Raw genomic sequence first — 243,793 nt, 5'->3', positions numbered from 1 at the left:
AACTTTTGTTAAATTTTAAGACCTTTCTTGTCACAATTGTTAAGTGAATCACTGAAGTTGTTGTTAGTAACACAGTTGTTAAATGAATCTGGCTTCCCCATTGAGTTTGCTTGTCGGAAGGTTGCAAAAGATGCTTAGATGATCCAAGGACACTATAACTGTCATAAATATGAGTTTAAATTTTGATCACATCACCAGAAGGACGCTTATAGCTGTGAAAAATTGTCATAAGTCATTTTTTTCAATACTGTTGCAATTTTGAACGGTCACTAAATAAACTTTTAAATCGACTATCTATATGTATGAATGGACATTTCAAAAAATATTGGATTCTGCATACTCCTATTCCATTTATCAGCTAGGTTAGAAATATGGGATGTCAGCTTCGTTTACTTCAGTTTTAAGAACAGTAGTATGTCACCTGCTTTAAGTTTGAAATATGTAGGTTAGTTTATGGTGAAAATTGTAGTATAAATGTTAGGACTCAGTGTACATTTTAAAAGTTTGTCTTTTTTTCTTTTCAGGGTGAATCTGAGTAGCAGAAATCCAGTATAAATGTAATCTAAATACTGGAGAATATTTATGTTTGAAATTTTAAATTTTATTGAATGTATTAAAATATTTATATTTATATGAGAAATAAATATATTTTAATCTGCCATAATTTGAGTCAATATTTTAAATTAATAATAAACTGATTATAGAACCTGCCTGATGCTTAGAACTATGATATACATCCATATAACCTTACCCAGGATGTTATTTCATTCATTAAAGTGTGGAAATGTAATATTTATCAATTTAGTAAAATCACATGAATTTAGCCACAAGGACATACTATTCAAGCCCTTACCTCTTCATTTTGCAATACTGGGGCATAAAATACTTCAATATGACCACTTGGTCATATTGAAATACAAATTGTGTGATATTATTACCTTTCTATGCCACAAGAAGCACATTGTATATAAAGAAAAAACATTTAAAACATTTGTACTAGGCCTAAGAACTAAAAAGCAATGAAATGACAACTCAGACATAAAATAACTCAAAAAGAAAAGCAGATTGCCTAGTCTGGCTAGAATGGCCTCCAGAATATTTGTTCTCAGCATGCTTATAAGTGATTTTGAAGAGAGGGCAATCCATTCTAGCCATACTGGCTGGTCCCATCTTTATTTTTGACTTATTTTGTCTTATCTATTTTAACTATGCTATTGATAATTATCAATGAAATAACTGATTGTAATCAGTTACTTTCCAGGTACAATTTAAAGTGATGGTTTGACTTAAAAAGCTCTTTATGGCATTATATATGGGTACTGTTCTGTCTGGGTTCCCCCAGACGTCAACACCAACTAAAAAGAGTAGCCAGACACGCTGGTAAAAAGCAAAGTTCTTTTATATCTTTGAAAACAAACACAGATAACAAAAACTGTTCTTACACACTGGAATGCTGTGAAGCTTCACAGAAGAGTCACGATGGCCAGACAATACAACAGGCTTCTTGCTGGCACACACACCACTGTAGATAATAAAACCCACGCCTCCCCCAAGTTTTCAGCCTTCGAGGCCACAAGCCAGAATCAGAGACGCCAAGGATCGAAGCAAGGTCACAGGACTCCCAAAAGATAACTCCACAATACAGGAAGGGCGGGCCTGCCTTTTCAACCTTTCTGAGGAGAACCACACCCAAACCCAGCTGTTGCCTATTAGGGATGGAAATACCTGGCTAATTGTCCCCTTCTTTGTGCTGCCCTTCTCTGCCTCATATCTATGATGGCTTGTGCGTTCTCATCTAATGACTCCAGGCTACTCGTTGGGGAGAGCTCTCCCCCCGGGGGTCTCAGGCTGTTCCCCCTCCTCCTCGTTCTGACATTCCTCTTCCCCGTCTGCCTGGTCCTCCTCTTCCTCCTGTTCCTCGTCCTCCCTCTCTGAGCATGGAGCCGGCAGAGTTCCAGCTGTTCCCTGAGGAGCCTCAGACTGAATCACAACAGGTACCAACAGGATTGATTGTTCCAACCAAACTGGCCTGATCTATTAGGTTACCTAGAGAAACTACTACTAATACCCTATTTCTGGGAAGAAAAAGGAGCTGAAGACATGAGTCAAATCTTGGCAGCAGCAGCACTAATTATTTTGGGCATCTTCCCTTTGGAGGGGAGATTGATAACATGTGCAAGCTTCAAAGGCATTGCATTCTTAACTAACTGTAGTTTTTAAATGGGCACGAGTCATTGTACCATAGTAAGAATTTTTTTTTGTCCCAGGTAAAGCTGAAAATGTCAAAGTTGCAATCTATTCCTAGAAGAATATGACACAAATATGATTTTTACTTTATGAAACATTGTATTTTTAAGTTTTTTTTTTTAAAAAAACTTTTAATCTGTCCAGTTACTAACTAAAGAGGGCCTTGATCTTTAAGTGGATCTATGTAATCTTTGGCTTGATCCAATATTAAAATTTATATTATGGCTTGCTAACATTAAAAAATGCAATGTTATTTAGAACAAAATGATTAAGTGAACTCAAAACAAGAGGTAGATCTTTTCCAGGTTTCCAAGCTTCAGAATTTAAGCTGCTACTTCTGTGTATAACAAAAAAATGAAGATCTACCAGTTTCTTGATGTTATATATAATATATCTGATGGTGTCATATCTGATGGTGACTAATTCATTAGATAAAAAGTGTTGTCATCATCTAGCTGTATAAATTTTTTTGCTCATATCTGGTATCCTTACATTCTTTCAGATTAAATCTAAACTGCTTTTTAAATACACATTTGGACTGATTTTTAGACTTTTAATTTTATTCTATTGTCATAGCACATAGCCTGATTAAATTCTGGAAAGTTAACAAGCTTGTTGCCTTCTTATTATATTTTGGCTGGTCTTGATAGTATTTACTCAACTATGGATTATAAACCAAAGTGCAAGGAGTGGCAGAGGGAGATGTATTATAATCCTCCCGTGTCTTTGGTTCTTTATGTATTTTTCTTTTATCACTGGAAACATGGAAATACAGATGTAGTATTTTTTCAAGTTGCATAAAAAGTACTTTAAGTAACCTCTTAAGCAAAAATACTAAAAATATTATTACGCAAGAAAATAAATAAAACAACTTCAAATTAATCAGCTTTCAAATGAATGGAGGCACCGTTGTATCCCATTCATTGCAACATCGCCGTTTTGGCATCGTGACCGAGTCCGTCAATTCGTATTTGTTGATGGCAGAGGCAGCATTTGGCCACGCCCCTCGTTCGGAAGCACAGCTCTTCCCCGCCGGTCACGTGCAATTAAAAAAAAGAAAGAAAGCGGCGAGTTCGGAAAGCAAATCAGGAGAAGGCTCGGCTGCAGTCGAGTGAACGGGCATCGTGGTCTGGAGCGACAGGCCTTAACAATAGAGTGTGGACAGGAGTAATCGCGAAGGGCTTTGGTCTTGCGCCGCGAAGTTCTTGTCGACCCTGGGAAATTGTAAGTAAAAAGAAAGAAGCGTTAAGTTGCAGATGCTATTCTAGGTGAAAGGTGTCTTTTCCTGTACTGGGGTAAATGATAACTTTTTCGTATTTTCTTCCTGTAAAGCCTATGTATATACTTTCTCTCCTGTGAAACCTAATGATGTTTTGTAGTGTACCAAGTCTAGCTAATGTCTCCCACTCGTTTGGCCTCCACCGGCTTGATGCTCCTATCCTCCTCCTTAGTAGTGGACATCCCTCTGGCTCTCAGCGACCGACACAAGGCGAGATTCAGCCTCTTCCGCTTCTGCCGGCCCTCTGAACCTGAACCGTCGCTGTCTCGCTTTCTCCTTCTTCATGAAGATCTTCCTGTTCTGTACTGTATGATTAGATGGAGGTGGGGGGCTGTTGCCTCTCTTAAATTGCATGGATGATCCAAATTAGTACTAAGGGGGATAGTGTAAAGTAACCCCTTTCTTTGTCTCTTGTGCAGTTCTAACAGTTTTACAATGTGAAAGTAAACCAAAACCACCAAAAGTTTCTGTTTTGTTTTATTGTGTCAGTCTCAGCAGTTTTTTTTTAAACTTCCCAAATTCTTCTTTCAGCACAGAAAAATGCTGCTTCAAAGCATAGTAGTTTAGATTTAAACAGAAAAAGGTTGTTTTGCTTTGGCTTCTTGCTGTCTTACAATTACAGCTCTATGTTTATTATATAAACACAATTGTAGCTACAGCTGCTTTATTTTTATTTCTGCTACTGTTTCACATGCTGTTGGCATAGTTTCTCATCTATAGAGCAGTGAATAGTGTTATTCTGTTAAATCTGGAAAAAAATCATCAGAGGCAAAAGAAGTGTATAGTGGCATTTTTCATTGTCATAAAATGCATAAATATATTTGCCTACAGTCACCAAATCCCTGCCTAAAATCAAATTTATGTTACAATATTGTATTTTTAAAAATATTTGCTTTAACTTTGGTTAAAATAAGTTATTCTTTTGGTTTTTTTATAGCAACAAAGTTGCAAAATATGGCAGGGTAGAAATCTTATAAGTACAAATCAATCTTATTTATACAGGTATACTTTTAAGCAGGGGTCCCCAACCTTTTGGATCTCAGGGACCACTACATTCATAATTTTAAATCCCGTGGACAACTAATACGAGTCCAGGGCATCACTTGCCGAAGCTCCTGGATTCCCAGTGATGGGATGGGGTCCTTCAGGCATTCTCTCCCTCTACTTTCTCTCTCATACGTCTCTCTCCCCCCTTTCTCTTTCTTTCTGTGTCTCTTGTCTGTCTGTCTGTCTCTCTCTCTCTCATTCTGATTCTCTGGCACTCTCTGGGTTTTATGGGTGCTCCTTCAGACTATGTGGGTGCCAGGTGCTTCACGCCACTCTGGAATTTTGAGCAAATCTCCATCCCATGCCCTTCCCTTCTCAGGCCAGGTGAGGAGTGACTGGGAGGGGAGGGCTAGAGGAAGGAAGGGTCAGCCACTTCAGTCAACAGGAAGCTATAGCAGGGGGAAGAAGAGTTACCGATACCCATTGCTTTGGTACACCTGCCCCCCCTCCCGTACCATTACCTTGTTCCAGCTAGTAAAGGCTGTGCTGCAAAGTTGCAAGTTTCAGGTAGCTTCCTCTATGATGGAGATTTCCATCTCACCATGAGCTGTCTGGCCATTCCCATATTCCAGAGCTCTAGTCACAGGACTGGCCAGAGCAGCTCCTCCACCAGGGTGCACCATGGACCACCAAAATTTTCTAACATACCACCAGTGGTCCGGTTGTATAGTCCTTGCTTAAAACTATTTTTAGTGACTTTGAAGTTGTAGCAGCACTGAAAAAAGTTAACTTATGACAGATCCTTATGATTATTGCAGCATTCACATGAACAAAATTTGGACACTTGGCAACCAACATGTACTTGAGATAATACTAATGCTTTCTGATAAGCAAAGCAAAGTCATTAAGCTGGATTTGTCTAATGACCAAGTGATTCACTTAACAACTACAGTGATTCACTTAATAACTGCGAGGGAGCTTGTAAAATTGAGTTGTTAACAACTGCCATGCTTAGCAACAAAAATATTGGTCCCAAGTGAGGTAACAAGTCAAAGACTACCTAGTAAATGGGTGAGATCATCCAAGGGCATGGGGTGAGATATCATCAATATGCGGATGATACCCAGTTGTACATCTCCACCCCATGTCCAGTCAACGAAGCAGTGGAAGTGATGTGCCGGTGCCTGGAGGCTGTTGGGGTCTGGATGGGTGTCAACAAGCTCAAACTCAATCCAGACAAGACGGAGTGTCTGTGGGTCTTGCTTCCCAAGGACAGTTCCATCTGCCCATCCATTACCCTGGGGGGGGGGAATTATTGACCCCCTCAGAGAGGGTTCGCAACTTGGGCATCCTCCTCGATCCACAGCTAACATTGGAACACCATCTTTCGGCTGTGGTGAAGAGGGTGTTTGCCCAGGTTCGCCTGGTGCACCACTTGCGGCCCTATTTGGACAGGGAGTAATTGCTCACAGTCGCTCATGCCCTTATCACCTCGAGGTTCGATTACTGCAACGCTCTCTACATGGGGCTACCTTTGAAAAGTGTTCGGAAACTTCAGATCGTGCAGAATGCGGCCGCGAGAGCTATCGTGGGGCTTCCTAGATTCGTCCATGTTTCTACAACACTCCGTGGCCTGCACTGGCTGCCGATCGGTTTCCGGTCACAATTCAAAGTGTTGGTAATGACCTTTAAAGCCCTTCATGGCATTGGACCAGAATACCTCCGGAACCGTCTTCTACCGCACGAATCCCAGCGGCCGATAAGGTCCCACAGAGTTGGCCTTCTCCGGGTCCCGTCGACCAAACAATGTTGTTTGACGGGCCCCAGGGGAAGAGCCTTCTCTGTGGTGGCCCCGGCCCTCTGGAATCAACTCCCCCCCTGGAGATTAGAACGGCCCCCACCCTCCTTGTCTTTCGAAAGTTACTCAAGACCCACCTATACCGCCAGGCATGGGGGAATTAAGACATCTCCCCCAGGCTTTCTTATATTTTATGTTTGGTATGTATGTGTTGTATGGTTTTTAAATTGTTGGGGTTTTTTAATATAATTTTATTATTAGATTTGTTCCATTATTATACTGTTTTTATTATTGTTGTGAGCCGCCCCGAGTCTTCGGAGAGGGGCGGCATACAAATCTAATAAATTGAATTGAATTTTTCCTCACACTATTTGTATATCTCACATTTTGATTTTGTTTCTCCAGATTCTTGTTGAATATCTCCCATCCTTAAGATGTTTGCAAAAGCAACCAAGACTTTTGTGAAGGAAGTTGACAGTGGAGGAGACTTAATCTCTGTATCATCCCTAAATAACTTAGATAAAATACAGTTCTTGAACTTAGTCACAAAGAAAAAGAAAACATGGTGCTGGCAAAATCCAAAGTATCATCTCTCATCAGTTTCATTGAATGATCTGCTATCTGAAGATATGCGTGAACCTATAAAGCCAGGTAGAGTCACAGTTATAAGTGTTATAGGAGATAAGAGGAAGTGCAAAGTCCTATACATTATTGTACAAATGACCTGCTTTATTATCATTGAACTTTGAAATAGTTATCATTTTCCCCCAAAAGTTAGATTCAGCAATATTAGAAACATAGAAACATAGAAGTCTGACGGCAGAAAAAGACCTCATGGTCCATCTAGTCTGCCCTTATACTATTTTCTGTATTTTATCTTAGGATGGATATATGTTTATTCCAGGCATGTTTAAATTCAATTACTGTGGGTTTGTCTACCACGTCCGCTGGAAGTTTGTTCCAAGAATCTACTACTCTTTCAGTAAAATAATATTTTCTCATGTTGCTTTTGATCTTTCCCCCAACTAACTTCAGATTGTGTCCCCTTGTTCTTGTGTTCACTTTCCTATTAAAAACACTTCCCTCCTGGACCTTATTTAACCCTTTAATATATTTAAATGTTTCGATCATGTCCCCCCTTTTCCTTCTGTCCTCCAGACTATACAGATTGAGTTCATGAAGTCTTTCCTGATACGTTTTATGCTTAAGACCTTCCACCATTCTTGTAGCCCGTCTTTGGACCCGTTCAATTTTGTCAATATCTTTTTGTAGGTGAGGTCTCCAGAACTGAACACAGTATTCCAAATGTGGTCTCACCAGCATTCTATATAGCGGGATCATAATCTCCCTCTTCCTGCACATATTATTTTATGTGACTTTTTCGGGGCAGTTAGTTTTCTGGAAGTTTTTGGACATTTTTAAAATTCATTTTCAATCAAATTGGTTCAGATCGATCTATTAGATAATAATTTTATTTGCGAAACTCTACAGTTTTATTGGTGAAAGTAATCAGTTTAAAGTTACCCCATTTTATGGAATATGTGCTATTAGATTACTTGCCTGCAGTATTAATATGGTCACTTACAGAAGAACAAGTGCTAAAGTGTGTTCATCCAGGGGATCTTTAAGTTTGTACTCTGTACACTTTGACCATTCAGAATGGCAGCAATTAGTATAACGCTTTGTCTAACATTGCTAAATTAATACCTGTTGACAATTTAGGAAATCATTGCTTTTAACCAGGTGAAAATAGATGATCTCAGATTTAATTTGAGTTCAGACATAATATCCTGAAAAACCGTTTAGTAGTTTAGTTAAAAAAACTTCTGCAATTAATATAACCAAAGACAAATAATTTTTCTTTAAGAAAATTGCTTTTACTTGCTATTTCAGGATAGCACAATTGTGGGTTACAATTCAGGATTATTGAAGAATTTCATTATTTTCTGTTTATAAGATGTCAAAGATTTGGGCTTTAAATTGATATCTTTCTCTTTTACTGAAGAGGAATTGATGTATTTTGCTCTGACTACTGCTAACAGCATCTTTTTGATTGGGTTCCGAAGCCATGCTAAATCACTTTCTTTAAAAAAGTTTTTTTTTCTGGCTCTGTGAAAACTCAGCCTTATAGTTTGCAAACAATGTTTTTAAAATTAAGTGGGAATGTGTAAAATACTGGATTTTTTTTTCTCCTATAACACATTGGCTAATTTAGGAATACAGGTCATCCTTAACTTACAGCTATTTTTTTTGGGTGACCATTTGAAGTTACAATGGCACTGAAAAAGGGATTAATGTGGACATTAATCCCTTTTTCAGTGCCATTTTTCAGACCCGGCTGCAGTACGGAAACGCATTGGTCATGCTGATGGATGATATCTGGTGAGCCCAGAATAGAGGCCATTCCTCTATTCTGGTGCTTCTTGACCTCTCAGCAGTGTTTGAGAAGAATAATAATTTAATAATAATTTATTAGATTTGTATGCCGCCCCTCTCCGCTTGATACCATTAACCCTGCTGTTCTGTTCGGGTCTGTGAGACCCGAAATCAAGGTTTGAGACCCTGTAAAAAAATTTCCCTGCATATCTGAAACTTGAAATTTCATGACTTTTCATCATTTCAGGGGTTCTCTCTATGAGAATTTTTTTGGGGGGGTGGGAGGTTTCTTTCTTGCTGAAAAAAAACCCCTCCCTAATGTTATGTTCCCGGGTCACCCTGACCCGGACCGAAAACTCTTCATTTGCAGTGCTTATGTTTGGTCTTTTTGAAAGCTTTTTTCACTTGGAAAGTAGTCTGAACATTTCTTCACACAATGGAATGAAAATTGAACTGAAAAAATTAATCCTTATTGGTTTATTTTGCCCATAAATGTGCCTCCCCCCCCGTTTTTGTGAAAGTTTTTTCAATTTATGGATAGTTTTGCTTGCAAAATGCAGTCTATTTTACTGGAGTTGGTGTGGGAATGGTACCTTGAACATTTCTGAATATAAGAAAAATATAAAGGAACTGAAAAAAATGATTCTTACTGTTTTTTTAACATCAGAAATAAGCCCCCCCCCCCTGGCTGCTTGCAACAATTTTCACTTTTTATTTTTTTATGCTCCAAATCCGAAATATTCTTTAAAATCTTACGCATTCATTTACTCAATTTAACAATGCTGATCATCAAAAAAATATTTGTGGGGGTGGGGGAAAAATTTTTTTCTTGGCAAAAAAAAAGTCACATTTACTCTGTTCGGGTCATATAGACCCGGATCAAAATGATTTTTTTAGGTACTTGAATTTGGTCTTTTTGAAAACTTTTTCCACTGGAAAACTAGTTAGAACATTTATGAACATAATGATATGAAAATTGAACTGGAAAAATTGAGACTTATATTTTTATTTTGATCAAAAAGCCCCTCCCCCCATCCTTTTTGAATTTCGTGTCAATTTATATTTTTTAAGGCTACAAATCCCTAAGGAATTTTCCCCCAAAAGGTTTGATATACTAAATTGAACAATCCTGAACATAAGAAAAATATAAATGAACTGAAAAAAATGACTCTTATTGGTTTATTGTTTTATACTCGAGTATAAGCCTACTCGAGTATAAGCCTATTTGAGTATAAGCATGGGGGCCCATTTATGAGCAAAATAAACCAATAAGGATCATTTTTTCAGTTTAATTTTCATATCATTATGTTCAGAAAGGTTCAAGCTACCAATCCCACACCAAAATAGAATAGTAAAATAGAATGCATTTTGCAGGCAAAATTATCAATAAACTCAAAAGTTTTGATATACTAAATTGAACAATCCTAAACATAAGAAAAATAGAAATGAACTGAAAAAAAATGATTCTTATTGGTTTATTTTTGAATATAAGACCATATCATTTTATACTCGAGTATAAGCCTACTCGAGTATAAGCCTATTTGAGTATAAGCATGGGGGCCCATTTATGAGCAAAATAAACCAATAAGGATTAATTTTCTCAGTTCAATTTTCATATCATTGTGTGCAGAAATGTTCAAGCTACCAATCCCACACCAACTTTAGTAAAATAGAATGGATTTTGCAAGCAAAACTATCCATAAATTGAAAAAACTTTCACAAAAACGGGGGGGGAGGCACATTTATGTGCAAAATAAACCAATAAGGATTAATTTTTTCAGTTCAATTTTCATTCCATTGTGTGCAGAAATGTTCAAACATGTTTCCAGGTGAAAAAAGCTTTCAAAAAGACCAAACATAAGCACTGCAAATGAAGAGTTTTCGGTCCGGGTCAGGGTGACCCGGGAACATAACATTAGGAACTTTTTTCGAACAGAACAGCAGGGTTAATCATGGTATCCTTCTGTGACAGCTGGAGGGATTGGGAATGGGAGCACCCTTTTTTGGTGATTCGCCTCTTTCTTCTCTGGCCGATCGCTGTTAGTGTTAGTGGGAGGACAGAGATCAACCCCTAGGCCTCTCCTTTGTGGGTGCCTCAGGGGTCGGTCCTCTCACCTCTCCTATTCAATATCTACATGAAATTGCTGGGTGAGGTCATCTAACGACATGGGGTGAGTTACCAACAGTACACTGATGATACTCAGCTGTGCATTTCCACCCTATCTCAGTTCATTGAAGCGGTGAAAGTAATGTGTCAGTGTCTAAAACCCGTGAGAGTCTGGATGGGAGTTAACAGGCTAAAGGTAAAACCCAACAAGACTGAGTGGCTATGGGCCCTTCCTCCTAAGGACTATTCCATCTGTCCGTCTTTGGTAGTGGGGGGGGGGGGGGGAGAGAAGAAAATTTCCCCTCAGGTAGGGTTTGCAACTTGGGTGTCCTCCTAGATCCACAGCCGAGGTTAGAGCAGTGCTTCTTAATTATTTTCTGTTATGGTCCTCTAGGAAGAAGTAAACATTTCGCGCGCCCCCAACGCTCTGCTGGGACGATTGTTTGCAATATTCAGCATTTTTTTGCTGAAGAAAACTAAGCAGCTTATCAGTAATTGACAAACTGGTGGATGAAACTAAAGATAATTGAATCCTTTGCTCCAGTTCTGTCAGCTGTAGAGAAACTCACCAGAAGTTAATTATAGAGATGCTCAGTGGGCTGCATATAAATACAATTAATTAATTAATTTTCACACTTGGGACTGTTGCAGAATCCCCATGATCATGTAATCAAAATTTGGATGCTTGGCAACTGGCTCATATTTAAGGCATCATGTCATTATTTTTTGTGACCTTCTGTCAAGCAAAGTCAATGAGGAAGCCAGATTCACTTAGTAAACATGTTACTAACAACTGCAGTGATTCACTTAACTACATACGTTGTGGCTGGAAATGGGGAGATTATTGTGGGGGTGGGTTTTTTAGTATTTTTATTTTACTTGTGTTGTGTTTTTATTGTTTGTAAGCCCCGTAGAGTCACTGTGAGCAAGGAGGCAGCTATATACATTTTCTAAATAAATAACTAAACTGTGGTAAGAAAGGTTATAAAATGGACCAAAATTCATTCAGCAACTATCCCGTCTAGCAACATAAATTTTGAGTACAATTGTGATAATAAATCAAGGACTATCTATAGCCTACAAATCATTTCCCATTCACATTCTAGAAAATTGTATGATCATTCCTGCAGCGATTAGTTAGATATATTCCAGGAGGAAAACCCAGAACACCAGAATCTTTTATTTTCTATGGTGAACAAACAATGCAGCTAAGATTTAAAAATAAAAATAGCACTCGGAAAGTTAAAGCCATGACCATGGGTTAGTAGAGTTACCATTGGTAAACTAACAAGGCCCACAGGTTCAAAGAAGCTGCATTTATTTTAATATCATGTGAAATACCATGGATTCTCCATCTTTCCTTTATTCATTGGATTATAAAAAATTTAAATACAGGGAGCAGTGTAAAACAATAACTAAGTAAGTCAGTGACTAAATAAATCAATCACTATGTTTTGTTGTCAATAGCGTTTGATCTAAAAAAGAATAATTTATGTTGTGTTCCAGTTTAATATTCTGTAATTTGTATATGTTGTGTTGTCGTCTCCCCCCCCCCCCCCAAGTTATTGCAGAGTCTGACTTTGTGAAATATGAAGGCAAGTTTGAAGACTGCATCAGAGGAAGCATTGATACTTCATTAGGAAGAATTAATTTAGGAACTGGAGGAAGTGATGTTGTGGAAAGTCTGTCCTCTTTTGGAAATCTTAAAAAACAAGAAGTTAACTTGCACAAACTTATGAAAGATGTGAAGGGAAGGTACATATTTATTTTATTAATCTATGGTATCTATAAAAGGTTTTACTGTACATGATTTTAAACATAGAAACATAGAAACATAGAAGACTGACGGCAGAAAAAGACCCCATGGTCCATCTAGTCTGCCCTTTTACTATTTCCTGTATTTTATCTTACAATGGATATATGTTTATCCCAGGCATGTTTAAATTCGGTTACTGTGGATTTACCAACCACGTCTGCTGGAAGTTTGTTCCAAGGATCTACTACTCTTTCAGTAAAATAATACTTTCTCATGTTGCCTTTGATCTTTCCCCCAACTAACTTCAGATTGTGTCCCCTTGTTCTTGTGTTCACTTTCCTGTTAAAAACACTTCCCTCCTGAACCCTATTTAACCCCTTAACATATTTAAATGTTTCGATCATGTCCCCCCTTTTCCTTCTGTCTTCCAGACTATACAGATTGAGTTCATTAAGTCTTTCCTGATACGTTTTATACTTCAGACCTTCCACCATTCTTGTAGCCCGTCTTTGGACCCGTTCAATTTTGTCAAGATCTTTTTGTCAAGATCAAGGGAGATCTTCATCTTTAAAAATGGCATCTTTATGATGTTTAAAACATGGAATCATTTTGAAAAGTTTTAGAGATATTTGGAATTAAATAAATAAGATAGCAGTAAAAATGGTGATGATGAAAATCATGGTCGCTGGAATTAATATAAATTTACCTGAGAGTTTAGAAATGCTACTGATGACCAGGTTTAGTTTGTATTATAGCTAAAGTAGTTGGATAGAGTCATGTCCATAATTATACTGAATTACTAATTTTATTTGCCCCAGTCATTCAGTTTCAGCCCAAGCTAACTCATATATTTTTTCAATAGTGATTTTAATTATTTTTTTCTCCTTTAGGTCAATAAATCTACAGACTTCATTGTTGGAACAAATGCTTGAAAGAAAGAATGATGTTCTTTGTATACTTATACAAAAAATATTGACAACTCAGAAATGTTTAATATCTGAACATGTTCAAAAAGAGGAAAAACTTGCTGGAATGGTGGGAATAAGTACAAAAATTATAAAGGTAGAGTGTTAATGCATAGGAAAGAATAGTGATGGATTTTTACAGCATTTTTACATATCATCCTCCAGAGAGATGTATATAGCCTTTGTACCCTTTGAATTTCCCTTCTGAAAAGGTTGAAATTTCATCCCTGTCAACTCCAATCTTGTATCATTGACAGCATCCCTGTGGCTTTTGAAGCCTTTTTTTAAAGTGCATTTATTTGTCAACTAATAAGTTTGTTTGCATTAAGTTAAAATAATAATAATTAATAATAATAATTTATTAGATTTGTATGCCGCCCCTCTCGGAAGACTCGGGGTGGCTCACAACACGATAAAAACAGTATTATACAGGCACAAATCTAATATTTTTTTTAAAAAAAACACGTAAAAACCCTATCATAATTAAAAACCAAACAGCACATACATACCAAACATAAATTATAATAAGCCTGGGGGAAAGGTGTCTCAAATCCCCCATGCCTGGCGGTATAGGTGGGTCTTAAGTAGTTTATGGAAGACAAGGAGGGTGGGAGCAATTCTAATCTCCGGGGGGAGTTGATTCCAGAGGGCCGGGGCCACCACAGAGAAGGCTCTTCCCCTGGGGCCCGCCAAACAACATTGTTTTGTCGACGGGACCCGGAGAAGGCCAACTCTGTGGGACCTGATCGGCCGCTGGGATTCGTGCGGTAGCAGGCAGTTCCGGAGGTATTCTGGTCCAATGCCATGTAGGGCTTTAAAGGTTATAACCAACACTTTGAATTGTGACCGGAAACTGATCAGCAGCCAATGCAGGCCACGGAGTGTTGTAGATACGTGGGCGAATGTGGGAAGCCCCACGATGGCTCTCGCGGCTGCGTTCTGCATGATCTGGAGTTTCCGAACACTTTTCAAAGGTAGCCCCATGTAGAGAGTGTTGCAGTAATCGAACCTCGAGGTGATAAGGGCATGAGTGACTGTCAGCAATGACTCCCTGTCCAAATAGGGCCACAACTGGTGCACCAGGCGAACCTGGGCAATATTAATGTTTCTGTTCAAAAATGAATGCACTTTGGCGTTTGAAGAATGATATTAAATCTATTTGCTGGTAAATGTTAGAATGAACAAAAATTTGTACAATTTTATAAGGTGAGAATATTCACACATCCTCGCTATGGTTTGAACTGAAATGAAAGTTACAAACTTGTGGATGAAACTAAAGATAATTGAATCCTTTGCTCCAATTCTGTCAGCTATAGAGAAACTTACCAGAAGTTAATTATAGAGATGCTCACCCCAGCTGAAAGTCACCACAAATGTATTTTCTCTGAGGATAGAAGATCCATTTGTATTCAGGAGAACTCCTTGCAGTGGACCTGTCTTTTGTGAATTAAAAACTCACCTAGTTCTCAAAGGCAAACTTAAGAAAACACATTTGAGAGCTGTCCAGTTTTAAAACAAGTTCTAAAATATTTAGTTATGTATAGCTTGGTGCCCTGTTTGCTGATGTTTTCTAATCAATTCTGTAACAACACCAACACTCTGCAGTCTGCATTGGTTGCCGATCAGTTTCCGGTCACAATTCAAAGTGTTGGTTATGACCTATAAAGCCCTTCATGGCACCGGACCAGAATATCTCTGGGACTGCCTTCTGCCGCACAAATCCCAGCGACCAGTTAGGTCCCACAGAGTTGGCCTTCTCTAGGTCCCATCAACTAAACAATGTCGTTTGGCGGGACCCAGGGGAAGAGCCTTCTCTGTGGCGGCCCCGACCCTTTGGAACCAACTCCCCCCAGATATCAGAGTTGCCCCCACCCTCCTTTCCTTTCGTAAGCTCCTTAAAATCCACTTCTGTCATCAGGCATGGGGGAATTGAGACTTTCCCTCCCCCTAGGCTTATAAAATTTATGCATGGTATGTCAGTATGTATGATTGGTTTCTAAATTGGGGTTTTAAATTAACTTAAATATTAGATTTGTTTACATTGTATTATTATTGCTGTTAGCCGCCCCGAGTCTGCGGAGAGGGGCGGCATACAAATCTGATAAATACATACATACCTAGACGGGTAATGAAACATCTGCTCAAAGAACACCAAGGACTCCAATTTCAAGATACATATTTTCTCATTTATGCACTGTTTCTGTTTAACTCTGTCTAACAAGTAACTCTTGGTGCCATACCTCTCTCTAGATACCTTGCTGTTCTTATGGTTTTTACCCACCCCTTACTCTAGGCCACGTATATTATAGCAATAGCATTTAGACTTATATACCACTTCACAGTGCTTTATGGCCCTCTCTAAACAGTTTACAGTGAGTAAGCATATTGCCCCCAACAATCTGGGTCCTCATTTTACGACTTTGAAAGGATAGAAGGCTGAATCAACATTGAGCCTGCTGAGATTTGATCTGCCAAACTGCTGGCAGCTGGTGATTATTCTTAAGGATTTGGACTGAGAGATGATAGTTTATCAGCTTTGGCCATTTTCTGTTTCATTTTTGGGCTTTAACGTCCTTAAAAATTAATTGAAAAGTCATTTTTAAATTCTACAAAATGATTCCTCCTCATCCTTTCATGTGTAAATTAATGTGTTTTGGAATTAATTTACACAAATTAATCAACAATTAAATTTCTCTCTAGGTATCAGTGAATGAAAATGGGAATATGATCAAGAACTCTAATGTGGTCTTAGAGATCCCTGCTCTCACCACAATTGCTTATGGTGTAATAGAATTGTATATAAAACGTGACGGCCAGTTTGGTAAGTAATGTACCCACCTTCCCTTTTCCTCAGGGAAACATAAAAGAACATTCTCATCCTGATGAGCATGCTTTTTATTGGCCCTAGATCGTCAGCAGAGGTTCTCTTGTCTCAACATTGCATTTTGAATTCAGTTTTGTGCATACCATATCAGCGCATAATTGGGGATCATTTAAAGGGAAGACTTACAGATGTTTTGAATCAGTATTACAGTCAGAAAATGAATATAATACATGAGAAGATGTAGATGCAGGTTAAAACAAAGCATTCAAGCATTTTACTCAGTTGCTAATTATAGATCAGACCTGGGCAAGATGCAGCCCGCAGGCTGGATGTGGTCCGGCCCGTGGAGGTCGGTCTAACCTGTGCGTGCGCAGGCAAAAACCAAAAGCCGTGAGGCATTTCCAAAAGCATGGTGGAGTCAGATGGCCTCGCCACCTGCTCACAGAAGCAAAAAGCGAAAAAGCGGCAGTTGCGTCATACCTATTGCTCTGCTGACAGCGCTGCCTACACCGGAGCTCTCGCCTCGCCCTCTCCACCTTTCCCATAAGTTGGCTTAACCTACTTTGGGAATTCGTGGCAGAGCCTCTCCTACCCCCAGTGGAGGAAAATCAGGTTGGGGAGCAGGGAGAGAATTGGAAGACTGAGAATGGAGGGAGGGAAGGGAAGGGAAGGGAAGGGAGGAAGGAAGGAAGGAAGGAAGGAAGGAAGGAAGGAAGGAAGGAAGGAAGGAAGGAAGGAAGGAAGGAAGGAGAAATGGAGGGAGGGAGGAGAAATGGTATTATTCTGGAAATATAAAACTATTAAATATGAATCTCTCCCCTTTTATGGAAAGCAAACAAGTTCCTTGATAGATAAAAATAGAAGTAGAAAGAAACTAGACAACTTTAGGATTTTTTTAAAAAAAATGAAATAATCAGGTAGCATTATATGAATTGAATAAATTATTAACTTAAAATTGAATAAAGGAACTTTCCAGGATCATAATGTTTCATAATTTGGAATTATAGGGAAGTGATAATGATCAAATGATTTCAGCTTTTTTCATTTAGCATCTGTTACCAGCATATGTATATTATATACCAGGGCTGGGCAATTAATTTATAATTATAATATAATTGTAATATATAATATAATATAATATAATATAATATAATATATAACTTTTCTAGATAGGAACCGGGTGTTCAAGATATAATATATAATATATAATTATATATATTTATAATTATAATTATAATATAATTAACTCAGTTCTACCCCATAATATAACAGTATTGGATATAGAAATTTTTTGTATGCCACCTAGAGATACTTTTGAGAGATAGCTGGCTATACAAAAGAAATTATGTGTATGCATGTGTGTATAAATAAATAAAATTGCAAGTCCAGTCTACTGAATGTTATGGAGATAATTTCCCAAATGTATGGTGGACTCTTCCTTATTGTAAACTCTAGATTCTATCAGTGAAAACAGCCTGGTGGTAATCACAGAGAGCACTTTTATTCTTATTAAATAGGTGATTTCTGATTTGCTATGCCCATTTGGATAAACATTTTATGAATGGGTAAAATCTCAATAGAAAATAGTTTAATGCTAATCAAAATACTAAGAGATAATTTATATGTTGTTCTTCATATTATGGGATGGAGTGGGAGCTGTAAATCAAAAGTTACCTGAAAATAAGACAGCCAAACTATTCCTTTTGTAGAATTGTGCCTCCTTCATGACCAACAAGGTGGTTTTGAAAGAGGGCCTACAGAAGGGCCATCTTACCATTCTTCAGCCTTCAAAGATGCTTGCTGCCCTCATCTTTTTGATGTTGTGGATAGTGAGAAATTGTCTGGACCTGAAAGCCCTATTCCAAGTGACGCTTCCCTTAACATTCTAAGCAAAGGTAGGACTAGAACAAAGTTTACATTTCCTGTTCATTATACTAACTTAAACCAACATTATTTTCAGATTAATGTGTGGCTTCCAGGATCACAGAAACGTGGTTCTAGAAGCAGATGCATGTGAGTAAAGGCAATTCTTGATATGATTATTGCATCATAAATAATTAGGGTTAATTCCTCTCAAAATGTACTGTATCACCAGTTGTAAACATTAAAAGCTACAATATTTATATGTCATGGAAATTTTGTATTATTTAAACAACATTCTGAGTTTACTCTCCTTTCTTCCCATGCTATCTTATCCCTCTTACTATGCATTTACATCTCTTTAAGTGCTTGAACTGATAGGTAGTAACATAACAATAATCTAACTTTCAGTTGCTGCTTTCCATACTTGCCCCTAGCTGCCCCAGTCTGATCAGTGGCATAATAATATTTCATCCCCCTGTTAAAATTTAATTTTAAAACAAATTATGTGTGGAATTAAGTAGAGATATAGACCATGGAAAATATAATGTAATGCTTATATATTGATAATATATATTTTATTTATGAATGAACCTTGTTCTCTGCCTTGAAGAACCCAAAAAAGCTAATTTTATACATAATAATAGTGGTTGGAAGGAAGGAAGATTGCTCATTTGGATGAATAGGAAGAAGTGATGATTCTCTACCCATTTTCTCTGTTGAAGGGCTCAGGCCAAGTCAACCAATATCATATACATACATACATACATACATACATACATACATACATACATACATACATATATACATACCATATTTTTTGGAGTATAAGACACACCTTTTTCCCCCCTAAAAGAGGGTGGAAATATTGATGTGTCTTATACAATGAATAGAGCCATTTTTACTGTCCCGAAGCTCACCCCCTGCCTGCAAATAGTTCTTGGTTTCAGGGGAATGGCAAAAATGCCTGTTTTTATGAAAAAATGGGCCATTTTTCACCTGTCCCCCCCCCCCCCCAAAAAAAAAACGTGTTGTCTGGGAAGCCTGCAGGGTACTCCTGGGTACTGGAGGATGGCAAAAATTGGGGCATTTTTGCTATCTCCCAGCACCCAGGAACTTCCTGCAGGCTTCTCAAACCCTTTGCAAACCCAATTTTTGGAAAACGTGGGCAAAAAACAAAATTTCACAAAAACGGTGCTGTTTTTGCCTTCTAATTACTTCAGCTAGCATCAGTGTTTCCTCTAATTTTTTGGGGGCGTGGGCGGAAAAGTATAGTATCTGACCGGCAGTCCCTTCGGGACTGGGCGGCACAGAAATAATAAGTAAATAAGTAAATAAGTAAATAAACAAATAAACAAACAAACAAAAAAACCACCCTGTTTTTGCCTCAGAGAATTTCAAAATAAAATACTGTACTGTGTGTCTATAACAGTGAGCTCATAATAGGGCAACTCTATCAATATCAAAATGCCACTTAAATAGTTGAGCTAGTTTCAAACTAGATTTTGATTTTCTTTCTCTCTTCCTTACTCCCATTCTTTTTCTTTCTCTTTTCCTTCCTCTCTTTTTTCTATCTGTTTCTCTCTCTTCCTCTCTCTCTCCTTCCCTCTCACTCTTTCCCTCTCGGCTTCTGGGCAGGTTTGGAAAACTCTGAGTTGATGATGATTTTTAAGTGAGCGATTGTTCACTGCTCAGCTTAGAGGGAACTATGGCTAGCATGACTGGAGCACAAGTCCACAAGTCTTAAAGCTGTCAGGTTGAAGTTTGTAAAAAGTTTACATGGTTGTAAAAAGTATACATGTTTGTAAAAAGTATTCTGCTACACTGGTATTTTAATAAAGAATATATTACTACACCATTTGGTTCAAAATACTTTTTTCCTTGTTTTCCATTTCTAAAGTATGTCTTATACTCCAGTGGGTCTTATACTTCAAAAAATACATATATATAAATATATACTGCGTATATTTATATATATAAGATTTAAACAAAAAACTTAATAAAACAGAGTTTAATTTTATATTTAATTTTATATTAAGTGTTGTACCACATGATTCTTGACAAATTTATCTTTTTCTTTTATGTGCACTGAGAGCATATGCACCAAGACAAATTCCTTGTGTGTCCAATCACACTTGGCCAATAAAAAATTATATTCTATCTATTCTATTCTATATTTAATGAATAATAATTTCTCTTTTAATTTATAGACATGAAAATTACATTGGCAATGCAATTTTAAACCTCAGTGCTTATTTCTAGAGCAGGGGCTCCCAACCTTTCCTAAACCTTCTCCCCTTGAACACTTCTGATATATTCTCGCAGCCCCTACAAAAGTAAATAATTACATGCATATATTTCTGCATATACACTGTAATTTTCAAACTTCTAAACCCAAGTTTTCGTACCCCTTGGCATATCGTCTCACCACCCTCAAGGAGTGAGAGCACCCCGGTTGGGTACTCCTGTCCTAGAGTGTTATACTTTGCATACTTTCCCAATACTTTTCCATGATATATAGACCATTTTAGTGATTTTACATATTGCAGACTATTCCAAATAATAATGTTTACAACTGCATGAAAGTGCAGGATTTTTTTAAAATTAACTGCTTCAAGACAGACAAATAGTGCTTGACTTATAATTGGGACCACAATTTTGTGAGTGAAGTGGCCATTAAAGTGAGATGTCACATAACAATCCTCACTCAAGCACAATTCAAGTATTCCCTATTGTAATTATTTAAAGTGGATGCAATCCAGGGGTAAGGAGTGCAAGCATGCCTCGGGAGGATAGGGAAGAGATAATGGAACTGTATCATACATTAAATCATAATAGGTTGGGGAGATATAATGAAACTGTATCAAACACTAATTTATATATGGTTTACTAACTAAAGCAAGATTGATTGGGTTCATATATGCTGGTCAAACAAGCCATTTTATGTCTGCATGAACCTAGCACGTGATAACATTCATACTATTATTGAAATATAGTTCATTGAAATTCTGATTTTCTCAGTTAATATTCTATATAAACAGATTTACCCTTTGATAAAATCAAGTCAGGATTAAAATGGTCAGTTTTGTTTAAAAAAATCCCTCCATAAAAAAGACAAATGAGTGTGATGCATTACACTCCCAACATGCATGCTTACACAAACGGACACATATAGACACAGAGAGAAACTAACACTATGTTTTAAATGAAATTACGGTATGTTTTATTCCAAATTGCTAGAATTAGCTTCTCCAACTTGATTCTACTTAATGATTAAATGTGTGCATAATACCTTTTCAGATGTCCTCCAATTAAAGACCCAGTTCCAACCTTTTATGAATTTAGAAGAAGAAAAGCAGAGATCTTTATACCAAATGGTCTGCGACCTTTTGCTTCATGAAGAAATGGTGATGCAACTAGAAAATGTGGTAATTTTTATTTCTCAATCATACATGCAATTTCTCTTTTTTAAAAGCTTGTTCTTTATGAAGAAAGGAACAGTTTTGTTTTGATTGTTCTAATAACTTGTATATTTCTAATTAAATATTTCTAATTGTTTTAATGATAGTTACTATCATTAAATCAGTGTTATCTTGATGATTAATAGATTGTCTCCAGAATGATCTATCTTTAATCTGATAAAGTATTCCAGAGGTGAAATTCAAAATTTCCCCCTACTGGTTCTATGGGTGTGACTTGGTAGGTGTGGCTATGTGGTCATGTGACTTAGTGGCTGTGACCAATTTAGCAGTCCATTTTGCCAGTTTAGCAGTCTATTAAACAATACACAGTAGCTTTTGATACTGCATGAAACTTTTGCTCTAAATTTTTTTTTTTTAATTGGGGTGAGAGATTGGGAATGCCTATGGAAATAAAGACATGCTTTCCTCAAGTCCCATGGCTACATTTAAAGAGCCACCAAATGTCCTTGGCGTTGGGAGATTCATTGGTGATGTGATAGTGATTGGATGTACGATGTTCACTGGTGCAGTAACTGGCGTTGGTAAATTGACAGATGTGGTGAGTGTTAATGGAGATCCATTAGGCTGGAGATCCTATCTGTGCTCAAAACATTGGCTGGGCTTCTCATATTCATTGTAGCAGCCACAAAGCGAGGAGTTGCTCCTTTGGCACAAGTGAATTTTGTCCCGTTTAACAACCTTTCTTGCCACAGTTGTTAAGTAAGTCACAACAGTTGTTAAGTAAATATATCAGAAGTTGCAAAAACTGATCACATGATCCTGGGACACTACAACTATCATAAATATTTACCAGTTGACAAGCATCTGAATTTTAATCATGTGACCATGAGGAAGCTGCAATGATTGTAAGTTGAAAACAGTCATTGTAACTTTGATAGGTCACTAAATGAACTGTTGTAAATTGAGGACTACCTGTATATGAAGAAGTTAATTCTGTTAATTTCAAGGAGTCTACTGCATTCGGCTTCCTTCTGAACATGTAATTTCCAGAATAACGTTATTGGCCTCATGAAATAGAAGGTGGAAACAGGGAGTGTAAGGAATGGTTGCTAAATTGAGGGCTACCTGTTTGGACTTCAACTCCATAATTCCCTAGTCTTCTTTTTGCTGGAGATCCCATGTCCAGTGTCAAGATGAAGAGACGAGACAGCATTTTATCAATAAAATTTTAATTTTGAATTATTCGCTTTGTGATCACAATCTTAAAACCAGACCTACAGTGTAAAGATATAGGCAGATTTCATGTAAGAAAAGTTACAATATTTGCTAGCTGCTAACCAATCTCCCTGAACCTAATACATATACCAGCTTAATAACAAGTTTCACAGAACACAGCAGGAATAAATTGACATAGACTATAGGTAGTCCTTGACTTGCAACCACTCCTTTAGTGACCATTCAAAGTTAGAACAACATTGAAAACATTGACTTATGACCATCATTCACACATTGCAACATCTCCATGGTCATGTGATCAAAATTCAGACACTTAGATACTGGCATATGTTTAAGACAGTTGCAGTGTTCCGGGGTCGTGTGATCACCTGTGATCTTTTTGGCAAGAAAGTCAATGGGGATTGCACTTGGGATTGCAACACAAACACACATCCCCCAAAATGCTCTTTGCAATAACAAGAGGAGCATCTGTGCTGTGATCCCGAAGAAAGGTCGGGATGCAATAAAATCCCCCTACCCCTTTTTCTGCCGATTGTTCTTTACTTGGGTTTGCAGCACAGACACACATCCCCGGACCAGATTATCTCAGGGACCGCCTTCTGCTGCACGAATCCCAGCGACCAGTTAGATCCCACATAGTGGGCCTTCTCCGGGTCCCGTCAACTAAACCAAGGTTCGACAAACCCAGGCGCCTGGTCGCCAGTGGCGCCTAGAAAATGTTGTCTGGCGCCTAGAAAATGTTGCCTGCTGTACTGTATGTGTATACAGCAGTGTTTTTCAACCGGTGTGCCGCGAGGTGGCTCCTGCAAGTGGGAGCTCCAGGGCTGAGGCTTCAGCCCTGGAGCTCCCACTTGCAGAAGCCGCCCCCCGGCTATTGCCCGCCGCCGCTACCCGCACACCCCAAAATACCCCCCCTGCGTGCCCTTTTCCATGGGCGCGCAGTTCCCATTCCCCTGCCTGCCTGGGGGGGGGCGGGGGCGGGGAGGCGCCGGCAGTAGAAGGCACTGCCCCCGCCCACCCGATCCGCTCCCTCTCCTCCTCTTCCGCTGAAAGAAACGCGCGGAAGCTGCCTGCTTGAGCCTGGCGTTGCTCCACCCCGCTTCTTCCTGCTTGTCATCTTCCGTTGCCAGGAAAGCCGGGTTTGTTTTCCGTGAAAGCAGCGCGCCTTTTAACACGCTGCTTTCCTGCACCAGCGACGTTTGGCTGCCGGGGGGGGGGGGAGGAGAAAATCCTCCCCCCCCAGGAGCAGCAAAAGCCTAAGCGGCGGGGTGCACCGTTTGCCTTCCGGCTCAGTCGCAGAGGCTTTTGCTGCTTGTGGAGGGGGGGGGGGTTTGGCGGTGCCGATGCCAAATGCTTTCCCTCCGTGGTGGGGGGTGCAGGGCAGGCGCAGTCAGCCCCAGGAGACAAAGATGGAATGAGAGAAAGGAAAGAGAGAGAAAGGGAGGGAGAGAAAGAAAAAGTGAGAGATAGAAAGGATAGAGAGAAAGGGAATGAGAGAAAGGAAAGAGAGAGAAAGAGAGGGGGAGAAGGAAAGAGTGAGAGATAGAAAGGATAGAGAGAAAGAGGGAATGGAAAGAGAGAGAAAGGGAGGGAGAGAAGGAAAGAGTGAGAGATAGAAAGGATAGAGAGAAAGAGGGAATGAGAGAAAGGAAAGAGAGAGAGAGAGAGAAAATAAGAGAGAGAGCAACAGAGAGAGAAAGAACAAGAGAGAGAAAGCATGAGAGAGAGAAAGAACAAGAGAGAGAGAGAAAATAAGAGAACAAGAGAGAGAAAAATAGCAAGAGAGAGAGAAAGCAAGACAGATAGGGAGAGGAAAGGAGAGTGAGAGAAATGAGAACAAAAAGGGGAGAAAAAAGGAGAAATGATAAAATGATTGAGGCAGAGAATGAGAGGAGAGAGAAACAAAAGAGAGAGAGAGAGAGGTGATTCTTGAAGCATATGGTAAAAAGCATCCAAATAATAAGAAACCCCCCCCCCAGCCCACACCTGTTTTTGAAAAGGATAAAAGAGAAAAAAAACCCAGCCCTCAACTGGTTTTGGAAATGGTTGGAGTGTGTATACATACACACACATAAGGGGGGGAGAGAGACAGGGATGGAAAAAGAGGAGAAGTGAGAGGGAGAAGGAATGAGGGAAAAAGGGAGGAAGAGAGAGAAATGAGAAACATGAGAGAGAAAAGGGGGAAAGACAGGAGAAGTACCCATAAATGAGACAGTGGTATAAATTTCAGGAGGGATGATTGATGATTGACTGTATTTATAAGGGGATGTTACATGGGATTGTATGTATGTATGTATGTATGTATGTATGTATGTATGTATGTATTTATTTATTATTTATTTATTTATTTATTAGATTTGTGTCATTTTGGTTGGTGGTGTGCCCCAGGATTTTGTAAATATAAAAAGTGTGCCGCGGCTCAAAAAAGGTTGAAAATCACTGGTATACAGTATATTTTTCCCGCCTTGTGTTTACGCCCAGAAATGGTACATCTTGGCTTCCGTAGCTCCGCCCATCAACCTCGGAGCGAGCTGCTTTCCCAGCGTCCCCTGCGCTTGCGTGCGTCTCTCCCTCCCCCCCTTGCCTCCATTCCGCCTCCTACTCGAACCCCTTCACTCCCCCCCACCGCACACAGACGCTCCGATCTTGGCCGCTCACCCGCCTTCGGAGAGAAGCGGAAGCCCCTCCCCTCCCGGCGTGAGGTTTTGTTCATTCCTCCTCCGGCCGCGTGCGCGGTGACTTCCGACCAGTAACCCCTCCTCCCCCCTCTCCCCCTCACCCGCGTCCCTGGCCCGGTCTCCCTTTCCTTCTTCTCTGTTTCGGTTTCTGACTAACGGTCTCCCCTCGGATCCCGACGGGAGTACAGCAGAGCCGGCTCGGCGGAGCCAGGCCTGCGCCGGGGGGGAGGGGGTGAAAGTGATGTCAGGTGGAGACTCGGCAAAAAACCAAGTTTGCTTAAAAAAAATTCTGGCTCCTAAATTTTTTGGCTGGCTCCTAGATTCTGAACAACTTTGTCGACCCCTGAACTAAACAATGTCATTTGGCGGGGCCCAGGGGAAGAGCCTTCTCTGTGGCGGCCCCGGCCCTCTGGAACCAACTCCCCCCGGAGATTAGAATTGCCCCCACCCTCCTCGCCTTTCGTAAGCTCCTTAAAACCCACCTCTGCCATCAGGCATGGGGGAACTGAGATACTCTTTCCCCCTAGGCCTTTACAATTTATGCATGGTATGTTTGCTTGTATGTATGATTAGTTTTACAATAAGGGGTTTTTAGTTGTTTTAGTATTGGATTTACATGCTGTTTTTTATTGTTGTTAGCCGCCCCGAGTCTACAGGGAGGGGCGGCATACAAATCCAATCAATCAATCAATCAATCAATCAATAAATCAATAAATAAATAAATAAAATGTTCATCCGAAGCCTTCAGCCTTGCAATCCTAGGAAGGGCGTCTGCTACGATCCCAAAGCAAGAACAAGTGTGTGTGTGTGTGTGTGTGTGTGTGTGTGTGTGTGTGTGTGTGTATGAGAGAGAGAGAGGTGGGGATTTGATTCAACCTCAGAGAGTTATCTGGGGCTGCCAGCAATGTTCTCTCTGTCATCGCCCCCCCCCAAACTCTCACACAACAGGTCCCCCAACCCTCCCAAGGTAGCCACACCCCTTCGCTAACTTACTTTCCAGCTCTGTTCCCCACTGTCACATACAGGGCAAGAAAAATAGTCTTTGGGACTACCTCACTATGGTAAAAAAAACAACCACGAGATTTTTTTTTTCATGAAAAGTTGGAAGTCTGAACTACCAGTATTTTTTTTTACTGTAGTCTTGAAGACTTCTTTTCTTGTTCTGAACTTGTAGCAGAGAATAGAGCTGGAAAGCAGTTTAGGAAGAGGTGAGCAGCCACTGGGCAGGTGTGGGCGGAGCCAACCAAGGGTGATTTTTACCAGCTCAGTGAACGGATTTAAATTGTCCTTACTGGCTCTTCTGAGCCAGTCCGAGCTACTTGAATTTCATCCTTGGAGTATTCCAAGTATTATTAAACCTGAATGCATGCACATTACAGTTAGTCGTCATGTTCTTCTCTTTTTCCCCACACTTCCTAGCATTATAGATTTAATGTTTAAAAGAGTCAGGTTTTTACATAATAATAAATCAGTGGAATTTTTATTGGTCTTGACTGATATGAGCATCCTTATTTTCTGGATCATAGCAAGTAGCATCACCTACCAACCTTGGATGATCTCAGAACAAGCTAAGCAGAGTTGCTTAACATTGCTTAACATTTGGATAGGAAACTGTCAATAATGTCCAAAGCTTCAAGATTCATTGAGAAGGGTTTTTTTAGAAAATGCAATGAAAAACCATTTCCATACTGTTGTGAAAGAAACAAATACAGTAGCACCTCTAGATACGAGCTGCTCTACATGCGAGTATTTCCAGATACGAGCTAGGAGGGGAGAGACATTTCTGTTCTACTCCTGAGCTGAAATTCGGGATACGAGCCGAGCGTCCACTAGGTGGCGCAAGAATCCTTGCTTTTGGTTAGAATCCTTGCTTTTGGTTATCTCGGAGGGGAAAAAAGTTATTTGTTCCAGAATACGAGTTGCCTCGAGATACAAGCTCCCTTATGGAACCAATTATGCTCGTATCTAGGGGTACTACTGTAGAGGTGTCGAGGCAATAGGAAGTCAAACTTGTTCTGATTAACTTTATTCAGAGTATGATTAAATCTGCCCTCTCTGTCTGTTTCCTTTGTATTTTCTTTTTGCAGTTTGACAGTATATGTACTGAGGGGAGTCCAAGTAACATAGCAATGGAGGAATTCAAGTCACCGGAGGAACCATGCTTAGAAAAATTTCTACAACTTGTGGGTGTACATTTACACAGCAAACAACAAATTCACAATAAGGAGCTTTTTCTAGCTACTCATTTCTTCCTCAGTGCTCTGGCAGGTAATAAATAAAAATAAATAAGCAAATGGTTTTCATCTAAAATTATTTTTTGTTCGGAGCAGGTAGGATTTGCTGTTTCAGATTTATTGTATTATGTACAGAGGGAAAACAATTTGTAAATTCAGTTTGTGAATGTAGAGTAAATCCTTGATGCATAAAGGAGTGCAGAACTAAATGCATGGTGCTTGGATGTCAACCCTTCAAGGTAGACCTGATTAGGAAATCAGAATTAAAGTTTATTGAGATAGCTATAATAACAAATTCTACTAAATCTGACTGCTTCTTCCTTCCTCTTATACAGGGTGCAATTATTTTTTTAAAGTAATTTATTGAACACATTTGCACAAACACTTAAAATTCTTCAAAGTACTGTCCTTGGGCCTCTACACATTTTTTCCAGTGACTCTGTCATGACCAGTACGCACCCTGGAAGGCATCTTCGGGGACCTCGCACAAGGTCTTTATCACGGCTGATTGGATCTCTTCTATTGACGAAAAACGCACCTTGCCACAATACACTACAAGTCTGCGAGTTCCTGGCCAAACACCAGGTGCCAACGCTGCCCTACACACACACACACACACACACGCCCACTATAGTCCTGACCTTGCCCCAACAGACATTTTTTTGTTCCCAGCCATGAAAGGAATCTGTTTTTCATCCATAGAAGAGATCAGCTGTGATCAAGACCTTGTGAGAGGTCCCTGAAGACGCCTTCCAGAGCGCATACCGGTCATGGCAGAGTCGCTGGAAAAAGTGTGTAGAGGCCCAAGGACAGTACTTTGAAGAATTTTAAGTGTTTGTGCAAATCTGTTCAATAAATTACTTTTTTTAAAAAAAATTGCATTACTTTTGGAACGCACCCTGTACCTCTTGTGAATCAGGGAGGAATCATTCTGAACGTGTTTCCAATATTTCCACAGAAATGCTTCTGTCCTCTTCACAGTATTTACATAAGGGTTTCCAAAAATTTGCTTCAAGGTCAGCTCCCTAGCTTTCTCATAGGAATTATTTAACCTTAATTGCCTTTAAATGATGGCTTTCTTATTTGGATTCACATGGCAAATATTATTTGCCTTATGTGCTAAGTTTATTTATTGCTACTAAGAAAGAAATAAAGGTTCAAGCTTTTATATCAGTAGTTTAAATTACAGTGCTTCCGAGCCTGTCTTAAAAGTAATACCTTGTTTCCCTGAAAATAAGACAAGGCCTTATATTTTTTGAACCCTGAAATATGGTATTGGCTTTATTATCGGGAGGGGGCTTATTATTTTGGGGGTGCAGTAGGCAGCAAGAGTGGGACTGGATGTCCCATGACCGCCACCTTCCATCCCTGTTCTTGGCGCCGGCCAAACGGCTGGCCCACCACCACTGCCTCATGGAGCAGGACTTTGCAAGGCTTGTTGTGCTGTTGCATGTACAAACTGCAGGACTGCTGCAAGCTTCATCATACTGGCACAGCTGGGGTCATGGCCCAATAAGCCTTGCAGAGTCCAGCTCCATGAGACAGCGGCGATGGCATGATGAGTCTCATAGAGACTCATTTCTAGCAGGGAGGAGATGTTAGGCCGTGAGATGCATATCCTACCTGACACTTGTAGCTCCATCACGTTCCTTGGCATTGTGTCCAGGGAAGCCCATTGTAAAAGAAAACCCCACGAGTTCAATCAAACTTCTCACACTCGCAAGAAGTTTTCTTTTACGACGGGCTTCTCTGGAAACGCGTGGGGAACTACAAGTTTTAGGTAGGACGTGTGTTTCACAGTGGGATGCAATTTGGGGAAGGCAGGTAGGGCAGGGTGTGCCGCTAGATGTGGGTCTTACTGGAGTTTGGCAGCTCTGTGATTTCTCTCGCCCAGTCTACTTAGGGGAAAAAAACCTTGTACGATACAGAAACTCTTCTTGTAAGACAGGGGTCTCCAAACTTTTTACCCAGGGGGCCAGTTCACTGTCCCTCAGACTGCTGGAGGGCCGGACTATAAAAAAAACCTATGAACAAATCCCTGTGCACACTGCACATACCTTATTTAAAGTAAAAAACAAAATGGGAACAAATACAATATTTAAAATAAAGAAGAAGCAATAAGTAATTAAGTAATTAATAATTAAGTAATAAAGTAATTTATACTTCTTTATTAACAAGTAAATTTAAACTTAAATCAACAAACTCCATTTCTCCTTCCTTCCTTCCCTCCCTCCTTCCTCTCCACTTCTCTCTTCCCTCTTCCTTTTCTCTCATTTGTTTCATTTTCCTCTCCCTCGTTCTTTCCCTCCATCATTTTCTCATTTTTCTCTTTCTCTCCCTCTCTCTCTCTTTCCATCTCTCCCTCTTCCTTTCTCTCTCCCTCTTTATCTCTGTACTGTTTTTATTATTGTTGTGAGCTGCCCCGAGTTTGTGGAGAGGGGCGGCATATAAATCCAATAAATCTAATCTAATCTCTCCCGTTCTCTTTCTTTCTCTCTCTCTTCTCTCTTTCTCTCACTCACTCTCATTCTAAATCTCCCTCTTTGTATCTCTCACACTTTCTCTCTCTCCCCCTCTCTCTATTTCTCCCTTTCTCTCTCTCCCTTCCTCTTCATTTCTCTTTCCCTCTCTATTTCTCCCTCTTATTATATTGATCGGTAAAATCTTGTGTGCTGCCGCGGGCCAGTTAAAAGACCTCAGCGGGCCGCATCCGGCCCACGGGCCGTAGTTTGGGGACCACTGTTGTAAGATGAGCATTAACAACTTCCCGTAGCAAGACATGTTTCTGTACTGTGCAAGCATCGATCCCTGCATCGCCTCCTCTCTGCGCAGGCAGCAGCATGTCTCAAAACACCGCCAGTCTGTTTAGTTCCAGTTCCAGCTCCAGCTATCACCATAGAGCAGAATGTGCTCTCAAAGAGCGGCTGCTGCCCTGCCTGAGGTTTGGAAGCCTATACATAAGTGTCTGTCACAGAAAGAAAGACTTCTGCTTTCCTTGCATGCAGCCAAAAGCAGAAGCAGCAGAAGTTTTTCTTTCTCTCCCCCAAACTCCAGCTTTGAGGCTTCCAAACCCAGCCAGGGCAGCACTACTCCGCCACTGCACACTTTCCGCTCTACAGTGATGGTCATTGGATGTTTCCCCTTCCTCCCTGCTCTTCTCCACTCCAATCTTCCCTCATTCCCCCCACCTGAGCACTGACTGATACCAACATGCATGGGAAGCCCCTCCACCTTGGGAATCATTAGACAAGATGGCGATTAAGCTGGACTCTTCCTGGGTAGGGGAGCCTTGCAGGACCCTTGCCTGCGCTCCCTTCCTCCTGCATGCTCCACAAGACACTTAGCAGCCATGCCAAGGCCAGTGCTCCCTGCCCATAGCTGAGCTTGCCCTGCAGGGAGGCAGCTGGGACCTCCATAGGTAGTGGCAGTGAGGACTGCAGCAACACCCACAGTGGTTCAGCCACCCCTGTCCAACAGAAGCAGCCAGCAATCAAACCCAAACTGACAGCCAAACGTCTAGCTGGGCATAGCAGCAGCCTGCAAGCAAATATTTTGGGTGGTAGTGGTGGTAACACACATGACAAGCAACCTTTTGGCTGAATGCTGCACGCAATAAATCTTTCTCCCCTTTCGTTCCAACAAGCTGTGCAGGAGCGATGAGTCTAATTTCTAGCGGAGTTTGGAAGAGAGAAATATTTCTTAAGTCTCATTTGTCCACTACCCCAATCCCGCTCCTCATCTGGCACTCCCTCTCGCCAGCTGAGATTGGCCGGGCAGATTCGGGGAGCTGAACGTGTTGCCACTGGCCATGAAGAGAACAACATGAGAAATGGGCTCTTTCTTAGCACCTCCTCTCTCTTCTTCTTCTCTTGAGTGGCAGCATGCGTCTGGCTCACTAAATCTGGCTTGCCGATCTCTGGACACATAGATGCCACTCAGGAGAAGAAGAAAGAGAAAAGGCGCTGTGAGAGAGCCCCTTACTTACGTTATTTTCCTGGCCAGCGGCAGCTCGTTCAAAAGTTTTTCCTTACATTTCAATGAGTTTCCTGCAGAGACCTGCTGAAAAAGAGAAGCAGTGAAGCTGCCAGATGCTGGTAAGATGCACGTCCAGCAGTCTGCCCCTTCGAATCCTCGGCCTCGCCTGCCACCTTCAAATTGTGCCCAAACATCTTACCAGCGTCTAGCAGCTTCCCTGCTTCTCTTTCTCAGAAGGTCTTTGCAAGGAAACGCCTTAAAATGTAAAGGAAAACCTATCGTGAGTGTGAAAAGTTGTTAATTGCTTGCACCCACGATACGTTTTCCTTTACATTTCAAGGAGTTTCCTTACAAAGACCTTCTGAGAAAGAGAAGCGGCAAGCTGCCAGAATCTGCTTAGATGTTCAGGCACAATTTGGGGGTGGCAGATGGGGCAGGGGATGTGTGTATGTAGTTGAGAAAGGGGGATTATTTTCATGGTGGGGCTTATTTCAATGCATGTCCTGAAAAGCCCTGTCAGGCTTATTATCAGGACATGTCTTATTTTGGGGGAAACGGTAATTTAGAAAGAAATTGAACTTGAGCAAAGGAAAAGAATGCTGACTAAATTGCCTATGTATTGCCTATTCATTTTACATTATATTTCTTAGATGCTTTTGTGATTCACCCTGGTTTTACAGATGCTTTGTATTTAATTTCTATCTTTTGATATCATACTAAGATCATATTTATCATTTCTTCATTCTGTGTTCAGATCACTGACTCCTGATTCAGTGATAAAATAAAGATTATATGCTTGGATCTTTTGTCTAGTGTCTTAGAACTAGTCACCAGTGTCAAAGAATTTAGATCCTACCATTATAGAAACCCTACTTTCCCCAAGAATGACATTCATATATTTGCAAAGATTTTGTTATTATATTTATTCCCTCTGTTGGATTTAACGCCACAGACTTTACATTGCAATGATTTATTTTAAATCCTACTTGGAGCCCAGCTTAATACATTGTTTGTGAATCATTGCTCTAAATAGCCTTTGATGTCATGGAGGGAGAAAACACGGAGAAAACTTTCTCAGTGTTGAAGTATCAATCTTCTTGTGATCAATCAGATTTGATCCATGAAGTTCTTTGAAATAAAACTGCATTTTTTATAATCTCAGATTATTTATGTTGTTGAACATTTTTAATTTCATATTTTTTTCTTTGGTATGTCGATTACACTGTTGTGTTGATCCTATACATAAGTGTCTTTCACTTATTCTTTTCTCTACCCATCCAGTGGGTACTAAGAATCCTAAGAATCACTCAGTATTACAGGAGAAAAAATGTTTCTATTATTTTTACTTTAAAATATCTGAAAGTTCTTTTTCTGGTCCTCTGTTAATCTCTTACCTGTTCTTGGAGTCTTCATCATTTACATATTCATTAGTGTCTCTATATCATTCACACTAGTGGTAGGATTCAAATTTTGTTATTACGGGTTCTTTAGGTGGCTTGGTGGATGTGGCGTGACTTGGTGGGCATGGCAGAGGAAGGATACTATAAAATCTTCATTCCCTCCCCACTTCAGGGAAAGGTTATTGCAAAATCCCCATTTCCTCCAGATCAGCTGGGACTCAGGAGGCAGAGAATAGATGTGGGCAGGGCCAGTCAAAAGTGGTATTTACTGGTTCTCCAAACTATTCAACATTTCTGCTACCGATTCTCCTGAACTGCTCAGAACCTGTTGAAACCCACCTCAGTTCTCTCATATCTTCAACAGGCCTTTCACTTCATCTAAAAAATCTATATGATGTTGAGCTTGAACATCTTGTTTAATTCAAAATATCCAGGCTCTTCTTCATACCATAAACACTCTGCACGTGTAGTTTTAACTTATGACTGGTTGCCTCATTTAAAGTTTGAACAACTTACTTAAAGGATACTAAAACCCATATTCAAGATTCCAACAGCTGGATGGCATATTGATATTGATGGCTGTTAGCAACATCCTGCATTCATTTGATCAAGTTTTATCATGTGATGGTGAGAATTGTTATTTACCGGTACTCTCAGTTTTCAGCAAAATTAACTCATACTGAACCACAGGTTTGCTTGACAACTGTGGTGTATGCTTACTGACCACCAGAAAATTAATAAAATCAGGTCAGTCACATCTTGTTTTTTAACCATTACAAGTTATGTCTTTATGGTCATAACCCGAGAACTACCTGTATTCTTTATCAATGATGCTATCCATCCATTTAACAAAGATATGAAATCTTTATTTTTGAGATAGTTTTTATTTTCTATTCTATTCATGTTTTTTGAATATATGTTGAAGTTGTCTTCTCAGTCTTATCATTTCTAACTAAATCATATCTTACAACATGCTTGTCAAACTTTTTAAAATGAATTGTAGATTGTCTGAACAATAGTAATTTAACCCTGCTGTTCTGTTCGGGTCTGTGAGACCCGAAATCAAGGTTTGAGACCCTGTAAAAAATTTTCCCTGCATATCTGAAACTTGAAATTTCATGACTTTTCATCATTTCAGGGGTTCTCTCTATGAGAATTTTTTTGGGGGGGTGGGAGGTTTCTTTCTTGCTGAAAAAAAAAAACTCCCTAATGTTATGTTCCCGGGTCACCCTGACCCGGACCGAAAACTCTTCATTTGCAGTGCTTATGTTTGGTCTTTTTGAAAGCTTTTTTCACTTGGAAAGTAGTCTGAACATTTCTTCACACAATGGAATGAAAATTGAACTGAAAAAATTAATCCTTATTGGTTTATTTTGCCCATAAATGTGCCTCCCCCCCCCGTTTTTGTGAAAGTTTTTTCAATTTATGGATAGTTTTGCTTGCAAAATGCAGTCTATTTTACTGGAGTTGGTGTGGGAATGGTACCTTGAACATTTCTGAATATAAGAAAAATATAAAGGAACTGAAAAAAATGATTCTTACTGTTTTTTTAACATCAGAAATAAGGCCTCCCCCCCCCCCCCTGGCTGCTTGCAACAATTTTCACTTTTTATTTTTTTATGCTCCAAATCCGAAATATTCTTTAAAATCTTACACATTCATTTACTCAATTTAACAATGCTGATCATCAAAAAAATATTTGTGGGGGTGGGGGAAAAAATTTTTTCTTGGCAAAAAAAAAGTCACATTTACTCTGTTCGGGTCATATAGACCCGGATCAAAATGATTTTTTTTAGGTACTTGAATTTGGTCTTTTTGAAAACTTTTTCCACTGGAAAACTAGTTTGAACATTTATGAACATAATGATATGAAAATTGAACTGGAAAAATTGAGACTTATATTTTTATTTTGATCAAAAAGCCCCTCCCCCCATCCTTTTTGAATTTCGTGTCAATTTATATTTTTTAAGGCTACAAATCCCTAAGGAATTTTCCCCCAAAAGGTTTGATATACTAAATTGAACAATCCTGAACATAAGAAAAATATAAATGAACTGAAAAAAATGACTCTTATTGGTTTATTGTTTTATACTCGAGTATAAGCCTACTCGAGTATAAGCCTATTTGAGTATAAGCATGGGGGCCCATTTATGAGCAAAATAAACCAATAAGGATCATTTTTTCAGTTTAATTTTCATATCATTATGTTCAGAAAGGTTCAAGCTACCAATCCCACACCAAAATAGAATAGTAAAATAGAATGCATTTTGCAGGCAAAATTATCAATAAACTCAAAAGTTTTGATATACTAAATTGAACAATCCTAAACATAAGAAAAATAGAAATGAACTGAAAAAAAATGATTCTTATTGGTTTATTTTTGAATATAAGACCATATCATTTTATACTCGAGTATAAGCCTACTCGAGTATAAGCCTATTTGAGTATAAGCATGGGGGCCCATTTATGAGCAAAATAAACCAATAAGGATTAATTTTCTCAGTTCAATTTTCATATCATTGTGTGCAGAAATGTTCAAGCTACCAATCCCACACCAACTTTAGTAAAATAGAATGGATTTTGCAAGCAAAACTATCCATAAATTGAAAAAACTTTCACAAAAACGGGGGGGGAGGCACATTTATGTGCAAAATAAACCAATAAGGATTAATTTTTTCAGTTCAATTTTCATTCCATTGTGTGCAGAAATGTTCAAAAATGTTTCCAGGTGAAAAAAGCTTTCAAAAAGACCAAACATAAGCACTGCAAATGAAGAGTTTTCGGTCCGGGTCAGGGTGACCCGGGAACATAACATTAGGAACTTTTTTCGAACAGAACAGCAGGGTTAAAGGCAAGATTCAATTGTGAGGTGCATCAAACTATGTTATTTTCAGCCTGACAATATAGATTCTCAAGATATTCTCTTTTAGGAACAACATAAATTGTTCTGTTTTGGCAGATTCTATGTGGATTTGGAGAACATACAGTAGAACCCCGACTTACAAGACTAATTGGTTCCGGAAGGAGGCTCGTAAGTCGGAACGCTCGTATGACGAAACATTGTTTCCCATAGGAAACAATGTAAAGTCAATTAATCCGTGCAACAACAAAAAAACCCGCTGCCGCCGAACGCGGAAGTTAGCGTTCGGCTTCAGGAGACAGCTGCGAAGCGGCGCGGGTGTTTTAAAACGTCGCAGCCGGCCTGGGGGGCTCGGGGGGGTGCTGGCATCATATCCCGAATGTGAGCTCGGGAGGCGAACAAAAATGTCGCTCCCCTCCCAGCTCTTATCTCGAGTAGCTCGTAAGTAGAGCTGCTCGTATGTCGAGGTTCCACTGTACTGCCCTACTTTCTTGAGTTTATTCAGTAAGATTTTAGATGCCCATGACTCAGTGCTCAGCAGGAATTATTCTTTCATATTTTTAAAAGTTTTTTGACTGCCTTTTATTTCCCTTCTTCAGAACTGTCAAGTTATTCCCTATGGCTGCTGCTAGCCTGCCGTGACCTCCAGCTTGTCCCTACCCTGTGTTCCTTGGTAAGTCCTATCAATTTAAGTTGGAAATGTGTTAACAATAGAATAAATTCTAGCAGCTGATTCTTAGTAGCATTTATTCATGGCAATATCTCTTCCAGCCATTATAGAATATATATTCCATTCATCTTAAGAATTAGCTACCCTGTTTCCCCGATAGTAAGACACCCCAGATTGTAAGACGTATCGGGGGTCTCAGGGGGGGTCGGCTAATATAAGCCGTACCCCGAAAGTAAGACATATGTCTTACTTTCGGAGAAACACGGGGGTATTGCCGGGGGGGGAGCCCGATGACGTCGCTTCCAAGCTCCCCGCGTGCCCCTCGCCTCGCCGCAGCGCCACCGCCTCTTCCCCGGCTTGGCAAAGCGAAGGACGGCGCTGGTCCGAAGCGAGCCGAGCGGGCAGCGGCTTGCAGCAAAGGCGCTCGTCCCAGCAACCGAGTCCTGCCGAGGCTCGGCTGCAAGCGGCCAGCGAGGCCAACCGGCTCCGAGGCGAGCGGCTGGAGCTGCGCCCTCCTTCGCCTCGCCGCGGCGCCACCGCCTCTTCCCCGGCTTGGCAAAGCAAAGGACGGCGCTGGTCCAAAGCGAGCCGAGCGGGCGGCGGATTGCAGCGAAGGCGCTCGTCCCAGCAACCGAGTCCTGCCGAGGCTCGGCTGCAAGCGGCCAGCGAGGCCGACCGGCTCCGAGGCGAGCGGCCGGAGCTGCGCCCTCCTTCACCCGCCTCCTTTCTGGCAGGCAGGTGGGGCTGCCCAACTGCGCAGAGCGGCTCCTCCCCTCCAGACACACGCTTCCCCGACACGCGTCTGCGGCTCCACGCGTGCACGCCGCTTGGAGCCCTGAGGTTGAACTTGGAAAAGGGCTCACGAGGCTCCTGTCCCGCGCCTGCCTTTCTGGACTCTGGGGAGATGCCTTCGGGAACGCGACCCTTTCAATTTTTTTCCAATGTAAGACATACCCCGAAAGTAAGACGTAGTGGGGCTTTTGGGGGTAAAAAGAAAGTAAGACACTGTCTTACTTTCGGGAAAACACGGTAGCACAAAATGGGAATTGCATTTTAATGTCATATGCATTATTCTTCAATTCATAGCAGGAAAGATAAGAAAAATCAGTACAAAACTGAATAAAAAGTAATCACTGATTTTATAAGCATTTTGTCTTCTTCAAATAATATTCTGATACCTGAAAAACACTTGTCAACATTTGGTCTGTTTCTATGCTAAAAACAACACATTTTTCCAAATGACATAGATTTTTTTTCACATTCAAATTCTTTATTACTACAGATTATGACTCAGATTAAATAAAGCTTAATAAAACCTAAACAATGCAACCTATGATACAGAACTTAATAAATAATGCATAGAAATTCCAAACATTCCATTAAACAAGTCAGTAGGAATTAACAATTATTTAATAAATTTATTTAAACTAGATTTTTTTTTTGTTCATTTGTTGCTATCACCTTTTATTCCTCCATTCTAGTTTATCTTCTCTTATTGGAAATAGATTGTGATCTTTTGTATACAAGTACTTGTAATTCCCACCCACCTTCCTTAAGAATGTGGTCCTTTAGTTTCTATTGTTACTTATCTACCACTCTCTTTTGAAATACATGAGAAAATAATAAAGGAGGGATAAAACCAGTTTCAATTGCAAGAAGTCATGACAATATCTTGCATGCTGACTATTGGCAGGAATTTGTTCAGCAATACTTCGATGTAGATAGGTTTTTCTGTCACCTTTTGGAAGTTATGAATTGTTATTTCTGCTTTTGCTTGCACATTTTAATGCTTTAATACTTTATTGTTAATGGGTGGTTTTGCTATAATTATGCTCTTCTGCTGGGATCTGCTGGGAAAATAAATTTTCATTAATTTATTTTAATACAGCATCATAAATACTCATCTAAATGATTATAATTTTTTTAAAAAAAATCAGTATCTGGCCTATTCTGCAGCAGCGGTAGTTTGATAGAATTACTCCCTTGAAGCCAAAGGACCATCTGATTCAAAGTGTGTGTAATTTCACAGTGCTGCACAGATAGAATAGTTTTTCTATTGCTTCTGGAATGCTACAAATAAAAAACAATGTTGTGCTAAGATAAGAGGTACAATGGTATTAGGATGGTCTCTGTCAATGACTTAATTATTTAATTGGATTGAACTCCATGTCTATAAGAGTTCTTTTGGAGAGCCAAGCCTAGCATTGTTTCCATTCATTTCCCCTTTTTTTTAAAGTAAAGCTGCACAGGATCTTAACTTTGGTCTGTCTTGTGTTAACGGAGAATGCTATCCTACCTATCCAATTTTGAAACACAACTTTTATTAAAAACGTAAAAGTTATATAGTTGTGACACACTTTGACTTCTCAGTAATGATTGAAATGAGTGATGCATATCTTGCTAAAGCATTTAGTGTTTTTTAAGAAGAGTTTATAATACTGTTCTAATATACATCTTATAATATCAATATTGATATATGTTGTATACTGTTCTGTGGCATTCAGTCTCATTGTATTAGATAGCCTCTACTCACATGCAGATTTCTCAGCTCGATCAAAGTGAATATAATACTGATTAAAGGGGCCCCACTTGGAAGGAACCAAGTTTGTCAACTAGTAGTGGCAATCTTCCTGGCACTTCAAAGAACTTGGCAATTGGAAGCAGCAAACATTATCAAAGATACAGTGTTCCTTCGATTTTCGCGGGTTCGAACTTCGCGAAAAGTCTATACCACGGTGTTTCAAAAATATTAATTAAAAACTACTTTGTGGTTTTTCCCCCTATACCACGGTTTTTCCTGCCTGATGGCGTCATATATCATCACCAAACTTTCATCCACCTTTAATAAATATTTTTTTAATAAACTTTAATAAAGAAACATGGTGAGTAATAATCTAAAAGGTTGCTAAGGGAATGGGAAATTGCAATTTAGGGGTTTAAAGTGTTAAGGGATGGCTTGTGATACTGTTCATAGCCAAAAATAGTGTACTGTATTTACTTCCGCATCTATACTTCGCGGAAATTCAACTTTCGCGGGTGGTCTCGGAACGCATCCCCCGCGGAAATCAAGGGAACACTGTAGTTCTATATCATTTTTTTCTCAATATCATTATCGTACCAAGCCTGGACACTCACAGAAAGCAAGGCTACAAAATAAGTACTTGCTTCTTTAGCTTTTAAAGAACATTTTAAAGATCCTGGGCATTTTTAGCATTGCTTTGATGGTTTACTAGAGATACTAGTTGAGATATCAGGCTTTTGCTAGACAATTTGGAGACTAATAGACTGTTCTTTCCTCTGTTTCAAAAGCCATTATGATGAAACCTTAGAGATACCTAGTTGAACCTTGACAGGATTGTCATCTTGGAGTTCTACATTCCATCTGATACCATGCTGCCAAAAATGAATCATCTAGACATTAGATAACCTGTGGACAGTTCCCCCTAAATGGAACCACAAAGCAGGTTCATTTGAATCTATTCTCAAATCATGCCACTTCAGATCTCAAATCTGAACAGAATCAAGATTTTTGCTGATTTGTGCAGCCCTCAAACATCCAGATATGTAACAATAGACATGCTGTTCCTTTTCACAATAAATTGGATTATATAGTGTCTGAAAAGGAAAGTGGAATAGAAACCTAAAAACATTTAAAGCCTGAGATTTTAAAAAAGGACAAAGAATTAAATGCGTTGACAGTTTTGAGATCATTAGCAGTACAGTAGTACCTCATGATACGAACCCCTCGTCATATGAACTTTTCAAGATACGAACCCGCGGTTCGGAATTTTTTTGCCTCTTCTTATGAACTTTTTTTGCCTTATGAACCCACCGCCGTGAACGCCAAACCCGGAAGTTTGGCAAAGGTTCGGGCTCAGGAGAATGCCGAGAAGCGCCGCCGCCCATCTGTCACCTTCCAAAACAGCTGGGGGACTTCTCAGCGTTCTCCCAAACCCGAACACCGAACCTGAACATTTACCGAACTTCCAGGAGTCCACGTTTCGGCTGGCCAGGAAGGATGTCTCCGTGACGTCAAAGCTCCGCCGCTGGAATTCCCTATTGGGATTCCCCACCTCCGTTTGAGCCTCCCGACTGGCCAACAGCTCCACACTCTTCTGCAAAGGTGACAGCTGGGCGGTGGGGCTTCTTGGCGTTCTCCCGAATGCCGAACCCGAATTTTTGCCGAACTTCCGGTTCGGCATTCGGGAGAACAGCGAGAAGCCCCCCGGCTGTTTCGGAAGGTGACAGCCGGGCAGCGGTGCTTCTCGGCGTTCTCCCGAACCTGAACCTGAACTTTTGCCGAACTTCTGGGTTCAGCATTCGGGAGAACATCAAGAAGCGTCCGGCTGTTTCAAAAGGTGACAGCCGGGCAGCGGCGCCCAGCGGAGCGCCGTTTTTACAATTTTTTTTTGCTTGCACACATTAATCGGTTTTACATTGTTTCCTATGGGAAACATTGTTTCGTCTTATGAACTTTTCACCTTACAAACCTCCTCCTGGAATCAATTAAGTTCATAAGACGAGGTATCACTGTACTTTACATTTCCTCAATCTACCCTGAGAGGTTGCTTGGAAATGTATCTTATGAAATTCTTATGAGAAAAGTATCTGCACAGATGGTGTCATTATTGAAGAGACTGTTGCACAGAGCTTTGGCTCGAATAGCAGATGAGTATTTTTATTTATTTTATTTCATTTATATTTCCAATCAACTATCCTCCTTTTGATTCTGGCAAAAGGCTTTAGGTAATCAGCAAAGTTGCCCAGAGAATGAGCATTTGGATTTGGCCTTCCAATCTAATGTAGCATACTTTTACAATTACATTGCATTGATACTCTAATTTGTTGCATCATTAAGAATGTGCAAAAACTACTGTTCCTGAAGAATAATCTCTTGAAGATTATTTTCTGGAAAACTCTTAGGCAGTTCCAATGGCCAGATTGATGTCATTTGAAATTAAAATTCCAGTGTTTTTCAGATGTTTCATTCCCAGATTAGTGAGCTTTACATGTAAAAAAAAAATTGCCTTCATTATTTCAAAATTGTGCTATTGTGGAAATGCTTTTAATCAATGTTTTTCTGTCTCTCATCAGCCAAATATGACCTCAGAAGATGGTACAGTGACACTTGCAGATCCCTTACTGTCTCCACTTGCTGACCCAGGAAAGTTTCGGATAGCACAGAGGCTATTCGCTTTATCAAACATTAATCTTGAAATGACGGAATCTTCCATCAAAGCTGCAACCATGAAAAAATCCAATTTTTCCCCAATCATTCTATATATAGCATTGAATGGTCTCTATGCATTAGGCTATGAAAAAGACAAGAACTGATGGAACTGTTTGGATAGTTTAATACTACAAGTGTCTCTGTTTAATGCCTCTTAGTAATGAACTCACTAGATTTGTGTCCATGCAATTGGAATATCTGCCGATGAGCTGGGTTGGAGCAAGACGAATACTGAAATTAATTATATGAATGAAAAGATTCAAAGATAAAAAAAAGTCATGCAGGGATACTTGGTGAGATGTTTGACACTCCTGTATTATTTTAAAGTTTAGAAATATTATATATCTTTACTTTTCAGCCATTTATTCAGCAACTTTTCAAAGTTACAACTGTGCAGAAGACCCGTTGTACCTACCTGAACGGTCTTCTCGATGCACTGGAAGGAGAGTCCAACATGGGTATTTAACCAATCCGATTGGTAGAGACTGAGTAAAAATTTACATAATAAAAGTTACCGCCCCCTTGCAGTCCCCCCATGAGCTCAGTTTTAAAAACGAAAGGCACTTAAGAGGATAACCAACTTTTATTGACCAATGCAATAACTCAGGAACCAACCCAACCTCCGGTGTCCCTGAACTTCAACTACCGGGTGGGTTTGGACTCTCCTTCCAGTGCATCGAGAAGACCGTTCAGGTAGGTACAACGGGTCTTCTCCACTGCATCTGGAAGGAGAGTCCAACATGGGATATACCAAAGATCTTTAAAGCCCATGGGAGGGAGAAGGTCTAACTAGGGACTTAGGAGAAACACAAACTCTTTGAAGAACCCTCCTGCCAAAGGCCGCTTCCGCTGAAGCAAAGGAGTCCAACTTATAATGTCTAATAAATGTTGTAGGGGCTGCCCAGGTTGCAGCTCGACAAATGTCCTCTATCGATGCTTGAGTAGACCAAGCCGCCGAAGTCGCCGCACTCCTGGTTGAGTGAGCTGTCAATCCTTCTGGAACTGTGTGTCCTCCAGCCTTGTAGGCCTCCGAGATACAGTCCTTAATCCACCGACTAATGGATTTCGCCGATAATCCAAGTCCCTTCCTATATTCAGAAAATGAAATAAAAAGATTCTCAGACTTACGAAATTCCTCTGTCCTTCTAATGTAAATCTTTAGAGCTCTCCGGACATCCACCTTATGCCACAGTAGCTCTGATGGATGACTCCCGTGAGAGCAGAAATCTGGGAGAATAAGTTCCTGTTTCCTATGAAACACTGTATTTACCTTTGGTACAAAGGTGGGGTCCAAACGAAGAACTACCCTATCCGGATAAAAGACACAGAGGTCAGGTCTCACGGATAACGCCGATAACTCCGACACCCTGCGTGCAGATGTAACAGCTACCAGAAAGGCTGTCTTGATGGAAAGTAGCCTAATTGGTATAGACCTCAATGGTTCAAAGGGAGGTTTAGTTAAAGCCTTAAGTACCCACGTGAGGTCCCAGGATGGAAATCTCCTGACAGGCGGAGAATGTTTATTCGTGGCTCCTTTAATAAAATCTCTGATCCAAGGATGCTGAGCCAAGGGACGAGACTCTGGAGTTTGAATCATGGTGGCTAAGGCTGCCACCTGTCGCCTCAAAGTATTAGGAGCTAAGCCACGTTCCACCCCGGCTTGCAGAAACTCTAAAACAGTTATTACAGAAGCTTCCCTAGGATCCTGTAAATCCTTGTCGCAAAATTTACAAAACGCAGCCCAGGTCGCCTGATAAATTCGTGAAGTCGATGGGCGCCTGGCAGCCTGCATGGTATCTATAACCTTCTCTGGTAAGTCCAACTGCTTTAATTTATGCCTTTCAAGTGCCAACCTGTCAAGTGTAGCCACTGAGGATCTGGGTGTTTCAGATTCCCCTGGCTCAACGAGATGATCCGATCTGGAATCCTCCACGGGGGTGACACTGAAAGTTCCACCAAGTCCGCGAACCACGGGCGACGTGGCCAATATGGCGCTAGTAAGATCACTTCCGCCTCCTCGTGAAGGATCTTTTCCACCACCCTCGGGATGAGATTCACGGGGGGAAATGCGTACAGGAGACCTGGAGGCCAAGGTGACAGTAGGGCGTTGGTCCCCTCTGCTCCTGGATCCGGAAACCGTGTGAAAAACCTCGGAAGCTGAGTGTTCTGGCCGCTGGCAAATAGGTCCACTAGGGGGACCCCAAACCTCTGGGTCAACTGGTAGAACAGGTCTGGATCGAGTCGCCACTCTGACGGATCCAGGGTAGCCCTGCTGAGCCAATCCGCTGTGGAGTTGCTGATCCCTGCGATATGTTCCGCGGTCAGTGACGCCAAATGGGTCTCGGCCCAGGTGAAGAGCCGCATAGTTTCCTCCATAAGACGTTGGGACCTCGTGCCCCCCTGATGATTCAGGTGGGCCCTGGTTGCTACATTGTCTGTTAAGATAAGTATGTGTTTGCCTTCTACTAGGGGGGCAAAGGCCAACAGGGCTAGGAACACTGCTCTTAGTTCTAAGAAATTGATATTGACCGAAGCCAATTCCTCTATTGTCCATTGTCCTTGGGCCATATGACGTCCCAGGTGGGCACCCCACCCGTATAAACTGGCGTCTGTGGTCAGAATGAGACGGTCCTGGGTACGAAAGGGGGAACCCTCCTGAATTGTTGCGGTGAGCCACCACTTCAACGACTCTTTGACCTTCCTTGGTAGGAAGATAATCCTTTGCGAGTGGCTGACCCTGGCCCTCTGGGCTGGCAAAAGAAACCACTGAAGGCCTCTTATATGGTGTCTGGCCCAGGGAACTATACCTATGGCTGACACCAACGTACCTAGCACCTTTGACAATAGCGCCATCGGGGCCCGTCTGAGGCGGATCAAGCCGGCAACCAGACGATGAATGTTCTCCTGCCTCTCGGGGGAGAGGGTTACCTTGCCTGATATGGTGTCGATGATGGAACCCAGATGTTGTAGTCTGGTTGTTGGAGACAGCTGACTTTTCTCCACGTTTATAGTGAAGCCATGCGCTTCTAAGGTCTGTATTGTTCTGGCTAAGTCCTCTCTGGCCTGCCTGGGAGACCTGGACAAAATAATTATGTCGTCCAGGTAGGCCATCAGTCTGATAGAATGAGACCGAAGACTGGCCGTCAGGGCGTCCAGCAACTTGGTAAAAGTCCGTGGGGCCGAGGAGAGGCCGAAGGGCATTGCCCTGTACTGGTAATGTACGCCTTCTGAGCAGAACCTGAGGAATTCCCGGTGTGTCGGGTGTACAGGTACGTGGAGGTAGGCCTCCTTTAAATCTATTGAAGTCAACAGGTCCCTGGACCGTACCGAGGGAAGAATAGTCTGTAAGGAGTGCATATGGAACCTCCTGTACTTGATGTAGATGTTGAGTTGTTTCAAATTCAGTATCATTCGGTATCCTCCTGAAGTCTTGGGTACCAGGAAGATCCTGGAGTAAAATCCCCTGCCAACTTCCTGCTGAGGTACCTGTTCGATGGCTTGTATTTCCAGTAAATGGGCAATCTCCTTGCGGATCTGCTGCCTCTTGTGTAGGTCCCGAAGCCTCGGGCAACTTACAAAGCGATGAGGAGGGAGCCCCATGAATTCCAGACGAAGTCCTTCCGATACGGTGGCTAAAACCCACTTGTCCGAGGAAGTGAGCAGCCAGGAGGGGCTGAAGTGCTGCAGCTTCCCTCCTAGAGGTAGGGGCCCGGAGGAGTCATTTGGAACGACGATATCCCCTCTGGTTGCCTCCACGAAAGGGCCGCCTGGACTGCTGGAAGCCTCTGGGACGATCCTGATAAGATCCGCGATCATTCCTGAATGATTGCTGGGAGTACTGATTCTGGTGAAAACCTCTCTGCGCCTGTCCTTGTCCGGTAGAAGCATCCCAACGTGGGTTCTGCCGTCTGGTGTAGGGAGTAAAGCGACGGTCTTGGCGTCTATTGGACTTAAGGAGGACCTTCCTCTTGTCCTTGTCCTCTATGAGGACTTTATCCAAAATGTCACCGAAGAGCATCGATCCCTGCAGTGGAGCTGAGGCCAGGCGCCATTTTGATTTCAAGTCCGCTGGCCAATTTCTCAGCCACAAAAGCCGGCGCGACGACAGCGTAGTGGCCATGCCCCTACTGGCAAACTTAGCTGCGTGTAGGGTGGCGTCGGCGGAAAACTCAGCTGCGGCCTGTAGTTTGCTGATATCCTGGCGAAGTCTGGCTTCCTCCGGGCCAAGGCGTGACTGCAGTTCCTGGAGCCACATGATGGAGGCCCTGTTGAAGAAGGAGGCCGCAGCAGCCGCTCTGAAACCCCAGCCCGCCATTTGGTGGGTCTTGCGTAATAGGGTTTCCGCCTTTCTGTCCTCTGGTTTCAAGCTCTCCCCTGTCTCTGACGGTACAAGGGCACTGGAAACCAGCGTGACTACTGGCTGGTCAATGGGGGGAAACTCCAAAAGTTTTTCCACCTCATCGTCGAATGTGTAGAACTTGCGCTCCAAATTCGAAGGGCCCTGAGCCGCTGCGGGGTGTTGCCAGGGCTTTTTGACTCCCTCAACGAAGATATGCGATGCCGGGATGTGGTCCGACTCGGGTTGGGGTTCTCTTAAAAGGGAAGCAGATGTCTTGCCGGTCTCTGCTTCTGGTGTCTTAGCCGCTCCCTGCAGGTCCATTACCTGCTTTGCCTTAAAAAGCAGAGTCCGAAACAGCGTGGGCTTAAACAGTCCGGCCACTGGCTGCTGTTCTGGGGTGTTCTCATCCTCTGAGAACTCATACTCTTTATCACTGTCCTCGCCAAAGTCCGGATCCTCTGAGAGAGACCCCAAACCCGAGGGGGGCGGTACTGGCCAAAGGCTTCTTGCCTGAGTCTGAGGTCGGTTCACTTGCTGGCCTGACCCGGCATTTACTCCTTGAGCATAGACATTTGCAAACATCTCCTGTAATTCTGGAGCCATGTGCTGCCACGAACCAGTCTGGGGGCGCAGCCCCGCCGCTGTGGGTGTAAATGTGGCAGAAGGTGCCTGGGTGCCCCTTCTTGGGAGCCCGGAAGGTTCAGGTCTAGTCCAGGACAAGGCTGGAGACGGGGCCTGTGGCAATGACATGAACTGTCCCTCTGGGGACCAGTCACCCTCCTGTAGGGGTCCCAGGTGTCCAAAGGCTGACTGGGGGGTCCCAGGTTCAGGCGTGGTTGGCTGCCTCTGAGTCAGAGGTACTGGAGAAGGGGAGGGGTGCAAGGCTGCCTCCAATTTCTTCTCTAGCGCCTTTATGCGCTTTTCTGCCTCTTTTAATGAGGCCACCGAAGCAGGGGACTGGGAGGGCTTTGACCTCTCCTTATCCTTCCCCTTAGCCTTCTCCTTGCTCACCACTGGGGAGCTGGCTTTCTCGGTATTGGGCTTATCTTCCATTGTACTCACAGCTCCGGTGTTATAATAGGAGTATCACGAGAAAATTGCCTCTCAACAGCTTCGTCACGAAGGAAAAAATGGCTGCCGATGCTGGCCTCGCCCTTGCGGCTGCGCATTAGAGCCGTAGCCCAATTCGCGCCTCTCAGCTGCCGGAAGCCCTTCCGGATGGCGCTCCTGCGCTCCGTGGGGGGGGTGTAGTCAAAATGGCGCTGCCCAGCGTTTTCGCGGGTCTTTTGCGCTCACCCCCCCTTTCGCCGCTTCTTCGGGCTTTCCCAGCCCGGTCTCTGCCCTCCAGGGCTCGCCCAGTCCAGCCGCGGCGATCCCAGCGCTGGCGGCTGCGGCGGCGGCGGAAGTCTCTGCGGCATTCCTCGCCGCTTTACAGCTGATTCGGGCTCCGGCGCTGCCTGCGAACCCCTCCGGGGGTCGCCGTTCTCCCCGAGCCTCCCAGTGGGGGGGGGCGGACCCCCCCACCTTCGGCTCGCAGCCCTTGTTTGACCGCTGAGGCCAGGGACTCCGGGCTGAGGTGCTCCTCTTGGGGGCAGTTCCCTCGGGGGGAAGCAGCCCCTAAGGAGATCGTTGGGGGTGTTGTCCGCGGAGGACAGAGACCCCTGCCTCCAACGTTGATCAGATCTGTAAGGAGACAAAAGAAAAAAGATTAAACTGGTAATAACACCTTAAAATTTATTCAGCAAAACTCAGTGTCTCTACTCTGGGACTGAGTTTTTAAAACTGGGCTCATGGGGGGACTGCAAGGGGGCGGTAACTTTTATTATGTAAATTTTTACTCAGTCTCTACCAATCGGATTGGTTAAATACCCATGTTGGACTCTCCTTCCAGATGCAGTGGAGAAAAAAGTAATTTTATGGCTCATTTACCACCATTCACAACCTTCACAGCATCCATCAGCCATATGAATGTCATTACAGTCGGCATGTACTGCTTGGGCCAGACCTATGATCTTTTCCACCCTTTCTTTCACATACCCCTCACCCTTTGTAGCGAGATTGGAGAGAGATTTCAACAAAGCAAGCTTTTCACTGTTCTACGTATCATGATCATATTGGCAACAGGGAAGGAGAGATTGCCTGCATAAATTGCTTGCTTTTTTTTACTACCCCTACCTCCACTCACACCTGAGTGGAAGGTTTAAAGAGGCCAGGATTTCAAGAGAATGGCTCTAGTTTTAGATTGTGACACAGTTGCATTGCTTTCAATGTATACAAAATAGCAAGGTCCATTTAGCAGTGGTGAAGTATTTTGCCAGTGAGGATTTCCTTGTACAGTACTAGTTATTGTGCTTCAGGACTAATCTTATTTTCCTTATAAAGTAGAAAAGCAGCCACAACCTTTTGGGCTTCAGGAACCTGTTCTATGGTGGGAGGTTTTTCCATGAACTGGAGGGAGATGGTTTTGCATGCTGCCTGCATCCCATGGTCTAGTGCTGGTCCATGGATCAGGGTTTGGGAACTCCTGAACTATAATATATTCTAATTGAACATCATTATGTGGCAACAGAGTGTATTCAAAACTGAGCAAAGACCATCATGAAACAATAACTGAAAGAGCCTTTTAAGCAATTAACGTTAAAAAAAACCCTGAACAACAGCACAGGAATAAATTTAAAGCATTATCTAAAATGTTGGGCTTTCCTTAGAAACCATTATTTAGATTAGAGCCAAATATCACGAAGTATATAAAAAGTTTCCAGTGTTTTTCTTTATGGTGTGGCAGAGAACCTAGGAACAGCAACATCCATTTTAGGAGTCATATTTTTAATCTTTGTTGTTATAAAGACATTTCTATTTACATGATTGGTATAAAGTGTACGAAAATTGCAGGCCTCACAGCTGCTTATTTTAGATAAGGGAGGGGATGTTGAGGGGCGAAATGTAATGTTTAACTTTTTGGATATTCATGTATATAAATAACCCATTTAATTCCTCTTTATTTCTCTTTTAATTTTGAAAATTTGAATAAATAAAGCTTTTTTTAAAAAAAAACCATTCAGTTCCATTCACTTCTGTTAGCAAAGCCATATGGCATTCACTTCTGTTAGCAAAGCCATATGGACTCAAACCAATGGAAGTTAACAGATTTTGGATATTATATTAACAGTACTTATTAAATGCTATTACAGTGATACCTCATCTTACGAACCCCTCTTCATATGAACTTTCAGTGTTTAAGATTTTTTTGCCTCTTATTCCGAACTATTTTCACCTTACGAACCCGAGCATGGAGCTCAAGAGGAGAAAGGTGTGGGGAAAATGAGCAGAACGAGGTGGGCAAAAACGGGAGGGACGCATGGAGTTCAAGAGGAGAAAGTGGGGAAAATGAGCAGGACAGGGTGAGCAAAAATGGGAGGGACTCATGGAGCTTAAGAGGAGAAAGGAGTGGGGAAAATGAGCAGGACAGGGTGGGCAAAAACGGGAGGGACCCATGGAGCTCAAGAGGAGAAAGGAGTGGGGAAAATGAGCAGGACGGGGTGGGCAAAAACTGGAGGGACCCATGGAGCTCAAGAGGAGAAAGGAGTGGGGAAAATGAGCAGGACAGGGTGGGCAAAAACGGGAGGGACCCATGGAGCTCAAGAGGAGAAAGGAGTGGGGAAAATGAGCAGGACAGGTGAGCAAAAACAGGAGGGAAAGACTCATGGAGCTCGAGAGGCTCTTTTCGCCTTGTTTCGTTGGGACTGTCACCTCTTGCCACCTCTCGCTGTCCCTCCCCCCACTCCGTTTGCCTCAGCTTAGTCTGCCCCCCCCCCCCGCTTTTTTAAAAAAAGCCTTAATGTTTTGGATTTTCCTAATGGGCTTGCACGCATTATTGGCTTTTCCATTGATTCCTATGGGAAACATTGTTTCATCTTACGAACTTTTCACCTTACGAACCTCATCCCGGAACCAATTAAGTTCGTAAGATGAGGTATTACTGTATAAGGTATTCTTGGAATGCCGAGTTTTCTTCAATGTTTTAATTAGGCACATGCAGTACAAAAATATGACTTGTTATACTTTCATATTGATAAGTTTTTTCTATATCAATATAAAATTATATCATCTATTGCAAGGAAGGCCTACTGTATTGCCTCTTTCCAGCTTCCTTTTCTGATGCCTGTTCTATACAGTAAGAATGCAATTCATAAGAGACCACTTTGAATTTTCAAATATTAAATTTTATTTCTTATATACAAAAATAACTTTTAAGAGTTTTCAGGATTTCAGTGTTTTATACATTTCAACAATGATACACAATTTAAATGGGGAAACATTAGGGATTAAAAAACATTGTTTAACTGAATAACACACATTTGTCATATGAAATTTTATCAGTTTCTAATGATCCCTTTTCAGAACTTTCTAATCTGATCTATGTGGCAATTTTCTTCTGATTTACAGCATGGAAACACATTAAAATTTCCTATCAGTCAAGTCCCATTTAAATCTTCTATTGTCTTATGTGTGTCAATATTAGTGAACATTTGAAAAAAACTTACCAACTGTTTAATAGAAATATTAAGAGCTGAAGCAATAAAAATTATACTGCATAAGCCTAACACATCATTATTTTGGAATGTACCTAATGATTTTTTATCATCTAATCTTAGAAACACAAAATAGCCCCCATATAATAATTCACAAAACACTGTAGATCTCGATAGAATACACATTTGAAGAAATAGTATGCCAGTGCATCCAAGATATATTTTAATAGTTTCCAAATTAAAACATCTTTCTCTAGCTAACATTACATATTTTTTTAAAAAAGTATAACTACCATGTATGCAGCTGAACCATTCATCAGATGTTTCCCTTACCCTCATATTGGAACACAACTAACGTCAATTGTTGTAAAACTAGATATGATTCTCAACTATTGTTCTTGATCAGTAAGAAAATGTTCGATCTTAAAAATGGATATTCCATTTAGCAGCAAGAAGCCTCAAAGCAATTCAGATCTGCCAAGCCCATATAAGGCAAGGACAATGAAAGAATGAACATAAATAAGCCATCTAAAATATAGGTATGCCTCAACTTACCACCATAATTAAATATGGAATTATTATTGTTAGTCATGATGGATTTTAAGTGCATCATCACTAGTCCATGCTCAGTTTTATGACCTTTGTACAATGATTGTTAAGTAAACTAATTGTTCTTATGTGGGTGCTTTTTCTGGAAGCCAGAAATAAACTGTTTACTGGATCCGTGTCCCTCCTGGTTGGTTTCGGCCAGCAGGGAGGTGACACGGAGCTGGGCCCAGGAGATTACCAACGCTTCCTTGGGGAGGGGAGTTTTTCCATCACTCTATAAAGAAGCGCTTGTGCGCCCCCTCCTCAAGAAGCCCTCCCTGGACCCAGCCGTACTTAACAACTATCGTCCAGTCTCCAACCTTCCCTTTATGGGGAAGGTTGTCGAGAAGGTGGTGGCACTCCAGCTCCAGCGGTCCTTGGAAGAAGCCGATTATCTAGGTCCCCAGCAGTCGGGTTTCAGGGCCGGTTACAGCACGGAAACCGCTTTGGTCGCGTTGATGGATGATCTCTGGCGGGCCCGGGACAGGGGTTTATCCTCTGTCCTGGTGCTCCTTGACCTCTCAGCGGCTTTCGATACCATCGACCATGGTATCCTTCTGCACCGGCTGGAGGGGTTGGGAGTGGGAGGCACTGTCCTTCAGTGGTTCTCTTCCTACCTCTCTGGCCGGTCGCAGTCGGTGTTAGTGGGGGGCCAGAGGTCGACTCCTAGGTTTCTCCCTTGTGGGGTACCTCAGGGGTCGGTCCTCTCCCCCCTGCTATTCAACATCTACATGAAACCGCTGGGCGAGATCATCCAAGGACATGGGGTGAGGTATCATCAATATGCGGATGATACCCAGCTTTACATCTCCACCCCATGCCCAGTCAACGAAGCGGTGGAAGTGATGTGCCGGTGCCTGGAGGCTGTTGGGGCCTGGATGGGTGTCAACAGACTCAAGCTCAACCCGGATAAGACGGAGTGGCTGTGGGTTCTGCCTCCCAAGGACAATCCCATCTGTCCGTCCATCACCCTGGGGGGGGAATTATTGACCCCCTCGGAGAGGGTCCGCAACTTGGGCGTCCTCCTCGATCCACAGCTCACATTAGAACAACATCTTTCAGCTGTGGCGAGGGGGGCGTTTGCCCAGGTTCGCCTGGTGCACCAGTTGCGGCCCTATCTGGACCGGGACTCATTGCTCACAGTCACTCATGCCCTCATCACCTCGAGGTTCGACTACTGTAATGCTCTCTACATGGGGCTACCTTTGAAAAGTGTTCGGAAACTTCAGATCGTGCAAAATGCAGCTGCGAGAGCAGTCATGGGCCTACCTAGGTATGCCCATGTTTCACCATCACTCCGCAGTCTGCATTGGTTGCCGATCAATTTCCGGTCACAATTCAAAGTGTTGGTTATGACCTTTAAAGCCCTTCATGGCATCGGACCAGAATATCTCCGAGACCGCCTCCTGCCGCACGAATCCCAGCGACCGATTAGGTCCCACAGAGTGGGCCTTCTCCGGGTCCCGTCAACTAAACAATGTCGGTTGGCGGGCCCCAGGGGAAGAGCCTTCTCTGTGGCGGCCCCGGCCCTCTGGAACCAACTCCCCCCGGAGATTAGGACTGCCCCTACTCTTCCTGCCTTCCGTAAACTCCTTAAAACCCACCTTTGCCGTCAGGCATGGGGGAACTGAAACATCTCCCCCTGGGCACGTTTAATTTATGCATGGTATGTCTGTGTGTGTGACTGTTAGCATATGGGGTTTTTTAAATATTTAAATATTTTAAATTTATCTGATTGCTTATGATTTGTTTTTTACATGTTGTGAGCCGCCCCGAGTCTTCGGAGAGGGGCGGCATACAAATCTAAGTAATAAATAAATAAATAAATAAACACCAGTTCTCAGCAAAAAATGTAAATTGCTGTCACATGACTGCAGGACACAGTAAATGATATTTATGAAATGATTTTTCAGTATCCAAAGTGATCATTTGACTGTCGGGGGGGGGGGGGGTGTCATCAGAACTTCAAATCCAGGTAATAAGTCATTTTTATAGGGGGGGTGGATATTGTAACTTTCAACAGTTGTTGAGTGGTTGTAAGTTGAGGACTACCTATATAATGAAACATACATAATAGGAATTAGGAATCTCATTAGTTTGTTGCCTGAGGTTTTAGGCTTTTTTCTCATGGATGTTGCCGTTTTAATATTGTAGAGAAAAGATTATTGAATTTCAATGGAAAACTAATTCAAAACAATTTATATCATGAACAACAATATTTCAATATGACATGATGAAAGCAGCTTTTGAGATAATGTTTTCTCTGAAAGTTTCCAAGGTTTATTATGGGAACTCCTGCTAATTGAACCAAGACAGGACAAAGCAAAATGGTAATAATTATGCAATTGATGTAGACTATATTTGATTCTGAGCAGATAAATTATTCAAGAATTGAAAATAAATGTATTTCAGACAAATATTCCCAAAAAAGTTCTGCATTTTACACTTTTATTCCAAAAGTACGTACCTCGCTCTAATCTTTTCAGTTTCATATACAGATTCGAACAAGACAGTTTGCATTCAAAATTCTGCATCTTTCTCAAAAATATACTGCTGATTCCACAAATTGCTAAAACAATACCTCATCATTTTTAGAAATTCCAAGCTTGAGATATTATTATTGATGTATTATTGATTATTGTTATCTTAGCAATTAAATTATTGCTGTTATTTTTGAGTATTTTCTTTTTTCAAAAACTTTTCACCATATTAAAATTACTCAAATATTTTGTACATAATTATTTTAAAGACACTGCTTATCTGTGACATTAATAGGCTGAATAGAAATACAGGGTTTTTCCAGAAGCACCAACATGAATTGTCATTTAAAACAGCAGTCTCCAATCTTGCCAATTGGAGAATAGATAGTTCCACATGTGCTTGCCATTCACACAAATGGAACTGCACATGCATGGTTGCAAGCCTGCTGTGCATACAAACTCATGTGCTTGCCTGCCTCTTCTTGGCTTTGTTCTAAATGAGCCATGGCCCAGTAGTGGACTGCAGCCCAAGGGCTGGGGACCTCTGATTTAAAACATCCCTCAGCTTCTATTATTCTCTTTCTTTAGCTCTTGCTCTTGCATTCTTTTTTTATAATTTTCCTTGATTATGACAATTGTCTTTCTGGCACTTGCTGTTCTTATATTGGTTAGTATATTAGTATTTATAAATTTTGAAGGCCAAAAATAGTTTTAAAAAGTAGCAGTTTCCCTTTGAATATTCAGTTATTGGCTACATAAAAAAAACAAGCATTTACATTACAAACTAAAATTAACTTTGATTTAGGTCTGACTCAGCAGGATTCATATATTCTGCACTTTATAATAAATTTAGGATAAATGAAAAGCTTAAAATAAATAAACTATAATATATTCCAGGAACTTTATAGTACTCATGGATTCAGCATGACTTATTGTAGCTTGTAGGTATAATAGATATAATTTTAAAATTACCATAATGTATAAACTGTATAAATTTATGGAATTTGTTTTTTAAAAAGCTTCAACAGATACAATTATGGATTGTCTTAATGGGTAAATAAGGTTTAATAACTGTCATGCACTTTTATTGATTTTTTTTCCATTCCATAATTTTAGTAAAACTATAGAACAGAACAGTGAATAGTATTTACCGATCCATGTTAACATCTAGTATAGGCATTTGCATAAACCATTGTTTTTTCCTATTAGTACACAGCATACCTATATACATGATATATATATATTTCAAAATATATATACTTACTTTGGTACAGATAATTACATACCCTAATATCAGCAAGCAATATTACCTTCCCATTTTATGTACCCATGTTAAGCACAGATACTTTTTTTCATTTTTATACTGAACTACACATAGAGTCACCCTTGTATGATTTCTCATTTACTCTATTAATGAAGGAAGGATAAGTATACTTTATCCTTTGAGAAAAGTAGTAAAACATTTCTGGTATATTCTGGATTTATTATCCATAGGAATTTGCAATATTTAGTTCAATTCATATTATTGAAAGGAACTGTGCAATTGCAGATAAAGATGCCAAGAACTTGGGAAGGTATAAAGCAGAAATTAAGTGTCTTAATTTCTGCTTTACACCTTCCCAATCAATCCATTCTGCATTTCATTTACATCAAGTTAGCATGATGGCACTGTCCTTGGAAGCATTTTGCTTGTTACATATTTCTCCATTGCCGCCTTCAGTGGGAGGATAAATTCATGGGTCTCCATAGTCAAAATTTCATTTCTTCGTAGCTGGGAGTACACCCATGCATCAAAAACAGTGTATGACCTATATCATGTGCAGTGATATTCTGCCACTGAGTGTAGATGTGCATTTAATATTGAATGTAGTAATTCATATGCATGGCAGTGAACTAACTCTTCCTGTTACATTCAGGACCTGTGGTTAAATTCCCACATTAATGCCAAGAGTGAATTCTGTGACATGAGCAGTTCTCCCAAGATGATATAGGAGTACCAGCATAAAAAGTCTTGCCCAGAGAAAATATAAAATGTTTCTTGACCAATTCCCTACTTTTAATTATTTCTTTAGAAAGCCATTAAGGCAAATACTGATACTCACTTTTCTTCTTCCTGCTTTTGACAGCACTGAGCGTCTGGGTCTTAATACAAAATCAAATTCCTTTAATCACTTGCTAAACTTAACTTAAACTAAGACCAACTTGGAAAAAAACCCCTTTTGCTTTCCAACAAGAGTGGATAATACAAATCAATGGCTAAAAACAAAACAAGACAGGAGTAGACTGAATATTCTGCTTTAGAACATTTTATTATTATTTTTTAATTGTTCAGGTAGAATCTGAACAGAACTTTAATCACGGCTACTTAAAATGCAGCCCAAACTCTCATCTAGCACAGAGCAATAGCAACAAACCAAATGGAATGCCATCTGTTGTAATATTAGAAAACAAAGGAATGAGAAGCAGTTATTTGGCTTGAGGATTCAATCATGCCTTCCACTCAATCTCCATTCAAACAGTATTATATTCAATAAAAGTATAATCATTTTTATACTTTAACCAACTTCATAATCCTATAATGACACTGAAATTACAGAGTAAAATATTATTTCGGGTACTGGAATGCCCCCTTCCCAACTCAGGTATACATATTTTTACATACTTAACATCAGCCTATCTACAGAATTAATGCAACAGAAATAAATTTCTGTACAATATTTCATATTGTTATAAGCCAATGTCTAAATACCAATAGCAATTAAGACACAGATATGCAACTATTTGCATAACATTTACAAAATATACTTAAGTCTTTAAAAAAATACCACAAAGGGTTTTTTAAAATCTACAATACCTTTTTGGTATCAACATTTCTCTATATAAACTAAAAATTATTGAAACCCTGTTTCCTTGTGCATCTTAAAAGCCAAAATACTTAAAAGCTAGTTTGTACTGTTTTGGCCTTTTCCAATATTTTTTCATAGTTGGCATCTTGTGTTTGATACTTTGGTATTGAAAATAAGTAATCCTAGTGCTCAAACTCATAAGCAAAACAAATGAAATGGGTAGATGATAACCACGTCAGACCCTTTGTGTGTTAGCAGTGGATGGCTCTATTTATAATAGCAGGTATAATATAAAATATGACCATAAGATTATTTCCTCTTAGTAACCATCCATATCTACACCCCCTCAATAGAATATGTATCAGAAATGTATTTATGTAATCAGTAAATATGAACCTAAAATGATGAACTAACTAAGGGAAGAGTTATTAGCTAACACTGTAAAACGTGAGTGTGAAACAAAAATAAATTATTTGCTAAATAACACTGAATTTTAGCATCTGACAATAATTTTAGTTTCACACACTATTTGGTGAATAAAGCAAGGATCAACTCAAAAGCCCCACATTACGTTTTATAGCACACAAAATCACTAGTATAAACTAAAAGCCAGTAACCATAGAACGGTATACAAATACAGAGCGAGATCATAATAAAAAAGCAGATTTTGTTCCTGTAAGCTATGAGTTTTCCACAACTAAGAACATACATTCTACATGCTGAGCTCTTCATTAAGATTCTGTAGCATGAGATTCTTTCAGGCTACTTCACCATTACCTCAAACACAATTAATTTACAATATGAGACTTTGTTTTAAAATACTTACTGAATGGGTTGAAATGTTGGCTTTTTAAAAGGGTATCTTAGGGAAAGTTCAAGATATTGCTTTTACATTTATGTAAAAAGGGAATCTACATAAAAGTCTACAGTACATCTGTCTAAGACAAAACAGCTGCAAAACATGAATAAACATTAAGCAAATATGCTTCAATAACATGGCTCAATGCTGGTTGCTTTATTAAAGGTTCTGCTTATGTCAATGAGATATGCTTGTTAGATAAGGATTATATCTAAAGAATAAAAACTAATCAGATGAAACATTTGATTTAAAACAGTTTTACAAAAACCTTTTCAAGTATTTTTCTCCTATCACAGTGAAAATGTAAGATCAAATGTATGACTGGAAAGTTCTTTAGATGGGTAAAGGCAAAGTAGTAAATCAAAACATTTATAAAAATGCTTCAACGCATTTCCTTCATGTGATATGAATAAAAAGGTTATTTGTAAAAAGTTAGAAAAATTAAAATAAATTACATATTAAGTACACTTTCCCTTCAACATTTTGTATAAAAAATTTGACTAACATACTATCATTTTAATATACATAAAATAAAAACATATTGAGTCCTGCCAAGTATCTGGCACCACTGTACAATATTTTCTTAGTATAGTGTTTTCTTCCCACCAACATTACATAATGTTTCAGCTTTAAAAGAACTGTCAGTATACCCAGCTAATTGGGACCCACTGTGATTCCATTCTCAATTTCTCTGTAGCAGTTTGCAACTTCTCAAAAGCTTTGTCTAGGTTGTCATTCACAATAATCAGATCAAAGTAGTGACTATAAGCTCTCTGGATCCGTGCACTCTCATCAACAGTTTTCTTCAAATCAGTATCCTATTAAAATATTGACAAATGTTAAAAACAAAACAATACTATAAAAAGCAAGCAACTAGAGTCAGATTTAAAATTGAGAGCCTGCATTAAAAATATTTTAGGGATCAGTAAGACCAGGGTTGTTGGTTTTGGTTTTTTTTTTTTAGGAAAAAAAGGATTTAAAATTAATTCCTAAAAATATCATGAAACAGATATCAGAAAGTGCAAACAGCTATTTAGATACAACAGATGTTCTTAATTACATTACTGCAACTCTTGGGATTCTTATAGTTATGCAAAACTCTTTAAACATGCACATAAGTTGCATACTTTGAAATAAAAATGTTTCAATATTAGTTTATTACAATACTGGACTTCATCAGAAAAAAATTAAATTATTGTAATTAATAACAAAGTAGCCACATTTTGTGCTAGATCAAGCTGTATGGACCCTATTAACCACATACTTAAATGAGCAGACTTGTCAGTAAATATTTTCCTGGCCCATTTTAATATGCAGGTACAGTATTTATTTATAAAGGTCTATCAACTGAGGATTAAGGTGCCTTAGAGACCATTTTCTGTGACACTGATTTATCTGGCTATTTTGCCTGATAGTTTACATGAAATTATTTTTCACTTTCTTTCTTAGAGCTTCACACACACACTTGTTAGGCTAAATTTAGATTTAATTATATTCAAAATTATATCTGATTCTGATTTGTTTTGATTTGAAATTATCAGCCTTTTACCAATTCCATTGACTTCTGTATTCTAACACAATCTGAATCCAAACTATTATTTTAATATATTCTATCCTGACAATTTTAAATGGATAAATACAACATTATACAGTGGTACCTCAAGATACGAACCCCTCGTCTTACGAACAACTCGTGATACGAACCCGGGGTTCAGAAAAAATTTGCCTCTTCTTACGAACTTTTTCCGAGTTACGAACCGGCGTTTGGGAGACAGCTGGGAAGCCGCGCGGCTGTTTTAAAAGGTGACAGCCGGGCGGCGGGGCTTCCCAGCAGCCTCCCGAACGCCGGTTCGTAACTCGAAAAAAGTTCGTAAGAAGAGGCAAAATTTTTCTGAACCCCGGGTTCGGTTCGGGAGGTTGCTAGGAAGCCCCCCAGCCCGGCGGTGACCTTTTAAAACAGCCGCGCGGCTTCCCAGCTTTCTCCGAACGCCGAACGCGGAAGTTCGGGTTTGGCGTTCGGCTTCGGGAGACAGCTGGGAAGCCGCGCGGCTGTTTTAAAAGGTCACAGCCGGGCTGGGGGGCTTCCCAGCACCCCCCGAACCCCGAACCCGGAAGTTCGGCAAAAGTTCGGGGTTCGGGGGGGTGCTGGGAAGCCCCCCATCCTGGCGGTCACATTTTAAAACAGCCGCGCGGCTTCCCAGCTGTCTCCGAACGCCGAAGTTCGGGTTTGGCGTTCGGCTTCGGGAGACAGCTGGGAAGCCACGCGGCTGTTTTAAAAGTCACAGCTGGGCTGGGGGGCTTCCCAGCACCCCCCCAACCCCGAACCCGGAAGTTCGGCAAAAGTTTGGGGTTCGGGGGGTGCTGGGAAGCCCCCCAGCCCGGCTGTGACCTTTTAAAACAGCTGCGCGGCTTCCTAGCTGTCTCCCGAAGCTGAACGCCAAACCCGAACTTCTGCGTTCGGCGTTCGGAGACAGCTGGGAAGTCGCGCGGCTGTTTTAAAAGGTGACCGCCGGGCTGGGGGGCTTCCCAGCACCCCCCCCCCGAACCCTGAACTTTTGCCGAACTTCCGGATTCGGGGTTGGGGGGGTGCTGGGAAGCCCCCAGGCTGTTCTAAAAGGTGACAGCCGGGTGGCAGCGGTTTTTTTGCGGGTTTTTTTTTTTGGTTGCACGGATTAATTGACTTTACATTGTTTCCTATGGGAAACAATGTTTCGTCTTACGAACCTTTCGTCTTACGAACCTCCCCCTGGAACCAATTAGGTTCGTAAGATGAGGTATGACTGTATATTTAAATGCAGGAGTTATATCCTAAGAATCAGATACCAACACATATTTACAATAACTAGAAGTGTAGCCCTCTTTTCAATTAAGAAACTAAATTAGGAATGTTATTTGAATTAAAAGAACTTCTTGTTCCATAATATATTTTTAAAATATATTGAGAGACATCGAATACATTATTTGCCTCACATTAACAAACTACTGTACTAGACTGCCTAAAACAAATGAGGCAGGTATAACAAAATGAAATAAAAATCTGCAACAATCTATGCCTAGAAAGTTTAGTAAAAGTCCAAGAACTACAAATGGCCAAGCAGAAAAAAGGAAAGGAATCTGAAGATTTCCTATATCTGTAATGGCGACCCTATGATACTCGTGCCAGAAGTGGTATGCAGAGCCATCTATCCAGGCACACCAGCCATTCAGATAAAAATTGAGCATGCAGCTCAATTTTTGTTGCTCCCGCTACCAGTACCCTGCACATGCAGCTCCCCATCTCCGGTGTGCGTGTACACATGTCCAAGCAAGATTTTGCTTCTGTGCATGCTCAGGAAGCAAAATCTCACGAGGGATTGTGCATGAGAGATTTCAGTGAATTTTTGCTTCTGGGCACGCACGGAAGCAAAAAAATTGCCAAAATCTCTCTCTCTCAAGCATTCCCTTGCAAGATTTTGTTTCTTGCGTGGAAACAATATCTCACTCGGACGCGCACACACCACGGGCATGGAGCTGCGCATGCAGCTCAATTTTTGCTACTGGTGTGATGACATCAACTGTACTCGTAGGAACCCACTACTGCAGCCATTGCTTATTGCTCTTCTGGGTTCTGGCGCATGCATGCAGGCCAAAAACGCATGCAGGCCAAAAACAGGAAGACCAGGTGACTGGCACACATGCATATGCTGGAAACTGGAAGCTCAGCTTCCCAGTGCATGCATGCATGCATGCTGAGGAACTGCTCTTCTGATTTCCAGTACTCCCCTGTGCGCTCCTGTTTCGGCACTCAATGCGAAAAAAGTTTGCCAATATTCGCCTATACTGTATTAAGTGCAGTTTTAATAATGCTAATATGTTAATATATTAACATAATATGTTATATTAACATAATAATAATAATAATAATAATATGATATTATTATGTTAATAATGCTGAAAAAACAAATTAGTTTATTTACACATATTTTTTTTAAAATGATAATTTTCCTTACTGTTAGAAGCTTGGTTGTAATTCCTGCATCAACCACAGCTTTGTGCATTGCACGCAGGGTTTCAAGTTCTGGAGCAGCAATAAAAACTACATAGGGCATGAACTCTGATGTCCGCAACACTTTAAGTGCCTGGAAAGAAAATAATTAAGTTATGCATTCAATTTTTTGGATAATAAGCAGTGTCATTAAATGTAGCTTTAACGTTATCCAGATTTTCATGATAGCACAGGGGATAATATATATTTTTCATTATTTATTTGACAACATGCTTCAGTCCATTTTTTAAAACGATGCAATCTATTAGGACATAGAAAGTGTGTTTTTCCTATCACTGCATTCAGCCTCTTAAATTATATGCCCCAAGAGATCCATGTGACTGCTTCCCTAGGATGTTCTGGAGTTCTTTACAATCATAGCAGTTCTCCCAGAATATCAGTAGTGGACTTAGTAATGGTGGTGAGATACAGACTATGGTTGTCAGGATGTGTAAGAAATTTTCTCAGTAGTGTTTTCTTAAACTGTAAGCTGCTCAAAAGTACAGTCAAGTGACTTCTAAATCTATATTTCAATTCAGATATATATTTCTCAAAATAATTAGTACCTAAGGATAGGGGGAATTTTCTTTAGTTATTATACTTTTGTAATCTAACAACACATAGTGTATTTATCAGGTTACAGTTACCATATTTCAAGTATTTCTGGGCACATTTAAGTAGTGAAAATAGCATTAGAAATATTTCAGTGGTCATTTCAATTTTTTTAAAAAAAGCAAAATAAGTAAATGCAAATAAAAAGTGACTTGCCACACAACATGCTGAAGAATTAAGTGAGTGTTTTTCCTATCACTGCATTCAGCCTCTTAAATTATATGCCCCTAAGCATAAAGGCAGCGGGGTGACTTTGGGTCACTCACTCTCTCCCAGCCTTGGAATGGAGGCAATTATAAGCCACTTCTGAGGTCTTGCCAGAAAAAAATGTATGAATCTGACTAGGTAGTCACCAGGAGTCAACACTCATTGATAGGCACTCCTCACCAACAAAGCCTCTTTTTGGAATGGAATTTGCACTAAACCAATAATTTGCATAACCTAATTTGAGTTCAGAGCCATATCAAATTTTGTAGGATATATAAATACTCACAACGATTTAACACAAATAGACTTCACTGAAGACAACATTGAAAAAGCACTATGTGGACCTGATGGACTATGTGCATACTTCCTAAAAAGCTCTCCACAGTCATAGCTGAACCGCTAAGCATAATCTATGAGATATCTTCCAGAATAAGCTCCTTGCCCAACCTATGGTCACTAGGCATACTCATCCCTATTGTCAAAAAGGGAGACCCCAGCCTAGTTGAAAATTACAGGCCAATCTCTCTATGTTGCGTCACATGAAAGTCATAGAATCAATCATAAACCAATCCATTACCCCTCACTTAGAAACTAACAACCTACTTTCAAACAAGCAATTTGGTTTCAGGAAAAAATTATCGTACTACACTGCAAAAACCTATGAACCTCAAAACTTTACAAGGGCAAAAGAAAAGACGCAGTTTATATAGACTTCTGTAAAGCTTTTGACTCAGTGGTTCATGATAAACTACTTCTGAAACTGAAAACCTATGGCATCTCTGTGTCCCTACATGACTAGATATCTGCATTCCTGTCAAATAGACAACAAGTGGTCAAAATAGGGAGCACCCTATCTAATCCCATTCCTGTTAACAGTAGGGTAGCGTACTAAGATCAACACTCTTTATATTCTATATAAATGAACTTTGCGATCACATTACAAGTGACTGTGTTTTCTTCACCGATGATGTAAAATTCTTCAACACTGCCCACAACACTGCTACCCTCCAAAAAGATCTTGACTCTGTGTCAGAATGGTCAAACATCTGGCAACTCCAAATCTCAACCAACAAATGTTCTGTCCTGCACATTGGCAAAAAGAATCAGAACACCAAATACAAGGTGAATAAACAAATCTTGCAGATGACCCTCACTCTGTCAAAGATCTTGGAATACCCACATCAAATGACCTAAGTGCCAAAGCCCACTGCAACAACATCGCTGAAAAGGTTTCCAAGAGTTGCTAACCTAATATTACATAGTTTCTTCTCCAGTAATATCACATTATTAACCAGAGCATACAAACCATTTGCCAGACCAATCCTTGAATACAGCTCATCTGTCTGGAACCCACACCGCATATCAGATGTAAATACATTAGAAAGTATCCAGAGATACTTTACTAGAAGAGCCTTCCACTCCTCTACTCACAACAGAATACCTTACGCAACCAGACTTGAAATCCTGGGCTTAGAAAACTTAGAACTACATCACCTTCAGCACAACCTAAGCATAGCTAATTAAATTATCTGCTATAATGTCCTACCTGTCAATGATTACTTCAGCTTCAACCATAACAATATACAAGCACTCAACAGATACAAACTCAAAGTGAATCATCTCAAACTTGACTGTAGAAAATACGACTTCAGCAACAGAATGGTTAATGCCTTGAACTCACTACCTGACTCTGTAGTTTCATCACCAAACCCCAAAAATGTTAGCCTTAAATTGTCCATTGTTGACCTCACCCAATTCCTAGGAGGTAAGTAAGAGGCGTGCATACTATCCCTATCCAATTGTTCCCTCTTATCAGTATCCATCTTATGTATATAAACAATGTCATACCTATGTATATTACAAATATTACAAATAAAATAAAATAAAAAACAAATAAGATATTTAAGGTTAGACTAGGGCGAAACATCTCCCAAAACTGAATCAAGGTGGGGCAGGATTACATTCCTATTAATTTCCCTCCCTTCTCTGATGTTTTAAATTATTGTAATTGAGTTCTTTTCAAATTTTCCAGTATAGGTATAGAACATACAGTTCCAAACAAAGAAGCTTCCCTTCTATTGCCATTGACTTTAAACCTCAAGAGATTAAGAGAACTAGTTTAGTCTAGTGATTAAAGCACTGGACTAAGAAGGGGGGGGGCGTTCTTGTCCTCCCTTGAGTCACCCTCCCTAAGCTTTAGATAACAATGGCGAATTCCTTTTGAAAGGTTGCTAAGTAACTTGCATGGACTTATTCGTGTAGTTACCTGAAGTCAACCTCAAAAAATAAAAGAAATAAGAGTCTTATTCTTTATCCTTCTACTGCTTCTACAACCACAATCTCCACCATTTGGAAACAGTAGCAAATATTGATCAAAGAAGGAGAAGATGGAAAAAATGCACAATAATAAGGAAGGTTAACTCAAGAACAATCCCTTTGAAGCTACAAATGTCTCAGATGGCCTTTAGCTTAGCTTTATAAGCCGTTTTGCATTTCAAAAGAACAATAAAAATTCTACACATATAGTGAAGTTATGGGAGCATTCCTTTCAGATATGTAAGCTCTAGCTCCCCTCTAGAGACAACTGGGAAATCCACAACTTGCAAATGTCTTCACGTAGGCAGGACTGGATTTTTAAAAACTATTTCTTTATGTGTATAATCTTGGGGAGGATTAAGAATCATAAATGGCCACTTAAATCTTGTGAAAACAGCATTTAAAACATGCTAAAATAGGAAAAGGAACAATGTTGCTCTTTCTGGTCATCACTGGCAATAATAAGGCATGATGTTGAAAGGTCACTTTCTGTTGCACAATAAACTAAAATTTCCTGTTACACTAGCATACCTGTGGATTCACATCCAAGATACATGTCCTTCCAGTCTGAACCACTTCAATAATGGAATCTATTTTGGTACCGTAAAGATTTCCTTCATATTCCCCGTGTTCTAAATATCTTCCTGCTTTAATATCTGCCTCCATTTCACTTCGTGACACAAACCGGTATGCTTGTCCATCTTTCTCATCATCCCTCGGTTTCCGCGATGTAACTAAATAAATTGACATATGAGCAAAACAACAATATGCAAAGAATACAGGCAGGTGTGCTTTTATGTAGGGAACAAAGATTTGAATACAGTAGATTTCCTGTACTAGTAGAAAGGCTCTTCAGTCCAAGAATGGTTTCCTGTTATGGCTCACAAAATAATTCCTATGTTTTAGGAAACAGCAATAGCACTTATTTATATATCTCTTTACAGCCCTCTCCAAGCAGTTTACAGAGTCAGCCTATTGCCCCTAACAATCTGAGTGCTCATTTTACTGACCTCGGAAGGATGGAAGGCTGAATCAACCTTGAACTGATGAGACTCAAACTGCCAAACTGCAGGCAGCCAACAGTCAGCAGAAATAGCCTGCAGTACCACATTCCAACCACCGTACGGATCATATAACATTTCAACTTTCAAATATTAAACCTGACAGAAGATTGAGGGGTATAGAACAGTGTTTTTCAACCAATGCGCCGTGGCACACTAATGTGCCGCGAGACATAGTCAGGTGTGCCGCGAAGAAGGAAGCTCAGGTTCCGGTCTCACAACTTTTTGCTGAGAGAGAGAGAGAGAGTGAGATAGAGAGAAAGAGAGAGAAAGAAAGCAAGAGAGAGAGAGAGAGAAAGCAAGAGAGAGAGAAAGAAAAGAAAGAGAGAAAGAAAAGAAAGAGAGAAAGAAAGCAAGAGAGAGAGTGAAAGAGAGATAAAAGAAAGAGAGAAAGAAAGAGAGAGAGAGAGAGAAAAGGAGAGGAAGGGAGAGAGAGAAATGAGAGGATGGGAAGGAAAAAATAGAAATGAGAAAATGATTGAGACAGAGAATGAGAGGAAAGAGAGAGAAACAAAGGAGAGAGAGAAGTGACTCTTGATTTAAAGCATATGATAAAAAGCACCCAAAGAATAAGAGAGAAAACCCCCCAGCCCTCACCTGTTTTGGGAAATGGTTCAAGAGTGTGTATACACACACACACAGAGGAGGGGAGGAGACAGGGTTGGAAAAAAAGAGAAGAGTGTCTTAGGGTGTCATTTTGGTTGGTGGTGTGCCCCAGGATTTTGTAAATGTAAAAAAATGTACCGCGGCTCAAAAAAGGTTGAAAATCACTGGTATAGAAGATCACAGAAAAACTCCAGAAATTAGACAGAACTACAGAACTATTTTAATTTGCATTTTTATTTTCATTATGAGTTCATGTAGTTTCTGCCTCTCTTCCATCTGCATCTGAAAAAAAGTAGTATATTGCCAACTATTTATAATTAAAATGTTTAAATGAACTTGCGTACAAATAATTTAAATTTCAATCTGTAGAATTCCTTATGTAATGCATTACATAAGGAATTCTACAGATTGAAATTCAAATGATTTGTATGCAAGTACATTTAAATATTTTAATTATAAATAGTTGGCAAAATATTTTGGGACAAGTAGTCCCAAAGTATGCTTGGTAGAACTTATAATAGAGCTTATTCCAGGTGAATATGTTTTGAAACACAATTGCCCATATCTTTGCTGATACTATTTTACTGCCAAATGTATAAAACATGCCAATATTAGAAAAAAGGAGCACAACTTCAAATGCATTTCGATCACATAAAGTGAACATGAAAACTTCCTGCTTTCGGCCACGGATTTGCTAATTGAATGCACTGCTTGTTAAGTGTGCAAGGTATCTCATAGTGGGAAGGCCATGCTGATAGAACAGGCTACTCAAGCCCTCCCCCGAGCCACTGGGATACTTCATGAACTGCACAATTGTTTCCCCCCATCCTACTGTGCCAGACTCACTTACCTTGCAAAGATTGGTGTCCTCTCTGGTTTCACTTCAGCCTATGTTTGGCTTGCAAATGCTTTTCACGTATCGAGAATTGTGCGGATTGTGATCTCGGGTGACTCTCACAAGTCTGACATAGCAGGATGGGGAGGAAAGCAATTGTGGGGAACCGGTGAGAGGAATAGGCAGGGTAAATACAGTGCCTCTGCGATCATTTATAACGATTGCTATGGTACTGCAATGTTCTTAATTTTGGGACTGTGTTATAAATACTTGGGAGGGTTATTGTGTAACTTTGAATGGTCAATAAGTCATACCTTGAGGATTACCTGTTATTTCCAACCAATACGGTCCTGAGCTTTCTTTTGCCAATTGAGCCTGCAATATTTGATATTGTCGCGTATTGGTTGGAAACATATGGAAGAGAGGCCTTCATCCGGCAATGGATAGACAATGGCTATAATGATGATGATGATGATAACGATTATGATGTTTTTAATTTGTAGTTACACTACCTTATTTCATAATGTTCATCTGAGATTAAGGCTATCAGGAATCAAAGAAACATGTTTAGTGAAGCTATGTAAAATAAGCAAACAAACGAGAGTGTTATAAAAACTTACATGGGACTGTGGTTCCAAATTTTGTGGGATTCAGTACAATAAATCTATTTTTCAGACTTCTTCGGCCAACTCCTTGGGCCCCTATTAAGACCAGTGTTTTTCTTTGAAATGGAGGCATCTTTGCAACTTCCTCATATATTTGAATTTCATGTCGATCAAATTCTAGATGGAACAGAACATGTTAAAATCAAGGCAATGTGAACATTATATAAATTTGACAATACTATGGATTGCCAATTCTGCCAATCAGCCATTAGGCTCACTGGTTGACTTTTGGACACGTTACTCTCAACCCAATTAATTTGTGATTTCTTGAATCTCAGGTGGGAGGCTGTCCAAAATGTTGAGTAAACCAATAGGAATGAGAGCCTCTGAGGTCCTATTACATGATCATTTAAGAGAAGGGATCTATAATGCACTTATCCTATTTAGTAGGAAGGCCAGATTACTTCAAGAAGAGGCAGGTAACCTAGCCATATAAGATTTTCAAGGTACTATCCATTTTTATTATTTCCAGCATTGAATATAGTACATATATTGCGTACGTATGTATGTATGTATGTATGTATGTATGTATGTATGTATGTATGTATGTGTGTACATATGCACATATGTATTTTCAGGAGTGGGGCAGTCTCCAATCTGGCCACTGAAAGTTGTGGCAGAAAACCCCTGCAATAAGTTGACAGACCTGGGCCATTACAGTTGATTTAATGTTAAGTTTAATTAAAAATTAATAACACATTATGCACTAATTTTAGACACATTACAAATTATGATTTGATAATTTTCGGAAAGCACTGGGTGAAAGGTTATATGGCCTGGCCCTTTAGATTCTACCTCTGATATCATACAATAGTTTTCAAATGATGAATATACTATGAATATAGATGGGTCAATAGAGTAACATTGCTAATTATATGAATGATGTAATATACAACAGCCACTGCTTGTCACAAGGAGTAAAAAATGTTTTCCTGTACTAGGATTTCTACTACTGCATGGCTATTTTATTTATTTTTTAAAGTGCTGTACATGAGGCCATTGTTCCCAATTATATCTAGGAAACTTAGATATAGGATTCCTAAATTATTTAATACAGTAGTAAAAAATCATTAATGTGCCCCATTAATGATTAATTTAATTTAGTAATTTAGTATTAAATTACTAAACATGACAAGCTAAATTATCTGTGAGTTTAACGATAATTTGAATTATAAAATAAATTAGCAAAACAGTGTAAATATACATTTTTGCACCGTGACAAGGGATATCAAATTGTCTACATACAGGAAAACTCACAAGTTTGGGCAATGGTTTACATCCTTATATGTCTTGTTTTATTCAATTGTAATTTTTTAAATATTGTTTTATATTGGGGGGGGGGGGTTGTTGGAGAGAGTGTTGTGGATTATGGAATAAACGAATTGGGAAGCCAGGGGTGAAGGCTGGTCCTCAACCTGCTGAGTGTGCAAACAGGAACGGGTGGGGGGCCGGGGTGTATCCCCTGCCTTGGTATGTGTGTACAAACCTTCTGAGGATGAGTGAGGCCTGGGAGGCGGGGGGGACTAAATCTGGGGTGGGAGAGGGCTTCAACATACTGGTTCTAACTGGGAGGGGCAGATAGGGTGGGAACTGGGGGGGGGTAGGCTGCTTGCCGGGAACTAGAACTCACTGCTTAAAAGCAATTCCTTGTTCTGGCCCCTCTGAGTTATCTAGCTCAACCCATATAACTGGTGATAGGAAGAGTCGAGATCCTGGACTCAGGCTGCTACTGCTCAATGTCAGGTCGGTTGTGAACAAAGCTCCCCTTATCTGAGACTTACTCTTGGATGAGGAGGCCAACCTGGCATGTGTAACTGAAACCTGGCTGGGCAATGGGGGGAGGTGTTCCCCTCTCAGAGATGTGCCCAGATGGGTTTCAGGTGCTGCATCAGCCGCAACATCAGGGAAGGGGTGGAGGAGTGGCAGTCACAGTCCGGAAGACTCTCAGCCCAAGAGGGCTCCCTGCATCTGACATAATCAGATGTGAGTCTTTCCTTTTGAGGTTAGACCTAGGGGTTCAGTTGGGCTTGTTGCTTACGTACCTGCCTCCCAGCTGCATGGCAACAGCCCTGTCTGCTACGCAAGGCAGTAGCCAGGCTAGCCGTCGAGTTTCCCAGACTCATGGTCTTGGGGGACTTTAACGAACCATCGCTCAGTGAATCCTTGGAGTTAGTGCAGGAGTTCATGGCTTTCATGGCAACCACGGATCTAACCCAGGTAGTACAGGTCCAACTCACAAGGCGGAATACACACTCGACCTGGTGTTTCTCTCGGAGCAGTGGAGTTATGATCTGATGATAAGGGATATAGACATCTTGCCCTTGTTGTGGTCAGATCATTTTTTGCTATGGCTTGACTTTATGGCACCAATCCTGCACCACAGCGAAGCGGAACCAATTAGTTAATTCCACCACAGATGCCTAATGGGCCCAGAAGGGTTTCAAAGGGTGCATGAGGAAATACCTGACTCGCTTAAACACAATCCGGCATAGTCTCTGGTAACAGCCTGGAATAGGGCCTCAGCAGGGGCTCTGGACCAGATTGCACCTTTGCAACCTCTCTGTGGCAGTAGATCCAGGAAGGCTCCTTGGTTTACCGAGGAGCTCCAGGAGATGAAACACCAAAAGAGACGTCTGGAGCAGTGTTAGAGGACCAGCAAATCTGAATCTGACCAGACACTTCATTACAACCTATCTAGTGGTGACCAAGGCAGCAAAATGTTTGCATCTTTTGGCCCTGATTGCATCTGCAGAATCAGACCCAGCCACCCTGTTTAGGGTGACCCATTCCCTTCTTGATATGGGGGGAGAGTGGACAAGCTCTTACAGGGCAGAACTGAGGAGTTTAGTCAGTTTCTTGTGCATAAAGTTGCTCAGATTCGGATAGACCTGGACTCTAAATGGGCAGTATCGACAGAGATGATTGGAGCTCATCCACTTGTTTATTGGATCTGTGCCCCTCCTGGCTGGTTTTGGCCAGCAGGAGGTTGACACAAGGCTGGATCCAGGCAGTGACCAATGCTTCCTTGACGGAGGGGTATTTCCTGCCCCAATTAAAGGAGGCAGTTGTGCACCCCCTCCTCAGGATCCGACTATTTTGAAAAACTATCCTCCCATCTCTAGCCTTCCCTTTTTAGGGAAGGTTGTTGAGAAGGTGGTGGCGCTCCAGCTCCTGCGGTCCTTGGGTGAAGCTGATTATCTAGACCCTTATCAGTCTGGTTTCAGGCAAGGATACAGCATTGAAACTGCTTTGGTCTCACTAATGGATGATCTCTGGCAGGCCTGGGATAAGGGATAATCCTCTATCTTAGTACTTTTTGACCTTTCAATGGCTTTCAATACATCGACCATGTATTCTTCTGCGCTGACTCGAGGGGTTGGAGTAGGAGGCATCATTTTGCTTTGGTTCTCCTCTTACTTCTCTGGTTGGTCACAGTCAGTGTTGATAAGGGGACAAAGGTCAGCTCCTAGGTCCCTCCTTTGTGGGATGCCTCAGGGATCAGTCCTCTTCCTACTGTTTAACATCTACATTAAACCACTGGATGAGATCATCCGATGGCATGGGATGAGTTTCCAGCAATATGCTGATGACACTTAGCTATACATTTCCACCCCTTGTCAATTCAGTGGAGCAATGGAAGTGATGTGCCGGTGCCTGGAGGCTGTGAGCATCTGGATGGGTGTCAACGGGCTCAAACTCAATCCTGACAAGACGGAGTGGCTGTGGGTCTTGCCTGACATCTATCCATCCATTACTCTGGGGGGAAACCTTGACCCCCTCAGAGTGGGCCCATAATCTGGGAGTGAACCTAGACCCGCAGCTGAGACTAGAGCAAAAGCAGAGACTAGAGCAACATCTCTCAGCTGTGGCTAGGGGGACGTTTGCACAGGTTTGCCTAGTGGACTAGTTGTGGCCCTATTTGGATAGTGAGTCTCTTCTCACAGTCATTCATGCCCTCATCATCTCGAAGCTTGATTACTGCAATGCGCTCTACATTAACCTTAAAGAAACATTGAAACATAGAAGAATGTTCGGAGACTTCAGTTAGTTCAGAATGCAGCGCATGAGCTATTATGGATGTACACAGATTGTAATTCCAACAATCCGCAAGCTGCACTGGCTTCCGATTGGTCTTCGAATGCAATTTAAGGTTTTGGTTATCACCTATAAAGTCCTACATGGCTTAGGAGCAGTTTACTTATGGGACGCATCCCAGTGGCCAATTAGATCCCACAGAGTTGGCCTCCTCCAGGTCTTTTCAGCCAAGCAATGCTGTCTGGTAGGACCGTGGGGAAGGGCCTTCTCTGTGGCAGCTCCAGTCCTCAGGAACCAACTCCCCCCAGAAATTAGCACCACTACCACCCTCCTGGCCTTCTGAAAGACCTTAAAAACATGTCTTTGCTGGCAGGCCTGGGGCCATTGAGCAATAACACTCCCCTCCGACCAGTACCTATGAATGATAGATGGATAAATGTTTTTTAATATTGGAGTTTTAAATTTTATATGTTGTTTTATTGTTTTATGCCACCCTGAGCCCGTGAGGAGATGGGCAGCTTATAAATCGAAATAAATAAAATAAAATAAAAATATTAGTTTTATTTGGAATCACTCCCTGGATTTGTATGTATAGATACTAGAGATACAGATAACCCCTGATATATGACCATAATTATGGCTGTATGCCGAATTAGTTGTTGTATGGTCAGCCTGTGAATACACTAAATTTAACTATATTTTTTTGCAGTAGTTGTTAAGCTAAATGAATATAAATAACTTTCTAAATATTCTTGCAAAAGTTATTTTTCTGTATTCTAGTTTGTAATGCTAAAATTCACAAACCTGCATTTCTAGTTGTGAGATACATCATTTTTTTCTTCCTTTTACTATTTATTGTCCCACAGAAAGGACCTAAAAACAAATGAGATATTTTTGAAATTACAATTTGTTATATTGATTTGGAACAAATTCTTAATGTAATCCATTGAAAGCCATATCACCCTGACTTGTAACTTGTAACTGCTAAATTTGTTTATATAACTATAATAAATTGTTTAGACTTATCGTTATAATACTCCCTATTTAATTTTATCTACGTACCAGCAGATGGCAGAAAAGATCCAGAAATTAGAAAGCAAATTATTTTGATTACTAATTTGTCATTACAGACAATAAAGTATTCCATTATTCACAATGCATGAAACTTGAAGAATAAACATAAGCAAAATGGTATTTTTGTGTTCCTTACTTGAATTTTCCCAGTCCCGCCTAACAAATGCTTTTCTCTTTTCTTCTAAGAATTGGCTAGGAATAAGTCCTGCACTTCCTCCTTCTTTGACATGGCTGGCCTGAAATAAAATTAAGCATGAAACGAAATTGATTTTTACATGATAAATTGTAATACTGTATAGCCAAAAGGAATTTAATGTTCAGATTTGTTCATATAAACGTTGGATGCACAGCACCGTAACACACTAGCAGACAAGAGATATCTGAAATATAAAGTTTAAGAACAGTCGAGTATTCTAAACAAATTTCTACCCATCTTTCAACAACCAAACTTATTTTTCAGTAAATATTCTAAGTGAAGTTCTAAAACAGCACATGTTAAAAAATGAATTATTTTTTTAAAAAAAATCCCATTTCCGCCTTTACTTTTTTTGAATGAGAAGATATGAACTTTAATTCAGGATTTTTTACATATTCCAAAGACGTGTCTTTAGATACCAAAGTGCATAGCAGGCCAAAATGTCACTAAAATGTCATAACGCATCTTATGTTATGTTTATTTATTATTTATTTATTTATTACTTAGATTTGTATGCCGCCCCTCTCCGAAGAACATGTTATGTTATGTTATAGAAACATAGAAGTCTGACGGCAGAAAAAGATCTCATGGTCCATCTACTCTGCCCTTATACTATTTTCTGTATTTTATCTTAGGATGGATATATGTTTATCCCAGGCATGTTTAAATTCAGTTACTGTGGATTTATCTACAACGTTTGCTGGAAGTTTGTTCCAAGGATCTACTACTCTTTCAGTAAAATAATATTTTCTCACGTTGCTTTTGATCTTTCCCCCAACTAACTTCAGATTGTGTCCCCTTGTTCTTGTGTTCACTTTCCTATTAAAAACACTTCCCTCCTGGACCTTATTTAACCCTTTAACATATTTAAATGTTTCAACCATGTCCCCCCTTTTCCTTCTCTCCTCCAGACTATACAGATTGAGTTCATTAAGTCTTTCCTGATACGTTTTATGCTTAAGACCTTCCACCATTCTTGTAGCCCGTCTTTGGACCTGTTCAATTTTGTCAATATGTTTTTGTAGGTGAGGTCTCCAGAACTGAACACAGTATTCCAAATGTGGCCTCACCAGCACTCTATATAGCGGGATCATAATCTCCCTCTTCCTGCTTGTTATACCTCTAGCTATGCAGCCAAGCATCTTACTTGCTTTCCCTACCGCCTGACTGCACTGTTCACCCATTTTGAGACTGTCAGAAATCACTACCCCTAAATTCTTTTCTTCTGAAGTTTTTGCTAACACAGAACTGCCAATACAATACTCAGATTGAGGATTCCTTTTCCCCAAGTGCGTTATGTTATGTTATGTTATTTATTTGCCGCCCTTCTTGTCGCGGACTCAGGACGGCTTACAAGGGTAAAATATAGACAAGATTAAAATAGAATACAGTTAAAACATTAGAAGAAATAAATAAAACCCAGTATAAAAACAATCAATCATTTATCACCTGATATAGACCATTTGATTTGTAAAAACCAAATATATCCTAAGGAAGCAGATTTATCTTGATTATATCTAACAACGTAAGCAGAAATAAAAATAAAGTAGAGGCCTTCCTTCCAAATGCTTAGATGAATTCTATTCAAATTTTGTTTTGCATTTTGTTTTGCATGTTTCTCCTAAAATATGAAGACTGATAATCCCTTTCCCTAGCAACAACCCAAGGCTAGCTGTGTTGGAATGCAGTGGACAAAAATTTAGGAATGTGCCCACATAAATAATGTAAACACACTTCTTATAACAGATGCTAGTGGACAGATTCACAGGCATTAACAACTAACACAGAACTAAGCTAATGAGAACTTTTCCTTCTTCAGATAAGCCTATATGATGTAATTTTTGCTATCTTTCACACCAACACATCCAAGACCCCTATTTTGGCATTTTGTACATATATATTCACACATGCACAAAGAAGCCTCTCCCAAAAGCACGGAGACATTTTCCCCCTCCTGTTTCATAACGCTACTTATATCCTTGTACTTCAGTCACAATTTAATAAGTATACTACAGTATATCTGTGTGCTGATTTGCATAATTTGGTTATTTTACATGATCTCAAGACAAGCATGATATTATATCATATTTTTACAGACAGAATTATATTTATTTATTTTATTTATTTATTAGATTTGTATGCCACCCCTCTCCAAGGACTCACAACAACAATACATAATGTACAAATCTAATGTTAAAAGAATAATTTAAAACCCTTATTATAAAAAACAAACACAGAAACCCTAACAAACCATACATAAAAAACTGTAGTAGCTAAGGTGCATATCATTTTCCCCATGCCTGGTGACATAAGTGGGTTTTCAGGAGCTTTCAAAAGGTAAGGACGGTGGGGGTGGTCCTAATCTCTGGGAGGAGTTGATTCCAGAGGGCCGGGGCTGCCACAGAGAAGGCTCTTCCCCTGGGTCCTGCCAGACGACATTGTTTAGTCAATGGGACCCGGAGAAGGCCAACTCTGTGGGACCTAATCAGTTGCTGGGATTCGTGGGGCAGAAGGCGGTCTCGAAGATATTCTGGTCCAATTTGAGAATATAGAAAGATCTATATCCATTTTCATGAAACAGTTCTGAATTTCTGTCTGGTTTTTTTTTGCTTTTTTCATCCCTTCCTCCAAATCCCTGTAGTTTTCTTGGGAAGCTTTTTCAGAAATGATTTGCCATTGCTTTCTTCCTAGGGCTGAAAATATGTGACCTTGTTCTTAGGATAGAACTAGAACTGATTTTGTAACAACTAGCTCTCTTGCCTGAAATTATATTTAACAGTAATTCCTCATAGGATACAAAATAGCATTTTAATAAATAAATAAATGAAAAATGTATGTAGTAGAAGACTGGATTAATGTACTGAAATTTTATATTAAATTTAACAATTTCTAACCTGCCACCAGTTTGGGTCTTCTCGGTTTACAATCTGAAGAATTTCTCCCTTGGAAAATTTAAGACCAGCTTCTTTGCATGGAATGAGATTATCATTGAATGGATTATAATCAAAGTGACACTTCACAAATACCTGAAATATAATTTTAAAAATAGTTTAAGAACAATCATTCTAACGGACTTACAAAGTCTCATCAATTTGGTTACTTGTTTAAGAGTTGTAATTTTTTCATCTGTTTCAGCAAAATGAAGGGTCCAGAGGACAATTTTGAAAGATGATAAAGTTTCTGGTAAAGCTTCAAACTGTAAAAACCCCTTGAAATTAATTACTAGAGTTATCATGTGGTCATTTATGTTCTTATAATTTGTGTTTTATTGATCCCAATTATTTTTACATGTCTTTATTCTTAGAGTGCAGCCAAGAGAGCTGAAGTGAAACCAATATTTTAATTAAGAGTTCCAGGATTCACCACTTGCATAGATTTCTGCCATCTCCCCCAGAAGAAAACTTTGTCCCAATGCAATAGACTGAAAGGTTACGATTAGTGTCATAACAAAATGACTTGCCTTTACATTAATCATTTCAATGATTGCCAAAACAATGAAACAATTCTTTTTAATACAATTTAAAGATACTTTACACATAGTTTAACTTTTGTTCAAAGTTAAATTTATTTTATTCCACATTTTACACTCAGTTGTCAGAATTTGTCAGAATTGTTTTTATTTCATGCAGTGTGCTGTCTTTTGGAAACAGTCTTTTGAACAAAGCATGACTAAAAAGCAGTGAATACATGGACGCCACAGAAAGCTCCAACATACAAATTCTTACAAAGTAATATTTTCCAAGTATTGCCTCAAAACATTTTAGGTTTATTCAGCAAATTATAGTTCTGAAAAGACAAAATTACCTTTTTATGTAATAAGATTGGACTAGGCCACTACTCAGTCAACCACACAGTATTAGCTTTCAAAAAAAATTGCTTAAGCATAAATATTTTTTTACATATAAGATAAATGGAAAACTAGCATCTGAGATATAGAGGAAACATAATAATAAACTGTATTATACTCAAAGGCCTGAGAATGGTTAATACATGAGCTATAATTATGGAAAACTTTGCAATAATAGCTGCCTCATTTTCACTGCTGCTGCACAATATTTTACTACCATCTGAATAATGGAAGATGTAGCATTTGAAAATAACATAAAATTGCCAATTCACCCAGATATTGTTGAAGAAAAGATAAAGTGCATGCGTACATCTGTGTGTGTGTGTGTTTTTGTGTGTGTGTATGTGTATTGGATGTATCTGTAAATGTCACAGCAAAGTAATACATGCCTGGCTACTTCAATATCCCTTGTTCTATAATGGCAGACATGTTTTTCTAATGGGTCTTAAGGGTATATTCTCTAAAGAAATGCCAAAGAGAGTATATTATATATCTAACTCAGAAACAATCTTACCATAATTTTGGAAATGTCACCACAGGCAGGCTAATTAGCCATTCCCCAGCAAATCTATGACAACGCAGTGCTGCTTTTAAAAGTTAAACTATTTGTCTCTGTCTGAATTTCAATATGCTTCTGTAGGAGCATATTTGCCATAAACCAATATCTTCTCACATTCCCCCAGCAAGATTATTCAGGTTTAGTGGGAAGTTTTTAGTTGTTATTAATTGGTAAGGTCCTAAGGGAAAGAAATGGAGTTAAGTAATTTAGTCTTAATCTCCATGTCTTAATCTCAAGTTTTAGGCTTCTAACCTAAGGAAGACCCCAACAATTTATCTGGGTGCAATGAGTGTAGCCTGGGCTATCTCAAGAATATTTTTCTCAGTATAGAGCCCCATGTGGGCATTTTAGCTTGGAAAATTTTCAAAATAGTTCAAACTAGACCCTCTCCTTTAATGAAAAAAAATCATACAATGACTGTTACAGATCAAATCATTAGATGTAATCATGATGGGCCTTCCTATTTCTCTTAGAATAGAAAACCACTCCCAGATATTTAAAACTACTGGCAGTCTCTGAGCTGACAACTACCAGATAATTCACAATTATTAATAAATTTCTATAAACTCTATTACTGTATTTGAAAAAAATGTTTAATTGCAAGAGTTCGTAATAAATGCCATACTACTTTGTAATATTCATGAAAACATTGTTCAGCTACCGACCTTCTCTGACATTTTATATATTCAAATGTAACTAAAGGGTGATAAATAAGAACCATATGCACTCAAGTAACATAAAAACTCAACTTAAGCATAGACTTGAGAAGAGGCCTTTTTCATAATCCAAAGACTGCCTATATGAACTTTTCTAAAGTTTCCCTTTATATTTCATCTCATAGAAGAAATAATCCTTCTATGGTCCGATAGCACAATGGGAAATAAAGACTGCATTATCTGCATTTAGCAGTATTGATTATTTGTAGCCTACAAGTTTAAGGGCATGACTAAAATACATTTCTGATTCATTCCATGTTGCATCCATATTTCATTAGAGAGTAGCTCTTGATCATTATACACCTTACAGCAGGGGTCCCCAAACTTTTTACACAGGGGGCCAGTTCACTGTCCCTCGGACTGTTGGAGGGCCGGACTATAAAAAAACCCTATCAACAGATTCCTATGCACACTGCACATACCTTATTTCTTTCTCTCTCACTCACTCTCTTTCTCTCTCTCTCTCTTTCTTTCTCTCTCTCTTGCTTTCTTTCTCTCTCTCCTTCTCTTTCTCTTGCTATCTCTCTTCCTCCCTCCCTCCCTTCCTCTCTCCCTCTCTTTCTCCCCCTTCCTTCCTTTCCTCCCTCCTTCCTTCTTCTCCACTTCTCTTTCCCTCGCTTTTCCCCTTCTCTTTCCCTTTTCTTTCTTTCTCTCCACTTCTCTCTCTCTCTTTTCCCTCTTTCACCCTCCCTCTTCTCTCCCCGTGGAGGACTCACCTGACAAGCCTCCACCCTCTGACCCCGGACTCCCATTCAATCCCCATTCAGAAAACAGGAGCTAGCAACTCAAAGAGAAGGAGGCGGGTGTGTGCGTGTACGTGTGTGTGTTGTGCCCAGCTCGGCTTTCAGCAAGCCTTACTTTTCCTTGGGTGAGATGAGATTGAGGGGGACATTCTCACTGCTTTACCAGAGCAGCCTTGGAAAAGACCCGCGGGCCAGATAAATGGCCTCAGCGGGCCGCATGTGGCCCGCGGGCCGTAGTTTGGGGACCGCTGCCTTACAGCATACAGATACAAATTTAGCTTGCGGAACTGCCTGTCCATGGTGTGTTCTTGAGTTTATCCCATTGAATCTTTCTACTGTGGAATCAAAAGTGACTAAAGTCCAAAAATTATGAATATAAGGATGGATTTAAATTATTCATATATTTCAGAATAAACTGTCATAGTACCAGAATACAGATAACAGTTCATCATCCATTCTTAAAGTCACCCTATTTATCCCCTAAAATTCCTCTAGAATCTGTCTATGACTGATGTTCAGTGTTTAGATGACAATTGGCTAGATCAGGCATAGGCAAAGTTGGTTCTTTTATGACATGGGGACTTCAACTCCCAGAATTCCTGAGCTAGCATGATTGGCTCAGGAATTCTGGGAGTTGAAGTCCACGAGTCATAGAAGAGCCAACTTTGCTTACCCCTGGGCTAGATCGTCCCACTTAACCTTCTTATAGAAAATACCCCTTAATGGCATCCCCAAAATCTTAGAAATGTGCCTGGTTTGGTTGACATATATACAGTATATCACAGAAGTGAGTACACCCTCACATTTTGTAAATATTTAAGGTATATCCTTTCATGTGACAACACTGAAGAAATGACACTTGGCTACAATGTAAAGTAGTGAGTTTATAGCTTGTATAACATTGTAAATGTGCTGGCCCCTCAAAATATTATTATTATTATTATTATTATTATTATTATTATTATTATTATTATTATTTATTAGATTTGTATGCCGCCCCTCTCCATAGACTCGGGGCGGCTCACAACAATAACAAAGACAATGTAAGAACAAATCTAATAATTTAAAAAACACTAAAAACCCCATTATTAAAAGCAAGAAATGCAGGTTTAATTATCCTGTAAGAATAGCTTTTCATAGTCCACAACTCTTCTAATCACACTATGGGAAAGCATCAGGTTGAGGAAGGTAGCTCAGAATATTTGCCTAATCAGGATGAAATGTTAATGAGAAATATACTAAATATAACAATTAAAATAACTAATAAAAAAAGTATTGGCTAATGAATTAATATTCTACACAGCCCTCCTACTTAGTGTAATAAACTAGGAATTCTTGCCATAAGTCTATTTGGAGTTACTTTACAATGTAAAGTAGTGAGTTTATAGCTTGTATAACATTGTAAATGTGCTGGCCCCTCAAAATGACTCAACACATAATCATTATTGTCTAAACTGCTGGTAACAAAAGTAAGTACACTTCTAAGTGATAATGTCTACATGGGGCCCAAATATCTGTTTTCCGTCCCTGGTGTTATGTGACTCATTAATGGTACAAAGGTATGAAGGGGAAGCAGGTATGTTAAATTTGGTGTTACTGCTCTAATTCTCTCGCATTGGAAGCTCAACATGGCACCTCATGGCAATGAACTCTCTGAGGATCTGAAAAAAATATAGAATTGTTGCTCTACATAAAGATCACCTAGGCCAGTGGTTCTCAACCTGGGGGTCGGGACCCCTTTGGGAATCGAATGACCATTTCACAGGGGTCGCCTAAGACCATGGGAAAAGACAACGCTTCTATTCTGGCGCCTTGGAAATTTTACAATCCAACCAATCAGGCGTTTACAGTGTGGGGGTCCTTCTGACCTTCCTACCAATCAGTTTAAAGCTCTGTTGGGAGAATTGGCACTAGACTTATGGTTGGGGGCCACCACAACATGAGGAATTGTATTAAGGGGTCGCGGCATTATTAAGGTCGAGAACCACTGACCTAGGCTATAAGAAGATTGCCAAGACCCTGAAACTGAGCTTTAGCATGGTGGCCAAGACCATACAGTGGTTTAACAGGACAGGTTCCACTCAGAACAGGCCTTGACATGGTTGACTAAAGAAGTTGAGAGCCCATTCTCAGTGTCATATCCAGAGGTTGGCTTTGGGACATAGATGCATGAGTGCTGCCAGCATTGCTGCAGAGATTGTAGGGGTGAGGGGGACAGCTTGTCCGTGCTCAAACTATATGCTGCATCAAACTGGTTGCAGGGCTGTTGTCCCAGAAGGAAGCCTCTTCTAAAGATGATGCGCAAGAAAGCCCACAAACGGATTGCTGCAAACAAACAGATTAAGGACATGGATTTCTGGAACTATGTCCTTGTGGTCTGATGAGACCAAGATAAACTTATTTTGTTCAGATGGTATCAAGCGTTTGTGGCAACCAGGTGAATAGTACAAAGACAAGTGTGTCTTGCCTACAGTCAAGCATGATGGTGGGGATATCATAGTTTGGGGCTGCATGAATGCTGCCAAGACTGGGGAGCTATAATTCATTGAGGGAACTATGAATTACAACATGTACTGTGACATACTGAAACAGAGTGTGATCCCCTCCCTTCAGAGAGAGGGTCACAGGACAGTATTCCAACATGATAATGATCGCAAACACACTTCCAAAATGACCACTGCCTTGCTAATGAGCCGGGGTGGCGCAGCAGGTAGAGTGCTGTACTGCAGGCCACTGAAGCTGACTTGTAGATCTGAAGGTCAGCGGTTCAAATCTCATCACTGGCTCAAGGTTGACTCAGCCTTCCATCCTTCCGAGGTGGGTAAAATGAGGACCCGGATTTTGGGGGCAATAGGCTGGCTCTGTTAAAAAGTGCTATTGCTAACATGTTATAAGCCACCCTGAGTCTAAGGAGAAGGGCGGCATAAAAATCGAATGAATGAATGAATGAATGAATGAATGAATGAATGAATGAATGAATGAATGAATGAATGAATAAGCTGAGGGTAAAGGTGATGGACTGAGAAAGCATGTCTCCAGACCTAAGCCATATTGAGCATCTGTGGGATATCCTGAAATGGAGGATGGAGATGCACAAGGTCTCTAACATCCACCAGCTCCATGATTTTGTGAGAGAGGAATGGAAGAGAACGCCAGTGGCAACCTGTGAAGCTCTGATGCACTCTATGCCCAGGAGGGATAAGGCAGAGCTGGAAAATAATGGTGGCCACAACTTTGTTGTCAGCAGTTTAGACATTAATGGTTGTGTGTTGCATTATTTTGAGGGGACAGTTCATTTACACTGTTATGCAAGCTGCAAATTCACTACTTTAGATTGTAGCCAACTGTTATTTCTTAAGTATTGTCACATTAAAAAGTTACACTTAAATATTTACAAAATGTGTGTGTGTGGGGGGGGGGGGTGTACTCACTTCTGTGACATACTGTATATATAAACAGAGATGTGTAACTACAGTGTATTTACATATAATGGCTCTTAGCAAAATATTAACTGCAGACAGCTGTCACCTTTAAATATACTATAGCTAGGTTGATTAACATATTTGATTAGGCCTAGGAAAGAAAACAAAGTAACATTCACTATATAGTTTCAAATCAAGGATAGTACTACTAACCTGTTGGGGAACAATATTATCTTTGTAGCTAGGAAGAATCTTCAGAGTGACACTACCACTAATACTCTTCAGGAGCTCTTGCAATTCTTTTGGATTGTTTCCAACTTCATGACCATTAACCTCTTTAATGATATCACCTACATGTAGGAGACCTTGTCGGTCTATCATTCCTCCATGAAGGATTCTTGCAATCACCAGGTCATTATTCTCCACCCTAAATGTCACACCCTAAATGAACATTTGAAGGGCATCAGAGTTTATCTCTGAAACATTTATACCCATTTCAGAACTATAATCTTAATACTGTGATTTCTTATTAGTTGACATCACATAAGAGCTGTTAAACTTGTACACTGTTATGATCCTGAAATCCAAAAGCAAAAGAGGATTTCATACAAGGAATGGACTTATAAACATGGATTTCTCACATTTTCAACTTACTGAACACAGTTATTTTAATCTTTATATCAAATTTTCTGTTTAATAGTTGAAGAACATTCATAGAGATATTAAAGCAAGTCTTTAGCATTTCTTCTTCCTGGAGTATATTAGTATTTTAAATGAACTTTGTTATTCCTTCTTTCATATGCAGTACACTCACGCACTAAAAGCTTGCAGTCCCACTAAAGCACTGGACCGCCTCAATAAATAGAATTGAATAGAATTTTATTGGCCAAATATGATTGGACACGCAAGGTATTTTTCTTGATGCATATGCTCTCAGTGTACATTAAAAAAAGTTCATCAAAAATCATAAGGTGCCACATTTAATGATAGTCTGGGTACAAAACATATTTAAAGAATTATGCCTCATCCACTACACATTTATATTTTAGTGTCTATTCAAGAAATATTTTATCATCTTATAAGGCTAATTAAAGAAACAACACAGACAGATTATGCAAGTCTGTCAAGAACATTCGATATTTAAAGGGGAGGGGGAAGTCATACTTACCAGAGGCTCCCCTGCTCTTTTATGAATACCAAGTATACGAATAGCATCTACTGGTACTATCTGATTGTTCACTGAAGCATTATTTATTTCTGGGCTAGAGGGAGGAGATTCATAACACTTTGATGCCACAATATCATGAGCTTCTAAGAGTGACTGTAAATAGAGAATGAATGAGATGATGCATTTAATACATATTTTTTCAGCTGTAATTGGCCATTAGTTACACAGAATAATTTGAAGGCTATTTTTTTGGCAATCTAGAATGGTCCTACAATAATAGGGCAATTTCTCAATTTTATAAACAGCAACTACAATATATTATAAACTCTATCATACAGAGTATTTTTGTACAGCTCAAAACAACAGATGTGATCCAGCTCAGAAGAAAAGTTAAGTTATGCTCTAATCTGAAGTAAATTAAATAGAAATGGTAATATATTTACACTCCAAAATCAAATATACCTGAAGTTATATCAAGTTCAGTCTAACATTAACACAATTGTTTTTAGATCTAAATCATAAAGTCTTGCCTTTAAAAAAAAACCCGTTTTCATGTTTTACAGCAATTGAACAGAAATATATTTCATTGTTAAGACTAGAAAATATACTTGCCAGAAAGTGTGGTTCTTTTAGTATGCCAACTAATTCCGCAATATTTTCATCTTTATTTATTAATGGACTGATGTCTTCAAGAATCTCATTGACCAGCTCCAGATTGTTATCACTTACAGCCTCAAGTTTTGAATCCTCTAGTCGTTCATGAGCCTATGAAAATTATAGGATAAAATATACTAACAAAAAGGGGTGTTTGATTTACCATTGATTTTACAATACTTACTAGGCATTGTAACTCAGGTAGACCAATTATATTGCACTTTCTGCAAATTGTTATTTCATGCAGTGCAATTTAGGATTTTTATCTTTGCTGCAAGACCCTTAGAAAAAACAGCACTTCTGTTAAATAAAGCATGCAAATATACTTTCCTGAACAGTTGTTTTTACTCCTAGTAACTGAAGTAAAAGAGTAAGGTTAACACACAGCCTTTTGGAAATAGTAAGGCACAGTTATGCGTCAGATTCTCATCACAGGTAATGTTTGTTATAAAGACTAAATACGTTACAAAATAAAATTCATTGAAATATATGTGTCGCCCTGAAATGGGTGTATGCTGAAAGGTGATGTTCTTAGGGTAATCAAGTTCGCCAACTAGAATCATTATAATTTTACATCTCTTCCTTATGGTATCTATTTTTACCATTAAAATCTGACTTTTTTGCTTTAAAAATGCATAGGGACACCATTTCTTAAGCCTTAAAGCATTATTTGAAAACTTAATGCAAGGTAAATGAGATCAAGGAAGTATAAATGAGACATACTGCATCCAATTAGCAAAAGCAAAAGGTTCCACCCTCCCCCCAAAAAACCCTTTATCTTCAGCAGTCCGACCATCACTAAGAACATAGTAATGAGTGGCCCCACCTTTCTAGATATCAGACGGGGAAAAGATAAACGCGGATAATCTAAATTCAAGCCATCCTTTTATGAGGTCAGGATAGACAGTTCTTGACTCACAACCACAATTAAGAACACAATTCACTACATAGCAGTGAGTCATATCCAGTTTTATTATCTTTTTACTAAATTATTAACTTATAACTAAATTATTATATAAGGGCAGACTAGATGGACCATGAGGTCTTTTTCTGCCGTCAGACTTCTATGTTTCTATGTTAAGTCTAACTCCAACTTTGCTTGTTGGAGCCAGCTGGGAAGACTGAACTGGCAGGCTTCTGATCTCAGGATGCTGCAATGAATGAAAATGCATTCCAGGTGCCAAGCACCTAAATTTTGATCATGCCCCCGTAGGGATATTGTGAAAGGTGTAAATGTGAGAGCTGATCATAAGTCACATTTTTCAGCTGCACCATAACTTTGAATGGTTGTTAAATGAATGTTATAAATCGAGGATTACCTAAATAATAATTCCCTTTTTGGAGAAGAAACTGCCATTCATCTATTAAGTGTATACAGGTAGCCCTCAATTGACAACAGTTGAATTAGTGACTGTTCAAAGTTACAACGGCACTGAAAAAAAGTGACCGATGACCATTTTTCACACATATGACTCTTGCAAAATCTCCATGGTCCTGTGATTTACATTTGGATGTATGCCAACTGACTCATTTTTACAGTGGTTGCATTATCCCCGGGTCATGCAATCACCTTTTGCAACTTCTGACAAGCAAAGTCAATGGAGCCGGGGTGGCGCAGCAGATAAGAATGCTGTCCTGCAGGCCACTGAAGCTGACTGTAGATCTGTAGGTCAGCGGTTCAAATCTCATCACCGGCTCAAGGTTGACTTAGCCTTCTATCCTTCCGAGGTGGGTAAAATGAGGACCCAGATTGTGGGGGCAATATGCAGGCTCTGTTAAAAAGTGCTATTGCTAACATGTTGTAAGCCACCCTGAGTCTAAGGAGAAGGGCGGCATAAAAATCAAATAAATAAAAATCAAATAAATAAATGGGGAAGCCTGATTCGCTTAACAATCGTGTTATTAATTTGACAACTGAAATGATTCATTTAATAAATGTAGCAAGAAAAGTCATAAAATGGGACAAAGCTCACTTAACAAATTTGTCACTTAGCAACATTAATTTTGGGCTCAGTTGTGGCATACATTGAGTACTGAAGAATCATAATATTGAAACTACAAATTATAACTTGCCATGCTTTATATGCAGCTACCCTTTTTTCAATTTTTCATATGCTATTTTTGAAACAACAAATTAATGAGTTTGATTAATTATTTTTTTTACTGAAATCTAGAAGATGAAGTTAAGAACCATGGCAGCACACTGGTTAGAATGCAGTACTGCAGGCTATCACTGTTGACTGCCAGCTGCCAGCAGTTTGGTAGTTCAATTCTCACCAGCTCGGGGTTGACTCAGCTTTCCATCTTTCCAAGGATCCAGGTTGTTGGGGACAATAGACTGACTCTGTAAATCACTTAGAGAGCTGCACAGGTCTGTGGAGCAGTACATAAGTCCAATGCTATTGCTACTGCTGTTAAAGATATTAAATGGTTGCTCAAGAATTACCAGAGCAATTAAAATAATTACATTTGGAGGGCCTACATCCACTATGTGATCAGAAGAACCTATCCCCCCTCTTCATACCCTATTGCATATCAGATGATATTATCTCATATACTAGATACAAGCAATGTCTATGCCAATGGGCCCCATAATTCAGTCTCCCATCTCTCTGAATATTCACAAGAAGTCATTATCAATATGTGGCACTATCATATAGGGGTTAGGGCTGCTATTGTCATTAGCAATATATTGGGGAGGGGGTTAGGGTGAACATGGGAAAAACATTTTCAGGTAGAATCTCTTCTTCCTAATTTAAAAACTATTTAGGACCTCACCTTACCCAGAACAGATACAATCACAGAGTTACAATTCAATATTTTTCCTTCTTATTTACAGTAGTACACTTGGGATGTTCTGAAGTCCCCCACAGCTTACCCTCTTCTTGAAAACTATTTCATAGAAAACTATTTCATGATACAACAGGGCTTTCCAATGCACATGAGAAAGTGCATTGACTGTTTGGAAATTACTATCATAAATAAAAATTTCATACCTTAGCAAGTGATTTTACAATAGGATTCTCCATAATTCCTTTCAAGAAAATAAGGTCTATTTCTTCAGCTCCAGATGATGAGGGTAAATCAGTAAGATTATCCAAAACTTGCTGCATTGCTACTGAAAAGAAACAGAGGTAAAATACTTATTATAGTAAATATATAAATAATTAAAATACTTGTCAATAAAATTTACCAGCCACTTAAAGGCCACACACCAATTATTTTTTGAGAGTTTTTAACAACCAAAAAAAAAAAACCAGTAAGAAATATTTTGGCCACCTTAACACAAGCAAATTTACAAGTAATTTTGACTTAACAATTGTGCTGTTTAGCCACCAAACTTATGATGCCCCTGAAAATATAACTTTATAACTAGTCCTCTCATGAACATAGCAGTGATGTTTAAGCAAAATGACTGCATTGCTTAATAATGGAACTGCTAGTGCCAATCCTAATTGTTAAGCAAGGACTACCTATATGTGGGATAAATAGAGCATTCATAAAAGTGGGAATGGGTGATGGTTTTTCATCCATTTCTTCACCTACTTTTGAGATAGAAGAACATCAAAGTGTGGTAGCATCCTTACAGGATGGAAAAGGTTGTAGAAAGCTGAAGTTATTCCTGTCAGTTTCCAGTCATTGCCTATTAGACAGAGCTAAATACACATCAGACAGTTATGAATTGTTTGAGCATATAGACCAGGCCTGTTAAACTGGCATCCCATGGGCCGGATACATCACATATAGGCCATGCCCACCCCAGCTCCGCAAAGGCAAAAAACATTGCATTATGTCACGATTTGGCCTTCCTGATGTAGGACAAATGGAAATCAATGCAGAGCAACCTATAGAAGATATTTATATATATACAGTGTTCCCTCAATTTTCGCGGGTTCGAACTTCGCGGAAAGTCTATACCACGGTTTTTCAAAAATATTAATTAAAAAATACTTTGCGGGGTTTTTCCCTATACCACGGTTTTTCCCACCCGATGACATCATATGTCATCACCAAACTTTCGTCTGCCTTTAATAAATATTTTTTTTAATAAACTTTAATAAATAAACATGGTGAGTAATAATCTAAATGGTTGCTAAGGGAATGGAAAATTGCAATTTAGGGGTTTAAAGTGTTAAGGGGAGGCTTGTGATACTGTTCATAGCTAAAAATAGTGTATTTACTTCTGCATCTCTACTTCGCGGAAATTCAACTTTCGCGGGCGGTCTCGGAACGCATCCCGCGCGAAAAGCGAGGGAACACTGTATTATAAAAATAATGGTCTACATTAGGATGTAGAGCTATATGCTGAAATAAGATTCCATACTTCCATTATTCAAGTCACAGTTTCTAATTTCAACATTATTGATTTAATTGCATATTACTGTAATATAAGTGGGGGAGAACTCTACTGGTAGTCTTTGACTTAAGACCAGTTGTTTAATGACTGTTTGGAGATAACAACTGCCTCAGAACAGGTGCTTTACAACCCATAAAATACTACTAGCCATTGTAAAATGATGCTTTCTCTTCCCATGGTCACAAGACTGAAATTTATGACTGAATGCAGTCATATAACTGTGATTTGCAACATTTTTATTGGGTTTTGGCAAAAAAACCCACACACTTTTAGGAGAATAGGCTCGCACTTACAACCTTGCGATTCACTTAACAACAATGTGATTCAGATTTATGACATTCTCTTAATGATTGCCATAAAAAACATATAATTGGGCGTCGTAGTTGATTTACAACCATCACAACTTAATGATTGACATGCCAGTCTCCATTGTTGTCATGAGAGAAGAACTACCTATAATACTAATTTTATCCTTCAAATGTATTTAATGTTGCATGTTTGTGTAAGTGCAATAACACAACTCGCATATAAAAAGTGCCTTTGTAAAAAAACAGGTCACGCTAGAAGCACTGGACCAGAATGGTAGTTACTGATCCTCAATAGTGATTTAATGTGCATTAATGTATGTTAATGCTTGCATTAATTTTAAAAATAATTATGACATCACTGCAAACAAAGCACAGTAATTGAGTATAGCAGACATCCCTAGGCTTGCTTTCTGTTGTGAACAGAACTAATCAGAGGAAAAATGTATTACCATTTTTAAAAGACAAAGCACATTAAACAGGAAATAATGAAATTGTTTAAAAATAAAATTTTCTACAATATTGCCCATAAGGACTACTTCAAAAACAGAACTTCAAGAGTTCACAAAACCCTACACATTATCTTGCAATAGTTTTCATTAAATAACACTAACACCTACGTTCTTAATATGTCCCTGCAAAAAAGGGGGAAATATTTTCTGGAAAAATATTACTAAGTAGAAAATTTTAAACATGTGGGACCATTCTTAAAATAAACATGTATCATACAACGAAAGCTTTTTAAAAACGTTGCTATAACCACACTTTACAAATTCAACGCATCCCCATCTCCTTCTAGCAAACAAGGTCTCTTTGAAAAGCTTGTGTAGGAGGCTAATGACAGTTACATTATGCTTTCAGGAATTCTGACAGCAGTTTTTTCTTTAGTTGATAAGCCAAGATTGTTGTCAACTATACTAAAATGTAAGAACATAATGCACTTTTGTTAATAAAAAAATGAAGAGTAGCAGCTGTGTAGGTAATAGCAAGAAACTCAAGTTCATTATCTAGATTAAAGTCAATAAATTGCATAAGAACTGTTTTAATAGTTGGGGGTAAATTCACTTCAAAAAAGATGCATGCAAATTATTTCTCACATTCATTTGTACAGCATCTAAATTTATACACAACTCTGACGTAACAGAATAATGTACAAAGCAGCTTCTTAAAGTTTATTTCCCAGATGCCAAATGCTGCAAACTTGGGGGGAGAATGTTAAATACTCAGAATACAGTTATTATTTGTAACTAGCAAAATATTATCTGCATGTGTCAAGAAAAAAAAGGTGCAAGAAGCCATAAACATGATTATAGATTATCACAGACGGTGGAAAATATATCTAACTAGCATTTTTTCATAATCTGCTTCTATGCAGATTTACCTGAATACAGTAGGATCCATACTATCCACACTCTCAGGGAAATATGGGAACTGCAATTCAACTCTTCTGGAAAGTGCAAGGTTGGGGGGAAAAAATCAATTATTTCCAGCAAAGTTACGTTCAACTTTGGGAACTTTGAAATGTGTGAAATTCATGTTCCAGAATTTATGCTGGTTGGGAAATTCTGGGAAGTGAAGTCCACACATCTTTAACTTCCTGAAATTGATAAATTGGCTGTAAACTAGAATTCACTGTTACTTTCTAAAGTTCACTTAAAGCAATAAACTTTTATTTTCATAACTCAGCTGACTAGGAACAGTTATTTTTAGAGTAAACAAATAATCAAGCCACAATATTTAAACTATTGGTCTTCTCTAGCCTTTGCTTAAACCCATCCAGTGATGAGAGAAATCCACCCTAAATATTTAACCAAAGGACATTTCATTAGCTGCCTTGTTTTTTTTAAAGCTACACCAAAAGAAAAAAATTATTCTTGACCTTTTTCTATGTAACCATTCTTTCAAGTTATCTAAAGAGCACCATGATATCTTACAGGTAGACTTAAGACCATAATTATGTTTGCTCAATTTGCTTTCCTTAGCAAGTCAGTTTTGTTCCATTTTACAAACTTTTTTGCCACTATTGTTAGATGAATCACTGCAGTTAAATTAAAAACAAGGTAGCTAAGTGAATCTATTGACTTTCCTTGTCAAAAGATTGCAATAGATCAGGGTTGTCAAACTAGCAACAACACGTTGTCACATGATGAATTGCAACTTCCTCCCTTTCCTATAATGGAGGTAGACGTGGCCAGTGTGTGACGTATCCAGCCCAGGGCCTGCAAGTTTGACAACCTGAAATAGATGAATACATGACCCTAGGACATAAAAGTAAACCAGTTGCCAAACCTCTGAATTTTGGTCACATGACCACGGTGATGCCGCAACAGCCATAAGTGTGAAAGATGGTAATAAATCACTTTTTAAAATCTCTTGAGACTAACAAAATGATTTGTGAAGCTTACGGGGACTCTGCTCTGTCCTACTCACATGTTTTGAGGTGGTTAAGGCCTTTAAGGAGGGTCAGAAAAGATTCACAATGAACAATGCTCTGGGTGGTCATCAACCAGCAAAACCAACAACAATGTGGCTCGTGTTTGACAATTGTTGGACTCTGACTGTCTATTGAGTATCAAGATGGTTGCCAATGAACTGAACTTGTCATCTACTGTTGTGTTTCGCATTGCTACTGAAAATTTAGCGATGAGGAAAGTGTGCGCCAAGCTCATGCCCATGGTGTTGTCAGACGACCAAAAGACCAACCAAGCAGAAATTTCAAGTGAACTTTTGCAACATATAGAAACTGAACCTGATTATTTGGACAACGTCATCACTGGTGATGAAACCTGGGTTTTTGAATACAACCCAGAAACAGCACCAAAGATGTGAATGGCACACCAACCAGTCCTCCAAGCCAAAAAGGCAAGAATGAGCAAATCAAAAGTGAAAACAATCCTCATTGTCATTTTCGACAGTAAAGGAGTGGTCCATAAGGAGTTTGTTCCTCAAGGACAGACAGTTAATGCTGCCTACTATGTGGATGTGCTGGAAAGACTCCGAAAAAGGGTCAGGACGAGAAAAGACATCTTCGCTAGCTGGCAAGTCCATCACGACAGTGCTCCTTGCCACAACGCGCTACAAGTCTGCGAGTTCCTGGCCTAACACCAGAGCCCAACGCTGCCCACCCCATAGTCCTGACATCGCTCTAGCAGACTTCTTTTTGTTCCCTCAGATTAAGGCAGTCCTGAAAGGAACCCATTTTTCGTCCATAGAAGAGATCCAATAAGTCTGACGAAGGCCTTTTGAGAGATCCCTGAAGACACCTTCCAGGGCACGAACTGGTCATGGCAGAAAAAATGTGTAGAGGCCCAAGGACAGTACTTTGAAGAATTTTAAGCATTCGTGCAAATCTGTTCAGTAAATTACTTTAAAAAAAATTAATTGCATTACTTTTGAAACGGACCCTGTACCACTGTACTTTGTTAAAAAATCCCTAATAGAAAAAATTCTGGCTTCATTTTTTCCAGTACCATTGAAACTTTAGTCACTAAATGAGTGGTTGGAATACAAGCACTACCTGCATTTATTTATTAATCTACATTTAAATGAATTTAAAATAATTTATGAAATGTCTGCTAGAAAACAATTAAGCTCAGAGAGCACAAAGGACCCATTCATTTATTTATTTTAATTATGCCTATATTATTTTGTTCAAAGCAGTGAAAATATCCCAAACACCTCAACCCTGAGTTTTGCTGAGAAAGATGAAATGGACTGGCCTAACTAACATCATCCAGCTGATTTTCATGACTAAGAATGTCTGATTTCAGTGTGTGGTCCCTTAACCACTAGACCCAGCTGACTATTTCCACTCTGTTTCCCTTCTCAAGGCTAAACATTCCTAGTGCCTTCAATTTTTCTTTATATCTGAACATCTTTTTTGCCATTTTCTGCATGTGTTCAGCGTTACCTAAATTCTTTCCCAAAGCTAAATCCAATGTTTGATAAACAGAATACCACTGTGGAACAACCAGTATCATTCCCATAATTCTGAAATTATGCTTCATTTATTCATATTTAGTTTGTGATCAACTACAGTTCTATGATTCTTTTCATGTCCTACTACCATGCATCCTATCTCTGTATTTAACTTCAGTTTAAGTACAACCTTCATTTGTTCATACTAAATTTAATTGTTACTGTCACCATTTTACAAAAAGTATCAACATTGTTTTGGATTGTATTTCTGTTTCTTGATATACAGTGATCCCCCGCTCGTTGCGAGGGTTCCGTTCCAGGACCCCCCGCAACGAGCGGGTTTTCGCGAAGTAGCGCTGCGGAAGTAAAAACACCATGTGCGCGTGTGCAGATGGTGTTTTTAACTTCCGCAGCGCTAGCGAGGAGCCGAAGATTGGGGGCGGCGCGGCTGTTTTAAAACGTCGCCGCCGGCATGGGGGGCTTCCTAGCAGCCCCCCAAACCTGGGTTGGAGGTCCGGGGGGTGCTGGCAAGCCCCCCATGCCGGCTTGTCCGCGCTCACTCTCGCCGCTTTGGAGCTGAGTCCTGAAGCGAATTCGCTTCAGGACTCAGCTCCAAAGCGGCGAGAGCTAGTGCCAGCGAACGGCTTGTCCGCGCTCACTCTCGCCGCTTTGGAGCTGAGTCCTGAAGCGAATTCGCTTCAGGACTCAGCTCCAAAGCGGCGAGAGCTAGTGCCAGCGAACGGCTTGTCCGCGCTTGCTCTCGCCGCTTTGGAGCTGAGTCCTGAAGCGAATTCGCTTCAGGACTCAGCTCCAAAGCGGCGAGAGCTAGCGCCAGCGAACGGCTTGTCCGCGCTCACTCTCGCCGCTTTCGAGCTGAGTCCTGAAGCGAATTCGCTTCAGGACTCAGCTCCAAAGCAGCGAGAATGAACGGTGTGGGCGGGCGAAGGGCAGGCGGCAGCGAGGAGTTTGCGTGGGCGGTGGGGAAACTCCTTGCTGATGCCCGCTGCTCGCCCTCCCGCCAGCAAGAGGGGGAAGACCCAGGGAAGCCGCCCAGCAGCTGATCTGCCGGGCGCCATCTACGCATGCGTGCCATTAAAAAAAGGGCACGCATGCGTAGATGGTGTTTTGACTTCCGGGTTGAAAAATCGCAAATTACCCTGTTCGCAATGGTCGGGGACGCAATAACCGGGGGATCACTGTATTATACAATTTTGTATCCTTTATAAATCTAATAACCATTCCTTTCACCTCTTCATGAAAAAAAATGTTGAAAAACAAGGATTCAGAAAATAGCTTTGTTTCTATTGAGACCATTTTTGGATTTTTTTTGCTTGAGAAAGATAAAAATGAAAATATGATTTTAGGACTCAATTATTTGACTTGTTATGATTTATATTGGGTATGTTTATTCTTATTAGACTTATATTCTTTAAGCCTATACTGTACTTTAAATGTAGGTTTAAACTTACAGTAGGAGGGTTTTTATTATATATATATATATATATATATATATATATATATATATATATATATATATATATATATATATATATTGTTATTTTGATTAATTTGTATGTTTTGCATGATGTTTTTGCTTTCTTTTTAACTTAGAATAAGAGGTACTATATATTTGTGTCTGTCCTGAAGAAAATCATGATACAATTCCCCATTTTTCTTGTAACTTTTTATATTTTTTGTATTCCCCTTTTTCATTCCCTCCCCACAATTTTTCCCATTGTTCTTTTATATTTAATTTAATAAAATTGTTCAAAAAAGATTTAAGACTGAACCACGTAGAGGTATATATTTATGACAATTGTTCATAAAATGTGACTATTGGTAATGAGATTCTTCATTGGGGCTTACAATCAGATTTTTGATCCACCTAATCAGTACAGGCAGCAGCTCTGTTCCTGTTTTATCTGGAGATACCAGGGACTGAATTTGATGATTCTGAAATCAAATAATGTTTTTGTCTTGTAACAGATTTTACTATTGGCCCAATCTCAATCCAAATACACTGAGATGAAACCATGATGCCAGTTGCACTGTTTCTTTCTTTCTTTCTTTCTTTCTTTCTTTCTTTCTTTCTTTCATTCATTCATTCATTCATTCGGATTTGTATGCTGCCAACTCCAGAGGGACTCTAAATTAAGTTGGATATGCTTATTATTATTTACATTGATTTCACAACCTTATGTTTTATTGGAATTATGCTTTTTCTTTTTGCACCAGGCAGTATATATCATCAATAGGCAAGCTAGATCATTTACATGTTGTACTTCATTTTTTTAACTTTCAAAGATTCATCAACAGGACATATAAAGAAAGAAGAACCCATAATACATAAAAATTAACTAAAAGGTTGCATTTCAAAAAATAAACGGTGCAGCAGTGTAAGTAATAACACAACAAATATTGCAATTCCTTCCTCATGAAAACCTCATTCTGGTCTCCACTATCCAAAGAATCTTCTACAATTCCTTGTTATTAGCCATAGGTAGTTAGGAATCTTAGGACATGAAATTCAAAACACTGAAGAAGGAGGATACCAGGTTTCCTCTCTCTTATTCCAATTTGTAAAACAGCAGGTTTTAAATTCAGCCACTCCATTGTTTCTCCACTACTCAGTTTGAACTACCCAAATGACATCAACATGTCTCTTTGAATTCTATGGAACACTTTGAAACTCTATTTTTGCTAAGTGTTACAGCTGAGGTCAAGGCGACTAGAATTCCTGGGGTTATTTAAAATTCCTCTGTTGTGCACAACTGAAAATCTGGTTCAAAAGTCATTATGAGTTTTTGCCTTGGAGGATGCATTCCTTAATTGTCACTTTATGTTACAGAATGATGTTATGACCATACTCCTTTGTTTAAACAAGGCACACTCCTTTTGTTTGCAATGCAGACTTATTGTAATAGTATGCGGAAGGACCTTGGAAGATTGGATAAAGAAACATTACCACGGGAATGGTCAGATAAGAGACAGCACAGGAGCTGAGGGAGGGGTGGGGTTTGCTTGACTTATAAGACAGATGTCAGCCTCATAGGATTAACTAGATAGGAAACACAACCAGATGAGCTAATTCTATTTTATTGTAAAACTACATTGACAAGTCTGACAGTACAATCCTTCCATGCCCAACTCTTTTAAAACCCAACCTTTCTTAGAGTGATTTCTAAGCCTCTTACCCCATCCACTGTCCAGTTCTCAGCTAGGCTGTCTGTTATCTGACCATTTCCTTGGCAATGTCTCTTTGCCCTGTCTCCGAAGGTCCTTTTGACACACCATTACAATTATGTACTATCCTAAATAATTATGTTCACATCTTTCATTCATTTTTCTTTAAATAATGCCATATTATAAATCTATAAAACTAGAAATAAAAATAATTTCAATCTGATGCCATTAAGAAATTGGAACATACTCTACTAACAACAATTGACAACTATTTCTCTCCAAAAGGAAAACAAGAATTCCTTTAAAAGCCATCGAGAAATCCACCCGCTTGGAGGATTCACTAATTATTGAAATATTTTTTCCACTTTTATAGCAGGTACTGTGTATCTAGGATTACATTGCATTGACTTAGCAAAAAGTCCAGAATTCCACCAAATATTTTGTCCTGCATTTTGTAGCACAGGAGCCCACAGTTCATAATCAGGACCAGTGAGATCTTTCACACTTTTCTGACATCCTGAAAGTAAACAGGGCCACTTTATACCATCTTTTAGTAATTTGGAGGAGATTTAAAATGCCTCAGCAATGCTCAACAAATAGACTGACTTGTTTCTGGAAAACAAGGACTAGAAATTGAATTCATCAAGGAAGTAAAAGATTAAGATTAAGTGTTGTTCGCCACAAGTTAAAAGAGCAACCAATTGGATAGATGTAGCCATTAATTTACTACCACAATTGAGCCAAAATTGTCTCTAAGCAAGAAATTTGTTAAGTGAGCTTTGCTTTATTTTACAGCTTTTCTTGCCACATTTGTTAAGTGAATCACTGCAGTTCTTAAATTAGTAGCACAGTATGTACTGCAATATGTACTAATATAATGGCTTTCCCATTGACTTTGCTTGGCAGAAACTCTCAAAAGAGGATCACATGACTCCAAGATATTGCAACCATCACAAATGTGAGTCAGTTACCAATGTGGTTGACAACTATATTGTCAATGTAGATCATGTAATCATGTGGATGCTGCAATGGTCCTGTGTGTGAAAAATGGTCATGTCACTTTTTTCAGTGCTGTTTTAGCTTCAAATGATCACTAAATGACCTCTTGTAAGTTGAGGACTACCTGTAGATACATTTGAAACATTTATTTTTGTTCATTTTTCTACCACTTCTAACTGAGTCCAGAAATATAGCAAATAGCAATGCAATTTTGCTGATATACGGTAGATGCAATACATTTTTCACAGCTCACAACTATTAAATAGAAAATTGTATGGTTTCAGAAGGCCTTTTTTTTTCAATTGGCATAAAAGCTTATGCTGATTGTATCCAATACAGTATTACAGGTATGAATTACATAAACAAGCACTATAATAATTTTCCAAAAGGCTAACTATAGTTATTCCCTCTATCAACTTTCAAATATGGAAGAAGGCACATGGTAGCTTACCCATGAAAAATAAGTTTCTCCCCAGATGTTAAGAACTATGCCTAGAGAACAGAATAAATATGCAATGACTCCTGATGATCAGTGCTGGGATCATCAATCTCTCAGATATTCCACCCAGGGCATGCTCTACAGGAGAAAGCAAAAAGAGAGCTCGATGGATAGACCCCTTAAAGGAAGAATAAAAATGATTCAATCAACAATCTATAATGTAACACAATATGCAACGCAATATGTTGGTAGTAACAGTTATCCAATTTGGAGTGCGTACAGGAAAGTAGTCTTCGCTTAGCAACCATAAATGGGTTTGGTAACTCAGCCATTAAGCACTACTCAGTTGCTAAGTAGAAAAGCATATTAAATTGGTAAGCAAAAAATGATTTTACTACCTTATTAATTCTGAATGTCATAAGTCAGTTGTAAAGCATATCAATGGTGATCTTTTGCCTGCAGGACATTGCAACTGCTTAACATGTGAGAACTGGTTGCCAAGGTTTTTTTAAGCACTATTGTAATTTTAATCAGTGGGTGCACAAGATAGTCAGTAAGCAAGAATTATCTGCGTTGACTTTCCATGCTTCCCCTCCCCTCTGTCATTTTTAAGGATGTGATACATTTTGAGGCACAAACAGGATAATGCAACATTGCTACAAGAGTCATAATCAGAAAGTATGTAAGCAGTAGTCATTATAAATTATGGTTTCACAAATATTACTACATAGGCATTCAAAGTCTTCCAATTAAAAAATAGTAATGATGGTAATTAGACCAAAGTTTCAAAGTTATCCAGTTTCCAATGCAGCTTAATCATTTAGTTTATATTTGTCCACATTCAATTTCAAATAATTAACTTACAAAAGGGGTGTAAAACGTGTGGTCCGCAGGCCAGATGTCTTACATGTCTCACCCCCATTTTAGCAAAGGAGATAAAATCCCAATATGTCATGTGACAACATGAGTTTGACACCCCTGTCCTACAGTAATGCAAAAATGCTTAGTGTTCAATCACATATATAACTACCTTGAAAGGAAGACTTTGGTATCATAGTTAAGAATCCATTGTAATTATGACATCTTTCACCTTTATAAGCTATTAGAGAAAACTCAGCAGATGCAGAAGGTGGGATGAAATCTTGTAATACAACAAAAACTGTTACTATACTTTAGAAAATATGACACAGAAAAAGTAATCTTTTGTAGGATTATTACTCATATACCACCTGTACTGTGATTCTAATTATGTAAGTGTAGTCATCCAAGTACACTTACTAAGTTTCCTGTTAAACAGCATTCTCACCCTAAATGGGCAATTTTGTTTTTATTCTGACACAAGATGTGAAGCGTGAGAATTATCCCTAGGTCAAAATTCCCTCTAGGCTTCAATCTATTTTAGAACATATTATGATCACCCATTACATTAAAAAACCGCAGCCTCAAGGCAGTAAACTAGGAAATCATGAATATGCCTATAGTAGACAGGTAAATAGACTTCATGATTCAAGTTACAAAAAATGTTTCAATAATCCAGATACTTTTTTCAGTGAATAGCAGCAACTTTCCAGAGTTTGATACTCTTTTTCTTTTTTCCCCAAAAGATATGTACTAAATCTAGAACTTTTTGACTAAAACAATTACTACTCTTTGGAAATCTATATATAGAATTTTGTGCAAATGTATCAGCTTCTGGAAAATATAACCTGTAGTTTTTAAATTTTGAAAATATTCCTAATAATTCTAACATGTTAAATAATAATAATGTAACTGATTTCTTCATGGTCTTCCAGGTTGTGCAAATTAATCTACCATGAAATAATCAGGAAATTATGTTTTTAAAAAGCTTAAGAGTTACCTATAAATGTATCCTCAAGGCTTTCTGAAAACTTCCAGCATCATTGATAAAACTTTTACTATTTAAATCTCATATCATTTATTTATTCATTTACTTTATTTACCTGGATTTCTAGGCAGTCCTTCTCTAGGGGACTCAGGGCGGCTTAAATAATAAAATCAATGCCAATTCAACATTAAAAAAAAACCCAAGTAAACCCAAAGACTAAAACCTAAACAATTTAAAAGCCAATCCACCTGATTCATTCCAACATAATCATGCCGAAGCAGAATATCCATGCTCAAGGGCTCCAGGCCTGCTGGCAAAGATGCATTTTCAAAACTTTTTGAAAAGCCAGGAGAGTGGGGGCACTACGAATCTCTGGAGGGGAGTCAGCTCCAAAGGACTGGAGCCGCCACAGAGAAGGTCCTTCCCTTAGGCCCTGCCAGGTGACATTGGCTGACGGGACCTGAAGAAGGCTGACATTGTGGGATCTAACCAGCCACTGGGATAGATGATTTATACATATATCTGTGGAGGTATAAGGTTGTCAGTCTATATAATTATATGGGGATAAAAAAAATCTTCTTTACCAAGCTACTATGAAAGGATATCTTCTGTATAACTTCATTAGAAAGAGGTTTGCATATTTCATTTGGGCTGCTGAAAATGCATATTCAAGCACACCTTTTTTGGCATAATCACAAGCTGAAAAACATTTAAAATCCAAGCTTATATTAATATTTATTCAAAGAAGGTCTACCCAATAAAAGCTTGCTATTTTGTTTATTTCAAAATTGTTATTTTACCAAAGTAATTTCCATTATTTTATATCTGCTATCCCTCCATTCTGCTTTAGACTCCATTGTTTAAAGTTGGGCTCATCAACACATTGAAGTGTTGATATTATGCAATCCTTGGTGAGCTCAGTCAGTTGCTCGCAATCTTTTCCTTTCAACCCTGAGCTACAAATATTCTCCCTATTGAGACTTTTCATTACCCATCTGAGTGGAATCATCAGTGTAAGCAGCTGTGCATATAATTATATGGTTATGTATGCAATGTATGTAAGCTGCCCTTCAACTGTAACTAAATATGTCATAATTTGCAGTATCCTCTTTTGTGCTAATTGAAAATATTTATCTCAATTCAACAGTATTTACAAGGTAATTTCTTAAACATGCATACCTGAAATTTTACTAGAAATCCCAAGACTCACAAATAATTGGAAGATATTCATTATCCAGGATGAGTCCAACTGTACAGTTTGATTTCTAACTAAACATGCCATTACCACTAATCATGGAAACCATATAACAGGGAATTACAGTTATCTTAGAGAATGTGTTGGTTCTGCTTTCTATCAACAGCTTCATCAATGCTACTTACATCATATAATTTTGTAGCTTAAGACTTCTGAAACAACAGTTTCAAAAATATGTAACTGCAGGTTTCAGAAAAATGATCCCAAAAGTTTTTAACTACTAGTTCAGAAGACAAATCCCAACTATTGTAGACAAGAATATAGAAAACCAATCTCTCCAATTTTAAGTATTTCTTAAAAGTTCAGACATGCAAAAAAGCACACCTTAAAATGGAGACAACACTCTTTAAAGTTTCAAGAGATTACCAATTAATGGAAAAAATAAAATATAAATACTTTTTTAAAAATAAGATTTTTTTTCACTGTTTATAAATCCAAATTCTTTTAAACAAGTGATTTTGCTGACTACTATGAAAACTGACAATTGATTCTAAGATAACTATGAATAGATACCAAGGCCAGGGGTCGACAAAGTTGTTCAGAATCTAGGAGCCAGCCAAAAAATTTAGGAGCCAGAATTTTTTTTAAGCAAACTTGGTTTTTAATTTAACAAAAAAAACATTACAAACGTTATAAACAACATTTTACTTTTAAAGATAATAAATATTATATTTTGATATTTTAGATTTTAGGCAACATTCTAGTGTTTTTCACTTTGCGTTTTGTGGCCATGAACATGCCTTGTGATTTTAGAGCTGAAGTACCAGTGGTCCACAGCCTTGGCAGGATCAAACGCCTTCACAGATGGCCCATTCATGGTGATCATAAACAAGTCACTTAAACTTTCTTCTTGCATCCTTGATCTGAATTTATTTTTGACCATGTTCATCAAACTAAATCCTCTTTCACAACATGAGGTTGAGACAGGGAGCACCGCTACAATCGACAACAGGTTTCCCAGAACTGGAAATCTCTCGGTGTTGGAGAGTGCCAAATCCAGAAGCTCACACAGTTTCTTTCCTTTTCCAAGGACCTTAAACTCATACCACTCATTGAGGAGTGAGTGAATGCATTGGTCATCACTTTCAGGTGGAGATAGCTGTTTACGAAAATGATGAGCCAATGCAGTAATCTCAACCACACCGTAGTCCGGTGTGGTTGAGATTACTGGCCCGAAGGGAAGGAGCGGTTCGGGTTCCCCGCGCGGCGGAAGGAGAGGCGCCAGAAGACTGACGGGTTTCCCAGCAGGCCAGTCCGGCCGGCCACCCATGCGAGCGCTTTTCGGCGACTGTTCCGGCCCGGGAGGTCCCACAGGACGCACGCCTTCGCCGGGGTTCAGTTGCATCAGGGGGGGAGGCTTGGGCAGCGAGAAGGGCAACGGCTGAGGGGAGGCCGCGGCAGCTGCCGAGTCTCCACCTGACATCGCTTTCACCCCCTCCCCCCCGGCGCAGGCCTGGCTCCGCCGAGCCGGCTCTGCTGTACTCCCGTCGGGATCCGAGGGGAGACCGTTAGTCAGAAACCGAAACAGAGAAGAAGGAAAGGGAGACCGGGCCGGGGACGCGGGTGAGGGGGGGAGGGGGGAGGAGGGGTTACTGGTCGGAAGTCACCGCGCACGCGGCCGGAGGAGGAATGAACAAAACCTCACGCCGGGAGGGGAGGGGCTTCCGCTTCTCTCCGAAGGCGGGTGAGCGGCCAAGATCGGAGCGTCTGTGTGCGGTGGGGGGGAGTGAAGGGGTTCGAGTAGGAGGCGGAATGGAGGCAAGGGGGGGAGGGAGAGACGCACGCAAGCGCAGGGGACGCTGGGAAAGCAGCTCGCTCCGAGGTTGATGGGCGGAGCTACGGAAGCCAAGATGTACCATTTCTGGGCGTAAACACAAGGCGGGAAAAATATACTGTATACCAGTGATTTTCAACCTTTTTTGAGCCGCGGCACATTTTTTACATTTACAAAATCCTGGGGCACACCACCAACCAAAATGACACAAATCTAATAAATAAATAAATAAATAAATAAATAAATAAATACATACATACATACATACATACATACATACATACATACATACATAAATAACCCCCTCATATATACAATCCCATGTAACATCCCCTTATAAATACAGTCAATCATCAATCATCCCTCCTGAAATTTATACCACTGTCTCATTTCTGGGTACTTCTCCTGTCTTTCCCCCTTTTCTCTCTCATGTTTCTCATTTCTCTCTCTTCCTCCCTTTTTCCCTCATTCCTTCTCCCTCTCACTTCTCCTCTTTTTCCATCCCTGTCTCTCTCCCCCCCTTATGTGTGTGTATGTATACACACTCCAACCATTTCCAAAACCAGTTGAGGGCTGGGTTTTTTTTTCTCTTTTATCCTTTTCAAAAACAGGTGTGGGCTGGGGGGGGGGTTTCTTATTATTTGGATGCTTTTTACCATATGCTTCAAGAATCACCTCTCTCTCTCTTTTGTTTCACTCTCCTCTCATTCTCTGCCTCAATCATTTTCTCATTTCTCCTTTTTTCTCCCCTTTTTGTTCTCATTTCTCTCACTCTCCTTTCCTCTCCCTATCTGTCTTGCTTTCTCTCTCTCTTGCTATCTTTTTCTCTCTCTTGTTCTCTTATTTTCTCTCTCTCTCTCTTGTTCTTTCTCTCTCTCATGCTTTCTCTCTCTTGTTCTTTCTCTCTCTGTTGCTCTCTCTCTCTTATTTTCTCTCTCTCTCTTTCCTTTCTCTCATTCCCTCTTTCTCTCTATCCTTTCTATCTCTCACTCTTTCCTTCTCTCCCTCCCTTTCTCTCTCTTTCCATTCCCTCTTTCTCTCTATCCTTTCTATCTCTCACTCTTTCCTTCTCCCCCTCTCTTTCTCTCTCTTTCCTTTCTCTCATTCCCTTTCTCTCTCTCCTTTCTATCTCTCACTTTTTCTTTCTCTCCCTCCCTCCCTTTCTCTCTCTTTCCTTTCTCTCATTCCATCTTTGTCTCCTGGGGCTGACTGCGCCTGCCCTGCACCCCCCACCGCGGAGGGAAAGCATTTGGCATCGGCACCGCCAACCCCCCCCCTCCACAAGCAGCAAAAGCCTCTGCGACTGAGCCGGAAGGCAAACGGCGCACCCCGCCGCTTAGGCTTTTGCTGCTCCTGGGGGGGAGGATTTTCTCCTCCCCGCCCCCCCCCCCCGGCAGCCAAACGTCGCTGGTGCAGGAAAGCAGCGTGTTAAAAGGCGCGCTGCTTTCACGGAAAACAAACCCGGCTTTCCTGGCAACGGAGGATGACAAGCAGGATGAAGCGGGGTGGAGCAACGCGAGGCTCAAGCAGGCAGCTTCCGCGCGTTTCTTTCAGCGGAAGAGGAGGAGAGGGAGCGGATCGGGCGGGCGGGGGCAGCGCCTTCTACTGCCGGCGCCTCCCCGCCCCCCCCCCAGGCAGGCAGGGGAATGGGGACTGCGCGCCCATGGAAAAGGGCACGCAGGGGGGGTATTTTCGGGTGCGCGAGTAGCGGCGGCGGCGGCGGGCAATAGCCGGGGGGCGGCTTCTGCAAGTGGGAGCTCCAGGGCTGAAGCCTCAGCCCTGGAGCTCCCACTTGCAGGAGCCACCTCGCGGCACCGGTTGAAAAACACTGCTGTATACATACAGTACAGCAGGCAACATTTTCTAGGCGCCAGACAACATTTTCTAGGCGCCACTGGCGACCAGGCGCCTGGGTTTGTCGATCCCTGACCAAGGCAAATATTTTTTAGAATCAGTTAGATACCAAGACAAATATTTTCTCTCTTAGTTGTATCAGTTAGTTTTGCAAATCTTGAAAGAAGTGGCAAGCTTTAAAGTTTGAACCCTAAATTCCTGCAGTTGTTATTTTCTTTTTTTTAGTAAATGTGTTTAGTTAATGTGTAAAGTCTTATTAGAAATTCTAAGATTTATTTTATTCATTCTACAAATTAACGTAAGTGAACAGGACTTATTTTTTGAACTCACTTAGAATTGCCTTTATTGGGGGAGAACTATGGGCTGAGAAGTAGATTTAAATAATTCAGAATTCCTGAACTTAATGGCAGCTGTACATCTAATTCTACAGATAAAGTGCACAATATATACAAGGGTCGCCCAGAAAGTAATGCACTGCATTTTTTTTCTTCAACAATTATTTATTGAGCACAATGAAACTTACACACAAGAAAGAATGTTTCTTTTACATTCTTTCTTCCATGTAATCTCCATCCCATTCTATGGCTTTCGTCCAGCGAGACACAAGGGCAATTATGCCCTGTTGGTACCAATCCTTGTTCTGGTCACTGTTCTGCCGGGCTCTATGGTATGAGTCTCCCAAAAATTCAAGGGTACAAATTTCAGACACACACACACACACACACACACACACACTTGAAAGTTCAAAAACAATGTTCTTTATCACAAAAATTCAAAAGAAACAAAGCACCCTTTTTGTATTGCAAAGAGCACTCCTCCCAAAACAAACTGGTAGTCTGTACAATCCCCTTAATCAGTCCTTAAGTACTTAGCTAGCAGCTGTGAAGGAATGTCACAGCCCTCCTTCTTCCATGAAGTGAGACCCCCACACTTTGCTCTGCTTTGGTTTCAAAGTCGTGAAAAATTAACAAAGTCTGGAAACAGCAAGGCACGGTCCTGAAGAAACAACGATCAGATAATCCACAACAGCCAAGCCAGCATGCTGCTATTTATATCAGCAGCTCTAATTACTGGAGCCTCTCTTATCTCCTGTAATATTTCTTCAATTGATCTCTTCGATGCATAATTCTGCGCGTGTGTGGGTCTAACACTTCATCTGAATTGACCGAAGATAACCTTCTTCTTCGTCCGAGGAAACTGCATTATCTGACTCTGTCGGCAATAAAAGAGGCCTATGACATGTTGATGTTTCCCCTGCATCCACCTCCACATTCCTTGGGGCAGGAGCTGGGCGAGAGCCAACCACAACAGTCACGAAGCCATTTCTGCACTGAATCATCTTCTAATGGCCTCACCCTCTATGCCCAGCGACTAACCGTACTTCTGCCGACTGTAGATTCTGTACACAAACTGTACACAAACATTTGTGAATGTCCCATTATTTCTCCGCCATGAGAAATTCAATGACACGCTGCTTGTAACATGCATCACTTACAGATTCCATTTTGAAATACTGCTACAGCTACGCTATCTGTCTGAACAAACGCAAATTTACACACACACTCCTGAAAATTCAAATAATGTATATCTAAAGTTTCGCAATGGTACCATTACTATAGGCTGAGGGAAAAAAATAATGCATTACTTTCTGGGTGACCCTAGTATAAGCTTCTCTTCAACCATATCTTACAATGCCACATAGCTGTAATAATAAAGCTATTATTGAAGGTAAATTAACAGCACTCTCTACTGTATTAATAAAAAAGGATTTTAAAAAAATCCTTTTTCTTCTAAGTTCAATATTTACATCCATAATTTTTAGTACTCACATCTGCAGTTTTACTAGAAGCTCCGAGACTCACTTTTTGTAATAGCATTTAGGCTTAAGACACAAAATTACTCTTTACATAAAATAAAGCAACTTAGGATTGCTTCCCAATTCTATTTCAAGCTTTCTTTTTAATTAAATCATTTTCTTGATTAATCATCTGACAATTCATATTTCTTGTTCACCCTTACTTAAGGTTCTAGACCGAAGCGTGTTTTGTCAAGAGGCAACTGGACTTCGTTTTTTTCTTTGAAGATGTTTCACTTCTCATCCAAGACGTTTCTTCAGCTCTCACTGGGTGGTGGGGAATGGAAGGATTTACACTCCTTGCAAACAGCTGGCCATTTGCATTCTTTTAGCTAGTTGTTAAAGTCACTTGGAGGTTTATCTGTGTCATCAGGGTCACCTGAGTGGTGCAAATGGGAATGGAGCCCCCTTGGAACTATTCAAAGGACTATGTCATAGATTGGAGATAGATGTTGTTGTATCCCATCCAATTGTTGAGAAAGCTGTTGAATTTGGACATAAATGGCCTCTTCACCCCCTTTCAAACCAGCGGTTCTCTTTGTCCAAAATGTAGACTTTGCTATCTTCAAAAGAGTGGCCTGTGCATTTTAAATGCAGCTGAATCCAGTTCTGGTATATTTGTTCTCCTATGTTGTGCCACGTGCTTATTAAGTGGTTATGAAAAACCTTGATTTTAACTACAGATACCTAACTCAAGACTAGAACTAATTATACACCATTTAAAATAAATGGTGTATAATTGGTCGGTCCTCTCCCCCCTGCTATTTAATATCTACATGAAACCGCTGGGTGAGATCATCCAAGGGCATGGGGTGAAGTATCATCAATATGCTGATGATACCCAGCTATACATCTCCACCCCATGTCCAGTCAGCGAAGCAGTGGAAGTTATGTGCCGGTGCCTGGAGGCTGTTGGGGCCTGGATGGGTGTCAACAAACTCAAACTCAACCCAGACAACACGGAGTGGCTGTGGGTCTTGCCTCCCAAGGACAATTCCATCTGTCCGTCCATTATCCTGGGAGGAGAATCATTGACCCCCTCAGAGAGGGTTCGCAACTTGGGCGTCCTCCTCGATCCACAGCTCACATTAGAGAAACATATTTCAGCTGTGGTGAGGGTGGCGTTCGCCCAGGTTCACCTGGTGCATCAGTTGCGACCCTATTTGGACTGGGAGTCACTGCTCACAGTCACTCATGCCCTCATCACCTCGAGGCTCGACTACTGTAACGCTCTCTACATGGGGCTACCTTTGAAAAGTGTTCGGAAACTTCAGATCGTGCAGAATGCAGCTGCGAGAGCAATCATGGGCTCCTCTAAATATGCCCATGTCACACCAACACTCCGCAGTCTGCATTGGTTGCTGATCAGTTTCCGGTCACAATTCAAAGTGTTGGTTATGACCTATAAAGCCCTTCATGGCACCGGACCAGATTATCTCAGGGACTGCCTTCTGCTGCACGAATCCCAGCGACCAGTTAGGTCCCACAGAGTGGGCCTTCTCCGGGTCCCGTCAACTAAACAATGTCGTTTGGCGGGACCTAGGGGAAGAGCCTTCTCTGTAACGGCCCCAGCCCTTTGGAACCAACTCCCCTCAGAGCTTAGAATTGCCCCCCCCCTCGCCTTTCGTAAACTTCTTAAAACCCACCTCTGCCATCAGGCATGGGGGAATTAAGATTTCTTCTCCCCCTAGGCCGTTACAATTGTTTGCATGGTATGTTTGTATGTATGTTTGGTTTTATATATTAAGGGGTTTTTAATTCGCTTTTAGTATTGGATTATTATTGTATACTGTTTATGATTGCTGTTAGCCGCCCTGAGTTTTTGGAGAGGAACGGCACATAAATCCAATATAACTTGAAACTTGAATATATTGTATTCTTAACCTAGCAATAAGTGGGATCACTGAACTACTGTCTTGGTGAAATACTTTGGAAAAAAGTTAAAGGACCAAAAGGATAGAGCGGGCAGAGGTTCTTTCCATTCAAGTTTCTGTATGAGCATGTGATGATGCTTATGCAAGAGTATTTTGATGCTGCTCAGTTCAAGCTTAGAGAAATTAGATATGATGGAATGTGCACCTAGAGAAGTAGTTGGCAGCGGGGGAAGGAGTTTTGGCAACACAGAACTTCCTCCCGAGGGGAGGGATCCAAATTAAGAGATTACACAGCCCTGAGCTAATTGAGGCAATGGGGAAGAGATTTGGACTACCCTAGAATCTCTCAAGATGTTCCTAGTAGGCTAGAAGGTTATAGATGAACTTTGCAAAGGTTCTGTCCATTGGGTATGAGCAAATGAAGCAGAGTGGATTTGATTTAAATCAAGTTGTTTTAAATCATGATCTAAATCACTAGAAAAAAGGCTTGATTTAAATCAACTCAATTTAAATCGTAACTTTTAAAGAGCAAATGTTATCTCTGTCCAGCAGCAGCTTCTCCTCTGATCCGCTGTTGACTCACCAACAGTCCCATTCATGTTTAATGGGAGTTACTGATGCGGTAATAACACAATAAGTGTAAGGGATGTGACAGGCAGCAGGTGAATGGCCTGCTAACAGGCGCTGCCATGATGGATCAGAAAGGACAGGTGCTCTTTAATATTATATTTATAAGCTGCTTAGAAGATTTCACTTTCATTTTTGCTGCTTGTCCTTTGTCCTCTAAGTTCCTGATGGTACAGATGCATTTCTCTTCAAACAATCATAATAATAATAATAATAATAATTAATAATAATAATAATAATTTATTAGATTTGCATGCCGCCCCTCTCCGAAGACTCAGGGCGGCTCACAATTAAAAAACCCCCCAATATTATAGCGAAACAAATCCAATATTAAAAAAGAAGCATATAAATCATAGTTTGTCGTGTACATAGATTAGCAAAACAATGGAATAAAGGAATATTCCTTAACTCTGTTTTATTATTTATATCAACATTATTGTAAAATTGCTATCTCAGCTTGCAGAGCTTCGATACATTGAATGGGTTTACCAAAAATGTAACTATTGCAGAATATACAGTCTCAAAATGGGTGAACAGCGCAGTCAGGCGGTAGGGAAAGCAAGTAGGATGCTTGGCTGCATAGCTAGAGGTATAACAAGTAGGAAGAGGGAGATTATGATCCCGCTATATAGAATGCTGGTGAGACCACATTTGGTCTCATCAGCATGTATTCAGTTCTGGAGACCTCACCTACAAAAAGATATTGACAAAATTGAACGGGTCCAAAGACGGGCTACAAGAATGGTGGAAGGTCTTAAGCATAAAACGTATCAGGAAAGACTTAATGAACTCAATCTGTATAGTCTGGAGCAGTGATTTTCAACCTTTTTTGAGCTGCGGCACATTTTTTACATTTACAAAATCCTGGGGCACACCACCAACCAAAATGACACAAATTAAATAAATAAATAAATAAATAAATACATACATACATACATACATACATACATACATACATAACCCCCTCGTATATACAATCCCATGTAACATCCCCTTATAAATACAGTCAATCATCAATCAATCCTACTCAACTTTATATCTCATTTCTGGGTACTTCTCCTGTCTTTCCCCCTTTTCTCTCTCATGTTTGTCATTTCTCTCTCTTCCTCCCTTTTTCCCTCATTCCTTTTCCCTCTCACTTCTCCTCTTTTTCCATCCCTGTCTCTCCCCCCCCCTTATGTGTGTGTGTGTATACACACTGGAACCATTTCCAAAACCAGTTGAGGGATGGGGTTTTTTCTCTTTTATTCTTTTCAAAAAGAGGTGTGGGCTGGGGGGCATTTCTTATTATTTGGGTGCTTTTTACCATATGCTTCAAGAATCACCCCTCTCTCTCTCTTTTGTTTCTCTCTCCTCTCATTCTCTGCCTCAATCATTTCTCCTTTTTTCTCCCCTTTTTGTTCTCATTTCTCTCTCCTTTCCTCTCCCTATCTGTCTCTCTTGCTTTCTCTCTCTTGCTATCTCTTTTTCTCTTATTTTCTCTCTCTCTCTCTCTTGTTCTCTCTTATTTTCTTTCTCTCTCTCTTGTTCTTTCTCTCTCTCTCTCTCCCTCCCTCCCTCTTTCTCTCTTTTTCTCACTTTCTCTCTTGTTTTCTCTCTCTCTCTTGCTTTCTCTCTCTCTTTTGTTTTCTTTCTCACACACTTTCTCTCTCTTGTTCTCTCTCTTGCTATCTCTTTCTCTCCCCCCTTTCTCTCTCTCTCTTTCTCACTTTCTATCTTGCTGTCTGTTGCTGTCACTCACTCTCGTTCTCTCTCCGTTCTTCTCAGCGGAGGCCAGCGAAGGTGATATTCAATGTCGGGAGCGCGCGAGCGGTTGCGCGTGCTCCCTACCTCCCTGCTAGCCGCTAGGAATATTCAAAATAAGAAAAGCCTTCACCGGCGAAGGTTTTTCTTATTTTGAATATTCTGAGCGGCTAGCAGGGGGGTAGGGAGCGCGCGCAACCGCCCGCGCGCTCCCGACATTGAATATTACCTTCGCTGGCCTCCGCTGAGAACGGAGAGAGAACGAGAGTTGGGCCATTTTTTGTCTCCTGCGTTCCGGGTGCGGGAGGAGCCACGCCGAAAGGCAGGAGACAGCGGAGGAGGAGAGGGGGCGGGCGGGGGGCAGCGCCGAAAGGCCGAGGGGGCCGGAGGCACCGTGGGGAGGCAGGGGCGGCTGCGGCTCCCTTCCCTTCTGCTGCCGGCGCCTCCCCGCCCCCCCCCGCGGGCTGGCAGGGAGATGAGGAGCGCGCTTTCAGGGAAGCGACGGTGCTTTGGGGAAGCGACGAGAAGCCGTGGGTGCGAGGGGGCCGACTTTCAAAGCAACCTTTGCCGGCCTCCCATGGGAGGGTGCCAATAGCGGCGGCGGCGGCGGAGGGGGGCGAACCGCCTCGCGGCACACCTGACCATGTCTGGCACACCGGTTGAAAAACACTGGTCTGGAGGACAGAAGGAAAAGGGGGGACATGATCGAAACATTTAAATATATTAAAGGGATAAATAAGGTCCAGGAGGGAAGTGTTTTTAATAGGAAAATGAACACAAGAACAAGGGGATACAATCTGAAGTTAGTTGGGGGAAAGATCAAAAGCAACATGAGAAAATATTATTTTACTGAAAGAGTAGTAGATCCTTGGAACAAACTTCCAGCAAACGTGGTAGATAAATCCACAGTAACTGAATTTAAACATGCCTGGGATAAACATATATCCATCCTAAGATAAAATACAGAAAATAGTATAAGGGCAGACTAGATGGACCATGAGGTCTTTTTCTGCCGTCAGACTTCTATGTTCCTATAACCAAACTCCATTTCATGCTGAATAAATTAAATTATTAATTTATCTTAAATAGAAAATGATCTTCAGATTTTTACTCCGAAAGCATTTTACTAAAATAAATTTGATAAAAATATAACAAATCTGATTTAAAATTTAAAAATTCATTGATTTTAATCCATCCTAAAATAAAGGATTGGACTTGATTGGATTTTGCTGTTTTGTGCTTGGTTTTGACATTATCTATAGTTTAAAATAGTGGGTGTAGTTGAAGCCCCAATGATTCAAATGGCAATACAATTTCCATGTTGATAGGCAGATGGAGATAATATAAAAGACAGCAGTTGTGAGCAGCATGCACAAAATAAGGAGGAAAAATAGTCCACAATTGGAAGAATGGGAACATACACTAGTAGTATATAACTAAGAAACATACAATGAATCAACAGATTAACTTGTTTTTCATCAAAATGAGCAATGAAACAGTCATGGTGTTTACTAATCTAGATATCCTTATATCACACCTAAGAATATCTAAAGTTAATGAACTCAATCTGTATAGTCTGGAGGACAGAAGGAAAAGGGGGGGACATGATCGAAACATTTAAATATATTAAAGGGTTAAATAAGGTCCAGGAGGGAAGTGTTTTTAATAGGAAAGTGAACACAAGAACAAGGGGACACAATCTGAAGTTAGTTGGGGGAAAGATCAAAAGCAACATGAGAAAGTATTATTTTACTGAAAGAGTAGTAGATCCTTGGAACAAACTTCCAGCAGACGTGGTAGATAAATCCACAGTAACTGAATTTAAACATGCCTGGGATAAACACATATCCATCCTAAGATAAAATACAGAAAATAGTATAAGGGCAGACTAGATGGACCAGGAGGTCTTTTTCTGCCGTCGGACATCTATGTTTCTGTTTCTAAAGTTGCCTTTACAAAAGTTTCTTTTTGTCATGTTATTTTTTTGGGGGGTAAACTACATGCACTTACTCTTTCTCTGCTTTATTGAAATAACTTTTTATTTTTTAAAAAAGTAGGTTATATTAAAGGTAATAATAATGAGGAAGAAAATAGAAGTGGAACAGTAGCCATAGGATGCATCATTGCAGCTTTTTCAATCTCCTTGTCTGTTTTGCAAATACTTACCAAAGCAATTCGTGAATGCTAATTTGCTCTCTGTAGCAGACAGGGAAAATAATGAAAGGGAGAATTTTTGCAAAATAATACTCCCAGACTTACCACTTGGTATGAAAATTCATCCAAAGATTGCTACGTACATAAGCCTGAAATAGTTAAAATTATTTCAGTCAGCAAAATAGAAGGAAGAACGTAACATCTATTTGCATTTTATTTCCCTTTCTGCCAAATGACAACCTAGTTTCTTAGTTATTAATTATACACTGATCACATCTATTCCCATGTTCTGAAAACCACAAGCCACATTTTTGTGGATTATTGTGTTTGCATTGTGAGAAAATTTGGAGATTTATTTATTTATTCAATTTATATGGCCACTTATCTCAAAAAGTGACTTTGGGTAGCGAAGAGTTAAAATGCAATAAAAACAACTGTACACATTACAAGAGTTAAATACAAGGCAGCCAAACAATGTGAATACAAATAACTAAAATAATAATAATAATAATAATAATAATAATAATAATAATAATAATAATAATAATAATTTATATATAATGCCCTTTTAACAAAGGGCATAGAAACATAGAAGTCTGATGGCAGAAAAAGACCTCATGGTCCATCTAGTCTGCCCTTATACTATTTTCTGTATTTTATCTTAGGATGGATATATGTTTATCCCAGGCATGTTTAAATTCAGTTACTGTGGATTTATCTACCACGTCTGCTGGACGTTTGTTCCAAGGATCTACTACTCTTTCAATAAAATAATATTTTCTCATGTTGCTTTTGATCTTTCCCCCAACTAACTTCAGATTGTGTCCCCTTGTTCTTGTGTTCACTTTCCTATTAAAAACACTTCCCTCCTGGACCTTATTTATCCCTTTAATATATTTAAATGTTTCGATCATGTCCCCCCTTTTCCTTCTGTCCTCCAGACTATACAGATTGAGTTCATTAAGTCTTTCCTGATACGTTTTATGCTTAAGACCTTCCACCATTCTTGTAGCCCGTCTTTGGACCCGTTCAATTTTGTCAATATCTTTTTGTAGGTGAGGTCTCCAGAACTGAACACAGTATTCCAAATGGGGTCTCACCAGCGCTCTATACAGCGGGATCACAATCTCCCTCTTCCTGCTTGTTATACCTCTAGCTATGCAGCCAAGCATCCTACTTGCTCTCCCTACCGCCTGACTGCACTGTTCACCCATAACAGCAAGCCATTTACAACTAACAAAGACAGACATTAGGCAATACACACCCTAAATAAAATTATCTAAAAAGTGGCCCCTATATAACCTAAGGCTGTGATGGCGAACCTATGACATGCATGCCAGAAGTGGAACACAGAGCCCTCTCTGCTGGCAGGTGTACCATCATCCCAGGTCAGATATCTGTGTTGCTTCTTTCGTGAGCTTTGTTTCCCTGCAAATGACAAAACAGAAGCTCACGATAAAGATCTTACCTTTTGCCATAGATGTCCCCTTCCCACCAGCCAGCTGGGTTTCTTCTGCGCATGCATGCACAAACCTTTCAGTTTGGGCATGCACGCAGTTGGGCACTCGTTGTCTAAAAGGTTCGCCATGACTGCCCTAAGCACCACCTGCTAATTTCCAATTGTTTGTTTTAAATCAAGAGACACCCTGTTCATTGGAAATTCCCCCATGCTACTGGGGGAATTTCCAATTTCCAACACTATTGCCATACTGTTCATGGGCTTAACTCTGCTCCCTTAGTTCTGTCTGCTCGTCTTCTACATCAGTGGTTCTCAACCTTTCAAATGCCGCAACCTCTTAATACAGTTCCTCATGTTGTGGTGACCCCCAACCATACGTCTAGCACCCATTCTTCCAACAGAGCTTTAAGCTGATTGGTAGGAAGGTCAGAGGGGCACCCCCATTGTAAACACCCGATTGGTTGTATTGTGAAAAATATGTTCCAAGGCACCAGAATAGAAGCTTTAGTTCCTAACAACATGGAAAATTTGTCTTTTCCCATGGTCTTAGGCGACCCCTGTGAAACGGTCATTCGACCCCAAAAGGGGTCCTGACACCCAGGTTGAGAACCACTGTTCTACATCAACATTGTCTATTGAACAATAGAATATACTTTATTCCCTCAACAAGCTTTGAGAAATCTTTGTTTTGCTCAATTAAACAGTAAATAGCCAATTTACTTTTCAAACTTTGCTACAATCCTTTACAGGAAATGTTCTCTCAGATAAATTGTTCCTTGCTATCAATTATTGTTTCTATTCCTATATACCCGTGATGGCGAACCTTTTTTCCCTCAGGTGCCGAAAGAGTGTGGGCGCTCTCTATCACGCATGCCTGAGTGCCCACACTCATAATTCAATGCCTGGGAAGTACAAAAACAGCTTCTCCTGCCCCCCACCGGAGGCCCTCTGGAGGCTGGAAATGGCCGGTTTCCCAACTTCTGGTGGGCCCAGTAGGCTCATGTTTCGCCCTCTCCAGGCTCCAAAAGCTTCCCTGGAGTTGGGGGAGGGTAAAAAGGCCCTCTCCTATCCTCCTGGAGACTCTCTGGAAGCCAAAAATGCCCTCCAGAGCCTGTATGTGATCTAAAAATCAACTGGCCAGCACACACATGCACACTGGAGCTGGACTAGGGTAACAGCTCGCTTGCCAGTAGATATGGCTCTGCATGCAACCTATGGCACCCGTGCCATAAGTTCACCATCACTGCTATATACAGAACAGTTTGGTATTTTTTCCCCAAGGCAAAGATGCAAAATTATCAGACAATATTCTTATAAGCACAGCTCCTAAGTAATATGGATTACCTATTTTTACCTCGACTAGGGCAGCTATACCATTGCTTTAAATTAATGCAGGCAGTGTAACCCCAGACGCGCATATAGTTTACATGCAAACAAATGCAAACATGTATGGAGTGCCCTCAACTTATGACTGCAGTTTGGACCAGAATTTCCATTGTTAAGCAAGGCAGTTAAGTGAGCTGTCTCCAATTTTACAACCTTTTAAATCATGATTAAATGATTAATCCAGCTTCCTCCAGTTCCCTTGCTTATTGGAAACAGCTGGGAAGATTGCAAATGGTGATCATATGATCCCACACAACCTATATACTTTCGAATATTTCTTCCCTCCAAAATTAATTATTTGGGAAATCCATGAACAAGACACAATTGAAACTAGTAACAGCAATAGCATTTAGACTTATATATCACTGGACAGTGCTTTATAGCCCTCTCTAAGTAGTTTACAGCGAGTAAGCATATTTCCCCCAAGAATCTGGGTCCTCATTTTACCAACCTTGAAAGGATGGAAGGCAGAGTCAACCTTGAGCCTATTGAGATTCGATCTGCCAAACTGCTGGCAGCCAGTGATTACTGCTAATCACCGGCTGCCAGCAGTTTGGCAGATCGAATTTATTTAGAAATGGTACAAATGTATGAAGTTACTTTTAAATAAATTATAAAATTATCATATCAATTTATTTTATAAACACTACACCTTACTGCAACATCTTCAAAATCCATAGATTTTATTAATATAGTTCTCTATGGTAATATATCTGCATAAAGTTTACAAATGTGAAGTAATCAGATTAAGTAACTATATTTTTTTAAATGTTGCAAACCTGAAACATAGAACAAAATACTGTATATATGATGGTATGTTGGAACTCAATTGCTTTGAAATGGTACAAATGTTTGATACAAAATTTGTATCTCAGTACTCATTTGTTTGGTACTCAACACACAACTAGAACATGTTGCTGTTAGCTGCCTTGTGACTCACTACATTATCCCTTATGGCAAAAATGTGTCTAATTCTCATTGTTTCTGATACAATTGCACCTCCCAGAATTTTTTTTTTTTTTTAATTTATTGGATTTGTATGCCGCCCCTCTCCGTAGACTCGGGGCGGCTAACAACAATGATAAAAACAGCATGTAACAATCCAATCCAATACTAAAATAACTAAAAAAAAACCTTATTATAAAAACCAAACATAAATGCAGACATACCATGCGTAAATTGTAAAGGCCTAGGGGGAAAGAATATCTCAGTTCCCCCATGCCTGACGGCAGAGGTGGGTTTTAAGAAGTTTACGAAAGGCGAGGAGGGTGGGGGCAATTCTAATCTCTGGGGGGAGTTGGTTCCAAAGGGCCGGGGCTGCCACAGAGAAGGCTGTTCCCCTGGGTCCCGCCAAACGACATTGTTTAGTTGACGGGACCCGGAGAAGGCCCACTCTGTGGGACCTAACTGGTTGCTGGGATTCGTGCAGCAGAAGGCGGTCCCTGAGATAATCTGGTCCGGTGCCATGAAGGGCTTTATAGGTCATAACCAACATTTTGAATTGTGACCGGAAACTGATCGGCAACCAATGCAGACTGTGGAGTGTTGGTGTAACATGGGCATATTTGGGGAAGCCCATGACTGCTCTCGCAGCTGCATTCTGCACGATCTGAAGTTTCAGAACACTTTTCAAAGGTAGCCCCATGTAGAGAGCATTGCAGTAGTCGAACCTCGAGATGATGAGGGCATGAGTGACTGTGAGCAGTGACTCCCGGTCCAAATAGGGCCGCAACTGGTGCACCAGGCGAACCTGGGAAAACACCCCCCTCGCCACAGCTGAAAGATCTTTCTCTAATGTGAGCTGTGGATCGAGGAGGACGCCCAAGTTGCGGACCCTCTCTGAAGGGGTCAATGACTCCCCCCCCCAGGGTGATGGATGGACAGATAGAATTGTCCTTGGGAGGCAAAACCCACAGCCACTCCGTCTTATCAGGGTTAAGTTTGAGTCTGTTGACTCCAGACCCCAACAGCCTCCAGGCACCGGCGCATCACTTCCACTGCTTTGCTGACTGGACAAGGGATGGAGATGTAGAGCTGGTTATCATCTGCATACTGATGATACCTCACTCCATGCCCTTGGATGATCTCACCTAGTGGTTTCATGTAGATATTAAATAGCAGGGGGCAGAGGACCGACCCCTGAGGTACCACAAGGGAGCAACCTAGAGGTCGACCTCTGACCCCCCACTGATACCGACTACGACCGACCGGAGAGATAGGAGGAGAACCACTGAAGAACAGTGCCTCCCACTCCCAATCCCTCCAGCTGGCGCAGAAGGATACCGTGGTCGATGGTATCGAAAGCCGCTGAGAGGTCAAGAAGCAGCAGGACAGAGGATAAACCCCTTTCCCGGGTCCACCAGAGATCAATTAATGATGAGTATCTAGATGCCATTGTACTATATAACTCTAGGTTTATAGAAGAATAGCACTAATAAAATTTACCACATTATTTGTTACTTACAATGCCAACATGTAGATCTCCAGACTGGTAATTTTCAATTAACTATCATTCATGCAGCAACTGTTTAATTACTACAATCTTGAACAAGGAGACCTATCCTTGAAATTATGGCTGTCACGGTGTCTCCACAGTCACATGGTCACTACTTGAGGCTTAGCAACTGGCTAACGGTTGCAGCATTTCACAATCACCATTTGCTATTAAGAAGAGATTGAAGAACCATTTGTCTGAAATAGGGTTTCCCACCTGAGCAGGGAGGTAGACTAGAAGATCTCTGTTAATGATAATAATAACTCTGTTATTCTGCTCTTTGTCACTATTTGTAACCTTCATTACTAGCTTTCAACAAATAAAATCAATGGGGAAGCCGGTAGAAGATTACAAATGGCAATCATATGGTGTTGTCCCTAATAACCACATGGAGTTTGCCTAACGACTGCAACTGTTATAAGTCATAATAAACATACAACATTGCACTTTATGACCGTGTTGCTTAGCAACTGAGCTCCTCATCCCAATTATCATTGCTCATTGAGGACTACCTGTACAAAGATGCCAATCTTTGCTCACATTCATTTCTATAAAATTTATTTTCTTTTAAAACTATAAATGTCAATATTGGGTAATTTTGGGGAGAGATGAGTTTTACCTTAAATGTCTCTTTCTATGGCACGATACATTGATACTTTTTTGTTGTTATTCCTTTCAATTTAAAGTGTTGACATTTGATGGCTGCCTGGGTTGGTCCTTGTAGGTCTTTTGGCAAAAACAGAAGTCCAGTTACCATGACTCAATTCACAGACAACTGGATGACTGAGAACAATTATCAATATTTTCTTACCAAAGTTCTTTAGTGATTTGCCATTGCCTCCTTCTAGGGCTCTTCTCTTTGAAAGACTAATGCAGAGTGCTGGGGAAACCAAGTTTTTGTTCCAATCACCAATATAGTTCCACTAGCCTCAACTTTTTACTAATAAAAGATATCATGAGATGATAAAATAATACCGGTATTAAAATCTGGGGAAAGCATGCTGAAGTAGGTTTCCTCCTCAATGTTTCTCACTTAGTAATGTATAGGCAGTTGATGAGCCAAATGGCATCAAAAAGGGGATCAGAGATGCAACACCTTTTCTCTGCACTCCTTCCTGATAGCAATTCATAAAAAGGCCTTCAAAGAAATACAGTGGTGCCTCTACTTAAGAACTTAATTTGTTCCGTGACCAGGTTCTTAAGTAGAAAAATTTGTAAGTAGAAGCAATTTTTCCCATAGGAATAAATGTAAAAGCAAATAATGCGTGCAAACCCATTAGGAAAGAAATAAAAGCTCGGAATTTGGTTGGGAGGAGGAAGACAAGGAGGACAGTCGCTGCCCACAGTGAAGGGAGCATTTCTTTTCTCTGGGCGCTGGCAAAGGTTTATTCCCTCTCCAAATGCTCAGAGAAAGGAAAATGCTTTGTTCACTCTGGACTGCCAAAGCCTCCTTAGGCGCCACTGAAAGCCTCATCTGGCAACTCAGAAAAGCCCGAGATGGCCGTGATTAAAGGGGGAATGGCAGGAAACTGGCCGGGCCTTTGTGCCGCTCTCAAATTTCCTGGGAAATTTTTCCAGGCTTGGGTTCTTAAGTAGAAAATAGTTCTTAAGAGGCCAAAAAAACTTATCTAGAAAAGTTCTTAAGTAAAGGCGTTCTTAAGTAGAGGTACCACCATACCACATTCCTCTATTTATACATGGCATCATATATAGGACAGAATTGCAATGTAAAAGCAGACATGAAGTCAGGTATGGAGGAAAGCTGTGGTGAAATGCCTCCCATTCGGGCATGCCAGCTGGTGGTCGGAGAGCTGGTAGAAACAGCAGCACGAGGCTTCGCCCACCCGCCTGGATGCTGCCATTGGGTATTTCACCCTTTGCGCATGCACAAAGTATTCTGCGCATATGCAGAGAGTAAATGGTGGCGTCAAGGTGGGTGGGCGAAGCCTCATGCTGCCATCACGACTAGCTATCCAACCACTGGCAGGTATGCCTGAACTGGGAGCATTTTACCCCTGGAGGAAAGCCAAGGCTAAAATAATGGATAAGAACATAAGAAGAGCAATGATGAATCAGGCCAAAACCCATCGAGTCCAGCATTCTGCGTCACACAGTGGCCCGCCAATTGTCCATGGGGATCTTGAGCAGAAAGAGAAGGCAAGATCCTCCCTTTACCCTGACCCCCAACAAATGGTACTCAAGGGAATCCTGCCTGCCTCAAGCAACATAGACATGGACATCTGTTTCAATAACCAAAATGAGGATGAGATACGACATGCAACCTCCTGCCCCTTTTAATATTTATTTAATTATTTATTCGATTTTTATGTTGCTGGCCCTTCCCTTATGCAAAGGACAAATCAAGGCCACAGAAATAGAATCCCATTTATTTATTTATTTATTGGATTTGTATGCCGCCCATCTCCATAGACCCATGCATCACCTTCCTTTCAGGAAGGATCCGGTCTGGTCCAAAAGACCAGAAACCCCAGGCAGTGGAGATTCGGAGCCCTTCCAAGGGAGAGGAAAGGCTCCTTGCTGCCGCGGCCATCAGGCCCCACCCTTCTCGAGAACTAGAATTAATGTATCTACAGCAAGCGAGGATTGCTACGTACCGCCGCTACCGGTGCAATGGGTGTGCAGCTTTGGATCACTGGCATGCACTCGAGCGCGTCCCAGAAAATGCAGCTGCGTGTGTGTGTGTGTGTGTCCGCCATGTGCGTGCGTGGATCTCAGCAAAATTTTGCTTCTGTGCATGTGCAGGAAGCAAAGGGATGCGCACGACAGAAATTGTGGTAATTTTTTTGATTCTGTGCATGCACAGAAAGCAAAATCTTGAGAGGACACGTGTGCAAGAGAGATCTCGGTGATTTTTTTGCTTCCGCACATGCACAGAATCAAAAAAATTACCACAATTTCTCTCGTGCGCATCCCTTTGCTTCCTACACATGCAAAGAAGCAAAATTTTGCTGAGATTCATGCACGCACATGGCGGACACACACGCGCAGCTGCATTTTTGCTATCGGTGCACAGTGTGGCCAGTATCAGGTAGCAACCCGATACTGATCTATAGGTATTCCTTGAGTTACAAACACAATCAGCATCCAAATTTCCACTGCTAAATAAAGTACAGTGGTACCTCTACCTAAGAACGCCTCTACTTAAGAACTTTTCTAGATAAGAACCGCTGTTCAATATGTTTTTTCTCTTCTTAAGAAACATTTTCTACTTAAGAACCTGAGCACGGAAAAATTTCCCAGGAAATTTGAGAGCGGCACGAAGGCCCAGCCAGTTTCCTGCCATTCCCCCTTTAATCACAGCCATCTCGGGCTTTTGTGGGCCTTTCAGTGGCGCTTAAGGAAGCCTTGGCATGGGAGGCGCGTGCTCCTCCATGCCACCTCAGAGTCCCTCTCTTTTTTTAAGCCTTAAAGTTTTGGATTTTTTTTATTCACCTCACCAAGTTTGATTTCTTCATTTGGTAGTGACTGTCCTCCTCCTCCCACCCACATTCTGAGCTTTTATTTCTTTCCTAATGGGTTTGCATGCATTATTTGCTTTTACATTGATACCTATGGGGAAAATTGCTTCTACTTACAAACTTTTCTACTTAAGAACCTGGTCACAGAACGAATTAAGTTCATAAGTAGAGGTACCACTGTACTTGTTAAGTAAGTCACATTCAATTTTACAACCATTTACCAACATTGTTAAGCAAATTACCACAATTGTCAAGTGAATTACATGGTTGTTAAGCAATTCCAGCTTACCACATTGACTTTATTGGAAGCTGGCTGAGAAAGTTGCAAATGATGATCACATGACACCAGGACACTGCAACCCTCATAACTACATGTCAGTTGCCAAGCACCTGGATTTTGACTATGGGGATGCAGTGATGGTTCTAAATACAAGGGCCAATCTTGAATATTTTTCCAGTGCTGTTGTAGATTTGAATTATTATTAAACAAATGGTGGTAAGTTTAATGTGTATTAGTGTCCTCCAAATTTAGTTTGATTTCTGGTGATATAATGAAAGCAACCATGCAATTTTCTGGCACAAATGGATTACCAAGACCTTTTGGACATTTTTACAGCTTCAGAATCTATCCTGGGATTGACTGATGATTTCCCATCAAAATATTAACCAGATCCCAGAAATTTAACTTTTAAAAAAATTGGGGTTGGGCTATATGGAAGAATGGTAACTGACTTCTATACAGTTGTCAAGAAAATTATTTGAATATGTATCCACTATCCCATACATTCAAACACAACATTTTTCTCTTCCCCTTATAATCCTTGTTTATTTTTTGGTAGCAATCAACAGCTGCATATTAATAATGTACTAGGAGCAAGTCATTTGTGCAACAAATTAATATTATCCAAATACAATAGTGGATTCTAAACATTAGCTATAATTACATGATTGGAAATCTGATTTCTTTCTATATATAACTATTTTCTTAATAAAACTGAGCCATTTTCTACTTGTCCTCTTGTGATCACAGTACTGAAGACCAGATACTTTCTATTTCATAAAGATTCCAAAAAAAATATTTTCAAAAACTCTGGACCTCAAAGTAGTGTTAAATCTCTTGCATAATTGTATGTCTAACACTGCAGTCCATTGGCAAAAGTTCCAACACACTTACTTAGAGACATTAGGGCTAACAGCAAGACATTACTATTTCTTCCACATAGTCATTTCTTTTGGTGAAAAGAAAGAGGACATTAATGGAAACACAAATCAACATATTATTAATATAGGACAAAGAAACCTCTTTATTTATTGCAAAACAGGTAAGAATTTTTGGCATTTAAATTCTTATGCTTGCAAACGAATGCACACAGCCAAGTCAATTCCTTCAAAGTTTCATCAATCTTTATGTTAAGTATTGTAACTACTAAAATCATTCTTAATCCAAGCTACAATTCTGGTTGAAAACCTACACATAACACTAAAATTTTAAATAATTTGACAGACAATTAAGTATTGAAATATTGTACTATAAATGCAAAGAATAACATAATAAAGTATGTTATCTCCAGTATGATTCAAGGCACAAAATCTTCCTGCTGTAAAGAATTCGCATAAATGGATAATTTTGGAAAGCCCACAAGTTGTAAACAAAAAAGATGAAAAATGAACAGATGGCTGCAGTATGTACTGAATATTCTAGTTTCTCTCATTGATATGCTTTTTTCGAGATTTTGAATGTACCAAATTCAAAATTTGATCTTGTCTGTAATTCCCATAACTGGTTATAATTGTTCAAAGAGGGTTTTAACTGAGGCATTTTCACAGAGAAATTGCTAAATAGCTTGTCCTTTAAAATAACTTCTAACATGCACCCAAGCCAGGAGTCAAGGTAGAAACATTATGACAGTCATCCCTGCAAGACACTTGCAATTCAGATATAGTGTTACTAGAATTTACTTGTCTTCCTCTACAGCCTAGTCCAAAGGTCTATTTATAGTTGCCTATGGCCCCTCTCTTCCCAAAGTCAAATAAAATGAACTTTAATTGATGGATGTAACCCCTGTACTGCAGAATTGATTACAAACTCTGCAGTTGCAGCAGACAATTTTCTGGTGCTTACCTCCAAAAGGTGGAAGCAAAAGGGTGTTGATGACACTAGCAGATTACTACCACTTGCTCTGTCATGAGTTAAAGATTATCCTATATACACTCTGTTGTCACAGCAATAATTGAAACAATACCCTCAGCCCTTCAGCAATAGCAGTGGCCAGTTGGCTGGAAGCCATAAAGTACAGTCCATTCTATTCAGGACTGGCCCCCTACTAACAACAAATGACACCCAGGCAGTATTTCATTCACATGTTGAGTCTCAGTAAACTCTCTCAGTTATTCTGACGCAGAAAGCACTAAGATCTTTCTAGAGTTTGAATCCAAAAAATAAAGAGGTACGATTGAGTTTTATAACAATGAATCTGAATGTACCTAAAAAATCATGATGCCAAAGAACATCGTGTGATTCCTTGTTCGTTGCTTCTAGCAGTCCAAATGGCTATTTTACTACAATGGGTGAAGCGCGGCGGTACGTTTTCCCTGCATTTGGCAGACTTCAACACTTACCTATCTTCTCCCCCAGAAAATCGCCCTTCCCGCGGCCAATCCTTGCGCTTGTCCTGCCTCCCGCCCTCCCAGCTCCAAATGTAGCGAGGTGACAGCACCGCCGTGGCAATTACAACCCACCCAGCTCTTCAATCAGCTCCGCCACCTCCCCCCCCTCACTTACTCAACCGAATGCGGATTGCAGCTACAGGCAACAGGGGAAGAGAGCGAAGAACCAGAATGTGTTTTTCATCTGAAATGGAAAGACGGACCCCTATTTTGGGGACAACGCGCGCAATAGCTGAAGGAAGGGGGAGGGGATGATCTGTTCGCGCACCGCCCCTAAATTTTGCGAAAAGAGGCGGGGAGAAAGAAGAATAATCCCGCAGAGGTCGAGTAGTAGATAATCCCGAGCGGGAAACAAAGATTATCCCCAATGGGTGATAATCCGGGGCAAGTAAAAAAAAGGCAGCCCAGAGTTGGGAGGAGAAGGGACACGGAAGAGGTGGGGGAAGGGGCAAAATGCCTCATTACGAGCTATGAGTAAAATACCTGCACGAGTCTTAATCCCCTACCATAAAATGCCCAAAGAGGCCGCCACCAGTTTCGCTCCGAGGCAGGCTAAAGCGAGAGTCACGGGGTAGGCTCCTCGCCGGGAACCAGTTCCCGTCCCACAAGAGCCTTGCCCGGTTCTTCTCCGCCCTCTTCTATATACACAGAGGCTCCGCACTCACAGAGGGTGCGCCACGACAGGACCTCCTGCCCTCTTCCTACCCACCCCCGCCTAGAAAAAAAAGGGGGGGCAATCGCCTGCCCGAAAAAGCCTCTTTCCAGAGCTACGAAGGTGGGCAGTTACCGGCAGTTACCGGTGGGTTGGCTTGCTGGGCTCGTCGGTTGGCCTCGCCTCTCCTTTCACTCACACGCGCAACCACAGTCTCCTTCTCTTCAGTGGGCGCCGCCGCTCTTCCTCAGCCCCATCTAATGACCTGAAACTCCCGGCAGCGCGCGCCCGCAACCCTCTCTGCCCGCCGAGAGGCGCACACGGTGGAAACGGGTACCCGCCAGTCGGGCTCTTTTGCGCGCGCAGTAGTCCGTCCTACTGTTGCTGCTGCTGAGGCAAAGAGCGCGCGAAAGCTTCTCCAGTCTAGTTGATCGGGCGGGAGCGCGCGAAGCAAGCCCCTCCCCCCTTTAACTCTTCCGCTGCCTTCTGACTGGGCATGCGGTTGGTCCCACCTTACTGGTCTGAGGCGGCCAGTTTCGCCATTCATGCCAAGGCAAAAAAAAAAAAAGGGCACTCACTCACGTGTGCATTTGCCTTTTGTCCCGGAGGTCTTCTGTCGTCTGCGTTCTTCGGACTGGAATGTAACGAGGATGAAAACAGGCGATATCAAGACCATATATGAATGCGTGTCAGCATTGGACAAATCAGGGTCCAAAATTAAAGATGCAATGCTATTCGCACATATTTTGAAATAAACCCGATTAAATTGACGAACGCATACTTCTGGGTAGGCGTATTGTTAACTAAACAAGGAAGTAACTCCTATTGGAAGATACATTTTTTCAAGTGTAGATATTATTCAGGGCACGGCTCCGATTGAAAATAGTTCAAAATAAATATGAATGAATTCAGCTCAATTAATCCCTCCTCCCCACACACACTTCCTTTCTGAATTAAAAACTCTGTTTCGTTCTTGTGGGTTGTAATATTTTCCCCATTTTCACATACATTAGCTGCATTAGGCAGGAAATTCACATAAATTTACCTGTTGTGGTTTACATGTCATTCAGAATGCTTGGACTTATTATTTCAGATATCCATAATTTCAGAAGTAGGACTCCCCAAAATTGTTCTGAATCAATTTTATGAATACAGTTAAATTGAAAAAAGGATGATGTGATTTATTTGCACATTTCAGCTTTGATTCTCAGGAATGAAGAGTTTGTAGATTGAGAACCTCTAAGCCTATCAAAGATGAGATGGAGTAAAGATTTATAACATGGAAATAGTAACACACTTTTAAAAAAATTAATATAGTTATGCACTGTACATGAAACCGCTGGGCGAGATCATCCAAGGACATGGGGTGAGGTATCATCAATATGCGGATGATACCCAGCTTTACATCTCCACCCCATGCCCAGTCAACGAAGCGGTGGAAGTGATGTGCCGGTGCCTGGAGGCTGTTGGGGCCTGGATGGGTGTCAACAGACTCAAGCTCAACCCGGATAAGACGGAGTGGCTGTGGGTTTTGCCTCCCAAGGACAACTCCATCTGTCCGTCCATTACCCTGGGGGGGAATTATTGACCCCCTCAGAGAGGGTCCGCAACTTGGGCGTCCTCCTCGATCCACAGCTCACATTAGAACAACATCTCTCAGCTGTGGCGAGGGGGGCATTTGCCCAGGTTCGCCTGGTGCACCAGTTGCGGCCCTATCTGGACCGGGACTCATTGCTCACAGTCACTCATGCCCTCATCACCTCGAGGTTCGACTACTGTAATGCTCTCTACATGGGGCTACCTTTGAAAAGTGTTCGGAAACTTCAGATCGTGCAAAATGCAGCTGCGAGAGCAGTCATGGGCTTACCTAGGTATGCCCATGTTTCTCCATCACTCCGCAGTCTGCATTGGCTGCCGATCAGTTTCCGGTCACAATTCAAAGTGTTGGTTATGACCTTTAAAGCCCTTCATGGCACTGGACCAGAATATCTCCGAGACCGCCTCCTGCCGCACGAATCCCAGCGACCAATTAGGTCCCACAGAGTGGGCCTTCTCCGGGTCCCGTCAACTAAGCAATGTCGGTTGGCGGGCCCCAGGGGAAGAGCCTTCTCTGTGGCGGCACCGGCCCTCTGGAACCAACTCCCCCCGGAGATTAGAACTGCCCCTACTCTTCCTGCCTTCCGTAAACTTCTTAAAACCCACCTTTGCCGTCAGGCATGGGGGAATTGAAACATCTCCCCCTGGGCACGTTTAATTTATATATGGTATGCTTGTGTGTGTGTCTGTTAGTATATGGGGTTTTTTAAATCTTTAAAATTTTAAATTGTTTGATTACTTATGATTTGTTTCTACATGTTGTGAGCCGCCCCGAGTCTTCGGAGAGGGGCGGCATACAAATCCAAGTAATAAATAATAAATAAATAAACTGTTACTACTTGTTTATTGATTAGCTCTTATATGTTTTGACTAAGCAAAGTCTATTTCTGTGGCTCACGGAATGTAATACTTTTTCCTATCCTGTTCACTGCTATTTTCTGAATGGGATTTCCATTAAAACAGAGAAGCTAATCATATATTGGTTATGAAAAAGACTGGTTCTTGTTAAAATATTTTTAACAGTGGCCATAATCATATACACGCAGAATTGGAAAACGGAATTAATTCCATCTATGCTAAATCTTGTTAACAAAGTATTAGAGTGTGCAGAACTGACTAATTGCAAGATAAGGATGAATTTGAATTTTATAAAAGCTGGGACATGATATAATTGGCTTAAGCAAAATAATTATCAAAAATTGTAACAATCTCACGCAACACAAATTAACATAATATAAAGAATAGCATTTGCTTACCTCTATACAGGCTGGAAGAAATCAAGTGGATACATGTAATTACAAGGTTATCAATTTATAGACTGAACTGAATAAAAGAATTGTTGAACTGATACAAATAAGTAAATGATCAAATAACAAAATAAAAACTATTTGAAAACAGTTTAAATATACTATCTTAACAGAAGTGAACAAGATAAGAAGTATATCAATGTAAATAAAAGCTATGTATTTATATAGGATAATTACAATATGGTACTGACAGGCTGTAGAAGACAAGGGTCAACAGAATGGTTGACATTTATGTTGAATATTTTCTATGTAACTTCATACGTAAATGTATATGTATGTGTGTGTGTATACACACGTTACATGTGATTATGTTTGTATATGTTTGACTGTTTTCTTTTATATATTTAATAAGGTTTTGTTTTATGTAGGTTTTAAAAATATTTCTGTTGTAAGTAATATTCCTTTAGGTTCAGTTCCAAGTGGAAAAAGACACTGGATTCATGGAAGTTGCTTGGAAAGGTTTAATGTATGACAGGAGCATATGGCATAAGCTCCTGAACAGAAAAGGTGGATCACATGCTTCCAGGCAGAGGTGCTGAGAGATCCTTGTTTTATGCCCTCTCTTGGGCCCCACTCCAGGGGCCTCCTGCTCCTGTGCAAGAATTGTACTCTGATTGGCTATCAGACTGCTATGGGCCCATGCAAGGTCAACTCTGCAGGCAATGTTTTTCAGTTCAAGTTTTCCTGAGCCTTGCTGGGTGATTGTGTAAGAAAAGCGCTGTGGGCAATTCCTAATATGGCTGTCTGAAGGAGGTAGATCTTTGTTACATAGAATAGACTGGTCCAGGCTATTAACAAAGGTGAAAGGGATGAGTGAGTTCAACCATTCCTTGATGGCATATTGACAAAGGTGGGGATTACTAAGAGTGCATGTTTTTTCTGCCTAAAAGCATGTTTTGGTGGATATTCTATATAATATTCTGCCTTTTAAAATATTTCCTGTGATATTTTATTTTTCTAGGAGAGGAGTAGATGCTAATTTCCTACATTTCTAAATTGCTTTTCTTAAAATATTCCTAATAATGAAACAACTAATAAAGTTAATAAATGCCATCCTTACAGTATATTCTCATAAACCAAATTCAAAATCAATATAATAAAATATATACCTGAGGAAACAGCGGACAAAAATGTATAGGCCTTCCTGATTTTCTTAAGGTTTGTAATGATTTTACATATTAGAGAGTCAGGAGGCCTTTTTTTCTTTAGTCTTAATAATAAAAGCAAGCTGATAATAAAACAGGTGCTACTGTTTCTTAAATATCTATATACTTGTGATATAACAAGCATTTTCTACAGTACCCCAGTTTAAAGGAAAGACTCAACTGCCCTTTTTAAAATCAGTATATTGCAGTGGTACTTTTCCACAATGTGTACACAAGGTAAGGCTTTTGAGGAATAAAATGATAGAGTAAAAATAATACCCTGTTTAAAACAACTTATTGGCCTTGTGTTCTAAAGTTATAGATACCGGTAGTAATGTAGCGATTCCGCTGTAGTAACAATCACTAGTTTGACATTATAAGTCAGACAACAATATATAAATTATATTGGTAACTGAAAAGAACACTTCCTTTAACATTATCCAGGATTCTTTCTTTCTTTCTTTCTTTCTTTCTTTCTTTCTTTCTCTCTCTCTCTCTCTCTTTCTTTCTTTCATTCCTTCCTTCCTTCCTTTTCCCCCCTGGAGTTCAAGGAAGCTTCCATTGGAACCTTCCTTCATTTCATAGCCATACTAACAGCTGTTAAAGTAATCAGCTAATGAATCTCCATGATTGAAGATACACTTGAAACTTCAGGCCTAATCCCTTACCTTAAGTACCATACCACCTTGGCTTTCAAATAATACAGCCTTTTAGTTAACAAAAAAAATAAAATTATTAGTTAATTGAATACTTAATAAAAGACAAAGTTCATACCAAGATCTGGATGGCCTTCCACTTTTCTGATGAGAAAAATCTGGCTTTTCATCCAGATCTTTGATGAGGAAAAGTAAGGTTCCTCACTTTATTCAAAATCTTTTCCCCTCTTATAGTTTATTGCAATCCCTTTGTTTCTTGTAAGATGCCCGAAATCACTAAGTGTTAGGTGGGACACAAGTTTAATGTATTAACTATAGTTTGTTGCATGGCCAGCCAGATATTTACGGTATGTTGACATTTTAATTTTTGTCTACCTATCAGGACCTGGGATAGGCAATATACTCACAAAGTCAGCCAAATGTTTAAAATGGATTTGGAATTTTGTCTTCCAATTGGATCCTTCTCAAGAACATGGAGTAAGCAGACGTTGTTTACGAATATTAAAAGTCACAGGATGTAACCCGTTCCATACTGCCTTTTGCAATTAATTGACTGGTGGTGATAATATGTTTGTTTTTAAGGCTTGGGCTTGTGGAGCCAAAATTAGCCCCTCTTTCTGATTATTCAATTTTTCTTCTCCTAGTCATGGCCAGGTATTGTTATCTATGTTGCGGTTTGATTATTTTTACATTATTGCCTAGTAACTTGCCTTGCTTTGCCTCTTTTAATTTCCTCATTTATAAGCCACTTTGTTTTATCTGGTATTCAGTAAGTTTTGTGGTGTAGTAACTTCAGTAATTCTTTGCTGTCTTAGGAATTGTTCCAATGCCATTATTTTCTTCTTAGACAGTCTGGTGTACATATAACATTCTATGTCCACCTACATTCCTAGGTAAGTAGAGTCTGTAAACATTGTTGTGTGGATGTAAGGCATGATTCATTGTCATTAGTTTTCTGAGCTTTTAGTTCTGCTTAAGTCCAATTGACTATTTCAGCTATCTGAATATTAGTTGGAATTTCTCAGATGTTAATTACTCTGATGGTATTTCTTCTGTGTGTTTGGACTTCACTCTCATGGTGTAGCCTTGACTTCATTGTGCTTCAGTATGTTTTTATTATTTTATTATTACAATAGGTTTAGCATATAGAAAGTACAAAAAAAATCCTGATCAGTACTTTTCTCTATACAATCATCCAGCCCAGATACAGTAGCCCAACTTAAGAACTTTTTGTGGCACTGTTTTTTTGTGTGATTGCTTATAATGAAATTTGGGGATAGTAGACTGAGTTGCAATACTGTACATATCTCTTATGATTAGTTGTTCATTAAAAATAATTAAGGAAAACTTGAAAAAAGATAAATGGACTATATGCCTACTTCTTAAAAAGCTTTCCACTGCCATAGCTGAACCTCTAAGCATAATCTATGAAAAATCTTTCAGGACTAGCTCCCTGTCCAGTTGATAGGAATGACCATGGCTTGTGACTATCTTCTAAAAGGGTGATCCCAGCCTAGTTGAAAATTACAGATCAAACTCTTTATGTTGCATCACCTGCAAAGCCATGGAATCAATCATAAAACAATCCATTATGCTCCACTTAGAGACAAACAACCTACCCTCTTATAAACAATTTTGTTTCTGAAACAAGTTATCCTGTCATTTGCAACTCCAACATTGCAAAAACATATGGACTACACAACTTGACGGGGCAAAGCAATAGACACAATTTACATAGATTTCGGTAAAGCCTTCAGTGATACATGATAAACTACTTCTAAATCTAAAATCTTATGGCCTTTCTGGATCTTTGCATAAGTGGATAGCTGCATTCCTTTCAAACAGGCAACAAGTAGTCAAAATAGTAAGTGCCCTGTCAAACCTTGCACCTGTTAACAGTGGTGTCCCCTAAGGCAGCATTTTAGGACCTACGTTCTCTATACTTTATATAAATAATCTTTGAGATCATATTATAAGCAACTGCACTTTCTTCACTGATGATGTAAAACTATTCAACACCACCAACAATGCTGATCAAACGATTGGCAACTCCAAATCTCAACCAAAAATGGTGTGTCTTACACGTTGGCCAAAAAAAAATAAATCACAACACAAAATACAAGCTGGGTGGCTACAACCTCGTAGACGACCCTCACCTTGTCAAGGACATTCACTCTGTCCAGTGGTACTCATCTTTAATGATCTAAGTGCTGGAGCTCACTGTATCAACATTGCCAAAAAGGCATTAAGAGTTGTTAACCTAATCTTGCATAGTTTCTTCTCTGGTAATGCTGTACTACTAACTAAAATTGTAATGGCATTGTCCACTGTCACCTTCAGCATGCATGTGTGCGCTGCCCAGCTGATTTTCAGCCTTGGGGAAGAGCATTTTTACCCTCTGGAGGCTTCTCTGAAACCTCTGGGGTTCCAAAAATTGTCCAATGGGCAAAGGAAGTTCAGAAAAATGGACTTCTGGTTTGCCTGTTGGGCTGTTTTTTCAAGGAAGCCTGGGGAATGGTAAAAAAAAACCCAGCCCAACGAGACAGCTGGAAGAAACCAGTCATCAATAAACACATAGAGATAAATGTACATACTATTTAAAAGACACAAGCAAAGGTTTAGGGAGGAAGGAAACAGCCTTCAAAATATGCCCTCCTGCACCCAACACTCAAAGAAGCAGGAAATAGCATCAGATAAAGGAAGTCTAATCAAGGCATCATTAAGGAGGAAGCCATACCATTCAACAAGGTTTGCAGGGCAAGCTCATATATATAAACAGCCACCAAAACTCACTTTTACCTTGCACTGATGATGTTACCTGTTCTGCAGGTAAGCTATCAACCTCAGAGAGCTCCAAAAACCCAACAGAAAGGCAAAAAGTGCCTTAAGACAATTGGCCTAAAATTACAGGGGGGGGATGGAATGCTCCTAATATTATCATTGGGAAGTACAGTGATCCCTCTATTATCGCGAGGGTTCCGTTCCAAGACCCCTCGCGATAATCGATTTTTCGCGATGTAGGGTTGCGGAAGTAAAAACACCATCTGCGCATGCGCGCCCTTTTTTCTATGGCCGCGCATGCATAGATGGTGGAGTTTGCGTTCCCCGCCGCCCACACAAAGGGGAAACCCCGATTCGGCTCCTCGCTGCTGCTGCGCTACCGAGCAGATCAGCTGCTGGGCGGCCAAAGGAACCTTCCCTGGGTCTTCCCCCTCTTGCTGGCGGGCGGGCGAGCGGCGGGCATCAGCGAGGAGCCGGGGTTTCCCCTTTGCGTGGGCGGCCGGGAAGACCCAGGTTGGGGGTTCGGGGGGGTGCTGGGAAGCCCCCCAGGCCGGCTGCGACCTTTTAAAACAGCCGCGCCGCTTCCGAGCTGAGTCCTGAAGCCAAACGCAGAAGTGGGTTTTTTTTAATTAATATTTTTTTTAAAATCGCGATATAGCGTTTCGTGAAGATCGAGATCGCGAAACTCGAGGGATCACTGTATACAGATAAGTATTCAACTTAGCAACAAAGGTCCCCCACCTAAGATTCTTACAATGTGGATTCAGATTTCTGATCACCCTTTGCTCCCCCCCAATTATTTTGGGTGTTTGGCCACTGCCTCCTAGCATTCCATAGTCACAATTCACAAGAGTTTTTGCTGAAAACCAACATTTACTTCTGGGTTTTGGCAAACATTCCAATTGCATATAATAGGTTCACTTAACAATTACAACATTTGCTTTACAGCCATATGTTTTCTAATGATTGACACTTAATGATTGCCAAATGTGATAAAGTTGGGCTGGTCATGTGGCTGGTTTAACTTACGATCAACATGAGATAGGATGGAAATTCTAGGCTCTTTAAAGTTATAAATTGAGGAATATTTGTATATCCATACTTTGTATGTTTGCATATACACCATTTTTCAACTCTTAAATATAATTTTAGTAGCATAACTTAAAATATGTTAAGATCAATTTTAAAAACTGCAAAATCAGAAGGCTTCAGTGATTTAATAGACATCATTTAGAGATCTATTTTATTTATTAATAATATATAATTTTGCTAATTAATAGATTCCAGAACTACTTTTACACCTTTAATTGCTTACTGTGAGACTTAAATATCTCATATCTTTGATCTTGGCCTAGGGACAGTGAAGTCAGCACCAAGATCAGCATTTCTTATCCTTTAATACCAGGAATTGGTGATCTGCAACATACTTACGAATCTTAATCTCCATTTTGCAAAGGAAAAGGGGGGAAAAAAACCACCTCAAAGCACTCTCTGGATTATGTTGGCCAAATCAGATAGCAAAACCACTTACTGCCAAACAGCTGATTATACTGATTTTAATTTTTACTTATTTTCTCCCAAATGCATAATAGAGTAAGCACATAAGCCACCACAAAGTGTAATGTACCCATTTTGTATTTTAAACCACCCATTAATTTAAAATCAGAAAAAAGGGAGCGATAACAAATATTACATTGCTGCCAATGACAAAATTGCACCAACAGAAGCAATGTAAAGTATTTCCATGAACACTTTCTTGCTATAATTTATGTTTATCACTTTATTGGGAAGCAGTTCCTATCCTGTACCATTCCAGTCTCTAGTAATGCAATGGACATGATTTTATTGTAACTCCTTTCTCTTTTAGCATTGAATCGACAATGGGTCACACAGTTAATGGATTGTAATTTGTAATATAGTTAGATCATGTATAATTGAAAGACTGAATCTTACTATACCCTGTTTCCCCCAAAATAAGACATTCCCTGATAATCAGGCTACTCAAGGTCTCGGGCTTTTGAGTGCATGGCAATAAGGCCAAATGCTTATTTCAGGGTTCAAATAAATATAAGAGAGTCTTATTTTCAGGTAAACATGCTAGATTTTAGTTGCTATTTATTATTTTATACTAGAATTTTAATTGTATATTTATTGAACATTTTTGTTCTGGTCTCTGGTCTAAGATTGTAATAAATTGAAAAAGTTTATTATAACTATTGTTTTCCAATAACAAGTTACCATTTCATTTGTATGCTATATTTATTTTAAAAATTGCATGTATTGCAAATGTGATAAAGTTGGGCTGGTCATGTGGCTGGTTTAACTTAGGATCAACATGAGATAGGATGGAAATTCCAGGTTCTTTAAAGTTATAAATTGAGGAATATTTGTATATTCCTACTTTGTATGTTTGCATACAAACCATTTTTCTACTCTTAAATATAATTTTAGTAGCATAACTTAAAATATGTTAAGATCAATTTTAAAAACTGCAAAATCAGAAGGCTTCAGTGATTTAATAGACATCATTTAGAGATCTATTTTACTTATTAATAATATATTATTTTGCTAATTAATAGATTCCAGAACTACTTTTACACCTTTAATTGCTTATATTTATTTTAAAAATTGCATGTATTGCATGCAATACAGATATGAGAAGCAAACATGAGATCTGGCAAGCTCATGCAATGTCTTTTCCAGTGGTGAAATCCTCCCCCCACCCCAGCTCTGTGGATGTAGCTTGGTGAGCCTTGCTTGGTGGGCATGGCAAGCATATTGGAAAATCTCCATTTCCACCCCACTCCAAAGGACAAATACTGCAAAATCCCCATTCCCACCCTACTATCACGCCTAACAGAGATGGTATTTTCCGGGTCTCCAGACTATTCAAAATTTCCACTACTGGTTCTCCATAACCTGTCAGAACCCACTGGATTTCACCCCTGGTACTCTAAGCTATTTTGCAGGTCCTCAGAAACATGCCTTCCTTATTGTTCATTCAAGCCCTCAGGAGTAATAGAAATGCAGAAATCCATATTATTCCAAACCTGTGGTGTTTTATTCAAACCTTAAAGATCAGCTTCACCAATAAGCCCTGGAGCAGCAGGATTGTGATTCATTCCCTGCCGGATGTTTTGCAGCAAATGGGTTTATAGTTAGTCACGTTGTTTTTCCTTACACGTCTTTGCTAAATGTATTATGTTTATTTATTCATTTGTCTTCATCTTATTTATTTTCCAGAGTGGCAAATGGGATTAGGGGATTGTAATTGTTCAATTAAATTAAAAACAACTCTGTAAAGCTTAATGTACATAGTCCATATTTTAAACTATTCAGTGAGAAGTCTAATAAAACCCTCATTCTAAAATATAAGAAAATAACTTCAAAATGTTGACTTTTTGTGATTTTCATTAAAATTTCCTAACAGTAAAAGAATTTTGAGAAAGAGCCCCAAGATAGTGAAGATACATGTGTTCAACCAGAAACAGGACAGACCCCTTTGCTTGGAATGCTTTCAGTAATGGGTTCTAAAATACCAGTTCGCATGCGCAGGAGCATCCTATGTGTTTGGATGGAGCCTCCCGCCACCACTGCTACCGATTCACTAAACTGGGCCAAACCGGGAGCAACCCACTGCAGAATGGTTTGATTTATAATCCAGCACCTGGTACATGGTGGATCATATTCAATATTCAATTTGAGATTATGGACAAAAGGATGAACTTCGTTAATGAAACTTATTTGCGACAACTGATGGGATGATGGGACAAGGTAAGATGATATATGGTTAGTAGAATCCGAGACCAAGCTACAAGGAATGTATAATATATAATTCATTGGAATCACTTTAAATACGCTCTTGAGTTAAAATGGTATATATAAGAAATGTCCCCAATTTGGTGGAGGGGTGTGAATGTTTGCCTGGTGGTGGGCACCAATCACTGAGCAATTGTATGTTGTGTGTGTGTTTTATATTCTATATTTTAAAATCAATAATATATATATAATATTTTGAGTGTCTTGCAGGCTGTCTGGTAAGCGGGAAACCAGCCCTCAAACATATCCCAGCCATAGAAACCAGACTCAGAACACACATTGCAAAACAATCAAGTAGCCTGCAAGCTCCAACTACTCAGGATATCACGCCTAATCTACAACCATTAACTAATCAGCATACCTCAGCTATATCAACGACCCCAGATGTTTATATGTATATAAAGATAATGCAGCACTAAAAAGGGGGTTGGATTTAATCATCTAAAAGAAATCTTCCAGCTCTCCACTTTGACACAGCTAGTCTTCAACTTAAAAACCATTCATTTAGCACCCATTCAAAGTTACATCCCATTATATTTAACTTAGGTTGTTGCCCAGAATCATGTGTGGAGATTGGCAGCTATATGAACCTAATAAAATGAGCCTTTCAGATTTCTTATATGTGCTGGTGCCATTGTCTATCATTGGAAGTTGCATTGTTTTAAAACAGTTTGAGGTCTAATCCAGTGCAACCATGATGTGCTTGTTGTTGCATAAGGTGAATAATGAGAAAGTTAAACAACCTCTATATAGATAGTCTTCAACTTAAAGTGATCAAAGTTATCATGGCATTGAAAGCCATTGATTTGGGCTTGCACTTAGAATCATTGTAGCATTCCCATGGCCAAGCTTGGGGGCTTGGCAACTGGCATGTATTTATGATGTTGCAGCATCCTAGGTCATGTAATCGCCATTTGCAACCTTCCTAACCAGCTTCCAGAGGGCATATCAATGCGGGAAACCAGCTTCCTTTAATGACCCCACGATTCATTTAACAGCTGGCAGTAGTCACTTAACCAGGCAAGGAAGGACATAACACTGAGTATCACCAAGTTAACAACCACTTTGCTTAGCATAAGAAATTCTGATCCCAGTGGCTGAAAGTTGAGAACTACCTTTAATGGTAGTTTGCATAGATTCCACAGCCAGTCAGATATTTTCTGCATCTGTAAATTCAATAAAACAAAGATGTGTGAGCACAGGTGGGAAGCCTTTATGTATATACAGAATATGTTACAATTAAGTTCAAATATTTAATGGCATTCATGACAAACAATGTAGGTCACATCTGGCAAAACCCAGCTGGAGGTTTTACTGCCTAAAATTCAGTGACATCAAGCAATTATAATTTCTAAACCAATATGATATTTTGGCTTAAAGGGTTTCAATGATTATGCCATTTATAGTTCATATATGCTGCAAGGGACTTTTAAACAGCTGATGCTCATAGAATATTTAGCTTTTCTTCATCAGTTGTTATTCATATGTTCTTCTACTTCTCTGCCTTTAAAAAGTCCCCAACTGAATGGTTTCTTGGTGTAATTTCAATTCATTTTAACAACTGCAGAGTCTCATTTAAACCAGCTTGTGAAAAAGTTTTATTTTTTCTTAAAGAAATAATAAAAATTAAAACATAAAAGTTAAAAAATAGGTTAGAAAGGATGTTTTTGAAAACTGCAGTTGGCCTAATACCTTCAAAAGGGAAGGAAAATTTGGCTTTTAAAAAAGGAAAATAAATTAAAGTGGATTTTAACGGTGGGATTCATCCATGCTTATGTCAAGCATTTTTAAAATTCTCATTAGAAATTATTCTATAACTAAAGAATGAAATGCTTTTAAAAGTTTTGATAAATGAGCAATTAGATGCTAACAATAGTGTCCCAATAAAAGTACCCCAAAAGCTAAATTGGAGTTTGCTTTTATAATAACTCACACTTTTCTACTTCAATTATTTCACAGTACCTGACAGTAAACATATATCTTCAGAAAATACGAATTATTCTTGGAGCTATAAGAATCTATGTATTAATATCAAGAATATGCAGATGTTCATGTGCATGCCCATAAGGAAAAAAGCATTTAGTATTTTTAGTTTAAAATTCAAATGCAACAAAATACCCCCCAAAATCTATAATGTATGCATATTTATTTATTTTATTTTATTTATTTATTATTTAGATTTGTATGCCGCCCCTCTCCGAGGACTCCTAACACAACTTGCCTTAAATGCAAATTGACTCATGGGTTCATGTTGTTATTTTAAAAATCTAATAATTAACGAAGACAGAGAAATTAAATTATATGAGTTATTCTTTATTACTTTGGAGAACATCCTTACGCTTTCTCCTTCAGTTATGCAGTTCTATTGTTCAGAAGATTGAACTCGTTATTAAAATAAACAAGGAATCCTAAAGGATAACAGTTTAATGTGTACATTAAAGCAGACAAATACTGTATATATCAATTGAAAGGACCAGGACAAATATAATCACAATTGAAAATCAAAGATTCTTTTGATACTTCCATCAACATGTACCTCTCTTAATAAATAATGATCCTTGATTTATGAGGAATTAAATTGGTCCTGTCCCATTTTAAGTATAGGTGACCAAACTCCTGGTGCAGTGTCCACAAGGTCAGTTTGAAATAGTTACACTCGGGGGTGGGCTACTGCCCGGATGGGGAGGGGAATGCAGTGGGGTAGCGAAAATGGAGCTCCGCCCCAGAGCACCCAATTTGCACAGAAATTTTGCAGGGAAAATGCATAAGCCACGCCCACAGTGTGGTAGTGAAAACTTTGGTAGCTGTTCACTGGTTAGAAAATTTTTATTTTCATTTTCTAGAAGTCCCAAGTGTGTTTATAAAAGAATTTGTCTGAAGTATACCTCTCACATAGATGATATATTATTTATGGAAGTTGCTGAGTGTGATTTTAAAAAAATCACTATTCTTTCTTGATTTGACAACTGGCCACTTTTTACTGATTGCCCCAAAAACTAATGATATTGTGGCATAAAATAATCCAATATTTAAATGTGCAATTTCTGCTTCAGTCAGTGCAGTTTTCTCTAAAGAAAAGCCTTAATGTAACTCAGTGCATGTTATTGAATGCAAAAAAAGAAGTCATTTGGTCTCAAATTGGTCTCTATATTCTATATTGTCTCTGAAAAATTCCTGAATTGATCAATAATAATACAGATAGACTTTGATTTAACGATAATTAATTCAGCAACTCTTCCACCATCTTTCAATTTAAACTGGTATACATATTTTTATTGTTTCAATGTTTTTACTAGTTTATTAATTAAATAAATAAAATAAATGTTTGAAATTATGATGGCATCAAATGAAGAGAATTACAACCCCTGCCTGAAGTTATAACTGCTGCAGGTGCAGAGAATGGTGGGTTACAGTCTCCTTACTTATAGGAAGTTAGCACCCACCCTTCTAGAAAAAAACAAAATATCCTAGGAAATATTGAAAAGGAAGAATATGTTTCTCTGGATGAGAAAAAAAAAACATGTGTTAAAGACAAAGTAGCTTCCTGCAGTTCCCATCCCCTTCTTCAACTCCAAGGTGATGAGATTAATACCTTTATCCTAGGGGAAAATGATTGCATGGGCATAAAATTTTGGGTATGCAATTAATTGGGAAGAATGGGATAAAAATTGGAAGATAAATTATAAATTGACTTTAGCAGCACCATATAAGGAAAATATTTATAAAATGTTTTATTGCTGGCACATATCCCCAGCACCATTGGCAAAGATGTCTTTGACAGCGTCTTCAAAATGTTGGAAATGTAAGAAGGAACAAGGGACCTATTATCATCATCTCTTGTGGACATGCCCTAAAACTAAAGCATTCTGGAACAAAATAAGAAACTGGTTGGAAGAAATTATACAACTTAAAGCTGAAATTGTTCTTGTTTGGAATATTTAGAGGAAAGTTTTAAAAGGAGGAACATTATTTAATATTGCATATAGCTACAGCTGCTAGGATAGCATATGCACAGAATTGGAAAACTGACAATATTTTGACAATAGAAAAGTATTAGAATGTTCTGAAATATGCAAACTAGCTATGGAGATACATGAAAAAGAAGATTCTAAATTCTAGGAAGCATGGAACAGATGGTATGTCTGTTTAAAATGTAATTTAAAAGCCTTAAAGTTTGGTTGTAAAACGAGGACTATCCGTGATGAAACTGTAAATGTTCTTACTCTCTTTTCCTATGATAAAAAAGTGAATTATATAAAATAATAATAAATAAATAAATTTCAATAAATGTTAACAAATGTTAAAAAAAACACAAAAATATTGTAATTTGGAAATAGATTTTGAAATAATTCACCCTTAGGACATGATAGGATTAGTTCTCTACCCATCTCACCGCATAACACCTGGGAAGGTTGCATCAGCCAGAAAGCTCAAGCAAACTAGAGCTCAGGACAGCCTACATAATTGACCCTGCGTAGCCCCATGGGAGTCTGACAGCCAATCAGAGTGCATTTCTTGCACAGAAGCAGGAAGCTATTGGGCAGGGCCCAAGAGAGGGCATAAAACCAAGAGACTCTCAGCATCTCATCCCTTTTCTTTTTTTTCTTCATCTTTGAGACATGTGATCCCCACTTTCCCCGGGACCTCAGACCATGTTGTCCTGCTGTCCACCATTAAATCACCTTTCCAAACGGTCACCATGCTTCCAGTGTTTTCCCCCCACTTGGAACTGAACCCAGAAGAATATTCCTTACAACAATTGAGAAGCCAAAGTGCAGATTGGTCTAGCTCTCCTTCATGAAAGTGATTTTGGAAGGCTGCAAAGCAGAGTGGTTGCTCTACCAAAAAAGTAGCTCTCCATCATGGGGTTTGGAGAGGAAGGTATAGGTCAGTGATGATGAACTGACCTAGGTGCCAAAAGAGAGTGTGTGTGCACAATTGCGCATGCGTGAGTGCCCACACCCATAATTTGATGCCTGAAGAGGGTAAAAACAACTTCCCCTGGCCCCTTTTGGCCCTTTGGAGGCCAAAAATAGCCTGATTCCCAATTTCTGGTGGGGCTTCCCTAGAGCTGGGGGAGGGTAAAATGTCCTCCCCCATCACCCTAGAGCAGGGGTCCCCAAACTTGGGAACTTTAGGATCTATAGACTATAATTCCTAGAATTCTCCAGCCAGCTATGCTGGAGGCTCTCTGGGGGCTCTCTGGAAGCCAAAACCACCCTCCCAGAGCTTCTGTGTGAGCCAAAAATCAGTTGTCTGGCACACACATGCATATTGGAGTTGAGCTGCTAGGCAATGACTTGCGTGCCAGCAGATATGGCTCCGCGTGCCACTTGTGGCACCTGTGCCATAGCTTCGCTGTCCTAGTGAAATGAGAAGCAGGCCCAAGACTTATGGGGATGTGCTGGGGTAGGAAGAGCCCAGAATTGTAATAACAATTGGAAAATTGTAATCGAAAACTGATTTGTTAATTGAAAGAAAAAAATAGTGCATAGTCAATAATTGAAGGAAAGCTGATAAAAATTCCACCTGGATCTGATTAAGATCAGGAGTGTTAAAGAAAGATACTGGAGGTTTTATTTTGGTGATTCAAGAATAAATTTTGCTGACTAATTGCATGAAAGTAAAAATTCATCATATAACAAAGAACAGTAAATGTCACCTTTGTAGTAAAACGGATGAGACAATTGACCTTTTGATCAGTGGCTACAACAAATATTCACAAACTGACTATAAACAGTGTCATGACCAAATTGCCAAAATTATTTACTGGAAACTGCCAGAGGCTTGGTGTTAAATGAGGGAAGAAGCTAGGCAACATTAACAGAGGGATAATAATTAAGATCAGATAATAATCAAAATCAGATGAATTATTAGTACCACTTTATGATGCCCTGATAAAACCATACAGGGAATATTGCATCCAAAAGATTTAAGATTGTAAAAAGAATGCTGAGAAGAGCAACAAAGATGATTAGTAGCCTGGAGGCCAAAATACATAAAAAATGATTGCAGGAATTGGATTTAGTTTATTGAAAAGGACTGGGGGAGCTGTGCATGGTAACAATCTTCCAATATCTGTCACAAAGGAGAAGAGGCCAACCTATTCTTCAAAAGGCAGAACAATAGATGGAAACTAATCAAGGAAAGAGTCAATCTAGAAATAAAGAGAAATTGTCCTGGCAGACAGTAAATTCACCAGTGGATCAACTTGCCTCAAAAAGTTGTGTTCTATCACTAGGGATTTTTAAGAAGAAATTAAGAACCAAGTCTGTTCATTGATGTTACTATATTGAATGATGCTAATATTCAAGAAAAGCAATCCAAAAATTCCCCCCGAGTCCCGACACAGGATTTGGAGACTGAAGTTGAACACTGAGACAATGGTGTTATACCAATTGTAATTGGAGCCCTTGGAGTAATACTCCCTCAATATGTGAAAAATACTGAATTTATTTGTCCCGAATATTTAGGCTTATGCAGATAGATAATACACACTATTTGCAGGGCTAGAGTTGTGAATCTTGTGCAGAAAAGATGCATGTTAATAGGCCATTTAGGTATAGCCTGTTGAGTTTCATCATGGCTAAAGCAATGTACTGAAAAATAGGAGCTGTGCTTGGACCATCTATAGAGTAAATCAAGTGATATCAAAAGCTCTATTAGAAGTTAGCATTTTTATGGCTTCCAAGGGCAATGGGGCATGACCAATCATAGAAAGTCATCCCAAGAGGAGAAAACTGAAGATTACACTTTGATTTTCAGTTTTTGAGAAGGAAGGAAATTCTTTAACAAAAAATAAGTATGTTAAATCTTATTGCCTAACATCTTTTATTTATTTATTTATTCATTATTTGGATTTGTATGCCGCCCCTCTCCTACCCAAAGGCAAAAAATTGTCCAACAAAAGCCTAGTTGCTGCCAAATTTATGTGATGTAATTTTGTGGGTCATCAAAATTGTTAATGTAATTGGACCATCACATTAAGCACTGTTGCTCTACCATCATAAGAACTATTGTTTATTACAGGCTTCCAAGCAGCATTCTAAAATGACAGAGTATCGTGTATTTGCAATTTTAATAAAAGTCTGAACAAACATTTGTTTTATGTTTCATGCATATTTTATTATGTACATGTCTTCCAGTATATTTGTATTTCTTAACCAGTTGCTATTCAATGAAAAATCTGTCTGTAATGAAATTGTTTTCATCCATGACTTAATTTAATTATGGATTACAGGGGTTAACTGACCTACATCACTACATCACTGATGCGGAGATCTGCCATCTTTCAGAGGTCTGCCTAGGGATAGGGAACATTGGCTCTTCTATGACTTGTGAACTTTAACTCTCAGAATTCCTGAGCCAATCATGCTAGCATAGGAATCCTGGGAGTTGAAGTCCACATGTCATAGAAGAGTCAGCATTCCCTACCCCGGCCTAGCCAAAGGATACCAAGATGGGTGTGATGTGAGTGTATGTGTGTGTGATACAGCAACTATCCATGAATTTTTGCCAGTATCTACAGGCCCTATTCTGCAGAGGCTCTGTTTGCACATCCGTTTATAGCTTATGCTGCACATTGGTATCCTGTTAGGTCAGTTTAATTTTCAGGAGATAGGAGTGAACTTTTGCAGTCTCATGGGTTTGGGAGTTCAATATGGCTTTCCTTAATGAAAGGTTTGGAGTTGCCCAAGAATTCATGGCACTCTGACAACAATAGACCTACATAAATTACTGAGTACTTTCATACACTTTGGGGTGGTGAAGGGAGGATCACATATTGGATCTAGTATCTTTTAGAGAAGATACAGTGTGATTTAACAGTAGATTTAACAGTAGGGTGCATTGATCTTAGTCTGGCTATGGATGGATCACATTTTGATAGCTGTCGTGTTCCATCAGGCATATGCACCTCTTCAGCAAGGAAGAATATATGATCTCATGGGCTTTCAGAGAGAATTCAGGGAGATTGTAAAGGATTCATGGTCAGTTCATGTGAGATAGGAGGGCAGACGTGGCTTTGGAGCACTGCAGCAGAATTCAGGTTTTTCATTCTCTGAAGTATTTAGCAAGGTGAAGCAGTAGCCAAGAGATTCTTAAATTGTTGTTATAGGAAAAGTCATTTCAAATAGTCCTTGTTACATGTTCACATTTGAACTTACACAATGGTGATATAGTAAATTAAATAAATATTTTACTGCTTTTATTACTTGGCTGACGGAGTATCACTAGCCAAGTGACCTATTCCATCCTACAGAAGAAGAAGAATCAAGAATTCCTGAAGGACTACTGTAAAGAGTTCTTGTAGCAGTTGGGCAGATAAAGCCATCTAGATCAGAGCCAACTTGGATTCTAACTGCTCATTGTCAGTGCAAACGACTCCTATATTATGTGAAGTCATCTGGGATTAGTTTAAGATTGTAAGTCTCAAAATGAATAGTTCTTTCTATACTAGGTAGTATCCAACAGTATTTTACTTCTCAGCTATATCCTGGCATCCTGTGCTTAGCTTAGGATTTCCAAACAGGGCAGAAGGTTTGATCTGACCAATGGTCAATGTTTCTTTTGGTGGAGGGGTTTTTCCATTGGATCTGAAAGACTCCTGCTCAAGAAGCCATAACACGATCCAACTTTGAACAACTTTAGACCAGACTTTTTTGGGTGAGAATATAAGTGAAAATTGATATATACAACATCATTTTTTGAAATATAATTTTATTGAAATTATATATATATATATATATATATATATATATATATATATATATATATATATATATATATATAAAATTAAAATTATTAAATATAAGATTAAAATTAATAAATGCTAAAATAGAGAAAAAAGGGGAAAGAAAAAGAAAGTGAAAATAGATAGCTAAAGTGCAAAAAGAAAGGAAAGAAATATACATACATGCATACATACATACATACATACATACATACATACATACATACATACAGTATATACATAAAAGAAGTAGCTTCTGATCTTTGCAGCAGTTACAAACAAAATGATATATTTATCACTTACTTCAGTTACATTGTGATTCTCTTATTGTGATATATTGTAATCAAAAACTAGCTCAGTTTATCTACATTTTTTCACTTGTTCTGTTTCAAATTTCAATTAAAAATAATACATTTTAGCAACACGTTGTACACAATTCTGAATATTATCAGTCTTATAGTATTCAATACATTTAATTATTTTGTTTAAAGCATTATTCGGATATGTGTTTTTTAAAAAATGTGATACATAGGAAAACCATTGTTAGCTATGTCCTTCTGTCATCAATTTTATTTTATATTCCCCCTGACAGAATTCTAGTATTTCTCAGTATGTAACATAAATCCATTCAAAGTTTGCATCTTTCAAAAATTTAAACAAGGCAGTTCAAGTGATCACAGATGTAGAACAAGTTCAAAGGATTCCAGAAGAAGCAGATTATGTGGAGTTACAATAATCAGGTTTTGCATGGAAACTGTCTTGGTTTTATTTGTTGATGACTTTTTGAATGACACTGTCAGGAAAGTGCAGTCTTTTGTGTCATCCACTTCTTGGTGGCTTTTGCTATCATCAGTCATGGCATACTTTTGGGCCAGCTCTGAATGGGACAGTGTTCTTTGGTGAAGGTTTTTTCTAAGAGGATCTGTCACCATTCTTCTTTTTAACATTTACGTAAAACTGTTTGGAAAGGTCATCTGTTTCAGATACCACAGTACAGTATCCTGATGATGCCTAGTTATACATCTTAATCTTTTGCCAAAGAGGCAATGTAATAAAAGTGTTAAGATCCCACCCTACCTTTCCACATATCTCCTAATGCTTACATTACTTTACTAACCCACTGCCAAATCAATATATGTAACACATAAAAATTTATATAGATTAAATCTTGAATGCAATATGATTATGTTTAGTTCAATACCTAGAATTGTTATATACTAAGTTATACATGTCAACTACATTATTCGGATATGTGTTTTTTAAAAAATCCTTCTTATCTTTTTGTACTCCCCTTTCCCCGTTACTTTTTCAATAAATCAATAAACTATTTTGACTCCCAGCTTAAGATATAAATGGCATCTGTGGCCAAAAGAGCTTTTGCACATTTACATGTGTTGTGATTCAGCCTGAGGCTCCTCAGGGACCGGCTGGATCTCTGCCGGATCCATGCCCAGAGGAGGAGGACAGTGAACAGGAGGGGGAGGACCAGGCAGATGGGGGAGAGGAACGTCAGGAAGAGGAGGAGGGAGAGCAGCCTGAGACCCCCCGGGGGGGGGCTCTCCCCAGCTAGTAGCCTGGATTCATTGGATGAAGACGCACAGGCTATAATAGACATGAGGCAGCAACGAGCAGCTCAAAGACGGGGTCAATTAGAAAGGTATTTCCATCCCTAAATTGGCAACAGCTGGGTTTGGGTGTGGTTCTCCTCAGCAGGGTTGAAAAGGCAGGCCCGCCCTTACAGTCTTGTGGAGAGTTATCAATTGGGAGTCCTGTGACCTTGCTTCGATTCTCGGCGTCTCTGATCTTGGCTTGTGGCCTAGAAGTCTGGAAGACTTGGGGGAGGCGTGGGTTTTATTATCTCCAGCGTTGTTTTTGCCAGCAAGAATCCTGTTTTATTGCCTGGCCTTCGTGAAACCTCTGTGAAGCTTCATAGTGTTCCTGTCTGTAAGAACAGATTTTGTTACCTGTGTTTGCTTTGAATTATATAAATTGCCTTTGCTTTTTACCAGTGTGTCTGGATACTCTTTTTGGTTGGTGTTGGCATCTGGGGGGACACAGACAGAACAACATGGAGGAAATAACTAACCTAGAACTAAGGAGAAATTTCCTGAAAGAACAATTAACCAATGGAACAATTTGCCTCCAGATGTTGTGAATGCTCCAACAAGAAGTTTTACAGAAGAGATTGGACAACCATTTGTTTGAAACCCCCTAAGCAGGGGGTTAGATTAGAAGACCTCCTAACTCTGTTATTCTGTTTTGTTCATAAATACCCTGTGTTGCAATTGCAGGTGTTCCAACATCAGGAAGTTCTATTTTTTTTCCTTACATCAATCTTTAAACTACTGAACAAATAAGAAATGTACTCCATTTTTCTGCTCCTAGGAGAAGGTAGTTTTAGAAAAGATGTTAATTTGAATCAGAGAAGAGAAAGTTTTAAAGATTATTCACTAACACTGTTGAAGGATAATCTTTGAACTATAGGACCTTATTTAATTTTGAGCCTTTTCTTTTTCAAGGACAGCGAAAAATGATAATTCAGTACAGATTCAAGGGTCCCAAGATTTATATGTGTGTGTGTATAATAATATAATATAATATATAACACAAACTCCAGTGCCTTAGAATCTGCCAAGATGCATAAGTGAGTGACTTAGTATACTATACCATGTAATGGTTTGTTTAAATTATATTTCTCACTTAATGACCTGTATGACTTCAGCCACAAAACAGATTCCCAATTCAAGTGTGAAAGCATTGCAAACACCCCAACCACCTGCTAGAATTTGTTGAATATATTATTTCAGCATCTCAGCTGGAAATCGCATATAGCTTGTGCTAGTAAAATAAGTTCCTACTGGTACACTCTGTCACAATTAAATGGCGAGAGCCAAGCTTGACTTCTATTTGCTTCCTCCTCATTTGCGATGTCCAGCATCAGAATAAAGCATGTTAACTTTTAAAAATTAAGTTTCAATTTTTTAAAATGTCAGATATCTAACTAATATTGAGATTAAGAGCACAAAAGAAATGGAAGCACTCTTCTTCTGGGCAACACTTTATTTGCAGTTAGTGTTACATATTTGTGCAAATGATTAGCACATTTCTTATGTTCTTTAGCAGGCAAGTTGGAATTCACAGAAAAAAATAGCTTTTCTACAGGAACTACCTTTCTGAAAAAAAGAAAATAGGGACTTTTGAAATGATAAACAATAGACAAAACCTAATTTTTCACAAAAGCCAATAAAAAGCCTTCATATTACAGTGAGCTTGCATATTTGCTCACCACTGGTTAATTTAATTAAAGATGTTGCTGATACTCTATATGCAGTACATTGGAAGATCCAATATTAGGACACTATACGAAACCTCAGCCATGGGCAGCACTGTACCAACAATAAATTGAGGGCCGGGGAAAAAACAACATCCTCAGATAATCAGCTCTGCCTGGAGTGCCGAAGCAAGGGTCTTTAAAACAAAAGCTCTGGCTCTTTGCTACTCAGCAGGCAAATATTCTGCCCAGTCTGGTATAAATCAGCACATGCTGAAAACATACATATTGCTCTGAATGAAGCTAGCAGAATTATTATACCTACGCCTGTAAATAAGATCGACCACCTAGCTGCCGTTGCCCCACCTGTAGTTCTCAGAGATGCATACAGACACAGGCTGAAAGCATCTACTGTATGTATAAATAATACAGTGGTACCTCATTATACGAACTTAATTGGTTCCAGGAGGTTCGTAAGGTGAAAGGTTCGTAAGATGAAACAATGTTTCCCATAGGAATCAATGTAAAAGCAAATAATGGTTGCAAATCCTTCAGGAAAATCCCAAACTTTAGAAGGGAGACGAACAGAGGGCAGGGAGGAGCAGCTAAAGGGGGCGGGTGGAAGAAGCAAGGCTAGGCTAAAGGGTGAGTGGGAAGGAAGAAAGGCAAGGGGGCTCCCCTCCCTTTTCTTTTTTCAAAAGACACAGTTTCAGTGCCTTTGCAAGCATGCAAAATCTTTACTCCTCCAAGCTGCCCCTCTCTTTTCTTTCTTAAAAAGACACAGTTTCAGTGCTTTTGCAAGCATGCAAAATCTTTACTCCTCCAAGCTGCCCCTCCCTTTTCTTTCTTCAAAAAAAGAGGGGGAAAGAAACCCCTTCATCCCAGCAGCAGCTGCTTGGGTTTGTAAGGTGAAAATAGTTTGGAAGAAGAGGCAAAAAAATCTTAAACACCGGGTTCGTATCTTGAAAAGTTCGTTAGAAGAGGTGTTCATAAGATGAGGTACCACTGTACTCTCTCTATGGATTACGATTAGCTTATCAGAGATTAAAACACAGGAAAAACTTTTTTTAGACATTGAAGACATTGAAAAGATGTTGAAAAATTAGAAAACAGAGTGGACCTCTGGAAAGCAATAAAGAACCAACACTGGATGGAACCAGTGGAAGAGTGAACACTTGGGTCTGATGAAAGCTCTGATCTGATCTAATAGTAGTTCATAAAATCATATATGAATATGTCCTTCCTGTTGGTGACTACTTCACCTTCAACTGCAACAACACACGAGCACATAATAGATTCAAACTTAACGTAAACCACTCCAAACTAGATTCCAGAAAATAAGGCTTCAGCAAAACAGCTGGAATGCACTACCTGACTCTGTGGTTTCTTTTCCAAACCCCCAAATCTTTAACCTCAGATTGTCTACAGTTGAACTCTCCCCTTTTCTAAGAGGTTTGTAAGGAGCGTGCATAAGCGCACCACTGTGCTTACCTTCCCTGTCCTACTGTCTTATTTTATCATTACTTACTACTTATGTTATGCTTATACAAATACAATCCTATACTTGTTTGACTAAACAAACAAACAAACAAACAAAATAAAAGCTGAGAAGTATGGAAATCATTTAATTGCATATGGATACAACAAGATCCAGAGATACCTGAACAAATAGGGCTAGCAAGTGCATTTTGCCTATGCGTGTGCACGCATGTGTGTGTGTGCACACCCACCCACTTCATGTCCTGGTCAAGTGTATACTTGAGACCTCATGGCAGCATTCTTCTTCTTGAGCTATATCTGTCATCAGATGTTGGAGATCATGTTGGCAATCCTATTTTTTCAACAGCCGCATAAAAAAGTGCTGTTGGGTTTTGTCCAAACCTCAGCCTTAGATTTTGAATCCATGATATTCTTCTTCTGCCTGGATCTTGTTTGCCTTCAATCTTTCTTTGGAGGATTAAGTAAAGTATGTCATATTTTTCTTGGATGTTTCATTACATGATGTTGTGGTTAGCTCTGGCCCAGCTCCTGCCCCAAGGACTGTGAATGTGGGGGGGACATCCACATGCTGCAGGCCTGTTTTGCCCCTGGTGGAATCTGATGATGAAGGCTCCTCTGACCAAGAAGACATGAGTGACAGGGAGGAGGAGAGTGTGGCAGACAGCTCAGAAGGAGATCAATTATCTAGCTCCTCCTTGGATTCAGAACAAGGGTTAATGATACAGCCACGCATGTGGAGAGTGATGCATAGGCAACAACAACTGAGAGATTATTATCAAAGAAAATGAGGCCACCTGTGGTTGGGTGGGGCTGTGGTAATTAGTGAGGCTGCTATAAAGAGCAGCCTGTGGGTTTGGCCATTGTGGAGGATTATCTGATTGTTGTGTTTCATGACTGCTTTACTGACTTTGACCTTTTGTGTGCTGATTTTTCCCCACTTTGAAACTAAACCAGGGCAAAGTGTGTTTCATTTTGTGAAAAAAGAAGGACTGTGAATTGCCTCACAGCTGCAAGCTAAGTATCACAGAACTGATAAGGGACTTGTACAAATTACCAGTTTGTTTGGAGACAAGTGCTCTTTGCAATCCCAAAAGAGGGCTTGGTTTAAGTGAATTTTCATTATAAAGAACATTGTTTTGAATTTTCAAACGTGTGTGTGTCTGAAATTGTATCTGTGCATTTTGGGAGGATTCTACCAGAAAGCTCAACAGAACACATGATATGGCAGCATGATAGAATTCCATTAATGTTTCTAGTTTCTGAACAAAATTTGTTTAACTTGTACATATTTTAATCTTGTATTTTATAAAATGTATCTACATTTATATAGCATGACTTTTTAAATTGTGATGCTTTTGATATGAACAAACAAACAAGCCATAAATGGTTGAACTGAATATAAGGAAAAAATAAAGCTACCTAATATCAAAGCAGTTCATTGCTCCAACTTGCTCAATGTTGCTTCATCCAACTTACAATAGGTCTATCGTAGTTTGGACAGGAAATATTGTCCCTGTCTGAAAAAATTGAGTGTTGGAATTTCTGCCTGCAAAACATAGTTAAGATCTTTCTTCATTATGTCATGTTTTACTTGAGTTAAAACTCTCAGTTGAGCTAAAGCTATCAAACATATAACCATCATGAACCTCAACATTATTGCTCAAAATGATTGATAACTAGGGTAAAACTATATGGTAATTCTCCTAAGGGTTTAAACAAAATTGACTTGTTTTTGACAAACTCTTGTATTGCACTTTTTTGGAAAAGATTTGCCTCTACAATATTTCAAAGACCTCTTCCTATATTTGTTAACCTTTTAATCATTTCTGTGAGCACAATTTTCAGTGCAACAGGCCTGAGGCCAGGCCTCATAATAGCTCACAAAGAGCAATTGATAGCTCTGATTATATTTCATCAGCTTCAGGAAGGCAGTAGTGATTTAGATGGCTTTGCCTGGTCATGTGCTGAAATTATTTGAACCAGAAAATAAATGCTGGAAGAAACAAAGATTTGGAGATTTATTTGAGAGGAGAACTTTGAGCTTTATACATGTCATAGAGATAGCTTATATATTCTCCATATCAAATGACATCCCATATATGTTCTGAACTATCTTTGACCTAGATACAAATTTAACCAATTACAGTATGTGGTGCCCAGTGAGTACTAGGAAATAGGTGGTCTAATAAACTGACTTTTGGATTCAAAAAATTTAATCACTTTAATACTGTATATTTTACTGATTATACATATGAAACTTGTATCTTAAAATATATATATTTTTAAGAATGTGAGATTATTACAGCTGTTATAGGTTTAGGTTACTTCTTTTAGATTATTTGTTTCTCTTCAAGAGGCTGTCACTACAATTAAATCCATGGAAGTACTGAAAATTCCTGCCATAGAGTTTTCTAGTCAAACAAAAGTCTGAATTCTTCTGATTAATTTATTTTGTTCAATATTAACCTTCAGTGTTAATTTCTGGAGACTGCCTGGACAAGTCCTTACAGATTTATTGGCAAGATTTGAGAAGGGCTTTGTCACTGCCTCCTTTCTAGGGCTTGACAATAGTGACCTACCCAAAGTCACCCACCTGGCTTTGTGCTTAAGGCGGAAATAGAACTCACAGTTTCCCAGTTTCTGGCTTAGTACCTTAAACTACTACATCAAACTAACTCAAAATTATGATCTTAATAGAACAGAAAATTCCATTGTGTATACTTTACCTTGATGCTGGAGGTACAATTTCTAAATTGGAATATTAACTTACATTTATTGGATTTATCCTACAGATGCTAATTGGGGATAAAAACAATCCCAAGAATGGTTGACATGATTTCAGATCAGTCAATGTTGGCTAATTGAATATAATTATCACTCCCACCTTGGAGTTGATCGAAATAATAATGAATAAATTGCAAAATAATATTTTAGGAGAACAAATCTATCTCTCTAGGGTACACATCTCTCTTTCATTCTTTCCTTCATGTAGTATATCACTTGTTGATATGATCTTTTGTTATTTGCCCAGATAGCAGTTCTAAAGGGAACCGGTGGTGAGGTAAATTAGAACCCACCCCTGAATCAGTCCAGACTCTGATAAAACTAACTTGTGTTCTTCCCTTCAAAGACTGCTGCATGAAGAAAAAGAGGGAAGAAGGGTAGGGAATGGTTCTCGAGTAAAAAGAAAAGAAAAAATTCTACCATCTTGACTGTAAAAAATATGACTTCAGCAACCGAGTTGTCAAAGCGTGGAACTCATTACCTGACTCAGTAGTGTCAACCCCTAACCCCCAACATTTTTCCCTTAGACTATCCACGATTGACCTCTCCAGGTTCCTTAGAGGTCAGCAAGGGGCATGGATAAGTGCACCAGTGTGCCTTCCGTCCCCTGTCCAATTGTCTCTCCTTTTCTCATTTATCTTTTCTTCCTTTCAAATATGTTCACCTATACTTTTATATCTTTTTTTCTATTCTTTTCTTTATTTATATTACTACATATCTATTCTCTTCAATGTGTATTATGTATTGGACTAAATAAATAAATAAATAAATAAATAAATAAATAAATAAATAAATAAATCTATTTTGCAATGGAGCAAGAGTTGCAATTGACATGTCATTGCCAAATGATGTCTATGATTTCCATTCTACAACTCATGGAAATTACCTAATCTATGTCATTTGTGTAATAATACACCAGTCACTGCCAAATGATGCCAATTATTTGCATCCAGCAACTCATGGTAATTACTTAATGCATGCTATTTGTGTAATGACATTATAATGTGTGATGTTATTGTGGCTTCTAGAGATACGGTACTTCACTGACCATCCCACATTTGGCTCTTAGTACAATTTTCTCTGCTATTTGTTCACAGTATAACAATAAGCATTCTTTTTTAATGATAGTGAAGAGGTCACCCACTTGCAATTTAACAATTCTTCTTCACCTGCTTTCAAAATATGATGCTTATCTATCTATCATGCCCTATCTCTAGAGATTATACTCATTATATGCTTCTATTTCATCATATCCTTTCTGTCATTTGGCTGTTTTACAAGTATAGGCAGGGCAGACATTTATAAATAAAATTTGTTAAACAGTGGAATAATTTGTGCTCAGAGTTGTTAAAACACCCAAAGATGTATAAGGCCACAGTGCAAGTGCTAACAATTCCATAGCTATTTCTTGTAACCTTGTAGATTTCCAGGCAAATTGAAAGTTAAATTTGGAATTAATCAACCCAGAAATACAGGTGAAAGTTACCATCCACACATGGAACTTGTTTTCCATAATCTTGGCTGTGTAGTTGTGTAATCTTCAGAATTTTTAGTAATGCTATTGCCAGCTGGTAATTACATCTACGTGGAGGGGGAGCATGCAGCGGGATACTACAAGTTTCTGTCTTAGGCAGGACTTTCAACATTGAATAAAAGAATGTCGGAATTGGAGGGGACTTGGAGGTCTTCTTGTCCAATCCCCTTCTTAGGCAGGAAACCCTCTAACAATTCTGACAAATAGTTGTCCAGTCTCTTATTTAAACCTTTCAGTGTGCTTCTGGAGGCAAGACATTCCATTACTTATTGTTCTAATTGCTAAGAAATTTCTCCTTAGTTCTAAGTTGCTACTCTCCTTAATTAGTTTCCACCCATTGCTTCTTGTCCTACTTTCTGGTGCTTTGGAGAATAGCCTGACTCCCACTTCTTTGTGGCAACTCCTGAGATATTAGAACACTACTATCATGTCTCCCCTGGTCCTTCTTTTCATTAAACTAGACATACCCAACTCCAGCTACTGTTTTTTAAGTGTTTTAGCCTCCAGGCCCTAATCATCTTTGTTGCTCTTCTTTGCAGTTTTTCTAGAGTCTTGGCATCAGTTTTACATCATGGTGACCAAAACTGATGCAACATTCCAAGTGTGGTCTTACTAAAGTACTGTGATACCTCTACTTACGAACTTAATTCATTCTGTGACCAGGTTCGTAAGTAGAAAAGTTCGTAAGAAGAAGCAAATTTTCCCATAGGAATGAATGTAAAAAGAAATAATGCGTGCAAATCCATCCCAAAACTAACTGTTTGCTTCCTCCCGCTTTCCGGCGCTGCTGGGATGCTCCACCTCCTGACTTCCGTTGCTGGTCGAAGCACCTGTCATTCTGCTGCAGGGATCCCACTTTTCTTCCTCCCTGCTGGGAATCCCTGCATTTCATGCTTGCCATCCATCCAAAGTGTCTGTCATTCTGCAGGGATCCCCTTCGCTTCCTCCCCACTAGGAATCTTTGCATTTTGTGCTTGCTGTCTATCCAAAGCACCTATCATTCAGCTGCAGGGATCCCCCTTTGCTTCCCCCCGCTTGCTGGCACCGCTGGGATGCTCCACCTCTGGACTTCCATTGCTGGACGAAGCACCTGTCATTCTGCTTCAGGGTGGGATCCCCCTTTGCTTCCCCCATTGGGGAAATGTTTGTATGTTTGTATGTTCTTAGATGCGCAGAAAGCATTTGATAATTTGAGATGGGAATTTATATTTAAACTATTACAAAAAATGAAATTTGGCCCTAAATTTACACAAATATAAACAATATACCACATGCAATCTGCAAAAATTATGATTAATGGGGAGTTAACAGAATCATTTCAAATTTGGAAAGGGGTACATCAAGGCTGTCCGTTATTGCCATTATTATACATACTATCTGTTGAAACCATGTTAAACCAAATAAGAACAAATTCAAAGATTACAGGTTTGAAGGTTAGAAAACAAGAATTTAAAGTACAGGCATATGCGGACGATTTAGTCTTCATAATAGATGACCCAATAGAAGCAGGAGAACACTTAATGAGGGAAATAAAACAATATGGAGAGGTGGCAGGTCTAAAACTTAATAAATTGCACATTTCACTCTTAGGGAGAATTTCCACAATCAAAACGACGATCTTACCAAAATTTATTTATATATTTCAAATGATCCCAATAAAATTAAATAAAATCTTTTTTGTAAAATTAAACAGTACAATTTCCAAATTTGTATGGGAAGGGAAGAAACTGAGAATAAAATTTAAATGATTGCAGGATAAAACTAAACAAGGTGGATTCGGACTCCCAGATTTTGAAAGTTACTATCAAACAACAATACTGCTTTGGATAAAAGATTGGATAGAGGTTAAAAAACAAAGATTACTAGCTTTAGAGGGACATGATATTTTACAAGGGTGGCATGGATTCCTATGGAATGAGAAAAATAAAATTCCAACATATTTTAAAAATCATATAATTATTTTTTTTAAAAAAAGATGTTTATGTTTTATTATAAATAGGAAAAGGGACTATGAGGGACTGGATTTATATAATATTTGTTATTTGTAAATGAAATATATCTTATATGTGGTTAATTTTAATTAACTTAGCAAAGAAGAGGATAAAAAGTACATATTAAAAGTATTATTAGCACTTTTTTCTCTCTGTTTAATGTTTAACATATATAAGAAATATTATTAATTATTATTTTAAGCATTGATTTTGTGTTTTTTATTGCTTATGTTGTTTTATTGTATTGTGAAAAAAAATTTATACCCAGGAGGAAGGAAGGAAGGGAGGGAGGGAGGAAGGGAGGAAGGAAGGGAGGAAGGACTTGGAAGAATTCCTTTTAAATAAACCATTATAATTTAGATTGACAAGAAATCAAACAAAATTTGATAGAATACAATACTAGAATATAGTTCATACAAATATAATTTATAGGTATCTAGTGTAAGATTACTGGATTAAATATGACATTCCGCATAATCTTATAATAAAAATAAAGGGAAACCATTTCCAAAGTTTCCTTAATGCATTTTAGTATGAGAATATGGGCTATGGTTTGGGAGTACATTGTACTACTAATTGTATTCCACTCCCAAATCAGAGCCAAAAACTCATGAATTTATTAATCTTCCACCTTGGAAACCATTTTCAATGTCAGAGCATTTTCCAATGAGATTTGGCACATCATGGAATACTGATATAATACCTAATACTGCAAGCCATTTTCATTTTCATGCTACTTAAAATAACCCATTGGTTCTATTCTCCCTAGACTAGTGATGGCAAACCTTTTTTGGTCCATGTGTCAAAAGGGGACATATGCATGTGCAAGCATGCTCACATGTACATGCCTACATCCATTCCCTTCTCCACATATGTGAATCTCCTGTGCTGCTTCTACACATGTGCACAATCTCTCCCCCATTCTTGCGCATGCGCATAGACCTCAATGAAGTCTGAAATGGTGAAAAAATGGCCAAATTGGCAAATTGGAAGTTTGGAGAAATAGATTTCTGGTTTGTCCATTGTGCTGTTTTTCACACTGGAGTCTTCAGGAAAGCTTTCAGAAGCCCTGGAGTGTGAAAAACAGCATAATGGGCAAATCGGAAGTCCTTTTTTCTGAACTTCATGTTTGTCCATTAAGAGGGTTTTTCTACTTTGAGGGTTTCCTGAAGCCTCTGGAGGGCAAAATGGCCTTCCCCAAGGCCAAAAATCAGCTGGCTAGCGCACTCATGTGCACTGGAGCTGACATAGGGCAATGTCTTGGGTGACCTCATGATATGGCTCTGCTTGCCACCTCCGGCATGCATGCTATAAATTCACCATCACAGCTCTATTCCATATCCCTGGCTAAGTCTAATAAGCCTGCTCAAACACCTACACCTAGGGATATTGATTGGATGTGTGTATGATATTAAGATGACTTGCCCAAAGGTAATTAGTTGAGCATACAAAATTTGACAGAGTTCATACAATACACTAAGACGTATCTCAAGTGATTGGGAGTCATAGAACAGGTTAAACCTAAACCAAATAAAATTCAGCACTCTTTATGAACTCAGGATTTTTTTGGAATTCAATACTAGACAAAACATTTTATTAAGTCAATTGTGTTTTATCAAAGGAATTTTTAAGACCAGCCAAAATCACAAGAAGATATTTTAAAGAATTAAAACATTGGAATAAGGCCATGGAGACCCAGGTTCAAGGCCAGATTTTAAAATGGAAACTAATTCTCTGCTCTTTTTCGTTCCCCAGAGGGTTTGTTACAGGATGAAGTGGAAAAGAGAGACATCTTCATCTCCAGCTAGAAAAGTATAATGTAGATATAACAATTTAATTCTTTATGGAACAATTTTGAGCTATATTGTTTCCTAACTACAGCTGCAAGTTTTGTATATTTATTGTATTATTTATTTATTTATTTATTCATTCATTCATTTGTCCAATACACAAATACATAGGAAGAAAAATAGACATATAAATTAGGGTGAAAGTGAACTTAGAGGAGAGGATATAAGAAAGGAAGAGAATATATAAGATAGGAGAAAGAAAGGAAGACAATTGGACAGGGGACAAAAGGCACACCAGTGCACTTATGTACGCCCCTTACTGGCCTCTTAAGAACCCGGAGAGGTCAATTGTGGAGAGTCTAAGGGAGAAGTGTTGGGGGTTAGGGATTGACACAATTGAGTCAATTATGAAAGCTTATGTGTCAGAGAAAAAAAGGAGTTCTAAATTATTTCCCAATCCATCACAATTCTTCCTAAGCTATTTTTTTTAAAAAAATTCAAGTTTTATAACAGGAATGGATTGATTCTTAATCCAGAATGTAGACATTAGACTCTAATAAATGTTTTTTTTGTTTCTTACCCTTCCCAAATCTTGTTGACTGGTTCCTGTATGGACACGTCTGTCACATGAGTACTTTATTTTGCTTCCAAGGTAACTACACACTTGGGCACCTTCATACCCTCATCCAATGTTCTTTGCTTTGTCATTAGTGCAGACCCTTTCAGTGTTACTCCCAGGGCATTGGTTAAAACAAGAAAAGCACGTTCTTCCTTCAGTTCATTCCATTTTAGGTCCATAGAATTTGTGTGGGGAAAAAATCTTGATGGTTCAGCTTTAGAGAAGCAAAGTGGCATTCATTGTAACCTTGGAGATTTGTTCCAATATTTTGGAAATTCGTTCCAACATTTTGTTCCAAAAACATTTTTTAAAAAGAAAGAACCACTGCAGTGTTGTTGGCACAAGGTAGAAGGAAAGAATAATAGAATCAAAGGTTTAGAAGAAGAGGTGAGGAGAATGTGGTGGTCAGAAGACTTTAGTGGTGTTTAAGGGTTTTATTGAATCAACCCAAAAAGGTGAGGGGGGGGGGCGTAGATATTTTTTATTTTTATTTTTTTGTCAAACAAAGGAGATAGCAGGAATAGGTATAAAGAAAGTAAGTACAGATACATGGGACCAGTAAGACAGGAACAGTTGGCATGCCAGTGCGCTAATGCATGCCCTTTATAAACTTATTAGAAATGGGGTGAGGTCCATAGTAGACAGTTTGAGGTTGAAGCTGTGAAGGTTGGAAAAAGTAACAACAGAGTTGGGTAGAACATTCCAGATGTTGAGAACTCTGATGCTGAAGTTGTATTTTATGCAGTCGAGTTTGAAGCAGTTTACTTTGAGTTTGTATCAATTGTTTGCCCATGTATTATTGTGGTTGAAGCTGAAGAAATCTTTGACAGGTAAGACATTGTAGCAGACAATTTTGGGTATTTGCAGTGATGAGTTCTAAATTCCATCGCTACTGGTTTTCACATGTGGTGCTTCTGCTCATGCGCAGAAGTCTCGGGGATGGATGTGTTGTGGTTAGCTCTGGCCCAGCTCCTGCCCCAAGGACTGTGGATGTGAGGGAGACATCCACATGCTGCAGGCCTGTTTTGCCCCCGGTGGAATCTGCTGATGAAGGCTCCTCTGACCAAGAAGGCATGAGTGACAGGGAGGAGGAGAGTGTGGCAGACAGCTCAGAAGGAGATCAATTATCTAGCTCCTCCTTGGATTCAGAACAAGAGTTAATGATACAGCCACACATGCGGAGAGCGATGCATAGGCAACAACAACAACTGAGAGATTATTATCAAAGAAAATGAGGCCACCTGTGGTTGGGTGGGGCTGTGGTAATTAGTGAGGCTACTATAAATAGCAGCCTGTGGGTTTGGCCATTGTGGAGGATTATCTGATTGTTTTGTTTCGTGACTGCTTTACTGACTTGGACCTTTTGTGTGCTGATTTCCCCCCGCTTTGAAACTAAACCAGAGCAAAGTGTGTTTCACTGTGTGAAAGGACTGTGAATTGTCTCACAGCTGCAAGCTAAGTATCTCAGAACTGATAAGGGACTTGTACAAATTACCAGTTTGTTTGGAGACAAGTGCTCTTTGCTATAACAAAAGAGAGCTTAGTTTAAGTGAATTTTCATTATAAAGAACATTGTTTTGAATTTTCAAACGTGTGTGTGTCTGAAATTTGTACCTGTGAATTTTTGGGAGGATTCTACCAGAGAGCCCGACAGAACAGGATGGATGGAGCTCCTGCTGCTGCTTCCTGGTTCATAGAACTGTATCATATCAGTAGCAATCTACTGCTGATACTATGCTTAGATTGGACTGCAGGTGGCACAGTTCCAGATTGTTCAACCCCAGTGACTTGAGGGATTATATTGTGAGTAGAGCAATGGAGTACTCTTCTCGTGGAATAATGGACCATATGTGAACACAGAAGCCATGTGTAACATTTTTAGACGATCAGAGGGGTGTGGATATCATTAGACTAGAATGAACGACAGTAAATTAACTGCTTAGAAGGACTAAGGTAGATCTAGATAGTAAACAATACATTTGTGAGGGAAGGTTTGCATTTCTGGTGGGTTGAAGATATCAGCTGTACACTCGAGAAATATTGAATACCCATTTCGGCAATGGGGCAAGCATAAAATGCAGATTTGACCTCAAATGTTTTTCAGATGCTGAGAATTTTCTTTATATCAAAGGCCAATTAGATTGACCTTTCATTCTGAGATAATAGTGTTGAAACAAATATATGAAAAATCAAACTATGCAAATGCCCCCTTCCTATTTTTTTTTAATTTATATGCAACAATATTTTCAAATGTTTTCTTATTTGAAATGGTGGGGAAAGGGCAAAGAACCAGATTTTCATGATAATCAGATCAGAATTCTGTGTATTATTGCAAAAGATGGGGAAATTTATTTATCAAAATAGCGCCGGTGGACTTACCCGCCAGTGCCTTTTGCAGGTGGGGCCGGGAAGACGCGGACACATGGCGTAACCGCCATGTTTGTTCGGCCGAAGTCTCGCGAGATTTCATGAGACTTCGGCCGAGGATCGGGCCAGAATGGCCCGATCGTGACGTTGTCCAGGCGGGGCCTGCCAGCCCTATAAAAGGGCGTGCAGGCCCGGGCTCAGCCTTTTCGCCCGGACAGTTCGTCAAAGCAGACACTCGTGTCCATTTTGTGGCTGCCTCGTGTCATGGCCGCCATTTTGTGAGCCTCATCGGAGGCTCGTGGAGCAGATGGGCTTGTCCTCGGCGAGAAGGCGGTGAAAAAACAGCGGCTTGGGACTCGCAGGAGCCTTGCCGCTTTTGGAGGCATATATTTAGGGCCCCCCGGGATCGGGGGGATCATTCTTGTTGTCCCCCTCGGGAGCGTGGGGGATCGACCGGCGGGCCTGGGGGGGCTCACTGTAACTTCGGTGGGGGTTTGTGTGACTTGCCTTCCCCGGGATCGGGGCGGCATTGCAGGTCGGGGGGGCTCTCCCACGCGGACGGCGGTGAGGTCCTTAGGGGGGGCAGTTCACTGTTGCCCCTTTGCCCGTTTGAGCCTGAGGCCGATCGCTGCCCTCTGTTAGGGGCCTGGGCCTTCTGGCACCGGCTTCTCAGTTTAAACAAGAACATTTTAAAAAAAAGTTTCTTATATATAACGTATTTTATTCATAAATAAATAATTAATAAATAATTAATAGGACTATATCTATTGTTCTTTAGCAAAAGTTCCTTGTTTACTGATAACTTTGTTGTATATTCAGGAATGGCCCCAAAGAAGAAGCAGGCCCGGGGCCCCCGGCTCAACTGGTGGTGCGGCCTAGGCGGGCTTTGAGGCCTTCAGCCCGGGTTCGGGCTAATCAGGAGGGGGCCCCTGTGGGGGTCCCAGGGGAGGGAGTTGGGTTTATGCCTCCTGTGGCTCAACAGGATTTGTCTCCCTCTCTTTCCTGGGCCAGGGTCCTCGAGCGGCTGGATGAGCTCGAGTGCTGGAGGTCCGGTGCTGGCCCGGGAGGAGCCCCATGTCTGCGCAGGCTGCCCTGGGAAGGGACCCCGAGGAACCGGCGGCCCAGTCTGGGCAGATGGCCCAGCCAGGGCTGATGGCGGCGTTGCCGGGCCCCGGGAGGCCGGGGCCACCCTGGATGTCTTCGACCCCCTACGGGGCAGGTGAGGTTGCACCACACACACCTTCCACTTCTTTTCTCCTGTTGCCCGGCCAGGCATTTGTACTGCCGGGTTTTGGGAGTGGGGCTGGTTTCATGGGGTCTCCCTTAGGCACATGTAGCCAGGTTTGGTCCCTGCCAGCTCCTGCGGTGGTGGCAAAGGTCCCTGGGGCGGCTTTTTCGCTGGGGCCTGGGGTGCCGGGGGTTGGAACCCACCGGCGCCGGCCGTAATGCCTCCGCCTCCTGTGTTGCCTTACCCATCAGGGATGGAGGTGTTAGGAATGGGGGCCACCATGATGTGGGACCTGTTTGCCAGTTTGAAGGCGGGGCGATCCCATGCGGTTTACTGGCTACTCCCCTGGGGTTCCACCTTCACCCATTGGTGAAGGAGGCGATATGGAGGGGGTAGTATGTGGATCTGTTTTCCATATTAAATTGGGAGGTCCCCAAGCAGGACAAAGACGTAGTGCCAGGGGAAAAACCCAAAAAACCCAAGGTCAGCAAGTGTTTCAGCTCTTGGCTGTACGCTTTTCTGACCTATGCCACTGTGGTTATTCAAAGGCAGCCGGCCAAGGCCGCGGCTTTGATTAAATATGTAGACCTCATTGCCCGGGCCCACTTTGAGTATAAGGGTACCATCTGGAGGCATTACGACAAGGGGTTTAGGATGCGGCTAGCCTTTGACCCCACCTTGCCTTGGGACATAGTGGTGCCGGACCTTTGGTTCCAGGTGACTTATATGTCAGGGAAAGAGGGGTGTGACAGGACGGATAGTGGGCACTACATGGAGGAGGAGCCCACAGCTTCCGCCCCTGCCAAGGCTGCCACGGGGGGTGCGGGGAAGGGCGCCGCCCCCGCATGTCATGAGTTTGCTGCAAAAGGGGCTTGTTTTCATCCCTTTTGTAAGTACAGGCATGCGTGCGGGAATTGCGGGGGTTCCCATGCCGCTTCTGTGTGCCCCCGCTCCAAGAAGGGAACAGACAAGAAGGGTGGGGGCCCAGCAAAGTCAGCCCCACCTGCTGGGGGAAAAGGGGCCCAGCCCAATTAATCTTAAAGCACTCGAGGGTTGGTTGAAGGACTACCACCCTCGATCGAGAGAGGCTGCTCTCTTATTAGGTTTTTCCAAGGGATTTAGGATCCCTTACATGGGTGTTAGGAAAGCCTTCATGTCCGACAACCTTAGATCGGTTGTGGGACATGAAGACATCGTTAGGGCTAAGATACGGAAGGAGGTGGCCGAGGGCAGGGTCCTCGGGCCTTTCCCGGAGCCGCCCTTCCCGAATCTTAGGGTGTCCCCATTAGGGGTGGTCCCCAAAAAGGCGAGTGGTGAATTTAGGTTGATTCACCATTTGTCTTTTCCGAAAGGGGAGTCAGTGAATGACTTCATTCCTGACGAACTTTGTTCAGTCCGGTACGCATCCTTTGATGCGGCCGTGGCCATGGTTACGAAGTGTGGGGTTGGAGCCCTTATGGGTAAATGCGACATTAAGTCGGCATTCCGGCTCCTCCCCATTCACCCAGACGACTTCGAGCTCTTGGGCTTCCACTTTGAAGGTGGTTTTTATGTGGACAGGGCTTTACCTATGGGTTGCTCTGTCTCATGCTCTCTCTTTGAGAGCTTTAGCACCTTCCTGGAGTGGGCACTCCGGAGGCGCAGTGGTCTGGGTTCGGTCGTTCACTACCTTGATGATTTCTTGATGGCGGGGCCTGCGCGTTCAGAGCGATGTTTCGCTCTGATGCAGGACTTCGAAGCCCTTTGTGCTCAGTTGGGGGTGCCTCTAGCTCCTGAGAAGACCGAGAGCCCTGCCACCAAGATTACCTTCCTTGGTATTGAATTGGACTCAGAGGATCAATCTTCTAGATTGCCCCTAGATAAGTTAGTCAAGATCCGGGCTAAGCTCGATCTGGTTTTGGGCTGCAGGAAGGTCACTCTTCGGCAGCTTCAGGAATTAGCGGGGATTTTGAATTTTGCCTGTCGGGTTGTGGTGCCGGGACGGGCTTTTTCCCGGAGGTTGTATAGTGCGATGAAGGGGCTACGTTTGCCCCATCATCATACCCGCGCTGAGGTCAGGGCTGACCTCGGTGTATGGCGGGAGTTCTTAGAACGTTTTAATGGGTTGTCATTTTGGAGGCACGAGCTTCTTTTGGAAGCTGAGTTGCAGTTGTGTTCGGATGCTGCGGGGACTTGTGGCTTTGGGGTTGTGCTAGGTGACCAGTGGTTCTGGTCTGTTTGGCCTCCGGAATGGAGGGCCTACCCCCTGGTTAAGGACTTGACCTTTTTAGAGCTCTTTCCCTTGGTACTGGCCTTAGAGCTTTGGGGGGAGCAGTTTAGGGACAAGACTGTGCACTTTTGGTGCGACAACTTGGCAGTGGTCCATGTTGTGAATGCCCTGTCCTCTAAGAGCGACAGGGTCATGCGGCTTGTCCGCCATTTTGTGCACAGGTCCTTGTCTCTGAACGCTTTGTTTTTGGCTTGACATGTCCCTGGGTTAGATAACGGGATTGCTGACGCCTTGTCCCATGGTCAGTTGTCCAGGTTTCGGACCCTGGCCCCGTGAGCCCGAGCGTCACCAGAGGCTTTTCCCGACCACCTTTGGAGCCTGGGAGGGCTCCCGAGCAGTGGAAAGAAGAGGCCTGCAGGGCTATGGCACTCTCAGTGGCTCCAGGCACCCTGAGGGCTTACCAGCATGCAGGTAAGGAGTTTGGGGAGTTCAGGCAGTAGGGGTTACCCCCATAGTTGGCCTGCCCCAGTGGAACACCTGGCAGAATTTTGTGTCCAGCTTAGGCAGCGTGGCCTTTCAGTTAGGACAATTAGGTCCAAGTTAGCCGACCTCGCCTTTCTGTCCAAGGCGGGGTGGTTTGGGGACCTTTCTGGTGACTTCCGCATTCGGAAGATGTTGGAGGGCTGGGCTAGGGAGCGACAGGGGACCCCTTCTGACACTCGTCAAGCCCTGACGGTTGAGCAGCTGTTGCTTATTAATCAAGCTTTGGACAGTCTGTGTGCCTCTCTGTATGAGGCCCGTCTTTTTAGGGCAGCGACTTGTGTTATGTTCTTTGGGGCCCTGCGGGTTAGCGAGGCTATGGCCTCCTCGCAGGCTGACACGTCACTCCGGGCCTTCCAGTTTTCTGATCTGGCTTTTAGGGCGGGGGGTGTATCATTGTTGGTAAGACACTCCAAGACAGATCAGCTGCACAGAGGGGTTAGGTTAGAGCTTAGTGCGGCCACCGACCAGTCTGTGTGCCCGGTGGCTGCTCTCCAGCACTTTTGTAGCTTACGGGGGTTAGGTCAGGGGTACCTGTTTAAACACCAGGACGGTACGCCTTTGACCTGTTATCAGTTCTGGGTTTTAGTGTCCAGGGCCATGTCCAAGGTGGGCATTGATCCTGCCGGCTATGGAACGCATTCGTTCCGTATCGGCGCTGCCACTAGCGTGGCACTTTCGGGTTTCCCGGCCCAGCAGATTCGGGAGATCGGCCGCTGGCGGTCAGCAGCATACTTGGGTTATATTAGGCCGGCTGAGGATCTAGGTCAGGGTCTTAGGCCGGGTAACCTCTCTGTGTCCTCTGTATCCTCTTCTAGGTAGCCATGCCAATACGAGGCCGACGGCATTGCTGTGCGGCCATAGCATGATTTTTTGGGCCGGCCGTTCAGCAGCCAGAAGTGCTGTGGGGACCCAGCTGTCATTGGGGCGTTGGGTCAATATCGTTTGGATGGGGAGAAGAGGTATGCGGTGGGAGGGTCTCCTGCCGACGTTGTTGGGAGGGCAGCATCCCAGGGCTGCGCCCAGCTGTACTGGGAGGGCGGCTTCTCATGGCTGCGCCCAGGTTGGACTGGGAGGGCGGCATCCCATTGCTGCGCCCAGATGGCTGGTCTTGCATCTAGGTGGCAATGACCTGTGCCTGCTTGGCGGTCTGCCCCTGATTTGCCAGGCTCGCGAAGACCTATTGAGGCTTCGTGCTGTGTGGCCTACCACGCAAGTGGTTTGGTCGGAGATCCTCCCTTAGGGCCATTCACCGGGTTAGACGGAGAGTCAATAAGGCCCTGGGTAAAATAGTTAGGGAATTAGGTGGGGTTGTAGTGGCCCATCCCCTCATCACTGTAGATTGGCCGTGGCTTTACCGGGCCGACGGTGTTCACCTGTCAGAACAGGGGAACACCATTTTCTTACAGGACCTGCAGCGGTCTCTGCGCGAGCTGGTGCAGTTAGAGGGGGGAGTCGGGGGGCCAAGATAGAGATCTGACCCCCGCTCCGTGGCAGGTTAGGGGCGGAAAATTGGGTGGTGGTTTAGCAACTGCGTGTTTTCTATTGGGCATCTTTGGGGATGATTGACAGGTTCTATCCAAGCTTGTGGTGCTGACAACCTGAGCAGTTGGGGGGAACCTGTCTTTGGGTCCCGCACATTTAAGTCCCCTGCTAGGGGTTAGCCGGCGGGACCTCCCACATGCAAGTGCATGGCAGGGTCTCAGGTGAGGGAGGGGTCCCTCACCTGGACTAGCATGGAGCTACGCCCATTAGTTGCCCAGGAAGTTTATATGACGTCATTTTCCGCCCCGGAAGCAATTGTTTGACCCTGCAGGTCCATTGTTTGGGTCATAGTTAGTTATGTTAATTATGCTAATTTAATTTTAAAAATTATGCAAATTTATTTTAATAAAAATGACCCAGTTTTAAATCCAGCTCTTGTGTCCATGTGATTACTCCGTCTCTCCTGCAATAGCGCCGGCGGACTTACCTGCCGGTGCCTTTTGCAGGTGGGGTCGGGAAGACACGTACACATGGCGTAGCCGCCATGTTTGTTTGGCTGAAGTCTCGCGAGATTTCACGGGACTTCGGCCGATTGTGACGTTGTCCGGGCGGGGCCTGCCAGCCCTATAAAAGGGCGTGCAGGCCCGGGCTCAGCCTTTTCGCCCGGACAGTTCATCAAAGCAGACACCCGCCCGCCCTCCCTATTTTTAGTGTGCTTTTATGGGTCGCCCTAGGGGGCCGAATAGGAATTTTTTGCGGTCTGGCCTGTTAGCCAAGCTGTTTTTTCGCCTATTCCACACTGTGGAGAAGGATAAGTGGTTAGGGGGTGCTTGCACCTGTTTAGACTAATTGGCTTACCTTTGGTCATTTGGGTAGGCAGGTTAGGGGCGGAAAATTGGGTGGTGGTTTAGCAACTGCGTGTTCTCTATTGGGCATCTTTGGGGATGATTGACAGGTTCTATCCAAGCTTGTGGTGCTGACAACCTGAGCAGTTGGGGGGAACCTGTCTTTGGGTCCCGCACATTTAAGTCCCCTGCTAGGGGTTAGCCGGCGGGACCTCCCACATGCAAGTGCATGGCAGGGTCTCAGGTGAGGGAGGGGTCCCTCACCTGGACTAGCATGGAGCTACGCCCATAAGTTGCCCAGGAAGTTTATATGACGTCATTTTCCGCCCCGGAAGCAATTGTTTGACCCTGCAGGTCCATTGTTTGGGTCATAATTAGTTATGTTAATTATGCTAATTTAATTAAATAAATTATGCAAATTTATTTTAATAAAAATGACCCAGTTTTAAATCCAGCTCTTGTGTCCGTGTCGTTACTCCGTCTCTCCTGCAGTAGATTTTTCTTTCACAGGTTTAGGAGGAAGAGCTTTTAAAATATGTCACATATTTAATCTGTTCTATATCATTTTAGGAATTTTGGTTTAGGAGACATTCTGACTCTCAATGAATCAAGCAGGGCATGGCAGCTGTGTAAACTAATATAATTAAAAGAGATTCAGAGTTGTTATTGCATTTTTATTTGTAAACAATATCACACACATCTGCTGAGAGTACTATTTCACTCCTGCCCTCAGTGACATAGAATTAAATAGCAGACAGAAAGATTGCAGGTTTGTTACTAAAAACAGCATGAAACCAATAGGTCACAAATGATCTGTTTGACTTCAGAAAACAAATACACGAAGTATGTTGCAATTGAAACCTCGTGGCATATTTTTCCAACACGTTATAAAAGTCCAACACTTCATTTTATTGGAACAGAATCAAATAGGATGAACGATTAATGATATTTGTTTATCATGTCAGATTGTTGCAGGGCATGGCAGGATAAAATAAGATACAGGCAATTCTGAAGGATTGAAAAAATAAGATACAAGCAATTTCTAAATAGGCAATTACAATACAGTATATGAATTTTGGAGCGATGTTCTTATATGTCATAGAAGCAATTTATAATAAACAGTCGGCGAGAATAATTGTGAATGGAGAGATTACCAATAAAGTAAAAATCACTACTGAAAAGAACTATTGAACTTAAACCAGAAATATTCTTTTTAGGTATTTTACCAAAAATAAAGAGGAAATATATTTGATTATACATATTTTAATAGCAGCCAGAATAGCATATGCACAAAATTGGAAGCTGAATAAAGTTCCAGATGGAAGAGAAATATTACGTAAGTTTTTAGATTGTGCTGAAATGAATAGGCTTACTTTAAAACTTAAAGACAGAGTCTGATTACTATAAAATTTGGGGGAAATTTTATGAATGGTTGGAAACTAAAAATAATTGAGAAGTATTTTTTTTAATTACTTTTGAAGAAATATATGATTATTTAATTTTAATCTATTAAAGACCCAGATGATGAAATAAGGATTGGTGGCAGCATTGGATAAGGAGATGAAAGGATTAAATTAGATATTGAGTTAAGATGTTAAGATGTTTATATTTTATTATAAATAGAAAGGGGGAATATAAGGGACTAGGTTTCGTAATATTGTTATCTGTAGATGAAATGTATCTCATGTGTGTTCTGGTCTCTGGCTAAGGCCACTGATAATTGGAATAAAGGATTGCTAAATGCATATATTTGTAAAATACCACATCATCTTTATTTTTCTTTCCTTTGTTCCACACTGAATCATCTTGGCACTCAGCGCTAATCTCTTATCTTAAACTTCGGTATGCAAGGCAACATCAAAATCATTAAAACATTCCACAAGTCATTCTAAGATTTATAGCTAGTCAGAGTCATAAAAACTGCAATTAAAAGTACACAAGGCATAGCTTACATTCGGAGCTGCTTCAAAAAACCTCCATATTTCTCAACGGCAGATTGACGACTCAACTCTTCTTTTCCGCTGACACCTGGATGTGATGAATTAATTACTTAATTAATTAACCCATTCCTCTCCTTAATATTTCTTCCCTGACACTTGCTCTCTTCGCCTCTGCAAGCGTATGAAATAAGGATTTACCCATCTAGCATCTGCTTCTCCTTCACTTGAATCTGAACCCATAGAAATGTCCTGTGGTTGGTCTCCTACTTCTTCTGCCTCTAAATCAGGCCCTACCACTAATTCATAACCACTTTCTGAATCAGAATCTGAAAAATCTCCAAACTGAACAGGAGTATACACAACAATGTGTAGTTAATTTTAATTAACTTAGCAGAGAAGAGGATAAAAAAGTACACATTGAAAATATTATTAGCGTTTTTTCTTTCTGAATGTTTAACGTATCAAAGAAATATCATTAATTATTATTTTAATCATTGATTCTGTGTTTTTTATTGGTCATGTTGTTTTATTGCATTTTGGAAGAAAAATAAAGAAAAAATTTATCCCTCCCCCCAAAAAAGGAAAAAAAGATTTAAAATGTTTCCAAAATTATTTTCATACAGTACACACGTAAGCATAACAATGCAATCTAAAAGACATGATATAAGAAGCCAGAGTATTAATTAATCTAAAATGAGTTAATTAATTAATTTAAATAGTTAAATTCATTTTAGACTTGGAACATCTATAACTTCTTATTCCTGCCTTCCAGAAATTTTCTCTTACCTTTCATTTTTTTTTAAAAAAATATGTTATTTTATTTATTTATTTATTTATTTATTAGATTTGTATGCCCCCCCTCTCCGAAGACTCGGAGCGGCTAACAACAATAAATAAAACAATGTAACAAATCTAATATTAAAAAATAATCTAAAAAACCCCAATTTAAGAGACCAATTATACAAACAAGCATACCATGTATAAATTCTATAAGCCTAGGGGGAAGGGAAAAAAATTCAATTCCCCCATGCCTGACGACAGAGGTGGGTTTTAAGGAGCTTGCAAAAGGCAAGGAGGGTGGGGGCAACTCTGATATCTGGGGGGAGCTGGTTCCAGAGGGCCGGGGCCACCACAGAGAAGGCTCTTCTCCTAGGTCCTGCCAAATGACATTGTTTAGTCGACGGGACCCGGAGAAGGCCAACTCTGTGGGACCTAACCGGTCGCTGGGATTCGTGCGGCAGAAGGCGGTCCCGGAGATATCTATAACAAAATGAAAGAAATGTAGGAAGCCTGCTAATGATCACCTGAATATAATGTATTTGCCACTTGTTATGCTTAATTATTACTAATATTTATTTCTGGCCTGTCAGCTAAGGCCTTTCTTTTGTCTATTTTCAAACCATATGCTCTTCCCAGCTGTTCCTCTGCTCTTTATAGTGCACATTTATTTTACATGATTCTCTTTTCCCCCCCGGGAATTACTTTTACTTTATACACACTTGTCTTGGCAGGTTGGTGGGGAATACACCTATTAATTTGCCTCAATTTACTCTGTTATTCTTCCAAATTGCAAGAGGTTCCTTTTCTTCCACATAAGTGCTAATGTCAATTGAATGTCTCCTTGGATAATTTCTGCTGCAAATATTGCATTTGTGTCTTTTTTCATCTGATAAACTTTATTGTCTAAAATGATTTTTGTTCCAATTTGGGTATTTTTTTGTCTGTCATTCCATGACTGAATTTATCCCCTTTCTTTTTTCTTTTTGCAGTATATATGCTTTTCTCTGTATATGTTATTTGTCTATGTCCTCTTCATAGTTTATCCTATCATGGTAAATGAGAAAGTCCTTGAGAGACCAGGGAAGAAGAAATTTTGCCTAGGGAATAGAGATTAGAAAGGGCACAGGTCACAACTGTATAATGAATTGACAAAGCAGCTCAGAAGGGACCCTTCCTAGTTTATTGAGTTGTAAAAGAGAAAGAAATGTATCTTCAAACTTGCAAACTTCTGTTAATGTAGTCTTACTATAAAGTAGAATTAGCTGTGTTTTTTATCTTATCTACCTGGGAAGGCTAACATATATCACCCTACACGATCTTTGCTTGTATTCCCACAAAAACTAAATTGGTTGAAAATAGTCACTGGAAGTTTTTAAAATGCATATATTGATAGAAATGCTTGGCAATTTCTCAGTGAGCTAGTAAATTCTGTCTAGATTAGCTCTGTTGTTCTCTAAGGATACTGTTTATTTGTCTCTTCCATTCTTAATATTGGTTCAACAGCTCATTTATGTAATGATGTTCCCAATCTGAATGTTTTCCTCAAAAAGCAAATGAACTTGGAAATATTATCAACAAACAATGTCACTTGCAGGGTTTTTAGAGAAAAAGGATTAAAAAAATCAAGATAGTGGCTATCACAAATAGTCAAAGACTCATTCCTTTTTTTTACATGATTAGTGATGCATGTAAACATTAGTGATGCTTATATATGGTGATGCCATCTTTACTTCTTATTCCCATTTCCCCCCCTTTTTGGGTCCTCTATAAGAATACTTATTAGTATGGATTATGTACATTTTATACACTCTTTTTATAATATGAAATGTAATATTATAAAAATCTCTGTGTTTTTTAATGTATTATTGATCAGTTAACCTTGCTGTTCTGTTCGCATTTACTACACACTTGAACTGTTTTCAGTTATAATGAAATGTAACAATCAGCATGTAGCAAAAAGGAAACAAAATGAAAACCCCCACACACTCATAATAAGAACCCCTCAAAGAGGAAAAGTCAATTAATCACAAGTTTCAGATCCGCATGGCAAATAATCTACAGGTCTCAAATTTCATTTTGGGTCATATTGACCAGAGCAGAACAGCAAGGTTAAAGTAGATGGCAATATAGTTTCATTGACATAGCTGGCTTCAATCAGAATTTAAGGAAAATAAAACCCAGAGTCCATTTTGAACTTCAAAAGTGAATTTTACTCAAATCAGAACTGAAAGGATCAAAAGCAAAGCAAAGCCTGAAGAAAAAGGTGCAATAGTTTCCCATATCAAAAAATCCTACTTGCCCCTCTTTGAGGAAATAGCCAATCCCCATTGTATGTCTTTGTCAGGTGGATGCAACTTCACCCTGTGTCATACTTATGGAATGCAGCTTCTAGTGGACTTTTTCCTCACCTCTTCTCAAGGAAATCGAAACTCATCCTGGTCTTTGCCAGAGAAGTGAAACTTATTGGAGCCCTCCAGAAACTTTCCCCTCCCAAATACCCCCTCCCCTCCCCCCATTACTTATGACAGCTGAAGCATGTGGAGAGATGAAACATAGCAAGGCTGACAGTTGCAATCATTTCCCCGTCTTGTCCTGTATACATCTGGGTAGATTTGACAAAACTTAAATATATATTTAGGGTATGGACTCTCTTGCTTATTTCCACATTATATTCTCTTTTACTACTTTAAACTTTCTCCCAGCATGGGGAAAAAAGTCTTGCTTTTGCTAGCTATTGAGACATGTCTCCTCATATGGGAGTAGGGATGTATGCATATAGCAAGATTTCGGCAGAATACTTCCTAAAAGACTATTTTCACCTTCAGGTGATGGCAATCCATCATCCCCTCACAGGATTTAGACTGTCAGGTGGATAGATATGATAAAAAAGAACATGTATTATTAAGGTCATCCATATAATCTCTGTGAAAGCAAAGGGCCTATAGGACCAAAATCCATCAAAATGATTGCCTTCTGTGGTGCGTTCAGAGTGCTCAGCAGTTATAGAAAGTCAGGTTGGTAATACACTATTATATTCTCTTAACCAGATTTTATCTATCTATCTATCTATCTATCTATCTATCTATCTATCTATCTATCTATCTATCTATCTATTGGATTTGTATGCTGCCCCTCTTTGCAGACTCGGGACGGCTCACAACAATAATACGAACAATATATCACAAATCTAATATTAAAAAGTCTCTAAAAAAACCCTTATTTATAAACAAACATACACACAAACATACCATGCATAAATTATATAGGCCCAGGGGAGATGTCTCAGTTTCTCCATGCCTGACGGCAGAGGTGGGTTTTAAGGAGTTTACAAAAGGCAAGGAGGATGGGAACAATCCTAATCTCTGTTGGGAGCTGGTTCCAGAGGGTTGGGGCTGCCACAGAGAAGGCTCTTCCCCTGGGTCCCGCCAGATGACATTGTTTAGTCGATGGGACTCGGAGAAGGCCAACTATGTGGGACCTAACTGGTCGCTGGGATTCGTGCGGCAGAAGGTGGTCCCGGAGATATTCTGGTCCGATGCCATGAAGGTCTTTATAGGTCATAACCAACACTTTGAATTGTGACCAGAAACTGATCGGCAACCAATGCAGACTGTGGAGTGTTGGTGTAACATGGGCATACCTAGCGAAGCCCATGATTGCTCTCGCAGCTGCATTCTGCACGATCTGAAGTTTCTGAACACTTTTCAAAGGTATCCCCATGTAGAGAGCGTTACAGTAGTCGAACCTCGAGGTGATGAGGGCATGAGTGACTGTGAGCAGTGACTCCCAGTCCAGATAGGGCCGCAACTGGTGCACCACGTGAACCTGGGCAAACGACCCCCCTCACCACAGCTAAAAGATGTTTCTCTAATGTAAGCTGTGGATTGAGGATGCCCAAGTTGCGGACCCTCTCTGAGGGGGCCAGTAATTCCCCTCCCCCAGGGTAATGAATGGACATGTGAGATTGTCCTTCGGAGGCAAAACTCACAGCCACTCCATCTTATCAGGGTTGAATTTGAGTCTGTTGACACCTATCCAGACCCTAACAGCCTCCAGGCACTAGCACATCACTTCCACTGCTTCGTTGACTGGACTTGGGGTGGAGATGTACAGCTGGGCATCATCAGCGTACTGATGATACCTCACCCCATGCCCTTGGATGATCTCACCCAGTTTCATGTAGATATTAAATAGTAGGGGGGAGAGGACCAACCCCTGAGGCACCCCACAAGGGAGAGACCTAGAGGTCGACCTCTAACCCCCCACTAACACCAACTGTGACCGACTGGAGAGGTAGGAGTAGAACCACTGCAAAACAGTGCCTCCCACTCCCAACCCCTCCAGCCGGTGCAGAAGGATACCATGGTCAATGGTATCGAAAGCCGCTGAGAGGTCAAGGAGCACCAGGACAGAGGATAAACCCCTGTCCCGGGCCTGCCAGAGATCATCCATCAGGGCGACCAAAGCAGTTTCGGTGCTGTAGCCGGGCCTGAAACCCAACTGCTGAGGGCCTAGATAATCGGCTTCTTCCAGGGACCGCTGGAGCTAGAGCTCCTTTTGCTCAAGGAGTCCCTTTTTTCCAACTTAAAAAATATCATTTCAAAACAGGTGAATAGTCAATGGTTGGATTCTTTACAAAGTTACAGACAGTGAAGGGCTACCAAAATTTTTACTACCACACAGTTGGCGTGGCTTATGCAGGCCGCCGTGCATTTTCTTTCAACATCTTTCTGTACAAATTGGGTGCTCTGGGGTGGAGCTCCATTTTTGCTACTCCACTTCATTCCCCTCCCTGTCTGGGCAGTAACCCACCCCTGGGTACAGAGCAGTGATGGGCTCCTACGGGAACGGTCAGGAACGCAGTTCCGGTAGCAAAATTTGGAGCTCCACCCCAGAGCACCCAATTTGCACTGAAAGATGTTGAAACAAAATGCATAAGCCACATCCACAGGGTGGTAGTAAAAAAAAGCCTATCACTGTTACAGAGGATATAGAATTTCGTGCCAACTTGTTTATCAAATCTTAAAGCAAGCCTATCTGTTATAAAGAAAACATGCTTTCTCTACATCTAAAATAAAAACCTTGAGAACAATATCTGTTTTGTTTGCACAGCCTCTGCATGTTCTGTCCATAGCACGTTGGAAACAAAAAGTTCCTGACAGTGTGCAAAAATATATTAACGCTCATAACCTTTTATTAGCTGAGCCAAAATTGTTTTTATTTTCTGCTGGCAATTGCAGAGGTTCCATCAAACTGCACATCCGAGCAGAATCCAGAATGGAATAATATCCTTGCTCTCTGGTGGGAATTTTTAACTTTGATGAATGAAAATGTATAAAATGGTTGAGCAGCTTTTTCTTCATATCAAGGGCACCCTGCAAATCAAGAAGTATTTATATTCATGATATAAATACAAGGATCACTATTTAGTATTTGTGACACTAGTCTGTGTCTAAAATTGTCCTATAGATTATTCATCAAACAAGCAAATTTCCCATCTGGTTTAGAGAACTTGAAATAAAACAAACTAAAAAAACTATGGCATCAAAAAACTGATTGAAAATCTCTTTATAGAAACATAGAAACATAGAAACATAGAAGACTGACGGCAGAAAAAGACCTCATGGTCCATCTAGTCTGCCCTTATACTATTTCCTGTATTTTATCTTACAATGGATATATGTTTATCCCAGGCATGTTTAAATTCAGTTACTGTGGATTTACCAACCATGTCTGCTGGAAGTTTGTTCCAAGGATCTACTACTCTTTCAGTAAAATAATATTTTCTCATGTTGCCTTTGATCATTCCCCCGACTAACTTCAGATTGTGTCCCCTTGTTCTTGTGTTCACTTTCCTATTAAAAACACTTCCCTCCTGAACCTTATTTAACCCTTTAACATATTTAAATGTTTCGATCATGTCCCCCCTTTTCCTTCTGTTCTCCAGACTATACAGATTGAGTTCATTAAGTCTTTCCTGATACATTTTATGCTTAAGACCTTCCACCATTTTTGTAGCCCGTCTTTGGACCCGTTCAATTTTGTCAATATCTTTTTGTAGGTGGTCTCCAGAACTGAACACAGTACTCCAAATGTGGTCTCACCAGCGCTCTATATAAGGGGATCACAATCTCCCTCTTCCTGCTTGTTATACCTCTAGCTATGCAGCCAAGCATCCTACTTGCTTTTCCTACCGCCCGACCACACTGCTCACCCATTTTGAGACTATCAGAAATCACTACCTCTAAATCCTTCTCTTCTGAAGTTTTTCTAACATAGAACTGCCAATGCAATACTCAGATTGAGAATTCCTTTTCCCCAAGTGCATTATTTTACATTTGGAAACATTAAACTGCAGTTTCCATTGCTTTGACCATTATCAAAACGATGAACGTACGTAGATAGCTGTCTGTAACCTGTCTGTAACAGTTTTCTCCCTCTCTTTCAAGGTGCTGTTATCTGTATTATGGGCTTGTTTAGCATCCAGTTTCATTTTTTCCCTAGTAATTGATTCAATTGGTCTTTTAAAAAATGTCTTGTAAAACTAACCTTTTGTCCCAGCAATATCCTATACGTCTGATATATAGAAACCCAGCAGGTAAGTTTTAAAACCATTCAGTGTAATGAAGCAATTCCAAAACTGAATTGTTCTCTCTTACGCTGTGGTCATTAAAGGCAGGTACCCCCAACAAGATTTCTTCCTTGACCATCATTCTGTTGTCACCAAGTTCAGTTGATCTGATCATAACATTCTATCATTCTGTGAAAGGAAAGCTTTGAGTTTCTTTCAATATCAATGTCAGCACTGGCTTCAGCCTGACAATCAGCCAATTAGGATTCTATGTGCTTCAAGGATACACATGGGATCACAGCTGGTAACTGCTTTTTTGACAAGACTGTCAAGCGAGGCCCCAGTCTGAGTACATTCTTTGAAAGATGTGGCAGCCATTGCAGCCAGTAGGTGTTCCCTTCGACCCTTAACAATCTGCTGGAAAACTAGTTGGAATTTCTTTCGCACAAATTTCAAAACATCACTGCTGCCTCAGTTTTATATACCTGCAGGCACTACTCTTTTCTTAATTTACTTTGGAATACATGCAGGACTCAGGAGACTAGCCTCTGAATTTGCCTGCCCCTGTTTAAAATCTTATTGTATGTGCAGTGGATAGAAATGCAATTATTCAACTCTATTTAGAATAGAAATGAGCAGCATGCAGCCCTGTAGCCCATTTGGAGATTTATTGATGCATTTGTTCATTCAATCCATTTCGAAAAGAAGCAAGAATGTATCAGGCTCAATACCTCCCACCCTCAAAATACATAGAGATTCTTCCAAGCAGTTTCCTTTATTGTTCCTTACCTATAGGCACAAATATTGTCAAACTAACGCAGATTATTTGCACCATGAAACATATACTGTGGAACTGGCAAGGGAAAAGCTATCTTAACTCTTTTTTAGAAACATAGAAACATAGAAGACTGACGGCAGAAAAAGACCTCATGGTCCATCTAGTCTGCCCTTATACTATTTCCTGTGTTTTATCTTAGGATGGATATATGTTTATCCCAGGCATGTTCTAATTCAGTTACTGTGGATTTACCAACCACGTCTGCTGGAAGTTTGTTCCAAGGATCTACTACTCTTTCAGTGAAATAACATTTTCTCACGTTGCTTTTGATCTTTCCCCCAACTAACTTAAGATTGTGTCCCCTTGTTCTTGTGTTCATTTTCCTATTAAAAACACTTCCCTCCTAAACCTTATTTAACCCTTTAACATATTTAAATGTTTTGATCATGTCCCCCCTTTTCCTTCTGTCCTCCAGACTATACAGATTGAGTTCATTAAGTCTTTCCTGATACGTTTTATGCTTAAGACCTTCCACCATTCTTGTAGCCCGTCTTTGGACCCGTTCAATTTTGTCAATATCTTTTTGTAGGTGAAGTCTCCAGAACTGAACACAGTATTCCAAATGTGGTCTCACCAGCGCTCTATATAAGGGGATCACAATCTCCCTCTTCCTGCTTGTTATTCCTCTAGCTATGCAGCCAAGCATCCTACTTGCTTTTCCTACTGCCCGACCACACTGCTCACCCATTTTGAGGCTGTCAGAAATCACTACCCCTAAATCCTTCTCTTCTTCCCCCTTCTTCTCTAAACTATGCTGTCTTTTGCTATTTTGGAATGCACTTCCTCCCTCTTAGGAATGTGGATAGCATTCCATACCAGAATGCCACACAAGAGAGAAAGAATGAAAGAAAGAAAGAAAGAAAGAAAGAAAGAAAGAAAGAAAGGAGAAGAGAGAACAGAAAAGGAAGGGAAAGGAGAATGAAGAATAACAGACTGGAGAGATGTGACTGAGATGACAGACACTTAAAATTAGGCCTCTCTGGGTTGCACAAATCTGGATGACCAGTAGGTACAGAAGAAGGGCAGATATACTGCTATCTATTGGTTGCCCATAGAATCCAATTCTTGTATCTCCATTAACTTTACTGTTAATTTTTTTGTTGGTTCTTGAGGATTATTTGGTTAAAGTGCAGTCCTAGTTATGAGATTGTCTCTCTGGAAACCCAATGGCATCTTGCCCTGAATTTTGTCATTCCAAGCAATTGAGAATGTGAAGGAGAAAAATATTCCCAAATCCCAGTTCAATTAGTGATGTTGTCAGACAGACATTATATTTTCAGGACACTCTCAAACAGCCTAGAAATAGATAGATGAATGGATAAAGGAATGGGAGGGGAGGAAGGCTGGGTTGTCATTTCCAGCAAGCTAGATATCCAGAACAGTTGGGTAAATAATTAGAACAGTTCCGATCAGTTAGATATGTGTTTTAAAGGGGTTTGACATATGTGTTTTTAAAGGGTTTGACTAATTGAACATAAATGCCCTTTATCTCTTAAAATTCTGAAGAGAAAAGCCAGGTGAGGTTAAAATAATGGCTAAAGAAAGAGAAGAACATACCATTAAATTGGAAATGGTTTTGACTCTTATGATGAGCAAAAATTGGCCTCCAAGATGTTATTTCCAAAGATGTAGTATCAAAGGTGGGTTCCTGCCAGTTTGGACTGGTTCTAGAACCAGTAGCAGGGGCTGGGAGAAGTGTGGAAACAACCTGGAAAAAGGAAGCAGATGGGGCAGCTTCCAGGAATACCAAGAGACACTAAAATGATTGAATGAAGACCCAAAGCTTCTGATGGAGATTACCAACATGGACTCGTGCCTAGAGAAGAACTTACAACCCCACTCTTTAGATATCACTTTCACTTTCGCCATCGCCATGTTGGCCTCCCTGGATGTGACTAAGAACAACAATTTATGAAAGAGACCATGGCAGTGGTGAGCTCCTACCAAAACAGCTAATTGCGCATAGTTCCATGGCTCTGGTGTGTGAGTGTGGGATCGGGGACAATTTTGCTTCCCCCACTTGTGGAGAGACACATGTGCATGGGCGCTTCGGTGAGGATTTTTTGCTTCTCTGCATGCAGGGAAGCAAAAAGCTTCACCAAAATGTGCATCCCTGTGTGACATTTTGTGTCCTGCCCAGGTGCGGGAAGTAAAATTGCGCTCCAGAGCCGCAGAGCTGTGTGCAATTAGCCATACCAGTAGGCATCTACCACTGGGTAGGAGCCCAGTTTATGTGGCTGCTCTGAATTTCATTGGAGCATTCCAGTTATGACTGGAGAGGCAGATATGGCAGGAGCTGGGGGACTAGGACTTGCTATCTTCCGCTGATTCCATGTTCCGGCCCCTGGAGCTCAACCTGTACAGCTGATGACAGCAGAAGTCAGGGCCCTGCTATGTCAGTGGTTAACAAAGCTTCTCAATTCACCTCTAATTTCATTTTTTCTTCACATATTTAATTTGAGCAGAGGGAATTTCTATTTCTATTTGCTGCATTATCTTAATGCTTCATTTTATTACCTGGTGTTGCTTTATTTTACTTCATCTCTTCCCTCCTTTGCCTCCAATCTCTAAACAAATATCAAAACTCTGTGACTGAAATACTTGAACGGGTGTTGTTTTCACCATGCTTTTCACCCATTTTAGTAGATCTTGTTTTGGAAACTGAAAACTCAATGTACAGTATTTTGATTTTAGAGGGGGTGTCACACACAACCATCAGCACAATGAATGACCAATTCTGCTGTTTCACTGGAAGCAGAGCAGGCGTATAAATCCAATAATAAATAAATAAATAAATAAATAAACAAACAAACAAACAAACAAACAAACAAAAACAAACAAACATACATACAAACATACAAACAAACAAACATACATACAAACATACAAAAACAAACAAACATACATACAAACATACAAACATACAAACAAACAAACAAACAAACAAACAAACAAACAAATAAACAAATAAACAAATAAACAAATAAACAAATAAACAAATAAACAAATAAACAAATAAACAAATAAACAAATAAACAAATAAACAAATAAACAAATAAACAAATAAACAAATAAACAAATAAACAAATAAACAAATAAACAAATAAACAAATAAACAAATAAACAAACAAACAAGATCTCCCTTTCAACTGTGCAAATGATATTCATCCTTACATGGTTCAGTAAAATTACTCTTTTGAATTAGGAAATAGAAGAGAAGAAACCTACCTGATACAGTTAAGTTGAGTACAGTCTGCTTTGAGGCTGGCAAGAATTTCTTCAGGGCGGGGATCAACAATCTGCAGCTCCAGAGCCCCATGCAGTTCTTTGAGCCCTCTGCTGTGGCTCCCTGTTGGATGATCCTATGTCTGATGTCCCTGACCATTGCCCTCCTTGACTAGCCTGAGAAAGCAAGGGCAGTGGCGGTGAATGGAGAAGCGACTGGGGCTGATACATAAACATAAACATAAAATGAGGGCCTAAATTGTTGAGGGCAATATGCTGAAGTCTATAAACCACTTAGAGAGAGCTGTAAAGCACTGTGAAGTGGTATATAAGTCTTATTGCTATTTCTATTGCCATAATGAATGGAAGTTCAGGTAGGATTCTTTTCTAAAAGCTGAAGAGTGAACAAGTAAATGCCTCAGAAGAAGAAAAAAGTGCAAAAAGCTATGGTCAATACAGCCCCAATTTAAGACTCTAGGGACATCAGAAGTGGGGAAATTGTAGGACTCAATAGAAAATATGGTATAGATATCCCTTGATGAAAATATCCCTAAATTCATAGGTGCTGGTCTATTTATCTTTATAATGGCTAGACTTTTGATTGCCCCCCCCCCCCCAGAAATCTGAAAGATTCACTTAAGCATGAACAGGAAATGAAATAGAACTGACATACATTCATTAAGGGATAAGATAAGATCTATTTGTTATTCTGCATTCATTAACATTATTTTGCTATCCTCAGGAGCCTGTTCATAGCCAGCATTAATTAATAATAAACATTATATGATAATTGGGTTTTCTTAATTTTATACTGCTACTCTTGGCTTAGAGGTACTTTTGACAAAAATCAAGTCTTCACAACATCTAGTCTTGATTAAAAGATACCATATCTATATGGCCAAGCTTTTGCTTTCCTATCCAGTGTTTTGGACAAGAAGTTCAGTTGCTCCTTATTCTCTGTATTTCACTTTCTTTTATTGGAGAACCACATTTTACAGGAAGCAGCAACATAGAATAGCATTGTTGAACCTATCACACAGAAAACCAAGGAATGGTACTGAATTGATAAGAATTGTTTATCTCTGTTCCAAAATCACAATATGGTTTGTATTGCCAAAGCCACTGTATCTTCTTGAAATAAATCATAGGAATTAGGCCTCCAGGTATGGTGCCACCTGAAAGGATAAACATTTGGATGCCTCCAGGGACTCTTTTTCTCATGACAGATTTCCTGATACTAGAACAGGGAAATAATATTTAGGAAAATGTTGAAACTTCATTCTGGATGCTCTATCTTAATAAATTCTGTTGATTTTCTTTCCATTCTCTTTCCTTTTCTATCCCACCTCCAACCACCTCTTCTTTCCACATTATTCTTGGACTACTAAATACTACAGCTATAAGATTATCCAAATAAGAATATTGAATACAAAATATTTACATATAGACAAATATTTGGAATGTATATACAATAATATATATAAGTCGCTGTATAAAAATACTGTTTACCCCACTCCCACTTCTCTTTTTTGTATTCCCATCCCCCTTTTCCCTGTTTTCTTTTTTTTAATAATCTAATAAAGTATATTTTTAAAAAAATAAATAAATAAATTCTGTTGATTTTGCACTTTCTTTTCTTTCTTTCTTTCTTTCTTTCTTTCTTTCTTTCTTTCTTTCTTTCTTTCTTTCTGTTTGCCTTTCATTCTTTATCAAAGATGTAGAAAATTAGCACCAAGCTGTTTGGAACCTCTCTGGTTATTTCCAGAAATGCAGTTTAATAATATTCATTATGAGTGAGCTTGTGATGTAAATCTCAATGCTAGAGCTGTGGGGTAAAAGAAGACCAGAGTGTCCTAGAACATATGCTGACCTACTTGGCTCATCAAAGACATGGAGGGTTCAAGTCTTGGGCATGACATGGGTCATATCTTCTAGTCTTAGTCTTGATCTTTACTGAGGGTCCAGAACATGTTTTGAAAACAAAATGTTGTGCCCAAATGATGAGCTTTGATGGGTAATTTCAGGAAATGGTTTGGATTGAATGGGAGAGTTATGATAGCAGTTTATTTCCATTTTCACCTAAAAAAATCCACCCTGCCCCAAAGGCCCTCCTCTCCAAACCCAAATTCTTTCAAACATCTGTTATGATGCCCTGTGAAAAAAAATCACTAACCTGAGTTTTAGCCCCAATCCTCCTGCTTTAGCCAATGATGGATGGGAATGAAAGTCCAAAGGATCTGGAAGGCAGTGCAGCACTTTCTCCCATACTGTTGCTTTGCCAGTCATTATTACTTTATTTGTTTGTTTGTTTGTTTGTTTGTTTGTTTGTTTGTTTGTTTATTTATTTATTTATTAATTATTTATTTATTGTTAGAGTTGAAAGGGACCATGAAGGCCATCAAGTTCAACCCCCTGCTCACCAGTCAAGTGGCAGTTCAATCTTCTCTTAAAAATGTCCAAAGTGTTGGAGTTCACAACGTCCGCTGGTAGGTTGTTCCATTGGTTGATCACTCTGACTGTCAGGAAGTTCCTCCTTATCTCCATGTTGAATCTCTCCTTGGTCAGCTTCCAGCCGTTGTTCCTCGTCCGGCCCTCTAGTGCCCTAGAGAATAAAGTGCTCCCCTCCTCTCTGTGACATCCCCTCATATACCTGTAGACTGCTATCATGTCCGCTCTGGCTCTCCTTTTCCTAGGCTATCCATGCCCAGTTCCCTCAGTCTCTCTTTGTAAGTCTTGGTTTCCAGTCCCTTAATCATCTTGGTTGCTCTTTTTTGCACTTTCTCCAGGGTTTCAATGTCTCTTTTGAAGTGTGGTGACCAGAACTGAATACAGTACTCCAGGTGTGGTCGGACCAGGGCGTAGTAGAGTGGTACATTACATTACATTATAGCATATCCTTGATATTATCTCTTGTAATGTGCTGGATAGTTTTTTTAAATATATATTTTAATTGAAATAAAAAGCCATGCAGGCTAGGAATTCATGGAGTTATCAGACCAACTTGTGTAGGACACCAAATGAAAGGAGGCTGTTTAACTGGTAATAAATTAGTGAGCCTTGAATAATGTTGATATAGTAAAACAGCAAGTACCCCATGAGAAAAATTGTTTTCAGACCTGCCTAATTTATATAGGCTTTTTTGAAATATATAAAACTTCTTCAGGAGCATTTGGCAGCAGGAAAGCTGCCAAATTTTTCCATGTATAAGATGCTACTTTTTCTTTAACATAGTTATCTAACAACGGAGGGATATCTTATACACGAGGGGTGGAGAGGAGAAGGCTCATCCTCCCTGGGCGAACCCTATCAAAGTGGATCCTGGGCACTGCCCTGAAATGGAGAAACAAGAAATGGAGCAACTGGGACGAGGGAAGGAAGAGTAGGAAGAAGAAAGGAGGAAAATGGTCTCCTTCTTTTCTTGCACCAGCCAGTCTATTTCCCATTTCTCCATTGCAATGTAGCACCACTTCATAAAGCTTGTCCCACTTACCACGGGTCTGATGATCTCATTTCCCCCAAGTACTTTTCTGCCTACCTGATTTCCAGGCCTGTCGCATCTCACCATCGTGTGCAGAGAAACAAGTTTGTGGGTCTAAAAAAAAAAGTTCAATCATTCCCAACTTTGCAAGATCTCTTTTTCATGAGAAGTTGGAATTCATTGATTGAACTTTTTGTTTAGTCTCACAAACTTGTTTCCCTTCACATGACGGTGAAAAATTTGACAGAGAAATGTGATGGATGTGGAAACTAGGTAGGGAGAGGCATGCTTGGAGAAAGTGAGGGCATCTGGGCAGTGTGGGTGGGGCAAACTCTATTACATGGCACTGCGCTGCAATGGAAGTATGGGCAACGAAGTAGCCAGCACAAGGGAAGGAGGAGGCTGCCATGTTCTTCTTCCTGCTCCTCAGGTTAGCAAAGAAATGCTTGGAGGAAGCAAGGGAAACTGGGTGCCAGGTGCTGAAACGGGCCAGTCTCTCTTCAGCAGTTGTTCAAGCCCACTGGCGGGAAGCTGGCATCTACCAGCACTTAAATGCAGCAGCATTCCAGATTTCTGAATTTTGGTTAAGAAAAATGGGGTATGTGTTCCTACATGTGGGAGAATCTTTTAGATGGAAAAATACAGTATCTTTAAAAAAAGGTAACTCGCTACGTTCCACAAAACTGTTGATGATTTCCATGAATCTTCCTCAATACATTTTCTTCCCCCACCCCCCAATTTATAAGAATATTTTTCACTTCTAAATGGACTGTTCAAGAATGGCCCCATAATATTAATAGAAAATATCATGAGTCAATCCATAATTACAATTGTAAATTAATTCTGTAAAGAAGTATGATATATTTGGTTAGATTTTTGATCTACCTGTTCTTCATCTTATCCCCACAAATGCTAGTTAATTGATCCAAGGTTTATATATACATATATGTTGTGATTCCGTCTGAGGCCCCTCAGGGAACGGCTGATCCTCTGCCGGCTTCCTGCTCAGAGGGGGAGGATGAGGAACAGGAGGTTCAGGCAGACGGGGAGGAGGAATCTCAGGCTGAGGGAGAGGGAGGACAGCCAGAGTCCCCCGAGAGGGAGCTCTCCCCAGCAAGCAGCCTGGATTCCTTAGATGAAAATGCACAAGCAATAATCGATCTCCGGCAGAGAAGAGCAACACAACGAAGGGGACAATTAGCCAGGTACTTTCAGCACTAAAGAGGCAACAGCTGGGTTTGGGTGTGGTGCTCTCTGGAAAGGCTGAAAAGGCAGACCCACCCTTCCTGGCTTGTGGAGTATTATCTTTGGGAGTCCTGGGACCTGGCTGTGATCTTTGGCGTCTTGGAATTCTGGTTTGTGACTTTGAATACTGAAACCTTGGGGGGGAAAGGTGTGGGTCTTATTCTCTACAGTGGTGGGTGTGCTAGCAAGAAGTCTGCTGTATTGTCTGGCCATCAGGACTCTGCTGTGAAGTCTCATAGCCTGCCTGTTGGGAAGAACAGGTTTTTCTCTGTGTTTATTTTTCAAACTATAAAGTGCTTTTGCTTTTACCAGCGTGTCTGGCTGCTTTTTCCAGTTGGTGTTGAAGTCTGGGGGCACCCAGACAGAACACATATACATATATCTATATGTAGATATAGACACACACACACACACACATGTACATGCGCGCACACACACACACACGCACACCATAAAATTAAAAACACAACTCCAAAGGGAAAGGAGAGATTTTACAAAAACAAAAGAAGACAAAATTAGTAAAAGAAAAAAATATAGTTTAAAAAGACAAAAAACCCAGAATCACATATTATCTCCCCTAGCTGAACACTGACAAATAAATTGCAACAATAATAGTTTTCACCCCAATTGAAAGAGAGATGTACAGAAAGCAAAAAGCTAGAACCAAATCTTAATGAAAACGCTGCTAATGAAAACAATGACTTTTCCACATTATTTTCCCTCCAGAAATTTAAGGCCATATAAAATACTCCTATTTTCCCCTATAATACATATTCTTTAATGTGACTGGGTTAAGAAAGAATGACTCTCCCAAAGTCATTCAGTGAGCTTCCATTGCTGAGGCAGAAAGTGAACCTGTGTTTCTTTAAATCCTACAGTACAACATGCCCTACTTACTATATACCTGAAGAATTACTTTAAGATAATCTAAATCATGTGTTTGTGTTTGGAACTTATTTGGATTTTTAAAGTTTAAATCCAGATCAATGTGATTTTAGTCCTGTACAAATCTAGTTTGTTTAAACTTCTGTCTTTTCAGGCATACCTCATTTAAATATATACAGGTACAAATATCCTTTTATCTGATTGCCAAAAAATTGTGGCCATCCATCCAAATGTGGTGAGATGGTTTGCAAGTCAAAGCATGAAATGTAGAAGAAGCAAACTCATGTCTCCCTTTTTAAACAATGCACATTGCATGAAATGAATTATGCTGATTTCATTTTCACTTAGCTCTGAATTAAAAAGGGATTGATCTGTTTCCAGATCTCTTGGGTTAACTTGGCAAATTGATAGGAATATAGTCCACTATGACTGGAGAATTTCCTTTTAAGGAAAGCTGATAGAGAAACACCAAAGATAGCCCTGGGTCTTTTTACCTAACCAAGATTATTAAACAGCTACTATATTGTGACACTTTGTGGACTGTTTCCAGATGGCTTTTTAAAGGTATACAGTGTTCCCTCGATTTTCGCGGGTTCGAACTTCGCGGAAAGTCTATACCACGGTTTTTCAAAAATATTAATTAAAAAATACTTTGCTGGTTTTTTCCCTATACCACGTTTTTTCCCACCCGATGACGTCATATGTCATCGCCAGACTTTTGTCTGCCTTCAATAAATATTTTTTAAAATAGACTTTAATAAATAAACATGGTTAGTAATAATCTGAAAGATTGCTAAGGGAATGGAAAATTGCAATTTAGGGGTTTAAAGTGTTAAGGGAAGGCTTGTGATCATAGCCAAAAATAGTGTATTTACTTCCGCATCTCTACTTCGCGGAAATTTGACTTTCGCGGGCGGTCTCGGAACGCATCCCCCACGAAAAGCGAGGGAACACTGTATTGGCAAGAGTCTATTAGAGTCTAATAGAGATTGCAGATGATATCTTTTAGTTGTATTTTCCTTTTGTATTTAGATATTGGATATTTGGATATTCTATTTAGCCAGAAAATTCCAGGTTCTGTAAGAAAGGTTCTATAGGCATGACTTATCTGTCTGCTTTGCTCTCATAGGATTTTAGATGAGGGTAACATTTTATAAGTGATGTTTCTGAACCTTCCTCCCATCCGTATCCTGTTAGCTCTCTTTAAACATTAGAACAATCTTGCCAGTTTACCATTTTGGAATTTGTTTTGCACCTTTCATTGCTGTCATTTCAATTTTCTCCTTCAGACTAGCAAACTATCTGTCAGCACACATTTGGATTTTTCTAAAATTGTGATTTAATGACTGAGAATATGGTGTAAGTGCTAAAAATGTTAGCCCCAAGGTTCAATTTCACACCTAGCTACATAAACTTTGGGCCACTAACACACTCTCAGCTTAAACAATCTCATGTTCTTCTCAATGTGCTTGGGGAAATGAATAGAGAAGGAAGAGAGGTAGTGATAAGACAAATACCGGTATGTGTTGTGGTTAGCTCTGGCCCAGCTCTTGGCCCAAGGACTTTGGATGTGGGGGAGACATCCACATGCTGCAGGCCTGTTTTGCCCCTGGAGGAATCTGCTGATGAAGGGTCCTCTGACCAAGAAGACATGAGTGACAGGGAGGAGGAGAGTGGGGCAGACAGCTCAGAAGGAGATCAATTATCTAGCTCCTCCTTGGAATCAGAACAAGAGTTAATGATACAGCCACGCATGCGGAGAGCGATGCATAGGCAACAACAACTGGGAGATTATTGTCAAAGAAAATGAGGCCACCTGTGGTTGGGTGGGGCTGTGGTAATTAGTGAGGCTGCTATAAATAGCAGCCTGTGGGTTTGGCCATTGTGGAAGATTATCTGATCGTTGTGTTTCGTGACTGCTTTACTGACTTTGACCTTTTGTGTGTTGATTTTTCTCCGCTTTGAAACTAAAGCAGGGCAAAGTGTGTTTCACTGTGTGAAAGAAGGAGGACTGTGAATTGCCTCACAGCTGCAAGCTAAGTATCACAGAACTGATAAGGGACTTGTACAAATTACCAGTTTGTTTGGAGACCAGTGCTCTTTGCTATACCAAAAGAGGGCTTGGTTTAAGTGAATTTTCATTATAAAGAACATTGTTTTGAATTTTCAAACGTGTGTGTGTCTGAAATTTGTACCTGTGAATTTTTGGAAGGATTCTACCAGAGAGCCCGACAGAACAGTACGTAGAAAGCTGAATACCTTATTCAGGGTGGGTTCTAACTTACCTTGCTGCTGGTTTATTTCCTCCTACGCTGCATGGCACACTCGGGGTGCACATACATGCATGCAGAGTGCCAAAAATTTAGGGGAAAAATTAAAAAGCCAAAAACAAAATGTTGACACATGTGCAGTGCCAGAAACTCAGTGTGTGTGTGGGGGGGGGGGAAAATCAACAAAAAAAGATTCAAAAGAACCGGCTCCATGACATCACTGTGATATCACCAGAGGCTTGTTACTGGTTCTGTAGAACCGGTGCAAACCGAGAGGAACCCACCTCTGACTTCATTCCTTAATTATAACTACTGCATGGTTTATCTTATTTTTGTTTGCAATAAACATGAGCAATAAGTTTTGTGGACACTATTTCAATTCAGGGAAAAAAGCTAAGGAAAAATAACACCAGAATGTGGAAGCAGACTTGTATCTGGTCCCAGTCAGGGTCATAATTATGTTTGGACAAGTGTTGAGGTTGAGAGATGAAAAGACTAGCAATCTTCTAAGGCAGCCAAGTGTCTCTAGAGGTTAGAAATTGTTTGGAAATTGCTATTGTATAGTTTGAATATGTTGTAAAGAGACGGAAACTTTTGAAAGTTATTTCCCCGTGGTTAGGAAGGCACATTTAATAGTGCTTGTGGGGATTCCCCCCCCCCTTCCACAATAGTTTTCTTTCTGTAGCTACCCACTAAAGCTTACTCCATCTACTTATTCTTTGCAGCTAAACGATACACTGTTGTTATTGTTGTTTTTCTTTTCTCCCAGATAAATGGTTGTAGGGATTGTGTAAGCCAAATATTAGCTATGCTTTAGGATATACACAGAGACAGTTATCTGAAAAAGCATGGTGAAGATTTGCCCAGAGACAGTGAGTCATACAATGGCCATGAACTTTTCACACAGTAAGAAAAAACCCTCAACAGCGCTCCTGGCACGAGATAAGACACTGGCAGTGTGATTGGCTGGCAACTCAGCTACCGATAGGTGCATAAAGTGAGAAGTTAACAGCCTATCATAAGCTGTAGATGATACCTTTTATAACCAATTAGAAGCTTAATAGAAATAGCCTATGAACAGTTAGGTATCTAGAAGCCTTATTTTTGCATATAGAAATAGCCTATGATAACTTGCGTATTCAAAAGTTTTATTATTAGCCTATAGATTTGAAAAACCTTATATTTGTAGCCTATAAGAAACGTATATTAGGAGAAATTAGACTTGTATTTAGCCAATAGAAAATTACTAGCTGAAACCCCTTCATTTGCATATGAAGGGTATAAAAAGCACACCTGTAAACAATAAAGCTTTGTCACTTTACCCAGACCATTGACTCCGTGTTTCATTGGTAAGCACTAGTAATGGTTTCAGGATCGGGCCTCGTAAAGTGAACCATCACAGGGTTGTCGAGACCCCCGTCCAGTGGGGATCGCGTCTCGTCAAATGGTAAGGGAAAATTTTATACCAATTCAGCCCTACCTACATTTAGGACAAATAGTGCTATTTTATTTACTATTTACAGGGCTTGGAAGGATAGGGGTTGGTGGATTCCTTTGGTTTTCCTTTCTTCCCTTCTTACCAAAATTTACCTCAGCTGGCAAGGAAAATGGGGCTGGGACAAAAGAGTGATTTGGTAAATAGCTTAATTAATAGATTTAATCATTTGCATTGATTTTACTAATATGTTTTGTGAGGGGGAATTCAAAGGGAATCTGACTATCAGTTGATATGGCTTTTGGATATCCATTTATGACAATTCAAAAAAGCACTATGCCTTAGTTGAAAAGGAGCCCAAACAAACAGACAGATTTATTTATCCTACCTTTTTATTCAAAAGCTTAAGATTATATGCATAACACTCTTCCATTCCATATAATTATGGAAGGTCTAAAATTATATGGCTATACCAGTGGATTTATTCTTCAGAGATCCCAGGGGATAGAAGCATTGCAAACTCAAAATAAGGAAATATTTTTTGATCCTGAGAATGATTAAGATCAGCATACTTAGGAAATCATGGATGTTTCAGGTTGGTTGGCTAGAATGAGGATTCTTGGGTAGAGGATTGCATTACGAGACCACCAAGTTTATGATTCTGATTTTACAAGAACAATATTGGATTTCAGTATTTCTTATGAACTAGAATAGAATAGAATTCTTTATTGGCAAAGTGTGATTGGACACACAATGTGAATTTGTCTTTGGTGCATATGCTCTTAGTGTAAAATAAAATAAAATAAAATAAAAGATACATTTGTCAACAACCACGAGGTGCAGCACCTAATGATTGTTGTAGGGCACAAATAAGTAACCAGGAAACAAACAATAATAACAACAACAGAGTTGGAAGCGATCTTGGAGGTCTTCTAATCGAATCCCCTGCTTAGGCTGGAAACCCTACACTACTTCAGACAGATGGTTATCCAACATCATCTTAAAAACAATCAATATTAATATAAAGAGTAAGGATACAAGCAAGTTACATTATACAGTCATAAATGGGAGGAGAAGGGTGAAATATAACTTGCATTTCCTTTTCTGTGATCACCAGGAGTTGTGAACCCAATAGGATGAAGTCAGTTGTAGGAGGTTTGGCTATGGATGTGTCTGGATGGAGGTTGTAGAGATAGGTGGTTGTAGTTTCCTTTCAAACCTGCAGTAGAACACATTCAGGTCATCTGCCAGTTGCTGATTTCCTTCAGCTTGGGAAAGTTTGCTGTCCACATGTTTGCTGGTTCATTTGTTGAGAACTGATTCCTTAGCTTTTCAAAGTAGCTTCTTTTTGCTGCTCTGATCTCCCTTGTTAATACATTTCTGTCCTGATTGCATAGCATTCTAACACCTTTTCTGTAGGCTTCCTCTTTGGAATGATGTAACTGCTTAAGTTTAGCTGTGAACCAATGTTTATTGTTACTGTATATTTGCAAGTTTCTGGTCAGTACACATGGGTATTCACAGGAGCTGACATATGATGTTACCTATTTGTGAGTTCATCCAGGTCTGAAGAGGTATCTTCAAAAATATTCCAGTCTGTGCAGTCTAAAGCAAGCCTATAGCTTTAACTTTGCCTCTTCAGTCCCAGTCCTCACTGATTTAATCATTGGTTTTGTGGCTTTAAATCTCTGTAAGCAGGTACAAAGTGAATCATGCAAAGATTAGAGTGGCCCATAGCTGCTTGTGGTAAGGATTGATAAGCATCTCTTAGTGTTGCATAGCAGTGGTCTAAAGTATTCTTGCCTCTGGTGGGACAATTGACATGCTGAAAATATTTTGGAAGCTCTAAAACTAATTACTTAAGTTAGGCTGCTTTATTATCTTGGTAAACTTGTTTAGTTTGAGAAAGAAACTATCCTAAAGTCACCTAGTGAACCTCAGGGATTGAGGGAAAACTCTCCCACTGCCCAAGTCAGAATGGCCCCAGAAATGGCCAATGGATGGGCTGATGATCACATACTTTATTATAAATATATTGAAATTAGCACAAGTAAGAAAAGGAAAAGATATAAGCAGAGGCACTGGATTTGGTGGGCTAAAAAAGAATTTAAAATTAGAACTGAATTAGCAATTACAAAGAGAAAAAAATACAAAAAGTTGAGATGTGTAAAGATGGAAGGATTAAAGAGAAAAAAGGAAGAATAAAAAAGAAAAAGGAATTAAAAGAGTTTTATTGCCACAGTGGCTAAGTGAATCTGACTTCACTATTAGCTTTGCTTATCAGAAGATTTCAAAGGGGACCACATGCCCCCAGGATGCTGCAACTGTCATAAATATGAGTCAATTGCCAAGCATCTGAATTTTGATCACAAAATAGTGGGGATGCTCCAATGGTTGTAAGTGTGAAAAACGGTCATAAGTCACTTTTTTCATTGTCATTGTAATTGCAAAGGGTCATTAAATGAACTGTTGTAAGTCAAGGACTACCTGTATGCCAACCAAAGGTGATTGGACATCAGAATAATTTGGGAGGTTTGAGATGGGTTCTTATTAATTCCCACAATTCTGTTATGACCACAAGTATTTTTCAGCCTTCACTTCTCTTTTTTGAGACTCACACGTTTTTGTTCATTCATGGACCTTTTAGCAAATATTTATTTAAAATGCATCTGCTTCACAAGTCATGGTTAAAATTAATCACAGTTTAGATTGTGAATAAACATTGAACTTCAGTGAAATAAAAGCTTCCAATGTCTTCATTGAGACTATGCCCAACTTTGGGTGACAGCAAAGAGTGGGTTGCATGAATAACAAGATCACATCAATCCCTTCATGTCATGATAAGCTGACATATTTTGATGCTCATTTGATCCAATTAAATTTCTGCTGATTTCAAGAACCTTGAGAGCTGGCTTCTTACTCTAATGAGCTGCAGAATTTTAATCTTGTGGTGTTAATGAAAAGCAAATTGCCATGAGACAGAAAACATAGCAATTTAATACACACACACACACACACACACACACACACACACACCTATTTATTTCAAGGAAGTGCAAATTATTTAAGCAGAACCATAAATTGTCATGTCAGTACTAGCTGGTCTGTTTTAATTAAACAGAATTAAAATAATAATCTGTGCCACATACAATATTTTGTGATTTCCTGATTCTGCGCATTCCTATGCATGGAATTATTTTAACAAAGACATTTTATTGTGGCTGCTTCAGGCTGCTGTTGATGTTAGGGTACTGCTGTGGTCCCTGACAGATTCCCACCCATCTAGTAGCACCATTTACTTGCCTGCTAGGAAGAGAAGAAAATGAAGAATGGAGACAAAAAGGAACAGAGAAGGAGGGGAGGAAGAAATAAATAAGCAAGGAGAATGGGGGGAAAGTGGTCAGATTCCCTCAAGAAAGACAACAGGAAATTGGAATTATTTTTAGGTTACAAGATTTTTGTATTTTGATATTTTGATGACTTTCTCAGAAGGTATTCATTCCATATCAGCCATCAGTAGTTCCATTTAGAAAGAGGAGCCATGTGGTGGTTAGAGTACAGTACTGCAGGCTACTTCTGTTGATCACTGGCTGCCAGCATTTTGGCAGATCGAATCTCAGCAGGCTCAAGTTTGACTCAGCTTTCCATCCATCCAAGGTCAGTAAAATGAGGACCCAGATTGTTGGTTGTAATATGCTGACTCTGTAAAACCACTTAGAGAGGTCTGGAAAGCACTGTGAAGCGATATATAAGTCTGAGCATTATTGCTATTTTGCATCACTCATCAGTTTACTTCTACCAGCCTTAGAAAAGATCATGAAGCCATCATTTCACTGTTTCCCAGTTTGGAACTCTCTAGAATAAGAGAACAACAGAGCTGGAAGTGATCTTGGGAGTCTTCTAATCCAGTCTCCTATTCAAGCAAGAAACCCTATAACATTTAAGACAAATGGTTGACTAATCTTTTCTTTAAAACCTCCAGTGTTGGAGCACCCAGAACTTCTGGAGATACATTATTTTACTAAATAATTGTTCCAGCTGTCAAAAAATTCTCCTTACTTCTAGGTTGTACCTCTCCTTGATTAGTTTCTATCCATTCCTTCTTGTCCTGCTTTTCCTCTTTGTGGCAGCTTCTTAGATATTGAAATGATGCTATCATGTGACTTCTAGTCATGATTTTATTAAACTAGGCAACCTGCAATCATTGTTCATACGTTTTAGCCTTTAGTCCTTTAATCATCTTTGCTGTTGTTCTCTGCACTCTTTCTAGAATCTCAAACATCTTTTTTACATCATGGTGATCAAAACTGGATGCAATATTCCAAGTGTGGAATATTATTGCATTGCATTGCATTGGACTTCAACCCCCATTATGTAGCTGGAACCCAACACATTAGGAAAGGGTGATTTAGTGATAAGGTCCCTCCCCACATCACAATTGGTTCAACAAGTGTTTTGTCTTACTGAGGTCAAACACAGTATACTTCAGTACTGCTCTGTAGAATTTGTGAAACAAGTTCTTACACTGTTTACATAATGTCTGCTTATGTCATTGCTTAGATTCTGAAAAAGATAATCAAGTAATGAATCTGTGAACACCTAGGGACAAAAAAAGTCATAAACAAAGGCCAATGTGAGTTTGAAAAAATAGATCATGCCAAATCATAGTGCATACTTTGACAAAGTGACAAAATTAGTGGATCAGATAAATGCTATGGATATAATTTACTTGGACTTTAATAAGGCAATTGATAAAGTAGATCTCAATCTGCTACTTGATGAGATAGAAAAATATGGGATAAGCAGCATCTCCGAGACCGCCTCCTGCCGCACGAATCCCAGCGACCGATTAGGTCCCACAGAGTGGGCCTTCTCCGGGTCCCGTCAACTAAACAATGTTGGTTGGCGGGCCCCAGGGGAAGAGCCTTCTCTGTGGTGGCACCGACTCTCTGGAACCAACTCCCCCCAGAGATTAGAACTGCCCCTACTCTTCCTGCCTTCCGTAAACTCCTTAAAACCCACCTTTGCCGTCAGACATGGGGGAATTGAAACATCTCCCCCGGGCATGTTTAATTTATACATGGTATGCTTGTGTGTGTGTGTCTGTTAGTATATGGTTTTTAAAAAATCTTTAAATATTTTAAACTTATTCGGATTATTTATGATTTGTTTTACTCTGTTGTGAGCCGCCCCGAGTCTTCGGAGAGGGGCGGCATACAAATCTAAAAAATAAATAAATAAATAAATAAATAAATAAATAAATAAATAAATAAATAAATAAATAAATAGATAGATAGATAGATAGATAGATAGATAGATAAATAAATAAATAAAATAAATTACCACCAGGTGGATTTGTAAGTGGCTGATCAACCACACTCAAAGTGTTGTCCTGAATGGAACTGCATCCACATGGAGAAGTATGCAGTTGGGTATTCCAAGACTTTGCCTTAGGATCTGTACTCTTCAATATTTTCAGCTTTATGAACAGGAACAATCTTATGGAAGCCAAGGGGAACAGTTGGTGTCAGAATATGACTGTGAAGTGGTGAAGTGCAAGTGATAACAGGACCAAGTTGTAAAACAGCTGAGAAGCAGAGAAACAGGACACTTTCCCAAAGGCAGCTTTAAATGACTAAACGATGATATTTTGTGAATCATTCAAATGGTCATGTCTGACTCCTATTCAATGCAGGAAATAAGTGGCATTCGCAAGGAAAAATGGGAGGGCAACAAGACAAGAAGAGCAACACAATCAAAGCCTCTTCACCATCTCTTTCCCCTGTTCCCCCATCACACTTTTGATATTTACTACCTGCAGATGGGCTGGCAGAAATCTAAGATTAGCATCTACAGGGGATGGCTGCCCAGCAAAGGAGAATGCACTCTCTTTCAGGATCAATGATTCCATGTGAAGCTCCGCTAACGGTTACAAAACTTTTAACAGCATTCAATCAGAACCTGTGCTAAATCTGTTATTTTGAATCACCCACTCTGAGATAATAAAGAAGAGTCTTAACCTTGTTTTGTGTGGCACCTCTTTAGGTACTTGAAAAATACTATTATATTCTCTCCCCAGCATCTTTTCTGAGACCTACACAACCTCCTGAAAAGATTTAATTTTCAGTTTTCTATATAATTTAGTGTCCTCCTTTCTACCTTTTCCAGTTTATCTGAAAATTTATTTTTAAAAAAGAGATACTTAGAACTGAGTCCCATACTTGAAGTGGGATAATGCAGAATAAAGCAGAATTATTCTTTTCAAGATTGATAACCTTTTTATTTGCCATTTTAGCAACCATATCCACAATGTTTAGCAACCATATCCACAAGTTCATGCTCAGGTTGTGGTCAACAACAATTTTAAGTTCCTTTTTTAAGTCTTATTTATTTATTTGATTTGGATGCCACCCCTCTCTGGAGACTCGGGGCGGCTAACAGCAATAACAAGACAGGATACAATAATAATCCAATACTAAAAACAGTTAAAAACCCATAATTATAAAAACCAAACATACATACAGATGTACCATGCATAAAATTGTAAGGGCCTAGGGGGAAAGAATATCTCAATTCCCCCATGCTTGGCGGCAGAGGTGGGTTTTAAGTAGCTTACGAAAGGCAAGGAGGGTGGGGGCAGTTCTAATCTCTGGGGGGAGTTGGTTCCAGAGGGCCGGGGCTGCCACAGAGAAGGCTCTTCCCCTGGGTCCCGCCAAGCAACATTGTTTAGTTGAGGGGACCCGGAGAAGACCCACTCTGTGGGACCTAACTGGTCGCTGGGATTCGTGCAGCAGAAGGCGGTCCCTGAGATAATCTGGTCCGGTGCCATGAAGGGCTTTATAGGTCATAACCAACACTATTGTCCTATTGCCAAGCCAGATATCCCCTGTTCTAACTCAGTTTATTTGACTTATTTCAAAGAAAACGTTCTTCACTCCATAAGGGAAGAATTTCGCATTCACAGCCATTAAATTTTATAGTATTCTTTTTGCCACATTCTTGAATGTTTTTGAAAGTGTAAAATATCCATTTCAGAGCTAGTCAAATGGGGAAGCAGCCACCTAGGTTGAACAGAGATAATTCTTCTTTTGCACCATATTTAGACTTTCTGTGCCAGTAAAGGATGATACGGTTTCTCTTTCTTTGGCCAAGAAACTTAGATTTAATAGCATTTTATTTTCTGATGGTCCCTCAATTTTAGAAATAGTCTGCCGCTTGGCAGGCCTTTCAGATGAATCACTCTATAGCAGCAGCAGCAGCTGAAGTCTATCTTTAACATAAATTGTCAGCCACATCTGGGAATAACAAGACAAAGAAGTGGAAACAATACTTACAGAAAAGCTCTTTGTTGCTTGTTTTAAATTTTCCATGTGCTTTGCTTACATGCTTTTGCTGATTCACTGAAGAAGAGCCTAATGCTTGGAAAAAGTGAGGGCAAAAGAAGAAGGGAACGACAGAGAAGGAGGTGGCTGATGGAGTCACTGAAGCAGTCGATGTGAGCTTAAATGGAGTCCTGAAGATGGTATAGGCCAGGAAGGCCTGGAGGAACATTATTCATGGGATCACAATGGGTTGGACACAATTTCACAACTAACAACACAGCAACAATGTACTTTGCTTACAGGTAGTTTGAAGGCAAGGCTAATGGGAGACTTTTGAAGATTTGCAAAATGGTTTGGAATATCTGTTGGCTATTTAGGAAGATTTATTTTATTTATTTTTATATTAACTTATAAAAATAAGATATTTCTAAATAATTCAAGGCAGCGAATACTATATTCCCCACAACTTTGTGAGGTGGGTTGCATTGAAGGGGAGAGAGATTGGCCAGATGGCTTAAGGCAGGACTAAAACTCACAGTCCCCTGATTTCTGGAACCCTAACTATTAGACCAGAGAGGTCAAACTCCTGTCATCACATTGTTGTCATGTGATGTATCATCTGTTTTCCACTTCGCTAAAATGGGGGTGGGGGTGGCCAGCACATGGACACATCCTGCCCACAGGCTGGGAGTTTGATACCCCCGTACTAGACCAAACATATATTTTGCACAATTACACTGAGCTTCACATTCTCCAAGTTTAAAAATATTTAAAATACGCTGTTAATAATAAAGAAAAATGGTTCCATAATTGTCAGAGATACAAAAATGATTACCCATTTTAAACTAGTATCTTATATCTAGAATCAGAATCAGTCTGGATCATTTCAAATACACCGTTTGTATTTCTAATTAGCAAAAGTATCATGAGACTAAAAAAATCTCTGCATGAAATTTAGATAATTAATACTTAACCTCAGTATTAAATGGATTCATATAAAGCATATTGAAATAGAATTCATAAACATCAGGCACCTTATTGCATAGCAAAATCAGGGGACTAACAGTCCCCGATTTCTAATCTGGAACCCTAACTATTAGACCAGAGAGGTCAAACTACTGTCATGTGAGGTTTTATGAGCTTTAATAATATTCAATGGATAATGCAAGTAAACTGGTACATCTTATATATATAAAAAGATAATGGGAAAAAATCAGAAGGACTCTGATAGCATCTTTTCATACCAACATATTTTATTAAAAGGTGTAAGCATAAACTTAAATTCAAAACAGTTCATAACAGCCATAAGGCCAGGTACATCAAAATATCTAATAGTAGAACTGTTACATACAATTTTGTGTTACCATCTGTACAATATGCTATCCCATTCATTAAATCTGAATACTCAATTTCTCATTTATAATGTCATTTTTCTGTTTTGATTTATTTTAGATGTTTTTAATTATTTAAGATTCGATTAAATATACATAAATAATACATACATACATACATACATACATACATACATACATACATAATATTATCTTTTTTTTTCAAGAAAAGGTACATATGTAAATAAAATGGATAAGATTGTATGAAGATAGTGGCCAATACCAGATATTGTGGTAATTGACAAGGACCAAAGATAATGGTAAGGATGACAGCAAGATTAGTAAGATGGATAAGATGCTAAAGAAGAACCAGGACCTGAAACTCAAAGGGAAAGTGGTCCCAGTGGCAGTAGGAGCATTCAGCTCTGTAACTGCTGGGAGAGTGGCTCCAACACATATCTCAGGAAGACACCAGAGCTTTCTATTCAGAGGAATGCGCTGTTAGGGACAACTAAGAACCTGTACGGAACCCTCAAACTCCCAACCTCCTAAGTAGAAAGCCTGAGATTGAGGTAGACACATCCACCAATAAGGGGACAGGGAAATTAGAAAGGGAGAGGAAGGAGGCAGTTGTGGGTTGCTACCTGTTTTGACCGATTTGGGCGAATAGGTAGCGGCAGCGGGAGGTTCTGCCCATTGGATATCATCGTTCCTGAACTGATAATAAAGATTAATGAAACCCACTATTGAAGGGAGAGGGAGAGGGGGGGACAGGTGGGGAGAGAGATTAGAGATTAATAAATTCACAATCAAAAAAATGCAGTTTTATGTGATTAATGTTACGTGTGTCATGGCAAATAGTATTTTTCTCTCTTTCTCTCTTCCAAAGAGTGAGTTCTTCTTCCATAGCAAAGAAGTAGCTTCTAGCAATAAACATTCACATGCACATACTCTCTGCAACGGAGTGTCCCCTTTCCATAATTTTGATTTCCTATCAGAGACAGGCTGTCATGAACAACAGCTGTGCTTCACAAAAATGTATCCCTTTCTTTATTTATTCCTATGTTTTTAGACCTATTATAAATGCATTTTGTTCAGGTCCATCTGGTGTGCATAACAATGGTGCTCTTTTCTGTCTCCTGAATTGAAACACCATGTGTCCCAGCGCATTTCTCTTTTTACTGGTCATGAGTCCATATCAGTGGTGGTTTGCTCCTAGTTCAGTCTGGTTGGGTGAACTAGTAGAGACAATGGGAGGCTCCAGATGCCTGCTTGGGACACTTCTGTGCATCTATAAAAGCATTTCGCACATGCATGAACTGTTAGCGAAGGGATTTAGAACTCACTACTGATTCACATGCTTTATTTTGCAACAGACAATTGACATATAGAAGTGCCCAAGAATTCAGAAAAAGCAAAGCAAACATTCACACTGCCTGTTTGTTGTGGGGTTTGGCATGTTGTGAAGGAAGAGACAGCTGGGTATGTAGTCATGTCAATCATGCAGATAACACAGGTATAGAAAGTACAAATGAATATCAGTTTGAACTGCAAAAAGAATACAATATATTTCGATATAAATAAGTGGGTTCCACTTACCTTCGCCCCCAGTTCACATCACAATGTTTTGTATACACATGAATGCACACGTTCCCTTATGCAATTCTGCTTCTGAGCATGCTCAGTAGCTATAATCAGCCCAAAACATAGCTGAGGAGTTGATCAGCTGTACTATGGGCAAAGGAATAAAGGTAAGTATAAACCCGGGAGTGGGTGGGAGGGACCTTTTTCAAGCAGCAGCAGAAGAAAAAAACTTCCAAACAGTTAAAAATTTGGAAAAAAATCCCCCCAAAAGATGGTGGCATCCATGGACCGGCACCGACCGAACTGGATCTATAAAGCCATCATGACATCACCAGTAGATCGCTACCAATTAAGGCGATTCAATCCTAACTGGGAGGAAACTACCCCTGGATATAAGTCAGAGCTTATTATGCATGCAAGACTTTCACATCTAATAAAGTTGATTAATGAACTGTTTAAATTTGAGTTTTGATAGCATCTGTCTTCATCAATAGAACTCAATCATATTGATGCTATTAGCTAATATTACTTCCCTGTTCTCCAAAGATCTGTATCACTATTTCTGCTACTGGATACTTTGGCATTAATATTTGCAGGCAATAGTATTCTTCCCCATATATAAAATAAAAGGCTTGCATTTACTATAGATACTTTATCATCTGCAAATTTTGACTAAGGAATTGGATTAGATTCCCAACTGAGCATTAGGAGATAAGTAATTCTAAATGTAATCATTGAATTAAGCTATGGTTTGTTAAGCAAGTGATCCGTACTTTGTTCACTCATACAGCTTTAGGACTGTGGGAGCAATTTAGAAAACAGGTTCATTTATTTATTTATTTTCAGCAGGTCCAGTGTATGCAAAACCACTGCCAAGCCTGTTGTGTCTGGGCAAGCCCAGGGCAGACTTATTCAGGTAAAGTAAGAAACAACGCCTAGACCAATCTCGCTGTTGAATGTAGGCTATAACATTTTCAAACAATAATGACTGAGATCTAAATATAATTAGAATATAATTAATAAACTCATACATCCAGATCACAATTGCTTTTTGCCAAATAGATATATTAGAAATAACATAATAATCCTAGATATATTAGAATATTACAAAGTAAATCACGCATGCACAATGCCAAATACCCCCCAAATCCTCCCCAAAAATCCAAAAATAAGGTGGCAATTGCATGCACAATGTCAGAAACTTGACTTCTGTACATTCTTAGAAGAAGATTTTTTTTAAGATTAAAAAATAGATAGTGGTGACCACAGATTGGCACTGACTGGTTCCATTACATCATCGCGATGTCTTAATGTGGTCTTAACCGGAGGAACCCACCTCTGACTATACCAAACCCAAACAAAATGTACACCAAGGCTGAAGGCCCTGACTGAACCAATGAAACAATCTGTATATTCTCTGAACCATTTCTTCTAAATTTCTCTTCATCTGATCACTATAGCTTCCATTTTCACTCTTCCTGGAACAACAGTGTGATCAAATATGGAGTTTTAGCTGAAAATAATTACTACCTAAAGCATGAGAACTTGTCATAAATTACCATCCCCTTTGGCTTCATCGCATTCCAAATTATAGCATCTTCCTGCAGGCTCTTGGTGCCATACATTATGAAACTTTTCCTTGTAATTTATCATTCATTTATAAACTTCATTTATAAATCTATTTATCATATCGATGCTTGTCCCTGATAAAACCAGCCCAAGGATTTTTTGAGAATCTTTTTCAAGTGCCCGAGGTTCCAGCAGCAACACTCACTGATAATGGATTTACTTATAATAGAAGTGCAAAAAAAAAAAAGCAAGCTCAAGGTAATTTGGGAACAGGATGCCCTGTGCAATGAAAGCAAAGGATCGGAAAGAGCAGCCTCACCATTCTGTTTGCAATTTTGGAGTTTAACATCTACAACTACGGCCCGGGGGCCACATACGGCCCACTGAGGCCATTTATCCAGCCCGCGGGTGATGACAGGAGCACAGGATGTGTCCGTATCCTGTACTCCTGGCTACTGTTCCCTCTAGCCTGTGTGGTCACATGGCTGTGCAGGCAAAAAACAAACTCCTAGAGCAGGTGCCATTTCTCCTGCCCAACTGCTGATCTGCTGTCGGCTGGGAGAAACCCTCGTGGGCTCTGAGCCCCGCCCAGCTTCTCCGGCTGTGTCTGGGGACCACACCCCGCCCACTTCTACCAATATTCTTCTCGCCACCGGGAAGAAACAGGAAGCAACCCTCCCACAGGAAACAAGAGGCAGCGCTTGGATGGCCTTGCCACCTGTGCGCAGAAGCAGCGCCCTGGGGTAAAAGCGGCGTAGACTTGTGCCTACACCAGAGCTGTCACCTCACCCTCTCTCCACCTTTCCCATAAGTTGACTTGTGGGGAGTCTCATTTTTTCAGCAGAGAGAGAGACGCACCCCCTCAAGTTCATGGCCGAGCACAGAGGTTTTGTGAGAGAGAGGGAAAAGAGAGAGAGAAAGAAAGAAAAGGGAAAGAGGGTGAGGGAAATAGAAGTGGAGAGGAATGAATGAATGAATGAATGAATGAATGAAGGAAGGAAGGAAGGAAGGGAGGGAGGGAGGGAGGGAGGAAGAATGAAATGAATGGAGGGACAGAGGAAGGAAGGACTGTTTTAGGGGGGAATTGTTTTGGCGGGGGGTAACATTCAAACAACACGGTGTACCATCTAATTTTCAATGAAAAAAATGCGGAAAAGTTTTTTTTTCTAATTTTGTCATCCAGTTACATTCATTTTCTTTTAATTAAATTCCCTCCTTAATGTTCCTTCAAAAAGTACAACACCAATTATATTTCTAACTTATTACCCATTATGCCAAAGTGCTTCCTTCTTTCTTTATACATTTTTCTATAAGCCAAGAAAACCTTTTATAGCCAATCAGATGTTAACAAAAGAAAATTAAAAACAAAACATAAACTTTATGAATTTCAGACTTCTCCCCCCCCTCTAAATAGTATATTCCCATTTTGTTTTTACTTTAAAATAAGGTATGTGCAGTGTGCACAGGGAATTGTTTATTTATTTATTTATTTATTTATTTATTTATTTATTTATTATTTAGACTTGTATGCCGCCCCTCTCCGAGGACTCGGGGCGGCTCACAGCAGAGAAAAACAAATCATAAATAATCAGAGTAAGTTTAAAACATTTAAGATTTAAAAGAAAACCCCATATACTAACAGACACACTCACAAGCATAACATACACAATTTAAACATTCCCAGGGGGAGATGTCTCAATTCCCCCATGCCTGACGGCAAAGGTGGGTTTTAAGGAGTTTACGGAAGGCAGGAAGAGTAGGGGCAGTTCTAATCTCCGGGGGGAGTTGGTTCCAGAGAGCCGGTGCTGCCACAGAGAAGGCTCTTCCCCTGGGGCCCGCCAACTGACACTGTTTAGTTGAGGGGACCCGGAGAAGGCCCACTCTGTGGGACCTAATCGGTCGCTGGGATTCGTGCGGCAGGAGGCGGTCTCGGAGGTATTCTGGTCCGATGCCATGAAGGGCTTTAAAGGTCATAACTAACACTTTGAATTGTGACCGGAAATTGATCGGCAGCCAATGCAGACTGCGGAGTGATGGTGAAACATGGGCATACCTAGGTAAGCCCATGACTGCTCTCGCAGCTGCATTCTGCACGATCTGAAGTTTCCGAACACTTTTCAGAGGTAGCCCCATGTAGAGAGCATTACAGTAGTCGAACCTCGAGGTGATGAGGGCATGAGTGACTGTGAGCAATGAGTCCCGGTCCAGATAGGGTCGCAACTGGTGCACCAGGCGAACCTGGGCAAACGCCCCCCTCGCCACAGCTGAGAGATGGTTTTCTAATGTGAGCTGTAGATTGAGGAGGATGCCCAAGTTGCGGACCCTCTCTGAGGGGGGCAATGATTCCCCCCCAGGGTGATGGACGGACAGATGGGATTGTCCTTGGGAGGCAGAACCCACAGCCACTCCGTCTTATCCGGGTTGAGCTTGAGTCTGTTGACACCCATCCAGGCCCCAACAGCCTCCAGGCACCGGCACATCACTTCCACCGCTTCGTTGACTGGGCATGGGGTGGAGATGTAAAGCTGGGTATCATCGGCATATTGATGATACCTCACCCCATGTCCTTGGATGATCTCACCCAGCGGTTTCATATAGATGTTGAATAGCAGGGGGGAGAGGACCGACCCCTGAGGTACCCCACAAGGGAGAGACCTCGGAGCCGACCTCTGACCCACCACTAACACCGACTGCGACCGGCCAGAGAGGGAGGAAGAGAACCACTGAAGAACAGTGCCTCCCACTCCCAACCCCTCCAGCCGGTGCAGAAGGATACCATGGTCGATGGTATCGAAAGCCACTGAGAGGTCAAGAAGCACCAGGACAGAGGATAAACCCCTGTCCCGGGCCTGCCAGAGATCATCCATCAAGGCGACCAAAGCGGTTTCCATGCTGTAACCGGGCCTGAAACCCGACTGCTGGGGACCTAGATAATCGGCTTCTTCCAAGGACCGTTGGAGCTGGAGTGCCACCACCTTCTCGACAACCTTCCCCATAAAGGGAAGGTTGGAGACTGGACGATAGTTATTGAGTACGGCTGGGTCCAGGGAGGGCTTCTTGAGGAGGGGGCACACAAGCGCTTCTTTATAGAGAGTTGGAAAGACTCCCCTCCCCAAGGAAGCATTGGTAATCTCCTGGGCCCAGCTCCGTGTCACCTCCCTGCTGGCCGAAACCAACCAGGAGGGACACGGATCCAGTAAACAGTTGGCGGAACTCACAGCTCCAATGGCCTTGTCCACTTCATCAGGTGTCACCAGATCAAACTCTTCCCAGACAGGTGGACAAGTACGTGCCCCAGTCACCTCGACTGACTCGTTGTCAGTCAACTCTGTATTACAATTGGAGTCGAGATCGGCCCGGATCTGAGCGACTTTATCAGCGAAAAACGTGTTAAAATCCTCGGCACTGCTCTGCAAGGGCTCCCCAGCTCCCCCCTGGTTAAAAAGGGAGCGGGTCACCCTAAACAGAGCGGCTGGGCGGGATTCCACTGATGCAATCAAGGCGGCATGGTACGCGCATCTTGCCGCCTTGAGCGCCACTTTGTAAGTCTTAATAAAAGCTCTTACAAGTGTTTGATCAGATTCAGACCTACTCTTCCTCCATCGCTTCTCTAGACCAGTGTTTCCCAACCTTTTTTGAGCCGCGGCACATTATTCATATTTTCAAAATCCTGGGGAACACTGAACCGGGAGGGGGGCGGCTAAAGAAAAGTTTGGACCAAAAAGAAATCTCTTCCTCCATTTCACTCTATTTCTCCCTCCCTCTTTCTCTCTCTTCCTTCCTTCCCTTCTTTCTCTCCATCCCTCTTTCTTTCTTCCTCTCTTTTTTGCTCTCTTTCTCTCTCCCTCCTTCCCTCCCTTGCTCTCCCTGCCTCTCTTGCTATCTCTCTTTCATTCTCTCTCTTTCTCTCTCTTTCTCTGTCTCTCTTGCTATCTCTTTCTTTCTCTCTCTCTCTCTCTTTCTCTGTCTCTCTCTCTCTCTTGCTATCTCTTTCTCTCTCTCTCTGTCTCTCTTGCTATGTCTCTCTTTCTCTCTCTCTGCCTCTTCTGCTATGTCTCTCTTTCTCTCTCTTTCTCTGTCTCTCTTTCTTTCTCTCTCTCTGTCTCTCTTGCTATCTCTTTTTCTTTCTGTCTCTGTCTCTCTTGCTATGTCCCTCTCTCTCTCTCTCTTGCTATCTTTCTTTCTCTCTCTCTCTCTCTCTCTTACTACCACGCTGACAACAGCAGCATCAAGCAGTAGCCAAGGGTGGTGGCAGAGCAGCTGACTGCGAGCGGGAGTCCTGACGGCGGCAGCTGGACGTGCTGCTGGACGCCGTATATGCTGGCGCTGCGCTGGGCATGGGGCTGGCACCTCCGGCCCAGCCAGTGAGCCAGTACCAGCCCCGCAGCGCCAGCATGTAGGTCTCCAGCAGCACGTCCAACCGCCACCGTCGGTGCCTCCACCCTGAAGCTCCCTCTTGCCGCCGCCATCTCCCCGCGAATGCCTGGGGCCGCTGCAGCCGGCACCTTCCCGCTCTGCCCGATGCTGCTGTTTTCGGTGCTCTCCTGCTGGGCCCCAAAGAAGGAAGGTGGGAAAAAGGAGGCACGAAGAATGAAGCTCTCCTTTTTCCAGCCTCCCTTCTTTGGGGCCCAGCAGGAGAGCGCTGAAAACAGCGGCATCGGACAGTAGCCGGGGGACAGCTATGAGTGGGAGCTCCAGGTCGAAGGCACCGGCACTGGCAGCGCCCCGCCCAGCTGGAACTTCCCTAGGAGCTTCGCGGCACACTTGACCGTGTCTCGCGGCACACTAGTGTGCCGTGGCACACCGGTTGGGAAACGCTGCTCTAGACGTCTCTTTTGGCGTTTCAACTCCTGGAGCTCCTCATTGAACCATGGGGCTCTACGGGGTCTAGCGCCGCGGAGAGGTCGCAAAGGCACAATCCGGTCAAGAGCCTCTGCCGCAGCCCTGTTCCAGGCCTCAGCAAGAGACTCCGCCGAACTGTGGACGAGTGCCTCTGGAATAACCCCAAGCGCCGTCTGAAAGCCCTCTGGGTCCATCAGGCGTCTGGGGCGGAACATATTCATTGGTTCCGCCTCCCTGCGGGGAAGGATTGGAGCCAGGAAGTCAAGCCATAGCAGAAAATGGTCTGACCATGACAAAGGCAGTGCTTCTAAGCCCCTTAGTCTCGGACCATTACTCAATTGCTCGGAAAGGAATACCATGTCAGGTGCGTGCCCTCCCTCGTGAGTCGGACCCTGTACTACTTGAGTCAGGTCCATGGCTGTCATCGTGGCCATGAACTCCTGTGCCAGCCCAGAGGTTTCGCCGAGTGACAGCAGATTGAAGTCCCCCAGGACAATAAGTCCGGGGAACTCCACCGCCAACCCAGCTACCTCTTCGAGTAGCACAGGCAGGGCTTTTGACATGCAGCTGGGAGGCAGGTACGTGAGAAATAAGCCCACCTGAACCCTTAAGTCCAACTTCATCAGGAGAGACTCGCAACTCGCAATTTCCAGAGCAATGAGTCTACGCAGGCAAAGGCTCTCCCTGGTTATAATAGCCACTCCTCCCCCCCTTCCCTGGAGTCGAGGTTGATGCCATATCTGAAACCCGGCTGGGCAGATTTCAGAGAGAGGAACACCTCCCTCCGGGCCCAGCCAGGTTTCAGTAATACATGCCAGGTAGGCCTCCTCATCCAGGATCAGATCCAGGATGAGGAGAGCTTTATTTACCACCGACCTGGCATTGAGCAGCAGCAACCTGAGCCCAGGGCCAGAGTTACACTCATCACCAGTACCCAAGATTGGGCTCACAGAGCCGGAACAAGGGACCGTTATTAAGCAACGGTCTCTCGTTCCCCTGGAACGGCTAACTCTGTGGCCCCCGCCATATCTGCCTCTCCCCAGCAACAAGGGATATTCTGGCCCTCTGCCACCCCAGAGATCAATGCCCCTTCCTCTCCTGGAAGGGTTTTTTTATAGTCTGGCCCTCCAACAGTCCGAGGGACAGTGAACTGGCCCCCTGTGTAAAAAGTTTGGGGACCCCTAATCTACAGTATATAATTTAGTCATTTGCTTTTTGTATTTTATTTCAATAAAATACAAATGATTACTGCAAGGGATCATCTTTACATGCTTATTAGACCTTTAATATCTTTGAGATATAATAGTCACTATAAAAAAGAAGAAATAAATGCAAATTAGTTGGGGGAAGATCAATAGAGTGGGGTCTGAGAAGACAAATGTTGCTGCTTCAGCCATTTCTACAGGTGTTGTACGTATACAAAGTATGCTATTACTTCTACACTTTATGCCAGCATAATTCTGATGCTAACGAACAAGCTGTGTGGAACAAATGTGAAGCAGAACTCATACATATGGCTATATAAAAGTATGTAACTACTATTGCTATCAAATGTGCAGCTTCCTTCCCTTATGATTGTTCACATGCCATAAATTCATAAGCATAGTACAGCCAAAGCCTGAAAGCTGTTTCAAACAAAAAGCTATTATGACATGACACTATGAAATAAATGAATAATGGACTCATGAGAAATTATTTCACTATTTGTGGTTGATTATGCCGGCAGCTGTTTAAAAATGTCAGTGCTCCATTGGTACTACAGAAGTAAGAAAAAATAGAATTGGATACTATCTGCATAATAACTGTTTTCTTATCCCAAGCTTCCATGTGTCTTTTCCAATAAGCTTCATAAAGACAGTCATTTTAAAAACACAGAGAATTAAATGGAGTCATGCAGTACAAATACGCTTGAGGGCAGTTCCAGATGTTTTCACTTTCTTGCTAGAAAAGACCACAATTGTCAAGCAATCCCACCAATATCTGGCAATAGAAGAGAAATGCACCATGCTTAGTATAATAAATTCTGCTTATACTTCATAAAAACTAATACAGTTTGGCTCACATATGGTGGCATGCCATATTGTGGTTTGTTTTGATTTTGACTGAATATATTTTGTGAATAAAATAATCATGATTTCCAAACAATGGTTTATGATTTGACCGCATTGTGAGAAACTATGCCTTTATATAGTAGAAGAACCAGGTCATCCTCTCCAAATGGTCCATAAACAAGGAAAGGAAGGGAAATGTGAGGAAATCGTCAGCTGGCCATAACATAATGCAGCCACTCCATCTTTAATTATACTTTTATACTACTAATATTTATGGATAATACTGTATCCCCTTCCCTATGAACCCTAACCCTCCCTTTCCCTAATAACCCTAACCCTCCCCTTCCCTAGGGTGGGTGGGCCAAGTCCACATGCCAGGCCCCTCCCCTCCCATTCCCTAATAACCCTAACCCTAACCCTCCCCTTCCCTAGGGTGGGTGGGCCAATTCCAGATGCCGGGCCCCTCCCCTCCCGTTCCCTAATAACCCTTACCCTAACCCTCCCCTTTCCTAATAACCCTAACCCTCCCCTTCTCTAATAACCCTAACCCTAACCCTCCCCTTCCCTAACCCTCCCCTTCCCTAGGGTGGGTGGGCCAAGTCCAGATGCCGGGTCCCTCCCCTTCCCTATGAACCCTAACCCTCCCTTTCCCTAACCCTCCCCTTCCCTAATAACCCTAACCCTCCCCTTCCCTAGGGTGGGTGGGCCAACTCCAGATGCCGGGCCCCTCCCCTCCAGTTCCCTAATAACCCTAACCCTCCCCTTCCCTAATAACCCTAACCCTCCCCTTCTCTAATAACCCTAACCCTCCCCTTCCCTAACCCTCCCCTTCCCTAGGGTGGGTGGGCCAAGTCCAGATGCCGGGCCCCTCCCCTTCCCTATGAACCCTAACCCTCCCTTTCCCTAACCCTCCCCTAATCAAGACATTTGAGAAAATCTTTGAGTTATTTCTTCAAAAAAATCGTTTTCAGTTGCTGTGTTAAATTCCTTACCTTTCATGTTCCTAAATTATGCAATGAGACTGAGTCATCTCCTTTAAATGGAGCCTTTTTATAATTTCTCCATAGCCAGAGGTCACCAGAGATAGGATCAAAATGAAGATACCTGGTAATTCACAGCTTATTTTGCAATGAGTCAACACAGAAAAGACAATACTGTAAGCTCGTCTTCATGGTTGGTGAGTCAGGTTAACTTATCACAGATCACAAGGACTATCTCAAGAATATTTGTTGCCTGCGGCAACAAAAGCAAATAACATATTCAGTGTATATTTTACACTCAAGGTGATTTGTACTCAAGGCTGATTAAATGATTTTGATCCTGAAAAATTAAGCAACTTCCTTGGCCGAGTAATAAAAATTAGGTCTATCATTATTTGGCCAATAAAAATGTAGATAACCCACTAAATGGAATTAGACATTTCTGCACGTCTTGCCTGCCCAGGTTTAACAACCCAAGTAAAAATAGAATAAGTTAAGTGCAAACTATTTCATACTTAGAGTAGACACAATTAGTTTTATTGAAAGTTTTAAAAACGAAGAAAACTGCATACCAATTAATATAGGTAAAGAATATTAATAAGAAAGAAATCAAAGAGTTTAGAGTGCAAGAAAATTAAAAATAGAAAAAAATAGAACAGAAGGATACAAAGAAGTAGTTGCTCATAACTTTTGCATCTTTATATTATTTCACCTCATAAGTTTGCCTCTTTCTCTAAAGTTTCATCAAACTTCTCTCCTTTTTATACTCTATCCTATCTAATTGTCAAAACCATAATCATAAGTTCTTTTTTTTCTGTTTTATGCAAAAGGTTCTTAAGGAATATCCAGTTGGCAATACCCATATGGTAGCTATTGTCTTCTGTCTAACGAAACAGGTCAATTTGTCCATTTCACAAGCTCTAGCATCTTCAGCAATCATTCTCTCATTATAGGTATGGCCAGAGGAAACAGCATTAGTATCAAAACTATGGAATCTATAGCAGTCATTTCAGTCTGCTTGACAATACAGCTCATTTTTGACCTTTTAATGTCATATTTTTTTGAGGTGGGAAAAAAATTGTGAACAGAACTAACAGTCTGCACTCCATGAGATTTTATTAAGCAATGACTCCCAACCACAGTAACCAAAAGTAAAAAGATTGGCTGTCATCTAACTTTTTTTTCTCCCCAGTTATGTTGAGGGCAATTTTACTAGAGGACTATTCTTGCCCTACTTCTGCTATACAATTTTTTTAGTTATGTCTTTAGCTTGGATTTCCTTTTTTGGGTCAATGGCTCCTGCTGGGGAAGTGTTCCAGCCCTGCCTCATTCCTCAGCTGTCTAATTCCTACAGTACATTTCTTTCTTCAGTGAATTCATCCTCTGCCCAATCAGCTTATTCTGTTCAACTGTTTATTAGAGACCAGCGAAGGGATGCTATAGACGTCATTCTTGTGATTGTTCTAATAACTGGTATTATGTAAGAACACTACATTCATTCCACAAATTCTCTAAATGGATATAATTATAAGAGGTTAAAATAGCCTACTGTAAATTAGGAAGCAAGTGTGGTTAAAAAAAATCAGTAGCCCATTTAAAGCAGCATTAACTACAACAGTCTTCCACAGTTTAATGCACTTAAAATATGTTTGGTTCAGAGGTGAGTCCTAACTTACCTCACTGCTGGTTTGCTTCCTCCCATGCTGCATGGCTGTGCGTCATGAGTACCTGTGCACTGTGCCAAAAAATTTACAAAATACCCCCCCCCCCAAAAAAAGAGCTGACAACAAGATGGTGACACATCTACAATGCCAGAAATTCAGCTTTTGCACATATACAGAGGGAAAAACCCTGGAAAAAAAATCATTTCTTTTCATTCAAAAAAAAATTACAGAAAGAAATGGCAGCACCCATGGACCAGCACTGACTAAACCAGTTCTATGGCATCATCAGTGTTTGCTGCCAGTTCAGGTGAACTGGTCTGAACTGGGAGGACTCGACCTCTGGTTTTGTTGCTATTCCAATCTACCTGATTTATTGAGACAAACCATTTATTATTTGAAGAATGATGGAGGTGGTAGTTAAGTACATCTGGGATATACTACCTTTGGAAGACTGGAATATTATGATGACTATGTAATATAATTTCTTAATGCTCCTGTCTTAAGTGATATATACTATTTCTATGCTCAGGCAGACAAATTTCTTACAAGTTTGTTGAGGAAATTTTAGTACATTTTTTGTTTTACTTCTTTTTCCTTCCAGATTTTAAGAATATGAGCTGCAGTAGAAAATTTGAGAACTCTCTGTTCTCAAATAAGCCATTTGGAACATTTTTAAGGGTCATTCTTCACTGTGTTCCTAATGCAAACAGCTGAATACCTGAAACCTACTCCTTTTATCTTTGATGACAAAGATAAAAGGAGCCCACCAGAACAACATGGTAAGCCTATCAAAGATAGAAAATATATGCATTAGGAGAATATAATTAATGGTGCAAAAGATGAAGCGACTGATTTTTCCATTATACTATAAATGACCATTTTAGCAGGATGTTTCAAAGCATCAGAAAACAGGGGAGAAATGTCATATTACTGTTGGGATAAATGAATTTGAATTTACCTAAATTGCATGTAGTTGCCATGGTCACAGAAACAAAATGGCTTATTTGCTTAGTTTTATTTCCATTTTGCATCTGATCCTGTCCTTTCAGTGTCTGCAATTGAAAATCTTGAATATGACTAAGGCCTACATTAGGGACAAGGGGAATTTGTCTCTTCTCCAAGGTCAGACTGAGTGATGAGATGATTCCCAAATTCTGTGGCTGCTCGTACTGTTGCTATGAGCACAGCAGCAAAATTATTAAAACCAAAGGCCAATGGAAGCAGTTTAATATCATCCTGATTGCGTAAACGAATACCAGTAAAGGACAGATTAGAAATAAAAATTAAAATAAGCAAGAAATTGTGCTTGTAAATTGAGAACTATTTGTAATCTTCATAGAACCTGAAAAATAAGGAAGCAGCTGACATATGAAATGGTGAAATCTTCCTCATCCTTCATTTGGAAGATGGAATCTAATGTTTTTTTCATTGACGGGGATATATGCTCAATAATCTCTAACTTCCCTTCCAATCTATTATTCAGGCAGAATTGGATCTGATTTTTGAGTATAAAATCCCTAAATTAGTTTTTTTTTTATAAAAGAACAACACAATTCCACATAAACAGAGCTTGGGAGAAGACAATGGCTAATTACTGTTGTACTAATAAAGGAGAATATTGGAAGCTCAGGGTTGAAATAAAGAGTACTTGATGCATTCTGAGCTTGGATTCATTATATTTCATTACTCAAACTACCACTGATGATGTTACTTAGTTTGGGTAATTAAATATCTGCATGAAAACAACTACCGTAAGCTCAGAAAGCATCAAAGAATTTCTTTACCATTGCCAAGAAAATTGCATAACTGTATTTATGTGTCACTAGAAATTAAGCTGCACCTGAGATCATCTTTATTTTATTTATTCTTATACACTATCTATTGCTAACTAACATTCTTTCCCCTAAAACTGTTACAATGGGGTGAGGCACAGAATGTATCCAAGGGGAAGAAAACTAACATTGTTCCATTCACATTGCAAATACAGTACTGGTAACACTTTCTAAAGCTGTAGGCGTCATTGTGAGACAGTCAGAAAAAAAGAATAATGAAAGTTTTCTGTAGATTAAGCTTTATGCTGTTTTGAAAAAAATGACTTTTAAAAAAAAAAATGTAGCTTAATTTCTCACTTACATTGTAACTGTCAGAAGTATTTTCAGAAAGAAATTGTAGCAGGCTGCTGGGTGTTTAAAAATAGGATGTTGTATCTTTTTTAGTATAATCCACCAGAAAGCAATCCATCTGTCATACTGTAAGCTGTGTACTTAATTCTTCATTTTTATGAACGGATATTTGGAAGTATTGACGAAATGGTTATCAAGAGCTTGCTAGGATCTTTGGCCTGAAACTGAGTGAAGCATTACTCTTCTGTGACAGATTGCATGTACTAAAACTCCTGAGTAGTGCTCACAGATCCACTGACAGCTCTTACTGTTGACTGCGAACAAAGAACTGCCTTTTAATTGTGGTCCTTTACCGAATTCCTAGAAAAGAGCAGCTGCTGCTACCACCTACTCCCATTTCAGCCATTCCTTTCTTGAGAAAGCCTTGCTATTTTCTTTCCTTATTCTGTCTAAGGGCATGTGATTTTGACTGCATTCCGATATGAAGGAGCTTGAAAGCATGCACCCTTGAGAAATCAATAAATCAACAAGCGTTCCCCATGGACATAGTTCCCTCTAAGCTGAGCAGTGAGCAATCGCTCACTTAAAAATCATCATCAACTCAGAGTTTTCCAAACCTGCCCAGAAGCCGAGAGGGAAAGAGTGAGAGGGAAGGAGAGAGAGAGGAAGAGAGGGAGAGAGAGAAACAGATAGAAAAGAGAGAGGAAGGAAAAGAGAAAGAAAAAGAATGGGAGTAAGGAAGAGAGAAAGTAAATCAAAATCTAGTTTGAAACTAGCTCAACTATTTAAGTGGCATTTGATATTGATAGAGTTGCCCTATTATGAGCTCACTGTTATAGACACACAGTACAGTATTTTATTTTGAAATTCTCTGAGGCAAAACAGGGTGGGTTTTTTATTTGTTTGTCTGTCTGTCTGTCTGTCTGTCTGTCTGTCTGTCTGTCTGTCTATCTATCTATCTATCTATCTATCTATCTATCTATCTATCTATCTATCTATCTATCTATCTATCTATCTATTATTTCTGTGCCGCCCAGTCCCAAAGGGACTGCTGCTCAGACACTATACTTTTCTGCCCCCCCCCCAAAAAAAAAAAATTAGAGGGAACACTGCCCATGGATGGGAAATTCTGGAGGTGAAGTCTGCATATCTATGAAGAGGGGCGGCATACAAATCTAATAAATAAATAAATATCTTGAAGTTGCTGAGGTTGAATAACTGAACTGGAGGGCCAAATAGATTGGGTAGATACACTTCTTGACCTGCTTCTTCAAAATATGTCCCATTTTGTTCATCATGGACTAACAAAACTATGGACAGAAGAATTTTGAATTTCTCAAAGGCAATTTTGCAAAGTTTTGATGCAGTGGCCCACAGGCGGAGCTCTCACCTCATAATCAGGAGGCTATGAGTTCAATCCTAGGTAGCAGCAGTTTTTTTTTTCCTTTGGGCACAATGAGTACATTTCTGCTGTAAACTCTGTATTGGCAACAGGAAGGTCACCCAGCCAGTAAATACAGTACTCAGTTCCATTCAATTGCCCCAGATCCACCCTGATTAAAGGGATTGCAAGGTCATTAAAAGACACCCCAAAATCCCCAGAGATGAGTTCAAGAATCACCCTAATTAACAGAAGAAGTTTACTGGCAGAGTTGCATTCTGTCTGGTGAAGAGGGATTGGGATGCTCTTTAGGCACAAAAATTATAGTCATTGTCCAGGTTGTATGAAGTCATAGAAAGCCATTCTGCTCAGGAGTAGAAATTTTACTTTGAAATGGGGCAGAATGATTTTGATTGATTCTAAGCATGAAGAGATTCTTCCTATTATTTAGAGAACTGATCATCATGTGGAAATGGTGACAAGATCTTATAATTTGTCAATTGGAGGTTATCAGTTGACAAAATTAGAGTGTGCTTTAGACACTGCTAAATAGATCATAAGGAAAGGATGTGAGTGATTCTAAAGATATTTATAGGAAATACCTCTTCTTATTCAACTAGGGCTTCTCTTCATTATGTGAAACAATAAAATAAATTTAAGCTGTTGTGATGGTTTGCCTTTTCCTGTAATATATTATGATTTTGCTAAATTTCATGTTCTGCTACCAAGTGAGATGAATAAATGGTGTAGGGTGTTATCAATGTTTGCCAAAGAATGTGGAATGCCTGTACAGTATTTGGTTAATATTGACTGAACATCCTACTTAATGTAAAGATTATTTACTCAGCACTCTGTTTATCTAAGGTAAAATTAATTAAACACTCTTCTGTTTGTCTAGGGTAAAAGATAATTAAACATTCTTCTGTTTAGTTAACAATCACATCTTGATATGATCTGTCTGAATGTTATATTTATCCATTGTAACTAAGTTAGCTATAGTTAATCATTTGTACTTGTGTGCGCAAAAAATTACTATAAGAAATAAATTGATGTCCGAGCAAGACAGGCCTCTGAGCAACAAAGGTTTCATGCCAAGAGAGAGATATTCCTAGCTTGGAACAGTTTTGCTCAGAAAACCATGTCTCCGTGTCTATGATCAATTGGTTCTCCAAATTGAATATTTTCCAGGCCTTGTGTGGAAGATCTATTTCATTGTAAATTTCAAGATATAGATTAGTTTGAATATAAGAGAATGGCCTTTATATGTTCAGATGTAGTTATAGAATCAATTATTTGCATATAATGGATTTTTATTAAATATCATCCCCAATAAAATATTTGTCAGAAATAGGAAGAAAGTAAGCATTTATTGCTAAAACATATATCAACAAGGAGTACCAACATTCAGTTACTTAAAGATAGTAACAATAAAACAGCTGTCAGGCCTAGAAGTCATCTTTTGCATTGAGCTTTCCAACCTACCACAATTACAAGTGTGAGAAACTGGGAGGGAAGAATTGTATGGAGCATGGGTGATAGGTGGTCAGTGAGTCAAGACCATCTTGCTCTGCACCTGGAGGGGATTGACTAGGAAACATCTACAGTTGGGACAGTGCATTGATTGGACCATTTGATGGACTTTTGGGTGTTGGGCACAGGCTTGAACTTTCCTTTGGGGTGGGAAAACCTGGAAGCTTTCAGATTCAAGTTTTCACAGATGTGCCAATATGACATCTCTAATAAAATGGAACTCGAAGTAACATGCTATGCATGGACATAGACAATTGTCATTTACAAGCTAAAAAAGTAGAAAGTTTAGGATAAAAAAAAGTGCACTGGAAATATTATGCATGTTCTGGAATATGTAATTTTTTAAATATTTACTGTGGGTTTCAAAATCTAGTCTAAATCCCCTCCCAAATAGTATCTGTAATTTTGAAATGTGTCTATCCTCATTACATCCCACATGTTGAAATTATGAAAAAGTATATATGAGTATGTGCGTATGTGTGTATATATATATATGTCACATGTTTTTGCTGAATTTGAAAATTAAGGGAGATTAGGATAGATCTATTTTGGCCTCCTCAGCTAGCCATACCCTCTGGGACTTGAATTTGCAACCTAGACCTTGTAAGGAAGAGAATTAACCTCTATGCTACAGTATCCAATCCCTTCAGCTCTGTACCAGGGAAGGGTTACATGTTATTTGTGTCGAATCACCCTGGTATGTTGAAGGAACATCACAGCTCCTTTTTTGCCTCTCGGCCCAACCAAGAAGCATATATATACAGTGATACCTTGTCTTACGAACTTAATTGGTTCCGGGAGGAGGTTCGTAAGGTGAAAAGTTCGTAAGACGAAACAATGTTTCCCATAGGAAACAATGGAAAACCGATTAATGTGTGCAAGCCCCCTCCAAAATATCACAAAAATGGGTGCTCCGCTGGGTGCCGCCACCCAGCTGTCACTTTCTGAAACAGCCAGGGCGCTTCTCGGAATTCTCCTGAAAGCCGAACCTGGAAGTTCGGCAAAAGTTTGGGTTCGGGAGAATGCTGAGAAGTGCTGCCGCCCAGCTGTCACCTTCCCAGAAGAGCCATGGAACTGTCGGCCAGTTGGGAGACTCAAACGGAGGTGGGGAATCTCAATAGGGAATTCCAGGGGCAGAGCTTTGACGTCACGGAGACATCCTTCCTGGAGACCCCGTTTTAGTCAGCCAGGAAGGACATCTCTGTGATGTCAAAGCTCCGCCCCTGGAATTCCCTATTGGGATTCCCCACCTCCATTTGAGCCTCCCGACCGGCCGACAGCTCCATGGCTCTTCAGGCGGCAGCACTTCTCGGCGTTCTCCTGAACCCGAACTTGAACTTTTGCCGAACTTCCAGGTTCGGCATTCAGGAAAATGCCGAGAAGTGCCCCGGCTGTTTCAGAAGGTGACAGCCAGGCGGTGGTACCCAGCAGAGCATCCAGAGGCAGGGCATCCCGGTGGTGGCGGCGGGTTCGTAAGGTGAAAAAAGTTCGTAAGAAGAGGCAAAATTATTCTGAACCCCGGGTTCATATCTCAAAAAATTCGTATGATGAGGGGTTCATATCACGAGGTACTACTGTATATACATACTGGTGAATATATAAAAATAAAAAACTTTCTCTTCTGTCTTCTTTGATGTTTCAACTTTATGCTTGCTGGTTTCATCATGAATGTCTCTCTTGTCAAATGCAGAACACAAAAATGCCAAAAATCTCCCCACAAGTGGTGGCTATTGTTACCTAACTCCTGAGATGTTTGCTCATCAGCATTTTAAATATGTGTCTGTGGGAATGGAATGTAGCTAATTAACATGTGGGAAATGTGATTCTGTGCAGATCAGATGAGTTTATCAGACTAAACAAAGTTACAAAGGTTATTTTTTCTAAAATAAAAATAAAGCGTATGGATCACGATAGTGATCCAATTATTAAAAATGCCTCTAAAAAGGTACATTTCTCTCTTTTTAATTTGTAGAGCAGAAGTCAATTAATTTACACAGATTGCCTCAATAAAAATAATACAGTGATACTTTGTCTTACGAACTTAATTTGTTCCGTGATGAGGTTCATAAGAAGAAAAGTTCATAAGATGAAACAATGTTTCCCATAGGAATCAATGTAAAAGCGAATAATGCCTGCAAACCCATTAGGAAAATCCAAAACTTTAAGGTTTAGAAAAAAGCAATGGGCGGATGAAGTGGAGCTGAATGGAGTGGGGACAGGCGAGCCGAGGAAGTGGTGGGCGAGAGGAGATTTCCCCCATCTCACTGCCAAAATGTGTCCATGGGAGCCCCAGCCATCCATCGCCCGCCACCCCTTCCTGCCAGGAGCTCGTAAGGGGCAAGAGCCGGGTGTGGGAAAGGGCAGAACTTTCAGCTCCTGAATAGACCGGAGAGCTCGGAGATGCCACCTTCCTGCCCGCCTTGCTGGTCACTCCCCACCCTCCTCTCTAGGTTAGGGTGGGAGCAGAACCCGGGTCTCCAAGCACTCACAAGGGAGATTCTCTGGTTGGGTGGGGAAAGCACCCCGACAGTCGATTCACTCCAGTCCCTCTTAATTCCCCCCTCTGTCTGGCCCCTCTCCTTTTATTTTAAAGAAAGAAAGACAGACAGACAAGGCATGAATACCCCAATCCCCCGCAATTGCTGTTTTTGTGCATCTGAACATCCTGATTTCACTTTTATTCCGCAGCTCTGGATTCTTTTCATTGCCAGTTCCTACCTCCCCCCCGCTTTGAGATTCTTTTATACAAGAAGCAATGAAAAGAATCTTGCCTTCCTTCCACTCTTCCTCAGCGCTTCCGTGCCCTTCTCAAATCCTGGCCCCGGAGCTCATATTCCAAAGTCTTCCTCCTCCTCCCCACCTTACCAAGTCACACTCTCCCCACGCTTTTTTCCCCGCTGGGCAAGTTGCACCGGTAGAGCACACGCATGCTGGGCAGGGATCCTCCAAATTGACCATTAACCAAAGCCTTGAGTGGCAGATATACTGGAGGCTAATGGAGTGCGGACACAGGTAGCGAGGGGAACCTGTCCTGGCAGCAGTGGCTCCCGGGTGGCCTCAGTGCAGCTCTTGGAGTGAGTGGGACAGGCGCTGTTGGCGGAGGAGGGGGCGACCAGCAAGGCGGGCGGGTGGGAAGGTGGTGTCTCCGGGTTCTCCAGTCCACCCAGGAGCTGAAAGTTCTGCCCTTCCCCACACCTGGCTTTGGCTCCTGGTGGGCTTCTGGCAGCAGGGGGTAGTGGGCGATGGATGTCCGGGGCTCCCTTGGACACATTTTGGCAGTGAGATGGGGGAAATCCCCTCTTGCCTGCCATTTCCTCGGCTCGCCTCCAAGTGGAGGAAGTGATGGGCAAGAGGGGAAAGTGGCAGCGAGATGGGGCGGCTGCGGAGAGCTCCTCGGACACACCATTCTCTTTCCCCTCCAACACCTTCGTGCTTTGCCGTGAGGGTAGCAGAAGGGATAAGGGATGGAGACCCCATACGGCAAAGCCTGGCTCCAGTTCCCTTGCAAACATCAGACCCTGCAAACTTAAAAGCGCTTGTTTTTGCTACTGCTCACAGCAGCAGCAACCGAGAGAGAAGTGAGGGTTCATAAGACAAAAATGGTTCATGAGAAGAGGCAAAAAAATCTTGAATGCCGGGTTCATATCTCGAAAAGTTCGTATGAAGAGGTGTTTGTAAGACGAAGTATCACTGTATTCTTGTTTCTTCTCTATGCTTATGCCTCCTCCTTCAACTGGCGTTAGTTAATCTTTTTTGAACTTAATTATGTAGCATTGGATGTGGTATGGAGGGATATCATGACCAGTAAGAAGATAGATTTGTTAATTAATCTCTACTCTCTCTCTGTTGTGCTGAAAGTTGTTGAATTTGTTGGAGAAACCACAGGGGGGTGATTCCCATGACAGGCTAATTATTGAAAAATAATTTATGAATACAACATCTAGAGTCATACCAGGTCTGTACAATAATTAGTTGGCAGCAAGGAGTTATAGAAAACTGTACCGTTTGCTGTCATCTAATGGTTTTCTGGTAGCTTTTCAGCCCTTTTACCCCCAAACAAAAGCATTATAGTTTGGCTTGAGGTATGGATTCAATTTCTATTTAAGTGAATACAACTAAATATATAAATTAATTGCTGGAAAGTTATGAAGTTGAATGAGTGGTAATATATTTAACCCACAACAATCAGTTGGGCCAATTCTTGATGAGAAACAATAGCAATATAAAAAATGCCTTCCAGGAGTATTTCAAGACTTATCAAGACCAACATATTGTCTCCAAGACTGTTGTCTCAAGAGGGAAAAATAAGTTGAATGATTTTAGAAAATCTATTACTTGGATATGAAAGTGAGAGAGAGGTGGAGTGTGCCTTAAATGCAGATACTGTTGTTGTTGTTGTTGTTGTTATTATTATTATTATCATCATCGTTATTATTATTATTATTATTGTTATTATTATTATTATTTACATTTGTATGCCGCCCTTCTCCAAAGACTTGGGGCAGCTCACCATAACCCAAGATCTGACTCTGCACACATCAGAAACTCAAGCAACAAGTGGTGGGAATGAATAAAAGCACATCTAAAATTATGGAGAACCATTATCTGCCAAGAACATAATTTAATTACTAGATGAACTATGGTTTGATAGAACAATTTCTAATAATTCTATAGCATATCCTAATGATATTTACCTATCCTACCAGACCAGATAAGATGGACATGCTGCTAGTTCCTATGGGAATCTAGGAAATGTGTCTTGTTTGTTGCATGCCCTCTCCTATGGAGAATCCTTCCACTGAAATCTGGCATACATCTACTCTCTTAGCCTTTTAAAAGTACCTTAGTTTTCAGAATATAAGATGCACCACCACCAAAAGTAGATGGAAATGTCTGTGCATTTTATAGAGCAAATATTGGAGTGGGGGGAGGGGGTTATAAACATTATATAAATATTTGAAACAAACAGTATAAGGCATATTTGAAACAAACAGTATAAGGCAATATAGGTATAAAACATATACTATATCTGCCATGGTTAATACCACTATTATGCTCCTACATTCTCATTGTCCAAAACTAACGTAAGTTTCTGACTTTCAAGGCATTAGTTCCATCATAAATGCTATCATTTTTTTCATGTATTCATCCCGATTCCACTATTCAAGAATTTTATTTAATGAAATAAATGTTTCTTTGTTCATGTATTTTATATTGCATGCAAGTTAAAATTCCCATCCCGTTGCTGCTTTCACAAGCCAATAATAAAATAAACCAAAATGTCTGGTAACAAATTTCAAAGCCATAAATTAGAGTGAGGATTCTGTGACTTTCTAAATGTTACTTATCCAGAAGTTTAGGTCCATAGCCTAAATGGAAAATTTCAATAATGGATGTTGGAACTTGTAATAAAGCATCTTTTTGACTTGATCCAGGCCACAGCCTCAATATTCATTCAAGATGAGCCCCTCAACAAAGATTTCAGGGGAAAGCAACAGAGTCTGTTGGCATGGATAAATAAATATTTTAATATACTGCTGGTCCATTGTATCACTATCGTTATGCATTGGAATTTCAATTTAATATATGCCATTCTATATGCAGGAAAATGATAATAAAGGGTATCTAATCTAATTTTTGCTGACAGCTGTGGACAAAGAACTATCTATAAAATTTGCTAAGCAGTTGTACAAGATATCCCTCCTCTTAGGCTCATCTGACTGTTTTTTTCTCTATTTTGCTGCTTCTTGTATTTGTATCCATGAGTTCAAATCTTGCTTCTTTCTTTATTACACCCTCCAGAAGAAAATGGCAATTAGGCAAGAGAAAATCCTGTGGATCATGGGTGGGGGAAGGCACCGTTTGCACCCCTTTTTTATTTATACAGAAGAAGAGTAAGATAATCTATGCAAAACCTTAAGTGTTTTCTATTGTCAGCCACAGCTTATTCTTTTCCCCCCACCTGCAATTTTTTTTTGCTGCTTCTTTGCTAATGAGCATCCACAGAACACCAAAAGAATATTTTGAGAGGTTGAAGGTAAGTTTTGATCAGGGGACTCACAGCTTTCTCTGAATACCTTACAGGAGAAATTTACTAAACCATGTCTATTCTACAAAATCATTGCAAATGCTCTGTGATTTTTAAAAATTTATTAGTAATTTTTTCTTAAGAAAAACTAAAAAATCTGTGGGTTTAAAAAAAATAAAAAAGGATATTCCTATTAAACATTTTATTTAAAATATTCTGCTGACATTTTAAAATGGGTCAAAATACCTGAGTTTTTTCTCAATTTGTATTCCTCAGCATTGTTCTTGTAGTGTTGCTTTTTAATAGGATTATAAATTAAAACATTCAGAATACAATAATTTCTGCCAGCAGCACTTAGAAAGACATCTCAAAAGGAGGCTACCAGACTAATGCTGTGAGAAATGCATTTCACCACTTTCCCATTGCTTTTGTAGAGAATCTTGGCAAATAATTCTGTAAATGAATATCTTGATTTGTATTTGGCAGTAACGAGATCCCAGATTGTCCATCATGATATTTGCAAGTGCTCGTATGCTCCTTGCCTGTTTATACAGAGATATGTCAAAGAGCTGGCTTCTGTTAAATACTCTCTGAACAATATTGCAAGTTATGCTTTGATCCATTAGAAATAATGCAAAATCAATTGTATTTGAGTATTTGAAATGTCATATATCAATAAACATGAATAAGCTTTGAAGTTTGGTAAAAATCTTCCAAATTTTCTGCTAAACTTTATCTTTGATTTGGAAGATCATCCAGTACAAATGAAGGATATCACTGGATTTATTAAAATAGTTGCATTCCTTCTACCTGTCAATGACTACTTCAGCTTCAATCGCAACAACACAAGAGCACGCAACAGATTCAAACTTAATATTAACCGCTCCAAACATGACTGTAAAAAATATGACTTCAGCAACCGAGTTGTCGAAACATGGAACTCATTACCTGACTCAGTAGTGTCAACCCCTAACCCCCAACATTTTTCCCTTAGACTATCCACGATTGACCTCTCCAGGTTCCTTAGAGGTCAGTAAGGGGCGTGCATAAGTGCACCAGTGTGCCTTCCGTCCCCTGTCCAATTGTCTCTCCTTATCTCATTTATCTTTTCTTCCTTTCAAATTTGTTCACCTATACTTTTATATCTTTTCTTCTATTCGTTTCTTTAGTTATATTACTACATATCTATTCTCTTCAATGTGTATTATGTATTGGACTAAATAAATAAATAAATAAATAAATAAATAATAAAATAAATAAATAAATAAATAAATAATAAAATAAAAGATACAGTATTGTAATTGACTGTTATAAACGACTGTTTTAATAGGGCACATAATAATTAATAATTAATAATAATAATAATTTATTAGATTTGCATGCCACCCCTCTCCGAGGACTCGGAGCGGCTCACAACAAGCAATACAAAATACAAATCTAATATTAAAAACAATTTTAAAACCCTTATTAAAAAACAATCATACAACCCAAACAAATCATACATAAAATGGAACAGCCGAGGAGTTGTTCTGATACATAGGAGCCAAACAAACACAAAGCATTGCAGAACTCCATTCTATGTGCTTTTGTGAAATTCACTCAATGTTGTTTAATATTCACCCAATATTGTTCAATATGGGTGATGGTTTGATATTGAGCCCAAAGGGCTGGCATTTTAATGTGTTATCAAAACTTGTCATATGAATATTTTAGAGACTCCAAAAGTCTATACAGTAGTCCCTCACCTATCGCTGGTGTTACGTTCCAGACTCGGCCGCGATAGGTGAAATCCGTGATGGGGAATTTATCGACTGATAGTACTTATTTAAGTATTTATATTGTAATTGTTTGGTAAGTTTTCATTGTTTTAAGTGTTTATAAACCCTTCCCACACAGTATTTATTTTAGATACAGTATTTAAATACAGTATTTACAATTTTAGATATATTTTTTTTGAAAACCTGCCGATCGAGTTTGGCGGGCTGTTTAAATCTGCCGATCGACTTCCTCAGAAACCCACGAACCAGCAAAGATCCGCGAATGATTTTTCTCATTAATATTTCTTGAAAACCCGCGATGAAGTGAAGCCGCAGTAGGTGAAGCGCGGTATAGTGAGGGACTACTGTAATATGATCCTGAGACCAGGACGCCTGTAGTCTTAAAGAGTTTCATTGCATTGCAGAGGACTTTAAGGAGATTTAAAACACTTACTGTAAATATCTAATAATGAGTGGCTTTCATTGAGATTACAGTGATCCCTCGAGTTTCGCGATCTCGATCTTCGCGAAATGCTATATCGCGATTTTAAAAAAAATATTAATTAAAAAAACCCCACTTCCGCGTTTGGCTTCGGGAGTCAGCTGGGAAGTGGCGCGGCTGTTTTAAAAGGTCGCAGCCGGCCTGGGGGGCTTCTCAGCACCCCCCTGAACCCCCAACCTGGGTCTTCCTGGCCGCCCACGCAAAGGGGAAACCCCGGCTCCTCGCTGATGCCCGCCGCTCGCCCGCCTGCCAGCAAGAGGGGGAAGACCCAGGGAAGGTTCCTTTGGCCGCCCAGCAGCTGATCTGCTCGGTAGCGCAGCAGCAGCGAGGAGCCGAATCGGGGTTTCCCCTTTGCGTGGGCGGCGGGGAACGCAAACTCCACCATCTACACATGCGCGGCCATAGAAAAAAAGGGCGTGCATGCGCAGATGGTGTTTTTATTTCCGCAACCCTACATCGCGAAAAATAGATTATCGCGAGGGGTCTTGGAACGGAACCCTCGCGATAATAGAGGGATTACTGTACTAGGTGCTACTTCTTGTTGAGTGTATACACTATGCTGGGAAATCAATGACCTACCAGATTATTCACGGACAATTTTTCTGTGCCTCCAAGGTGAAAATTGCAATCCAGGCAATATTCGAAGGGCAACTTATTCTCCATCACTACATCTATAATATTGGAAGCTTGGACTTAATGCGATTTATTTCTAAGGAGATGTTCTATGCTTAGAGTTATGCTGTTGAATTAGAATCCAACTGTAGAGTCTAATTTCATTAATAGATTTTAAATTTTAGTGTTGTACTTAGGGTGCTACAGTATATCAAAAACTGTCCTGATTTTTAGTAATATAAAAACATTAGGAGACACTTCTAGATAAGGTCTTTTCTGTAATGTCACTATTAAAAATAGCCTGTTGGCCTGAAAATTAGATGAAGATTGGGATGCTTCTTCAGAAAGGCTGTGCTGCTTTTGGAAGAAATGTCCATCTGGATTCAGAGAATGTTGAGTGTATGGAATGATTGTTTTTTTTAATGCTTTTTTGAGTTTTAGATTTTTTAAATTCATTAATTGAATTCAAGATATTGTATATTGTTTATTATATGTTGTGAACCATCCCGAGTCCTCAGAGAGGGGAGGCATAAAAATCCAATAGATAGATAGATGATAGATAGGTAGGTAGGTAGGTAGATAGATAGATAGATAGATAGATAGATAGATAGATAGATAGATAGATATTGGTAGGTAGGTAGGTAGGTAGGTAGGTAGGTAGGTAGGTAGATAGATAGATAGATAGATAGATAGATAGATAGATAGATAGATAGATAGATAGATTGGTAGGTGGGTGGGTAGGTAGGTAGGTAGATAGATAGATAGATAGATAGATAGATAGATAGATAGATAGATAGATAGATGATAGGTAGGTAGGTAGATAGATAGACAGGCAGGCAGGCAGGCAGGCAGGCAGGCAGGCAGACAGACAGATAAATTCCAAATGGGGAGAAAGACACTGGAAACAAGGAGACTGCTTAATGTGGACAGGGCCACATGGTTTTGAGGTCCTGGGCAAAAAAAAGCACATGGGTGAGAAAGAGAAAAAGAGAGAGAGAGAGCATGTGAGAGAAAGATTTATACCCTCTCTTGGGCCCTGCCTTGGAGCTTCCTGTTCCTGTGTAAGAAAAGTATTCTGACTGGTTGTCACTCTCATGGGGCCATGTTGGGATAATTTTATAGTGTCTTGAGTCCTAAGCTTGGTTGAGTAATGATGTAATGAAAGGGCTTTGGGCAATTCCTGTTAAGGCTGAGGGCTAATCCTAACTTTGTTGGATCTTGGGTGAGGATATTTGCGTATGAATACACCTTGCTATCTCTTTATCTCTTAAGTAAAAATCACCCATGTAGCAGAGAGGCTAGCCAAAATAATAAAACCAACAGACTATTACCCCCTACTATTACTCCATGTAGCAACAAATGACACAAAAAAGGCCTTGAAAACAATAGTGAGGGGCTTTGACCAACTGGGCAAGAAAGTAAAAAACATGGGTGCACAAGTAGTTAATCCAATAAGAGAACAAAGAATTCTACAAGCAAACCACTGGTGAAAGAGTTGGTGTCGCAAAAAAAACCCCCTTTGGATTCCTGGACAGTGGACTGTACTACCTCCAAGATGGGCTTTTGACAAGGGACGGGTTACACCTCACTAACACGGGGAAGAATGTCCTTGGATAACAACTGGCCCAACTTGTTAGGAGGGCTTTAAACTAAAATTGAGTGGGGAGGGTGACCAAACTACAGGATCTCCAGGACCTAACTCCAAGCAAGGACCCTTAGTAAGCAAGGCAAATAATGAATTAAAGAGTGATGGGAAAGAAGACCAACTCAAATGCCAATCAGGAGATACAGAAAACACACCCAGAATCAGGCACAAAGAACTCAAACGCCTTTACACAAATGCATAAATCCTGGGGAACAAACAAGGTGAACTGGAAATATTAATGCATGAAGGTGAACACAACATAGTTGGAATAACAAAAATCTGGTGGGATGAAACACACAAACATACAGATAAAACAATACAAACCCTTCAAGAAAACCAGATCACACAAAAAAGGAGATGAAGTTGTGCTGTATATAAAGGACCATTATGTTGCTACAGAGCTACATGTAACTAAAGAAGAAAACTCCTTAGAATGCATATGGGTCAACATAAAAAATAATAATGACATAATAATAGGAGTATACTATAGGCCACACAGGATTTCCTGTGCATTCACAGGAGTTCATGACTTCCAAGACAGTCATAGACCTGACCCAGGTAATTGTAGTCTGAATCACTAAGGGGGACACACACTCAACTTGATGTTTCTCTCGGGCAGTGGAGTCATGATCTGATTTTAAGGGAATAGTCATTTTGCCCTTGTCATCTGGTGGGATGTGAAAGCATCGTTGGAGGGCCTGTGAATCCGAATCTGACTGGACTCTACTAAGAGCCTTTATTAGGACTTACTTAGTGGCAATTTGGGTGGCAAAATGTTCTCATTTTTCTGCCCTAATTGCATCCACAGAATTACACTCAGCAGCCCTGTTTAAGGTGACCCACTCCCTTCTTGACACTCCCTTCTTGACACGGGGGAAGGGGGAGCAGATAAGCCCTTACAGGTTAGAGTTGAGGAGTTTGTTCAGTTTCTCGCAGATAAAGTCACTCAGATCTGGACAGATCTGGAATCCAATTGGGCAGTATTGACAGAGATGACAATAGCAAGAATTTGATCTGGTGACATCCAATGAAATGGACAAGGCCATTGGAGCTGTGAGCTCCTCCACCTCTTTATTGGACCTGTGTCCCTCCTGGCTGGTTTTAGCCAGTAGGGAGGTGACACGAGGCTGGATCCAGGTGGTGATTAATACCCCCTTGAGGGAGGAGTCCTTTCCACAGTCATTTAAAGAGGCGGTTGTGCGACCCCGCCTCAAGAAGCCATTCCTGGAAAAACTATCGTCCTGTCTCCAATCTTTCTTTCATAGGGAAGGTTGTTGAGAAGGTGGTGGTTCTCCAGCTCCAGAGGTCCTTGGATGAAGCCGATTACCTAGACCCTTATTAGTCTGGTTTCAGGCCCGGTGACAGCACTGAAACTGCTATGGTCATGCTGATGGATGAACTCTGGTGGGCCCAAGATAGGGGACATTCCTCTATCTTGGTGCTTCTTGACCCCTTTGGCTTTTGATACATCAACTATACAGTAGTATCCTTCTGCACTGCTTGGAGAGGCTGAGAGTGAGGAGGGTGGGGGCTATTAAGAGTGAAACTGCTTCCTGCATGTTTTTCCATTTCTCATTCAAGGAGGTATAATATTTTTCCTTTTTAATATTTTCTACAATATCTCATTTTTCTTCGAGAAAGGTGGGTGCTAACTTCCTACACTGTGGAACAACAATTATTGTCACAAAATTATATGAATAAATTACTCTGAAGCTAATTCCATATTTTCAAGTCTGGACTTGCCATGAGATTTATTTATTTTTTTTAGTTAATGTTTGTTTTCAGAATTGCTTTTCTTGCAGCTTTTTGTCATAATGCATTAATGTTTTTGGAGACTAGAATGTAGCTTTGTTCTACTTGGGCAATTCATTTTATATAGAGTGTAAAATTAAGACAATTAATTAAGATAGATTCAGAATATACCATTTTGTGTTTTGGCAGAGAAACCTTATATATATGTAGGTAACTCCATGCTTTGTCCTTTTATTTAAACAGACTCAGTTCTCCCATATATCACTGATTTACATGGGAATGTGGTGGGAGAGAAGAGAAGGAGAGGGAGATGATTACTAAGGTCATTGCCGCTGAAAATACATCAGGAGTTTCTCCCTCCGGGGTGCAGTTGCTTTCTAACACTGTAACCAAACACCTACACTGCCTGCCAGTATTTAGTTGCTTTTCAAAAGAATAAAAACAAAGAAAGGAGAAATGCCAAGTTTTGCTAATAGCTGAACTGAGCAGTTAGTAAAATGGGAAAAATGCTGAAATATATCATTGTAATTAATTAAGAAGTTTTCATTAAAGCTAAAAAGACTGGATACGGTTTCTGGTGTTTTATTTATTACTAATTATGCTTTAGTCTTTGATGCAATTACTATCAAACTGGGGTTTGTGGAGTCTATAAAAATATGAAGGCTCGGGGTGGTCTCCCATAGAGGGGTGGGGTTGTCCATTTAAGATGTGATTGCAACCACAAGAATGAGATTACCCTTTTTCAAGTACAGAATGCATTCTCCACGAATAAGGAAGGATTTTGAATGGTAACTGTCATCTTTGTTTAAAAAAAATCTGTCTGATGCCCATCTTATGGTCTCTGGAGACCTAGATTCCATTTCTTGTTTTGAATAATCTTGCTTTTAAAAAAATGAATACCACACTAGTTGCAATAAATGTTAGACCTAAGATTTAAATTTTAGCTCAAGGATTATTATCTGACTGAGACAATTTTCAGAGTGCATTGGTTTATGCATACATTCGTTCCAAATAATTGCCATTTTATTGTATTTTGTATTTTAATATTAATAACAACAACAACAACAGCAACAACAAAAGAGTTGGAAGGTACTTTGGAGGTCTTCTAGTCCTAACATCTGCTTAGGCAGAAAACCCTATTCTACTTCAGACAAAGGGTTATCCAACATCTTCTTAAAAGCTTCCAGTGTTGGAGCATTCACAACTTCTGGAGAAAGCTGTTCCCACTGATTAATTGTTCTAAACTGTCAGGAAATTTCTCCTTAGTTCTAAGTTACTTCTCTCCTTATTTAGTTTCCACCCATTGATTCTTGTTCTATCTTCAGGTGCTTTGCAGAATAGGTTGACTCCCTCTTCATTGTGGCAACCCCTGAAATATTGGAACACAGCTATCATGTCTCCCCTGGTTCTTCTTTTTATTAAACTAGACATACCCAGTTTCTGCAACCGTTCTTCATACGTTTTAGACTCTTGTCTCCTTATCATCTTTGTTGCTCTTCTCTACACTCTTTCTAGAGTCTCAATATCCTTTTTACATCATGGCGACCAAAACTGAATGCAGTATTCCAAGAGTGGCCTTACCAAGGCCTTATAAAGTGGTATTAACACTTCACGTGATCTTGATTCTATCCCTCTGTTAATGCAGCCTAGAACTGTGTTGCCTTTTTTGGCAGCTGTTGCACACTGCTGGCTCATATTTAAATGATTGTCCACTAGGACTCCAAGATCCCTCTCACAGTTACTAATGTTGAGCAATGTACTACATATACTGTACCTATGTTTTTTGTTTTTCTTGCCTAAATATAGAACCTTACTTATTTCACCATTGACTTTGATTTTGTTAGCTAGTGGCCAACAATTGTCAAGACCCTTCTGTATTTTGAGCTAATCTTATGGAATGTTGGCTATTCCTGCTAATTTGGTATCATCTGCAAATTTGATGAGTTCCCCATCTATCCACTCATCCAATTCATTGATGAAGATGTTGAAAAGTACTGGGCCTAAAACAAAGCCTTGGGATACACCGCTGCATACATCCCTCAATGTAGATGGAGTGTGGAGCACTATATGTTGAGTGTGGTTGGTTAGCCAGTTTTTAATCCATCTGGTGGTGTTGCTGTCCATACCACATTTTTCTACTTTATCTAGTAATAGGTTATTGCCTACTTTGTCAAATGCCTTATTGAAGTCCAAGTAAACCACATTGACATCATTTCTCTGGTCCACTAATTTTGTCACTTGGTCAAAGAATGCAATAAGATTAGTCTGGCATGATACTTGTCCTTTTTGTCTTTCAATTTGTTTTTATTCAGCCATGCTGCTTTCTTTTGTGACCTATTATTTTTCTTCATTGGTATTGTGCTAATATGGGCTTTTATAATCTCACTTTTCAAAATTTCCCAAGCTTCTTGAGTTCTTTTCTGCTTGAGGATTTTCCAAGTTCTCTCTAAGTTTATTGAAATTAGCTTTCTTAAAGTCCAAGACTCTAGTTGTGCTCTATTTATATATAGATGTAGTTATTTCTTATATATAGTGCAACTTGACCACCTCTTTTATTTGGTCTGTAATGCTTAATGCCAACTTTTATTCTTCAACCAAAGCACACTTGAGAAGCTCCTTTTCAGAAGACACCGGGAAAAACAATCGCCAAAAATTGCATCATCACTGATACCAAGTTGGCAGAAATAGCTAATACCCCAGAGTATAGGCTGAGGATACAGATGGATCTTGACAAATGTAAACACCAGGCCCAATCAAATAAAACAAAATTTAATGCAGAGAAAAGTAAAATTGTACACCTAGGTAAGAAAAATCAAAGGTATACATATAAACTGGGTGAAACCACACTCTATAGCAGCAACTCTAAGAGGAATCTTGGAGTCTAAATATGAACCAGCAATGTGCAGTGGCAGCCAAGAAGACCAATACAATCTTAAATTGCATTAATAGAATGATACAATATAGGACTAGGGAGGGACTAATACCACTCTATAAAGTTTAGCTAGACCAGAATTCTGGGAGCTGAAGTTCACAAGTCTTAAAGTTGCCAAGTTTGAAGACTGCTGTACTAAGCAACCCCCAGCCTTGTCTCCATTAGAGAAGGAGATACTTTTCATTTCCTGTTAGCTCATTTTTTATCTTTTCTGCAAGGAGAGGAGGGGGGAGAAAGATAGAGAAAGAGAGAAAGAAAGGAGGAAGGGAAGGAAGGAAGGAAAAGTGTGTGTGTGTGTGCATGTGTATGAGAGACAGAGAGAAAGAAAGAAAAAGAGAAAAAAATGAAGGGAGAGCGAGAGACAAGAAAAAAAGAGAAAGAAAGAAAAAAGACAGAAAGACAGAGAAAGAAATAAAAAGAAAGAGAAAGAAAGAGAGAGAGAGAGAAAAGAAAAAGAAATAAAGAGGAAGGAAGGAAGGAAGGAAGGAAGGAAAAAAGGAAAAAAGGAAGGAAGGGAAGAGAGACAAAGAGAGAAAAAAAAAGAAAGAAGAGGAAGGAAGGAAACACCACAACCCTGCCACTAGACGTGGCTTCGGAAGACACTTTGAAACAGCACAGCAATTTAGGGCTGGAAGATATGTCGGAGGTCATCTAGTCCTACCTTGTGCTGCAACAGGAAACCTTACATTGTCTTGGATTATTTTGATGCCTCTAATAGAGAGGAAAATTTCCATAAAGGAGAAGGAGTTTACAAGGACAACGGTTCCATGGAGAGGAAGGCGGAGACACTCTTTGACTTATGAACAGTCTCCGAGTCTACGGAGAGGGGCGGCATACAAATCTAATAAATAATAATAATAACTCCATTAAGCCCAAAATTTTAGTTGCTAAGCAAAAGTGTTGCTAAGTGAGTTTCACCATATTTTGCTCAATCGATGACATTTTCTGACTCTAACAATCATATGCAAGCTAGGGAAGAACATCTGAAAGAATGTGTAATGTCCTAATGTGTGATGTACAGAAGTTATGGTTAAATGTGTGGCAGAAAATGGACTCTGTATGTTTTTCCAAATGCAGTAAGTGAAGTTGAATGTGTATAGTTTTAAAAGATTTCTTTGTGTGTCTATGTGTGTATACATACACATACAGTATATATGTGACAAAAAGATAATGTATCTTTTTGTGTGCCTGTGTAATGTGTATGTACACATATGGCATATATACACAGGATTAAATAATATATTTTGGATGTGCAGTAGTAGTAAATAGACAGGGAAATTGTATCTCATTGAGACCTTTGAGGCATGGAGAGGCCAGGCACCCTAACCCTAACCCTTGACATGGGTGACATCAAGTTGGTCATGCCCACCCAGTCACATGACTACCCAGGAACCCCTCACCCAGTCTCATAACCACAAAGCCACTCCCATCCAGTCACATGACTGCCAAACCATTCTCACCCAGTCACATGACCACAAGGCCATGCCCATTGCCACATGACCATCAAGACACGCTAACAAAATGAACCACATCTGTAGTAGTAGTGGTAGTAAAAGATTTTGGACCACCCCTGCCTTTTGTATTCGACAACATCAACATTTTTTGTAGCACATCCAGAATTTTATTTCAAAACTGAGAAAACTATGTAACCTATCAAATTATTGTGACTCTGGTTTAAATGAGCAAAAATGAATTATTTCACTTCATCTAAATAAACAGAGCAAATAAAAATTTCTACTGTATTAATTTAAAGATTTAACAGCATCTTTTTAAAAAACCAAACCATGATCTAAGAATGCAGCAACAAGTATATTAGATAGCAGTTTCTACAGTTGCTAGCATAGGCAATGCTAATATCAGCCCTTTGAGGTAGGCCAACTTAGAAAGCCAAAGTTATGACACTATATTATATAGTTATAACACTATATTTATTATAAGGTTACAATAACAGAAGCTTGCATATTTATTTATTTATTTTATTTATTTATTACTTAGATTTGTATGCCGCCCCTCTCCGAAGACTTATTTCCTGCTCCATCCTTTATATTTGTGAGAACTAAAGAGTATCAAGTCTAAGATGATTTCTCATTTCTGCCTTAGAGTCATTTAAAAAAAAATCTGATAATTGTTTTGGTTGCAGCCATTCCTTCTGTTCATCAAGGTTGCTCCTACTTCCCATTACTGTTATTTAGAGCGGATGCAGATTAACCCAAATTTGGGCATAATCTCCTGTAATTAGAAAACACCAGTTTCATAATTTGAAGTTGCATCAATCTGTAATCCATTTACTTTTAATAAACAACCCATGATATAACAATATCAAAATGATTTTAAGATAAATATGAGGATAGAGTTGCTCTATTCATTATTTTATAGAAAACCTAAGCAGAAGCCAGCATTTACTAACCTTTTCCAGGCCAATGATCTTTACACCTGATGGACTACATATCCCATTATATCAAACTACTAGTAACCTGGATACCTGTGCTTCGCTACGAAACTGTGTGATCAGGCTTGATACATTGACACCTAAAGCTTGAAAATTTATATAGAAGACGTAACTGCTTAGCATCAGAGCATGTTCGTACAAGGCAACTGGCAGGTGGAACAGAAATATTTTTAGGTGGGGAGGAGGATTAGAATGTCTAAACTCCCTGCCCACAGGCCAGATGAGTCATTCTCTGGCCATGACCACGCCAAGGTTAGTGAAGGATTAGCACCAGAGCGTGTTAATATAAGTTGGAACAGAGTTATTTGCAGGTGGGGAGGGGGGAGTAAAATATCTAACTCCTTAGCATCAGAGCATGTTAATATAAGAATTGAGTAATGATCTGAAGGTCATTTCGAAAAATCATTTCTTAGCAAGCACCTAGAAGACAAGAGGAATATACATGCCAAGTTTCAAGATTGTAAGCTTTACGGTTTTGGAGATTTTGTTGTTGTTGCTGTTGCTGTTGCTGTTGCTGTTGTTGTTGTTATGTCAGTACAACTCAGCAAACGAGATCACTATGCTGGATTTCGTATTTTATCACCAGTCGGGCACTTCCCAAGCACCTAGGACTGCGTGATGTAGCGGCGAATTACGTTTGCCGATCCCAGTAAAGCGGCCTTTTGCAATTGACAGATGGAGATTTTGTCAATTCTGATGGTTTTCAAATGTCCTCTAAGATCCTTTCGTACTGCGCCCGGCGTGCCAAGTACCACTGGGACCACTTTCACTGGCTTATGCCACAGTCGTTGCAGCTCGATTTTTAGATCTTCGTATTTCACTAATTTCTCTAGCTGCTTCTCCTCAATTCTGCTGTCTCCTGGGATTGCAATGTCGATGATCCATAATTTCTTTTTCTCCACGATCACAATGTCTGGTGTGTTATGCTTCAGAATTCGGTCAGTCTGAAGTCGGAAGTCCCACAATAATAATAATAATAATAATAATAATAATAATAATAATAATAATAATAATAATAATAATTGTTATTGTTATTGTTGTTGTTGTTGTTGTTGTTATTATTATTATTATTATTATTATTATTATTATTATTATTATTATTATGCATGAGTGGCATTTGGCTTTTACATATATAGATCTATTGACAATATTCCCCAAGTTGGAACATTCCCCATTAATGTCCCAGTCATACTACCGTGTTTCCCCGATAGTAAGGCAGTGTCTTACTATCTTTTTACCCCCAAAAGCCCCACTGTGTCTTACTTTGGGGGTATGTCTTACATTGTCCCGGGCACCGGGGCCGGCTCGTCTTCGGGCGCGGGGAGCTGCCGGAAAGGAGGCGGGCGAAGGAGGGCGCCTGACCGCGCCACTCACCTTTCCGCTCGCCTCGGAGCCGATCGGCCTCACTGGCCGCTTGCAGCTGAGCCTCGGCAGGGGAAGAGGTGGTGGCGCCGCGGCGAGCGAAGGCGAGGGGCGCGCAGGGAGCTGCCGGAAAGGAGGCTGGTGAAGGAGGGCGCAGCTCCGGCCGCTCGCCTCGGAGCCAATCGGCCTCGCTGGCCGCTTGCAGCTGAGCCTCGGCAGGGGAAGCGGCCAGCGAGGCCGATCGGCTCCGAGGCGAGCGGCCGGAGCTGCGCCCTCCTTCACCAGCCTCCTTTCCGGAAGCTCCCTGCGCGCCCCTCACCTTCGCTCGCCGCGGCGCCACCGCCTCTTCCCCTGCCGAGGCTCAGCTGCAAGCGGCCAGCGAGGCCGAGCGGCTCCGAGACGAGCGGAAAGGAGGCGGGCGAAGGAGGGCGCAGCTCCGGCCGCTCGCCTCGGAGCCAATCGGCCTCGCTGGCCGCTTGCAGCTGAGCCTCAGCAGGGGAAGCGCCCAGCGAGGCCGATCGGCTCTGAGGCGAGCGGCCGGAGCTGCGCCCTCCTTCAACAGCCTCCTTTCCGGCAGCTCCGTGCGCGCCCCTCGCCTTCGCTCGCCGCGGCACCACGGCCTCTTCCCCTGCCGAGGCTCAGCTGCAAGCGGCCAGCGAGGCCGATCGGCTCCGAGGCGAGCGGAAAGGAGGCGGGCGAAGGAGGGCGCAGCTCCGGCCGCTCGCCTCGGAGCCGGTCGGCCTCACTGGCCGCTTGCAGCTGAGCCTCGGCAGGGGAAGAGGCGGTGGCGCCGCAGCGAGCGAAGGCGAGGGGCGCGCAGGGAGCTGCCGGAAAGGAGGCTGGTGAAGGAGGGCGCAGCAATAGTATTTGTCTAGTTTTTCCCCCCTTTAATTCCTTTTATACTACCGTGTTTCCCCGAAAGTAAGACATATGTCTTACTTTCGGGGTATGGCTTATATAAGCCGACCCCCCTGAAACCCCCCATATGTCTTACAATCGGGGGGGTCTTACTATCGGGGAAACACGGTAGTTATGGAATCGAGGGAATTAGTCTCTTATAAAAGAGAATATTTGTAGCTCAGGGTTGATATGAGAGGTTCTTGGTGCTCTCTGAGCTTGATAGTTTTCTTGCAGACATTTCAATATTCAAATTAGGGAACATATTCAGTGCAAAAATTAGACTCTGACACATTTGGAGGGCACAAAATGGGGATAGGCTGATCAGTGGTCATTTTAACTTCCTATAACACCAAAGCTTGGTCACAACATGGAATGTGTTATCCAGCAAAATTTGGAGACCCATGGTTCTTTGCTGCTAGACTACAGACTTCAGTGAACGCTCAAAATATAAGCCAGGAGAAAAATCCTTGAAAGAGTTAAAATTGTATGAGGAATAATATGTTCAAAGGAGCAGATGCTCATTGTTATGGAAGCATAGATTAATTACTATGTTTGGTTCCAATTCAGCTCCATGTTCGGCTCATTTTAATTATTATTTTCAGATCATTGATTATGGGTTGGTTATTCTCATTACTTGGAATAATACTCTTCTTAATCTCTGTTTTTCAGAACTGCCTAAATTCTCTTGTAAAATTTGAGCTCTGTTGCTCCTGATCCCAAATTATGTCCTAATGTAGTTTTGCTTAATCTATTTTGATTACAGATGGCAGAACCAAGGAAAGCCTAATTATGAAACCTATAGTTAATTATTGTGACTATTATAAAAAGGTTTTATATAACCATTCAAATGTTTTAATGATTTTTACTTCATTAAATGATTAGTCGTAATTCTTTATTTCTTTGGCTAGTTCAGAGATGAGCAAAGTGAGGGAAGAAGAACTATGAGTTCTAAAATGTTGACAAAGGATAATTCCTAATATTCCTCACCACTAAGTGCACTAGCTGGATTTTTGGGAGTTTAGGTTTCAAACTTGAAGAACCATATAGTTCCCATATTTGGGTAAGAGCAAATCAAAGTATCATTTGCAGTGCACTACTTATATGGGAGAGGTGAAACCTCGATTACATTATTTCTAATTTTTTAGTTTAGTTTAGTCTTTACTAAATTATGCTCATGATAGATTCCCCAGGGCAGACACCAATGTATGCTAAATTTTCAAAAGAACAGAACACATAACTAGGAACAATTGTATGCAGCTAAACATTATGAGTGATTCAAAATTGTATTTATTGGGTTTCTTTATTATTTCAGCCAATGACAGTTAACAAAGCAATATACAGCTAAAGGCCGCTATTGAAGCATTGTGATCTTCCATAACACCTCAGCAGTTCCACAAGCTGATAGCTTCCATGCCATGCCACGGAGCTAGCCGTTCCAGGGGAACGAGGGATCGCTGCTTAATAATGATCCCTTGTTCTGGCTCCGTGAGCTCAACCCTGGGCACTGGTGATGAGTGTAATTCTGGCCCTGGGCTCAGGTTGCTGCTATTCAATGCCAGGTCAGTGGTTAATTAAGCTCTCCTGATCCAGGATTTGATCCTGGATGAGGAGGCCGACCTGGCATGTGTAACTGAAACCTGGCTGGGCCCGGAGGGAGGAGTTCCTCTCTCTCTGAAATTTGCCCAGCTGGGTTTCAGATATGGCATCAGCCTCGACCCCAGGGAAGGGGGGAGGAGTGGCTACATGGACTCGTTGCTCCAGAGATTGCGGGCTGTGAGTCCCTCCTGGTGAAGTTGGACTTAGGGGTTCAGGTGGGCTTGTTTCTCAAGTACCTGCCTCCCAGCTGTGTGTCAAAAGCCCTGCCTGTGCTACCCGAGGAGATAGCCAGGTTGGCGTGGGGTTCCCCAGACTTATTGTCTTGGGGGACTTTAACCTGCCGTCACTCGGCGAAACCTCTGGACTGGCACAGGAGTTCATGGCCACCATGACAACCATGGACCTGACTCAAGTAATACAGGGTCTGACTCAGGGGGGACATGTATTCTTCTCTGAGCAATTGAGTAATGGTCTGAGACTAAGGGGCTTGGAAGCATTGCCTTTGTCATGGTCGGACCATTTTCTACTATGGCTTGACTTCCTGGCTCCAATCCTTCCCCACAGGGAGGCAGAACCTATTAGGTTGTACCACCCCAGATGCCTGATGGACCCAGAGGGCTTTCAGAAGGCACTTGGGGTTATTCCAGATGCAGTCATCCACAATTCAGCACAGTCTCTTGCTGAGGCCTGGAACAAGGCTGCAGCGGAGGCTCTTGACCGGATTGCGCCATTGCGACCTCTCTGCGGCACTAGACCCCATAGAGCTCCATGGTTCAATGAGGAACTCCGGGAGCTGAAATGCCAGAAGAGACGTCTGGAGAAGCGATGGAGGAAGAGTAAGTCCGAATCCGATTGAACACTTGTAAGAGCTCACACTAAGACTTACAAAGTGGCACTCAAGGCGGCAAGATACGCGTATCATGCCGCCTTGATTGCATCAGCGGAATCCTGCCCGACCGCTCTGTTTAGGGTGACCCGCTCCCTTCTTAACCAGGGGGGAGTTGGGGAGCCCTTGCAGAGTAGTGCCGAGGACTTTAACACATTTTTCGCTGATAAAATCGCTCGGATCCGAGCGGACCTTGACTCCAATTGGATAACAGAGTCGACTGACAACGAGTCAGTCGAGGTGACTGGGGCCCGTACTTGTCCATCTGTCTGGGAAGAGTTTGATCTGGTGACACCTGATGAAGTGGACAAGGCCATTGCGGCTGTGAGTTCCGCCACCTGTTTGCTGGATCCGTGTCCCTCCTGGCTGGTCTCGGCCAGCAGGGAGGTGACATGGAGCTGGGTCCAGGAGATTGTCAACGCTTCTTTGGGGAGGGGGTCTTTCCCAGATCACCACTTGTGCGCCCCCTCCTCAGGAAGCCTTCCCTGGACCAAGCCATTCTCAACAACTATCATCCAGTCTCCAATCTTCCCTTTATGGGGAAGGTTGTTAAGAAGGTGGTGGCACTCCAGCTCCAGCGGTCCTTGAAAGAAGCCAATTATTTAGGCCCTCAGCAGTCAGGATTCAGGCACGGCTACAGCACGGAAACTGCTTTGGTCGCGCTGATGGATGATCTCTGGCAGGCCTGGGACAGGGGTTTATCCTCTGTCCTGGTGCTTCTTGACCTCTCAGCGGCTTTCGATACCATCGACCATGGTATCCTTCTGCACCGGCTGGAGGGGTTGGGAGTGGGAGGCAGTGTTCTTCAGTGGTTCTCCTTCTACCTCTCAGGTCGGGTGCCTTAGGGGTCAGTCCTCTCCCTCCTGCTATTTAATATCTACACGAAACTGCTGGGTGAGATCATCCAAGGGCATGGGGTGAGGTATCATCAGTACGCTGATGATACCCAGCTTTACATCTCCAGCCCATGTCCAGTCAGTAAAGCAGTGGAAGTGATGTGCTGGTGCCTGGAAGCTGTTAGGGTCTGGATGGGTGTCAACTCAACCCTGATAAGATGGAGTGGCTGTGGGTTTTGCCTCCCAAGGACATTTCCATCTGTCCGTCCATTACCCTGGGGGGGGGAATCACTGACCCCCTCAGAGAGGGTCCGCAACTTGGGCATCCTCCTCGATCCACAGTTCACATTAGAGAAACATTTTCCAGCTGTGGCTATGGGGGGCATTTGCCCAGGTTCACATGGTGTACCAGTTGCAGCCCTATTTGGACCAGGAGTCACTGCTCACAGTCACTCATGCCCTCATCACCTTGAGGCTCGACTACTGTAACACTCTCTACATAGGGCTACCTCTGAAAAGTGTTCGGAAACTTCAGATCATGCAGAATGCAGCTGCGAGAGCAATCATTGGCTTCCCTAAGTATGCCCATGTTACACCAACACTCCGCAGACTGCATTGGTTGCCGATCAGTTTCCAGTCACAATTCAAAGTGTTGGTTATGACCTATGAAGCCCTTCATGGCATCGGACCAGAATATCTCCGGGACCGCCTTCTGCTGCACGAATCCCAGCGACCAGTTAGATCCTACAGAGTTGGCCTTCTCCAGGTCCCATCGACTAAACAATGTCGTTTGGCGGGACCCAGGGGAAGAGCCTTCTCTGTGGCAGCCCCGACTCTCTGGAACCAATTCCCCCCAGAGATCAGAATTGCCCCCACCTTCATCACCTTTCGTAAGCTCCTTAAAACCCACCTCTGTCGTCAGGCATGGGGGAACTGAGATAACTTCTCCAGGCCGATATTTTTTATGTATGGTATGTTGTGTGCATGTTTTTTAAACTATGGGTTTTTAGTTTTAATTATTAGATTTGTATTGTATATTGTTTTTCTATTACTGCTGTGAGCCGTCCCTAATCTACGGAGAGGGGCGGCATACAAATTTAATAAATAAAATAAATATATTTAAAATAAAAATTTGCTGCATCAACACAGTAATTGATGCAAAAGGGGCCCAAACCAAGTACTAAGTACATATGCATGCTTATATTTTTCAGAGCTCCAATATTGCTCTATGTACAATCCTTGTTTTATTGATCGCATGTATTATTCTATTCTAAAATTATTCTAATTTTCTAAGATGGTGGATTTGGTGTTTTCATGAGCGGTATTCCATAATCATCACAATTATGACAAATCACAGCTTGAACTATCTTGCTTTGCATGTAAAGAATCTCTCTCGTATATTATGTTTCACCTTTTAAGTTGTATTACTGAAATAAATGAACTTTTGCACGATATTCTAATTTTTTGTGTTTCACCTCTATGCATCACACCACAGAGGACCAACAGAGGACCTCTATGCATCACACCACAGAGGACCAACATCATAAATCTCATGAAATAATAAATGATGAAACCCAGCAACATATATCCATATGCATATCAATATAAAACCTGCAATGATGGGCTAACACCAAAGCAATGACTGGATGGGAAAGCCAATGGTAAACAAATTCATTTATCAGCCAACAAGAGACAGATCAAACTATTTGAAGAATGGCTTCCATTCTATTTGAGCCACCATAAAGGATAATCATGCCTAATTCCTTCCTCTCATAATAACACGTGAAATGATCTTTGGCTAATGATTATAACTCCCAGCAATTCTTGTGCTTCTTTTAGTAAATAGAGTCCAATTAATGTAGACGACTATAAAATATTATAAGAGATAAGTACCTTATTCAGAAATCTGTATGTTTCATGTGCCTATCTGAAACCCTGGGTAATAAGTTTTTTTATCTCCTGTAGCAGTGATGGTGAATTTTTTCCCCCAGGGGTGCCGAAAGTGTGTGCACATGCACTATCATGCATGTGCAATTGCCCACATCCAAAATTCAGTGCCTTGGGAGGGTGAAAACAGCTTCTCCCACCCACAGGAGCCCCTCTGGAGGCCAGAAATGGCCTGTTTCCCAACTTCTGGTAGGCCCAGTAGGCTCATGTTTCACCCTCCCCGTGCTCCAAAGGCTTCCCTGGAGCTGGGGGAGGGTAAAAACGCCCTCCTCCATCCCCCTGGGAGGCTCTCTTGAAGCCAAAAATGCCCTCCCGGAGTCTCAGCTGGCGGGCACAGACATATATATTGGAGCTGAGCTAGAGCAATGGCTCGTGTGCCAGCAGATATGATTCTGCATGCTACCTATGGCACCCGTGCCAAAGGTTCACCATCACCGTCTTATAGTTTATATCCGGTCTGTATTCAAACACTGCACTCACTTTTCTCATGTTTCCTCCTGTATAACATTATTATTGCTTTCCATTTTTTATGCTGACTTTCAATGGCTACTGAATATTTCCATTCTTTGTTTTCCTGCTCTTAGAACCGAACAGATTTCCATGAACATGTTCTGCAAATTTCCAAATGTGTCAGTCTTTGTCTCCTGATCCTGTCAAGCATTCTTCAGTTTTTTGTTCTCATATTCATTTTTTTTTCATATTAATGATCCTGAATTTAATCAAGTCTGTGGTTGTTGAACTTGTCTTATTTTATATAATAGTCTATTGCTAGGTGTTCTTGATTTCTCTCACTATCCCTGATTGTGGCCCAGAACAGTGTCATTTAGGCTATTCTGATATGTTATTATCGTATGGCTTTCTTTCAGACCGCAACTCAATTTAAATTAGTATTCCTTCTATGTAGAAAATTCACAATCCCCTCCAAGAGCTATCTGCTTTCATTTCACCCGACAATTCTATTTACTCATAGTATTTTCTGAGTTTGGCTTTCCCCCACACACCCCGTTCCTTGTTCCCAATAGTATGCTGGAACCAGCTTGTACCATTTGCAATAGCTGCTGGTTAAATATTTGGGCATTTTGTCAACTGATTGGAATCAAAACTTAGTTGCTATGTCCACTGTGCAGATCATCTGCTTGGCAGTAGCAGCAATGGAACCAACACAGCTGCTTATAATACATTAGCATACCATTATATGCAATTAATGATGAATGATTTACAGTAAGATAATAATAATAATAATAATAATAATAATAATAATAATAATAATAATAATAATAATAATAGATTTGTAAGCTGTCCCTCTCCGAAGATCTGGTTTTTCCGCCCACTCTCATATTCTCATTGGTCTTTAGTTTTAGGTTAATTTCTGTTTCATTTTAAACGGATGTACGGTCTTGGTTGTGTCATAGGATATTGCTTTAAATCAGTGTTTGTTAGTGGGGCACCCCCCCCCCCGAGGGTGCAGAGCGATGGTGGAACATCCTTTTTTGCCACAGGGAATAGGGGTTTTGTTTTGCATCAAACAATAGCACACAGCACAGACTAAGAGATATGAAGTGCATATAACAAACCCTTAAGAGACACCATGGAAAAATATTTAGCAGGGATGAAAAGAAAGGAGGAGAGAGACGGAGATAATGAGACAAACGTAAGTCTCCCAAAAGCTAAGATGAGGAAATCTGATGAAGTGTATGTAGTGCTTGGCTTCACTGTGACTATGGTGGGAGACAAGGAAAGACTGGTATGTTTACTGCGTCTAAAAATGTTGGCAGTGGACAGCATGAAGCCAAATAAATGAAGGCGTCACTTAAACACATTACACCCCAATCACGCTGATAAGCCGCTTGAGTTTTTTCAGCGAAAACAGGCTGATTACAAACAATCATCCCGGCGTGAAATGTTTACTTTTTCCTGGGCTGGCACAACAGAAAATAATTGAGAAACACTGCTTTAAATGTGCAGGGGTTTGTGGTTTGTTTTATTTTAGTATTGTTACATGTACAGAGTTGGCTGTTAAGCTGTGAACTAATTGTATTTAATGAAAAATTGTAATTATTGTGGATTCCTCCCCCCAATTTTATGTCACATTAGTAAAGACATGTAAATCGTGTGACAATTATAATAATCCTTGTCATTATTGCCACATAGCTTTCAAAAACTATTTATTGAATTACTGACCTTAATTAATGTCACTGGGAATGTTCTACATGACCAGAATGAAGCCATTCCTTGTTGCTTAATCTAATGGTTGGAGAAACAAGGGTCCTCTGGGAAGTTGTACGTGACCCTTCTGCAAACAACATCAAGGTCAGAAAAGACAGTAGATTGGCCTCCTCCCACAGACAGAAAAGGAAAAACCACTAAGGAAGACTGAGTATTCCCTCCTCACAATGTTGGTCAGAAGTCAAAGAGTTCTGAGTGAATATTCGTAGGTTTCATTTTATTTTGTCTTAATCTGTCATATTTCTTCCAACAATCTTTCAGTTGAAAGATATGATGTAATAAACCTAATATTTACATTTCTGGGAGGGGGGGAGGAGCATTCCAGATTACTGAATTATTTTTAAATTCCAGGCATTTCTTCTTGGATTGCTTCACATTATACATTGTTACATTTATAATTTACTTAGCTAAAAAAATTTGGGGGGGGGGTTGCTTTAATATATTGATAGATCAGCTTAATGGATTATTAGGGAGAACTCAGCAGAAAGAATAGTACAACTTGGATAAAATGAA

General features: G+C 40.3%; 3 protein-coding genes across 12 annotated transcripts; 1 reads left to right on the top strand and 2 right to left on the bottom strand.

Annotated features, from left to right (window-relative positions):
• Window positions 1-3,384: 3,384 nt before the first annotated feature.
• GSDME (gasdermin E) lies at window positions 3,385-42,295 on the top strand. Its single transcript, XM_070729063.1, has 10 exons — window positions 3,385-3,471; window positions 6,717-6,962; window positions 12,357-12,549; window positions 13,441-13,612; window positions 16,216-16,336; window positions 18,049-18,234; window positions 21,500-21,627; window positions 27,623-27,803; window positions 36,604-36,677; window positions 41,769-42,295. The coding sequence occupies exons 2-10, from the start codon at window positions 6,746-6,748 to the stop codon at window positions 42,006-42,008; spliced, it is 1,512 nt and encodes a 503-aa protein (XP_070585164.1). The 5' UTR covers window positions 3,385-3,471; window positions 6,717-6,745; the 3' UTR covers window positions 42,009-42,295.
• Window positions 42,296-42,468: 173 nt separating this feature from the next.
• On the bottom strand, window positions 42,469-45,603 carry LOC139154439 (uncharacterized). Its single transcript, XM_070729051.1, has 2 exons — window positions 43,175-45,603; window positions 42,469-42,992 (listed from the first exon to the last, which is right to left on the bottom strand). Exons 1-2 carry the CDS (start codon window positions 44,456-44,458, stop codon window positions 42,960-42,962), a joined length of 1,317 nt encoding a protein of 438 aa, XP_070585152.1. The 5' UTR covers window positions 44,459-45,603; the 3' UTR covers window positions 42,469-42,959.
• Window positions 45,604-56,133: 10,530 nt separating this feature from the next.
• PALS2 (protein associated with LIN7 2, MAGUK p55 family member) lies at window positions 56,134-125,008 on the bottom strand. Of its 10 annotated transcripts, none has more exons than XM_070729057.1 (12): window positions 124,744-125,008; window positions 87,285-87,406; window positions 84,247-84,399; window positions 83,635-83,787; window positions 82,680-82,907; window positions 76,074-76,205; window positions 73,120-73,219; window positions 72,714-72,782; window positions 67,830-67,991; window positions 65,239-65,441; window positions 61,538-61,666; window positions 56,134-58,366 (listed from the first exon to the last, which is right to left on the bottom strand). In XM_070729057.1, the coding sequence occupies exons 2-12, from the start codon at window positions 87,399-87,401 to the stop codon at window positions 58,190-58,192; spliced, it is 1,623 nt and encodes a 540-aa protein (XP_070585158.1). In that variant the 5' UTR covers window positions 87,402-87,406; window positions 124,744-125,008; the 3' UTR covers window positions 56,134-58,189. The 10 variants fall into 10 exon arrangements, with proteins under 10 accessions (XP_070585158.1, XP_070585159.1, XP_070585156.1 ...); XM_070729058.1 differs by having other exon boundaries at window positions 87,285-87,403; window positions 124,744-125,005; XM_070729055.1 differs by having other exon boundaries at window positions 87,285-87,403; window positions 124,754-125,005.
• Between the last annotated feature and the right edge of the window lie 118,785 nt (window positions 125,009-243,793).

Source organism: Erythrolamprus reginae, chromosome Z (genome assembly GCF_031021105.1).
Source record: "Erythrolamprus reginae isolate rEryReg1 chromosome Z, rEryReg1.hap1, whole genome shotgun sequence".
Taxonomy (NCBI): Eukaryota; Metazoa; Chordata; class Lepidosauria; order Squamata; family Dipsadidae; genus Erythrolamprus; species Erythrolamprus reginae.
This window is presented reverse-complemented; position numbering and strand designations above follow the sequence as displayed.

Excerpts from the sequence above, each read along its gene's own strand:
- GSDME (XM_070729063.1), top strand. The coding sequence starts at position 6,746 with ATGTTTGCAAAAGCAACCAAGACTTTTGTGAAGGAAGTTGACAGTGGA. Across the intron at positions 18,235-21,499 it reads CCTTAACATTCTAAGCAAAG|ATGTCCTCCAATTAAAGACC; the intron begins GTAGGACTAGAA and ends ATACCTTTTCAG. Across the intron at positions 21,628-27,622 it reads TGATGCAACTAGAAAATGTG|TTTGACAGTATATGTACTGA; the intron begins GTAATTTTTATT and ends TTCTTTTTGCAG.
- LOC139154439 (XM_070729051.1), bottom strand. The coding sequence starts at position 44,458 with ATGGACAATAGAGGAATTGGCTTCGGTCAATATCAATTTCTTAGAACT. Across the intron at positions 42,993-43,174 it reads ACCCCACCTTTGTACCAAAG|GAAGGGACTTGGATTATCGG; the intron begins GTAAATACAGTG and ends TTCTGAATATAG.
- PALS2 (XM_070729052.1), bottom strand. Across the intron at positions 72,783-73,119 it reads GCGGGACTGGGAAAATTCAA|GTCCTTTCTGTGGGACAATA; the intron begins GTAAGGAACACA and ends ATTTGTTTTTAG. Across the intron at positions 58,367-61,537 it reads TTACAACCAAGCTTCTAACA|GATACTGATTTGAAGAAAAC; the intron begins GTAAGGAAAATT and ends ATATTTTAATAG.